The sequence below is a fragment of the Delphinus delphis genome, chromosome 14 (genome assembly GCF_949987515.2).
Source record: "Delphinus delphis chromosome 14, mDelDel1.2, whole genome shotgun sequence".
NCBI lineage: Eukaryota > Metazoa > Chordata > Mammalia > Artiodactyla > Delphinidae > Delphinus > Delphinus delphis.
Window position 1 is genome coordinate 39,603,079 of NC_082696.1, and position 288,358 is coordinate 39,891,436.

General features: G+C 35.5%; 1 protein-coding gene and 1 pseudogene across 4 annotated transcripts; one reads left to right on the forward strand and one right to left on the reverse strand.

Moving 5' to 3' along the window:
- Positions 1 to 5,169: 5,169 nt before the first annotated feature.
- On the reverse strand, positions 5,170 to 7,218 carry LOC132437142 (matrin-3 pseudogene; annotated as a pseudogene).
- Positions 7,219 to 22,108: 14,890 nt separating this feature from the next.
- Positions 22,109 to 201,912, forward strand: TBC1D32 (TBC1 domain family member 32). Of its 4 annotated transcripts, XM_060030026.1 has the most exons (34): positions 22,109 to 22,245; positions 22,422 to 22,577; positions 31,266 to 31,427; positions 39,226 to 39,403; positions 50,013 to 50,081; positions 52,047 to 52,172; positions 55,002 to 55,080; positions 55,207 to 55,310; positions 55,402 to 55,463; positions 56,027 to 56,171; positions 58,533 to 58,592; positions 65,315 to 65,405; positions 68,571 to 68,711; positions 71,199 to 71,291; positions 75,917 to 76,059; positions 77,665 to 77,792; positions 89,932 to 90,133; positions 90,718 to 90,800; positions 98,261 to 98,399; positions 100,995 to 101,082; positions 102,920 to 103,038; positions 105,975 to 106,091; positions 112,794 to 112,882; positions 128,308 to 128,430; positions 129,752 to 129,860; positions 130,609 to 130,705; positions 145,452 to 145,577; positions 157,578 to 157,661; positions 167,970 to 168,039; positions 170,138 to 170,253; positions 171,050 to 171,204; positions 177,155 to 177,295; positions 191,425 to 191,613; positions 199,938 to 201,911. In XM_060030026.1, exons 2-34 carry the CDS (start codon positions 22,423 to 22,425, stop codon positions 200,055 to 200,057), a joined length of 3,903 nt encoding a protein of 1,300 aa, XP_059886009.1. In that variant the 5' UTR covers positions 22,109 to 22,245; position 22,422; the 3' UTR covers positions 200,058 to 201,911. The 4 variants fall into 4 exon arrangements, with proteins under 4 accessions (XP_059886009.1, XP_059886010.1, XP_059886011.1 ...); XM_060030027.1 differs by lacking the exon at positions 52,047 to 52,172; XM_060030028.1 differs by lacking the exons at positions 22,109 to 22,245; positions 22,422 to 22,577 and having other exon boundaries at positions 31,336 to 31,427; positions 39,209 to 39,403; positions 199,938 to 201,912.
- Positions 201,913 to 288,358: the final 86,446 nt, after the last annotated feature.

The following is a 288,358-nucleotide window of genomic DNA, read 5'->3' on the forward strand; positions in this document are numbered from 1 at the left end:
CCTCCATTGTTTTGTAGCATATGGGAGTAGAAATTACATGTTCTTAGACGCCCTTGTCCAAATTTTCCCTTTATAAGTCTGAAACACCCTGACACACTACGTTTTTCCTCACTTAAGAGAAAATGTAGAAAAAAGTGACTTTTCTATTTTTTCTCAAATAAATTGCAGCAAGATTTATGTGTGCAATACTCAGTAGCTGTAATAATGACAGCTCTAGCCAGCAAGGTGAGTAGGTGGATTGGGTAGAACATAAACAAAATACAATACAAATATATTATTTGTATTATTGAGAATAGGATTGTTTTAAACTTCATACTGTGAAAATTGATTTCCTTTCATATGTTTTGTTATTAATTATTAAATGCCTTAATATGTTTTTCTATTTGGGCAAGTACCAGTAATATAATGTTTTACTGTTTAGAGATTAAATATAAGCCTTGATTAAAGAGCTGGTATAATCTAGAGGTTAAGAAGGCAGGCTCTGAAACCTGACTACATGGTTTTGAACATAGCACCATTATCTACCAGCTGGTATTGTGTGACCCTGAGCATGTTATTTATCTTTTTCCTGCCTCAGTTTCCTCTTTGGAAAAGTAGGGAAAAACGCAATTCTACATCACGGAGTTGTAGTGAGCTTATCAAATTAATTAATGTGTGTGAGATGGTTTGAATAAAGCCAGGCACGAATAAGTATTCAATAATGTTAGTTATGCATTATTGCGGTCTTACAATGCCACAATCTGTTTTAATTTGCGTGAACTATTCAGTACGTGTAACCAATAGAAGATACTGAATATATCAGTTTCTTCATCATCTGGATTATTATGTTAGGGCTTACAATAAAACTTGGAAGAAAATGAAAAATAAGACTAATTTTCTTTGAAATTATAAATTAAATATCTACCACCTCATAGAACAATAATCCATAATCTATGTTGTCATCCATATAAAGTTGGACCTTATTGTTCTCACTCTGAAATCAACCTGAACATGGTGTGTAATTGGAAAACAAACACACAAATGAAAAACATAATACAACATTCCTAAAAATTTAAAAAGCAACTTAATTCACCAATGTAACCCCCCCTAAAAAACCGCCAAAGAGGAGATTCAGTCATAACATACCAACAAAGTTCTTTGAATCCTCTTTTTTACCTATCTTTTAGAGTCCTGCCCCACATGGTAGAGAAGATCAACCTAAACTTTCATCCGCAATGCTTCAAACATCCCCTAAAGCGAGTCTGGATTGATCTTTAACTTTCTTGCCCTCCATTCCTTTATTTTTTCTTCTTTTCCATAATTTTCTTTTGCAAATCTTTGTCATCTCCAATTTAAAGCAATCCAACTGGCTCTGACTCCTTTCAATTCTTCCCTTGCCTGGTAACCTGACTGCCTAAGACCCAGGAATTTAACAGTCAAAAGAGAAATGTTTTTAGTGGGCAGGGAAAGAAAGAGGATATGAAAATATCTTATTATTTTTTTTTCTGCAGCAAATGGAGTTGTAAAACAGGAAAAAATCAGAATAAATGATAATTAATATAGACGCATACTTATATATATATTAATTATCCAGTCCTCAATTATGCTTACTATTCAACTGGCAAAATAAATATGAAAAAATAACTGTAATTACAAATTGTGGCTTCTTTAGACATATGGCAGGCTTAGTAAGACTAAGCTCTACTTTCAGAAAGAAAATGAAGATCAATTGATCCTAGTCAAAAAATGATATTTGACACCTTAAAATAGTTACATATTAGTGGTAAGTATAATTAAGCATGTGTTTTGGATAGTGTCCTTTATCTCCAAAAGTTGACAAAAATAATATTAAAATGCTGTTTCATCAGAATATTTAGTTGAGCTACCCTTTTTGAATCTTTGTATCATTTTTTGAATGATATTCCTTATTTTGTTTAAACAAAAATGAAAGAATGGAGAACTTAATGCCTTATCAATCAGGTGATTTTTTAAAATTCAGTAAGAAAGAATTTCTGCTACTTTGAAACATTCTATTGGAAAGTGAAAGAGAAAGGAAGGGTCAGAATAGCAATACTGACTAGTACCCAGTTCAGTAAATCTTATTTACTTTCTAGTTTCTCTGACACAACTTATTCTGATACCTCATTTCATCATGAGAAAGTATAATCAGGAGTGGATAATTTGATACAATGTTATTACCAAGTGATAAAATGTTTGATTGCTTTATATTATTGCCTAAACACATCCCAAAATGAGTTTTTAGATTAGGAATACGTTTTGAGGTATTATATTATGTTACAGACTGTGAAGTCATTTGAAAAATGTTTGAGGTTTAAATGAAGATAAATCAATAGTTGAAAATATTGTTCATATAAAAAAGCTAGGGATTTTATCCTAGGCATGAGACTGACACTTCTTTTGATTCATATTTACAAACAACTTACTGAAGGGTCAAAAATACAGGTTTCTCTGAGCATACCTTTGAATATTTCGAAGAAATATTCTCTACCACAAGGAAGCATTTTTCTGAAATACATTGGTCCTCTAAAATAAAAATGAACACAATCAATAGCAAGGGTTTCTGAACCTCAGCCTAGTATCTGACTATTTTGCTGCAGATTATCAAACTTTTATTCAAAGCCTTACCAGCTAGGTATCAAAATGCATTATTTGTCTTCACTTTTGGCCTTAGACAACAGTTTAAAGTAGATCTAAGGATTAGACCTTTGGGAAAAAATGAATCATTCAGTTCTTCCCTGTATAACTTATTGTCTCCACCACAACTACATATTAACAGTTTTTCATAGTGAGTATAAGTAGTGCTTTATGTTTAACTATGAGAAAAGTTAGTCCAGAAAACAAAACAATGGGCTTCCCTGGTGGTGCAGTGGTTAAGAATCCGCCTGCCGATGCAGGGGACACGGGTTTGAGCCCTGGTCCGGGAAGATCCCACATGCCGTGGAACAACTAAGCCCGTGCACAACTACTGAGCCTGCGCTCTAGAGCCTGCAAGCCACAACTACTGAGCCTGCTGAAGCCCATGTGCCTAGAGCCCGTGCACTGCAACAAAGACGAGCCACAGCAATGAGAAGCCTGTGCACCACAATGAAGAGTAGCCCCTGCTCGCCGCAACTAGAGAAAGCCTGCACGCAGCAATGAAGACCCAACACAGCCAAAAATAAATAAATACATTAAAAAAGCAAAACAAAACTGTTGCTGCATGAGAGGATAAGTTCTCATTTAGGTACTATTATAAAATCTGAGCTATTTAGAGAAAATTCTGTCACCCTTAGCCAAGTTGTCAGATAATGTTTTAAGACTTATTCCACAGGGCTATTCTTAATTACTGTTAGTCACGTTCAGTAGCTTCTGAAGATATATGCAGAATATAAAGTTGTGTCATAAATTATGGTCATTACCACAGGAGTGACAATACACAGGATACAATTTAATAGGCATTTTTATGCTTCTCTTCTATTGGCTGCTTTTTACACCCATATGAAATTATTCTTCTGTAATACTTAAAGGAAAGGGAAGCAAGGACTTGCCTGGTGGTCCTGTGGGTGCTCTCAATCAGGTGGCCCGGGTTTGATCCCTGGTCAGGGAACTAGATCTCGCATGCATGCCACAACTCAGAGTTCACATGCCTCAACTAAGAAGTAGGCAGGCTGCAACTAAAAAAAAGAGATCCCGCATGCCGCAACGAAGATCCTGCGTGCCGCAATGAAGACCCAGCGCAGCCTAAATAAATAAATATTTTTAATGAATAAATAAATAAATAAATAAAAGGGAAGCAAAGAGTTCAACATAGTGAGAGGCAACTGTGGTTCTCAACTGCCAAGACTAATTATGTGTTTTGTTTCTGCCGAAAACTAAACAGCAAGATACTGAATTAATAATGGGCAGAATCTTGGTTGTCATTTACCGTTTACCCACAGGTCCCTGAGGTTGTCTGCTCTGTTCTGAAATGTGAAGTAGCTGATGGCAGGGTATCTTCTTCACTGGGATTCTATTCCTTCCTTTAAGTCTATCTAGTGCTACTGAAAAAGAAATCACTAGCCCTAACAAATTTGCCCTGAGGAAGCTCTGTCTTGATATCAAAAAGTAGGACCAGATTTTTGGTAGGCATAGGCTAATTAGGAAGCAACAGAAGAACATATAAAATCTGCTTTTTTTCATTGGTTTACTAACTTGGAAAATAATGTTTCCAGACTATTGGACAAGGTAGAGACATTATCAAAGATTTTATGAATTATAACATCCTTCCCCAACCTGTCAAGCTAAGAAAAATAATGAAGTATTGATAGAATAAATTAATTATGTGACATTAGGTAGAACAGTGTAAGTTTGCATTTACAATGATTAAATTTGAGGGAACAAATTTTCTTTTACCTTATGCTTTTATTCTAACATTTGAACCAAGTTTTTTGTTTGTTTTTTTTAACTGCCTTTTGGGGGTTCTTGATTCTTTAGTTAGTAAGTGGATAACACTGTATTTTATGTGTCTTAAAAGCACTTTTTTCTTTCCATATGCCATGGCTTGTAGCTACTTGAATGCAAATATTTATAATACTATGCTAGTCTTTTCCTTATGTCTACTGCAAGCAATTGAAGTGGTGATGAGTATCAATGACCATTGTTGTTGTATTCTATGTCTCGAGAGTTGAAGTAAGGCCTAAACATGATTCAGACAAAACTACACAGGAAGCCAATGTGACACCTATTACATATATTAAAAATACAGAGATTTTGGATTCTATCACTATCTTTGTAATCTGTAAACTGTAAAAGTGCTAGGTTTATAATTTTATTCATACCACTCTCATGTCCTTCTTGCTATCACTTCTTGGATTAAAAAAAAAAATTGGTTGAGGAAGCAAAACTCAGTGACCATCTTTCATATTTTACTGCTATTAAAACCTTCAGGGCTTATATGATTTTCTTTGTACAAGTAAATATATTACTGTAGACTTTATCTTAGAGATAATTTGTTCAAATAAGCAAATCAATAAATATTATTGAGTCAAGGAAGGTGAGCTACAGTTGGCTGATTGCCAAGAAACCTCACAGGACTGCACTACCTTGGAGAATTTACTACAGCGTGACAATAAGGTCTGACGCAGTGTTTCAGGCTTCTAAGATTTAAAATATTTTTGTCAATGGGCCACAGTTGGAAAACCAAAAGCTCACTCAAAGTAGATCAAGCAAATCAGATTCAAGAAGTATGTTAGGTTCTTGTTCTGACTGGTCATCCTTTGTATCTTTTTCACCATCTTCACCTGACTTCTCTTCTTGTTCTTTACCTTCAGTTGTACTTTCAGTCTTCTGGGAACCATCAGTTTTGGATTCCTTATCACTTGGAGATTCTTTGCCATCTGGAGAGTAAGATCTTCTCCGGGATTTATCTTTTTTCAGTAAGTCAATGCCTCTGTTGGGAGTCCTAAGTACCATTGTTTTGTATTTTTCAGACAGGTCAACTTTTACATATCTCCCTTGAAACCAAAGGGCCTTTTTCAAACAGTGGTCAACCATTGCCATTGCATCTTCTCTGGTCTCCATCTCAATAAAGGCCTTTATTCTTTTATACTTCTAGGATAAATTAACTCTCACTGGCTTGCCAAATACTAATGCTGGTATAGCTGTATAATAATCCACTGCAGCCTGAGCATCTTCTGTGGTTGCCATTTCAATAAATGCCTCATTAATTTTATTTAGAATCAGATGATTTGAATAATTCCAAATGGTTCCACCAGCTGTAATAGTTGATATCTCAAGTTTTTCCCTTGCCAGACATCCATGATGTGAACAACTCGGCTAGTTCCCACTCTGCATGTGTCTTGGTCCTTGCAGGTTTCCATTTCCAGCACCCAGATTTCCTCTTGGTCCAACTGCTGGTCCCCCAAGATGAAATGAGGGAGGTGGAGGTCCCAGAATTCCTGGTGCTGGGTTTGTACATTGCTGCAACATGAATGGATCACCCATTGTATGTCCTATATCATTGTTAGGGTTTCATTCTGGGTAGATTTCAAGAAGAAGCTGGCATCAACAACTGTGACTTGCTCCATTGATATGTTGACTCCACTCCTTATTAGAATGAACTGGCAAATCACATATAGAGCACAGATGGGGATAACCCTTTGGTAAGAGTCCCTGGAAGTCTTCTATATTGCTACTTGGAGGAGCACCCCTCTTTTTCTCAAACAGAGATCTCTCTTGTAAGAGGCCAGGACCATGTCCCATTCTCTCATACTCACTGTCAAATTTATGATAGTTACGTGAGGTCTCACCAAAAAAAGAATCATCCCTACACCTTTCTCCATCTCTTAATCTGTCATCTTCATAATCCATTCTGTCATAATAACCAGATTCTTGCAAATGACTTCCACAGTCATAACCAAGCACTGGGTTGAAACTAGGACCATGATCATCAAAACTATCTCTTCTTGGGCTTCCCTGGTGGTGCAGTGGTTAAGAAACCGCCTGCCAATGCATGGGACACGGGTTCGATCCCTGGTCTGGGAAGATCCCACATGCTGCGGAGCAACTAAGCCCGTGAGCCACAACTGCTGAAGCCTGCCCGCCATGCTCCGCAATAAGAGAAGTCACTGCAATGAGAAGCCTGCGCACTGCAAAGAGGACCCAACACAGCCAAAAAAAACCCCCCCAAAACCAAAAAAAACTATCTCTTCTAAAGTGCTTTTCTTTCCAATCGTCCCTAGGTACTCTGTATGGTGGCTCCCATGTAGCAGATCTGCCATCTCTACCATAACTCAATGTAGGGCCTTCTTCAGTTCTCCTCCTTTCAAGTTGTAGAAGGATTGGGGGCAAGTTCTCAGGAGTAATCTTGTCCTCTGGATAACGACTCAGTTCATCTAAGTCTCTAGCAGACAGACCAAAGCTGGCCAAAATGTTACTGGGCTGGTATGCACCTCCACGGTGCTGAGAAGACAAAGGGAGGGGACCTCTACTTCCAATGTTAAATACAGAAATCAAATTATGGGAAGAAGTACTAGCAGAAGACAGTGCACTATGGGCTCCTTGTTGATTCAATGAAGAACTCATTCCAAGATTTGTCAAAGTAGCAAGGTGTGCAGTACCCTGGTTCATTCTTCCAAGAGACGCTGGCATACTTAAAGACTGGGTAGCAGCAGCAAGAAGGCCTATTCCTGCTGCAGACAGGTCACGCCCACGGCCCTGCGAGTCGCTACCAAGAGACGACTGCTGGAATGACTTGGACATTGTAGAACTATCTCTTGTCTAGTTTATAGATTACATTTTTTTAAAAAAAAAGATGGCTAAAAAGAAAGCTCAAACTAGAAAACTAGGTTAACTTTGCTTCAAAAAATGGTAATGCCAAGAAAAAGGATCAATAATGACTGTAGAATCTTCTTCAAGCTGAGAACCAGCAGACAACTCTCAGTCCCATTTCAGCACGCACCAGGCCCCTCCCCCTACTCAGCGCGTGCACGTCGCTCGCACTCTCAGCAGTGGTCGTTGTTCTCTGGCGATAATTTTTAAACAGTATTTGAAAAAGTGGGAAATAACTTACTGAATAACAACTTTGTGCCAGGAACTATGCTAGTTGCTTATGTGCCATCTCACTTAATCCCCACAATTCACGGCCCTGTGAATTAGGCATTATACCCTTCCTTACAGATTAGGAAACTGATGTTCACTTGTTAGTGCCAGGAAGTTAATGACTGACGTTGCTGAAATACAAGCCCAGATCTATCAAACCCCAGAGCCCGTCTTCTTTCTCTGTCATTTTCTTCCTGGCACAAGTGGGGAATTCTATTTAATATCCCTCAACATTATTATTCCTTTCATAAATATTTAGCTTCTCCCACATGCCAGGGGTACTGCCAGACGTTATGGATACAAAAAAGGAGTTCTTGCCTCCTTATTTTAGTGACTGTTTTCCTCTTCTGAATATGCGAGTCCAGTCTGATAACCTCAGTTATGCTGGATGCAGGAAAGTGGGACTCAAAATGCCTGTCGTTTTGTTCAGCAAACATTGAATTAAATAGCAAAACAAACAATTAAGGGTCACATCCATAGAATAAACAAAGTAAATTACACATAAAATTTTATGAATGCCCTTTTGTCATTCTAAAAAAATAGCAAATGTCTTTAAGATTAATATGACTTTATCTGAGTAATCTCAGCTATGTGTACTTGGCACAAATTCTGAAGGCATTATGGGTTTCTGTCTGGCATTTTGGAAACATACATCAAACGGACTGTAAAAGAATACTATGATCTCTCAGGAACGCTGGAACATTACTGTGTTATTTCTGAGAAGTGACAGCCAATCATGAAGAACTTTGTGTAGGTGTTTGGAGTTCAAAACTTGATGTGTAACTGATTGGCATAATATGTGTTGGCACGGAGATAGTTTTTCTGGAAAAAAACGCAATAGTGTTTTCACCAAGAGAAATGACATCAGGGTGCAATGAATGCACCCTTTGGATATTTTTACCTACTGTCGGAAATGTAGTATATGGCTTTTACTGGAAAAGGAAAAAAGTCTTGGCATTGTCATTACTTTTTGAGAAAGGATTTAAAAATTGTTTAGAAAACTGGCCTTACTTCAAAGGGTACACTTAAACTAGTTCTTGCATCCTGTCTGAAGAATCAGCAGCCTAGTTTGTTTTCATAATTCTTCAACTCATCTGCTTTTTTTCTGCTAACATGGCAGGCTGGGTGCCTGGACTGACTTGCCAATGAAAACAACTAAATAGTTCTCATAAAATATATTTAATAAAATTTCCTTAAATGCATCAGTGAACTAATAATAAGGTAAGAAAATTTCAGGTCTTATCTAAGTTAAGTCAAGAGCTCAGATAGGTAAATTGAGAAATGGAACTGGCTTATTCCCTAACCATGTTTCTCCATGGCCCCACAGGATATGGCAACAGGAAACAAAGCCCAAGACTTGTTCAAGAGAAGGAGTCTAATAGGAAGACACGTCTCCCCTATAAAACTAGGACATCAAATGGCCAAATGTATAATGGTGAGCCAGGATTAAACCTGCCCTCCCTACCTCATACCCCAGGAAATAACAAGGAAAATCAACTTTCTTGACCATAAGTTCTGTGCTGAGAAGGGTAAAAAGCTGTAACTGAGAATTTGAACCACAATCTGATTGGCAGGCTCAATATGTACCAGAGGTCCAGTATTAGTAATAAAGAAAAATAAATAAAGGAGATGTGGATTGGAAAATGCAAAGATGCCATTATTTGTGGATTTTATAAATAGACATAGAAAAAATTGAGAGATAAATTACTAGAATTGAGATTTTAGTAAAGTTGCTGGATACAAAATTAATTTGCATAAAGCAAATGCAATTCTATATGATTTGATAGTTTTGTTTGTAACGGCAAAAATAACGGAAACAACTCAAATGTCAAGAGTAGTTTGAACAAAAATGTGGTATAGGCAAAAGCAAATAGAATACAGTGGAAAAAAATTATTGGCAGCAACACACTTTCTTGGGTCAACCTCACAAATATGTGTATTAGAAAATGGAGCAAGTTATAGCATACTATATGCAGTAGGGTTCATTTAGATACAGTCAAAAACAGGCAACACTTAACCTGTAGGTTAGGGATAAAACCTTTGATGGTACAAAGATAAAGAAAAGTGAGGGCGAACTTCCCTGGTGACGCAGTGGTTAAGAATCTGCCTGCCAATGCAGGGGACACGGGTTCAAGCCTTGGTCCGGGAAGATCCCACATGCCGTGGAGCAACTGAGCCCGTGCGCCACAGCTACTGAGCCTGCGCTCTAGAGCCCGTGCACCACAACTACTGAAGCCCACATGCCTAGAGCCTGTGCTCCGCAAGAAGAGAAGCCACCGCAATGAGAAGCCTGCGCACCACAAATAAGAGTAGCTCCCACTTGCTGCAACTAGAGAAAGCCCGCGCGCAGCAGCAAAGACCCAACACAACCAAAAACAAAATTAAATAAATAAGTTAAAAAAAAAAAGTGAGAGAAAAAAGAAAAGTGACAGCATGATTATCACAAAAGTAGAGATAGTAAATATGGTTTTGGTAGGAGAAATTCTGAACTTTAATTTGGCGTTGAATTTCACTGAAAGTGCTCTGAGAATTTCATCTTAGATAAACATGTTGTAGACTCTGGTCCTACAGACCTGTATTTTACATGTTATCTTTTTATATCCTTACATGTAGTCATTTTACAATTAAAAATGTACATTCTTAATACAATTTTTATTTTTAAAAGTAATACATCTATACAGTTTAAAAGAGCAAATAGTACAAAGCTTCTAATCAATAAGCTCTAATGCTCAGCCCTATCTCTCTCAAACCTCAATACGTGATTTCCTTGAGAGGTAAGCAATTTCAATACTTAATTTTTTTTTCTCTTATTTACATCCATATTTTATTTTATTTTATTTTAAATTTATGTATTTATTTTTGGCTGTGTTGGGTCTTCCTTGCTGCGTGCGGGCTTTCTCTAGTTGCAGCGAGCGGGGGCTACTCTTCGTTGCGGTGCACAGGCTTCTCTTGTTGCGGAGTACGGGCTCTAGGTGAGCGGGCTTCAGTAGTTGTGGCACGCGGGCTTCAGTAGTTGTGGCTTGCGGGCTCTAGAGTGCAGGCTCAGTAGTTGTGGCGCACGGGCTTAGTTGCTCCGCAGCATGTTGGGTTTTCCCAGACCAGTGCTCGAACCCATGTCCCTTGCATTGGCAGGTGGATTCTTAACCACTGCACCACCAGAGAAGTCCAAGGCATATTCGTAACCACTGCACCACCAGGGAAGCCCTACATCCATATTTTAAATACAATATATTGCCATTCTTTTTTTTCAACTTAAAGCATATATTGACTTCATAATATGGAAAACAAGGACGTAGCTCTATAATAATATATTTATACTTGCTAGTTCATCTGCTTGTATAGCTATATCACAATTTTTGGTACAATTTGTATCCATTATGTCTGTATTTGTGACATGAAAATACTGTTCAATAGCAAGCCAGATAGTATGCTATGATTATAATTATTTTTCTGTACAATGCTTTGTTTCTCCAGGAGTCAATGGTTGCCTTATTTGTTGTTATTATTGTGGCTGTGGTTGTGTTGTTGTTGGGTTTTTTTTCTATATTCTTACCACTAATTTTCTCCAAACTCTCCAAGATCATTGCAAGCAAGATATGTCAATGTGATCAAACACTTCAGTTAATTTCTCATTTCTAATTTTATTTTGTAGAAATCATTTCAGTACCACTTTGCCTTCGATTACAATTTGGTTGCTCTTTAGGACTGCCATTCTCCCTCCGCCATCCCAGCCTTATTCAGATATAATTGACATATAACATTGTTTAAGTTTAAGGTGTTCATTTAATACACTTATTTATTGAAAAATGACTGCTACCATAATGCTAGCTAACACCTCCATCACATCACATAATTACCATGTCTTTTTTTGTTGTGACATTACTCTCTTAGAAACGTTCAACTATATAATACAGTATTGTTAACTATAATCACCATGCTGAACTTTGTACCCTTTGTCCACATCTCCCCATTTTCCCTATCTCCCAGCATCTGATAACCATCTCTCTACTATTTCTGAGTTCAGATTTTTTAGATTCCACATATAAGTGATATCATACAGTATTTATCTTTCTACGTCTGACTTACTTCACTTAGCATAATGCCCTAAGGGTTCATCCATATTGTTGCAAATGGCAGGATTTCATCTTTCTTCATGGCTCAATAATATTCCATTGTATATATACACCACATCTTCCTTATCCATTCATCTGTTGACAGACACTTTTAGGTTGTTTCCATATCTTGGTTACGGTGAATAATGCTGCAATAAGCATGAGAGTGTAGAGCTCTCTAAGAATATTTTCGGACTTCCCTGGTGGTCCAGTGGTTAAGAATCCGCCATCCAATGCAGGGGATGTTTGGGGGAACTAAGATCTCACTTGCTGTGGGACAACTAAACCTGTGTTCTGCAACTACTGAGCCCGCACACCACAATTACTGAGCCTGCGCTCCACAACTAGAGAGAAGCCTGCACACTGCAACGAAAGACCCTGCATGCTGCAACTAAGACCCGATGCAGCCAAAAATAAATAAATAAATAAATAAAGATTTTTAAAAAAAGAATCTTTCAATTCCTTTGGATAATACACAGAAGTGGGATTGATGAATCACATGGTAGTTCTATTTTTGATTTTCTGAGGACTCTCCATACTGTTTTCTATAGTGGATGAACCAATTTACATTGCCATCAGCAGTGCACATGGGTTCCCTTTTCTCCACAACTTCACCAACACTTGTTATCTCTTGTCTTTCTGATGATTGCCATTTTAATAGGTATGAGATAATATCTCATTGTGGTTCTGATTTGCACTTACATAATGATCAGTGATGTTGATCACCATTTCATGTATCTGTTGGCCACTGCATGTCTTCGCTGGGAAAATATCTATTCAGTTCCTCTGCCCATTTTTTAATTGGATAGTTTGCTATTGAGTTTTATGAATTATTTATGTATTTTGTATATTAATCCCTTATCAGACATGATTTGCAAATATTTTCTACCATTCTGTTGGTTGACTTTTCATTTTCTTGACTGTTTCCTTTGCTGTGCAGAAGCTTTTTAGTTTGATGTAGTCCCACTTATTTGTTTTTGCTTTTGGTGTCATATACAAAAAAATAATCTTTGACACATCTTGTGAAGAAGATTTTCACCAAATTTTCTTCTAAGGGTTTTATGGTTTTAGCTCTTATGTTTAAGTCTACAATCCATTTTGAGTTAAATTTTGTGAGTGGTATAAGATAAGGGTCCAATTTTATTCTTTGCATGTGATTATCCATTCCCCAATACAATTTATTGAAGAGCCTGTTCTTGGCTCTTTTTGTTAACTATTAGTTGACTGTACTGTGAGGGCTTATTTCTGGGCTCTAGATTCTTTTCCACTGGTCTATACTATTTTTATGCCAGTACCATTTTGTTTTGATTACTATAGCTTTGTAGTATGGTTTGAAATCAGGAGTATGATACCTCCAGCTTTGTTCTTTCTCAGGACTGCTTTGGCTATTCAGGGTCTTTTGTGGTTCCATACAAATTTTAGGATTGTTTTTTCTATTTCTGTGAAAAATGAATTGGGATTTTGATAGAAATTGTAGTGAATCTATAGATGGCTTTGAGTAGTATGAACATTTTAACAATATTAATTTTTCTGATTCATGAACATGGGGTATCTTTCCATTTGCTTGTGTCTCCTTCAGTTTCTTTTATTGGAGTCTTACAATTTTTAGTCTTTCACTTCCTTGGTTAAATTTATTCCTAAGTATTTTATTATTTTTGATGCTATAGTGAATGAGACTATTTTTTAAAAATTTCTTTTTCAGATAATTTATTGTTAGAGCATAGAAATTAGTTCTATGCTCTAGAACTATTAGTTCTAACAGGGTTTTTTTGTGGAATCTTTAGGATTTTCTGTATATAAGATCATATTATCTGCAAACAAAGACAATTTCACTTGTTCCTTTCCAATTTGAATGCCTTCTATTTCTTTTTCTTGCCTGATTGCTCTGGCTAGGATTTCCAGTACTATGTTGAATAGGAGTGGTGAGAGTAGGCACTGGAGCACAGTTGTGCAGGCCAGTGACAGAAGACAAAGCCTGATCCAGGCCCACGAGCAGTTGTGTGGCCCTGGCTGTTGGAATGCTCTCCCATGTCTGCACATGTGCACTGCAGTGGATGTTGATGACAAGTGTCAGGCTGGCAGTGTGAAAGTGCACAGCTTGAGGGGCTAGCCCCAAGTTTGCAGATGGTGGTAGGAGTCAACTGTAGGGATCTAGGCTGTCATCTTGCAGTAGAGCTGCACTGCAGGGAGGTGTGCAGCAGCTGTGCTGTCTATTGTTTTTTTTTCATTAGTAAAATCTGCCCTGTTTGTCTGCAGAGCAGGTCACTGTAAACCACAGTCTCTCCTACTGCATGGCTACGATTGGTAACCTCTGTTTCTCTTCCTTGTCCCTAGCCATCTCTATTGTTTCTATATGTGTCTCAGCTTTGCTGAGTCTGGGTGGGGTGAAATTGAAAGGGGACCTTCATGTGGTGCCCCAAAGGATGGGGCAGCTGGTTGCTCATTCCACTTTTCCTTTCCTGGTGAGGGTAACTCTTTCTAGCTGGGAAGTTCCCTCTTCCTGCTGAGCAATGACAGCTTGGAGGATGGGATGATGCAGGCAAAATGAAGCTATCTTCTTTTATTTTTTGTGCAGTTATTCTCAGAGTTTTTGTTTGTTTGTTTGTTTTCCTGTGTTGCTAAAGTTGGACTCCAGATCTCTTTTTGTTTGTGGGTAGCTGGGGTTTCACTCCACTCTATCAAGTCTGCCATTCTGATATTTCTCTTTGCCATCATCCAGATCATTCCCTTAGTTCTCTTCTGTATTCATTCATTCGTTCAACAGATATTCTAGAAAGCTATGCACCAGGCAGTATTATGGATACTGGAGTTATATCAATGAAAAAAGATGAAGTCCCTGCTTCTATAGAGCAAAAATTCCAGTAAGAGAAGCATAACATGAAAAAATATAGTAGGATGTTAAACTAGAAGTTTCTACTGAGTCACTAAGGTACATTAGATATGAAATTCCAAAATGAAATAAAAGATCGATATTAAAATTTTCAAAGGAGAGGCTTCCCTGGTGGCGCAGTGGTTGAGAGTCCACCTGCCGATGCAGGGGACACGGGTTCGTGCCCTGGTCTGGGAAGATCCCACATGCCGCGGAGCAGCTGGGCCCGTGAACCATGGCCGCTGAGCCTGCGTGTCCGGAGCCTGTGCTCTGCAACGGGAGAGGCCACAACAGTGAGAGGCCCGCGTACCGCAAAAAAAAAAAAAAAATTTTCAAAGGAGAGAGTTGAAAAGTGTTTGCATGATTCTTTACCTGCTTAGGGAATAATCTGTGTAACAGTTGGAGAGAACTTTGTGATGAATGATTAGAAAAGAGTATTTTTTTTAAATATAAGAGAGTAAAGATCTCTCTTTACCGAACACTAGTTACTTTATTGATATTTGGCAGAGATCTAAAGAAAGTAAAAAGATCAGCTATATGAATATCTGAAAGTAAGAGCATTCCAGCCAGAGGGAAAACATCAAAGACCATGAGGTAAGAGAATGCTTAATGCATTTTAGGAATAGCAAGAAAGCTTGTAAGCATCAAAGTGGCTAGGGGAAGGTGGAAGATTAGATGCGAATGAAATCAGGGAGGGAGCAGATGATGTCTTGACTTGGGGTGGTATCACTGGATGTTGTAAAATACAGAGATTCTGCACATGCTTGAGAGTAGAGCTGGCAGAATTTCCTGAAAGCCTGGGTATAGTATATGACTGAAAGAGAGGAATCAAGGATAATTTAAAAAATTTAGGCTGAGCAATTGGAAATGAGGGTGGGTCATTTACTGAGATGGGAGAGACTCAGGAAGTGAGAGGAGGAAGAGTATTTTCCTTCTTTTTAAATAAAGAAAATTATTTTTTTTATTTTTGGGGAAGAGTATTTTCAAAAGTTGGATTTGGAAATGTTAAATTATTAGAGTCCTATCATTTATCCAGATGGAAATGTCCAATAGGCAGTTGCATATAAGAATCTAAGTAAATGTGAAATGTTAGGGCTGGGGATAAAAGTGAGGGAGTCATCATGGTATACTTGGTATTTTAAAGTCATGGCTCATTTAAGTCTTTGTAGAGTGTAGCTGCCTGAGTTTGGAAACCTATGTCTTCTGACTCATTTCACCCTTCCCAAAACAAATAAGGTTTCTCTCTTGAGTTAGTACGCCCTTGACATCTCACTAAACTCATGCCTGTATTCCTTGTACACCAAAGGTTTTTCCTCTGAGTATATCTGCTTATGTCTCATGAGGTCTAATTTCAGGATAAGACCTCATTCACACTCAGAGGATGCAAACTTCTCCCTTGACTGTTTCTTGGTGTATAATGAAGCTTGAGCTATCAATAAACCCCTGCCCACTCAAAACACACATAAGGCCTCCACCCAACTCTGTCTTCTTTTACAATGTAGCTTGACTTATGGAAAATTCCTATCTACATGAACTATAAGTATTCTTAAATTATGCTTCCTTGCATAGAACAAGGTGAGATTTCAAGCTAAATCCTTACCCACAACTTCTAAAGATTCATCCCAGAACTGCCAGCCTATGTTTGAGTAGGTAAACCCTCACTTATAGTGTACAAACAGAATAAACCAAATTCTCTGTTATCTCTTCTCAACATTCTCTTTGTCCTTGGGGGTTTATGTCTTTTGTATTTCTTTATCCTCATTTTAGTGGGGTTTCTGGATAGAGCAGGAATAAATGCATATGTTCAAGTTGCCATATTTAACAGGTTAAATAATTTTTAAATCCAGTAAAATGCTTCTTATAGGGTGTTGCTAGTTATAACAAATGTATTTTGTACAGGCAACTTTGCTTAATAGCAAAATGTTTCTTAAAATGATTTTTTAAAAAAGGCTTTAAAAATTACTCAGTGCTTACTGTTGGTAGTCTAACAGTACTTGCGACATTTTACTATAATTTTGTAATTCACTAGAATATTGTATTATGGAATTTTGTTAGTAATTTTTTTATATCTGTATTAGAAAAAGGATAACAGTTTTTAAAGAAAACCTCAAGTTACCAAATTCTATTAAATTGATTCTTCTTCCAATTCAAATGTTATTTTAGTGCCTTTCTACCTTTAAAATGTGTTATCCTAATGTTCATGGTTAGTATAAATAGGAAAAGTACCTGGAAAAGGAAAGGATATGCTTAATTTTATTGTTGAGGACATATATAAATAAATTTGAAACTACCACTAAAAATATTAAATATTACAGAATACAAAGGCTATTTTAAATCTGTATATGAAAAAACTGACCTGGAAAACAAAAGAGTTTCAAAAGTAATAATGGGATAAACAGAGGCAGCTGAAGAATTGGAATTAGACTATTATAGCTTCACTTAGATAATGCAAGTATTATATGCCAAGATTACAAGAAAATCACCAAAACTACTATGGACAAATAATTGAACTGAACAGACTCTCCAAATGCTGATTCTTAGAACTGGAGGAAATCATTCAAGATAATATGTAGCACCTTGTCTAATTATTTATAAACATGTCTCCCTTACATGTTACATGTCTATCTCACCAGACTGTGAGCTATTGAGGACAACAGACTTGTCTTGCCTATCTTACTGTTCACTGATCCAACCATAACATATAACAAAGTACCTAGCACATGGCAGATATCTTATATGTGTTTGATTAGGAGATGGCTAGTGAGTGATTTTATAGAGATGATCAGTGACTCTGGAAAAAGAAACAGAGTATGTCTGCTCGACTCCTTTCTCTTTTTGATTTTTAGCCTCAGCCTATGTGCAGGATGCATGCATTCTGTTCTGCTTTCTGTCTACCTCCTTGGGGGTGGTCTGCTATTTTATAGCTATACAAATGGCTGGGTGGGTAAAGGCTAATTTAGCGGTGAAATATTAGCAAGCCTGTTGTGCCACAAACGTAAGTCACATTTTTCAATTAAACTTTTAATGAAGTTGGTATTTTATCTTCAGCTGTTGGACTCCTATGTTTGCCTCTCAGTTCTGACCTTGGGTGGGAAAGAGGAGCGCTATTTATTGTGACCCCATGTACTACCAACTCTAAAAGGGCATTCTGTTTGTAAAATGAAAGTATAAATATGCATTAATAAAACTAAAATAGTGTAGTAGAACTTATAACAAAAGGCAAGTGCTTCTGCCTCCTTGCTGCCCCAACCCTATTGGAGTTTCAACCTCTCAGAGGCAACCATATTCAAATGTTTGTTTTTAATTGTCTTGATAGTTTTCTCATTAATTCAATATAATATATCCATGCCATTATTTATCAACTTATCAACTTCAGACATAATCCATTGTCTTTCTATAGTGCAGGAGGATTTAGTGCACTTATTCTATACCTGGACTAAGAATTTGTTAGGTCTAGCATTATATATACTAATATGACAATTACGGTAGAAGAAATTTTCATCTGTAATTGTTAAGATATGTGTGTATTGCCTAATATATAATCATGCAATGCACATTACAGACACTCAGTAAATAGAGTGAATGTATACAATTTTAGGTTCAAACTTTTCCACTTAAAATGTGAATAATTCCCTTGTTATTGAACATTCATAGGAAACATATTTTTAAATGGCTGATATTAACAGCATATGCCTATGCCATAATTTATTTAACCTTCAACCTATTATGAAATACTTAGGAGCTTTTCTTGTTTTTTAAAGTTGCAAATAATCTGTCTGTAAACATCCTCATAATAAATCTATCAACTGCATCTCTAATCCTTGGAGTAGATTCTTAGAAATAAAATTACTGAGTCAAAAGTTCTTGATATATATTGCCAGTTTCATTTCCAAGATTTTGCTTACATGTACTCCTTATAACATAATAAAAGAGTAATCATTTCACTGCATATTGTTCAATCCTAAATATATATATGCTCTAGAACTCTGCTAGTTTTGTAAATTGGTTACCTTGTTTTACCTTGCATTTTTTTCTTTTTTAACCAGTGTGGCTGAAGATTTTTTCATGTCTATTATTCATTATTACATAACACTTTAATTTCTTCAGTTTAATACTTGGCTATATCACTAATTTAAACTTTTTAATACTTCAGAGGAGTTGGTTTTTTTTTTTTTTTTTTTTTCCTGCGGTACGCGGGCCTCTCACTGCTGTGGCCTCTCCCGTTGCGGAGCACAGGCCCCGGACACGCAGGCTCAGCGGCCATGGCTCACGGGCCCAGCTGCTCCGTGGCATGTGGGATCTTCCCAGACCAGGGCACGAACCCGTGTCCCCTGCATCGGCAGGCGGACTCTCAACCACTGCGCCAGCCAGGAAGCCCAGTTTGCTAATCCTTAAAATTGCTTTGCTTTAGGATTTTTTTTCATGTAAAGACTATCCAATAATGCTAAAACAAATTAATTTTTAAAATATAAGTTTCCTTTTTTTCCATGTAAAGACTAGCCAGTAATGCTAGTCTTGGTCCGTGACCCATGGCCGCTGAGCCTGCGCGTCCGGAGCCTGTGCTCTGCAACGGGAGGGACCACAACAGTGAGAGGCCCTTGTACCGCAAAAAAAAAAAAAAAAAGCATTAGCAAACTTACTGAAAGTTCACAGTGAAGCAAAATTAGCTGCATGGTCTATTGTGTGCCATGGCATCCTCTACAGAGTCTTACGGAGTTTTGAATGCAGGAGGCATTGAGAAAAGATGGTCAGAGGCAGTAGAAACAGAGATGATAAAACAAGATAAACTGAGTCACGAAAATGATAGGATTATTACAGTTTGAATAACGAATAATTAGGTTGGCACAACAATTTCTGGATATTTTGAGAGGCTATTGTATCTTTAACAATGATAAATGATATTTCAGGCCTGCATAAATGCTAACTGTGTATTGCTGAGACAACTGTATTTTCTTTACCCGTATCTTGTAATCCAAAAAAGCAAATCTAAAAAAAAAAGATTTTATTCAACTCTGAAGTGCATCTTATTCAAGGATATTTTGTAAGAACATGTGCAGAAACCTCTGGGAAATTAAAGACTTTTGGAGAGACTGGAAGTTTTGCTTACTTACTTTACATTTAAAATTGCTATATCTTCCCGTTGAATTAATATTTTAAAATTATGAAGCGACATGCCATATTCCTAACATCTCTTTTTCTTAAATTTCATTTTTGCTGACACAAATATAGCTTCAACAACTTTTTCTTGGATAATATTCACCTAGTTTTTCTTTCCTCACCTTTTTAATGTTAATGTTTCTATGTTTTTAGGGTTTTTATAAATAGCATTTAGCTAGCTATTTAAAAATCTAATCTGACAGTTCCTTTAAGTGGAGCGTTGAGTTCATTTAAATCTAGCAATGTTCTGTACTTTATCTGTCATGTATCTTTGTATATTTTAAATTTTTCCCATTTTTCTTATGCTTCTGTTTTCTTACTTGATTTTTTTTCCAATTGATTGGGTTTTTGTTTTTCTATCCTTAAATCTCCTTATATCATTTTCCCTCCATTTTTTGAATTTAAGTTCTCTATATCTAGTCTTTTAATGGTTACATCTGAAATTTCACCATGCCTACCTGACCAAGTTTAATATCTTAAACTTCCTTCAGAAAAATTCAAGGATTGCAGAATACTTCAACTTATTATATTTCCTACTTACCCAGGGTTGTTTATAGTATTTTAATATTATGCATTTTCACCTTCACAAATTAGAATATTATAAATTACTTTTTTATACAGACAAGATTTATTGAGGTTTATTTAAATACATTACTCCCCTCACCCCTTCTTGGCTAATTTTCCTTTTTGAATATCAGGTATTCTTTTAAGTTTTTTTTCCTTCTTCCCAAGGTATATCCTTTAGAACAGTGGTTTTCAATCTGTGCAGTTCAAATCACCCCCCACTGTTCCCAAGAAAGCATTTTAGAAATATGTGGGGGACACTCTGTCATCACAATAATTTGATGGCATTTACTGGTATTTGTAGTGTGAGCTAGGGATGCTGAACATCTTGAAATACAAAGGACACTCTCCCACACAAAAGAATTGTTCTGGTTCCAATATGACTTTCAACAGTCCTGCTGGACATTCATGTAGATTAAAAAGCTCTTGATAAGTATCTGAGTCCATGAACTGATTCCATTTATATAAAAATAATATTTGGCACAGTTTTAATACACTGACTTTTCTAGGAATGCAAAAACTATGTAAATAAAGAGTATATTTTATTTTGTTCTGAATTTTACCAATAACAGTCTACCATTTCAAAAAATTACATCGCTAATGGCTATGTTAATCCTGGTGTCTGAATTGCCAATATAATTCACCTGTGTTAGTCTGAAAATGCAGTTGTCACATGCTGGTGATTCTACGCACATACAGGTATTGGCTTTTATAGCTTCACCCACAAATAAAGGTACTAGTATGCCTACTCTGCCAGTTTGTTTTTTTCTTAATGTGGTAATAAGACAACCAAAATTGAGCATATATTTCACCAAGAAACATGCTGCTAGAGCTGGCAAAGATATATCATACTTTTGCTCCTGGAAGTAACAGCATAGACAAAGAAGTCATTGATCCTGGCTAACATGTAAAGTGAATCAGATGTTGTTGGACCAGGGGCATAAAATATAAAGCTGGATAAGGGAGAATTTATTGACATTGAACCACATATCAGTGATTTGGGATTGACTATTCTGTAGACACCAGGATCTGATCCTAACCAACACTGATGGGTTGGTACCTTGCAGCTTGGACATGACCATGGACTGGGGATTTACCTAGATTGGAAACTGTATGAAGGACCATGATTATCCATTGCAACTTCCTGCAGAGTGATCTTTATATATGATATCTCACGATTTAGTTCTGGAATCCCATTGTGTTCTACTACTTTCAAGACAAACCTCTGATCCCTTAAAAGTGCCAAATATGACTCTTTCCGATGTGGTCCATTTACTTCTCTAGACTCCTCTCCTCCTCTTTCTAATTCTCAAAATTCAAGTACCGGAATATGCTACACTCTCTCAGGTCCCTACCCTTTGCACGTTCAGTTTGTTTTCTCTTCACTTCTTTCCTTGACTCTTCTTTTGGGTTAAAAGGTGATTCTAGGTTTCCACAGCACCTACCTGGCGCATTTCTCTATCGTAACACTTAATTGCACTGTGTTGTAATCGCTGACTTCTTGTTTGTTAGAATGTGACAGCGTCCTCTTCTTCACAGCTCCTAGCAAGGTGCTTGGTAAAGGGTAGGAGTCAATAGGTGTTAGCTGTTTGAAGGAAAGATCATTGCAACACTTCAATACCATTCACGCAATTAAAACTTTTCAAGCTGCTTTCAGTTTCACTTCTATTATCTTTCTTTTATTGACCCCTTTCTCCTCCTACCCTTTTCTTCCTCCCACCTACAGCCCTTTCAGCGAGCGCACCTGAAACTTCCTCTAGGAGCCCGGGCAGGTTGTCAAGCGGCCCTCCCTCCCATCTGGAAAGTCACGTCAACGTGCGGACGTCACGCGTAGCGGTGACGTCCCGCCGTCAAGTCCACCCGCAGAGCCTTTGGGATCTCTTTTTTGCTCTTAGTCGGTGCAGCTTGAATCCTCTTGGCCCGGAAGGGCGGCAGCGACGAGTTCCAAAGGCGGGACCTCGAGGATTCTTGTTTCCCCAACGCAAGGTAACTTGTTTTTCTGGACGACGCGCCGGCAGCCGAGGGCCCGCCCCTAAGCGCCTGCCGCGGTCTCCCGGGGAACGGCGCTGTGCGCTGGTGGGGGCTGGGTGGGGACGCGCTTGCGCAGGGCGCGGCATTTGCTGCGACCCTCAGCAAAGGGCATGGGCGTTTGATTCTGACAGGATGGCCCATGTCTCTGGCGAGGTCGAAGTGATGCTGCAGGCGATGCTGAGGCAGTTGTTCCAGAGCGTGAAGGAGAAAATCACGGGGGCTCCCTCCCTGGAGTGCGCCGAGGAGATCCTCTTACATCTGGAGGAAACTGATGAAAATTTTCACAAGTAAAATTCCTTTTGATTTCTTAAGCAAACAAACCAGCTGATCCAGAAAAGATCAAAATGTAGTTGGATAAAGAATGTTCACTTGGGGCTTCCTCGGTGGCGCAGTGGTTGAGAGTCCGCCTGCTCGATGCAGGGGACACGGGTTCGTGCCCCGGTCCGGGAAGATCCCACATGTCTCGGAGCGGCTAGGCCCGTGAGCCATGGCCGCTGAGCCTGCGCGTCCGGAGCCTGTGCTCCGCAACGGGAGAGGCCACAGCAGCGAGAGGCCCGCGTACCGCAAAAAAAGGAAAAAAAAAAAAAAGAATGTTCACTTGATTGTTGTCAAGTTGGAGGTTCATGATTTCCTTTATTTAATCAGATACCGAATTTATGTTATATTCTCGTTTTCCAAACCTTATGCTTCCTCTGTGTTTTTACTGACACAACCGACATATCCTAATTATTATTTTTTTTCTCCTGGGCAACATAGTAACATTAGTTGTAAATTATTCTTGTTCATTTGAGAATAATTCTATCATCCCAAGGGCTTTCTGTCACTATACCTCAAAAGCATTGAGTTCCCAAGATCCCTGTTGCTTTGCTGATCTGATCTTTCAGTGGCTGCACCAATTATGCATTTCGAGCACGACAGGAACACTCCAGAGAGATTAACTTCCTATGGAATAGCTTAAGTTCCTACAGAGGGATAAGGTGCATACTCAAATGCCTGTGATACATGTCAGGAGTATAAGTGCTATAGAAGTACAGAGTGCTCTGGGTTTGGGAGCAGTAGATAGGAAGTTTTACCGTAGGAAGATAGGAAGATTTACCATTTGAGGTAAATCTTGAAGGCTATGTTTCCCTAGAGACGTGTGTTTTTCTTTTGATTTGAGTCATGTGTAATTTAAATTAAGCCTCTCCATCGAAAAGTTTACCTCCAGGTGCCTCAATTTATTATTAGTAGTAATGTTTTTTTTTTTTTTTTTTGCGGTACGCGGCCCTTTCACTGTTGTGGCCTCTCCCGTTGCGGGGCATGAAGCCGTGTCCCCTGCATCGGCAGGCGGACTCTCAACCACTGCGCCACCAGGGAAGCCCCAGTAATGATATTTTTAATTACGTGTTTGCCTTTCATTTTGATCTCATAGAAGATGACATTTAACAATTTTCTTGTTATGTTATCTTTACTGACTTTTGCATGCCCTGAAGTCCTTATCTGGAATTCCTACCTGCTTCATATGTGGGCATCAGGGGAATCCTTGAACCCTTTAATATTCTGTACAAAAGTTTGTGTTTACTTGCAGTTTTATGGGGAGAGCATTACAGTTTTCACCAGATTCTCAAGGGAGTTTTACGAGGTGTGGACGGAATTTTTTTGTTAATTAGTATTTCTGGTTATACATATGCTTTCTTTTGTATTTCCATGATTTTCCTGTTTATTCATTAAGTCCACTATTAAGAGCTGATATTGCATGATAATATTCTTTATTTTGGAGATACCAGAGACCAGCTTTTATTGGTTAGCTATTGATTTATTACTTAAACAGAAGAATATAGAAAAACTGCAACTTTCTCAAATTCAGTTTTGGTTGTTAATGTTTATTATACTCAGGTAATACTTATTTACCTCAAACAAATCCACATCAAGCATTAAATTTGGGGTTTAATTTCTGGTTTTTATTTCACATGTAAATACTTGTTTAAAATATTTTCAGATTATTGAGTTTTTGCTAGGATCATATTCTGGGAATTTGTCCATTTAATCTAGATTTTCAAATTTATTTGTATAAAGATTTTTGTTAATATCCTATTACTTTTTAAATATTTCCAGTATCTATAATTGTCCCCTTTTTATTCTTTTTTTAAATTTATGCCTTTCCTCCTTTGTTCTCCATCTGTTCTGCTAGAGGTTTATCTACACTAATTTTATTAGTCTTCAAAGAACTAGCTATTAACTTCAATTTTCCTTTCTATTATGTATTTATTTTATGGTTTTTAAAATTTCTGCTCTTCTTTTTTCCCTTCCTAGGACACTTTTTAAAATTTATGATGAATGTTTAACTCACTTATTTGCAGCTTTTCTTCTTTTTTTAATGTAAACATTTAAGACTACACATTTGCCTATAAATATTGCTTTAGCTGTGTCAATTTTTAAATGCTTTTCAAGTTAAAGTTGGATCATTCTGGTTCCTTTCAGCAGTGTAATGACTATTGTGTTAATTTTAACTCTTCTTCAACAGTTTATTAGATAGATTAAAGGCCTGCCGATTAATTGCATAGTTAATATTTACTATTTAATAAAGAGATTTACTTGTGGCCTACCTAAAAAATCCCAGACACATTCAAATTATAAAAGTTTGTAGTCTTAAAAGTAAGATTTATAATTCTAAAAGTAGTTTGAGTAATTTTTAGTCTTAAAAATATAGATAATAAAATTCATGTGTTAGCTGCACTAGCCTGAGATCTGTGTCTTAGGAGGAAGGAACTCCTTATGAAGGAGGAAAGAGGAGGAGATGCTTGTGTTTGGTATTTTCATAGTATCTTACAGTCTCAGAGTTTGATGAGATCCTAACTGTCAGTCCAGGTACTCATATTTTCATTTGTCTTTCTATTCACTGACCTAACTCTCCTTGAACGCTAAATGTTCTTGAGTCACTTAGGTATATGTTGCTTCCTGAAGTGTTTCATACACCAGAATTATCTGTCATCCCATCTCCACTATCAGAACATTGGTTCTTTAAATCCACCCGATGTTGTCCTGGTATAATAGCAAGAAAAATAATCTTATTAAATAGTTTTATAGGGGAAACTGGTATCTCTAGGCTATTGGCATTTTTGTAAGAAGCTGGTTGTTAAAACAATTGAGTCCATGAATGATGGAATTTCAGGTAGTATAATAAAGTGGGGGAAGAAAGCAGTCATTTGGAGAGAAACCATAGTGTAGGCAGAATGGCCCTATCTGGGGATTTGCCCTATCTGGGGATTTGCCCTATCTGGGGATTTGCCCCACAGTGCAGCTGCCCTAACCTATCTCTGCTTTCCATAGCCTCTTTTATTTATTTTTTTTACCCTAAACTGTACACTTTCTCTAAAAGATCCAAGCTTTCTTTCTTTTCTTTGAAAGTGGCAGCTAGGATTTGAGGCTTGCAGGAGGGGTGAGAGGTAGGGAAGAAGACAGTGCTTTCATTATGTGTCTGTGTATTGTATAAATTCTTACACTTAGACTGGCTTCCTTTAAAAAAAAAACAACAGCCCTGGTTTTCAGTCTTGGTTACACTAGGATTGATTGGAGTTTGTTTAAAAAAACACTGATGATGAACTTTAACCATAAGTGAATCCAAATTTCCTGGTGGGCTTGGCAGAGGGGGAGTGGTAGAGACTGGGCCTTAGTATTTTTGGAAAAACTCTCTAGGTGATTCTAATATGCAGCCAGGGTTGAGAACCACAGAGCTAGAAAATACTTACTTGCATTTCAATGAGAATTGCTATATATATATATATATATATATATATATATATATATATATATATATATATATCATTAGGATTGCTAAGTATATAAATACTTAGCAACCCTAATGATTGTAACAGTCTCTAATGCAGAGGCTCTTCTTTGTAGCCCTCTAATCTGATATATTTTTGGTTTGATACAGAAGGAGCACAATTGTATTTATTGAATTGGGATTTTTTTTTTTTTTTACAGAAGAATCTACCAGTGACTTTCTAAATTAGTGAACTCTCTAGTATGTTTAGTTAGTGAACTCTAGTATATTAGTGAACTTTAGTATGTTTAACTTCAAGAAAACATCCATTATGTAAAGTGTTATCCCTGCATAGAAGAAATCGCTAAGAATTATATGTATGCTTCCATAATTAATGAATGCATTTAGTAACTGTTTATCATGATTCAGAGACTTATTCTTTGACCTAAAAGATTGTAGGTAGTATAAAATACTCATTCTTTTTTTTTAACATAGCATTTTCTACACTAATATATATAAAGTTAAGTTTATCATATAATAAGTCCTATAATCCTGAAATATAATCCATTTTAAGGATTCCAAATATCAGCATTATAATTCATAACTTAATAAGTTATCTTTTTAAAACATATTACTGATAATTTTTCTGTATATTATTGAAAAAGTTCTTTTTTAAATAGCTAAGAGGATGATTTCCTCAAACAAACTTGTATTAGATTTTTTATGTCCTTATACTGTAATAGTAATCTCTGTATATTTTGATATCAACATTTGAACATGTCAGAAGTTCATCATGAGAAAAAAATCCTTAAATTTTCCTAGGTAATAAAGGTGAGGAAAGAAGAATGGAAAACAGTGAATGTTCTTTTACTTAACTTAATAAAATTTTCCTGTGTAAATGTGAAAAATTTCATATTTGTCAGAAGTAAAGAAGAATGATCAGACACATTGCTGTGTATTTTACTTCTAGGATTTTTTTGGGTATTGCCATGAATTCAGATGGTAAAAGAACCAACACAAAATGAATTATCGGATGGGAATTTGAAGACGTGGATTACTCTTACCCACGGAGTAGAAGGGCCCACTTGAAGAAATACTATTTTCACTAATTTGGGATTGGAGACTCTCAGAGTTTTCCAATGATCAGTGAGTCAGTAGAGCATCCTAAGGTCATAGGCAGCCTGGTAGTCCTCCCATGGTAGAGGACCTGACCTCTCAAGAGATCTTTTTTCTTAAAAGATTCATTTGAAAAGAGCAGTAACCCATTAAGGCAAGATTCAGACTTGGGGTCCTTGGGTTAATTTAACTTGGCAAATGAACCAAAACTTTAAAGCATTTTGAATGGGGTCTTCAGGGAGATGTTATTGTGGTCATAGGTCAAAGTGATGTCATTAAAAAAAAAAGTGTGTGGTTACTTAAGTTCCCAAAGAACAGATTTAAAAATGTTCCCAGCATATTTGTTATTTACATCTGATGCTAAATAGTGGGGATTTTAAAAATATGTCTTTTATTTTAGAATGATATTGTCTTAACTTTCTTGAATACATTTTGTTAATGGGCTTGCATTATACTTTCTTACTGCCTTTGTTATGAAAATATCATTTTTGTTACTTACAGATTGGGCTTTAAACAAAGCAAACACAAGAGTTATATTTCTCAGTTAAATATTCGTTTCTCCTAATTGTCTGATTTGTGGCACAGAGATAAGGCTGATGAAAGTAAGGGACTAGGGTAATACTGCCATTCCATAGTAGGTGTTGATGGTGGGATTCATCCTCAGAAAGGCTCTTCTTTCAATTTCAGGGAAATAACTCAGGCTTGCCCCACCTTCCATTTCTCACTGAATATCTCAGAGATGCCAAAGAAAACTGATGTGTCTGATTGACTAGCCTTGGGCAGGATTGTGAAGAGGATCAGAATTATTTTTAGGGACTTTTCGTCTCTCTCTTCACTTTCTTCCACATTCACTGTTCTCTTCTCTTTCCCAGTAGTAAGAGACTGGCTGTGAGATCACACTGGGCTGAAAGGGTTATCTGGATCCTTTTCATTTTCAAAGTCATTTCAAAGAAAGCAGTGATACCTTTATGATATCTTGGCTGTGTAAGTTTTCACCATTTTGTATAAAATATGCAAAGATTTGGTTTAGAAATACCCTAAACAAAAAAATCAACATTTAAAATGGATGGGTCTAATAAATTATAATATATAAACTCTAATGGAAAAGATTATGGAAGAGAATATACATGTATATGTATAACTGAATCATTTTGCAGTACACCAGAAACTAACACAGCATTGTAGGAATCTGCTGATCAGAGTTGTAAGACTTAGGCTAGTTTAAAAGCTATCTGAATACAGAATCTGTATCTAGATCAGTGCTTCTCAGGTTATGGTACTAGGACCAGCAGCATTGGCATCAGCGTCAGCATCACCTGGGAACTTGTTAGAAATGCAAATTCTTGGGCCCACAGTATACCTGAATTGGACCTCTGAGAGTGGGGCCCAGCAATCTGTGTTTTAATAAGCCCTTCAGGTGATTCTTATCCATGTTATACTTTTTTAAAAAATTAATTAATTTATTTTTGGCTGCGTTGGGTCTTCGTTGCTGCACGAGGGCTCTCTCTAGTTGCGGTGAGCGGGGGCTACTCTTCGTTGCAGTGTGCGGCTTCTCATTGTGGTGGCTTCTCTTGTTGTGGAGCACAGGCTCTAGGCGTGCAGGCTTCACTTGTTGTGGCATGTGGGCTCAGTAGTTGTGGCTTATGGGCTCTAGAGCGCAAGCTCAGTAGTTGTGGCACATGGGCTTAGTTGCTTCACCGCATATGGGATCTTCCCGGACCAGGGCTCAAACCCGTGTCCCCTGAATTGGTAGGCTTATTCATAACCACTGTGCCACCAGGGAAGCCCCATGTTATACTTTAAGAACCACTGATTTATAGGATGACCTAAGAGAGCCCTTGCAATTGTTTAGCTAAAGCTATGAAGATGTGAACATTAGTCTGATGGCAGTGGGAAAGGAAAGAGAAGTTGTGGAGGAAGAATTTACAGAATTACAGAGCTTGGTAACTAATTAGATCTGAGGTGTAATAGAGAAGATTGTTTGAGGCTATACACAGGTATCTGATTGAAGGATGGTACCATTAACAAAGATATATATCAGAAGAGAACGTGGTTTTTGAGCGGATGGGTAGGATGATAAATTTGGTATTGACTGTGCTGATTGATACGGTGAAAAAAACATAAAGTAGCCTTGTCCAGTAGGTAGTTAATATATAGGCATACCTCGGAGATATTGTGTGTTTGGTTGCAGACCACTGCAATGAAGCAAATATTACAATAAAGCGAGTCACATGATTTTTTGGGGGGTTTCCTAGTGCATATAACAGCTGTGTTTACACCATACTGTAATCTATTAAGTGTGCAATAACATTATGTAAAAAAAAGTACATACCGTAATTAAGAAATTCTTGATTGCTAAACATGCTAACCGTCATCTGAGCCTTCAGTAAGTTGTAGTAGTAACATCAAAGATCACTGATCACAGATTACTGTAACAAATATAATAATAATGAAAAAGTTTGAAATATTGTGAGAATTACCAAAATGCGACACAGAGACACAAAGTGAGTAAATGCTGTTGGTGCTGATAGACTTGCTCTGATGCAAGGTTGGCACAAACCTTCGGTTTGTTAAAAACTCCCAATATCTGTGAAGCACAATAAAGTGCAATAAAACGAGGTATGCCTGTATAGGTCTAGATTCTGGGGAGACATTTTGGCTGATGAAAGAACTAAAGGAATCACCTGTTTGTGTTGAGTCTGAAGTTGACACTGTCAGAGTAGAGAATATCCTTCTTAATTTTGTTGTTTATAATAATTAAGTTTCTTGTCTATTGCCTCCTGAATTTAAAATAGTGGAATGAAGCAGACATGATCATTTCCAAGTTACAGATGGAAAAACAGACTTGTCCCAGGCCACTCCAGCTAGAGTGGTAGAGCTGGAGCTGACCTTCAGGCCGTTTTGACTCTGAGCCTGTACCTTTTCTATAATACTACATGGCTTCATGTCAAGTATCTCTGCTTGACTTTTGGAGCCTGCATTGTCTATGGCAGGCCTGCCACTTACATTACTGAAGCAGCCATGGAGATTCCAGGAAGCAGCAATGGGTTCAGAGTTGAGGAGAAATGGGCAGGGCAGGAAATCCAAATCAAAAGCAGTTAAAATTGAAAATGAGATCCTTTGGCTACCTGGGTAAAAGGTGGCTGTTCTTTAGAGGACATACAATCATTTAATAAATATTAAACTGAAGACTGTATGCTGGATACCATGATGGACTTATAATTATGTGAAGAAAATTATTCAGGCTCTCCTTGATCTCCTGTACTGCATATATGCAAGGCTCTTATACAGTGATATATTCAAACTACAAGTCTTGAACATAGTGGCATTTACAAAAATGGCCCATCCTAAATTATCTTTGTCATTTAAGGGACCACAAAAACTTTTTAATCCTTTCTAAATCGTGATATTAATTATAATCATTGCTCTTTATTTTCAGTAAACATGTTTCATAATATAATTATCCACTTTTGGAACTCTTGCCCTCTCATATTTGCTTATTGTCTGAGTTTGCAAATGGATTTTAATGTTAGCATCAACCTAACAGTATGAAGAAGAAGGTCCAATGTATTGAATTGTCTGAGCGACTTCTTGTGAACATAGTCAGACAAAAGCTGATTAGGTGGAATTTAGGTCAGTTCAAAATGAACACAATTTACAAATGTACAAAAAACTCTTGACGATTGGAGCTTAACCTTTTCCTATTTATTCTTTTATAATTACTGTTATCTAGTGTGGTTTTCTTCATCAGCTTGAACAGTTGTGAAAATCTTTAACAACTGCTTTCCCTACCATTAAGCATCACACGTAAAAGATATGAGCATAAAAAAGAAGTGTGAAAAGACTCCTAACCCCCTAAAGTTTGTGCTGGTCCCGAAATTTGCTGTCTACTGTCATCATCTTTAAATGTGATCTTTTCCAAGTGTCTCAGAAAAAAACAACAAAATTCTAGATTAGCTATATGATTTGGGATGAATGACTAATTTAATCCTGGTTTAAGGTAAGAAATCTGATTATATGTTACAAATCTTTCTGTGCTAACATTTTTTCTGGGTATGGTTGATAAGTGAGTTCATGATATTTACTGCATTTATTTTTTAAATGTTTGTTTCAGCTATGAATTTGTGAAATACCTTAGACAGTATATATGTAATACTTTGGGGTCTATGATTGAAGAAGAAATAGAAAAATGGACATCTGATCAGAATCAGGGTGAGGAATTTGGCTATGACACAGTGGTACAGCATGTTACTAAAAGAACTCAGGAATCTAAAGAGTGAGTATGCCCACAGTAATATTTTAAAGTAATTTTTCTCTCAACAGCGTTCCTTGAAAGCACCCTTAACCCCTGTCCCCTACAGTCTTTTCACCTCATAGCAGCCAGAATGATTCTTTAAACCAGTGATTCAGATCATGCCACTCTTCCACGCAACACTCTCTGAAGGCTTCTCATCTCATTCAAAATAAAATCCAGAGTTTCTTCTGTCGCCTACAAGGCCCACCATGAGCCTCTCCTACCTGATTTCTTATCATTTTCCCTCTTCCACTGCTCCAGCCACACTGGTCTTGTTTTTTCTCAAACAAGCCAAGCAAAGTCCTCCCTCAGGGCTCTTTGTATTTATGTTGCTTCTGCTACCTAGAATGTCCTTTCCCTAAATATTTGTGTCACTTACTCCTTCACTTTTCACTTTTTTAAAATAGACGTTATTTTTAGAGCAATTTTTGGCTCACAGCAAAACTGAGCAGAAGGTACAGAGATTTCCCATATACCTCCTGCTACTACACATATATAGACTTCCCCATTATCAACATTCTGCACCAGAGTGGTACAAATTTTTTTTTTGGGGTGGAGGGGCTGCTCTACACAGCTTATGGGACATTTGTTTCAATTAAGGAACCTACATTGACACATCTTTATTATCCAGAGTCCATAGTTTACATTATAGCTTACTCTTGGCGTTGTGCATTCTGTGGTATTGGACAAATTTATAATGACATGTTTTCACCATTATAATATCATATAGAGTAGTTTCACTGCCCTAAAATCCTCTGTGCTCTGCTTGTTCATCCTTCCCCCTCCCTACCCCTGGCAATCACTGATCTTTTTACTGTCTCCATAGTTTTGCCTTTTCCAGAATGTCATACAGTATGACATATGTCATACAGTATGACATATGTCATACATACTATACAGTATGTAGCATTTCAGATTGGGTTCTTTTACTTAATAAAATGCATTTAAGTAGCACAGGGAATTATATTCAATGTCTTGTAATAACCTATAGTGGAAAAGAATCTGAAAAAGAATATATATATATGTACATATATATGTATAACTGAATCACTTTGTTGTACACCTGAAACATTGTAAATCAACTACACTTCAATTAAAAAAACATTTAAGTTTCTTCCATGGAAACTTTTCATGGCTTGATAGTTCATTTCTTTCTAGCCCTGAATAAATTCGATTGTTTGAATGTATCAGACATCTTGCTTGCTTCCAAGTTTTGGCAGTTATGAATACAGCTGCTATAAACATCGTGTGCGGGGTTTTAGGAGCATGATTGGGTCACATTGTAAGATTGTGTTTAGTTTTGTAAGAAATTGCCCAGTTGTCTTCCAAAGTGGCTGTACCATTTTGCATTTTCATCAACAATATATGAAAGTTCTTGTTCCACTTACTTGTCAGAATTTGATGTTGTCAGTATTCCAGATTTTGGCTATTCTAATAGGTGTGTAATGGTATATCATTGTTGTTTTAGTTTGCATTTGCCTAATGACATATGATGTGGAGCATCTTTTCATATGCTTATTTGTCATCTGTTTATCTTCTTCGGTGAGGTTATCTGTTAAGAACTTTGGGTCATTTTTTAATCACGTTGTTTTCTTATTGTTGAGTTTTAAGAGTTTTTGTATGTTTTGGATAACAGTCCTTTGTCAGGTATGTCTTTTGCAAATATTTTCTCCTAGTCCGTGGCTTGTCTTTTCATTCTCTTAATAGTGTCTTTTGCAGATCAGAAATTTTTAATTTTAATGAAGTATCTTTCGTGTCATGCCAAATCCAAGGTCATCTACATTTTCTCCTATGTTATTTTCTAGTAGGTATATAGTTTTGCATTTTATATTAAGGTCTGTGATCCAGTCTGAGTTAATTTTTGTGCAGGTATAAGGTACATATATAGATTCATTTTTTTTGCATGTTGATGTCCAGTTGTTCCAGCACCATTTGTTGAAAACACTATCTTTGTTCCATTATATTGCCTTTGCTTCTTTGTCAAAGATCAGTTGACTATATTTAAGGGTATTTCTGGGCTCTCTATTCTGTTCCACAGATCTATTTGTCTTTTCTTTGGCCGATACCACACTGTCTTGATTACTGTAGGTTTATAGTAAGTCTTGAAGTTGGGTAGTGTCAGTCCTCTAACTTTGTTCTTCTCCTGCAGTAGTGTGCTGGGTATTCTGGGTTTTTTGTCTCTCCATATAAACTTTAGAATAATTTTGTTGATATCTACAAAATGCTTCCTGGAATTTTGATTTAGATTGTGTTGAATCTGTAGATCAAGTTGAGGAGAATTGAGTCTTCTTAATCCTTGAACATGGACTGTCTCTCTATTTATTTAGTTCTTCTTTAATTTCTTTCAATAGAGTTTTATAGTTTTCCTTATATAAATCTTGTATATATTTGTTAGATTTATACCTAAGTGTTTAATTTTGGGGGGTGCTGATATAAATGGTATTATGTTTTAAATTCCAAATTCCACTTGTCCATTGCTGGTATGTGGGAGAGTGATTGACTTCTGTATATTAACCTTGTATCCTGCAACCTTGCTATAATCACTTAGTTGTCCTAGGAGTTTTTCGGTTAATTCTTTCAGATTTTCTGCATAGATGATTATGTCTTCTGCGAACAGTTTATTCTTCCTTCCCAGTCTGTTTGCCTTTTATTTCCTTTTCTTGTCTTATTGCATTAATTAGGACTTCCAGTAGGATGTTGAAAATCAATGGGGAGAGGGGACATCCTTGTCTTGTTCCTAATGCTTCTTCACTCTTTTTAGGTCTCAGCCACTCTGAGTTCTTGAGCAGTGAGATAGCATGACAAAATGCCTGACTCTCACTCAGAAAACAGTTTAATACAAAGCAGTAATTGAGATGAAAGAAGATTTGAAATTTCCTTCTCCTGTTTAAACTCAGCTACTTAGGTATTTCTCACTTTAATTATCTTTCAACACTGGCATATGATTGATGATTGAAGGTCTGGTTCTCCCCCCCATCCCCTCTTGCCCCGCATGAAATGTAACATAACAGAAGATTCTTTAGGGCTATAAAGGGCAGAATGGGCAAGTAGAGAGCATAAATTTCTATTTTCTTCTTAATTCATACTTATTAGTGTAGCTCTATTTAGTTTCTAATTCTTAGGGTAGGTAGCATATTAATGTTATCTAATGTTAAAAATTGCTTTTTGAAGCTAGATTGCAATGATTTTTTATTCTGATAAAAATTTTGCATAATTTTTATGCACAGTAAAACTTTAAAAATTTGGACCCCCAAAATTTATTTTTGGTGATGATTTGGACACATGACATTTGCTTTGTTAATTCTAGACTGTGGACTTGGATTTATGTGATGTTTTTAAGTGCCTTTGGCATCTGGTTTCTCTCCATGCTGGACCATCATGGTTGCTTCCTATTGCAGTTTGAAGGCAGGTGCTGAAGCTTGAGATATAGCCCCTCTTTCAAGTAGTAGAAAAATTGAAATATATACCTGAGCTTATATTACCTATTATATTTTAAAAATTTTATTTGATTTATTTTGAAATTGTTAAACATTTCTTTATGATGTTGGATGAGACCTCTTTCCCCTTGTGACAACTGATTGTTTAAACATGTTATGAACAAAGTGACAGTGTGCAGCTATTAATAAATTTAGCAAGTTCTAACCACAATATATATTAAGTTAAAAGCCATGGAGATCAAGATTTCTTATTTACTGATTTGATGAAAAAACAAAACTAGAGCCACTTCCATCTTTGGATAATACAGTATCCCTGCTTTCCTACAGGGGGATACATTCTAAGACCCCAGTGGATACTTAAAACCATGGATAGTACTAAATCCTATGTGTTTCCCTGTACATACATAACTATGGTAAAGTTTAATTTATAAATTAGGCATAGTAAGAGAATATCTGAATTGCTAACATCACTACTCTTTGCGATTTGGGTCCATTGTTAAGTAAAATGAGGATGGCTTGACCACAATCACTGGGATACCTTGACCAGTAGATCTGATAAGCCAGATGGCTGCTAAGTGACTAATAGGCGGGACTGAATAAAGGGATGATTCACATGCTGGGCAGCTGGATGGCTCGAGATTTCATCACCTACTCAGAACAGCAGACAATTTAAATCTTATGAATTGTTTATTTCTGGAATTTTCCATTTAATATTTTCAGACCACGGTTGACTGTGGGTGACTGAAACTGTGGAAAGCGAAACCACAGATAAAGAGGGACTACTTTATTATAATTAGTAGTCTATTTCTGACAGTATCATTAAGCTTATTCTAAAAGGGGGACTAAAACTCTTCATTAGTCAGAAAATGAAAGCTTTTTAATGCTAAAAGCAAAGTTTTACATGGGATTGTTAGGAAATTACTTTTTGTCTCTGGGTAAGACATTCAATTTTCTTGTGTTTTAGTTCATTCATGTGTAAAAATTAATACAACAATAATTACCGAAAAAAGATTTTAAATGTCTTAATGAATGTCTTCTGCTTTGTGAATCATGGATGAAGGATTTTAAGTTGTACAGAGTATTATTTTCTTTCTCTTTGTGTGTGTGATTCTTTAGAAACTACTTAGGGCTAATGTGTCAACAGTACATTTATTAAAAACATTTTTACTGTAATACTTCAAATTGCTTTCCTAATTACACATTTTGATATTTATTTTTTAAATAGAGGTTTGTACATGAAACAGCTCATTTGTAGCATCTGTCATACATTCTCATATATATTAAGTGGAAGTACTCACAATGTGTATTTTCATTGTTAATTGGTATGGGTTTTTTCACTACCTCTTAGAGCTTTTTCTTATTTTAACTTCTTGGAGTATGAAGGAATCTTCTCAATGGTGTCCATATTCTCTCCTTGGCTTTTTCAAATCTGCAGTTGCTACTGAGTTCTAGTTTATTTAACTCTTGATATTCAGGGCCTTACTCTCTAGTTTTTTGTTTTTTTAAGTATTATTCTTTTATCTACCTTTAGCTCGTTTGCTGATATTTCTTGCAGAAGAATTAATGTTTGTGGTTTCAAGAAATTTATGTTTTCTGGAGGAAGTATTTCTAAAATGAAACAGATTTTCTATGGATTTTAATTACCCTTACTCTTATCCTGTAAATCATTGAGATTTACATTTTTTTTAACTTTTTATTTTATACTGGAGTATAGTTGATTAACAATGTTGTGATAGTTTCAGGTATACAGCAAAGTGATTCAGTTATACATATACATGTATCTATTCTTTTTCAAATTCTTTTCCCATTTAGGTTGTTACATAATATTGAGCAGAGTTCCCTGTATATACAGTAGATTCTTGTTGGTTATCCATTGTAAATATAGCAGTGTGTACATGTCAATCCCAAACTGCCTAACTGTCCCTTCCCCCCACCCTTCCCCCTGAGATTTACTTTTATATTCCTTTATTAAATCACTGTATTGTAAATTTTAAGGGGACAGGAGTTTATGTTCTTCACATGGCTATACCTAACTGGAATGGAGTCTGGGGAGTGTAGTTTACTCCTATTCCCAGCTATAATCCAATTACTGTGGAAGGGGAGAGCAGCTCTGGTGGATAGCTATTGATTGCTACTGGGGCATCATTATACTTCCCTGTTTCTTGGTGCTCAGAATGTGTAGAGGAGGAGCCTGGGGCCTCCTCACTCGGTTCCTATATGTACTTCACCAGTTAGTCTAATGAGTGTATTAGGATTCAATTCCTTCTTGCTTTTTTAAAAAAATTTTTTATTTTATATTGGATTATAGTTGATTAACAATGTTGTGTTACCCTTCTTGCTCTTTATATCCCTTTACTTTAAACTTGAATTTTCCCTGGACTGTTTCTCACCTCTATAGCGGTTCTTTTCTGTATGTGTTTTCCCTCTGTATCATTCCTAATCTATTCTAATTTTCTTTTAATATTTTTGTGTTTTCTCATAATTTCTGGGACTTTAAAAATATGTACATATACAGCTATATGTATTATATTCAATTTACTTATAGTTATATAATATATAAATTATATATTGTTAAATAATATTAACTATATAATGTGTTTTAAATTACATATAGAAATCACATATATTTAATAACAATGTATATAATATATAATTTAAAATATATTTTAAAATTTCTTTAAAGTTCATTTTGTTTTTATTTTTTAAATTAAGTAATTTATTTTGGCTGCTCTGGGTCTTTGTTGCAGTGCATGGGCTTCTTTAGTTGTGGCATGTGGGCTCTAGAGCACGCAGGCTCAGTAGTTGTGGCACGTGGGCTCTCTAGTTGTGGTGCATGGGTTCTAGAGCATGCAAGCTCAGTAGTTGTGGTATGTGGAATCTTAGTTCCCCGACCAGGGATTGAACCTGAGCCCCCCTGCATTGGGAGCATGGAGTCTTAACCACTGGACCACCAGGGAAGTCCCAAAAAATTTCTTTAAACTTTAAAAACTCAGTCCACTATTTTTAGCCAAATCCCCCAGCATGATTTTATTACTTCTATGAGAGAAGTATCCTTTCTCTGATTTATGTAGTTAATATGATGCATTGACCAGAAATATAAAGAAAGGGAAGTTTCTGTGCTTATTTTCTAGTGTATTTCCAGTGTTATAATGATAAACAATAAACATACATATTATCATGCTTTATATTTACAAAGAACTTTCAGATATATATTCTCATTTATTTCTTGCTATGGCTATGTGAACTAGATCAGCTAGATTGTATTTTTCTTTTAATTTGAAGATCTAAATGGCTTTATTCAGTAATTTATAAATTGGGCAGCATCCCATCTAGTAGATAGAAGAGTGCTCCTAGATTGTATTCTTTTTATCTCATATATAGTTGAGGAAAAATAGACTTATTTATAATGACAGAGCTTGTATGTAAAGTAGTCAGGTTTCTAATCCAGGTTTTCTGATTCCAAATTTAGTACTTTATTCACTATGTTTATTTAAATCTTTATGCCTTTTTATTTTAAATATAGAAATTTCAATAGTTCACATCTCATACTCCTCATTTGTAAAATAAAGGGTAGACTAGATTATTTTCATTTCCATCTAGCTCTAAAATTCTATTTGTAGGGTTTTGGAGGATCTCAGTCTAATGTTAGTATGGATGCTTGAGAGTTTGCACTTAATAAATGGAGAAATTTATTATAAGTTTTTAAAATATATGTATATTTAGACCCGCTAGAGCTGAAAGGGATCTTAGAAATTATCCAGTTCAAACTTCTACTAATTTCAGGAATCCTTTTCTTAACATCTCTGACAATGGGTTCTCTAGCCTCTGTTTGAAAGGACCCACTGATCTCTTAATACTTATTTAGGTCTCAATTGTGGTGATGGATGTCTATACACATAAATTATAGGCAGGAGAGAAGGGAAGCAAAGAAAATAGAGGAAGGGAGGATAGAGAAAGAGAAATTAAAAAAAGGAATAAAAGTGATGTGTAAAGTAGGCTGGGTTTTGGTAGTTTGATATTAATAGTTGACTTTGTTACTAATAACTGGAATCTATGCCATTGGAACATCTTACCTTGGATTCTTTTAATTTTACTGCCTTGGTTCATGTAACCAGATGGAAAAACTTGGGAAATAACACATTTTAGATTCCCTATTAATTTTTTTTTCCTGTTGTGTGAATTCTGTTGTGCCATTTATTCTTTCAGAAAAACTGTCTTTTCTCTTTAGAATTGTTTGTTAAAGGGACTTTACAAGAAAAAAAATAATCGGGTAGTTTAATTTAGTTGAATGTTTTAATCTGTGCTAATAGCCATTCTCTTACAAAGATTGCTTTGAATTAAAGATACAAAGAAATGATGCATTCCCTGAAGAACATCATGATGATAGTGGTGGATTCTATGATCAACAAGTTTGAAGAAGATGAAATGCAAAGTCAAGAAAGGCAGAAAAAAATCCAAAAGGAGAAAAGCAATAGTTACTGCACAGACAATTGCTCTGATAGTGATTCGTCATTCGGTCAGGTATGTTGTTTAGTTTTGCATTTATGTCTTGAAATGGTGTTTAATAATCATTACCTTTAATACATTCTTTATTAGCTAGACTTTTTTCCACTTTCTAGTTTTAAGATTCAGAAGGATAATAAACAATAACATAATCTAATATTAAAGATTTAGTCCATGAAATAACATCTTCTAGAATTATATGTTCAGTGAATTATATCTGAACAGTTATTAATGAGGTAAGGAAATAAACTAGTGGATTTTGGATTAAAAAATAATAACACTTGAAACAAATCTGCTTAGACTTTAGTTAAAGATCTTATTCCCAATTAATCCTTATTAATCAAATTTTAACTACATTATAGATGAATATGGAGATAAAACATTTCCCTTATTTATCTTCTGTGAAGGTTGCTGTGAATTGTTAGTTTTAAGTTTTTTTTTTATGTCAAAAGATTTGAGGTTTTATATTTTATCTTTCCAGGTTACTGGAATCCTTGTCTTTTGGCTTCAGCAGAGCTAAGGGAAAGGCCAATGTCTAGATTAGTCCTAATAGAAGACAAAGGAAAATAGATAGAGTAGAGCCCATGCATGCACCATGAAATTCCACATAGAAAATTTCAAGCCAAATGGAATCTGTTTGACCTTCGTGTGAATCCTACCTGCTATTTTTAGTGAAACATTTTCACCTAATTAGTTCTAACATAGGGACATAACTATAACGTAGATCCTAAACGTATAGCAAAAAGGGATTTGTGGAGTTTGGGTGAAACCTGAAATACGTGTGTGTATTAGTCACAGTTGAGACTGCACTTTTGAAGGAAAAATGGTTTTGGAATTAGTCAAAGCAGAATGTAAAAGTTATCACTGCATCATTTAGCAGGAGATATTGTGCTGAGTTTTAAATTTTACAAGTCAGGTTAATTATCTGATGTGAGGAAGGAAGTGACAAAGATTGTGAATTTTCTTCATGTTTTGGCTCTTAATCGTCCCTTGTTGATGTACTCTTTGGAAGAAGCTGGGCTGTAGAGATTTTAGTTCAGCTTAATACAATCAGATGGCTTATTCAGTAGGTTTACTGAACTGCTTCTTCAGATCAAGGACTTTCTGGAAATGAAAGGCACAGAAAACCCAACTTTAGGACTCTGAGGGATCATAAGATTATACTTTCTTAGTTATTTGATGAACCATGTATATACACTGAAATCGAACCACAAGAGAAAAAAAGTGGAGCACTGTTAATTTGTTCTAAGAAGTACAAGTATTCAGATCTCAATAGGATTGATTGAGTAGCTGGCAGTTAAGAGGTGCTAGCTAAGCACCAACTTATTTCCAGTCATAGAATCATAGATTTTTGAAGAAATTCACAGCATTGGTAGAAATGGAGTCATACTTTCAGAAGATATTCTTGTTTTTTATTTTGTTTTGATTCTCGAGAAGGATCATGCTCTGAGTTTATGTGGCTTCCTTTGGAATGTCCACGGGGTATATCTGCATTTTCAAGTGCCTGCCTTATGAATATGACCTTGTGTCAGAAGCGACTAATTGAATTGAAAGTGAAGTATGCCCACCAACAAGGTGTGGGATCCCTGGGCCTTTGGAAAAAAGCAGATGAATGCTAGAACTGTCCTGAAAGCTCTTTCAGTGTGGCCAGACTCTAAGATGTTTGGGTATGCTTTTGTTTAGTGAAAAAAGACTCTCTTGCATGTAACTGACCGAAGAGAGGCTGAATTAATAGGTTCAGAATTGAAAGGATCCCTGAAAATATATCATTCATTCCATTAAATATTGATGTTATTATTGATGCCTTCAAAATTGATGTTACTTGCATCGGGCTTTAAAAAAACTGAATTGTTCTATGAATAGCATTCAGTAAACAATTTTGATGCTGCTGTTTTGATATTAGAACACTTGTATTTCGTGAATAGAGTAGGCTTTATTTCATTGCTATTTTAAACATTGCGTCCTGATTGTATATGGATTTCTGACCCAGTATTGAAAAACTTTGGACATTACTGCCTTGGAGACTGTTTGTGTAAGTTTGAGCATATTAAAGAATAAAGTTGGCTGATTTTTACTATAGTTGTGAGCAGAGCATTCACTGAAAGCATTTGGCACTGTGATTAAACCTGGAAAAAGTCTGCAAAATAATGCTAGAAAGATAAAAATAATAATATTAGATATCTGTTATTGAGATTGCTGCCATATGTTGGTCCCTTTGCTTGGCTTTATATTCACTATAGGTGTTACCAGCCTACTTTACAGGAAAAAGCGAGGCTTATAATAATAGGTAAAACTTGTGTTGCTCCTTAGGATTCCACTGTGAATTTAAGCCTGGTCTCTTACCCTTGATAGTCTGTTCTCTTTGTTCTGTGCTGCACTACCTGGAGACTTCTTGGGTTCAAATCTTTGTTCTACCACTTACTAGCTGTGTGACCTTAGACAAGTGTCTTTACTTCCCTGACGTAGTATTTTTCATTTTAAAATGGGAATGATAATACCACTTACCTCATCCTGCTGTTGAGAAGATTAACTGATTTAATAGTTGCTGCTGCTCTGTACGTGTTAGCTTTTATTATTGTTGCTATTTCTTGAAGGATATGCTGAAATGGATACCATTGAGAGACATACTCAAGTAGAAAATTTCCCAGCTCTAGTCCTGTATGGTTTCTAACTGAGCTTCTATGGGTCATTTTCTACTGCTGGAAGATTAGAGGATTACCTCTAATTAAGCTTTCAAAATTAATGTCCTTTCCTCTTGCAGCTTTTCTTTCTCTTCCCCGACAGTATTCAGTTGTAATATGGCACAGGCATTACATTATGCTTTTTTGTAGTGTGCAAACTATCGATACTTTACTACGTTCCAAGGGAACCCCAAGATGTACCCTTTGTATGGAGAAGGTGAGTTTAGGATAACAGTCACCAGCTGTTCTTTCATGATGTGAACCTATTTAAGGAATTTATTGTTTCTTTACTTTCATGGTAACCTCCCCATGAAGCCCATCCTTTGGTACCTATGGCAGGCAGAATAACAGCCCTTTCACAGACATCCATGTCTTAATACCCAGAACCTATGAACCTGTTACCGTACATGGGCCAAGGGACTTTGTTAGTGTGATTAATTTAAGGATCTTCAGATGGGGAGATTATTCTGGATTATCCAGGTGAGCCTAATGTAATCACAAGCGTCCTTATAAGAGAGACTCAGGAGGGTCAGAGGTAGAGAAGGTGCTGTGCGGGCTGAAGTAGATGTCAGAGTGGCTGCCAATGTATTCTAACCTCTAGAACTGTAAGATAATAAATTTGTGTTTCTTTAAGTCACTAAGTTTATGGTAACTTGTTACAGTAGCAGTGAGGAAACTAATATCTTGCCATTGTTGCTGCTTATTCACCTGAAGGCCAGGATCTTTTCTGTTATTTACTTCCTGGAAAAGAAGCTTTGTGTTTGAACTGCCTCCTGGGAACAATTTGAATTCCATCTTTTTGCTAGGTTTTGAATTCTTCCAGTAAGACTTTTCTTGAGTAGCTTTTTCCTGTTATTGAGTTTGAGGCCTTTCCCCTGTCTCTGAGTATGTGCTGTGCTATCAACCACTCTAATTTACGTTTTACCCTAACTTCTCAAATCTTAGAATATCTTGAGTTCAGCGCCTTTTCTGGCCTCTCCTAAAATCTTTAAAGTTTTTACAATGCTCTTTTTGGTGAGGAATTCTGCTTTTGAGGATGTCATACTACTGCTGAGGAATTACAAGATTCTCATCTCTTGTTCAGCAGCATTGCCCAGGACAGTAGGATAGCCACAGCCCAAACTACTATTCAGAAGTTCCTCCATCTCGAGCTACCCTTAATTGATAAGACTTTTATTATTATTATTTGTCTTATAAGCAGAAAAAGATAGGAACCTAAAATCCTAAAAATGTAGAAGGGAAAGGGAAAGGCAGCTGAGAGTAGGAAAAAAAACACGGTAGTATTGATAATGCAGCTGCCTAGAGTTAAGCTTGAGGCAGGGGGCTTGTTTGGGAGAAGAACTGGGTAGGTGCAGGTGTGAGCTTTCTTTGCTTGCTTGTTTAATAGTAATGTCTTGAGACAATTTGACACCAGAAAAACTAATTTCTCTGATTAACAATGCTAATATCTTTATGAATACCTAAGTTTCTTTATACTTTTAAATATTAATAGATTTTTTGTTATTTCTCAATGGTAGCACTTTTAAAGAAAAGTGCAGAAGTTCTTTTTTTGTTAAAACATTATTTAAACATCTAGGAAATTAAGAACTTTATCATTTGAAACTATTTTTAAAACCTTATTTTTGTTTTGAATTAATAACTTTGTTCTGTATTTAAGGCTTAATGAAGGGTGGGCTCATAATTTTTTTTTTTTTTTGCGGTACGTGGGCCTCTCACTGTTGTGGCCTCTCCCATTGCGGAGCGCAGGCTCTGGACGCGCAGGCTCAGCGGCCATGGCTCACGGGCCCAGCCGCTCCGCGGCATGTGGGATCTTCCCGGACTGGGGCACGAACCCGTGTCCCCTGCATCAGCAGGCGGACTCTCAACCACTGCGCCACCAGGGAAGCCCGGGCTCATAATTTTAAGAAGTTTTAGATGCACTACAATTAAAAAAAACTATTCTGCATGAAGCTAACTCATTCTGAATCTTGGAAACAAGTCAAACTCTGGCTGTGCCATTGATGAGCTGTGGGCTTTGTCTTCTTAACCTCTTTCAGTGCCTCAATTTTCTTAACTGTTATAGAGGAGATAGTAATAGTATTTACTCTTATAATGTTGCCTTGCAGATTTAATATATGTAAAGCATTTTGAACAGTACTTGGCTCATATTAAGCTCTTATATAAATGTTTGCTGTTATCATTGTCATCACTGGGTGGTGGTTCTTTTTCTTTTGTAAGAACAGGAAAGAAATCATTGTACAGTTACACATACTAAAGCCTAAAGAATCATTAGGTTTAATATTTATATATTTTATTTCCCATAGCTCTTTGAACAACAGTAATAGTTGTCTTTCTTTGACTAGCTGTATTTCAATGGTTTATATAGTTTACAAACCAAATATTTAAAATAGAGATTTCTAGAGTAATTTGAGGGTGGTATGATTTTTGAACTTAAAGTGTAGTTATTGACTAATGTGAATATTCTCCAATATATGTTGTAATAAAGTGAATATATCTCTTTAAAACAACAGAAGTTACAGAATGCATCTTATGTTCACTATCTTTAGGTATACTGAATTTTACAGAAATGTATACAAATCTTATTTTAGCATCTGAAGACCTTTAATTAGGATCCTTATGATCATACAGTAGGACCAAAATCCATCTTAGATTATCAACCTATTCTACTTCTTGCTCTTTTCCCTGTAGCATTTGCTCAGAAATTATTTGCTTGGTTTATACTCTCACACATGTAAATATGTCTAAAAATGTTTTCCTTTTGGAATTATCTACCTATATTGATATCAGCAACAGGTCTCTTTTGTGTTGCTTTACCAATCAAGTTGGCAGACACTGCTCCCCTCAGGAATTTTTAATCTAACAATTTCAGCTGTTATAAATATTTCTAACTCTGTTGTAGTCAATGGAACACGTTTTCTACATGTTCCAGTTAAGTATCAATAAATTATTATAGTTAGTTGCAATGGAAATTTGTCCATCCAGTGATACACAATAACACACAGAAATGTTAAAAACCTATATAGGTAACCTTTAAGGTAGGTATTAGACTTATTCTCATTTCTAGTGTAGTATGTATTTCATTGCTTAAGTAACATTTTAAGAGTAATTTGTACTATGTTTAAGAAGACAAAGGAATCTTAGAGGGTACTAAGCATATTAATGAGTCTACTCCAATCAGATAACTACTAAAGGCTATGCTTTTCTAATATGCATTATTACCTGAGAGGAAAGGCAAACATGGTAGAATTAAGGGACTTCAACTGTTTGGATACATATTCAACCAACAGATATGTATTGGACATATGCTGTGTACAATATCTTGTGCCAGGCACTATAAAATTGCAAAGATGAATCAGATATACATTATTTTTTCAAGGAGCTTACTTGAGAGTAAAGAGATAGGATATGTACATAAATAACCAAGTTGCAAGTAGAAGTAATGTGTCATGGGAATTCAAAGACCATCCCTTATAACCAAGAATATCCAAGAGCTATAGAGGAAAGTATTTCAGACAAGGGAAAGTTCAAAATTTCTGCATCAACAAAGAATGTGGCATACCTGGGAAGCTCTGAGTAGTTTATGTGAAGGGTTAGGACAGAGTTTGCAAGGAGTAAATTGGAAGGTTAGATTAAGGGCAGTTTATGGAGTAAGGGTAAGGATTATATCTTAATCATTATTTATTGTTTCTAGCTATAAAATCATAGTGCCTGGTAACATAGTAGGTGTCTGACACATAGTATAGATGCCGAATAAATATTTGAGGAATAAATGAATGCATTCAAAAGCTAAATTTAATTGTTTTGTAATTTGAGAGAAATCATTTTAGGTTTCTTAACAGGAAAATGTGTGTCAGACTTACCTAACAGTTGTATACAGAAGGGCATGGGAAGGGGAGAAAGTGGAGGTAGGGAGATAAGTTAGAAGGCTATCATGGTAGTTAAGTAAAAAGTAATGAGGACCTGAACTGAGGAGGCTTTGTAGGAATAGAGACTGATGTGAAATTATTGCAGAAGTAAGATCATTAAGCTTGATTTTTGATATGTTTTGGAGAGAGTAGTGCAAAGTGGAAGTAGAAGTTAAAGGTCTAGTTATGTTTTTTTTAAGCCAAAGTAGCTGGGAGACTATGATGTTATGAACCAAGTCTGGAATTAGGGAGGAATTAGATGTGGAGAAGAATGTGGTGGGTTCTTCTTTTATTCTTTTTTGTTGTTGTTGTTGGGTATACATATTGAATTTGAGACACCAGTAAGGTATCCCAGTGGTGTAGCAGGTAGTTGAACATGCAGGATTCATTTGGTAGAAATGTTGGGGATAACAACGTGAGTCATTCGTGCAGAGATGTTGCTACTTAAGCCACCTAAGTAAGCAAGATCTTAGGAAATGCATTTCAGAGGGCAGACAGAAATGGAAGAATGGGTTAGACAGGGTACCAAACCATATTGCACTGGGTAGGAGGTTAAGGGGGGATGAAGGCTAGAGGGAGTCAAATAAGATAAGGACTAAGAAAAGATCTTTGGATTTGGTGGTTAACTGTTCACCACAGAATAATGTTGAGAGTAAGAGGAGGGAAGTTGAGGGATCATCATGCTGATTAGTTGCGATCATTTCTGTGAAGTGAAAAGCAAAGACATTTTCAAAGTAAGGGTTGCTTGCCTGAGGTATTGATCATAAAGAGATTAAAAAAAAAGTCTTTGTTGGGGGAGCATTTAAGCAAATGAATTTTAAGATCTAAGTATTATCTTTTTTGACTGCTACTTGACATAATATTGGTTGTTTCACCAAATATGAACTCCTGTAGTTGCAAATGTTCAAACAGTATCTGACCCTGCATTTACCAGGGCTGTTGTAGAACGTGACTTCTCTTTTAGAAAAGAAGCTGAATGGAAATCTGAAATCAATGAATTATATTTATAGATCTTGAATAGGCAGTAGGTAGGGGGGACTCAGTTTTCTATTTTCAGATAGAAAATTCCTGGTTGAAGTAAATTTGAGATTTACTTCAAATTTTAAAATTTAATAATGATAAAGCAAAAAGACTTTACATTTGTTCTCGTTTAATTCTTACAGTGATGCTAGGAGGTGGATGTGAAAACTGCGGATGGGGTTAAAGATTCCAGGGACACATAGCTAGTTAGAATTTTAAAACCTGGCTTAATCTTCTGTCTGATTAAAACTCATGTCCTTGATATTCTTATTTGCTAATGAGTTGGATGGCAGGACATTTTAGACATCGATGATAATCTGATAAAAGTCATGATAGTGGAAGTGGGAGGACCAGAAGAAATCAATTTTAGAAGAGGCGAAAGGGCCAGGCTAAAGAAAAGAGCTTGTGTAATTAGCAGTAGAATGAGTGTGTATATGTACTTTATATACTTACTATATACACATATGGACATATATACTTATATCTATATACACACAACATATATCTTAATGTTTGTATATGTATACTATGTAAGATATCCTGTGTTGTGTACTTTCTTCCCATTAGACAAGACAAGCTGCACTTATATATACTTACATTTTATTTAGTAGTTACCACTCATACATTTTAGTATTTTAATTGTTGTATAATGAAAACTCAAAATTAAAGCTCTATTATTTAATATACAGTACTTCTAATTTTAAAAAGTAGTATATACAGACTTCAGCAGTTGAACTATATACTTTATTTTTTAATTTAATTTTTTTTTAATACAGCAGGTTCTATTTTATGCATGTTAGTGTATGTATGTCACTCCCAATCTCTCAATTCATCCCACCACCTCCACCCCCTGACCCCCGCTTTCCCCGCTTGGTGTCCATGCGTTTGTTCTCTACATCTGTGTCTCTATTTCTGCCTTGCAAACTGGTTCATCTATACCATTTTTCTAGATTCCACATATATGCATTAATATGATATTTGTTTTTCTCTTTCTGACTTCACTCTGTATGACAGTCTCTAGGTCCATCCACGTCTCTACAAATGACCCAGTTTCGTTCCTTTTTATGCTGAGAAATATTCCATTGTATAAATGTACCACATCTTCTGTATCTGTTCATCTGTCAATGGGCATTTAGGTTGCTTCCATGACCTGGCTATTGTAAATAGTGCTGCAGTGAACACTGGGGTGCATGTGTCTTTTTGAATGATGGTTTTCTCTGGGTATATGAACTATATACATTTAGAAAAGAGTAAAACCGAGGACACTTTAAGGCTTTTTAAGAAAACTTACATTGAAGGATCTGAAATATCAGGCTGTTTTGGGTTTGTTATCAAGTGGCAATATGTACCCTGTATTGTTAGAGACAATGTAACATGGTAGGAAGACTGGCTATGGAATCATTCTCGAGTTTAACAAATGTATATTGAGTGCCGACTCTGTATCCAGCACTGTTTCAGGTATTGAGGATACTATAGTGAAAAAGACCAAAAAGATCAAAAAGACTAAGTGATTGTAAGGCAGCCATGCAAAGCTCTAGAAGAATAGCATTGCCAGGCAGCAGGAGTGGCAATGGCAAAGGTTCTTAGGCTAGAGTGGGCATGGCATCTTCCAGGGATGGGGGAAAAAAGGCCAGCATGACTGAAACCTACATGGCAGAGGGCAGAGTGGTATGAGAGAAAGGTAGGCAGGGGCCAGATCGTGTAAGTCAAACTTTTATATTTTATTCTGAGTAAAGCGGGAAGTCTTTTTGTGGGGTTGAAGTAAGGGAGGTAAAGAGACTTGATCTATAATTTTGAGAAGCTTTGTCTATTGCTAGAGAATGGATGATGGGGTAGAGTAGGATGAGATTAAGAGCAGAAGCAGGGAGACCAGTTAGGATGAATTTAAGTAGTCTAGAGTCAATGCTGGTGTCAACTAAGGTTTTAGCAGTGAAGTGGCAATGGGTAGTTAGAGTTATGATATGTGAAACTTGGGAGTTGTCGTGGCATTGGATGTAGGAAATGAGAGGAAGCAAGGAGTCAAGATTAACTCCTATTTTTGACTTAAGACAAAATATGGATGGATGGTAGAACTATTTACCAAGATGGGGAAGTTTGAGGGAGGAGCAGGTTTGGAATAAAAAAATCAAGAATTTTATTTTGGATATGTTAAGTTTGAGGTGCTTATTAAACATCCAGCGGAAGTGTTGAAGGGATAATTATATATGTTACCTTGGAGATGAAGTGACTGATAAATTTTAGTCATTGTGATGTATTTAAGAACTAGATGAGAACACCTCAAGAGAGTATAGACAGTGAAGAGAAGAGGGTCTCTAATGAAGATGGGAATCTGAGTTCTGATTGCTGGGTGACTTGGTTTTCATATTTCTCATACTTCAGAGTCATTGTGAATTGAGGTAGTACGAGGCTTGTTACATAATAATGGCAGTTTTATTTTTAGGTGGTTATTTAAGGTATTATTTAAATTGCTTTGGCAAGAAGAAGATTCCTTTTCTAAAACAGCTTATGGTCTACTATAAACTTTTTTCTAGATAGAAGTTTTTACTTTAGGAATTCTTCACCTAAGAGGAGACATGGAGAAAGTTTAAGGAGAAGCACAGGGAAGAAAAGGAACAGAAAAGTTCAAGCAGCACCATAGCTATGCTTAGGGTACCATCAATGCCTTCTTATTTGTTTATGTTGTTTTACCTTTGTTTCATACATCTCAGATTCCTGGGTACAAAACATTTTTAGCTTTATATCTTTTGAGTCATATTCTATATGTTGCATTTGCTCAGCAAATGATAACCTCATATACATGAAAGTATATGTCCTACTGTCCTACTGGGACATTAAGTTCTCATTTAAATGCCTTGGGATACAAAAATTCTAAGTTTGCTGCTAAATCAAAATAGATCATCCCCTTCTCTTGTTTCAGAATTTGTTTTGTGCTTGGAGTTATATGAAAAATCATTTATAACAATACTTCTAAAAGTCTACTAAATGAATGAAGGAATTAACGTTCTGTTAATTGTGTTACAGAGTTATAAATTTTGTCAAGGAAAATTACAGTTAATTTTAGACCAGTTGGATCCTGGGCAACCTAAAGAGGTAAGTTTAAAGGAAAACTGTTAAGTTCAGTCATATATATATATATATATATATATATATATATATATATATATATATATATGTGTGTGTGTGTGTATGTGTATATGTATATATATATATATATATATATAAATAGATTATAATTAGTAGCAGCTGGATTATTTCTCTTGAAGATAGTCCTTTAATATCATGGCAGTTCTAGACTGATATCCCTGCTAGACTTTCTAGTCTTGAAATGAAAAGTCACAGAGTAAGAGAGGCTCTCCTTAGAGAGTGCTCACAGTTTGTAAGAGGAAATTTTTATTTCTAGTTTCAATTTTCAAGGGATGAATTTATGAGCAGTTTCTCCCAAACTGTTCCTTCACTGTTGCTTTGTATGTGACATTTTAGTGATTTCTTTGAAGAAAATAATCTTCATTTAATCCTCTTTCTACTTCTGGAAAACGTGAGCAACTTTGACACATGTTCATTTATTAGAAAATATTTTTAAAAAGCAATTTTATTGAATTGAGCCTCTTTATATTGTAATAATTGTATAAATTACTGTTTATGAAGTTTTATTTCATTTGAAAGTCATTCTGTTTCACTTGAAATAGAAAATTATAGGAGTTTTGAAGTACCTCAGACATCTGTTATATCTTGCCATTTGGTCTCGTTTTTGAAATACGTTGTTTTTCTTCAACTTTTCATTTTAAATTAAGTGAATAGCTATGATTTACTCCCACTGATTTTTTTTTTTCCTCTCAGCATTTCACATTCTGATTTATTTTCTAGGTTTTAGTAAATGTTTCAACAGATTGGCAATGGGACCTGACTTTATATGATAACAATATTATTGACTTTAGTTTAAGTGGATTATTTGGAAATCTATACTTGTTCAGAAACCTTTGTTCTACTTCTGCAAATAGTAAATTGTTAATGGAGTTTTGTCCTAAAAATTAACTGAAAAGGAGAAATTTACTTAATGTTTTTAAACTCTCTTCATAGTCCCCCTAATGCCTATCCCAAATAAAATTGTATTTAAGAGTTTTTCATATGAATATATAGACATTTTAAACACATGTATATTCTATTTGTTTCACCTAAAACTTGACACCCTGAAAACTGACACCTTGACACATTCAGAGTGCTTGGTGTTCTAAGGTCTTAGCTCTTTGACTTTTCATTTTTTTTCCCCCCTCACTAGGTTTCAGTTATTTCAGCTGAGGAACAACCAAATTTTGAGGAACAGGTTGGAATCAGTGTGTTATTACTCACTAGTTGGAGAGTGAGCGGGGGAGAAGCTTTACTCCACTTACGATTGGAGTAGAGCTATTTGCCACTGCTGTCCCTTGGGTCATACTGTCCTGAGTGAATTCTGATTGAATTTTGAGAAGAATGCTTAATAAGATTTCTGTGAAAATTCAGAAATTCAATTTTGCATCACATTGCTGAATCACTTTTTTTTCCCTATCTCAGTGGTTAGAAGGTCAGAAAATATGGTGTAGCGGCAAAAAGAAGTTCAAATTAATTGCTTTGTGAGAATTGTTCATATATCCTAGAATGGGAATGCTTCACCAGGGACATAACTGGGCAGTGTTTTAGAATTAGAGTCCTCAAACTGTGGGACCACCTATGGGGTCTGTTCAAGTGAGGAAAGTCTATGGAGGAGACACTGGAATACCTTATTCTGGTGATTCAGATTTGGCTACCATCCTTTCTCCTCTTCCCCTTAGACGTGTGACCTAGAATCTCCTAATATAGTTAGATTATTTTATGTAAAGCAAAAATTAAAACACTAGTTTCTCTGCTTAACAGTTTAAAAAATGAGTTATCAAGAATTGTTTTATAAAAGGGCCTCTGATTTTCAACTGGCTCTTCAGAGCAGTTATCCAGACTCTGCGTTTCAATGTTTGTTAAATATTTGGAGAATTGCTATTATTTTGGTGGCTGAGTATTAATAAAAATTCTTTTAAAAAATTATAGGTGAGATATGAAGCCTTGCAAACGTTATGTTCAGCTCCTCCATCTGACGTACTGAACTGTGAAAATTGGACCACTCTCTGTGAGAAACTGACAGTGTATCTTTCAGATCCTGATCCTGTATTTAGTGTAAGGAAATGCCTACAGAAGTGTTAAGAATTCCTGGTTTTTTTCCTACTATTCTAGGAGCAAATGGAATATAATTTTCTTTAATAGTAGCTCAAATATTTAATAGTAACACAAATATAATTTCAGCTCCAGCTTTTGAATTGTCAAGATTTTTTTTTTTTTAAAGGAATTAACTTACTATGTCATGATTAGATTCAAAGTATGGTTGGTCAGTGTCATACTTCATTGCCAAATAATAGGCTATGTTAGCTTATGCATTTTGTTTTATCTTGTAAAGGGATATCCAAGTATCTGTGTCAATGTTTTTGAATTAAGAAAAATATTTTAAAAGAAAGAGTGTGTTTTTGAAAGAATTCATGATATATGAAGACTTGAACTTACAATGATTACAATTTACTCTAAAGGATTAATAAGCATTTTCCCTGTGCAGTTAAGTGTTAGAGATTGCTTAACTGCTTAAAAAGAAAAGTTAGAAAACTGTAAAGCTAACACTTTAGAAGATAATTGAGATTAATTATAAAACTAATGTAGAAAATTCCCAAAACTGTAAAGTTAGTCAGTGGAGAGTTATTTTATATATAAAAAAAAAAATGATTCACATATGACTTCTCAGAAACACTATGTTGAAAAGTAAGATTATATTAAAAAGTGCAGTAATTATATGGGATTAAAAAAAATCCTGACTGTATTCCAGCATCACATTTAACTACAAACTAGATTTTTTATGTATGTACATATGTATTTATTTTGGCTGCACTGGGTCTTCGTTGTGGCGCATGGGCTTCTCTAGTGCGGCACGCGGGCTTAGATGTGGTATGTGGGAACTTAGTTCGCAGACCAGGGATCGAACCTGGGCCCCCTGCATTGGGAGCACAGAGTCTTAACCACTGGACGACCAGGGAAGTCCCCCAAACTAGGTTTTTTTAAGTGTCTTTTTCTTCATAAATGATGTGTCAGTGAAGAAAAACATTAGCTTTAAAATTGATAAGGTTTTTTTATATAGAATTTTTAAAGGTATTAGTAAAAAAGAAAATTTTCCAGCTCTTCAACAAATATGCACTGAATACCTACAGTGTACATCATTCTAGTTCAGATGCTGGGAACACTGAGCAAGACAGAAGCCTTTGCCTTCATAGAACTTTAGAAGAGGAGACAGACAGTAAACAGTTAATACAAATAAAAATAAAACTCAGTACCTTTTTACTACTTAAAATTACTCTTCCATCAATGAAAATATACTGGTAAACAGAAGTGGTTTAGAAACAAGTCGTTTGTTATTTTTATAAGGGGGGAAATGATGTTTAATTACCCAATACCTGGATGCAGTTCAACCATACTAACCCCAGAGGGTGAGGCAGACTTCTCTAAAGACTCAAGGATTCAGGAACTTCAAAGGAGAAAGATATTTCAGGGTTATCTTTTAACATTTCAAGGCATTCTAACAGGAAATTGTAAATTTCCCTCTTAAAGACATAATAGTGGTCTAATAGGTTTCCTTTATTCCTTTTATAAATATGGTAAAGATCCTACTGGGTCAATGTAAGTGGCCTGATTTGTCCATTATATTCAGCAAGAGTCAGTGTGGATACTTAAGGCAATAAAATTGGAAGACGTTGTCATAGAGGGGAAATGGTAATAAAACCAATCAACTTGAATAGAAAACAAGGTATGGTGTTCTTTTCATCTAGAATTTATGCTTTACCCAAATTCTTGAGTTTGATTCTGTTTCTTCATTTTCTACTCTAAAGCAGGGGTCCCCAACCCCCAGGAACTGGGCCGCACAGCAGGAGGTGAGCAGTGAGCGGCTAAGCTTCATCTGCCGCTCCCCATGGCTTGCATTATGGCCTTAAGCATCCCCGCCTTCCTGTCTGTGGAAAAATTGTCTTGCACAAAACTGGTCCCTGGTGCCAAAAAGGTTGGGGAATGCTGCTCTAAAGGACTCTTACATGTAACTGAGTGAAGCCTATAGTGTTCGAAAAGTATGACAAATACTTACCAATTGCTGCAAATATGAAAACTTCCCAAAGTATTTAATATCCTGTGTTCAGTACGAACCTCTTGGGTTATTGAAATATATTTTTAGTCACTTGGGTAACCATTTTTTGTAAGTGTATTCATCTAATATTTGATATAGTCAAGGTTTTTTTTTTCTTCAGAGTAGATCATTTGAGGGAATTTAATTTTTTTAATGGGAAACTGAATTTCACTGTTAGGCTCAATCCCATCAAAGTTGGTATAATTAAAATGATAAGCTGTCATTTCTAGGTACCTACGAGTGTCAGGTACTGACTACATCTGTTATTTAATTCATTTACACTGTGGTAGTTTCTACTTTACGTTTTAATAATGTAAAATTTTGGAATATAATATTTTTCTTGGGAATAGGCAAAATTACTGAAGTCCTAACAATCTAATTAATCTTCCTATGTGAGCAATTAAAACAAAAACAAATAGTGGATTTGGAAAGGAGTGGGGTTTTTTGTTTGTTTTGTTTTACATTTAGTACTCCTACTGTTTCTTTGTTTGACTCCTCTACATTGTGTCAAATTGTAACAAATTATATTGTTTCCTTTCTTCACCCCATCTCCCCATGTCTGTATCTGCTATTACCAGATTTTACAACAATATACTGCTGTATTAGGTTGACTCTTAGTTTTGGTTGACTTTACGTTTTGCCAACCAACACAAGAATGCGCCGTTTTAATTACATTTCTACTGAAATTTTTGAATGGTCTTGTGTTTATTAAGTTTTTTACTATGTAGAAAACGATTCTTACAAAAATAGATGATGAAAGAATATTGGATACAAATCTTGTTTCATTTCCATAGGACCGGATTTTAAAATTCTATGCACAGACGTTTACACTTTCACCATTACATATGACCAAGGAAATTTATAAAAGCTTAGGTATGTTTATTATATAATTTTTAAAATTTATAAGTTTGTACTTAAGAAAATGGATAGGAAATAACTGTTGCAGAAAGCACTGTGAATGAATGGTATTATAACCTTATTTTTATATTTTCTTTTTAGCTAAATATTTGGAGTTATACTTTCTTTCTAGAGAAAATCATATTCCTACTCTTTCAACTGGCATAGATATAACTAATCCTAATGTGATCCACTTACTTAAAAAGGTATTCATTTTCTATAATATGCTTTTATTTCTGTTTAATTCTATATTTAAGAATTCTAACTTCTTGAGAACGGTTATGCACTGTTTTATAGGTTCGTCTTCTAAATGAATATCAGAAAGAGGCTCCATCTTTCTGGATTCGACACCCAGAAAAGTAAGCCCCCTAGTTTATGCCACTGTAAAATTAGGAGTGTTACTGTCCATATACATTTCAAAGAGAGTAGAGACAGTCTTAACTGATTTACGTGGTTGGGAAAGGCTTACTAGTTTATTTTTTAGCTTTTCATGTTTTTTTACTTAGCTACGTGAATGGCTCTATGCAAGTACCATTTTATACCATTTAATTATCACAACAAGGTAAGAGGCTGTTGTAGCTTCAGGCTGTTTCATTACTGGTCTTCGCTACTTTGGTCAAGTTCCTTGAATGTTCTTTAAACTTTTCCCTTTTTAGTTCTAAGATTTTTAATAAGGTTGTAAGAGTAACTGTGGGTCTAAAAAGGAAAGTTAAATTTGGACAGCCGGTGTTGAAGTAGAACATAAGTTTTTAGAGCAGAGAAAACTGGGGGTGAATTTCACCCTGCTATTTACTGAAATATTAAAAAATGATGTTTCTAAAGATTACCTATTACTTTATCATTCCATAAATATAAAATGTCACTATTACATATATATAGCATTTGTTTTTTTCTAAAAATAACTTCTTTCCCAAACTTTAAGGTATATGGAAGAAATTGTGGAGAGTACTTTGTCTTTATTATCAGTTAAACATGATCAAAGCCATCTTGTCTCACAAAAGATTTTGGATCCAATATACTTTCTTGCATTGGTTGATACCAAGGCTGTGTGGTTCAAAAAGTGGATGGTAAGGAAATACGGAATGTTTTATTACCTTTCTTTGTGTATTGCTCTACTGTGTCAAAGAATAGCTGCTGTTTGAATGTTTACTGTGTGCCAAGAGTTCTATCACTTTTACACATGTTAACTCACTTAATTCTTATAACAATCTATGATATAGGTGGTGGTATTATTATCCCATTTTACAGATGCAGCAACTGAGGGATAGAGAAGTAACTTGCTCAAGATGGTTTACCTATTAGGTGACAGAGTCAGAAAAGGATTTTAATGGTAATTCATTTGAATCTATTAAACTGATGACCTATACAAAATCATGTCTTAGTTTAAAAGCTACGAATTTTTTAAGCAGATGTGGTAGAACATAAGGGTTCAATGCTCACTTTTCTCTGGCTTAGAGGTCTGAAAACATCTCTTCATTTGCCACTTAATGAAATTGCAGTTTGTAAAATGTGTCTAATGCCTGAATGCTCGTGACTTCCTGTGGAGTTGATCACTATCTTAGGACTGAAACTAATATTAAAAGATTCTTACACTGTTGCCTCCCTCATCTGCTGTTGAATAAGAGTGATCTGTGTCTGGCAGTAGTCATAGCTGTGTTGGCCTGCGTTCTCACATCTTGGTCCCTCTCAACCTGTATTTGTTGCAGTGGGGAAGGATGGGAATGGGACCATGACTTGCCATGCAAACCATGCAAAGCAAAGCAGCAACATGTTCATTTACTGCTGAGCACGATTTGGACATTATCTAGCTGATGGCTTGCTTTTTTTTTTTTTTGCCGTTTATCTAGACTGTATAATAATGCCCAGTTAACCAAAACATAATTCTGTTTGGTGCTTAGCACTTACCTGGCCTACATATAGTATATGTTTGATAAATGCTTGCTCAACTTAATTTTACCTGAACCCTTTGTTCCTCACATCTGACATTTGACGTTTTTCTTTTTTTTGATTATCAAATTACACCACTATTGTAGACAATATACAAAATATGTAAAAGCACAAATAAAATTACATTTCTCTAATTCTATAACACAGGGATAACAGCTATTAAGATTTTGTTTTATGTGGTTGTATGCTTTAAAAAAGACCTAAACAGGTGAATTTTAACAAATCATATTCTAAGTGTTTATAATTAACTTTTTTTACTTAACATTTTTATTGTCAGCACTTGATTCTTAAGAGAATGATGCACATTACAGGAAAACTAACCAATGGAAAATTATTAAATCAGCTCCCCAAGTGTGTTCTGGTATTATTAAAATTTATCACATCCTCCTCCACTCATCTAAGGCAGAAGTTGTCAAACTTTACGTAAAGGGTCAGGCAGTAAATATTTCTGGCTTTGTGGGCTGTCCTGTTTCTTTTGCAACTACTCAGTTCTCAGTAGCCCAGAAGCATCCATAGGTGATATATAAATGAATGGATGTGACTATGTTACAATAAAACATTGTTTACCATATCAGGGGGCAGCTGAATTTGGCCTGAGGGTTGTGGTGTGTCAACTCCAGTCTAAGGGATGTACTATGAGGCTTTCGTTTTAGAACATGATCAGTAGTTTAATTGTAAGTCAATATGTTTCTCTTACTAAACCTGAAAAAAAGATTAATGGTTTTTTTAAAACATTTTAAGCTACAAGGGTTAAAACACACAGGGTTTTGATTAACCCTCAATTAATCCAAACCCCACTTAATTAAATTCTATTCCTCAGAATTTTGATAGATTTTTACAGACTATTATTTAATTTTTTAAAGTAAAATAAACTACATTGAAGGCTAATGATATCGAACATAAGTAATATTCATGTAAATTTTCCCCTTTGTACAATGCATAAAAATCATATTTTAATCTCATCCATGTTTAGTTCTAAGGAGAGAGTTTTTTGGCGCTTCGAATCATTTTTAAAATATGACTGGCAGAGAATGATTAAGATACTGTCCCTTCAGAGCATTTCAACCTTGGCAGATTTCTGCATGTGTAAACAGTACAGTACCCTCTTCATTGTGAGGGTTGTGATTCCTCCCCCGACCCCCCTCGCCCTCACTTCTTAATCTTTACTTTAGGCTCTGTCATACACTGGTAGTCAGACATGGTTTTTTTGGTTTTAAAGTAATTTAGCATGGTAACTGGACACAACTGAGGGGTAGATTGTTTTCTATTGGTCTGTCAGTAAATGCTCCAGTTTTTAATATAATTTTCATTCTTATGACTGCTATGCTCATAATCCATTGTACTTAAAAAACGTGTTTTACCCTGATTACAATAATTTAAACTAAGTTATTGTGTAATTTATGTTAAAGAAATGTTACAGGAAAAATAGATTTTGAATGGTATAGCTTGAATATTAAATACCATTTTATTCCTAATTTTAGCATGCATATTACAGCAGAACTGCAGTACTAAGACTTATTGAAAAGAAATATAAATCTCTGGTAAGTCTATATTTCTGTTCTTATCTTGAGAAATATTATCAGAAAAAGATATCTGATGTAATAACTTGAATGTGCAAAGTTGAGTGATTAATTAATATCGGATAATGAAGCAGTCCCCCTTTTATGTGACTTTTAAACTACCATTCTGTGAACATAAAAGGATAAAAGTAGAGACTTAAAACACTGTCAGGATAACAGTTAGGAAATATATAACTTCATAGTAAATTGGGCTGGTAACTAGCTATTTTGGGATAAGCCATATTAAGTATTGGGTTGGCCATAAAGTTCGCTTGGGTTTTTCTGTAACATTATGGAAAAACCCAGATGAACTTTTTGGCCAACCCAATATTATCATATAGTTTAATTCAGATCAGTTGTTTGTAGGGGAGTTTGTTCTATAAAATTTACCCATGCTTTTAACTGAAAGTTGCATGATAAAATTCAGAATGGTAAATGCTTTTGTAGTTGCAAAAATTGATTCAAGTTACACTAAATATAAACTAATACTGTAAAATATATTCATAAAATTTTCTGCATTTACTGCTATTAGTAGAACAACATGTTAGGGCACTGAAAGGAACTGAAATCAGCAAGTCTAGCAATTAATTGACAAACATGAAAATTGTGAAATTAAAGTTATACTAATATGACTTTGAGATAAAAAATACGTTCTATGTAGTTAGGTAGAATCTTGAGTTGAGTGAGGTAAAGGGAAAGATTCCTAGAACTGTGAATTTTAGGAAGACTGCAGTAGAACATAAATTGAAGAAAGGAGAATAATAATTGTTTTGTGTTTGAGAATTAGGCTTCAGAAAGGAGAAGAGGGAGATGTTGAATATTAGGATGGGAATTTATTTGTAGAGGTAATAGGTATTTAAAAATCCTTAGAGAACCTGAAAGTCTTTCCACATTTCTCTCATTCCCATTTTAACTGGAAATTTGTTACTGCCGTATGAGCCTAGAGTGATCTTGCTAGAATAGAAAAAGGAGAAAAAACCAAGAATTTTTTTCCTCTTATGGTTTGACATATAAATAACTGTTGGTATGACATAGGCCCTAGTGGATGTATTTCAAATGTTTCTTGTAGATTAACTCTTAAAATCCATTCCTTATTTGGAAAGTGAATTATACTATAATCAATTCTTAGCCTACAAATAGTTACTTCATTATCAACTTCAGTATTCTATCAACTTGTTCAAATATTTCATGTTCATAATTAATCAAATTTGCATGAGATTTCATCTTAAACCTCATTTTCTCTTAAAGCTTTCCTAAATTTACCAAAATATCAAGAGATTTTTTTTTTTAATGGTGTGTGTGTGTGTGTGTGTGTGTGTGTGTGTGTGTGTGTGTGTGTATATATATATAAAATTTAAAAAGTAAACCCAACTTTTGAAAAGAAACATTGGGGAAAATGGATGCCATGTTTGTTTGTTCCCATTTTCCTTTCAGAATTGAAGATCAAATTTTGTATATCTAAAAAAAAAAAAAAAAAAATTTGTATATCTGCAGTGGGAACTTTGGACCACTCCATGGATTTGTCTTTGGGACCTGGGATCTTCCCAGGCCAGGGCTCAAACCCATGTCCCCTGCATTGCCAGACATATTCTTTATGACTGTGCCACTAGGGAAGTCCCTAAATTGATTCTTTAATTTTAATTAATTTAAATTTAAAAGTAATATGGGTTAGTGGCTACTCTTTTGTGCAGTTTGTTCTGTCTGTGGCATATATGACATTTTCAGTAGGTAGCATTGGGCAACAAATAATTTGTGTATGTGCTATCAGTTTTTTAAAGCAATATCTGTACTGATTGAAAAACATTTTGGCTATCAGCATAACTATTATTTTTAACAATTTGAATCTTTTGTCCAGTTTACCCTTAAGGGAAAGACTTCTGAAATGGCTTTATTATGTAGTATGTTTCCTATTTTTCTTGCCCTCTTAAAGTCGTTTAAAAAAAATATTGACAGCTAGGTTATTTAAATTCTCCCTACCTTACTGTTTTTTATATTTCCCCCACCCCGCCTCGCCAGTCTTAGGGGTTAACAGTTAAGTGAGCTGACTGGTACATATTTCCTAGTGCAGGAGAATAAGTATGAAATAAAATACTGAATTTTACAGCAAATTTGTCTTTCCTAAGGTTTAGGATAATCGCTTTTTATACCCTCAACTTGACTCTTTAATATTTAAATTTACCTACTGTAGATCTGCTTTTTTTTTTTTTTTTTTTTTTGCGGTATGCGGGCCTCTCACTGTTGTGGCCTCTCCTGTTGCGGAGCACAGGCTCCGGACGCGCAGGCTCAGCAACCGTGGCTCATGGGCCCAGCCGCTCTGCGGCATGTGGGATCTTCCCGGACCAGGGCACGAACCCGTGTCCCCTGCATCGTCAGGCGGACTCTCAACCACTGCGCCACCAGGGAAGCCCTAGATCTGCTTTTTGCTCCTGCAATTTAAAGGAAGTATTATATCATGTGATTGTCCCTCTTCTAAGATGTACCTTTTTCTGTGATTGTTACCCCTTCTCAAATAAAAGATAGCACGTGTAAGAAGTAATGGGAAGGAGTAGAAGGAACAGAAGTGGGTTTAAGTGGGTAGTGAAGATAAAGGTGAGTAGAAATGAGTGCAAGGAAGAATGGGTTTTTGAAGGTTTGAGTGGAAGTAAACTAAAGAGTGAGAAAGATTATGTTGGAGATAGTACTTTGAGTTCTCAGAGACGCTATTTGTTCTTTTGCCTTTTAATTCTTTAGAGCCTCTCAAGTATATTTGTCAAGTCAAAAGTTCTCCATAATGGCAGTTTTTCAAAGTCATTTTTTTGTTGCTATTTATCAATTTATGTGTAAGAATTAGGATCTTAAGAGTAAGTCCATCTAGGAAGTAGTTCTGTCAAGGAGGTTGCACCTTAGATAAACTTATGACAAACGTGAAACAGATCACTATACTTTTGGGCAAAAGTGTGTGCTTATGAATGGTGTCTCAGGTTCTGACTAAGCAGAAGCTAGGGAGGGGCTGTGTGATTGGTGACATGATGATCATTGATTCCCCTCTTTCAAGAATTGACAAGTCAGGGAGTGTCCTCATGAAATTTTTGTAGAAGTCCCAAGGCAGTTTGACCAGTTGCCTTTGCATGAGTTTGTTGCTGGTAGCCACTCATCTCAGGGCTGGCTTGGATTTGATTGACTGGATTAGAGACTTTCTGGACTGTGCCTCCTTTTGTTTCCTATGAACACTCCTTTATATATTCAGTAGATGCAAGCTAAACCAAAAGAACACAGGAGTTCAGAGTCTACAAATAACAACAAAAGCAAAATGAACACAGAAGAATAAGCAGGTTAATAGTAGAACTATTGACCAAATGGTGCTCCTCCAAAACAAAAGGCCACTTTGTACAAAGACCTATTTCATTACAAATCCAAGGAAAATAAAATCTAGCAATGAGAACTCAGTGAAGCAAGTTGAAGCTTAGATCATTGTTGAGACAGACTCACGTGGTGGCAGATCTGAAGGATTATCAAAGTATGGGACTTGGGGACCCAGTGAACACTCTTCTTTGAGGACCCCATGGAATGATGCCAAATGAGAATCCTCAAGGTAATCTCAATGTAAGCTCCAGAATCATTGAGGGTTAAGACCACTGTTGAGTATCTGAAACAATGCATAAAACTGAGTTTATTGCTTACTTAATTAGGCAAAGCAGATTGTTAATATAAAATTTCGGGGAAAACTTGGAACTCAGGTTGGGCTTTCAGAGGTGAGAGTGAGTTCATGCCAACTGTAGATTTCCTGGAATGTGTCTGTTGTTGGCTGACTTTTAGAAGAAAGGGGCTAACTGATTGGTTTGCTTACAAAAGTATGTTCATTGAGATCTGTTGACATGTCATGATTAACAAGGTTTTAAACTTGTTCTAGATACCTGTTAACCATGGTTATATAGAAATATGGTTCTGGTTTTTATCTATAGAACAATTGCTCATTTTCAAGGATAGTGGGAAATTTTTTTATTAATGAGTAGGTGTTATTCTGGGAAAGAGGGGTGATGGTTAAGGTAGTGGTGGGAAAATATTTCAGGGCCATGGAATAGCATGTTTAAAGGCTTTAGGGATTGGAAAACACATAGTACACTTGGAAACTGCACATATTTCATATGGCTGGACATAGATTGGTGAGAGAAATGTGAACTAGTATTAGAGAAATTTCCTGAAAATCAGTTCCCTGAAAGCTAATATTAAGTGGATGATGTTTTTTGAAAAGTTCTTAGATGCTTTAAATTGGGTCTGTGCCAGTTGACCTCAGTTTGTTTCATTCATGTATGAGGCAGGATAGGGCCTCATAATTCCATTAAAAATAGGAAAGAGCTACTTAAGGGGAATCTTAAGCCCTTTCCCTTTTGCAGATAAAAATGAGTTTGTTGTTAATTTCAGGTTTGAATGTGTTTCAAATTCAGTTGGTATGCATTGACTGGTGAGATTTTTAGTGGATTTGCTTTTAATGAATTGGTTATTTGACTGGTCACATGTTGAACTGGCTTTTGGTGACAGACTTTTACACAGGTAAATGTATTTCTCTGTGCGTGTGTGTGTGGCTGCGGAGGGGGACATCTGGAGGATGAGAGGAATAAGACTAATGTTAGATCATTAAAAAGTTCTTATTGTCAAATTTAGGAGATTGGCCTTTATTCTGGAGGTTTAGTGAGCCACTGATAGATTTTCATGTACTGAAGTAATATCATATTAGGGCTTTGGAAAATTTGGAAAATGGGCTGAAAGTGCTAGGTGGAGATAGTTTTTACTTCAGTACTTCTCCCCTAAGAGGCTTTGCAGTAATCCAAGCAAAAGATGATGGAAACATGAATTAAGGCTATGACAGTGTATTGGGATAAATGGGTGGACTCAGGAGTACTATATTTAGAGCGTAGGTTTTAGAGGACTTCGTTTTTTGAAAGGGGTTTCGGTGAGGACTTACTCATTTGAATGTCTATCATTCTTTGGTCATATCGAGTTTGAGATCCAGATTTCTGGGGGGAAGTTTCATTTTATTGATCTGGATCCTAAAGTTTGATTTAGATAAGACATAGATATGGAAGGGGGTTCCCTAAGCCCACCCCCAGATTTGATGATTTGCTGGGAGGACTTATAGGAGTCAGCACATAGTTGTACTCCCAGATATGATTTCTTACAGAAAAAAGATACAAAGCAAAACTGGTGTAGGGAAGAGGCGCATTGGGTAAAGTCTGGAAGATACCAAGCATGGGCCTCCAAGAGTCTTTTTTGCCAGTGGGGTCACACAGGACTCCACTTAATTTTCTCCAGTGTCAAATTGTGACTGCTCATGTGAAATGTTGTTTACCAGGGTAGCTCATTAGAGACTCAGTGCCCATTTTCTTTTTAAATTGGGGGTTAATCATGTTGGCACCTTCTGCCTGCTACACACCAGGGATTCCACATTCCCAGAAGGAAAACAGACGTTCAGCATAAACCACATTGTTTGTACAGTTTAGGTACAGTTCTTAGAATGGGGGGAAGCTCCTGAAATCCAAGTTCCCAGATGCTGGTTAAGGACCAATCTTGTAAGCAGGCCTTTCTAATGATAGAAATCCTGCCGTGTTAACTCTTTTGCATGAAACTGAGGCCATAAGAATGAATGAGACTAGGAAATCTATCAATTCCTTGATTCCATGATTATGAACTTGCCTCTATCCACACAACCTCCATCTTTTTCCCATCTAAAGCTTAACCCTTCCTTCCACTTAGGTCCTAGCTGCTCCTGCTCTTAGACACCTTTCTGTCAATTATCCTTTCTCTCCTGCATAGTCAAACTTTCTATTTACTTAAACATGACCATATCCTTCCAACCTGAGGAATTCATTCTTGACTCTAAGATCCCACCCCTATGTTTTACTCGTTTTTTTCTTTTACAACCAGCCTTCTTGCAAGTGAAAATTGTACTATAGCTGCCTTTACGTTTTCCATTCCTATTCCTTATAGTTAGTTTTATTCCCCAAACTCCCCTGAAACTGATCTTTTCAAAGTCACCAAAAACCTTCTTATTACCAGATCTAACAGTTATCACTCCTTGTCTCACTGGTGGCCTCTATTTTATTTGAGAGTTAGAATGAGAGGGCATCTACAGGAAGTATGTAGGTGCAGAAGAAAGGAAGAAGATCGGAAATCTCTGCTTGAGGAGAATGGGAGAAGGAGGTAGAATAAAGACTATCAGAGAATCGCTGGGTATAGAAGTTGGAGGTCAATTTTTATGCTGTTCTTTGGATTGAGTTTTTTTTTTTATAGTTTTTAGCAATTCTGGTATCTAAGATAGAAACGAAGGCTAGATCCAGTTCACATTTTGCTGGCTAAGTAGGAAGAAAAAACTCAAAGGCAAGGGAGCTGGGGGTATTGGCAAGATAATTTTTAAAGTCATGGCCAGAATTTTTGCATCTTTCACCATAAAATGTAAAGTACAGTTGTATTTTTGCCTTGACACCAACATTGTGACAATGTTATATTTGTTGGTTTACAAATATTTTCTGTGTTTCCCAGAATGATGCCATAGTTAAAATGTAACTGGGGAGACTGAGCTTTAATGGCCTGGAAAGGTGCTATTCTAGATTTTCTGAATATTTTTCTTAAATATTTTCCCAGCATATTTTATAGCCTTGACTAACTTCTTTTAATACATGGACTTGTGGACTTAAACTTCTGTAATTAATAAGCTATTATTTTATTAGATAACTACAGCAGTTCAGCAGTGTGTTCAGTACTTTGAGTTGTGTAAGACGATGAAAGCTGATGAGGTTTTGGGACATTCAAAGCCTTGTGGTAAGTATGATATTTTGTTACATTTTAAAAATGGTAAATTTTGTTAATAAAAATAGCTTAGTAATTTATTTTTTAATATCATGATAAATTAGATTGCTTTTGCTAATACAAAATACTTTCCACAAATTTAAGATATACCATAATGATGACCTTTTATAGCCGATCTACATTTGAGGTTATTGTAGTGAATCTTACCATCTGCAGTTCTTCAGTTCATACCACGGTGTATGTCCTAGTGTGTTATGCTGCAATAATACACTAGAGGAAGAAAGAATGAATATATCAGCCATTTATGCATTTTAGTGGGAGGAAAGTTTCTGTTTTATAAAATACTGTCTTATTATTGGACATATCACCCCACTCTGATTCTTCTCTGCGTATCCTCAGTCTGAGCTAAAATATCCTAGTTATTTCATAATCTGGCCCTAATATATCTATCCAATCTCATATCTAGTTATTGATTAAAATGAATCTTCTCTTAGAAGGCATACCAGTGCCTGTATACTTTGTTATTCCTACTCCAGCTGCCACTATCCATAATGCCCTACAATGATATAAATCTTATTGTGAAAGAATAAACTGTATTCAGGAAGCTTCCTTTGCCTAGTGTGAATTTTTATTGCCCTTTTGCTTACGTCACACAACTTGCCATGTGAATTTGATGTCTTTTATCATTCTATTTTATGTCACTTCTCTAAGCAAATATTAAGTTCTTTGAGAATATGAAGATATCTTATAATTTTCTTTATCCCTGAGTAAATTCTTAACTCAAGGAAAATGGTCAAAGACCAATTATTAACAGGTTTCAATAGATAAGTATTTTGTAGTAGAGGAGAAAGTACAGAAGCCAGAACTTCGAGAGACAAAAAAGATATATAAGTTGATATATATATTCTATCATCTGTAGATTCATAAATTTTTCTAATCTAGTATTAAAATGTTGTATCTAGCTTTTTTTTCCCTCTACCACTCTCCCAGCCCTTCATGGCTTTGATTTTTTCCCTATCTAGTGAAGACCTCTGGGTGCTTCACTGCATTCTTTTGACATTTCTTTCAAAATTTTTGCTTTCTTTCAGAGTTTCCTGCCTGCACTTACTCAACTTTAGATCATCTCTGGTCCTCAGAAAATTGAACAGAGAGCATTGTAACGTTAAATTGATGGTGCACTGATGTATTTCTCTGGCTTCCATGGCTCTTTGTGTTGCTTTGGAATCAACTTAGATATTCTTTCTTCAGTGTTCCACCAGTCCCATCAAACCCCCCCAGGCCTTGTTCCTGCCTACTTTTCTCTCGAGGAAACCTTGCATCCAACTTTACTGAGAAAAATGGAACATTTTGGATATGAAATCCCCAAATGTCCTGCATCTATACCTACAGACGCATATTTATATGCCCTTATCAGTATTCCCTTCTCCAGGCTACAATGAAGAGTAATCCTTCCATTCCAGATTGATCTATTCGACTGTTCTTGATTCTGTTTGCATCTGGTGTTTGTTTTTTTTTTTTTTTAAGAACCAGGACATTGCTTCATTTGTTGTTTTGTCTCCCCTTCTATTGGTACCTTTCCTTGCATTCTCTAAACCTGCTCATATCTTTCATATAAAAAACTGAGCAAGTTCATATGTACCTCACATCTCTCTGCTTCCCTTAAGAAAAAAGGCCTTCCAAGTGTTTAATATGTACCCAGGTCCCATTTCTTACCGCCTATTCACTTCTCAACCATGGAAATGAGGCTTTTATTTCTATGGTGCAGTGATCTTCCCATTATTAACTTTCTCTTCTTTCTTGCCCTCATTTTATAGCATTCGCCTCTCTTGACCCTTTCCCTCATCTTCCTAGTACCACTCTTTGATTTCTTCATTCTCATCTAATAAGTTTTTCTTAGTCACTTGAAAGGCTCTTTTCTTTATATGTCTGTACTCACAAAAGTTTTGCCTTTTATTTTTTTTTCAGCTTAGTCTACCTGTTCTTTCTTGAAGGAGCCCATTCATTCTCATGGTTTCAAATATTACATATTTATATATATAAGTGATGACTCTGAAATATTTAAGTCTATACTCCTTTCATGAATTCCAGACCAATGTACTCATTATATTTAGTATTCTATCTGGAAGATCCATGGCAACTTCAATATTAAAATATCAAGGACTGAAATCACTATTCTCTTTCTAAACATTTTTTCTTCAGAATTAAATAGAAGAAGAATTTACTATGTACACAGATATTTGAGTTAGGAACTTGAGAAATTTTTTAATCTTTTCATGGTCTGCATGTAATTCTGGTTAAGGCATATTGATTTCAGTTCCTTAAACATTTGTCTGCTGTTCTCCATTCTTTTCTCTTATGGAGGTTTTTGTTCATGATTTTCCTGATGAGTCTTACTTTAAGCCTTGGCCTTCTTCCATTCACCTTTCCATGTTGCCATCAGAGTCAGTTTTCCACATGCATGTTTGATTCCTTTCCTGCTTGAAACCCTTTAATATCATCCCAATTGCCTCTATAATAAAGCCCGTACTCTTTCTGCAGCTCAGTCGTATGTGATCAGCTACCTTCTAGCTTTTGTTTCTCCTACTTGTCCTCGCTATGCTCTGTGTGTATCAGGCTGTTTGCCGTACTCTGAATTGGAAGCCCAGTTTCATGCTGCTTCTTGGTTTTTGACACCAGCAAATAGTTCAGGGTCTTAAATAAAAGAGGTACTCAATAGATCTCGAATGTATGGATGAATGAGTGAATAAATGATATATGTTAGAAGGAGTCTGTATTTTAGAGATTGTAATTTCTTTTGCAAACATGGTTATAAATATCGTTTGTAGTACTGGCTTTTAATTGGTAGAATTAAACAATAAGTAATGTTTTATATTCCTTTCTTAACTTGAAGTATCTTTATAATGAGAGATAACTGACAATCTTATGGTGTTTGTTTTAGAATGAACACTGTATGCATGTTGTACTTTTCTGAGGTTTGACAAATTTTATTATGAATGCTTTTCTTCAGATTTAGGTGTCTTAAAGTCTCTTGGGAAACAGTAAAGAATGTTTAAAAAAACTTACACCGAGTGTCTCCATTATAGACTGCAGCCTTGTTTAATATTCAGCCTTGTTTAATGAAATAACTACTGTAAAATATAATGACATTAAAACAAATGTAATTGTTTTTCTTTTAAGGGAATAAGCAGAAAACTTTCTACTACTCAGGACAAGAATTACAATATATTTATTTCATTCACTCACTGTGCCTTTTAGGAAGATTATTGATCTATACACAAGGCAGAAAGCTATTTCCTATAAAGCTGAAGAATAGAAAAGGTAAGTGCAATTAGATACGAATATGTTCAGGTATGGTAAGATTTGTGCTATGGATTTTTAAAATTTAGAGGTTTGGCTTGGTCTCTCCTAGGGTACTGAGCAACGTACCTTTTGTTCTGCTGACAGGCTTACATATCGAAGTGTTATTATTTTTTTTTGTTTTTCAGTATGTACTTCTTCCTATATGTATAATTTTATTTTCCCTGTCTTTAATGTTTTCCTTATTTTTTCTCTGACCTTCAAAATCCTAGATATACTGGATGATCCAAATCTGGATACAGAGCTGGCAGTCCTTGTTTAAGTTCTGGTTCCCCTAAAAACTAGCTGAGATCTTTGGGCAAATCACTGAACTATTTGTTTCTTTATCTGTAAAAACTAGAATATCAGTGCTGGACTCAGGGAATATTTGAGATGATCACAGAGAAGAGGTTTGGGAATAGTATTTTATAAACTGCAAAGCCCTGTACCATATGATATATTACCATATTATTGTTACCCTAAGTCCCATTTTTAAAGTTTTCTCCTTCAGAATTCACATGCTGTTAGTTGTCTTCCTTACTTTCCTTAAAACTTTTGTCTATTCTAGGAATATAGTACAGAGTAGAGATCAGCAAACTTTGCCTGTAAAGTGCCAGATAATAAATATTTTGGGCTTTTTGGGCCACATACTGTCTCTGTTGCATATTCTTTGTGTGTGTATATATGCACACGCATGCATGTGCAAAAAAGTTAACGCATTAGGCAAGAGACCACGATCCTTAGAAAGGGCTGCTTGCAAGGCTGGACTTTGGCTGGCATCTAGGAAGTTGGATTTTTCACTGTTGCCAGAACTAATAACATTTTAGGCACAGTGAGCCACTCTTAATACAAACAATGTGTTTTAAGCTGAAAACCTGCTTTCCTTCTGGGTGTCTGGAATCCTGGTATGTATTGGGCAGAGAGTGCTTATGCATATGATCAGTCTCCAATAAAAAACTTTGCACATTGACTCTCTAATGACCTTCCTTGGTAGACAGCATTTCACATGTGTTGTCACAACTTGTTGTTGGAAGAATTAAGTGTATTCTGTGTGATTCCTTGGGAGAGGACTCTTGGACAGTTGTACCTGGTTTGCTCTTGATTTCACCCTATGTGCCTTTTCCCTTTGATTTTACTTTGTTTCCTTTTGTTGTAATAAATCATAGCTGGGGGTATTACTGTATGTTTAATTCTGAGTCTTCCTAGTGAATCTGGGAATGGTTTTGAGGACCCTGACATGTTTTACACACCTTTTAAAAATGGAAAAATCATTCTTAGCTTGCAGGCCTTACAAAATTAGGATATGATGGCTATATATTCCCATTCCTGTTATAAAGTATCTTCATTTTGAACATTTTATACTGTTTCCTAGTTGTTTTACTTAAACCTTTTCTCCATGGTTAAGTTGATTGTGAACTCCTTAAGAAAAAGTGTTTTATGTACTTTTATGTACTACTGCCATATAATCCTACGTATAGTGGGCATGCAGAGAAATGACTTTCAAGAAAAGAGCTGCCGTTGTATAGGATATTGTTAACTTTACAGAAATAGAAAGATTAATGTATATTTGTGATGTTTCAGGTGTTTAACTTAAATTTATGTCTATCATCCAACTTATTTAGCATTTTTAATTGACTTTTGACAGCAACATTTTGGCCTATCAGATGTCACAGATCATCTCAAAACTCAGTTTTGAGACATCTATCCTACTGTATTTAGTATAGGTCAGCATTCACTTTTAATTCACATGTGCTTTCACCAGAAATTTTTTATGTAAGCTTCTATAACAGGTGTTGGTAAACTACAGCCCATAGACCAAATCTGATACACTGTTCTGTATGGTTTTTGAGCTAAGATTAGCTTGTATATTCTTAAATTATTGGGAAAACTTAATGTGTGGTGGGGAAAAAATATATAAAATTCAAATTTCAGCATACATAAATTTTTTTTGGAAAATAGCCACACTCATTCATTTGCAAATTGTCTATGGCTACTTTAGTGCATCAAGAGCAAAGCTGAATCTTTGTGACAGACTGGCCACAAAGCCTACACTATTCACTATCTGCTCAAGGTTTGCTAACCTCTATTCTACAGTGCTATATAGGTAAGTTAGCTGGACCAACATGTTAAGCTGAATTTTACTGCTCCTAATTGAATAAACTGAAACAGCCCTGATCAGATTCATAGATCTTTTCTATGGTAGGTTTATATTAAATGATTGGTTCAACATAAGTGGTAAAACTACACCTTCACATAGCACCTATTGCATCATTTACCCTTGTTATCTTTTAATTTACTATGTCTGATTTATTCTTCCTGATATAATCTTGGATTATAGCCCCTTTCTCCCTAATTGTACCACGGTTTTTATGAAACCTCAGATTAGGAGGATGGAAGCTTAGTTAAAATTTTTCTAAGTTGTAAACATATGCTAGAAAATAACTTTTTTTTTTTCCTTCCTTTTTGAAGATTCAGTATCCCTTGCAGATCTGCTGGTTCTGTTTACGCAACTTATCTATTACTCACCAAGTTGTCCAAAGATGACATCACCTGGTCATTTAGGTAATTCTGCTTCTATTGTTATTATAAATAGAGAAATAGAAACCACCTAAAAATATTCTATTTTCTGGATGTTTTGAGTGATGGACCTAGTTTAGTAAAGAGGTTTCATTAAGGTGCAGCATTATTCATAAGAAATTACATTGGTCCTCCCAGATGGCTTCACAGGAGAATTCTATCAAACATTTAGAGAAGAGCTAACACTGATCCTTCTCAAACTCTTCTAAAAAACTTCATTCTACGAAGTCACCATCACCCTGATACCAAAACCAGATAAAAATATCACAAAAAAAGAAAATTATAGACCAATATCACTGATGAACATAGATGCAAAAATCCTGAACAAAATACTAGCAAACAGACTCCAACAGCACATTAAAAGGATCATACACCATGATCAAGTGGGATTTATCCCAGAGATGCAAGGATTCTTCAGTATACGTAAATCAGTGTGACACACCACATTAACAAATTAAGGAATAAAAACCATATGATCATCTCAATAGATGCAGAAAAAGCTTTTGAAAAAATTCAACACCAATTTATGATAAAAACTCTCCAGAAAATGGGCATAGAGGGAAGCTACCTCAACATAATAAAGGCCATATATGAAAAACCCACAGCAAGCATCATACTCAATGGTGAAAAACAAAGCATTTCCACTAAGATCAGGAGCAAGACAAGGATGTCCACTTGCCACTATTATTCAACATAGTTTTGGAAGTCATAGCCACAGCAGTCAGAGAGGAAAAAGAAATAAAAGGAATACAAGTTGGAAAAGAAGTAAAACTCACTGTTTGCTGATGATGTGATACTATACATAGAAAATCTTAAAGATGCCAGCAGAAAATTACTAGAACAAATCAATGAATTTGGTAAGGTTGCAGAATACAAAATTAATGCCCAGAAATCTCTGGCATTCCTATACACCAACAACGAAAAATCAGAAAGAGAAATTAAGGAAACACTCCCATTTACCATTGTAACAAAAAGCATAAAATACCTAGGAATAAACTTAGCTAGGGAGACAAAAGACCTGTATGCAGAAAACTATAAGACTCTGATGAAAGAAATTAAAGATGATACAACAGATGGAGAGACATACCATGTTCTTGGATTGGAAGAATCGAAATTGTGAAAATGACTCTACTGCCCAAAGCAATCTACAGATTTATTGCAATCCCTATCAAGCTACCAATGGCATTCTTCACAGAATTAGAACAAAAAATCTTACAGTTCATGTGGAAACACAAAAGACCCCCGAATAGCCAAAGCAATCTTGAGAAAGAACAATGGAGTTGGGGGAATCAGGCTCCCCGACTTCAAACTATACCACAAAGCTACAGTAATCAAGAGAGTATGGTACTGGCACAAAAATGGAAATATAGATCAAGAGTACAGGTTAGAATGCCCAGAGATAAACCCACGCAAATATGGGCACCTAATTTACGACAAAGGAGGCAAGAACATACAGTGGAGAAAAGACAGTCTCTTCAGTAACTGGTGCTGTGAAAACTGGACAGTTACATGTAAAAGAATGAAATTAGAACACTACCTAACACCATACAAAGATAAACTTCAAATGGATTAAAGACTTAATTGTAAGATCAGGCACTATTAAAACTATTAGAGGAAAACATAGGAAAAACACTGACATAAACCACAGTAAGATCTTTTTTAACCTATCTCCTAGAGTAACAGAAATAAAAACAAAAATAAACAAATGGGACTTAAAAGGTTTTGCACAGCAAAGGAAACCATAAACAAGACAAAAAGACAACCCTCAGAATGGGAGAAAATATTTGCAAATGAAACAATAGATAAAGGATTGATCTCCAGAATATACAAACAGCTCATGGAGCTCAAGTATCAAGAAAACAATCCAGTTATAAAATGGGCAGAAGACCTAAATAGACATTTCATCAAGGAAGACATACAGCCAAGAGGCACATGAAAAGATGCTCAAAACCACTAATTATTAGAGAAATGCAAATCAAAACTACAATGAGGTATCACCTCACGCTGGTCAGAATGGCCATTATCAAAAAAATGCTGGAAAGGGTGTGGTGAAAAGGGAACCCTCCTGCACTGTTGGTGGGAATGTAAATTGATAACAACCACTATGGAAAACAGTGTGGAGGTTCTTTAAAAAACTAAAAATAGAACTACCATATGACCCAGCAATCCCACTACTGGGCATATACCCTGAGAAAACCATAATTCAAAAAGAGACATGTACCACAGTGTTCATTGCAGCACTATTTACAATAGCCGGACATGGAACCAATCTATATGTCCATTGACAGATCAATGGATAAAGAAGATGTGGCACATATATACAATGGAATATTACTCAGCCATAAAAAGGAACAAAATTGAGTTATTTGTAGTGAGGTGGATGGACCTAGAGTCTGTCATACAGAGTGAAGTACATCAGAAAGAGAAAACTACCGTATGCCAACGTATATATATGGAATCTAAAAACAAGAAATGGTTCTGATGAACCTAGTTGCAGGCCAGGAATAAAGAGGTAAACATAGAGAATGGACTTGATGACATGGGATGGGAGGGGGAAGCTGGGGCAAAGTGAGAGTAGCATTGACATATATACACTACTGAATGTAAAATAGTTGGCTGGTGGGAAACAGCAGTGTAGCACAGGGAGTACAGCTTGGTACTTTGTGATGACCTAGAGGGGTGGGCTAGGGAGGAAGGGAGGGAGGCTCAAGAGGGAGGGGATATGGGGACATGTGTATGCATATGGCTGATTCGCTTTGTTGTGCAGCAGAAACTAACAGGGTATTGTGAAGCAATTATACTCCAATAAAGATCTATTAAAAAAAAAAGTAAAAAAAGGAAATACCTTGGTCCTGGAAGTAAACCATGAAATTTAATTTTTTTCACTGATATTTAAGGTGTATATTTTTATTTAGAACCAATTTTGCTGAGAATTCTGATGTTTAAGATCAAGATGTTCTTAAACGATATTAAGATAAGTTCGATAGGTACTAGTGTGTTCTTTATTGCTATTTTATATCCTTTATATTTTCTTGGGTGTTTTGATCAGCTTGCTTGTTTCAGCTTATATCCAGTACTTATTTTCAGGGTCGTCTTTTATTGAAGAATAAAGCAAAGGAAAACCTTTTCTTTTTTTCAGAAAAATACCTTTTAGTCTTATAACTGTTGGCTGACTTATAAAATTTTTTTAAAAATGTTAACATTTAAAAGATAACTTGTATTGATATTCAAAGGAAAAAGTTTGTTTTCAAAGTAAAACACTTAATAACAACCCGCCTCCCCCCCGCCCCCGATTTATAGACTCAGACATTCTAAACGTGGAAGTTACTTTAGAAATGATGGTACAAATTCTTAGAGGAACACAGGTGAATCACAGAAAAAAATTATTTGGGTCATATATTAGTGTTGTAATACATCTATCAATTGGTAGGTTTTATCCATGCAATTATAACGGCCTATTAGTCCTAACACCGTTTCTCATACTTTTTCTGCCTTTAAGGTATTGATATTTACATGTATAAAGTACTAGGTTAGGTACCCCTGCTACATGCTCCTACAGCATACTATGCTTCCTTTATGAAAAATATTATCCTTTGTTATAATTGATAATGTCTTGGTTTACCATCTTGTGAACTATTTGTCTTATTTACTTCTTTGTCTACGTAGTACTCAAAAGTAGCAGAAAGTTGGATGAATGAATGAATAATGGTCAGATGCTCATCAGTAGTCTCTCACTGCAAACAGCATTTCTCATCTTGAGCTGGTTAAAAAAATCACTGAACTTTTCTGTTTTCCCTTTCTGTCAAGTATTTGCTTAGTGTATTTATGGAGTATGGAATATTGTAGTATAAATTAAGAACTTTGGTGTTTTAGTCTTGTATCTTACTAGGACAACCTTACATTACTAACTTTTGTAAAGCACTGTTTTTTAAAACTTTATTATTTTCATGTAAAACACTATTTTGTTCAGTATATTAGGAGTTCAAGTGTCTGGAAATGTTAATTTATGAAACTAAAAATACCATATTTATTTTAGGGACTGTTCCCCATATTATATTTATTTGTATCTGTGTCTTCCTATATATATTTTAAAACAAAGTCTTAAAAATTCTCATTCATTTCATTGGTTTTATGGTAACATAAGAAGTATTCTAGTCTCCATTAAAGTTTCTCCTCTGCCTTCTTTTTGTCTGTGTTTTATCTTAATGACTCTAATTTTCTACGAGGCTTGACACCTGAAGACACTTTGTTCTTTTTTAAGAAAAAGAAGAAAAGTGAATACAATAAGTAAGGTGTTTGCCAGGAGGGGAGAAGTTGTAAATTTGTTTCAGACCACATTCTCACTATCAAGCAGAGCTTTAATGTCAAACAGCAAATGATCTCATGGTGTCTTTTGGTATTTATATTATCATTTACTCACTTTTATTAACTTGAAGATAAGTTAAGCTAACATTGTCTTAAGTTTAAGGTCATAATTTGGTAATAAATCATCCTTTGGGCATCCTTTAATTAACCTTGATGAGCTTTTTGGAACAGCAGTAGTTAACAGAAATAAAAGATATAATAATGTTCTAAGTTTTAATTTTCAAAAAATACTTCTTTTTTATCAGAGAATTACTCTCCTGCAAGTATGGTAACTGAAATTCTTTGTATACTCTGTGATCAAAAAGAATGTGCAATTGAATGTTTATATAACAACACTGTGATCGAGGCGCTTCTTCAACCTATTCATAACCTAATGAAAGGAACTAAGGTTAGTATTAAAGAGTCTCTTAATTGGATATTAGTGAATATTCAGTGGGACTTCTAAATTTGATAATCTGAAGTATTATACCATTTTCCCTGTAAATGTATTTTGAATCTTAGTTTATACAATCAGTTGATTTTAGTTATGACAATGTGGGGGGAAAAGTACATATAACATCTTAAACTTTTTTTGGTCAGGCTTAGATTGTAAGGACTAAAGTTACTATATTAAGCTATTTGTTTTGCAAATCTAATAAGTCTTGTGAATGTTTTGTTGTTTGTTTTAATGGCAACTGTATAGCCTTTGGAAATATTTTCCTGAAGAGCCAGCTTTGTTTTACATGAAGAACAAGTACTACTTTAGAAAAACTTATAATTATCCCAGTTCTGAACATACGTATATGTCTCTTTACAGGTTGTACAGTATATTTCCTTACATTATATAATTTAACTTTCACAGCTGAGGCTGAAAGAAGCAAATTGCGTAATGTCAGACATTTAACAGGTGGAAGAGTTGGTACCGCTACCACTAGTGCAGTCTAATATATCTCTCCACTTTTTATGACTTAAATTTCTGGGGAATGACTTAAAGCTTTATCAGTAGGCTACAGGTTTTTGCCTTTCCATGTCCGTGTTTTGTAGTGTTTTTATTAGCTTCATCTCCCTTTGCCCACCTCTCAATGGGCTGGGCAGCTGCTCACCCATTCAAGTATTCATTATTTATTGCTCATTTAGAAAACATTAAGCATTTATGTGAATGTAGTACAAAGTATGGAATTCTGGGATAGTAAGTAGATATAATGAAAGTATTTTGACCTTAGTCAACCTCAGGGAAACGAGATGAGCAGAGAAGAAACAAATAGAGCATAATACACAACTGAATATTATAGAATGCCATGAAGTAAATTGTGAAACGTAAACCACATACCAGAGCTGAGAAATGTACTCCTGAATCTTGAGCCATAGCTGTTGTTTGCTTCTTTGCTTCATACATCTATCTTTAACTTTCTGTTTTCTTTTGGCATCTTTCTTTACCAGTATGTACTGGTAAAGCTAGTTTTAGTACTTTTAAGAATCAAAAGTGGGGAAATATGATTGGTCCAACCTATGTTTTCTCATTAGATGACATCATTGGCTATTTGCCAGCCCATGAATTGGTTGTCCTTAGTCACACCTACAACTCATGACCCAACAACCAGGTGTAGGAAGGGATGGTATCCCTTAGAAGAGATGGTAGTATATTAGATACCATGTATAATAAAATTAGATTGGATATACAGGAACCCAGTGAGTGAGAAGTACAGGGCAAAGAAGAAGAGCTACTGCATTTGTCAACTAGAATTATATACATATAAAACTGTGATAGCAGCAATTTTTTCAACTGTCTTAATAATTGATTTGGGTAAAAAGTGTGTATGTATTTGCCTTATCAACTGTGCTGGTACGAGAATATAATCTAATGACACATTTAATTCAGACATTATTTCACAGCCAAACAATCAACTTTTTTTGTTGTGGTAATATAACTTTATTGGACTACATGACCACCCTTGAATGTTAGTCTGTGATATGTTAGTGTGTCTTAAAATTATATGATATATTTAATGTACAGGCTGCTCCAAATTGCTCTGAAACAGCTTTAATTCATGTAGCTGATATTTTGGCAAGAATTGCTTCTGTAGAAGAAGGACTTATTCTGCTACTTTATGGAGAAAATATGAGCTCTCCTGAAGAAAAAAGGTATGTTTCTGTTTTGAATTTGTGGAATTTTTTAGCATATTTTCTCATACCTGATTTAAAGTTTCCCAAAATTTTGTCATATATTAATGAAAATCAGGATAACTATTCTAGATATAGTTAGGTTTCCTGATCAACTGCTAATATATTAGATCATCAGAAAGTTGCAGGAGTAACCAGGATTATGGATTATACAGGCAGAGTAGGTCTTGATGTCTGCAACTTCAAAATAAGAATAGGAGGGTTCACTCTACATGGGATCTTTTTTGCTTCCTTGGACTGTACTCTTTCAACTTCTAAAGCCACACATGATTGATTTCAAGTTAACCACACAATGGAAATGCTGACTACTTCCACATCTTCCTTCTCTAACCCCTACTCTGTTCTATCTCCTGGCTTAGCCAATGGTAACATTTTGGTTATGCTTCCAGACTTTCTCTGCACCTATAATGATGCATCAAGTATATATGTTCATGTTTATAGAATTCTTTCTCATTTCAAAAATGGTGTATACATTACTCTGCAGTTTTTTTTGTGTGTAACCAAAGCATCTGCCTAGGTGAATGAAACATTTTTAATAGCTCTATGATACTTTTTTGTATGCTTTACCATAATTTATTCAAACTTCTGTCCAATTATTGGATATCAAGTTTGTTTAGGATTTTGCCTTCATAAATAACACCACAGTGAGTGTTCTTTTATCCTGTTGAAGTGGTAGATTACATTAATTAACTTTCTGAATATTGAACCAGCTTTGCGTACCTAGAATAATTGTTTTTATACATTGTTAAATTTGATTTGCTAATATTAGTAGAGGATTTTTGTCTGTGAGAGAGATTGGTCTGTAGTTTTTGTGATCTTTGGTCTTACTGTAAAATGCTGGTCTCATAAGTTAGGAAGCGTTCTGCGTCTATCTTATGGAAGAGATTTGGCATAATTTCTTAAATGTTTGATAGAATTCACCAGTGTACCTATTTGGGTGTGGTGTTTTCTGTTTAGGAAGATTATTATTTATTCTATTTCTTTAATAGATATGGGTTTGTTCAGATTGTTAGAATTTTGGCAGGTTGTGTCTTTCAAGGAATTGGTCCACTTAATCTAAGTTTTAAATTTGTGGGCATAGAGGTTTTTTTGTTTGTTTGTTTTTTGTTTTTTTTTTACAGTATTCCTTTATTACCCTTTTAAAGTCTATGGGATTAGTAGAGACGGCCCCTCTTAATTCTGATGTTAATTTGCTTCTACTTTTTTTTTTTCCGCCTCTAACCTGGCTAGAGGCTTTTCAATTTTACTGATCTTTTTAAAAGACTAGCTTTCCCCCTCTCTGTTCATTTCCTGTTTTTAATTTGACTGATTTCTGTTGTAGTTTTTATTGTCTTCTTCCTTTTGGATTTAGTTTCATTTTCCATGGTGAAAGCTTAGATTATTGAATTTTAGGTTTTCTTTCTAATATGTACATTCAATGATATAAATTTCCCTCTAAGCACTGCTTTTGCTGCATCTGACAATTGAGTTGTGTTTTCCTTTTCATTAGTTCAAAATATTTTTAAACATCTCTGGAGACTTCTTTGACCTATGAGTTATTTATGGGTCAGAGAGTATATTTTGTATGATTTATATTTTTAATTTGTTAACATGTGTTTTATGACCCAGAATGTGGTCTCTTAGTGAATGTTATGTCTTATGTGAGCTTGAGAAAAATGTATATTCTGCTATTGAAGTATTCTATACATACCAGTTATGTACTGTTGGTAGTTGGTGGTGTGCAGCTCTGTGCTTACTAGCTTCATGCTGGATCTGTCAATTACTGACAGAGGGGTGTTGAAATTTCAGACTATATCAGTGAATTCATCTTTTTCTCCTTGCATTTCTGTTAGTTTCTGCTTCATGTATTTTGATACTATTGGGTGCATACACATTAAGGATCGTTATGTCCTTTTGGAAAATTGACCCCCTTTATTATGTAATGTGCCCTTTGCATAATTTTCCTTGCTGTGAAGTCTGAAATTAATATAGCTACTCCAGCTTTCTCTTGATTGTCAGCATATGTCTTTCTTCATCCCTTTACTTTTTTTTTTTTTTTTTTTTTTTTTTGGCGGTACGTGGGCCTCTCACTGTTGTGGCCTCTCCCATTGCGGAGCACAGGCTCCGGATGCGCAGGCTCAGCGGCCATGGCTCATGGGCCCAGCCGCTCCGTGGCATGTGGGATCTTCCCGGACTGGGGCACGAACCTGTGCCCCCTGCATCGGCAGGCGGACTCTCAACCACTGTGCCACCAGGGAAGCCCCTTCATCCCTTTACTTTTAATCTATCTTTGTCATTATATTTAAAATGCACTTCTATAGATACCACATAACTGAGTCTTGTTTTTTTATCTAGTCTGACAGTCTTTCTTTTAATTGATTCTTGTCATTTAGAGTGATTTGATATGATTGGATTAATATCTACCGTATTTGTTACTGTTTTCTGTTTTGCCTTTATTCTTCCTTTTTTGTGTGTGTTCCGCACTTTTTCTGCCATCTGTTTTTTTTTTTTTTCCATCGTGTGTTTTAATCTGTTTACATCTGGGAACATACTGTCTTTCTGATAATAGTCACACAAGACCAAGGTCTTTTGTTGGGTCACCGTTTAATCCTCACAGTGGCTAAGGAGGGGGCCTCTGTGGTCATCTTCATTATATAGATGGAGACTTTGAGGCTTGGCTTTCGATAACTTTGATTTAGTGTAAGAGAAGTAGTTTTTTTCTTTTTTTTTCTTTTTGACCTATTTTGCACTAATGAAAAATTTCTTTTCTCTGCTATACAAAAGTAACACATACTCCGGACAGTGAACTTGGGAAGGAGGAACGGAGCATTAGTAACTAAATTGAGAGGCAGCACTGAGTGAGGGTTAGTCACACGAGCCCTGGTTCAGACTACTTGGGTTCACATCCTAGCTCCACCGCTCAGTCATTCCTCACCTGTGAATTAGGGATAATCAGCACTACCTGACTCACAGGGCTGTCAACACTTTAAGCCAGTTACTACATGTGAGGCAGTAAGGGTTAGTTAGCTTTTAGTGTGTGCACATGTGCCTTATAAAAAGTGGGCTTGTGCCTTGTGTTCAAGTACTTAATACGTTTTGTAGAAGGTAAGCTTTCTGAACTCCTACCTTTGAACAGAATAAATACATCTTCATAGTTGGTTGATAGCTTGGCTAGGTGGGGAGACTGGAAACATTGTTACATTGCCTCCTGCATCCACTATTGCCAAGTTCCATGGCTGAGTTTCTTTCTCAGGAGCCTTTTTTTAAAAAAATTTTTTTATAGTATCCACTACAAAGGAGTAAAGTGATGAACTTTATTTATTTACTTATTTTTGGCTGCGTTGGGTCTTCGTTGCTGCATGGGCTTTCTCTAGTTGCGGTGAGCGGGGGCTGCTCTTCGTTGCGGTGCGCGGGCTTCTCATTGCGATAGCTTGTTTCGTTGTGGAGCACAGGCTTCTAGGCGCACGGGCTTCAGTAGTTGTGGCTCGCGGGCTCTAGAGCGCAGGCTCAGTAGTTGTGGCGCATGGGCTTAGTTGCTCCGCGGCATGTGGGATCTTCCCGGACCAGGGCTTGAACCCGTGTCCCCTGCATTGGCAGGTGGATTCTTAACCACTGCGCCACCAGGGAAGTCCCCAGGAGGCTTTTTTACCTCTGAAACTTTCCAGGACCTGATGTTTCTTGAGGGTATGACTTACGCTGGGCCTTTTTTCCTTTTCTCAGGCATTAGCTGGACAATGTTAGGGAGAGGACTTGCATTCTTTGGCACAGGGGACTTTGCTTCTGTTGTGAGTTTGATCACTTTCTCTGCTTCTGTTTTCTCTTTTTGGTGCTCCTGTGAATTGGATGTTGAATATCCAGGTGTGATCCTCTGGGTCCCTTAGCTTTTCCCTCATAGTCCTGCCTTTTTGATCTTTTTCGTTACGTAGGAGATGTTCTTGGATTTATTTTGATAGTGATTTTTACTTTCTAATACTTGGTTTGATATGTTTTAAGCTTGTCAAATGGGCCAGGTTTTCCATGCCTGGCTTCCCAGATCCTGTAGTTTAGTTGGGGAGGGGCCCTTCTGTTCCAGAATGCTGACTTCAGCCCCTCTCGAACTCCCTGTCTAGTTGGGCACCTCATGGCTCTCCTCAGCTATGCCTGGCTTCCAGCTCTGAGCCTCTTAGGCTTACCTTCTTCAGAGCAGCTTCGTCCGGTAGAGCTTTATGTGATGATGGTATGTTCTAGATCTGAACTGTCTAGTAACGTTACCACTAGACACTTATGGCTGTTGAGCACTTAACATATGACTAGTGTGACAGAACTGAGTTGTAACCTTTACTTGCTTTTAAATTAAAAAAAAATTAAATGTGGTTAATGGCTATGGTATTCACCACTCTAGAGAATAAACCTTTAGTCTTTTGGCAGGATGGGGAATTGGGGCTATGGGTTGGGAGACCGTAGACTACTACTCCTGTGTTCAGCCCCACCTGCATCCTGCCCTGGGCTGTTCCTGGTGCCTGAGACCTCTGGGCTTGGGCTGTGCCTTGCTTCTGCTCAGTTCTGCAGGTCTGCTTCTTCCTGGGCTGCTCCTCAGTTACCACATGTCTCACTGCCGCTTTCCACCTCTAAGTCACTGCTGACATCTTTTAGCTATTGTTCTTCTCTTTTCCATTGTGGGTTTATATCTCTTTATTTCTTGGTCCCTGTTTTTCTGGGGCTCGGCGGGGAGGGTGCTGAGATAAGCATGTGGTCTAATCTTCCATGACTAATCCGTTTTCCTGATCTTCTATTCTTATTTGCTGTGATATTCTTCCCAAATCACTCTCAGCCCAGTAGTTAGCTGTTCTTTTCTATTGCTTGAGTTCTCTTCTTTGGGTTCAGCTTTTCATGTTATTGGTTCTTTAAGACAAAATGGATGTAGACAAGGGCTCTGCCGCTTAGTTTTTATAAGTTGGGGAGTTTCCAGCTAGACCTTTCCTGAACAGGATTTTGATCAGCAGCTCTGTGTGGACCAGTGTGGTGGGTTGATTGGCAAATTTTCTCTGAGAGAATAAGGGCATTGCTGGGAATTTTCTATTGAGGACATTTCAGATGCCAGAATTAAGAAGACTTTTATCTTAGGAGCTCACTTCTCTCTCTGGAGAAGCCTTCACTTTCCCTAAACATTTGTTCAGAATTCTGCCTTGGTATAAAAGCTGCTCATGCTTCTGAGGTGAGTGTGGGGCAGGGGCAGATCAGACTCCTCCCCACTTTGGGCCCCACTGCATTTGCTGACTCTGAGCTCAGAGCTCCATCATGGGCTCTCCGCTTCTGCATTCCAGGCAGGGTTTTTATACTGTGGGTTCCTCTGCCTCTGTAATCTGGAGCTGCTCCCTCCCTGTCTGCTTTCTCCCAGAAGTCTTTAAAACCTCTTTCTCTTCCCATTCTTGCCATTGTTCAGGGGTTTTCCCTTTTATACAACTGTATTCTTATTTTACTGGGCTCTCATGAGCAATGGGAGGCAGATGTGTATGGACACCTGCGTATACCTTCTTTGGCTTTAATTGAGCTGAGCATTTTATGATTCAGTCTTCTTCTTTCCTAGCATATCAATTATACTTTTCTTTTTCTTTCTTTTTAGTGGTTGCCCTTACATTTGTAATACATATTTACAGCTGAATTAGCTGTAACTACTGGTTTTAAATCTTCTTTCAAATAACACTATACCACTTAACAGGTAGTGCAAGAACCTTATAAGAATACTCGCAGCTCCTCCTTCCTATCCCTTATAACTTTGTTGTCATTTCACTATTCCATAGGTATAATCATCAAATACTTGTTTGCAATCATTATTCTGAAAAAACTTATCTATTAGGTCAATTAGTAATACACGAAAAATTTGTATTCTTTATGAAGTACCTTATATACTAGGCTTTTTTAAATTTCAAAGTAGACTGCCCTAAAAATGGTATTGCTGGGTCAGAGCAGCATGTATATTTTATATTTCATGGGTACTACCAGATGATTTTCCAATGTTGTAGGATTTTACCTTCTTGCTGGCAGTGTGTGAGAAGCATGAAGAGTACCCTTCTTTCCATATTCTTGTCAAGACTACATAATCAGTTTGACTATATTTTGGCAAGCTAATGGATGAAAGACCTTGTTTTGATTCATATTGTCCAACTCTTGTGTTTGAGCATCTCATTGCTCCTACGGAGATATGGTTTTTGGCTATTTCCATTTCTTTTTTTTTTTTCAGTTTACTTTTTATTTTTAAAAATTTTATTGGAGTATAGTTGCTTTACAATGTTGTGTTAGTTTCTACTGTACAGCAAAGTGAATCAGCTATATGTATATATATATCCCCTGTCTTGGATTTTCTTCCCGTTTAGGTCACCACAGAGCACTGAGTAGAGTTCCCTGTGCTATGCAGTGGGTTCTCATTAGTTATCTATTTTATACATAGTATCAGTAGTGTGTATATGTTAATCCCACTCTCCCAATTCATCCCACTTGCCCCTTTCACCATGGGTATCCATACGTTTGTTCTCTACGTCTTTGTCTCTATTTATGCTTTGTAAATAAGATCGTCTATACCAATTTTTTCAGATTCCACATATATGTGTTAATGTACGATATTTGTTTTTCTCTTTGTGACTGACTTCACTCTCCATCCACATCTCTACAAATGACCCAATTTCGTTCCTTTTTATGGCGGAGTAATATTCCATTGTATGTGTGTACCGAATCTTCTTTATCCATTCCTCTGTTGATGGACATTTAGGTTGTTTCTACGCCCTGCCTATTGTAAATAGTGCTGCAGTGAACATTGGGGTGCATGTGTCTTTTTGAATTATGGTTTTCTCTGGGTATATGCCCAGTAGTGGGATTTCCGGGTCACATGGTAGTTCTATTTTAGTTTTTTTAAGGAACCTCCATACTGTTCTCCATAGTGGTTTGTATCAATTTACATTCCCACCAACAGTGAAAGAGGGTTCCCTTTTCTCCACACCCTTTCCAGCATTTATTGTTTGTAGATTTTGTGATGATGGCCATTCTGACTGGTGTGAGATGATATCTCATTGTAGTTTTGATTTGCATTCCTCTAATAATTAGTGATGTTGAGCAGTTTTTCATGTGGTTGGCCATCTGTATGTCTTCTTTGGAGAAATGTCTATTTAGGTCTTCTGCCCATTTTTGGATTGGGTTGTTTGTTTCTTTTGGTATTGAGCTGCATGAGCTGTTTGTATATTTTGGAGATTAATCCTTTGTCCATTGCTTCGTTTGCAAATATTTTCTCCCATTCTGAAGGTTGTCTTTTCATCTTGTATATGATTTCCTTTGCTGTGCAAAAGCTTTTAAGTTCCATTTGTTTATTTTTGTTTTTATTTCTGTTACTCTAGGAGGTGGGTCAAAAAAGATCTTGCTGTGGTTTTTTTATGTCAAGGAGTGTTCTGCCTATGTTTTCCTCTAAGAGTTTGATAGTGTCTGGCCTTACATTTAGGTCTTTAATCCATTTTGAGTTTATTTTTGTGTATGGTGTTAGGAAGTGTTCTAATTTCATTCTTTTACATGTAGCTGTCCAGTTTTCCCAGCACCAATTATTGAAGAGGCTGTCTTTTCTCCATTGTATATTCTGGCCTTCTTTGTCATAGATTAGGTGACCATTGGTGTGTGGTTTTATCTCTGGGCTTTCTATCCTGTTCCATTGATCTGTATTTCTGTTTTTGTGTCAGTACCATGTTGTCTCGATTACTGTAGCTTTGTAGTAGAGTCTGAAGTCAGGGAGCTGATTCCTCCAGCTCCTTTTTTATTTTTTCTCAAGATTGCTTTTGCTATTCGAGGTCTTTTGTGTTTCCATACAAATTGTAAAATTTTTTGTTCGAGTTCTGTGAAAAATGCCGTTGGTAATTTGATAGGGATTGCACTGAATCTGTAGATTGCTATGGGTAGTATAGTCATTTTCACAATATTGATTCTTCCAATCCAAGAACATGGTATATCTCTCCATCTATTTGTTTTGTCTTTGATTTCTTTCATCAGTATCTTATATTTTTCTGCATGCAGGTCTTTTGCCTCCTTAGGTAGGTTTATTCCTAGGTATTTTATCTTTTTTTTGCAGTGGTAAATGGTATTGTTTCCTTAATTTCTCTTTCTGACCTTTCATTGTTGGTATATAGGAATGATTCATTTTCATAGCTTCAGCCCACTTTTTTAGTTTGATTTTTTTTCACCAACTCTGAGTTACGTATACACACAGTGAACATACAAAGCTTATTATAAAAAGTTCCTTTCTTGTTCTCCAGAGGCAGCTACTTTTGGCTGCTTTAGATGTTTCCTTTAGAGCTTACATCTAGATCATTAAATAATGCACTTATAATACTTTTAGATTTTAGTTTAACGTATTATTCATTGACTTATTACAATGATTTATATCTCTCTCTCCTTATCTCCCCCAGCCCACCTGCATGTACAACACTTAGTCTCTCCCTTCCCTCTATCAGTGCAATATAGTTGAGCCAATAGTCTTGGTTGGAATCATACTGTGTCTACCCTACCATGAGCAACCTTCACAGCCCAGCCATATCATTACTTTCACAACTTGTTTTCTTTGGAGTTAGTTTTATTTCTTTTGTTGGCATTAATTTTCAGTGTACTTAACTTTCCTAACTAATTATATCTTCTCTCAGTATATTCAAATGCTAGACAAATTCTATCAATTTTTATCAAAGACTTTTTTAGCCTTCTGATCTACTTTATTCAGACTAATTCCTGGCTTGGTCTGGTGCATAGCTTTTATCCTTGTAATGACCTTTATCATCACTAGGATGACTTTTTCCCCACCTCCTCTGGAAGCTTTTCAGTCTTCTGTTGCCTGTTAGTATTCTGAAATTTTATGATGTTTCTTGATGAAGTTCTATTCTTAACCTATTTGATGGACTTTTTTAATCTGAAGATTTATGTCTTTCAGTTTAAAAAAAATAGTTGGATTTCATTTCTTTTTTGTGTCTTTGTTTTTACATAATATGACTTTATTCATATATGTGAAAAATAGACAAATTCATAGCAACAAAGTGAATTTGTGGTTGCTGGGCGCCAAAAGTTGGGGCAATGATCTTCTGTTTTCTCTTAAACTCTCATTGGGATTTAGACTTCCCTATCTGTTCTATGCATTTTTTTTTTTTTTTTTTTTTTTTTACTTCCTAGCAAATTGCCTCAGCTTGCTTTATTTTAAGCACTTCTACTGAAATTTTTATTTCTACTTCTTTTTTAAGAGTACATTCTTACTCTACTGCCCTATTTTAATTTGTTTTTTTATTTTATGTGAGTTTTAAAGGTTACTTTACATTTACAGTTATTACAAAATCTTGGCTGTATTCCCCATGTTGTATAATACATCCTTGAGCCTGTCTTACACCCAGTAGTTGTTTGTACCTCCCACTCTTCCACCCCTACATTGCCCCTCCCCCTCCCCACTGGTAACCACTAGTTTGTTCTCTTATCTGTGAGTCTGCTGCTTTTTTGTTATATTCACTAGTTGTATTTTTTAGATTCCACATATAAGTGATATCATACAGTATTTGTCTCTCTGTCTGACTTATTTCACTTAGACTAATGCCCTCCAAGTCCATGGATATTGATGCAGATGGCAGAAGTTCATTTGTTTTTATGACTGAGTAGTATTCCACTGTGTGTTTGTGTGTGTGTGTGTATATATATATGTGTGTGTGTGTGTGTATGTATACACACACACACCACATCTTTATCCATTCATCTGTTGATGGACACTTAGGTTGCTTCCATTGTAAATAATGCTCCTATGAACACTGGGGTGCATATACCTTTTCAAATTAGTGTTTTTGTTTCTTTTGGATATATACTCAGGAGTGGAATTGCTGGGTTATATAGTAGTTTTATATTTAATTTTTTTGAGAAACTCTGTATGGTTTTCTACAGTGGTTGCACCAATTTACATTTCCCACCAGCAGTGTTCCCTTTTCTCTACATCCTCACCTCTACATCCTAACATTTGTTATTTGTGTTCTTTCTGATGATAGCCATTCTTACAGGTGTGAGGTGAAATCTCATTGTGGTTTTGATTTGCATTTCCCTGTTGATTTAGCAGTGTTGAACATCTTTTCATGTGCCTATTGGCCATCTGCATTTTTTCTTTGGAAAATATGTCTATTCAGTTCTGCCCATTTTTGAATCTGGGTTTGGTTTGTTTTTGATGTTGAGTTGTATAAGCTGTTTATATATGTTGGATATTAACCCCTTATTGGTCATATCATTTACAAATATCTTCTCCCATTCAATAGGCTGTCTTTCATTTTATTGATGGTTTCCTTTGCTGTGCAAAAAGCTGTTTTGTTTAATTAGGTCCCACTTGTTAATTTTTGCTTTTATTTCCTTTAGGAGATGGATCAAAAAAAATATTGCTATGATTTTATGTCCAAGAGTGTTCTTACTAGCATCCTATTCTTGTTTCATGAGTGTAAGTTCTTCTTACCTCTGTGAAGGTAATGAAGTTTTCATTTGTCATTGTATTTTTCTGTTCAAATAGACTTTTGTATTTGTTATCTTGGTCTCTGACTTTTTAAATCAGGTTTCTTCAAGTATATTAAAGTTAGTAAAAAGCTGCTTGAAACTTATGCAGGGAAGTGTGACTTGTCACTTGTGGCCTTTGCTGAAGGGGAACCTTGCCATGGTATTGTTTGAGGAACCTTTAATGTAAGTATCTTTAGTCTTGTCTTTGTTCTGGTCAGAGTCCATGAAGAAGGCTCTTACAGTTAGCTGCCTGAAGAGAGTATAAGCCTAGTGAGAGAAGACCACTGAATGCAAAAGGTGATGGGTCTCAAGCTTTAGTATATAAAACTTGATTAAATCCTGTGCTGCTTGCTGTCAGTTTTAATCTCTGCCTAACTTCCAAGAGGTACAGGGGTGACTACCTGGAACGTGAAAAGAATCTGGAGGTCAAATTCCTTCTTAAATTGAGTTTCAGGCATCTCTATTTTAAGACCCACTTCTACCCCCAATTATAGAGATTTTTGGTGCCACCAATTTGAGTTTTTTGAGAGGTTCTATGAGATCATGTTGATTCCATTTTCTACACTGTGGCTGATCATTCAGTTTTTCTAGGCTCTGAATTATTCTTTTATTCTAGGTTCCAAACTTTGTTACTATCATATCCTTTTTTTTCTCCTTGTCCTTGACGGCTGCAAGAGCCTTCTGAAAATTTTGTTTACTTTTACATTTTAATATTTCAGCAGGGAGCAGATGTGAATGTATGTGTTCAATCTGACATAGTTAACCTGGAAGTCTTTTTCTTATCCATATATAACAATTCTTTTAAAATTATGAAGACTAACCCTTTGTTATGAGTTCTAAGGTTTCTTTTTATTGTCCAGCACTTCTCTATTTAAGTTTTTTTCTGCTACGTAGACATCCTTTAATTGTATGTAGTCGTTTTTCCCAATCATTATCCTTATGATTTCTAGATTTTTTTTTAAAGTGTCTCCCTCACATTGAAGTTAAACAGATAAAGCATAAAACGTTAGAACTTCTTCTGAATCCTCATTGTGCAGTGGTGAAGAGTTTCTAACTTTATTAGCGAAAACCTGGATATATCTCAGATGTCCAACAATAAGAGGCTAGTTGATTAAATTATGTTTATACAAAGGAGTACTTAGCAGCTGTAAAAAGGGGATGAGGAATTTTTTATGTACTGCTATAGAATTATCAGAATATATGAAGTAAAAAATAAAACAGAAGAATGTTTATAGAATGCTACCTTTTGTATAGTAGGATGGAATATGAATAAATACAATTATATTTGCTTTTTCAAAAGGGAATGAGAAAAGAATAAGCTAAAAAGTAATAGTTTTAGAGGAGGGGAAGAAGTATATGGATCGGGAGGTATCGGTATGAGACATCTGGGATTTATTCCTTGATTGTACCTAGGTTAAACTTAGGAATCATGTATCTGTTTCATATACTAAATGTTAAAGTTAAAAAGTAGAATTAAAAAAAAATTCAAACAAATGGAAATAAGTGAACTTAACTACCAAACAGTCAAGTTAGTGATATACCCATGCAGAGAAAAGCAGTTCAGTCAGATTAGGTCACTTGAAGTACATTGCTTTTAGGTATCATCTTTTAGTCCTACAGGTGCTCATATAATTGCCCAGTTTTCGAAAAAAGTTCTTGATGAAGATATTTCTATTTTTCCTGGATCGGAAATGTTTCCTGCGGTTAAAGGAGCTTTTACTTCTGTGTGTCGTCAAATATATGGTACATGTGAAGGCTTGCAGGTTTTAATTCCTTATAGTTTGCATGAATCTATAGCAAAGGCATGGAAGAAGGTAAGTATTTTCAAACTTTTTTTCTTCTCTTCAAATCTTTATTTCAAATACGGTCACTATTGTAATATCATACTACAGTTAAAATATTTTACTGGAGCAAATATGACGACTTTAGCACCACAGTAGTCCAGGGGACATAATGCTTTCTTATTTGGCACAACATGACTTCAGTACATCCTCTCCCCATAGCACAAAGCTCTACGACCTAACTGGGCACTACAAAGTCTTTTCTTCTGAAAAGAGAGCCTTTGAATAAATTGTCTCTGCATACACTGACCCTTTGGAAGTTATTTCTGAGCAATTTTTACAGATACCTGGGTTTTTGTTGCATATACTGGAGATCATAATGTAGCAACAGTCAAATATAGTATATATGACATATAGTATATGTCAGTATCTTCCCCCCACCCCATTTATATGCTTCATTTATGAAATACTTTACATTATAGTTAAGAATTAAATAACTTAAAATTTGCAGGTAATTTAATTTTTAATTACATTGAGTTAAATATAAAAATGTTGCATGAGAACTTATGAATAACACTATCAGTAAAAAAAAAAAATGTAAATTTGTTATATTTTAGACAAGTTTGCTATCAGAAAGAATTCCTACTCCAGTACAGGGTTCTGATTCTGTTTCTTCGAAAAGCCAGGAATCCCAGAACATGTAAGTAAATCTGTTTTTTCACATTTGCTGAAATAATTTCAAAATGAGAAATGTAATAGAATACTGTGGCAAAAACATTTTATAGGAAGCTAGATGTATATATATATATATAATATAGGTTCAAGGAAAAGTACACCTAGGAGGAACCTTAGCAATCATATATACTTGTACCTTTTAAAAGAAGAAAAAATAGCAATATTTATTATACTTCAACCTGTATTTACATTTTGGGTTAGGAAATGTGACATGTTGTAGTGTTTCCAGAAAACTTGGAGAATTACCAAATACTAAAATTGGAAATTCAGTAGAAGTAGAATGTTTTCAAATGCCAGTGAAGTCCATTTACATTTAAACTATAACTTTCCAAAATGTGGGGTACATTTTAGATTTTGGCATTGGAGAATTATTTAAATCAGTATTTGTAGTAATTTTTTAATTTAGATGTTTCCATGTTGTTTTCACAAATATCAGTAGGATATGGAGTCAGATTAATGGGGAATATTTATATATATTTTAAATTAAGATCTGGTGATGTATTCCTGGAGTCTCTTTTTAATTGAGTGTTGGCATAATCTACAAAGATAATTAGAACTTTAAGTGATGTTTAGTTAAGAGAAATTTAAAAAGTCACCATTTTTCTTTAGGTAGGCATAGTTTAACTCAAAAACAAAAAAATCAAACAAAGCCTTTTACATTTCCTTAATGATTAACAAATAGTTAATTTTCTAAAAATCAGTTATAGTTTTTTTTTCTGATATAGTTGTGAAACTTAAATCAACTGCCATCTTTTTCTTTGCGTGAGGGGGTGAGTAACAATGTTGCTGCAATTCATTTTTCAGGTAATTTCTAGGCCTGTTTTCTTCGATCTATGATTTATCATTTTCATTCATGCATTCATTTTCTACTCATTCATTCAGCCATTTATTGGACCGAGTACTTTGCTGAGTTCTGAGTATACCTATATACCTTAGAGAACTTATTGTGTAGTGTAAGATACAAATAAGTTAATACAGTGCGTCAATGTAGCATGCTAAATTTATGATAGGGGGTCATCAGGGTCCTTTGGGAGCTAACTTGGGGAAATCTTTCCCCAAGAAGCAGTTATTAAACTAAGTTAAAATGGATACATGGATATTAACTGTCTAAAAAGGGGAGAACATTATTTCAGGTGGAAGAGATAGTGTGGTCAACAGACTAGCAGTGAGAGAGAACATAGTCAATGTATTTAACACGTTTTACTGTCAGTAATATTTTTAGATTCTGATGTTAGAGTCTGAGGTAACTAATAAATTATATGTCACTCCTCTTCTGTGTTGTAAACCAATTAATAGAGATAAAGAAGTCAAGGAAATCAAAACACTGAATAACATAGGCTTCCCAAGATCGGAAGAATTAGACAGATTTACCCTTCTTTCACTATCAGCAGTGGATAGGCTTCCATCACCCCCAGAGGCAGAGCTTACAAAGATCAAACTTAACCATGTAGTAGAACCAAGCAGACTGTGTGCTTCCTATAGGTAGCTGGGTCACAAAGAAGTGGTGGACAGGCATTGCCTAGCCAATCATGCTTAGGTCATCCTACAAATTTCCTAAGTCCCTTCTTCAGTGGGGAGGAGTGAGTGATTAGGTGGAGAGAGGCAAGCAGTGTTAAACTGGGGAATGTGCTCCATGTGTAAACTTGATGCTAGAGGAAAAGGAGGTTCCTTCAGTATCTGATATTACTGTCTTAGAAACAAAGGTTTAATAGTTTTTGCTAAAATAGAACTGTTTTCATTTTTGTCATCAAAATCAAATGATCTCATGGAGTTGTTGAATATCTTCTGCATTGATTGAAAAGTTGGTATGAGATGGGCATTATTTGTTCCATTGTAGTTTGGTAAAACTTGAGAACAAAATCATTTTGGCCAGTTAACTAGACTAGCTTGTCTCCAGCATGTAGCAGGTGCTTGATAGCTTGGTTGAATTAGTGAATGAATAACATTTCTCCTACCACCAGGCACTAGTTTCTAAATAAGGACAGTGATGGTAAGACTGAGATCTTAGTCTTACTGAGTAGGGTAAAATGAAGAGTAAGTTGTTATAATCTATATTTTTGAGCCTCTGACAGGCTAATGTTAGGCATTTTGACCTTACTTTCTGACAGTATATGTTGGAGATTTCCTCTCCATCCTTTCATTTATTGGTGCTTACAATACTATAGAGAAGATAGAAGCTGCTTTGTAGTCATCATAGGGTATGTCTTAAATCTAGACTTTGAAATGCAACCCCAGATGAAATTTCTACGAGGCTAGTTTGATATTGGTGATTGCAGTGACTGCAAATTACTTAGGGGCCATCCTTAGGGTGATGGTAGAGAAGAATGTAATCACAAAAAAACCAATGATGCCCAACCTGCCCCAACCAATTACCAAGGGACCTTTGGTAAAACTAGATGTTGAAGTAACGGGGGAATCTTTGATCTGCAAAAACAGCCTATGATCCCAAAGAAATAAACACCTAAAGCTTAATTGCCATGAGAGTGTCTGTACTATACACTCTATAACATCTAACCATTCAAAAAATGGAGTTCTCATAAGCTAATAAAGCAGTGTGATTGTTGCCTATTGTCCTGGGGGAAGGGTTCTCCAAGGATGATAAACAAATTCAGTAGCTTAGATCTTCCTTCTGTTTTGAAACATTGAGTATCTTCACTATAATTTGAAGGGAGAATTAAATGCTAGGTTAATAGGAGAAACAATAAGCTAAAGTATATTAACTTTCTCAGAATTATATGACACAACCTGTAAGTTTTTCACCTGTGTTTTTACTTGGGGGGAGTCAGGGTAGACTTTTTAAAAATAATTTCTTTAATGGCTAATAGTTCATTCAAGGTTTTTATCTCTGCTTGAGTGACTTTTGCTATATTTTCTAAAAAACGTATTTTTTTAATCAATATTTACTTTTTTGGTGTTAATTTGTACAAAGTATTCTTGTGATGTTAAAAAAAATTCTTTACCTGTAGTTACTTCTCATTTTTTGATACTTAGTATTTTTTGCTGCCCCCCCCCCACCAATTTATTTTCATTAGTTTATGCAAAGACCAGTTTTTGATTTTGCTAATGTTCTCTTTCCCTCTCTATCTTCTCTCCTTCCCTCACTTTAGTAGTACAGGAAAACAAGTGAAAGGGGATTGAGAATGGATATTAAAAGAAGGAATCTACATCAGCCATTCTAACTTTAATACATTTTGATATGTAGTACTTTCATTATTAAGCTCTTATAAATATTGGGAAATTTGTATCTTGATTTTACTCTTTAAATCCATGAAATATTTGGAATACATTTAAGTTTCCAAACATAGTTTGTTTGTTTTTTACTACTATATTTTACTGTTGACTTCTAATTCATTTCTGTTCTTTTCAGAAAATATAGATTGTATAATATGTATCCTTTTAGGTTGGTTGAGATTTTGTGTTGTAGTACAGGGTCAATCAAAACAAAAATCTGTCCTTGCTTGAAAAGACTATTTTATGTTTTTTATTGGAAGTAGAGATATTCTAAGTTTTTAATATTTCCACCAATATTTTGTTTTTTCTGCATATGTATAATCATTCACTATAAAAGTTGATTTGTCCATTTCTTTTGTAATTCTGGGGTTTTGTTTTACATACTTATATTTTATGCTATCAGGAACATAATTCACTGTTTCTTGGGAACTTTTTATTTATATAGTATTTCATTACTGCTTTGCCTTAAGTTTTATCCTGTATGTTACTAATATTGCTAAATGTACTTGGCTTTAGTTAGTATTTGCAGAGTACATGAGTTAAGAATGTGTCTGATTGCAGATAGCTCAGTAAGACTTTCTTTTTCTCATAAAGCAAGAAGTCTCATGGAATACTATCCAGGCATTGACTTACTGATGTGGTTTGAGACCCAGCCTCCTCTTCTTTTTCATTATTAATGTTTTTTTGGGGGGGTTTTTGCCCTCAAGTTTGCGCTTTTGAAGAGGAAAAAGGTAGAGACAAATGGCTTCTTTTCATGATGCTTTGTCTTTTATTTAGGAAAGAAATCTCTTCTCATTAACATTTTTGTGAACATCTTACTGGATTTGCTGTATGGCCACTTCTTGCTGGATGGGAGTTGATAAAAAAGGAGTTTAGATGGAGGTTGGGTCAGCCTGTTAACACAAAGTATATTTTTCATCTCTTTATTTCCTATCATTCAGAGCAGTAAATTTTGAATTTTTATCCAGTCTGATAATCTCTATTTTTTACTAGATGAATTGAAGTTTTTTACATTTTTGCAATGCTAATATTTGGGGCTTATTTTTCTTATTTTGTACTATTTTTATTCTATTTTCTTTGCTTTTCTCCCTTTATTGCCTTATCTTAGATCAATAAATTTTATCCTGTTTTTCCCTTGGTTTTGACTTTATAAGTCACTGTTCTGTTTCTTTTTTTAAGTGGTTGTTCCTAAATTCTCAATATACATATTTAACCATATATTTTTCTAAGAAAGTAAGAAGTAATTGGGTATTTATATCATGTTTTGAAAAGCATTATGGAGTTTAGCATACTTTGACCAGTTGCTGCTCCTCTAAATACTCCATGACTGTCTTGTTATAGTTATCCAGAATTTTGGTTTTATATTTTTTAATCACCTGATTTATTTCTTCACACAGATATTAAATTTTTTGACATGTTTATTATTTTAGGCCATTTGTTGAAACTTGTAGGCCGTTCTTTCTGATAAGCTCACTTTTTTCCCTAATAAGTTTCTAAATATAGTTATCCTTTAATTGTTCTTAAGGGTTTGAGGGTAGTAAACTGTCCTTATCTTTCTGTGTCTGATAGTAGCTATTCTCCTTCCAGCCCACACAAACCACCCCCACCCTGTCCACAGCTTTTGAGGGCTCACATTCTCTCTCCTCTAAATGGTAGTTTATCTGGGTATCAAAGTTTTGATAGAGAATCATTTCTTATTATTATTTGAGGCTTTACTCCACTGTCTTCTAGAATAAGTAGTAACTGATAAGCCTGTTAGTATAATCACTTTTATTTTATAGGTCATATCTTTTCTCTCTCATAGCTTTTGATTTCTTTTTGGGGATGTTTGCTATTTCTGTGTGATTTAAGTTTATCCAGCTTGGTACTTTTTTTTTTAATTTTTATTTTATTTTGGAGTATAGTTGATTAACTCCTGCTTGGTACTTTGAATGTTCTTTTGATTGATAGACTGGAGTGGCATCTTTCTTCAAATCTAGAAAATTCTTAGTATTTTTCAAATATTTCTTCAATTCTCTTGAAGCTTTTACTAGATGTATTTGAAAACTTTTAGTATGTTCTGTCTCATCTGTTTTCTCAAACATTTATTTCTTATCTAGCTACCATTCAATTCAATAATTCTTTGTGGCTGAGAGTTTTCCCATTTGCTTTTTTTAATTAATTAATTTGTTTTTGGCTGTGTTGGGTCTTCGTTGCTGCACACGGGCTTTCTCATTGCGGCGAGTGGGGGCTCCTCTTCGTTGGGGTGCATGGGCTTCTCATTGCGGTGGCTTCTCTTGTTGTGGAGCATGGGCTCCAGGTGTGCAGGCTTCAGTATTTGTGGCTCGCAGGCTCTAGAGCACAGGCTCAGTAGTTGTGGTGCATGGGCTTAGTTGCTCTGCGGCATGTGAGATCTTCCTGGACTAGGGCTCAAACCCGTGTCCCCTACATTGGCAGGCGGATTCTTATCCACTGCACTACCAGGGAAGTCCCCCCATTTGCTTTTTAAGTGGGTTTTTAAACAAATACTTCCAAGATTTCCAATGGGTTTTTTAAAAAAATATCTACCTGTTTTTCATTTCTGCTTTTTGCTTCAGTTTTAATGGAAGATTAAAAAATTTCCTTTGAGTATCATAAATAAAGCTAGTCATTATTTCTAAATTATTTCAGCTGGAATGGATTCATTTAACAAATGTTGATTCTGCTGGCTCTTAGCTTTAGATGTCTTTTGAAATTTGATTTCAAGTGCATTTAAAAATGAGTCTTTTCTTCCTTCACTACTTTCCTCCCTTCTGCCCTCCCTCATTTCCCCCACTTTCTATTTCTATATTCATTCTTCCCTGTCCAGCAGTTTTATGTTTTTTTCTTTTACCCCTATGTTTTAAATAAACATTGTATTGGCATTTTGAGGCTCCTGTCGGTGACGATGAGGATACTGCATATACTGTTAAAAGTTAGAAGATGAATTGATTATCTGCTCATTTCTAGAAATGAAGCTTTCTCTGTATCTTCAAGTCTCCCTAGGCTTATGGCTTGTCAAAAGCCCCAATTTTAGTCAGTTTTATACATATATAAGTATTTTGTTTATATATTTATGTATATAAATTATATATTTTAATTAAACATATATTATTTTTAGTAGTCTTACCCCGTCATGAATCTTAAGCAGTGAGCTTACTGCTGGTCATACATCTCATATGCAACTCTTTGAGTCCTTTATATCCTATTGGAGCCAAATTTGGTTTCCATTGCTTGCATTTGCCTCAGAACTAGTCCTACTTCTTGGTCCAAGGGATATTTATTTTGTGTTTGAACATAGTTATATCTTTGGCCATTGCTGTGTGATCACTGATCGATATGTGTCGGCATGTACTGATTGTTCCTTTTCTGATCAGAAAAGTTCTGGATTTCAAATCTCTTACCAGTTTCAAAACATACTTCTGAAACTTCCTTGGGCAAAAAAGGGCACACTTTTCCATGCTCTGTTTCACTGTGCATATAAACATTTGATTTTGACCTATTTTAATATCCAGTTTTTTTTTTCTAGGCAAGTAGGAATATCCAGTAGGGTGGGTAGAAAATTTTCTCTTACATCTGATACTTCAGATGAAGTGCTGATATCCTCTCCTGTGTTTCCAAATTGCTAGCTCTGACTCACCTATTTACTATGTGTCTTCTGAATGTTTCAGGTTGTTTTCTTTGTCCTTTCTTTTTCTCTGGAGAATGTTACTGGCCTTTTAGAATTATTTTGAGAAAAAATGTTATTCTCCAAAAGTAAGACTAAGAACCAATGACAATAAAGATAAAATGCCTGATATGCTTTAGAAAGTCAGAAGACAGATACTCCATAATGAAAGTATAGAAATAATGGAGAGTTGGGGCTTGGGGAATCCAGGCACAGCAGAATTATAATAGGAAAACAGAATGAAATTAAGACCTGGTTGAGAGAATCTAGGTGTAATGAAAATGCTGACATGTTCAGTTAATACTTGATTCATTTAGTGAAGGAAAATTATTGGATAGAAGAAATAAGAAAAACAACGCACTATCAAGGAAACCATGATGTTTATCTTATTTTTAAACATTTGAGTACTTTGTAGCCAATGTGTACTCTATAAATTTAATTGTTAGTAGTATTAAGCTGTTTTTTTTTGTTGTTGTTTTCAGTTTTGAGTACAATAAAGACGTTCGTACCTTTCTTTTTACCTGTTTCAGTATGGCTTGCGAAGAGAATTTGTTAGACGATTTACTAAATTTTGCTGCCACTCCCAAAGGACTACAACTTCTTCAAAGAACAGGTGCCATCAATGAATGTGTGACATTTATGTTCAGCCAATACGCAAAAGAATTAGAGGTGCGAATTACCATCTGCCACAGGCAAAAGGAACTTTCCTTTCTGTAAAAGCCATTAAGAACATTATTCTGTTTTCTTTGTGTGAAGAGATTATTAAACCTCAATTAAAAAACCATATAGCATTGTAATATTTAACGATATTTTTTCAGGAAAGCTTTAGAGAGTTGATGTTGGTATCTGTGAGTATTTTACAGGCTGAAACAACTGGATGAAATTGAAAAACTCAGTTAATCATCTAGATGTTTTATAAATGTGGTATCAAACATCTGGCTATACTAAAACTCGGTGGAATTCCAGGAGAAAAACCTTTTGGGTCTAAGTGTATGTGTCATTGGGAGTTTGGGGTTCACATTTTGGAAGAAATAAATATATTTGTAGAGGGGTTTTGTTATTGGTACCATTAAATAAAATTTACTATAAATTTAGCCCTTTATCAGACAGAGATCTTTGAGGTATATTCATCATTTTGCTGTTACAGTAAATATCCCTAGATGTCAGGGCTTCTTAGGATCATAGATATGCTTTTAAAAGTGTTTCCTTTATCTCTGGAAGCTATTGTTTCTTGATGTTCAGACTTCTTATTGTAGCCTAGCAGAAGGGGCTAGGGTCTCTTGGGGATCTTTTTTATTTATAAGAGCACTAATTCCATTCGTGAGCACTCTCTACCTTCACAACCTAATAGCCTCCCAAAGGCTCCACTTCCTACCATTACTTCCAGGGCTTAGGATTTCAACATAGGAATTTTGAGAGGAGATAGACATTCAGATTATAGCAAATATAGAAGGTTTTCAGGCTTTTAGTTTACATAAATTGTGTTTTGATCTGCTGGTGAGTTTCAGTTTCTCCTTGTGTACTAGTTAACCATTTGGGTTTCCCTTTTTTTTTTTCTTTCCATTTTTGAAAATATTCAAGTGACTGAGAGAGATTTTTCTTTCTCATTCAGATTCTTGAGACCATGTAGACATAGCTTTTTACTGTTGTGATAATATACCTAGGACTAGATGTCATTTTTTTATATTCATAAATTTTAAAACAATCTGATCTTCCTTTTAATATACTGTTCGTTTTAATAGAAGATGTTGTTCCCTGGACATCAGTAACTTACAACCATATAATTTAGTACAGTAGTTTAATGTTGATTTACACCATTCAAGACATTTTTTGAACATTTAGATTCTCAGTTATCTTGTAAGAAGGCAACTAGACTTTCCTTAATTTTGCTGAAGAGAAATTGGAGATCCGGGCTGGTTATAAATGATCTGCTTGTGTTCACACATGTAGTTATTGATGGTAGTAATACTGGAACTCAGATTAGTCTTAACAGTGTCCGTGAAATCTAAGTCTTGTTTAGTGAAGCCCCTCTAGCTTCTCTGAAGTTTTCCTCTGCCCTTCCTTTTTAGTATTTAGTGTTGATCTGGAAGACCCCTGTGGCTGCTAATATCTGAATCAGCAGTGTCCTTTGGGATGATTGATGAGTAAGGTGTTTTTCCCATTGTCATGGAAGAAGGCAAGTGGGAAAAAAGATAGACATTTATCTTGCTGTACTTCTGTGTTATCCCACTGCAGAACTAATGGATGATAAATTAAGGAAAATGGAAAATAAGAGTAATAAAAATGGAAAAGGAAGGCAAATTTATAGAGAGATGAGCAGCAAAAAATTTTAAGAAATAAACCTAATTGTTTCCCATGGTCTTTTAGTCCCCCCCGCCTTTTTTTTTTTTTTTGCCCTTAACATGGAATGTATAGTTTATATTTTAAAATTTTGATAAAAACATATCCTTATCCTTTTAATGAAATGTTGAAAAATACAAATTCTAAATGGTTAGCTCTGTTTAGAAGTCAAACACTTTGTCTAAGGTCAGGCTGACCTATAAAGTCTGAGGAAGGAGGAATATTTTATAACGTCTTTATTTTCTTATTCTGATTTCTGCTGAGAGATACTTCTGAACTTTACCATGAATACATGGATGATATTCTTTGTGAAATAACAAATTATTTAAGGTTTTCTACAATGTTGTTTAGAAACCTGTATATTAAATAAGGATTGTGTGTGTGTGTGCGTGTGTGTGTATATAACTTCCTTCTTTAGGAAAAAAATCACATTACCTCTAAAACTGTCATTTTTAAGAAGATACCATTATTCTTTTTAAAGTCGTTTATTTGAAAGCCCAGTTAAAAAACTGGCAGTCAATACAGATTAATTAATGAGAATTTATTCTCAAAGAACCAACCTAAAGAATAAAATAGTAAGATAACAGAAATTAGAATTGGAAGGAGTTTCTCTTCATCTGGTCCAAAGTCCCTTATTTTATATATAAAGAGACTTAGAGACATAGTGACTTGTTTAGGGTCATGAAGCAACATAGTTTTAGGGCTGGTTCCAGAACCTAGATCTCTGAAACAAGATTATCAAAAATATTACATTAGTATTAACTCACCCATTGTTATAGTTTGAGTTTTTTCTGCTCTTGTTATCTTTTCTTGAAAGACTGTCCAGCATTTTAATAAAGAAATCAGTAACTCTACATGTAACATGTAAGGAAAATATTAGCATGCTGTGTTTTCCTGCTTCTCATTATTCCTTATTTATGTTAGGTCAGCAGGCATAAAAAGTTTGGCTATGGAGTTCTGGTTACACACGTGGCATCAACAGCAGCAGGTGCAGTAGCACTACAAAGTTCAGGTAAGTTCTTTAGAATTATAATTTAAATAAAATGAGTGAGTCTATACAAAATTTAACTGCCATGATCAAGTATCAGGTATTTCACTCAAAAGTTCTTTTTCCCAAGTTAGGCCTTAGGTAAAAAGAATGTTATTGGGATTTCCTTTTTACCTTTTCGCTTCCGTGCAATCCCACTAGGAATTTTTTTTTTCTCTGTAAAAAAATATATAAATTTTTTCTTTCCTCAGAACCGTGGTGCATAATGATCTAAACTGAGTTATATTGGATGGCTTTAAGAAGCCTTCATCTTATAAATCAAAAGTTTGTCATCCTCTCTTGGTATAATTGCATCTGATAGGATTTAATGCTCAGTTTCAGTAAATTATATATAAATCAAGATTTCCAGTCATAATGATCACACATACATGCCATTTTCTTATTCCTTTTTCTCTTCCTTTCTTGAAAGATTCTCTCTCACCCACTTAATTTTCACCACTATTTTTGGAGTTTGTAGTTGGCGTGTATTGAATATTATCTACTACAGATTGGATTTTTAAGACATTCTAACATTGGGAGATTTAATATATTGTATATTAAGGTTATCTGAACCCTGAACCAGAGACAAGATGTAATCTCTAATAGAGATGCCGTGATTATATTTAAGTCTTAGAAGTGAAGAAACATAACATCAGTGGTCACTATTGATTCTCTCCTCAAATGTAAATATTTTTCTATAGTGTATCTTAAATATTTTTTGGCTGGACTAATTTGGAATACTTATGAAACACGTTTGTTGCAGAAGCTGCCCTAAGCTGAGCCACTTACTCTTTTACTTAAAATAAAATCCAATTTATTTATAGTATTGAGGGACACATTAATGGAAGCATTTGAAGACTAGATTCAATCCCAGATTTTCTTGTTGCTCAAGTCATTAAGCTTCTAAACCTCATATATCCAACTTTTCTTGAGAGGATTAAATGCAGTTTTTCATAGGACAAAGGAAGGAAGACTAACACTGCTCGAGTTCCTCTGATGTCTTGGTACTATATTAGGACCTCTGCGTGTATCATCCCATTTATACTTTACGGCAACCCTCAAATGCAACACTTTTCTCAGCTTTCAAATCGGGAACTGATGCTCTTAGAAGTCGAAAGATTCAAGGACATGTAACTAACAAGCTGGCAGATTTGTAACTTGAACACTGCTATTTTCGATTTCAGAGCCTATATGTTTTCCATTGTACCAGAGGACCCTTTCTGCTCTAATGTGTTATTACGAACTTACTGATTTATGATGAGGTGTTCTGTCTTGCACCTTTCCATATGCTTTGATTCCTCATAAAGGAATTTGATAATTGGGCTTAATAATCACTTTCATTTAGATTTATAGTATCTGACTCAGGAGAATTTAAAGAGTCAGAAGTTGTATGAAGTGGAGAAATGTTCTAAGCATATGGAAATGCAAAAAAATTGTTACACTAAAGAAAGGGAACACACACTCTTTTGTTGTTTACTGTGCCTCCAGGATACCTCCTTCTTTACACACATACACCCCAGCTTTCAGGCTGCATTTCACTATTAGCTTATTTGCTGAGTAACATGTAAACCTTATTTTTTTCAGGAAAACATGCTTGGAGAGGTCATTGGCTAAAGGATAAAAATTGGGGCTCAAAATTCAGTCCTCTAGGGAAATAGTCTTTGAGAGTTTAGGCATTCCATAGTTCTATGATAATGAGGCACCAAGGATACAAGTATGTCTTCTGTCAGTGTGGACCAGTCTTGTTAGAAGGATAATTATGTCTTGCCTCCATAATCCAAAGAAGCAGTATATTATAAATATGATGTAAAATTCTTCTTAGGGTTTATTAATGCACTTTTAACTGAATTATGGGCCAATCTGGAATGTGGAAGAGATGATGTTAGGGTAACCCATCCCAAATCTACTCCGGTGGACCCTATTGACCGAAGCTGTCAAAAGGTAAGAAATGATTTAACTAACAATGTATAGATTTGAAATCTCTCTCTCAAATTACTTCATCCAGACCTTAATCTATATTCAGTTACAACCAGCAGCCTTTCCTAATTTTTTTCCCTCCTTTCTTTTATTTCTAAATTTTTATTTTTAAAATAAACTTAGTAAAGACAAATGCCAGTGTTCCCTGTGAATTGTCTTGCAAGGACGTTTTTCTTTTAGGATATTCCTACTATAATTTTACTCAATTAATAAACAATACACACCAGACATCTTAAAAAATCAAAACAACAAATGCCGACTCAAAGGAAGTAGAAAAAGAACAAACAAACCCAAATTTAATAGAAGGAAAGAAATAATAAAAATCAAAGTGGAAATAGACACTAAGAAACCAATAGAAAAGGTCAGTGAAACTATGAGCTGGTTTTTTGAAAAGATAAAATTGATAAACCTTTAGCCAGACTTCTCAAGAAAAGAGAGGAGCCAAATAAATTGGAAATGAAAAAGAAGTTACAGTCAGTACCACAGAAATCATGATATTACTATGAACAATTATATGCCAATAAAGTGGACAACCTAGAAGAAATTGTATATTTCTAGGAATTTATCCATCTCCCAAGACTGAATCAGGAAGAAATACAAAATATGAGCAGACAGATGACCAGTAGTGAAATTGAATCCGTAATTTTTAAAAACTCCCAACAAAAGTCCAGGATCAGATGGCTTCACAGGTTAATTATACCAAACATGTAAAGAGTTAATGCTTTTCTTTCTCAAACTATTACAAGTTTAAGAGGAAGGAATGCATCAGAATTCAGTCTGTGTGGCCGGCATCACCCTGATTCCACAACAAAAGACTGTGAAAAAAAATTAAAAATACAGGCCAATATCACTGAATGTAGTTGCAGAAATCCTTAATAAAATACTAGCAAATCAAATTCAACCATACATTAAAAGGATCATACACCATGATCAAGTGGATTTATCCCAGGGATGCAGGGATGGTTCAGTATCTGCAAATCAGTTGTTGTAATATACCACATTAACAATTGAAGAATAAAAATCATATGATCATCTCAATAGATACAGAAAAAGCGTTCGACAAATTTCAACATTTATGAAATTCTCAATTCACTGATGTATGAATGGATAAAGAAGATGTGGTATAGGCATAGAATGAAATATTACTCAGCCATAGAATAGAATGAAATCTTGCCATTTATGACAACATGGATGGACCTAGAGAGTATTATGGTAAGTGAAATAAGTCAGATGGAGAAAGACAAATACCATATGATTTCACTTTTTTTTTTTGTATGGTAAGTTCTGGAATTTATTGTAAAATGAGATTTTTCTAACTATCCACAAAACTTATCTTTATGTTTAAGGTTTTTCCTATATGTTGCTTTATTCAAAAAATATTTTTTTTGAATATTATGAAGTTAATATTAATTTGAATAGTATTTGGTCACATATGAACAACTACAGCAACAAGGCTGCACTGTCTATGAATGTGAATATGTGAAGAAGAAACATCATTTACTAATTTGTAGAAGATGAAAAAGTTAACATATGATTTCACTTATATGAAGAATCTAAAAAATGAAGCAAATGAACAAACATAACAGTCATAGATACACAATAGACAGGTGGTTGCCAGAGGGAAGTGTGGTGGGGGAATGAGTGAAATAGGTGATGGAAATTAAGAGATACAAACTTTCAGTACAAAATACATGAGTCAACGTGATGAAATGTATAGTGGTGAATATAGGCAATAATAGTATAATATCTTTATGGTGGTAAAGGTGGTCAAAATGTACAAAGGTTCAGTTATAAGTAGGTAGTAGGGATGTAATGTACAATATGATTAATATAATTACCACTGCTTTATGTTATATGAAAATTGTTGAGTAAATCCTAAGAATTCTCATCACAAGGAAATTTATTTTTTCTATTTAATGTTGTATCTATATGAGATGATGGATGTTCACTAAACTTATGGTAATCATTTCCTGATTATGTAAGTCAAATCATTATGCTGTACACCTTAAACTTATGTAGTGTTATATATCGATTACCTCAAACTGGAAGTAAAAAACAGCTGAAACAAAAACCAACCAACCAAACCTAAGAAAACCTTGAACACTTAGACTCAAATCTAATAGAAAATTGTCATGATTATTTGAAGGAGGGGGTGGGCAGAAGATTTGACACTAAAGAGAAGAAAGGTGTCAATTAGTAAAGTGCCTTGAAAGTCATGCTAAGGAGTTTAGACCTGATGTTTAGTAATGGGCAACCACTGCGTGCTTCTGCGTAGGGGATCCAAAGAATGAACTGTGCTGGAGAAAAATATTCAGATTCTTGTCGATAAGACAAGAGCAGGAGCTTAAAAATTTCATGGAGAGATTAACTTGGTAAGATTGCACCAGAAAATGAGCGGGTTTTGATAGGAAAAGCCATGGCTTTTTCTAATAACTATATTTAGATTACTTGAATTTCCAGTGAATGTAGTTAAAGGATAAAGATAGCCTTGTGACCTGAGTGCTATAATATATAGAATTTATTATTATCTTGTTCCAGAGCCCCAAAGTATTTTTCTTATATTTTCTTATGCATCAGATATAACAGTGCAAAGAATGAGAATGATTGCTCATTTCATTTTTTGTCAGAACCTAACTTTGAAGAGATACGTGATATTTTAAAGCATTTTCCAGTTCTCATTTATATTTTGTTACAGTTATGTATTGTTAGGACATAGATTATTGTTGACGTTAACTATTTTGTACTTATCATAGATGCATATATTTCAGTTATATGGATTGATTAGGCTTATTTTAAAAATTGCCCTTCGCATTAATGAGTCTTCCTTGGATGTGGTTAAAAAAAAATGAACCCTTTGAACGACTGGTTTTTTCTCCCCCTCCCACCTCCCCCCACCCCAGTCTTTTCTAGCACTGGTGAACCTGTTATCTTATCCTGCTGTTTATGAGCTTGTAGGCAATCAGGGTCTTCCTAATAAAGAAGAATATTCTCTTCGTGAAGTCCCAACGAGGGTTATTGTAAGTCATTTTCTTTTAATCTTTCACTCTTATAGTGCCGCTTTTTAAGATCTGTAGTAAAAATGCAATTTAACAGAAAAAAAGGTATACTAAATCACATTTAAAGACTGTTTGATTTATTAACCTATAGAATGTTAGCTTCTGAATTATCTGTAAATGGAATCTTTGATCCGCTGTCTAACGGTGGTGGCACCTATTGAAATAACAAGGTTAAGTCTTCCGAACTAGGAAAGAGATTTGGCATATATAGAAGTATGTGTATGAATTATTTTTAGGTGACTTACGTTAATAAATTGTATCGAAGGAGTCCAATGCATTTTCTGCCTATATTTTAAATGAACTACATATTACTGCCCCATGAGGGCAGTATATACATATTTATTTAATTTGAGACTTATTTTATATTCATACTCTAAGATGGGTAATTTGTTTTAATCATTCAGAGACATTTAGTTCCTCATCTTTGGGTAAGTTTATGAATTGAACACACATAAATATGTGTATATATGCATTAGTAAAGAATTATTTAGTTCTGAAATTCTGTTGTTAATCATTACTTTTATTTCTGGTCACTTTGTCCTGTGTGTTGTCTTTTTTTTTTTTTTTTTACGGTTTTGACATTTTGAATTCTTCTAATTCTTTTGACCGTAAACATTTTATTTTTTTAAACTTTCTCTACCTTGGGAAATTTTTTATGATTTATGTGAATGAAATATAAAGATAGGTATTTTTTATCATTAAACTTTTATATTCTTGAAGTGTTCCAATTTTATCCTTACTTGTATCTTGGCACTTCTCTTTTTTTGCTTGTTTAATTTTTAAATTTATTTTTTTATACAGCAGGTTCCTATTAGTCATCAATTTATACACATCAGTGTATACATGTCAATCCCAATCTCCCAATTCATCACCCCCACCCCCACCCACCCGCAGCTTTCCTCCCTTGGTGTCCATACGTTTGTTCTCTACATCTGTGTCTCCATTTCTGTATCTTGGCACTTCTTAAGTAGTTTTATAATTAGCCATTTATGCGCCTGTCTTCCCTACTATACTGTGAGGGCCTGAGAGCAAGTAGGATATCTTAGTCATATTTACATATAGAACATAGTAGATATCCAGTGAATGGTTTTTAAAAATATTTCTAATATTATTACCTTTATTGAAATCTGTTATGGAACACAAGTACAAATGAATTATTTAATCTAGCGCAATCGCTTGGATGTTTGTTCTCAAGTTTTCATGGATGTTCTACAGTGCATAGTCAGAAATATCTTTCCACTTCTGTTAGGATTGGTCTTTTAGTTTTTTTAAATAAATTTATTTATTTATTTTTGGCTGCGTTGGGTCTTTGTTGCTGCGTGCGGGCTTTCTCTAGTTGCGGTGAGCAGGGACTACTCTTCATTGCAATGCATGGGCTTCTCATTGTGGTGGCTTCTCTTGTTGTGGAGCATGGGCTTTAGGCGTGTGGGCTTCAGTAGTTGTGGTGCACGGGCTCAGTAGTTGTGGCTTGCGAGCTCTAGAGCACAGGCTCAGTAGTTGTGGCGCACGGGCTTAGTTGCTTTGTGGCATGTGGGACCTTCCAGGACCAGGGATCGAACCCTCATCCCTTGCATTGGAAGATGGATTCTCAACCACTGGATCACCAGGAAGTCCTGCTCCTCTGTCTTTGAGATTACTCCTTAGTGGTACGTAGAGCTCTTACTCATGCCTTTTTACAGTTACATAGTGCTCTTGTGTGGATGTACTAGAGTTTATTTATCCAGTTGTCTATTGGTGAACCCTTGGTTTCTTTCAGTCTTTTACTGTTATCAATTATGCCAAAATTAATAGCCTTGGCTTATCTTGTGTTTACCAGTATGTCTGTAATTTTTTTTTTTGTATCGCTGCATAACAAATTGCTACCAACTTAGCAAATTAAAACACCCACTTATTATAGGTCAGAAGTCAAGTACTGTGCGCCTGGGTTTTCTGCTCAGAGTATTAAAAAGACTGAAATCAAAATGTTGGCCAGCCTGAGTGCTTGTCTGGAGGCTCTGGGGAAAAATCCACGATAACAAATTCGTTCTTGTTATTGGCAGAAGTCAGTTTCTTATAGTTGTGGGACTGAAGTGCCTGATCTCCTGCTGGCTGTCAGCCGGGGGCTGCTTTCAGGGCTTTGTCAGATTGTTCCCTCCATGTCAGCATTGAAGAACTTCACTCATGCTTTGAATCTCTCTGACTTCCTCTTCTGTAACTAGTCAGAGAAAACTCTGCTTTTAAGTGTCTTATGTCATGAGATCAGAGCCACCCTGATAATCTCCTCTTAAAATCAACTAATTAAGGGCTTTAATTACATCTGCAAAATCTCTTTACAGCACTACCTATTGATACATTAGTGTTTAAGGCCTGAGAATCTTGGGGCCATCTTAGAATTCTGCCTACTACTGATTTTTGGGCTGGATTTCTATAAGTGGGATCCCTGCGTTGAAAGGTAAATTCATATGTAATTTTGGTATGTATTGCTAGATTTCCAACCACAGGGAATAATTCTTCTGCATTCCCATCAATAAGATATTACAGTGCTTGTTTCCTGACAGGCTCATAGAAGATAATGTGGTCGGTGGTTTAGATATTTGTCTGACAGGAAAGACGTGTTAATTTATATTTTTCTCATTATGAGCAGAATATCTTTTCACGTGTTTAATGTTCATTGACGTTTCTTCTTCTCATAGTGGTCTTTCAACTTATTTTTGCTTTTTCTCTATTTGTGTTATGTTTCTCAATTTTAAGAAATTCTTTATACTTTAAGAATATTTGGCCTTCACTCTTCATGGTTTCCTATTGAATATCTACCAAAATTCTAAGCCCTGGAACAACTTCCAACTTGTACTTGTGTATATTAAAGATGAATGACACAAAATATTCTTTTCCTCTGACAGATATATTTTTCAATTGCTTTTCTATTTCTTTTCTATTTATATACATTGTATATTAGGTTGGACCCCTTTAGTTATTGGAGAAACTCAATTTGAATTAGTTTAGGCAAAAAAGGAATCGACTTACCATCTTGCAATAAAATCAGAGACAAGTGGAAATAGAACTTTGAATTCAGTCAGGTCGACATCTGTCTCTCTTGCTTTCCCCACTCCCTTTCTTTTTATTGCTCTCCATTTTGACTTTATTGAAAGGCATATACATAGTATAGTGGTTAAGAGTTTGTATTCTGAAGCCAGACTGCCTGGATTAGATTCCTGGTTCTGCCTCTTACAAGCTGTGTGACCTTGGACAAGTTTGACCCATTTTCTCCTCTGTTAAAAAGAGGGCAGTACTGTTACTATCTCAGAGTTGTTGTCAGAATTAAGTGAATTGAACTAAGTTAAATATAAAAGTTTAAATCACTGACTGGCAGATAAGTGCTATATAATTGTTTGCTGTAATTATTATTAATATGTTCTTCTGCAGATGGTGTCCTCTATAGAAGAACACACGGGAGGGACTACCTGTCATTCCATACTGACACGTTCACCATCCCCCCTTGCATTAGTTTCCTAGGGCCACCATAACGAATTACCACAAAGTGGGTGGCTTAAAACAACAAATTTATCCTCTCTCAGTTCTGGAGGCCAGAAGTCTGAAATCAAGGTGTCAACAGGACCACATTCCCTCCAAAGTTTCCAGGGGAGAATCCTTCCTTGCCTCTTCTCATTTCTGGTGGTTTCAGGCATTTCATAGCTTGTTACTGCATCCCTCCAATTTCTGCCTCCATCTTCACATGGCCGTCTCCTTTTCTTTCTTAAATCTCCCTTTGTCTTTCTCTTATAAGAACACTTGTCATTAGATTTAGGGCCCACTTGCCTAATACAGGATGATCTTATTCTCAAGATCCTTAATTTAATTACCTCTGCAAAGACACTTTTTCCAGATAGGGTAACAATCATAGGTTCTGGGGATTAGAACATAGACATATCTTTTTTTTAGAGGGAGTCACCGTTCAACTCACTACACCACCAGAGTGGCATTTTCCTCTACCTCCTGTCTATAGACTGAATGTTTGTATACCCCCCAAATTCATATGTTGAAACCTAATTCCCAGTGTGATAATATTTGGAGGTAAGGTCTTTATGGGGTGACTAGTGCCTTACTAAAAACCCTAGAGAAACCTCTCACCCCTTCTGCCATCTGAGGACACAGCAAAAAGATGACTGACTGTGAACTAGAAAGTAGGTCGTCACCAGACACAAAATCTCTGGCAACTTGATGTTGGACTAACCAGCCTCCAGAACTGTGAGAAATAAACTTTCTGTTATATATAAACCACTCAGTCTGTGCTATTCTATCACAGCATCCAGAATGGACTAAGACACTCCCCACTTTGAAAAATCCCAAGGGAGGACCTTAATAGACTGAGTTTTGTTCATGGATGTTTATGGACTAACCAATCACAAACCACTCCTAATAGTGCAGGTATAGGAGTATTGGCATTATGGTTGACATATTCCTCACCCTTCACTTGGCCCTTTCTTAAGTAAAAGGGATCAGATAGCACAAACACAGCCATTGGGACAATTGTAAACAGAATAGGCACTCAAACATATATTGATTTATAGAGAATGCATATTCCTCTTTGTTTTTCCAGTCGTGGTTTCATTCTGGCTTACTAGATTACTGAACATATTCCCAAGCTAGACAATATGCTTTTAAAAAAGCACAGAGTTTCAGACTCCTTTTTGAGTCCCAAGCCTTACTTGCAGTAACTTATTTCTCAGAAGCTGTTGCTTAATTTAGGAAACTGATTGCCTTATTGACACATTGTAGTGCTTACAAACTGAATTTCTCCATAAGGTGGGCTTCCCGGGAGTTTACTTCCCTAAGTGGTGATCCATCAGTGTAATCCCCTTTGAAGAAGAATTTATTTACTGTAACATTTGTTCTCTGAAAATGCATTATCATTGATAGATAGCTGCTATTAGCTTGTTGGTAATACATTCTCTACCTTGTATTCTTACAGTATCTAGTACTTAGATTCAGAACTAGAACTTTGGAGTCACAAGGTGTCATGTACTGTTTTGAAATGAGTGTCCAGCTACGTAGCAGCCAACAAGGACAGATTGTTTAAGATAGCAATCTTTTCATTCTTCATTGTTAGGCAGTTTATTTAATATTTGCTGATTGTAAACTCTTTGTGCTAATATTATTTACACATTTTACAAGACGTTTGTAGAATGGTAAATGCATTCCTAAGTGTTCCATGTAAAGTTTCAGTTGGTAAGCATACAAAATCCAGTTTTTCCTGTGTCTTGTTTAGTATTTTTCAGATGTGATTTTTAGATCCATTATTTCCTCCTCCTTACAGTCTTATTTCCTGGCCTCTTACGTATTTGATATGTTTGTACTATCATCTACATAGACCTCAGAAAATATTATGTGACTTTATTCCCTAGAATAACCATTCCTCTTTTGCCCTGTTGGTTACAGAAATACCTTGAATTTAAACTCGTGGAAAGTAACAAGTTTCTTGATCAGGAAAATGATCAATGAGAGAGACAAGTATTTGCTATGAATAAATTTCTTAGGCCTGAACCCAAAGATATGCACAAAAGCGAGGTCTTATAGAAAGAAAGCCTTTTAGAGAATGCTCAAAATTTTGTGATAGGCTTAAATTGTCAGTGCTTGGGACAATTGATGGCACCTAGGCATCAGGTTCTCTCTGTACTTGCATCAGTGATTTTTAAGCATGGTTACCCATTGCAACAACTGTGGGAAGCTTTTACAAGGATGTTAATGCCAGAATCATACCCCAGGGATAGTGACTTAATTGCTTTGGGATAGAGCTTGGACAGCTATTACACTTACTTTTTTTTTTTTTTTCTTTTGGCTGTGTTGGGTCTTTGCTGTGCATGGGCTTTCTCTAGTTGCAGCGAGCGGGGGCTACTCTTCGTTGCGGTGCCCGGGCTTCTCATTGTGGTGGCTTCTCTTGTTGTGGAGCATGGGCTCTAGGCGCACGGGCTTCAGTAGTTGTTGCATGCAGGCTCAGATGTGGCTCGCGGGCTCTAGAGAGCAGGCTCAGTAGTTGTGGCACACGGGCTCAGTAGTTGTGGCTCACGGGCTCTAGAGCGCAGGCTCGGTAGTTGTGGTGCACGGGCTTTGTTGCTCCGTGACATGTGGGATCTTCCCGGACCAGGGCTCGAACCCGTGTCCCCTGCATTGGCAGGCAGATTCTTAACTACTGCGCTGCCAGGGAGGCCCTATATTTACTCTTTAAGTTCTCTAGGTGATTGCAGTGTTTGCTCAGGGTTGGAAACCACTGCTTTACATGAGCAGAGAATATCTATTAACAAAATCTCAAATAATTCCTAGATAAAACTATTTAAATCCACTGTTCATGCTTCAGATTTTTAGAGTTCATATTTGTTTTTCAAGGTAGTTTACATTTTTAGCAGTTTAAACAGTATTTAACTGGCTGCAATAAGCAGCTTTGGCTAAACATTTGATTCATTTCAGGAATGTTTACACGTCTTGATGCTCATACCACACCCAGACCAATTAATTCAGAATCTCTAGGGGTGAGATTTAGGCTTAATTAAAAAAATGTTTTTTGAAACAGCTCCCTACATTCAAATGCAAAGCCGAGTTTGAGAACCACAAATCTAAATAAATATTTGTTGATTTGATTTTCTTTAAATGGTTTCAGCCAAGAACAGTCTAACTCAGTCTCTTTTACAGGATATTATTGACAGACTTATAATTTTGAATTCTGAAGCCAAGATTCGTTCTTTATTCAGCTATGAACAATCACACATCTTTGGTCTAAGGTAAGATGCTGAATTTCACTTGATGTTTTCTTATTGCAAAAACAGTTAAGGATATGTTCTATATCCTTTAAAAAAGTATTTAAAATAAGCTAATTTTTAAAGCATGTTTAAATGTAATTTGTCTTCCTGTAATATTACAAAGTAAATTATAGTCACTAGATTTTTACGTTTACATATAGTCACTCGGTTTTTAGGTTCTGTACTATCACAGTGTATTTCACTTTTGCTCGATTCATTAGAGGCATTCTGTGGACTATTCAGTTTACTCAGGAGTCAACTGGGGCTTCCCTGGATTGGTGTTGGATTGGACTCCTGCCATAATGTAGTCTTGAAAGAGGCCTAGAAATGGATGATTTATCTTGCCCAAATGTTGCTCCTCAATGTTAATCATACTCTTTAACCCAAGGTTTAAATCTTTTCTGGTTGAATTTATATTCCTTAACATTTAAAAGCAGCTGAATTAAAGAAAATTTTTACTTTCATAGGTTCATGATTTCCTTTCTACTAGCAAAGTAACTTTTAAAAGTATGAGGGGGAGGGTGTCAGTGAGAATGTTCTACCTAAGAAATAAAGCAATTACTTTTCTAAAATTAGATTTCTCTAATGGTAGTGTATATTATAAGTCTTAAGCCTTTTTTTTTACATTCATTAATAGCTGAGTTTCATTTTTGGATTTATAGTTCAAAGAAGGTAGGAAAAAAAGCTGCAGCTATTATAGTTCTTTGTGGTGGTATGCTCTTTATCTCAAAACGTACTTTCACATTAAATTTTAACTTTCTGTGAATAGCATCAGATAATCATATAGCAAGCAGTGATGAGGAATTCTGGGGAAAACCTATCAGTAGAATCTCCTTTTGCATAGCAAGTATGTTTCTGAGTATTCTAATTATAGAACATAGATTTTGGTCTCTTGTTATTAATATGTTGAGTAAATTTTTTTTTCTGTATGTTTTCTTTCTTTTGTAGAGTAATATTTTCTTTTGGTGTTCTTCTGGCAAAATATTTAGCAGTAGGATTTTAAGTCATGTAAAAAGCAATCCAAGAAGTAAAATGCTCCTGGGAATAAAATATATTAATTTGCATAGTGTATGCTTTCTCATAATGTCTAAATGGAAACTAGAAAATTTGCCATCCCATTGTAGATACCTATAATAGCCGTGCAATATAGTGGTCAGCAACATGGACTCTGGAGTCAGTCTACCTACTGTTTACTAGTTTTGTGAAGTGAGATCTCAGTTACCCATCTGTAAAATGGAGGATAACTATATACTTTTCCTCACAGAGTTACCATGAGACTTACATATGAAAAATTAGAAGGGCTTATAGCAGTGCTTGGCACATAGCAAGCACTATAAAAATGTTAGTAATAGATATAAAGTAGCAGTACTTCGTTTCTTTATATCTCTCTACTTGCTGTATACGGTTTTTGAGTTTTACTTAGGAAATAAATTGACTTCATTTTTTCAGTATCTCAGTAGTCTTCCACATCTGCCAAGAAATGTGCTGTTTACAATATCAGCATTCAGACAAAGAAAATGACAAAACCACTTTTTGAGGAAAAGTTTGTATTTTAATTTTATGTGTCTTTTAACAGATTTTTCTTTGACAAGAAATTTCATGGTATTTTGAAGTCCATTCTTATAATACTCAGTTGTATTTTTAAGTTATGCATCTCAAGTTAACTTTCATTTTTTAAATGAAACTTTCACTTTTCTATGAAAGTTTACTTTCATTTTTAAATGAAACTTTCATTTGTCTATGAAAGTTTACTTTCATTTGTCTACTGTTTCAGTCTAGCATTGGTCACTGAGGTCCAGTGGTGATAATTTAAATCATAGCTTAGTATTATATAAATCTCATGTTTCTATGTATTTCAGATTTTTGCCTGTATCATTTTCTTTCACTCCCACAATTTTTTGTTTTTAATTGTACCGTTCCCTCCCAGTAAGTCATCTCATTAATGTGTTTGATTTCTACATTTAGCATTGCTTTGTTCCATTCACTTTATTTTTTTTCCCCTTGCTTCAGAAATCTAGACTAGCATGATGGTAAGTTTGATACAATTTCTTTAGGTTTACCACAGCTCTTAGATGAGGCTAATTTGGGGCTTAAGGAAATGTGGATTTTCACATTCAACAGCATCACATTCTATTTAAGTTTCTGAATTTTTATTTGCCAAGATCTTCTTACAAATCTTATATTGTAAATGACTAATATACAAGAAGCTTGCTCCTTTGATTAGCCCTCCTATCCTCTTTGTTTCCACTTCCAACCTGTCCTTTTCTACTACTGGTATCAGTGTGCAGACATGCCTTCACATGTCCCATTTTACAATGAAATGAAACAAAACACACGCACGGAGAAACTCCTTGACATCACATCTCTCTGCAGTCACTGTCGTATTTCTCTGCCTCTTGCAGCAAAATGTATCTATACGAACTGTCCCTACTTGCTCACCTCTGCTTACTCCTCAGCCCCCTTAGATTTGACACTGACTTTACAGTTCTGTCAGAACTGCACATCCTACTCATCTCAAGGTCACTTATAACTTTTATGCTGATGAATCTAGTGGATTCTTCTCTTGATTCTCATCTTACTGTAAGTAACATTTGACATAATGGGCCATTTCTATGTGAAAGTTCTTTTAGCTTCTGTGATACCACATACTCCTATGGCTGCAGTTTCTCCTCCTTTTCATTCTCTAAGCAACCTCTGAATGTTCAAATACTCAGGGCTTGGTCCTGGGTCCACTTTTTTTCTTTACACGCTGCCCCTAGTTCATCCACTTACTCCTTTGCCTTTAAGTATCATCTGTATGCCAACGGATGCCCCAATTTATATCCCCAATCTAAACTATCATTCTGAGCTACCAGACTCATAATATATGACTGCATCCTGATATCTCAATTCATACATTTCTCAGATATCACAAACTTGTCTAAAATTGAACTGTTGGGTCTTCTCCCACAAAAACAAAACAAATCTTTCATTTCCATCTTATTAAGTGGCCCAACTATCTATTTAGTTGTTCAATATTGAGTCATCTTAACTTTCTTTCTTTGTGTTTCAAACAATAATTTGTCTTTATTATAAAGAAATTAACCAATGCAGGAAATTAAATACAGTAAATTAAATGAAATTCCTCCTAACTCTGAAAGTGATATTATTAACACTGAGGAAAATCATTCTAGATGTCTTATATGCATATACAGACAGAAGAATAGCTATATGGAAATATTTTATAAAAATGGAATCATAATATGGTTGCTATTTTAAATTCTAAATGAATTTTATAGAAAAGGAAAAGAAACCCTAGTGAAACAGAAGGAATTGCTGAATTTCAAATAGCTGTTTTTTCACTCCAGAGGTAATTATTTCCCCAGCATTTCCTAGAGCTTAAGAACAAAGATTATATAAAACACTTCAAGTGGTTTGAGCATTATAATTCACTTTTAGACAGTATGCTCTGTGCTACATGTGGGAGATGTAATAATGTGTAAATGTGATGTGGTTCTCATTCTCTTTAACTTGGCTACCTAGTGAGGAATTGGATTTTAAGATAATGAAAAATGTGAGGTAATTAATGCAGAAGAGAACAGCATCTTTTTTTTTTTTTTTTTTTGCGGTACGCGGACCTCTCACTGTTGTGGCCTCTCCTGTTGCGGAGCACAGGCTCCGGACGCACAGGCTCAGTAGTTGTGGCTCACGGGCCTAGCCACTCCGCGGCATGTAGGATCTTCCCGGACTGGGGCACGAACCTGTGTCCCCTGCATCGGCAGGTGGACTCTCAACCACTGTGCCACCAGGGAAGCCCGAGAATAGCATCTTTATAAAGCTCTCCATCTTCCCATTTTAAACAACTGGCAATTCCAGACTCTATTATGGGCCTGTCAAGGAGCTCCAGAATATCTCCACCTTTCCTGTGTATAATATTTTCCACCTTACTCAGCCTGAACTAATGCTCTGAGTAAGTTAGACTTACCTCCCTCAAGCACAGTGTTTATTATTGCCTCTATACCTGTTTGTCTTGAATATTGTCTTCACTTTTGCTGTCTTTGTACAGATTTGGATCATCCTTCAAGGAAAAGCTTGCTTCATGAATTACTTTCTCCATGACTTATTATAAGAACACTCTGATAATTTTCCTGAATGTCCTTTGCCTTTTCTGTCATTCACACATTCTTAATTTTATTTCTGTCTCTGACTAAAACTTAAACTTCCCAAGGGAGTATCATTTTCTTTTACTTTCATGTCCACCACATTGCCAAGTACTTTTTGGTTATTTGTTTAACATTCATTTGCTAAATCTGTTGATTAAAAACAGTTGCCTAGAAACTTTTTTAAAGAAAGTTGTACATTTATTATATGCTGCGTGCAAATTATTTTCTTGAACACCTGTCTTTTAAGGGCACTAATTAAGGCGCAATGAGGTTTTTGTCCTCGATAATTTGAGCTATAATTAACATGACGTATTAATTTCAGGTGTGTAACATAATGAGTTGATACTTGTATGTATTGTGAAACGGTCACCACAAAAGTCTAGTTAAGATCATCATCACACATAGTTACAGGAATCTCTTCTTGTGATGAGAACTTTTAAGATTTACTGTCTTAGCAGCTTTCAAATACGGAATACACTCTTCATCCATTTTGTGCCCCCCCCCCCCCGCCGCCCTTGGCAATCACCAGTTTGTTCTCTGTATCTGAGTTATTTGGTTTTTTTAAAATAACATGCTTATATACTATGTCTTGATTTTTGAAATTTAGATTTGATCTCTTTTTTGAATACTTTTAAAATTTTTATTTATTTATTTGGCTGCGTTGGGTCTTAGTTGCAACACTTGGAATCTTTGTTGCTGCGTGTGGGATCTTTGTCGCTGCGTGTGGGATCTTTGCCGCAGCATGCGGGCTCTTTAGTTGCGGCATGTGAACTCTTAGTTATGACATGTGGGATCTTGTTCCCTGACCAGGGATCAAACCTGGGCCCCCTGCCTTGGGAATGTGGAGTCTTAGCCACTGGACCACCAGAGAAGTTCCTGATCTCCTGTCTTAAAGAATTTCGAGTCTTAGGACTTAGGTTTCCTCTGCTCTCCCTCTCTCCCTGCTCTATAGTTTCATCACAATCTTGATTAAATCACTATTGAAAGTTTACATTATTGTGTCTATATAAATATTATTCATTTATGGACCAAGTAGTATACTATGACTATTTCCTTTTTCCTACTTTATTTTTTCTGAAGTGAACAATTGCATGGCTTTTTCCTATTTGCTTCATTTTCTGTGTATCTACTAATGTATTTCCAGACTGTCCTAAAAAAAAAAATACACTACGTCTGCTGCTGCATAACACTTGTGTAGTGCTCATTATATCCCAGGTACTGATATTAGTTTCACATTTAAATCTCTTAATTTTAGAACCACCCTATCAAATAGGTACTCTAATTAGCTTCATTTTTTAAAATGACTCAGCTGAGCCACAGAAGTTAAGCCTTTTAAGATGACACACCTAGTAATTAATGAAGCTGGTATTTGGACCCAGATGGTCTGGTTCCAGAGAATATAATGCCTGACCCATACATTGCATTGTTTTACAACAGGCGTCCCCAACCCCTGGTACCGGTCTGTGGCCTGTTAGGAACAGGGGATGAGCAGTGAGCGAGCCAAACTTCATCTGTATTTACAGCTGCTCCCCATCACGCGTATTACCACCTGAGCTCCGCCTCCTGTCAGATCAGCGGCAGCATTAGATTCTTATGGGAGCTCAAACTGTACTGTGAACTGTGCATGTGAGGGATCTAGGTTGCGTGCTCCTTATGAGACTCTAATGCCTGAGGCGATCTGAGGCGGTGATGCTAGTGCTGGGGAGCGGCTGCAAATACAGATTATCATTAGCAGAGAGGTTTGACTGCACAGAGACCATAATAAATCAATTGCTTGCAGACTCATATCAAAACCCTGTCAGTGAGTGGCAAGTGAAAACAAGCTCTTGGCTCCCACTGATTCTGCATTATGATGAGTTGTATAATTATTTCATTATATATTACAATGTAATAATAACAGAAATAAAGTGCACAGTAAATGTAATGCTCTTGAATCATCCTGAAACCATTCTCCCCCACACCCCAGTCCATAGAAAAATTTTCTTCCACGAAACCGGTCCCTGGTGCCAAAAAGGTTGGGGACTGCTGTTTTGCAACATAAATGTCAAGGGCCTTATAACCATTCTGTCCAATTATATTTTATAGTCTCAAGGTTTTTACATTCTTGAAGGCAGGGACCATATCCTGTTCATATTTGTGAATAATAAACTAAAGGACATCAGGTAATATTTTATCTTTTTTTCTTATATCACATGTGTTTGTACTGGAGGATCTTTTAGCCTTATAGCTCAGCCTTCCTGGGATTTCCCTTCACCGTCATCCTGGGAATTGCTTCTTCTCTCTTCTGATTTGGATTCTCTTTTACCTGGGATTTAATTTCCTATTTCTTGGCTTACTCCCATGTTTTGATGGAGATAACTTTTTCAGAAAGGATTGGGGGATGGAGATATCCACAATATAATGTCGGGAGCTACAAAACAAATGGGTAAGTTGTAACTGATTTAGTAGGTCAGCAAAGCTAAAAGTAAATTGGCAGGGAATGCCCAGAAGCAACTTTTTATCACAGTATTCTAGAAACACTAGGAATTAGAGACACCACTGAAAATGGAGATGAAAATAGAGGATTAGGTGTGAAAGTCTAAGATTTTCAATAATAGGATTAGTTCAAATTATAAGATTTAGATATGCCCTCACATTCTCTCAATTCCTACCCACTCAGCCTAGGTTACTGTTCTTCCCAACTTCGGCAGAACATTGGAGGTTTACCTTCTGGAAATCGTGAATCAGAGACAAGTGCAGCTAAGGGAAGCGGTATTGTGTTGAAAAAGACTAAATGTTATTATCTGTCAGTTCAAGAGATATATTATCATTCAATTTCCTCTCCTCCCCAAATTTGTTTTTCTTAGCATTAATAAGGCATTATTTTTCCATCTGCTTAGTTTTTCCCTATGTATCTACCAGTAATATATCTCAAGACTTTTTCTGCAAAAGCATAATAATAATAATGTCAAATATGACAGTGCTTACTGTGTGTCAGGTATTATTCTAAGCACTTGGAGGATTGGTTTAAGAAGATTGGTGGAAGAGGTATATAGATGATCCTCTGAGAATACACTCAGATTGAGGGAGTATTTTTGACTCATGTCAATGCTCTGATCTCTCCTTCTGCAAAAGAGGTAAAATAATCCCTTTTGTTTGTCAGCCTCTTTCCTCAGCTACCCTAGTGCTTACTCAGCTGGGCTTATGAGCAAGTAGACATGGTGGCAGGGGCTAGACATTGTTTATCAAATAAGGATCAAAAAACAGGAATATTTATTTAACAAAGAGAACATGGATTTGCTCCAAAATGTTAGGAGACCATGTGTGTATCTTGTATTGCCCCTTGCTAGAAGCTCCGTATAGTATCTAATCAGCCATTAAGTTTGAACATTGAATCTGCTGGATTAAAGGCTCAAGTGATAGAGTTTCTAGATTTGGAGCCTGCCTCAGATCTTATTCTAGCCTCTAGGTCACATAAAATTGATAGTTAGAGGTTACTTGATATAAATCAGAGAAGCATACCGAAATATTGTAGGTGTTGCTTCTAAAACTCACAGAGGCTAAAATCATGCATTATGTCACTTCCTTGGTGGTAAATAGTATAAGATTTAATAATATATCATGTATATTACATGTGATATCTTGACATTCTAGGGCACTAGAACTCAGAAACTTCACTGAGATGCCATTGAAATGTCCCAGTTTTTTGGATCTCTCACTCTCTGGCACACCTATTTTTTTTTTTTTTTTTTTTTTTAACTAAAACATGTAGAATGCCAGATACTTCCTTTTCACCTAGGTCCAGTTAACATATCATCGGTAGAGTAGTTTTTCATGATGACCTGAGGGATGATAGGACAGTCAAGGCTGCCCTGGACTAAATTTTGTTAAAATGAAAGATGTGTTACTGTCCATGTTGGGTGAAAGCAGACTGCTCCTGGTATTCACATTGGCCAAATTAGCAGTATCTTCTCAGTTAGAGGCTTTGTTAATTTACTCTCCTAAGGAGACTTCATCCTGATTATGTCTTTTGTTACATATAATTAACAGATACACTAAGGCAGGAAACATGTGCAGACTGAGCAATGCAGTATAAAGTGTCTAATAAAGATAGGGACTTAGCCTTCAGTGCCTGAGGTGAGATGAGAAAGCTGTTATTAGATGTCATCAATAAACCTGACTCAAATAAGGCAGTACGTTTTTTGTTTTTTTTTTTTTTGCGGTACGCGGGCCTCTCACTGTTGTGGCCTCTCCCGTTGCGGAGCACAGGCTCCGGATGCGCAGGCTCAGTGGCCATGGCTCACGGGCCCAGCCGCTCCGCAGCATGTGGGATCTTCCCGGAACGGGGCATGAACCCGCGTCCCCTGCATCGACAGGCAACTCTCAACCACTGCGCCACCAGGGAAGCCCAGGCAGTAGATCTGATTGAATATCAACACAGGTATACAAATTCTTTCATGGAGTTACTACAGGGGCCTGGATCCTTTCCCACTTTAAATAGTCATGTCATGCCTCCAAAAGCTTTGCTGCAGGCAGACAAACTCTTATGTCTTCACCACCTTCAAACAGCAACACCATATCCCTGAGTGCTAGACTGTTTGGGTTCCTGGGAACCATAAGGCTATAATAGTGTCTGTAATATTTGCACATTGCTTAGGATTGTATGAAATAGAGAATGAACAGCTAAGGTCTGTGATTACTGTCTGTCTTTGGTGTACAGAAACTTCTCTTATTTTGATGAAAGTAACCTATAACACCTAACAACCTGAGGGGGTTTGTGCCTGGGGTAGTTAGACTCCATCTAATTCTGTGTTCTGAGAGAGAGATACCCATACATATTCACAAACACTTTGAAATTTCTTCTGTGAAACTTACCGTTGATATCTTTATATTAACTTTATTTTTAATACTTTATCTGTCCATAAAAAACTGAAAATATACCATTAAAGCACTTATCCAATAATGAATTTGGATTCATCTTGGATAATTGTTGATTTTCTTTGGAATACTTCTTGATATAACTAACTTTATGTTTGAAATAAGCAGCAGATTTTTTTCTTAACTTCGGGAAATTTGGGTTGGGGCCAACAAAACTTAAACTTCACAATTTGTTACTTGTAAGCCTAATAATATGTAAGTTTTGAGACATGTTTTTATGGTCACTTTTCAAAAATTAATGGATATAAAATAATCTGCACACAACACTCCAATTCACTTTGTAAACCTAGCCTCATGGTTAGGCTAAAAAGATGGTCTTACTCAACTGGCTTTTTCTTCCATGTTTACTGTAGCTGCTAGCTTATACAAATATGCTGATATAATTAATGAAACATTAAGATCTGTTTATTAGATGATTACATGATTGAGTAGTAAATGGCACTCATTGTTATCAAGGCTTTTATGCATAATTATTAAAGTATGCATTGTTTTATTGGTGTTTTCGATTTGTTCATTTATTGCACACATGTTCATATTTCTTATAGATATAATGCTATACTTTTTCCCATTATCCACCCAAGCATGACACAAGTTTTTTATGAAATATTAAAAATATAAGTCCTGCATAAAATATAAACATAAATTTAGCAAAGTGTTGTAGAATAAATGTCTACATAAAATCCCAGTCAAGTAAACAAAGAGAACTTACTAGTACTATGCATTTGTTGATCATGACTGCCTCCCATCTCCCTAATGGGTAACCACTATTCTGACTTTTATGGTATTTACTACTTTATTTTATATTTTTACTACTTAGTTATGTATTTCCAAAAAAATACATTTAATTTTGTTGCTTTTTGGGCTTTATTTTAGTGGTAGCATAGACTGTATACTCTGTGACATCTGACCTCTTATATGTAGCATTATGTTTCTAAGGTCAATACTCATTGCTATATGATATTCCATAGCATGAGTATACTGTGTTTTGTTTATATATTATGCTACTAGCAGACGTTTGAGATACTTATAGTTCTCTAGTTTTGGCTATTATAAACAACTACACGTGGAACATTAGCTACGTATCTCTGTGTGCATATATATACATAATTTTTTTGTGTGTTACAGAAAAGGTATCGAAATATTCAAAGGTATGTTTTTGAACTTCCTATTCTATTCAGTTGGATTTTGTTCATCCTTGTACAAATATTAGATTCTGTTAATTACTATAGCTTTATAATATGTTACAATAATTGATAGGGTGATTGTTCCCACTTGGTTCTTTTCCAAAAATATCGTGGCTACTTCTAGTCCTTTTTTTTCCATACAAATTTTAGAATCATCTTGTCACACAAACCAGCCCACTGGGATTTTAATTATCCTTGGATTGAATCTACAGATAAATAGTGAGTGAACTGATATCTTTATACTGAGTTTTCCAATCTGTAAACATTGTATATATCTCCATTTTATTTAAGTATTCTCTAATTACTCTCATTAGGACATTGGGGTTTTTTTCATAGGTCTTATATTTCTTTTGTTAGTTTAATATTTGTAGCCTTATGTTCCCCAGTATATACTACAGTATGTGGCAATATCACCCAGTGGTTTGAGAGCATGGACTCTGGAACCACATCATCAAAGTGATTTTAGACAAGATTCGTAACCTCTCTATGCCTCCATTTCTTCGTATGTGAAATGGAGACAGTAACTCTACCTTCCTTGGAGTTATTGTGAGACTAAATATGTCACATAAATTTAGGACGTGGTAAGCACTATATCTGAGATAAATGTCTGAGACTGTATAGATATACCAATTATTAATTCATTTAACTATTCTCCTTTAAATGCTTTTAGGTTGTTAGTGGAGCCATTTTGTTGAACTCTTACCACAAACTTTGTGGCTTAAAACATCACACACTTACCTCAGTTTCTCTCTACTTGGTTCTCTCTGCTTGGTTCCTTGTTCATAGTCTTACAAGGCTACAATCAAGGTGTCAGATGGGGCTGTGATCTCTTTTGAAGCTCAATCAGGAAAGTATCTGTTTCCAAACTCACAGATTTTTGGCAGAATGTAGTTCCTTATGGTTTTAGGACTGAAGGTCATATTTTCTTGCTGCTTAGAGGCTAGAGGCCTTGCAGCTTTGTTAATTGAAGTCTGCCCTCAATTCTTAGAGGCTACCTGTAGTTCCTTGCCACGTGGTTTCTCCAGTATGGCTGCTTGCTTCTTCAAAGCCAGCAGAGTAGAGAGACTCCAGCGAGAATGGCATACTGTTCTTCAAACATGCCAGTCATGCTCTCAGCCTTCAGTCCCTTGCTCAAGCTGTTTGCTCTGCCTTGGAACGTTTATCCCTCAGATAGCTCCATGGCTTGTTTCTTCATTTCTTTTAGGTCTTTACCCAGGTGTCACCTTCTTGCCGAGGTCTTTCCTAACTACCTTATTTGAAATTGCGTACAGTGATCTATCCCCACTGCTCTCTTGTTACAACTCCTTATTCACTTCCCTGCTTTAGTTGTATCCATGCTGTGTTTTTGTTGTTGTTGTTGTTCACTGTCCCCCTCCTCTAGTATTTAGCATTCCATAAAGACTGGGATTTTTGTGCATGTGTGTTCAGTGAGGTATCCTTGGCACTTAAAACAGTAATAGGCACTTAGTAGGTATTCAACCAATATTTCTTAAAATCAAGTAAATTGAATTTTATGTCATGGGGAAGGGTAGTTTCCAAATAAACAGTTTTATCATCTTCTGATAATGAACATCATTATTTCCTTTCAGATAGCATTCCTCTTTTTCTTATCTTTTTTGCATTGGCTTAAACTTCTAAAACAATGCTAAATAATGGACAGTTTTGCTGTTTTCATGACCTTAATGGGAATGCTATTTTTTGGAGGACAGGGAGTAGAGAGTGGATGTTGAATCTTAGATTAAGTAGCTTTCAAGCATCTGGTCAGATGATTATATATTTTCTATTACATATAGATGTCATGAATTATATCAGGAGATGTTTCAATATTAAACTATCCTTTTCTTCCTGGAATGAACGGTGCTTGATCACAGTATGCTATTCTTTTAATTTACTGCTGGATCAAATTTGCTAACCTTACATTATTCCTAGTATTTGTAGGATTTTAAAAGTCTTACATCGTTTGTTAAAGTTTCTATTTACTCATTCCCTAATGAGAATTCAGTCCAGGCATGGATCTGCTTTCAGAGCTACTCTAATTCACCTTGGATCGTCTAATTGTCCATCTAGAGTCTATAGACTCCTCTTTTCAAATCATAAACTAGAGGATGTTGAGGTTATTTTCATTACCTGTTCACTGATTTAGTAACCTAAAGAAAGTAGAAAGGTTACTAGGTCCTCCCTAAACCTTTATAACTTAAAGCCTTATTACCTAGTTGGTGACAACTTGATCCTTCTTATTTTTCTAACAAAACATCTGAAGTCATCCTTGGTATCTTTCTTCTTTTTGCTCCACATATTCCGTCCACCAGGAAATTCTATCTGCCTTTGACATATTTTAAATTCCTCTATATATTTGCATCTGTTTGAATTTTCTTTTGCTTATTCATGCCATTACTACACTTTTAAAATTTTCACAGCTTTGTAATGTGTGTTACTATCTGGTGTTAGACCTCCTCCCAGTATTGCTTCATTGTCCTGCTGGTATTGAATGTTGCTGTGGGTATATCTGAGAACAGCTTGATTCCCTTCCCCCCAACCCCAACTCTGTTAGTGACTTACCTTTTCCCCTGGATACCCCAGTGGTTCTTTCTCTAAGGCTAATAGCTCTGTCTCAATGTTGACTCTTTTGGTTCAGTTTACCCTGGACATGCTGTCATGGTTGCTTTTCTCGTGGAATTTGAGTAGTATCTCTAAAGATGTATCCTGTTAGGTTATTTCTGTTTTCTCTTCAAGAAATCAGTAGTTTAAATTCTTTATTTTCATTATGTTTTTCACACTCTCATTCTGTTCCCCGTATCATTTATTGTGCTTTTAGCAGCATCTGTTCTTTTTTGCTATTTCTAATTGTGCATTAATTTCTGTGACACTTTTGTTCTTCTGCTTCTTTCCTTAGCTCTGCCAGTTCATGTTTTATCTTTTCTGGTTGTTTTGCTGTTTTTTCCCTGTGCTTATTCAGCTCTACTTTGTGCAAAGAGCTTATTGGAGACTACTGCTTTATTAAACTTTTCAGTTGAGAGATAATTGCAATATAATACTCTGTAAGTTATACAACCTGTTGATACATTTATATAACTTAAAGAATTCACGGACAATTATTTGGTCATAGTTTTGGAGTGTATAATGGCTGCCCTGTGTGTTTGTATTTGCCATCTGCTCATCCTGTTATTTCCTCCTTTTTCTTGGAGCACCTTTTTATGCGTCCTGTGGTATTTGTTTTTGGAGGAGTGTGAGTTCTTTCATCATCAGCTGTTTACATGAGGCTCGTGTTGAAGAGAAGTTATGGTCATGTTCCCAGTTAGTTGAACTTTTTCTGTGGGCCTGAGTTTTCGGTCTGTGTATGTTTTTGTGTTGTCCCTGCCAATCTCACTATGCATGTAGTCAGTTTTAATTATTAATAATTGTCTCTATAACCTGTAACCAATAACTAATAATTGATTTGTCTGTGACTCCATGTTCTACCTTGTTTCTTCTATTACTACGAACCATAATAGGACCAGGGATCTTCCTGCCTCTGTCTCGTGCATCCTGTTTCCACTATTGTAAACAGAGTTTCATCTGAGTATACTCCTCATTTCTGAAAATTTTGTTTTTATGAATTTTTTTGAGAAATTAATTGTTGTTTTTCATGGGCAGCCATGACATCCTTTCTCAGTTTCTTTCCTTCCCATAGTGGTCTTTGCCCAATTTTGATTGCCCTTGACTGTCCTTCAGCTCATTTTGTGGCTAAACATTTTTATGATCTTTTCCTTCCTTCTCAATCCTTGGGGTTATTTCTAGGCTGAGAAAAGGGAAATACCAACTTACACTACCATCTTTAAACTAGAAGTCTAAGTATTCTTTTCATTTTATCTAGCACAAATGTTCTTACTTTTATAAACTAAGTATGGAACATTTCTCTAAATTGATAGTAGATTTTCCCTTAGTTTTGGATAAATTTGGTTATTTTAGCCAGGTTCTGGGGAGTGATATTGAATTGCCATTTTTGACTGTTAAATGCATCCACCAAACATTTTTCTATTTATGGATGCTATTGACTAGATAAAACATGTGATTGCACCAAAATTCAAAAACTGTAAAAGATATACTGTGAGCAGTATATTCCCTTCAGTCTGTCAGATTCCAACCACCCCCCCCCCCCACCCAGCCCAGCTAGCAACTCTTACCAGTTTCTTTTTTGTCTTTAGAGAGGGATTCTACGTAGAAACAAATATGTACTTAAATATGTATTCAAATGTTTCTCCATTTTGGTTCAAATGCTACCACTATGCACGTCTTGTGCCTCTTCTTTTTTACTTAACATACCTTGGAGATAGTTCCTGTGTGACTCAAAATGCATTCTCACAGTTTTTGGTTGAATCATGATCAAAACAAAATCTTCACATTCATTTTATTTTTCTTTTAATTTATAACTTCCTTTATCCCCTCTTTTTTTATGAACATTTTTTTTCCAGAAGAAATATATAATGTGTAGTATTCTCCAAATTCTGGTTTTTGTGTTGACTGTTTCCCTCTTGTGGCGTCTTTTTACATATTTCTCTGAGCCTTGTATCAGTATAAACTGATAATGAGATATCTAGGATTGGCTAGTTTCAGGCTCTGTTTTTTTGGCAAGAATATTTTGTAGATGGTACACTCACTGTGCATCCTCTTGCATCACAATAGAAGCCTCATGATTTCTACTTTTAGTAATGTTAAGATAGATCATTGTGTTTTGGTGTTCTCAGCTTTATCTGACAATTATAAAGTTAGCCATTGACATTTCACCTAATAAATATTTCCTGGATTGGTAGCAAGATGATTCTGTCATTCCTTCTGTATTTAATTGAGTAAAAAGTGGTGGCAATTTGTAGTTTTTATAGATTTGCTAATGTTCCCTAATTAATTTTTAAATTAAGTATCAGTTGAGAATAAAATTTATTATTCCTAGATTTAGATAAATTTTTAAACTAGATTAGAAATAACCCATGGTCTTTAAATGATATTTCAATTAGAAAATTTTTTGAGGTCAATTATTCAAAATGATTAAAAATATATCTGAAATAACTACATGATTTTTCTTACAAAATTTTTATTTCCATGTCTCTTGGTTTGAGACACCAAGAAAGTTTCTAAACTTTTAGGATATATTTTTGAAAATCTACTTTTATTGTTCCTTTTTATTTAGGTTATTAAGTGTGGTATGCTGTGATCTAGACACTCTTCTCCTATTGGAGGCTCAGTATCAAGTATCTGAAATGTTACTAAATGCTCAAGAAGAAAATACCTTAGAGACCTCTGACAGTCACAGGTAAAAAAAAATAATAATAATAAAATAATTAAGAGACAATAACAGCTTTCTTTACAGATGTTCTGTTGAGGCAGTAATTTTCTGTACAGTTTATTTAATGTTTTTCCATTATCTGAATTCAGTAGATTTAAATAAGAGTAAAAGGCAATAAAGCATAAATGTCACAGTTAAAAAGATTGTAGACAATGTTCTTGGAGACAGCTTACAGAGTACTACTTTCTAAGTTTCTGTTTAGTTTTTTGTTTTTTAATTAAGTCCTAACTTTACTAAGTTGTATCAGCTTTAAATTCAGACTCATGTGAAAGATGACCCATTAAACAAAATGTTTGATTTTTGTGTCCCTTATAGAGGCAATTTTTACTTCATTCTCTTAATTATGTTAGTTCATAGTTATAAATTCTGATTATTGCAAAACGAGGTTATGGTAATATCTTGAAAACTTTTTTCTATTAATATGTCATACTTACCATTACCTTGATTCGGTTGACATATCTTGAACACACATTCAATAGCTGGCATTGTTTTTGTGTCTGTAATTTAAAGTGTGCCTCCACTCTAGCTAGACCTTGGAAAAATAGTACAGAATACCAGGCCACATTACTGAATACTCTAGGTTTGATATAGAAGGATAGTATTAACAGCTGCAGGAAGTGTGGAGGATACAAAGTGAAGAATTTGAATTAAGTCACTGGGTCTAGAACTTAAGGGAACTTTGGCTAAGAATGTGGTTTCCCTGGTGACACAGTGGTTAAGAATCTGCCTGCCAATGTAGGAGATATGGGTTTGAACCGTGGTCCGGGAAGATCCCACATGCCACGGAGCAACTAAGCCCATGTGCCACAACTAGTGAACCTGCATGCCACAACTACTGAAGCCTGCACGCCTAGAGCCTATGCTCCACAACAAGAGAAGCCACGGCAATGAGAAGCCCACGCAAGGCAGAGTAGCCCCGGCTCTCTACAACTAGAGAGAAAGCCTGTGCACAGCAACAAAGACCCAACGCAGCCAAAAATAAATAAAATGAATAAATTTTAAAATGTGATAGAGTTGGTGTGGAAATAATGCACATCTTAATCCCATTTCTTTATAACATGTGACATTTATCAAGGAAATATTCTTAATCTCATTCATCTCATTATATGAATTATATCTCCAATTCTTTGCTCTGTAGCTAAGAAAGCTGTAAGATAAAAAGTGAATTTATTTTTCAGACTCTTCTATAGAAATTGTATTGCTTTTTTCTTCTACTTTCCACTGACATGATCTTAAAATAAAATCATATTCAATTAAGGCAGTAACAGTTGATATATTTATTTTTCAGAGATTTTATAATTGATAGCTTATCAGTGGAGAGAAATCATGTTCTTGTTAGAATAAATCTTATTGGGGGGCCAATGGAACGAATTTTGCCTCCAAGGATACTAGAGAAGGTAAGTGGGGTAAAGAGGAGGGGGGAATGTTTTTCTGACATTTTGAAGCAAGGTAGCCAGCTCAAGTGACAATAAACAACTTCTGAATATCCACATCACAGAATTGAACTTTTGTCACTAGAAAAACTTTAGGATGCAAGTAAACACTTTCTAATGAAAATAGCATTCTTCAAGGCAAGGTGTCTTGAGTGGTAGTTTGTGTTGCAGAGTAGGATATTCTTTTATTAAAAACTTGTCATTTTCCTTGTGTGTCTTTGAACACATATTAAAATTTTTTCACTTTTAATATCTTTCCCCTTCATGATACCTGATTTTTATTAGATGACTAATTCTTATTGTGTTTCATTGGCTATATTGAGTACCTCTCGTTTCATCAGTATCCATAGAGTTTGGTTTTCTCTTGAAGGGTTTTTTTGTTATTTTTACTGTTGTTTGTTGTTATATTAAGTACTTCACTCCAAGAATGGTGAGCTAGAAATGATTGACAGCATAAGAGAAATAGTTTTGTGAGCAGTCTAGTTGCTACACCAAGTTATCATATTTGTCTTTAGTACTTATTTAATGTTGTTTCTATATTTCATTTTAGTTAGTATCCATTAGAGTGTTGAATTATAATGTCAGATAACTTTTGGTTAGTTATGCTACAACTCTGGAATTTATGAAACAAAAGCCAATTTAAGTGATATTTCAGAAGGTCTTAAAATTTAATATTAAACTACTTCCTAAAGTCATCTGTCTTCTTTTTTAGGGTGATGATCCATATCCTTGGCCAATGTTTTCATCATACCCTTTACCAAACTGCTATTTGTCAGACAGTGTTACGAGAAATGCTGATCTAAAACAAGGTAAAACATTTACCATCAAGTGCCATGTTTTACTGCTTTTTATTTTTGTTATACTTTGAAAAAAGATAAAGTATTATGAAGGGAGATTAATACTATTTTTCATTCAGCTCATATACCTGAATCCATATATGTCTGTTTCTTTGTAAGTTTTCATGATTTCACATGTTCCTTACTAAATGAATATTTGTATGATGCTGAATAGTTCTTATCAGAACTATTTTTTTTGCTTTAAAAAAGGGAATTAGTGATTTTTGATGAATTAATTCTCGATACGTAGAACTTTATTCCACAGATTAATATTTTTTAATATCTGTGTGCCATACGTAAGTCCTGTGTGCTCAGCACTTAAAACATAAATGTTATATAAATATAATAAAATAAAAATTCTGATATTTATGACCTTTTAGGGAATACATTCAAGTAATTAGACAATTGTATGGTAGTACCGTGTGATAGGAACTAAATATATAGAAAAATGTGTAGCCTGCTAGGGTAGCACATAAGCGGATGCTCTTCCAAAGAGCACTGAGTTTAAAGTGAGACGTGAAGTCGGTGTTTTCTGGGTATTAGAAGAGCGTTTTTGACAGAGGAAACAGCAGTGAGACTAAAAGGAGCAAATTATATTAAGAAACATGAGTAGTTCAAGGATGTATGAGATTTGGACTGTGAGGACAAGAGTGACCAGAGATAAGTCTTAGGCAGGTAAGCCAAGTTCAGCCGTAAGACCAGGGTACCTCAAGTTCAGGTATTTAGACTTTATCATAAGAGCAATAAAACTTCAAGCAGTTTTTAGACTTGAGAATTCTAAGATGAAATATGAAGATTTTAAACCATTAATTAGAGAAGTTAAATCTTAGTATCAACATGATCTCCTTGTACTATCAAACTTGCATTGGAAAGAAATAACGTATATAATTCATTTCATGTAGGTTAGATTCCACAGAGTGGTTGTTGAAAAATAAGAAATTTTTCTTCTGTGTGAGGCTTCATAAGCCACTTACTTTTCCCAGTGTTTACTTGCCTTAAATCAATCAATAGAGGCCATCAATTGATACATGTTTTTATTTCTATCCAGTGTTTAAGATATACACTATGTATCTCACAATTGCATGGAGACAAATTTCTATTTGTTTTCTGTCTACCTAGGTTAGGGAAAGAGAATGTGAGGGATTTTTTAAAGTTTTTAATATTTGTCTTTTTAATACACTTTTAAAATTTTGCCGTATGTTTTCCTCGTGTGACCTAATTCAGAGATGTGGGAGCAATATTATGTATTTTTCAAGAAGAAACTCTTAAAAGAATATCATTTTGGACTCTTACCACTGACTTGCATCTTTCAGTGAACCCAGTCTTTTATGTCTTCCTCTCCTACTTTCAGTCTTTTTAATCAGTCTTTATATTTTGTCATTCTGTCTTTAGGTTTCATTATGTATTCGCCTCCTCATTCCTTTATTCAACATGTTTCTTGAGTGCTGATTATCAGGTACTTCACTAAGCACCGGATATAAGATGATGTATAGCATATGATCTATTCTTCGTGCCTCAAGCATTCAGCCCTTTTCCTTGTTACCATATAGCATCATTACCTTTGCTAAATTTCGCTTGGAAACAAATATATCTTTTCTTTTGAACAGCAAATTCATTCATTGTCAGTCTTACTTTGTGACTGCCATATTAGATAGTTTGTTTCTTCAAAGTATAATAGTTTGATAAAAAATATATGCTTTATTTTAAAATGACCAAGGCAGACAAATCAGAAAGTAAGATTAAATGGATAGTTCCCTGAGAAGGAAAAAAAAAAAAAAAATCGATTCCTAGGAATCAGTGCTCAGAGGAGTATAATTTTTTTCCCTGCTCTACTCTTATAAGTGATTTAGAAAAGGGAGTAATAATAGCTTATCTGTCTAGCCCAGAAGATAACTGCAGAATGGTTATTAACCTCTGTAAGCCTGTAATGCTGCCAGGCAGTCATGTAGTGTGTCCACAGGTCCATTTACTCTCCTAGTCTCCTAGATGACTGTTTTCAAATATTCTCTTTCATCAAACCTTCCTAACCTCTTCCCAGTCTTTCCTATCAGATGATAACTCTGTTTCCTTTTTTTTTTAAACTGAGGAAATAGAAACAGTCAGCTTCCATGTGCTCCTGATACATGTCAGCTCACTCGGCTGCATCTGTGCCAATTTAGATTTCGTATTACTATGAATATAACTGCAAATGTTAATTACAAAGTCCAGTTTCTCCATTTGTGCCCTGCATTCCATCCTCTTTTTTGCAAAGATACTGCTTTTAACAGTTCTCCCTTTTTCTTTATTGCTTTTTTTGTGGGTGGGGGTTGGGTGTGGATCTCCACTATAGCTTTCCTACAGGCCAGCAAGCATGCTGTTAATTTTTCCATATTTAAAATATCTTCTTTTGAATTTACTTTCCCCTCTCTACAATCCCATTTCTGTCCTCCTCCTGCAAAATTCCTTGAAGGAGTTGTCTAATCTTAATATTGTAGTTATTCTCTTTCCATGCTCTCTTGAATCCACTTGAAAGCTAATCAGGCTTTCACTCTTACCATTCTACCATGATTAAATCGACAGGTCAGATCTCATCCTCATCCTACTACACCCAGCATTAAAACTTAAAATGTTTGGGGCTTCCCTGGTGGCGCAATGGTTGAGAGCCCACCTGCCGATGCAGGGGATGCGGGTTCCTGCCCCGGTCTGGGAGGATCCCACATGCGGCGGAGCAGCTGGGCCCGTGAGCCATGGCCGCTGAGCCTGCGCGTCCGGAGCCTGTGCTCCGCAACGGGAGAGGACACAACAGTGAGAGGCCCGTGTACCGCAAAAAAAAAAAAAAACAAATAAAACTTAAAATGTTTGATGCCTCTCTTTTTTGAAATTTTCTTATTTGGCTTTCAGAAAGTACATTATCTAATTTTCTTCCCCCCTGCTGCATTTCTGGCAAATTCTTCATCTCTTTTGTTGGATCTTTCACATCTCTCCAACCTCTAAACTTTGGAGTGCCCCAGGTCTCGGTTCTTTTTTTTTTTTGTCTGTACTTATTCTTTTGGGGATTTTGTCTAGTCTCATGACTAAGATACCGTCCAGTACACTCTGATTTATATCTTAAACCCGTATTTCTACTTGACTGTGTACTCATATCAGTTTACTTGACATCTTTACTAGGACGGTTAATAAACATATCAAATTTAACACGTCTGAGATAAATTTCTGATACTTGGTATTCTTCCTCATTTCAAAAAGGACAACTTTATGCTTCCAGTTCTTTAGGCAATAAACCTGAAGGTTTTCTTTGACTCCTTCTGTCTTCATAACCCCACATCTAATGTGTCAGCAAATGCTCTTGATCCTTCATATCGGAAATAAAACCACTTTTCACTCATCTACTACCACCCTCGTCTCTCACCTGTATTATTGTAGTAACCTGTTCAGTTTGTTTCCAACACAGCAGCCACAGGAATGGCTACTGAAATGTGGGTTGGATCATTTAACTCCTCTACTTGAAACCCTCTCATGACTCCACTATAGCCTACAAGGCCCAACTCATTTGTGCCTGCCTTTCTGTCACATGTTCTGTTTTAATTTAGTACAATTTCAATTTTCTTTATTTAACTTCATATTTTCCCACCATATTGGACAGCAACTTCTAGCTGCCTTTCTGTTTGTACCTAAAACACAAGTGTTTGAATAAGACATTATTCTCAATTTAACAGCAGTACCTAATACTTCCTCCTAATAGTGGTCCTGGCATTATTGTGGTTCTTGTTAAGCAGGAGAGAATGATCTAGGTACCAGTCAGTGGATAGCCAAAGAGGTACCTCAGGAAGCGATTTTGCATAGGTACGTACTGAGTCAAATATGAATCAAATATATGTCGTTCTGGTATTGCCGATGTATCACTCACCCTATACTCGTAGAAGAATGGCAGAAAATGGGAGAGGAAATCAGAAGCACATCTGATTTTGATAGTACGTAAGAGAATACAGTGATGATATCTCTGTAACCTCAGTGAGAATAATGGAGCCAAACGTATTTCTAGCAGATACAAGTCTAAATTGAAAGTAATGTTCCTGGTTAAACTGTTCAATGTTAAACATTAATTATGCATTTAAAAATACTGTTTAAGCAGGCTTCCCTGGTGGCGCAGTGGTTGAGAGTCCGCCTGCCGATGCGGGGGATGCAGGTTCATGCCCCGGTCCGGGAGGATCCCACATGCCACGGAGTGGCTGGGCCCGTGAGCCATGGCCGCTGGGCATGTGCATCCAGAGCCTGTGCTCCGCGAAGGGAGAGGCCACAACAGTGAGAGGCCCGCGTACCGCAAAAAAAAAAAAAAAAAAAAAAAAAAATACTGTTTAAGCAATACTTTAAGATACAAATAGCTATTTTAAAAGCAAGTGTTCATATACTTGCTTTTTAGATTTAGAGGTAATAATTCACTGATTCTGATAGGTGTTATTCTAGTCATTTGCACTTCAATATTTGGGATATCATTTCATCGTTGTGGAAAAAATATCACTGTAGTTGTGTGCACATGGTGACATTCACCTAATTTGTCTCCCAGCTTCTAGATTTATCCTTCTTGCTACACTTAGCATTTCCTCATCTGTTAAATTGCCTCTTGTTAGTTCCTTGGCATCAGTGTTAGCTATTAGATGATTTATCTTCATCTGTGAATAAGAATCTTGAGACATCATTTGGTTCAGTTATTTTTCTTTGTATTCATTTTTAGGGTCACCATATTAAAATGTAAAAGCCCTTAAAAGCTGATTAATATTATTTATGTACATATGTCATATATGTGAACATACCTAAATCATCATACATAAAAATCTATTCCAAAATATCATCTCTCTGATATCTGAGAGTTGAGAAAAGTAGGAAGAAATGTGTTAGTATGGTAACTTATTGTTCCTGTGCAGAAGATAAGAAAGAGGGAAGGGGAGTCGGAGAAAGAAGAGTTTGTATGGTGGTTAAAACCAAGTACCTGTTAGCATGCACTACTAGAGATTAACTCATAATTCCTTTCCCATACGAAGCAGGAAGATTGTGAGATAGCAATCTGTTTTGTTTTGTTTTTGTTTTCCTAAGCTAAAATTAGATCTCCCAGGAGTTATAACATCCCTAGCCACTAGTATATGTTCCATTTTGATGTGTTCAGGATGGGTACTTCTTTCTCTAAGGAGGAAGGGAAATTCAGTACTTCCATACTGGGAAATAAAAATAGCTTGAGGAGTTGGATAGTGTACTCTGGGTATTGAAAGCATCAGAGAGAAATATCTTAATAAAATGAAAAATAAGCTCTTCTTACTTCCCTTTCTAGCATCTTCCATTCACTTTATTTTTTATTTTATAATGTTTATTCAGGCTGAATTATAAAAATCAGCAGTCTAGATTATGCCTGTATCCTATATACCTTACTACTGTAGAATTTCTATCTTTATCAAGAAACTGTTTGGAAATATATTTACTTCGTTGGGGCTGGTGTCTTCAAAGTGGAGAGTAAGTTGGTGGTGGTGGTGGGTTTTGTTTGTTTTTTGTTTGTTTTGTTTTTTTTGTTGGTGGTCATTGCCTATGTGTTTCTAGTATTCCTAACAGGGCCAACAGAGTAGCAGCAGCACAGCAATAACTCACAAGGTTACTGACTGCCAGGCCATTGGCAATGATTGCTATTCTTTGATCTTAGAAATTCACATGGCTGCTCATTGAAAGCCTCAAACATATTAGTAACTCCTGATGTAAGTAAACTTGAATGTTCCAAGAACTCCTCAGTAGTCACTCTTTACCCATACAAACCTCTGGAGGCCCTTCCTTTGCGCTGTCTAAGAAGTAAACAGAGTGAAAGCTAATAACAAATATGTTACTTTCCCATTCTTTCATCTTGCTTGTCTTTTACTTCATCTCTTGTCTTTTCTCTTTCTTATGGTAATTATCCTATATATATTCTGCATCAATCATATAGGTCTTTGAAAAAAAATTTTTTTTTTTCGGTACGCAGGCCTCTCACTGTTGTGGCCTCTCCCGTTGCGGAGCACAAGCTCCGGACGCGCAGGCTCAGCGGCCATGGCTCACGGGCCCAGAAGCTCCGCGGCATGTGGGATCTTCCCAGACCGGGGCACGAACCCGTGTCCCCTGCATCGGCAGGCGGACTCTCAACCACTGCGCCACGAGGGAAGCCCTGAAAAATTTTTAAAACAGCTTCATTGAGATATAATTAACATACTATACAATTAACCCATATAAAGTATGCAATTGAGTGCTTTTTATTATATTCAGGTATGTGCAACCATCACCACAAATTTCAGAACATTTTCATCACCTCAAAAAGAAACCCAGTATCCTTGCTTTCCCCTCTTTCCTCACCCAGCTCTGAGCAGCCACAAATCTTTCTGTCTCTAGAGATTTCTCTAGTCTGAGCTTTCATATGAATGGAATAATATAGTATGCGGTATTTTGTGAAACAAACTTGGATTGTTTCCACCTTTTGGCTGTTATAATAATGCTGCTACAAACATTCCAGTACAAGTTTCTGAAAGCACCAAATCCTAGCCACTAGGCTACCAGGCAACTGCAGGTACAAGTTTCTGCATGAACATGTTTTCATTTCTCTAGAATGTTATACCTAGGAGTGGAATTGCTGAATTATATGTTAACTCTGATAGTTTGAGAAACTGCCTCACTGTTTTCTAAAGCAGCTAAACCATTTTACATTCCCACCAGCAGTGTATGAGAGTTGATGTTTTCCACATCTTCATTTGTTATCTGATATTTTTGATTCTAGCCATCCTACTGGGTGTGAAGTGCTATTTCCTTGTGGTTTGATTTGCATTTGCTTGCTGACTAATAATGTTGAGCATCTCCTCATGTTCTTTTTTTAAATTGAGGTATAGTTGATTTATAATATTAGGTAAATTTTAGGTGTTCAACATAGTGATTCACAATTTTTAAAGATTATAGTCCATTTATAGTTATTATAAAATATTGGCAATATTCCCTGTGTTGTACAGTATATCTTTGTAGCTTATTTATTTTATAGACAGTAGTTTGTACCTCTTAATCCCCTGTCCCTATCTTGTACCTCTCTGATTCCCTCTCCCCATCTCCCCACTGGTAACCACTAGTTTGTTTTCTGTATCTGTGAGTTGTTTCTTTTTTGTTGTATTCACTAGTTTGTTTTATTTTTTAGATTCCACATATAAGTGATACTCTTCATGTTCTTATTGGCCATTTGTATATCTTCCTTGGAGAGATGACTATGCAGATCCTGTGCCCATTTTTCAATTGGGTTATTTGTCTTTTTATTATTGTATTTTTTATATATTCTTAGTATAAGTCCCTTATCAAATATATGATCTAGAAACTTCTTTCATGCCTTAAAATACATTGTTTGTGCTTCTGGGCCTCTGCTCTTGATATTCCCTTTTCCTGGAGTACTAATTCCTACTCTTCATTTGGGTAATTCCTTCTAAACCTTTTGAAGCTTAGTCTGAATGTTACTTCTTCATAGAAGTAATTTCCACGTTATGTAAAATAGACTTCTTCCCTTGCTTCTCTCTCTGGCTCCCTGTTTATTTCTCTAACAGCACTTATAGTTTACCTATGAAGTTTACTTATGTATTTATTTTTTCACTGGCTGCTACTCTAGAATGTCACCTCCATGAACATTTTTGTCTAAAGTAGTAGGCAATAATAAATATTTATTGAATGAATGGGGGAATTAATATTGGATTTCTTCTCCCTTTATTTTTCTAATCATCAAACTCTGTCTTCTAAATCTTTGTCAGAGGGCACTGGGAATTCCTTCTAGGCTAATCTGAAGTAAGTTTAGAAATTTTAATTTATACCTGGAATAACCTCTGATCTGACTCAGTTTTTAGAGAATGAATGGTTTTGCAGTTAGAAAGCTCCTTGAGCTAGACTTCTACATATATCATTCATGAAGGTCACTTTTATTATTCTTATTTTATCATTTACAAAATACTACTTTACCCATATATAGCACGTGAAAGGTATGCATTGTTAGCATTACATCTCATTTTTTCACAGTTGAAAAAAAAACCAAAAAAATGCACAACCTTTATTCTGTGATTACATCCAATTTAATCTTTTATAGCTTTCAGTGTCTTAACTCTACCACTTCCTCTACTGCATTTCTACTTATCTCATAGGAAATTGATTTTCTGACTGGCAAAAACATTCTGTTTCAAGTACTGTATAAAAGAGTAAGTTCCATGGTGATAATCATTCCCTTTAATGGAAAGCACAAAATAATGTTAAAATCGTTACTCTCAGGTTATTCAGATATTGTAATTGGATATTTTTAGGTGACTTTATACATATATGAGAAAACAGGTCATTTTAAATCTTATATGAGAGATAAATCTCACTATGGTATCTTTTTTTTTCTTTTTGCCTCAACATGAAGTTGTTTTTCTTTCTACAAATTAAATGAGAAAAAGAGGGAGATTGTCATACAAAATTGAAATGAGTTCTAGATAGAACTTGCTTTTCACACTTTGTAATTTTTCAGCTCTGAGTGAACTTTGTATAAAATCTACGTTGAATCGTTAGATTCTATGTGTTGATCAAATGCTTACAAGGACCATGTGATGTTCTTAGGTGAAGATCAGGAATCTAAGTCACTGTATTAAATCTGTATTATTTGCATAGATTTGATACTTTATAAAGGCACAAGTGAACATTCAAACCATTGGCAATGTTTATTAAAACATTATGTGTTAATATGTTGGGGGGTGGAAAAGGCTTTTTGCTAAGTATTTTTATATATGTCTACTTTGAATGTTTCATAGTTGGAGCCTACTGTTTATCGAAAGTTAATATTGCAATGCATTTTAGTCAGTAAGAAAACAAATATGGATAAAGTTTCTAAATTAGAGATGGAGCTGTAGAAAAACAGCACCATATTTTGTGTCTCTGGGGTTATTCAATGTTGAGTGAATGAGCAATAAAGTTGATAGCTTTTGTAGTTACAGTCTTAGGATGCCAACATATTCTAGCTCTCAAGACATGCTGATGTTATTTTAAATTGTTTGCATTAAAAGATGTTGAAATTTAGCCTTTTCAACTACAAATACTGTTATTTTGCCATTAGAATAATATCCTTATTTTTAAAAGACAGTTTTCATTTCTCTATATTGATTTTGTTTACCAAATTTTTATTTTTATCTTACTGGGTTTAATTCTTTTTTTTTTTTTTTTTTTTTTTTTTTTTTTTTTTTTGCGGTACGCGGACCTCTCACTGCTGTGGCCTCTCCCGTTGCGGAGCACAGGCTCCAGACGCGCAGGCTCAGCGGCCATGGCTCACGGGCCTAGCTGCTCCGCGGCATGTGGGATCCTCCCAGACCAGGGCACGACTGGGTTTAATTCTTTATTCACTGATACTGCTCCTTGCTGACACTTTGGTAATTTCTGTCTTTTCAGACATTAAGTTCATGCCCATGTCCCTATGAATTATCTTCATGTCTTTTTAACTTACAAATGGGATGACAATCATTATATAATCCTAATAGTTAGATTCAAAATTGGAATATTATCTACATAGTAAGTAGAATTGAACTTAAGAGGAGAAAAGGGAGAATGAGATGACCTATAATGGCAACTACATTTTAATAAAAGAATGAAAATTGCCAAATTAACAAATGAGTAGACTAGGTTGCTTTTATTTCTAGTCTGATAAATTATGTAAGATTTAGGATTACCACTCTTCCTCCAATCAACTAAAAATAGAATCCCATGGGAAAAATTGAAAGTGCTTTGAAAAATAGTATGATACTACATAAAATGTAATGCAACATGATGATGGGTATTCTGATTTTAAAAGCCTTTTTGTATTGTGTCTTACACATATAGTCTATAAATATTTTTAGTGATGAATTCTCCCTTTTATTAAATATTTATCTAGGCCTTTATGTCAAGTCAGACACTTTTTCTTTTTTCTTTCTGTATTGTTTCTAACCTTGGAATTAAAATTTATTTTCTGCAGGTAAAGGTAAATGGCTTTGATTTGGCATCATCCTGTTAACTGAGAATAGGGATATAAGATTATGGTTTCTTTCCAGTGTAGTAAATCTTGAGCTGCAGCTGTTGAGATACTTAATTTAAAAATCAGAATAAGTATTTACTTTTGAACGGTAAAACTCTTCATGTGCTTCTTACTTTCATGTTTGCAACAAACATGAATGGCAACCAGCAGAAATAGATCACCTGCTAGTTTAGGTGCAGGTAATAAGGGAAAACTAATTCCTTATTTTTTTTTAAAAAACTTTTCACTGATTTCTCTTATAGTACATGCTTAATTATCACATATTAAAAGGAAAAGTGATACAATAATTCCAAAGTGAGGAATAATCTATATAACATATAGATGTCATGGGTTTAAGAACTCACAGTTCAAACAAAATAAAGACATGGAAGAATTTAGATACTCTCACATTTAGAAATGTAGGGAGAACTAATATTAAGCATCTGTCTAGTTGCTTCTTGGAGACCACTACAGAGTCTTCTTATTTATTGTATTAAGAGTAAGCTGGAATAACTGTATTAATCTACATGGAAAAAGAAAAGATAAAGCAGAAAACACAAATTGGAAGCAAATATTTCACAAATGAGCTTCAGTCTAATAGAAAGAAGGGTGACTTTCCAAATTAAGCCTAGGAATCTGTTGCTAGTTAGTTTATGAAATCTTCCATTTATTTGTTTCTTTTGTAGCAGTTGTTTATGATATTCTGTATAAAATGGGCATTTAAAATGTCTGATATCCTCAGAAAGAAGTGCTAAAAGTTTTCTGTATAGATTTTCTTTGCATTTACATTAAGCTTACATTTTTCCTCCCCTTGAAATTGAGGTTCTTTTTACATTATTTATAGTATAAGTATAATCTTTACTTCTATATAATAATCTTTTGAGAAATAAATTATACAATGTCATCAAGTATGAAAAGATTATGGTGCTTACCATAACAAAGAATTTCAGAGTTTAGGTATGAAACATTGACTCTAATTGAATTTTGTAAACATGAAACTTGATGATTTTCCTTTCTTCCATTTTACTCAGTGGTAGTAAGTGCTTAATTGCTTGTTGCCAGAGGGAGCTGTCCTGTGCATTGTAGGATTTTTAGCAGCCTCCTGGTCTCTGCTCACTAGATGCCCATAGAACTCTCTCTTTGCACCCACCCCTCCCAGCTGTGACAGCCAGAAGTATCTATAGACAGTACTGAAATATGGGGAGCAAAACTTAGTCCATTTGAGAACTATAGCTATAGATTCGTTTTTCCATTCTAGCACTTCATACAAATAGAATCACATAGGATACTTTATTTGTGCTTGCTTTCTTTAAGCATAATGGTTTTGAGATTCATCTAGTTTGTTACATGTACCACTTGGTTGTATCATTTTACTAAGTAGGATACCAGTGTAGATAACTACGATTTGGTTAAACATCACTTTTTGTTTGTATTTTCTTAAAATCCTTAAAAACAACTGCTTTAAAATTTTGGGCTGCTAATTGTATCACCTCAGTCCTTTCTGAGTCTTTGTATTAACTGATTTAATTACTGGTTATGAGTCGTTTTTTTCCCCCTTTCTCATGTTAGTAATTTTTAATTGAATATTCAACATTATTAATTTTACATAGTTGAGTGCTAGATTTTGTTGTCTTTAAAGAGTAATGGACATTTTTGGGCATGCAGTCAAGTTACTCGTGGATCAGTTTGATCATTCAGGGCTTTCATTTTTTTGTTAGGGTAGGTGCAAAGTTGTCTTTATGGCTAATTTAACTCTGTTACTAAGGTGTGACTCTTCTGGTCTGTGGAACACTCTGGTAATTAAGGAGGACTCTTCACACTCTGTTTGGAACTTGGACATCTTCTAACCCTATGTATCCTCTGGGAATTGTTCATTTTACAGCTCTCAGCTGTTCCTTACCCAGTCTTGTGGAGCTTCACTCTTCAACTGCACAGCTGATTCTTTGCAACCAACTTGACAAAGACTTATACAGATTTCTGGAGTTCTTCCTTTGTTCATCCTCTTCAGTACTCTGATCCACAGATTTTAGTCTCCTCAGCCTCTCTGCAGTTTGACTTCTGTCTCTTTAACTCAGCCAGACCTCCAGGGCATCCCCCTTCCTGCACAGTGATCTTGAAAGTGATTCAAGAAAAAAAACAGGGCCCAAGTGTAAAAGTTACCTCATTAGTTTCCCTTTTCTCAGACATGACGGTCCTGTACTGCCTATTGGCCAGTGTCTGAAAACTGTTTGGGTATATTTTACCCATTTTTCAAGTTGTTTATGGCAGGAAGGCAAGTCTGTTTCTAGTTCCTCCATCATGGCCAGAAGCAGGACTCTGGTTTTTATTTTTGTGTGTGTGATTATAAACATAGAAATTTTGGCAAAGATGAAATTCTGTGTATCGTTCATGCTTGTTCTACTCCCCAAATCACTGATTCAGAGTTACTGTATTCCTATGGTACCATTCCTTTGATTCCGTTTCCCCTTGCCCTATTCTCCATGCCCAAGGGCTTTTGCTGGAGTAAGATTATTAGCCTCTCTCTGGACTTCCTCACTTATTCTGTACAAAGTTAGGCAAGAAAAATATTTGGTAGGTGAATTTTGGAGAAGAAATGGAAAATCTTAGATTAGCCTACTTAAAGGCTGTATTTCCAAGTTAGCCTACCGTTTTATTTTTTCTGTTTTTAAAAAGTTTTTTTAAGTTAGCCTATCTTTAGATTATACTCATACCTTTCCTAATAAGAGCAGTCAGGAGAGGCCTTTGGTTGTCTGTCATTGTCTGTAATTGAATATATTCAGTGCAGGGGAGATACTTGTAAGTCTGTGTGGGAGGAGATCCAAGTTATGGTGCCTAATTTAGCTGTTATAGTACTAGCACTGATATTTGAACTCCATTTATCTTCTCCTGTCTACTTTTCATTTGGTTCCAAATTTAGAGGGGGGGAATAAAGGAACTGTTTCCCTCAAACTTGGTAACATCACAGATACAAATTTTCAATAAACATATCAAATCACTAAATATTTTTTAGCCGTGACGTTGCATATTGAAGAGCTCACGCTTCCACTGAGAGCTGAAGGAAACGATAACCAGAGGTTATGAGCATACAAAGTTGTCTCTCTAGGAGTCTTGCAGGCACTCTGTCTCCAGCTCAGCATTTGTTTATTGTCTCAAATCAAATTTCCAGGTACTAAATTGGGCCCTTTAGCCTTTCTACCAATTGGTAGATTCAGATGCATACCACATTTGCTGCTTCAGAATTGTTTACACTCTAGTGCCTGTGCTCTTTTCCTTAGAATGAGATGAAAAAGCAAAATAGAATAGCAAATGTGAAAGGAGAGAGACAGGAGAGCAAGATGAGGCTGTAGAGCCAGAGGGAAGAGGCAAAAGATAACAGGATTTTTAAAAAGCAAGTAATTTACAGAAGAGCTGTATGGACGTTCTCTATTTGAAGGAGATGGTGGTGGTTATAAAAGGCAGGCTTACACATGGATAGAAAGAATGACACAGAAGGAAACAAAGATGAAAAACAAACTGCATTTGTCTTTCCAGTCATGTGCCACTAGTGATTTTTTATAGCAGTATAACTGACTCTTAACAGTATTATATTAGTTTCAGGTGTACCACATAGTGATTCAGTATTTTTATAGATTATGCCCCATATAAAGTTTTTATAAGATATTGGCTACATTCTCTGTGCTGTAATTTTATCCTTGTATCTTACTTTACACCTATGGGGGGTGGGGCAAGATCAGTGAAGGGGATTAAGAGGTACAAACCATTAGTGATTCTTAATAGGTTCTAGATAGTTTGTTCTTGGGAAATAAATAATGTAGTTATTCTAAATGGAAACTATAAAAATTTCCATTTTAATGCTGTTCAGTTGTCTTTTACCTAACTTATATTGAGATGCATTTAACATTAATACTCTGCTGTTAATAATATAATTTTCAACAAAATTATCAGCTTTGATATTTCTTGTTTACAGGTTTTGAGAATCTTTATTAAAAATAATAATTTTCTCCTTTGACTAAATCAGTTTCATTTTTCTCTAGATATTGCTTCTGATTGAGGCCATTTATGAAATATTACAGAATCATTCTGGTCTTGATACTTAAAGAGAATACATTAGATTAGTACTAGATATCAGAATTATACACTCTTCCAACAAAACAGTTCTTTCTGGTTTATGTGTATATTAGTGTGCATATGTTTGGTATAATTATATACTCATGATGATTGTATGAAAGAATATGTCTGTAGCTTTGATATGAGAAGGTTTTTTAGTGACCTAATTGTCAAATGTGGAAAGTTGAATAAATTATGATTTATATACTTAATCATATAATTTTATATATGATGACCATGAGGACTGTGTGAGGATATGTAGCTGCTTTTTGGACTAAATAAAACCAGTTTAGACCATTGGAATATGTATGTCTTTTTTGTTGTTGTTATATACACTTCTTATGTATGTCTTGATTATGCTCAATTATACTCCTATCTGTGTATATATAGTATATGCATACACACAGGCATACACACACACACACATGCTTTATGACATGTAAGTTTCATGAGGGCAAGTGACCTTGTCTGTCTAGATAAAATAAAATACTTTTTCTGGAACTTGTAACTGTTTACATAATTAAGTTGAATACTTATTTTTCAGTGTATCTAGCATGTTTTGTTAACATAACAAGTCATCTTTCTTATTAGACAATGATCTTGGCAAACTTCTATTGCACTTCAAAATGTCTGATAAGCAAACTGAGTGGATAGAAAACTGCCGAAGACAATTTTGCAAAATGATGAAGGCCAAACCTGATATAATCAGTGGAGGTGGTGAGTATGTTTTAATTTTTGTGAGTGTTTTGGCTTGAAGAGTATATTAGCAGAAGCTGTGTTTTCCTGAAGACTAGTACTGGCATATCATATCTAGAATACATGATATTAATTCCAGAAGTCCATTGACTTCTGAGAAATTTGTGGTCCTGGAGAACAAAAATTAAAATTTGAGAAATTACTCAGCTTTCTTTTAGTACTGTTTCAGAGGCCTTGGAAGCTAAATCTACCTTTGCCTAGGTAACAGTTTGCTTGGTTTCACCAGCTTTCACCTAGCTATACCATACTGCTATGTTTTTGGAACTTTATTGAATGTTTTGACATATTTTGAAACTCTGCCACATCTAGCCAAATAAATTTAGTGACTTTTAAGGAAATTTGGGTGTGTGTGTGGGGGGATAACTATGTTGTCTAACCAGCAAGCAAGTTGTTTTATGTTCAGATATTTATATGCGTGCATGCTTCCTAAAATTATCATGTTTTAATTAACATTATCTTAAATAAAGATAGTCTAAGAAAAAGTTCTAATGTCAATATAAGCTAGATTTCTTGAAAGCTATAATTTGAAAATGATTGTCCTCTTTATCAGCCATGCTTTATGGTTTTCATGTTTGTATCATTTGCTGTAAAATTAAAAATGGGAAATAAAAATAAGTTTATATTTTGTTGGAGAAATTATATTTTCAGGGAATATGATATATATAGGCAAGAAATCAAACATTATTCTCCAAAATTTTAGTGTAAAATGAGCAGTTCACCTGTTTCATACGCCCCCAAATATTTTAAAAATAGGTATTAGAAATATATATTTATCACTGGTTGCATAATAGAAAATATTTAAAATAGGTTTTGCAAATGCCAAAAGGTACAGAACAAAATGAGAAAGCAGCAGCTTGGAATATTGTTCAGTTTAAACACCCTAAATAAAGGTGTAGTTTTCTGAGTTTCTCTCTTACAGAAATGGTGATAAGACAAGAGAGAAATCACCTGTTCAGTCCTATCCATGACTCTGAAACAACATAAACAAGTAGAACATTACCATTAAAACTGTGTTCTATTTGGAATCTTGGGGCACTTCCCACAAGATTTGACCTTAGTTCTACATTACTCTGATACCGTGTCCACTGTTAGATTTTGAGCTACTTTCAAAAGTAGATCTTGACCTCTCTGCCCAGCAAGGTCTAGTAGGTTACACAAAACTCAGTTACTTTTAACAGCAACTTTATAAGATAGCCTGCATTTTATGGATAAGGAAACAAAAGCCAGGAAATGTTAGATAACCAGCTCAGTTCACAGTGGCAGACCCAAGAAGTGAATTCAAGCAATCTGAATCCAAAACTCGTGCTTAGTATCAGTTTTCGATACTACCTCTTTGCACCTTCTCTTTACTACCTAATATTTTCCACGTGGGAGGCAAACAACATTTATTAAGTAAACCCAGGTGAGCGTAATACTGATTGAGATAGAAGATGATAAAAGTTTTTAATATCTCCAGTCTCATAGCATACTTGTTTTCTGTCTATAAGCTAAGATGAACTAATTTGGGGGGTAAGCTGCAGAAATACTAAACAAATAAATGCTTTTGTAAGGCAGGCATGCTTATTTGTCTGTGTGCGTGCACATGTACATCTGGCTCTATAATCTGGTTCAACTTGGGTTTCTTTTTTTTAGACATCTTTATTGGAATATAATTGTTTTACAATGGTGTGTTAGTTTCTGCTTTATAACAAAGTGAATCACCTATATGTATGTGTAGATACATGACTCTTTTTGAATTATGGTTTGCTCAGGGTGTATGCCCAGTAGTGGGATTGCTGGGTCGTATGGTAGTTTTATATTTAGTTCTTTAAGGAACCTCCGTACTGTTCTCCAGAGTGACTGTATCAATTTACATTTCCACCAGCAGTGCAAGAGGGTTCCCTTTTCTCCACACCCTCTCCAGTGTTTGTTTTTGTAGATTTTTTTGATGATGGCCATTCTGACTGGTGTGAGGTGATACCTCATTGTAGTTTTGATTTGCATTTCTCTGATGATTAGTGGTGTTGAGCATCCTTTCATGTGTCTGTTGGAAATCTGTATGTCTTCTTTGGAGAGATGTCTATTTAGGTCTTCTGTGCATTTTTGAATTGGGTTGTTGGCTTTTTTGATATTGAGCTACATGAACTGCTTGTATATTTGGAGATTAATCCTTTGTCAGTTGCTTCATTTGCAAATATTTTCTCCCATTCTGAAGGTTGTCTTTTCGTCTTGTTTATGGTTTCCTTTGCTGTGCAAAGGCTTCCAAGTTTCATTAGATCCCATGTTGAATAGTAGTGGTGAGAGTGGGAAACCTTGTCTTGTTCCTGGTCTTAGTGGAAATGGTTTCAGTTTTTCACCATTGAGGATGATGTTGGCTGTGGGTTTGTCATATATGGCCTTTATTATGTTGAGGAAAGTTCCCTCTCTGCCTACTTTCTGGAGGGTTTTTATCATAAATGGTGTTGAATTTTGTCTAAAGTTTTTTCTGCATCTATTGAGATGATCATATGGTTTTTCTCCTTCAGTTTGTTAATATGGTGTATCACATTGATTGATTTGTGTATATTGAGGAATCCTTGCATTCCTGGGATAAACCCCACTTGATCAGGGTGTATGATCCTTTTAATGTGCTGTTGGATTCTGTTTGCTAGTATTTTGTTGAGGATTTTTACATCTATGTTCATCACTGATATTGGCCTGTAGTTTTCTTTCTATGTGACATCTTTGTCTGGTTTTGGTATCAGGGTGATGGTGGCCTTGTAAAATGAGTTTGGGAGTGTTCTTCCCTCTGCTATATTTTGGAAGAGTTTGAGAAGGATAGGTGTTAGGTCTTCTCTAAATGTTTAATAGAATTCACCTGTGAAGCCATCTGGTCCTGGGCTTTTGTTTGTTGGAAGATTTTTGATCACAGTCTCAATTTCTGTGCTTGTGATTGGTGTGTTTAATTTTCTGTTTCTTCCTGTTTCAGTCTCGGAAGGTTGTGCTTCACTAAGAATGTGTCCATTTCTTCCAGGTTGTCCATTTTATTGGCATAGAGTTGCTTGCAGTAATCTCTCATGATGCTTTGTATTTTTGCAGTGTCAGTTGTTACTTCTCCTTTTTCATTTCTAATTCTGTTGATTTGAGTCCTCTCCCTTTTTTTCTTGATGAGTCTGGCTGATCGTTTATCAATTTTGTTTATCTTCTCAAAGAACCAGCATTTAGTTTTATTGATCTTTGCTATTGTTTCCTTCATTTCTTTTTCATTTACTTCTGATCTGAGCTTTATGATTTCTTTCCTTCTGCTAACTTTGGGGGTTTTTTTGTTCTGCTTTCTCTAATTGCTTTAGGTGTAAGATTAGGTTGTTTATTTGAGATGCTTTTTGTTTCTTGCAGTATGATTGTATTGCTATAAACTTCCCTCTTAGAAGTGCTTTTGCTGCGTCCCATAGGTGTTGGGTCATCGTGTTTCCATTGTAATTTGTTTCTAGGTATTTTTCGATTTCCTCTTTGATTTCTTAGTGATCTCTTGGTTATTTAGTAGTGTATTGATTAGCCTCCATGTATTTGTATTTTTTATAGATTTTTTCCTGTAATTGATATGCAGTCTCATAGCGTTGTGGTCAGAAAAGATACTTGATACAATTTCACTTTTCTTAAATTTACCAAGGCTTGATTTGTGATCCAAGATACGATCTATTCTGGAGAATGTTCCATGAGCACTTGAGAAGAAAGTGTAGTCTGTTGTTTTTGGATGCAATGTCCTATAAATATCAATTAAGCCTATCTTGTTTAATGTATCATTTAAAGCTTGTGTTTCCTTATTTTGTTTCATTTTGCATGATCTGTCCATTGGTGAAAGTGGGTTGTTGAAGTCCCCTACTATGATTGTGTTACTGTCGATTTCCCCTTTTATGGCTGTTATTATTTGCCTTATGTATTGAGGTGCTCCTATGTTGGGTGCATAAATATGTACGATTGTTATTTCTTCTTCTTCGATTGATCCCTTTATCATTATGTAGTGTCCTTGTTTGTCTCTTGTAATAGTCTTTGGGTTTTTTTGTTTTTTGGGGGGATTTTGGGCGGGGTTTTTTTTTTTGCGGTACGCAGGCCTCTCACTGTTGTGGCCTCTCCCATTGCAGAGCACAGGCTCCAGATGTGCAGGCTCAGCAGCCATGGCTCACAGGCCCAGCCGCTCTGCAACACGTGGGATCTTCCCAGACCGGGGCACGAACCCGTGTCCCCTGCATTGGCAGGTGGACTCTCAACCACTGCCCCACCAGGGAAGCCCTAGTCTTTGTTTTAAAGTCTATTTTGTCTGATATGAGAATTGCTACTCCAGCTTTCTTTTGATTTCCATTTGCATGGAATATCTTTTTCCTTCCTCGTACTTTGTGTATGTGTTCCTAGCTCTGAAGTGGGTCTCTTGTAGACAGCATATATATGGGTCTTGTTTTTGTATCCATTCAGCCAGTCTATGTCTTTTGGTTGGAGCATTTAACCCATTTACATTTAACGTAGTTATCGACACGTATGTTCCTGTTACCATTTTCTTCACTGTTTTGGGTTCGTTATTATAGGTCTTTTCCTTCTCTTGTGTTTCCTGCCTAGAGAAGTTTCTTTAGCATTTGTTCTAAAGCTGGTTTGGTGGTGCTGCATTCTCTTAGAATTTGCTTGTCTGTAAAGGTTTTAATTTCACTGTCGAATCTGAATGAGATCCTTGCTGGGTAGAGTATTCTTGGTTGCAGGTTTTTCCCTTTCATCACTTGTTATATGTCTTGCCACTCCCTCTGGCTTGCAGAGTTTCTCCTGAAAGATAAGCTGTTAACCTTTTGTGGACTCCCTGTATGTTATTTGTTGTTTTTCCCTTGCTGCTTTTAATATTTTTTCTTTGTATTTAAGTTTTGATAGTCTGATTAATATGTGCCTTGGCGTGTTTCTCCTTGGATTTATCCTGTATGGGACTCTCTCCACTTCCTGGACTTCGTTGACCATTTCCTTTCCCATGTGAGGGAAGTTTTCAACTATAATCTCTTCATGTATTTTCTAGTCCCTTTCTTTTTCTCTTCTTCTTCTGGGACCCCTATTATTCAAATGTTGGTGCGTTTAATGTTGTCCCAGAGGTCTCTGAGCCTGTCCTCAATTCTTTTCATTCTTTTTTCTTTATTCTGTTCTGTGGTAGTTATTTCCACTATTTTATATTCCAGGTCACTTATCTGTCCTTCTGCCTCAGTTATTCTTCCTTTGACTCATAGAGAATTTTTAATTTCATTTATTGTGTTGTTCATCATTGTTTGTTTGCTCTTTAGTTCTTCTAGGTCCTTGTTAAACATTTCTTGTATTTCCTCCATTCTATTTACACGATTTTGGATCATCTTCACTATCATTACTCTGAATTCTTTTTCAGGTAGACTGCCTATGTCTTCTTCATTTGTTTGGTCTGGTGGGTTTTTACCCTGCTCCTTCATGTGCTGTTTATTTCTCTGTCTTCTCATTTTGCTTATCTTACTGTGTTTGGGGTCTTGTTTCTCAGGCTGCAGGTTTGTATTTCCCATTGTTTTTGGTGTGTGCCCCCAGTGGCTAAGGTTTGTTTGGTGGGTTGTATAGGCTTCCTGGTGGAGGGGACTGGTGCCTCTGTTCTGGTGGTTGAGGCTGGATCTTGTCTTTCTGGTCATCAGGCTCATGTCCAGTAGTGTGTTTTGGGGTGTCTTTGACCTTATAATGATTTTAGGCAACCTCTCTGCTAATGGGTGGGGTCATGTTCCTGTCTTGCTAGTTATTTGGCATAGGATGTCCAGCACTGTAGCTTGCTGGTCTTTGAGTGGAGCTGGGTCTTAGCATTGAGATGGATATTGCTGGGAGAGCTTTCACCATTTGATATTATATGGAGCTGGGAGGTCTCTGGTGGTCCAGTGTCCTGATCTCGGCTCTGTCACCTCAGAGGCACATGCCTGACACCTGGCCAGAGTACGAAGACCCTGCCAGCCACACAACTCAGAAGAAAAGGGAGAAAGAAAGAAAGAAAGAAAAAATAAAAATAAAGTTATTAAAATAAAAATTTAAGTAATAAAAAAAGAAAGAAAAAGAAAGAAGGAAGCAACCAAAGAAAAAACAGATACAACAATAAGAAGCGCTAAAAATTATACTTAAAAAAAAAAAGGACAGGCACAACCCTAGGAGAAACTGTAAAAGCAAAGCTATACAGGCAACATCACACAAAGAAGCATACACATACACACTGACAAAAAGAGAAAAAGGAAAAATATATATCTCTATATTAAAAAAAAAAGGAAGAGAGCAGCCAAATCAATAAGCATATCTACCAATTATAATAAATTCCAAATACTGACCTAATATAAACATGAGACCAGAAACAAATTAGCTGCAGAAAGCAAAACCGAAGTCTACAGTTGCTCCCAAAATATACTAAAAAATATACAAAAATACTAAAAAAAAAAAAAAGGGCAGGCACAACCCTAGGAGAAACGGTAAAAGCAAAGCTATACAGCCTGCTCTCTCTAACCAAAGGACCAGGAAAAGGGCAGTCTACCAAGGCAAAATTTGTAGATAGTGACCACTTTAATCCAGACAAACACCACTTTAGAAAATATTGCCAACAAGACTTGGGGTTCAGCCTGGACTTCTGTTCTCAGCTGCCAGTAATGAGGCACCCCTGCCTCTCCCTGGTAGGATGGTATCGGAGGAGACCTAGGTAGAGAGTTAGGAATTTCACCATCACCCAATGGTAATAAGGCCACCGTCTCTCCTTCCCCTCCACACATGTATTTGTTTCACACATGAAACAAATTTTAAAATACAAAGTGTCAGCAAAGAAATATATAAAGAAAACCCAAAAGGAAATTTTAGAACTGAAGAATTCCATTCCCAAAATAGAAAGCTCAATGGATGGGCTCAACAATAAAATAGAGGGGACAGAGGAAAGAATCAGTGAACTTGAAGATATTAAGAGAGGAAATAGACGGAAAAATTTTTAAAAAAGATTGAATCTCAAAGTCCTGTGGAACCATAACAGAAGATCTAACATTTGCATCATTGGAGTCATGGAAAGAGGTTGGAGCTACAAATGTATTTGAAAAAATGATGGCTGAAAACTTTCCAAATTTGGCAAAAGACCTAAGCCTGTGGATTCTAGAACCTCAAAGACCAAAGACCCAAAGAAGTCCACACCAAGACACAATACAGTTGACCCTTAAACAACACAAGGTTGAACTGTGTAGGTCTACTTATACACAGACTTTTTTCAGTAGTAAATACAGTACTAGATGATCTGAGGTTGGTTGAATCTGTGAATGAGGATAAGGAGGGCTGACTATAAATTATATTGGGTTGGCCAAAAAGTTTGTTTGGTTTTTTCCATAAGATAGCTCCAGTGGCACTTAGTTGTCTTTAACTTCATTCGAAACAATTTTGTTAGACTGTATTGTGACAGCTGTCACATCAGCGTGCATTTAAAAACAAAACTTATCAAAATTGATGAATTTTTGTGTAGCCATTTTCATATTGAAGATGAAAGAAAAAAGCCACATCTTCGGCTTTATTTCACAAAAGGTAAAAACCCAACCAAAATGCAAACAAAGATTTGTACAGTGTATGGAGAAGGTGCTGTAACCGATCGAATGTGTCAAAAGTGGTTTGCGATGTTTCATGCTGGAGATTTTTTTCTGGACGATGCTCTAGGGTCTGGTAGCCCAGCTGAAGTTGATAGCGATCAAATCAAGACATTAATTGAGAACAATCAATGTTATACCACACGGGAGATAGCCGACATAGTCAAAATATCCAAATCAGGCGTTGAAAATCATTTGCACCAGCTTGGTTATGTGAATCGCTTTGATGTTTGCGTTCCACATAAGCGAAAAAAGCCTTCTTGACAGTATTTCCACGTGAGCTTCTCTACTTAAATGTAATGAAAACATTCTGTTTTTAAAACAAATTGTCATGGGCAATGAAAAGTGGACACTGTACAATAATGTGGAACAGAAGAGATCATGGGGCAAGCAAAATGAACCACCACCAACCACACCAAAGGCTGGTCTTCATCCAAAGAAGGTGATGTTGTGTATATGGTGGGATTGGAAGGGAGTCCTCTATTATGAACTTCTTCCAGAAAACCAAACGATTCCAACAAGTACTGCTCCCAATTTAGACCAACTGAAAGCAGCGCTCAAAGAAAAGCATCTGGAATTAGTCAACGGAAAATACATAATTTTCCATCAGGGTAATGCAAGACTGCATGTTTCTTTGATGATCAGGCAAAACTGTTAACAGCTTGGCTGGGAAGTTCTGCTTCATCCTCCATATTCACCAGACATTGCACCTTCAGATTTCCATTTGTTTTGGTCTTTACAAAATTCTCTTCATGGATCAATTTTCAATTCCCTGGCAGACTGTAAAAGGCACATGGAAGAGTTCTTTGCTCAAAAAGATAAAAAGTTAGGGGAAGATGGAATTATGAAGCTGCCTGAAAAATGGCAGACGGTAGGGGAACAAAATGGTGAATATGTTGCTCAATAAAGTTCTTGGCGAAAATGAAAAATGTATCTTATTTTTACTTTAAAAACCGAAGGAAACTTTTGGCCAACCCAATACATGATTTTTGACTGTGCAGGGGGTTGGCACCCCAATCCACCCTTGTTGTTCAAAGGTCAACTGTACAGTCAAACTTCTGAAAATTTAAGACAAATCTTGAAAGCAGAGAGGGAGAAACAACACCATAGCTACAAGGGAAAATCAATGCAAATGACAGTGGACTTCTCCCCAGAAAAGATGGAGGACAGAGGAAGTGGCATGACATTATTCAAGAGCTGAAGGCAAAGAACTGTCAACCTGAGCTCTGTGTTTTTTGAAAGTAGCCTTCAGGAGCATTGAGGAAATCAATACATTCTCAGGTGATAAATATGTCACCAGCAGACCTACCCTAAATAAAGGAATAAAGGAATTTTTCTACCTCTGTCATGTGCCTGCAACCTCCTGTTCATCTATAATTGTACAAACTTTCTTTTAAAAACAAGGAATGAATATAAACTACTTGAGAACATTGAGAAAAATAGTCTGTGCTTATAATTTGTATAAAAAGTGAACATAGTTGGATGTGGTGAGATTGTAAAGTGCTTGAAACACATTAGTAGAGTTCTGACTTCATGGAGGGTAGAGAGATGAGAATTGTAAGTTCTGAATACTGAAGTGTTCAGGAACAAACATCTGGTGGTTACATGAAGGATGGTGATTGGGAAAAAATTGCACGCATAATGTAATTGTCTTGTGATCTGGTGATGTGCCAGCAGTGATAAAAGATGAAAGAATTAAAGAGTGAATCCTGGAGAAATTTTGTATGTTTTCAAACATTGAACTTTTTGGAACCAGCTGCTGTTGTGATGGCAATGCCAAGGGAGAAAACAGTCAATATCCAAGTATCCCTGAATAAGCTGCCTTCAGTTTTTCCTCATCAGTAAAACCCGTGTCCTCTTTTATTATATACGTATTATAAACCTTGGTTTCGTAGTCTACTAATGTCATAGTCCAACCCTAGGGAATAAGTATAATTAAAAGGACATCTCCTAATTTAAAGTCCTTTTGAAATTCCAGGTCTGTCATTTAAAATAAAAATCCATTTAAAACAATATTCTGAGGTTTACTTTCTGGATAGTAATATCCTGGAGTTAATTTACTCTTGAAGTTAAGAAATGTTTTATGTGAATTAATTTCCTTGAGTCACAGATAATGGAATTTTTAGTGAATTGACAGTCATACTGAGACAGCCACTGTAGTAATTATGCAGTTTAGCTACACTTACATTTGGTTAGTTAGAAAGATGATACCAGTAAATTGTAGCCATGGCTTCAATTACCATATATGGATTCGTTTTTAACATTGTTCCATGGCTTAGCTTATCCCTCAAAATATTTGGAAGTGCATAGTGCTGTTCATATGGGTTGCTGGGAAAAGCAAAAATATTGGAATCAGCAGAAATTCAGAACCTTCTCTAGGTAGTTCAGTGATGTCATCCTTATATAGGATGCATAGAATTACTTTATAAGCCTCCAATATATTGATCTAATAACATAATTTCATACTTCAAGATCAGTGCTTGCTGGAAAGTAGTATGCTTTGCAAAGTCTGCAGTTAGTCTGGTGACTCTTAAGTTTCAAATCATATTGTGTTTTAGCAGCTTCAAAGATGTGTATTTTGTCTTCACTAACATGTTTAGCTGTCTGATGGCTAAACCTGATTTCAGGCATTGGATTCAAATAACTGTTCAGCAGTGTGCTGTGACTTTTCCCATTAACTCAGCCACTTTGCTTAAATCCATAGTTTGTAACAAACATATGGTTGTGCTAAAATGAGAATAATTATAGTTGAGTTTTAAATGGACATTTCCACTTAAAATTTTTATATAATCTTTGTTACTAATGTATATCTCACACCTTATTAGGAATGACTGTATCTAAATTTCATCGACACACTCTTTCTGAAAAATTATAATCTCAAGAGACAGCATTAGGTGACTTATAAACAAACATGTAGAAGTTGAAAGCTCTCACCTAAGGGCCATTATTTACATATAGGTTCATAGAAAAAAACTTTTGAAAGATTTCTCTAAGAGTGGGAGAATTTGTGCCTATGTATGTGAAGATAGAACCAATCTAAACAACTATAAGTTTAAGTAATCTACAATACTGGTGTCCTTTCTGATCCTCGACTATTGCATTTTCATACTTTTAAATATTCATTTCAACTTGAAATCAGAATATGAATAGAGTTCCATGAATAAAAAATTTCATTTTTGTCTTGAGATATAGCTCAAGCTATATCATGAGATGTAGCTTGTTAGACCTATAGTTGTTGGAAAGCATATGTTATTCTTCTTTGACTTTACATTTTTGACATGTTGAACACTAATTTTCCTTCATGAATTATATCTTTAAAATGCACTTGGATGTGAAAAAGGGTGCATTCAGTTAATACAGGCCATAGTCAGAATCCTGAATATAACTAGAGCACAATTTTAAAAGGTGACTAAAACTTACTTTCTGTAAGTGTAAGCATATCAGTTACCCTCCAGATATATTTCTTTCCAGCAAAAATCATTCTAGATTGCATATTAATTATAATCCACCTGGTTATATCTATTTGGGAAGTAATATGTGCAAATACTGTGGCATTATTTATGTACTATTACATTGACTATTTACATTCAATTTTTCTTTAAATTAATAAACTTAGAGCAGTTTTAGATTCACAGCAAAGTTGAGTGGAAAGTACAGAAAGTTCTCACATACGTTCTATCCTTACATATGTACAACCCCTCCCCCCACTATCAACGTCTCACGCCAGAGGGGTACAGTTGTTACAACTGATGAACCTACACTGACATATCATTATCATCAGGAGTCCAAAGTTTACATTAGAGTTCACTCTTGATGTTTCACATTCTATGAATTTTGACAAATGTCATAGTAATGACACGTATCCACCATTGTAGTGTCTTACAGAAGAGTTTCACTGCCGTAAAACTGTGCTCTGCCTGTTCATCCTTCCCTCTCCCCAACCCCTGACAAGCCTACTTTTGATCTGCTTGCCTTGAACAGATACTGTCTGTTGCAAAGTACATAAAACACATAATATGTCCTGCTTTGAAAGGGATGTGAGCTATGCATTGATTCTGGTCTTGGAGCTCACATGATTTTTTTCTGCATGTGTGAATGATGATGGTAAGATATTATAGCCTAGTTTGTGATTTTTTTCTGAATTGAAATCATTTAGCAAATTCTGAAGTAATCCTTAGAGGATCTAAAGATAACAGACGATTCTTTTCCAGTTTTACATTGAATAGGTTCTCAGTGAAGCTATTAAAATTTAGTTTACATTGGAAACATTGTTATGAATATTAAAATAATGTTTTGAATTGGCCCCCCTTAAGAGCATAACTGTGAAGAAGCTCTGATGACTTTAACATCCTAATTATTCTCTTGTTTATTACAGCTTTAGTAGAATTACTTGAAAAATTTGTCCTTCATCTCTCTGAAAGCCCATCTGAATGCTACTTCCCCTCAGTGGAATATACAGGTACAGTTTAAACATTTTTGTATTTTGGAAAGTGCTCAGTGTGCAAATAGATAATGTTTCATAGAGGCGTGTAATTAGACACAAATATGCACAAGGTTTTTTCACCCTAAAAAATCTCTCCCTTTGTGCCATATACATTCCGGATATCTTTCAGTTTCTTCTGTGCAAATGTCTGGGTTTCCTTGTAACTTTCTAGCTTCATTTTTGAGCTTTTTTTTTTTTTTTCTGTCTACCCATTAAAAATTGTTTTTCCTTAAGGCAGTATCTTCCAATGTCTTTCACTCTTCTGTTTTTATCCACTAGGAGATGATTTCCTAGTGATCTCATCTGCTTGTACTGTTCTACCCACCTTATATATTGATGACTTCTAAATATACCTCTTCTACACAAAGATCTATAAGCTTCATTCTCATATTTCCAGATGCTTAATTGGTAAACATCACCTGGATGTGCTAAAGAACCCTCAAGCTCAAAATGTCCACCTTCTCATACGTCACTGAGATACATCCTCCTCCTACACTGTCTATTTTTGTGGGCAGTGCAATCATCTGTCCATCTAAGCCAGGTTCCCCCCCAGTCACCAAACTGTATTCTATGTTCTTAATATAGCTCAAATTTATCTACTTATATCTATCTCTACTCTTCTTTATGTTAGTTTAGGCCACCATTACTTTTTGCCTAGGTTATTACAACATTCTCTTTACCTGATGTCTCTAACTGGAGTCTCATTTCTTTTCAGAGGTATTCTTTATGCTGCTTTCAGAGTGACCTGTGAAGTGTAAATCTGACCCGCTCTTTCCTCTACCTCTTAGAAGCTTACCATTGACCACTGCATACAGTTTAATCTTATTATCATAGTACCCAAGGCCTTATGTTACTCTTCTCCTTTCTTCTCTAGCATCATCCCTTTCTCTCCACGCCTCATATTTGTTTTTCAGGGGCACTAAACTATTAGCAGCATTGCCAACCTCACCCTCTCTTCTCCAAATACACATTCATTTATTCAACAAATGGATATTTTCCTCTGCTGTATAATAGAACTGCTGTAAGCACTTGGACACATCAGTGGACAAAAGAGAAAAAAGTCTTGCCTTTACAGAGTTTACCTTCTGATTGGAAGACAAACAATAAATAAGTAAAAAGATTCAGTATGTCAAGTGGTATGGTGGTAAGTGAGAAATGCAGAGCAGGGAAGGGGTCTAGGAAGTGCTAGTTGGGGGTGGCGGTTCCAGTGTTAAATAGTGTTCAGACCAGCAGAAATTGGGAGCAAGATACATGGATGTTTCCAGAGGGAGAGACTTCCAACAAGTGACTAGGAAGGAGATTAGTACAGCTCAGAAGGAGTATGGGGGAAGGATTGTTGGTGTTGAAGTTAGAGAGGAGAGGATGATATAGGTTTTTTGTTTTTTCTTTTTTTTTTTCTTTTGGCCACACTGCGTGGCTTGTGGGATCTTAGCTCCCCAACCAGGGATTGAACCTGTGCCCTCGGCAATGAAAGCACGGAGTCTTAACTACTGGACTGCTGGGGAACTCCCTGATCTAGGGTTTTTAAAGTCATTGCAAGGTCTTGAACACAGGAGTGACATGCTCTGATTTACATTTTTAAAAGATCACTATTGCTGCTGTATCAGGAAAAGACTGAAGAACAAAGGGCTAAAGCAGGGAGATGAGTTAGGAGGCTATTGAAAAGATGAAATGGCAGTGGCTTGGATGAGGATGTCAGTGGAGTTAGAAGTACTTGGATTCTAGGTATATTTTGAAAATAGGACCAACAGAATTGAGTAACAGACTGAATATGGGGTGGGAGAGAAAGGAGTCAAAAGACCCAAGTTATTGATCTGAGCCACTGGAAGGATGGGATTACCAAACACTGAGATAGCGAAGAATGGGTAAAGAATAGGTTTCAGAGAGGAGATTAGGAGCTTGCTTTTATGTTATGTTTCCAATACTTATTACACATTTAAGTAGACATGCTCTGTACATGTTGGCTGTTTGAATCTGGAACTTAGGGAGAAGGTAGGGCTGAAAATACAAATTACTAAATCATCAGCTTAGTATATAAAGCCAATACACATCTCTTTGTCATGTTTTTCTCATATTCTGACTTAATGTCTAATTCCTCACGTGACAGCACACTCCTGTAAGGTAGTTTCCTTGTCTTACCTGTCGTATCCTCTGCACCTAGAGTAACAGTGCCAATAAATGTTTGACAAATAAAGGAAAAAATGGGGCTTCCCTGGTGGCGCAGTGGTTGAGAGTCTGCCTGCCGATGTAGGGGACACGGGTTCGTGCCCCGGTCCGGGAAGATCCCACATGCTGCGGAGCGGCTGGGCCCGTGAGCCATGGCCGCTGAGCCTGCGCGTCCGGAGCCTGTGCTCCGCAACAGGAAAGGCCACAACAGTGAGAGGCCTGCATACCGCAAAATAAATAAATAAATAAATAATAAAGGAAAAAATGGATAGAAGAATGAAGGATAAAAGCTTTGTATACTGTGTGAACCAGTTGGTTTACTCTATTGTCTGTTAAAATTAAAACTTTTAAGATTTCTGAGCATTGATTCATCTTGTGCCTTAGGACAATGAATTTAGTAACTGTGTAAAGGGTGAAGAACTAAAATTTCCCAAAGGTGAATATCCAGTGCCTGGGGCTCAGTAAATGAAGACACAGTGAAGAAAAAGCAGAGAGGTAGCATAGGCTCATGATAATAGATCATCATGGGATATTGCCCCTCTTCCTCATAAGGGTAACATGAGTTTTCTGTTTGCTAAAGAAACCATCCTTCAAATATGTGTTATTTATTCAAGTTAGACACAATGTGTCAAATCTCCATAAAAAGAAAAAAAATTTTAAAGATACATTTTCAGTCTGGCTCAGACTAATTTTTTTATCTCTTGTTATTCATCACTGCCCAAATACATCCTGTGCATTCATATCACTGAACCTTTGTTCCTACTGTTGCCTCTGGATAAACCTTTTCCTCCCCATGACACCCATATGATAATGTCCAACTGCACTGTGAAGTTGCAGCTAGAATGTCACCTACCTTCTTATTCCCAGTCAGAAGTCCCTCCTCTGTGCTCCTGTTGCATTCACATTAAACTACCATTTTGATATTTATTATATTGCATATGGCTAATTTAAATGATTTCATTAGGTCTCAAATGCCTCTGTATCTTTAATATGGCATTGGAGATATTTTTATTGGATTACATATCCATACTGTCACATAGCGTCCATATTTACACAGTACATTTGTATAACAATCCTAAAGCTATTGGGATTTACAAAAATACATAGGAACATGTACCTAATTAGATCATAGTGACATCTAATGCAGATTTGGGAAAGGGATGAAAGTGATCCTAAGAAAATGAAAGCAAAGAAATGAGAGGAAAATACAAGGCAGAATTAAACAGAAATTAAGGTAGGCGAAGGGAATTGGTAACTATTGACCACTGCTTGTGAATTAAATAGAGTGCTGGGGCACCTGATGTGCATTATATCATTCAACCCTGTAACTACAGTTGCCCCTTGAACGACATGGATTTGAACTGTGCAGGTCCCCTTACAGGCAGATTGTTTTCAATAAATACATACTACAGTACTACCAATCCATGGTTTGTTGAATCCTTGGATGCCGAACTGAGGATAGAGAGGGCCAGCTGTAAAAGTTATACTCGGATTTTTGCCTGCATGGGGTTGGCGCCCTAACCCTTGTGTTGTTCAAGGGTCAGCTGTACTCTCTGAAGTAGGCCTAGTCATCACATTTAAAATCAGGAAACTGAGGTTCAGAGGGAAGAAAAGAGAAATTGTCAAGAGAATTTTGAGGAGAAGCATCTGTGAAGAAAATTACAACTTTATGAACAAACCTTAAAAAGAGTGTGAAAAACATACAGGGATTAATGATCAAGTCTGTGAGTAAGAAAGGAAACAAGAAGCGGTGATCATGGAGATTTGCATGGCCAAAGTGGGTATCGGGCTTCCCTGGTGGCGCAGTGGTTGAGAGTCTGCCTGCCGATGCAGGGGACACGGGTTTGTGCCCCAGTCCGGGAAGATCCCACATGCCGCGGAGCGGCTGGGCCCGTGAGCCATGGCCGCTGAGCCTGTGCGTCCAGAGCCTGTGCTCTGCAACGGGAGAGGCCAGAACAGTGAGAGGCCCGCGTACCGCAAAAAAAAAAAAAAAAGTGGGTATCTCTCGTCTTCAGTATGATGGTCTTCAAATTCTGCAGCTCTCTTTGGCACATTGTTCTATTGGGTCGTATTTTCTATAGATAATTTAAAATTAACGTTATGTTGTATATGTTATCTAAATACTCAACAAGGCTGATTGCTCAGTGTGCATGCATTTACTACCCTCTGTTATATTTCTAAATTATGCTGAGGGAGATCTCAGATGTTGGCTTCGTTGAATGTATTAACTAGACAGATAAACCCTGAATGTGAATTTAAATTCTTTAAAGGCTCCAGCAGAACAGCTATCCACTGGCGTTGTAGAGCACAGATGAAAATAAAGTGGCTTCCTGTTGGTTGATTGTTATCCTTTATCATTTACTTTTTGGCTGGTGGAACAGTGGTTTGCTATTATAAAATTTCACTCTATTTACTTTAAATAACCAAAAACCATGTTTTGATATAAAAGATGTTTCAAAGCAGACACTGGATAGATATATTCAATGTTTTTTCTTGTTTCTTGAAATGAGAAATTGATTGGCTTCTTAAAAATGACAGCTTGCTAAACCCTAAGGTAGCTGAAATTAGAATAACACAGTCATCCATCTGGTGTTAGCTCCCTCAGGATTTCAATCCATTATAAAATTTGCAAATTCTGGAAAAATCAAATTAGTTTGGCTGTTTATCACCTTAAAGAAAGAGGACAAACAGATAAAGTTCTGCACACTTGCAGTTTGTAACTCCATACAAGTATCTTTCCAAATCCTAACAGACATTAACCATTTGTCAGCTCATTTCCCTGGGATGAGTTGGAGATTTTTTCCTTCTGCAGTCGCTTCTTTGAAATGATAAATTAAGTAGTCCTTTCAGGGTGGTAAATATTTTAATTTTATCCTTTTTCTCTTTATGTTATTAATCAAAAGATTGGAAAAAATATCAGAATATCATTGTTTCACCTTTTGATTAATATATACAGTTAAATATCCATTATACTTCCTTTGGGTGTTCAGCAAATATGCTCTTTTCTGTTTTGCATTTATGGAGCGTGTTTGTGAGTATGGTCAATAATTGGCAAGGAGGTATATAATATGAATGACCCTGTCCTCAAGGAGGGGAAATACGACATATACCTAAAATGATGAATTAAATAATTTGCAGCGTATGGTAAAATAGAAAATAAAGAAATGGAAAACTGACATTTTTCAGCTGGCTACTTTGTTTCAGGCAATGTGCTAGAGCCTTTAAGTATGCTATTTGAATTGAGGTTTTTGTCAAATGAGGGGTTGTGTGGTATGTGCCACAGGTGTTCAGTGGAAAGAGTGACTAGTGTTGACTAATGCCATTATGGAAGATTAGGGGAGGAAGCAATGATAGAGCAAGAGGAGTGGCACTAGTGCAGCCTCCTGGGCTATTACAGCTGAAAGAAATAGGAGAGGCCAAGAGTCTTGCAGGCAAGGGCAATTGTATAATCAAAGACGTGGAAAAGAGTAATGCTTTTCTCCAAATAGTGCTGACTATATCACGTAGGATGCTGAGACTTAGGCTAGTTTACTGGTCATAAGGAATTAAATTTTATGGCAGTAAAAATTGAATAAAATGGATCGATAACAACCACATGTTAAAAAAGAAGCAACAGAACCTTCAGGCTTACTTTGGGGAAGGAAGAAGGTAGGAGGAAGTGGACTGACTGGTTGGTTTCTTTGGGTGGTGAGGGTTCTCTGGCTTTACTACTGATATAGCAGGGCTTCAGGAGAGTCAGTCAACAGCCAAGCTGTAACTGCTTCTCTAATACTGGATTTGTCCCCCAGTGGAGCTATGGTTTACTATTCTGAAAATTTATTTAGTTTCGCACTATTAGCCAAGTTCCAGGCAGAATAGTTTAATTTCTTCTACCACTGCTCTGTGTGCTAGCTTTCCAAATTAAAAGTAGAACAGAATGTATTACCAAAGTGAGTGATTTCAGTCAATATTCAGTTAATTTTTTCAACTCATTTTGTTTTGAGACTATTATATTTATAATTAAAATGATTGGTTATTGCAAATAATTAATGCTGAGATTGAATTAGGCATTGTTGAGTAGGGTAAGTCTGATGCTATAGGTGTCATTGTTTGGTTGGCCTTTATTCAGTAACTTATTGTGCTTCACAGTGACTCTGGGGTATCCTTTTGTTTCTTGATTTCAATATACAGAAAATTGTTTGTTTGTTTATTTATTTATGGCTGCATTGGGTCTTCATTGCTCCATGCTGGCTTTCTCTAGTTGTGGCGAGCGGGGGCTATTCTACTTGGCAGTGCACTGGCTTATTGTGGTGGCTTCTCGTTGCAGAGCACAGGCTCTAGGCGCGCAGGCTTCAGTAGTTGAGGCTCGCGGGCTCTAGAGCACAGGCTCAGTAGTTGTGGTGCACGGGCTTAGTTGCTCCTCGGCATGTGGGATCTTCCCAGACCACGGCTCAAACACATGTCCTCTGCACTGGCAGGTGGGTTCTTAACCACTGCGCCAGCAGGAAAGCCCCAGAAAAAAATTTTAAGTTCATATCTATTTCCATCTCCACCTTGCTTCTAGTTTGATACGTAAAGCACAATTTTTGTTGTTCATTGGATGTTTGTTCATTTATTCGTTCATCTACTCATTCATTCACTCAATGTTTGTTAAGCACTTATTACATATCCCACACGCTATTGTGCACATTTCACTGGTTACCAGTGATGCATCAGAGTCCCCTGAAAACATCCATTTTTATCATTAAATTTTACTTAATCATTTTGCTCCATCAATTTTATTTCTGAAGATTTTAATTTCTGCTTCATAAGTTGTTTTTAGTCCAGATTAAATGTAACAAAGATTATTTCACTGAACTTTTGTAGCCCAAGATCCATTTCTACTTGTCAGGTTGTCATATTGTATGTCAAATACAGATTTAAATATGAAGCCTCTTTTTTAATATATACCTGTGAACCGTTTTCTGACTTCATTACTGCTTCAAGAAACTTTTCATTTCTTCTTTTTCTAACGGAATTTTATTCACTCTCAAGTCACCTACATCTGTATCAGATTAGTGATTTTTTGAGTGGATATTTGATATTTGTTTTGGTCTGCTTAATACCTCATATATTCTCCTTTAAAAGTCTTTTTGGAGATTTAACTGATACCTTCTTTAAAGTGAAATGTGTGGAGCAAGGTATCACTGTCCAATTATAACTGTCTCTGAAGTTCAGTTTTATTCTTTAAGTGTGGATCTCAACTTCAATGCACAAGAAGTAAGCTGTAGAGGTCTTCTAAAAAGACAAATGACTGAACAGTCACCTTCCGCAATCTTGTTCAGTAGTCTGGAGTATTTATTTTCACTTTTAAAATGCTCCTCCGAGGATTTTGATATACAGCCGCAATTGGAAAACATTATCTGTTGAAATGTGCAGAGTTAAGTTTTTACTCTGAAGGTACAGAATCATAAGCTTTTAGAGGGAATGGACTTGGGAAATTATTCCTACAACATCAGGAAACTTATCTGTCATCTCAGGCCGACAGCTAGGCCACTCTGGAAAGACGCTATTCTTCCATGGTGAAGAACTAAGAACTTGAACCTTATGTAAATATTCAGTGTCATAGTCTTTTTGGGCAAATTCTCTCATCTTGATTCTTAACTTTATTCCATTCTTTACTGTAATGGTAGAAGGTACTCTGATCTATAGAATCCATGACATTGGGCATGCCCATTCTTAGCACTCTTAGTTCACTGCATACTTCTCCTCTATTGTGAAGATATCTATATGTATTCTACTTTCCAAAAGGGAAACATAAGTATTATTTTAAGCATACAAATCTACATATTAACAAAGATATTTCTTATGCTTAATAATCTAATTTTATGTGTACTACATTCTAAGTGTTATCATCTAATGTAACTTAACATTGTCTGGTAGTAGCTTATAAAATCACTTTCGTCATTATATCACATTATGATAGTTGATAAGTAGGTCTGTTCCATGGCTTTAGCAATATATAAAGTCAATGTTTATTTTATTGAAACTATTGAAATTTTGCAAAATCAGCCAACGTCACTGACACTACAGCACTAAAGTTTTTACATTATTTAAACTTAGGAAACTAAGAACTTGAAATTATGGTGAGCATATGAATGATGATTAATAGTTTTAAATATTCGTCATTATTTTGTGAGTGAGAATAATTTGTGGTATATGTTTTAGTACCAAGTGATAGAAACCCAAATCAGACTTTTTTCTTTTTTTGTCTAAGCAGAAAAAGAGGCAGAATCATTGGCTCATAGTATTCAGTAATAGTGTAAAGCTGTCCTTAGCAATTTGTCTCCTTTCTATGTCTCTCCCTTTCCTTGTATTGAATATATTGGATTCATTTTTCTCTACTGGAGACACAGAGTACCTCATAGCCCTGTAGTTAAAGGTGAGGGCATTGTGGGGGAATACCATCTTCACGCTAGTTTGAAAAATCTGGAGAAGACATTGCTCAGCCTGTTGCTAGGAGAAGGACAAAACTGGTATCCTTCTTCCTTAGGGACAGAAGGTACATCTGTTAGCAGAGTAAGAGTTATGAATAGTAAGAAATTCTAAGCTATATGAACTGTAGCTTAATTGCTATCATTATAGGTGAAATTCAGCAATATTGCTGAGATCGTATTCTGATCTAGATAAGTAAAACTCAGATGTAGCTTATCAAGAAATTAACTGACACCTATCTTTTAAATTTTTTATTTATTTTTCTTTAAGAAATCACCCCTCTAGGCTAGATAGGTGACCAACCAGCCTGGTTTGCCTGGGACTGTGAGGGGTTCCTGGGGCATGAGACTAAGTGCTAAAACCATGCAAGTCCTAGGCAAACTAGGAGAAGTAGGTTACCTTTACCAAGAGTGCTGAAAGATGAATTATTGTTGCTTTAAAGAGTAGATGTTTGATAACTGTGATGTTTACTTTGTTCTTCCCTATCTCTGCAGATCTCAAGGCTACCCATATTTTAAGGTTCAGTTTAAATGCCACTTCTTCCCAATCTCTGCCTCCTGTGAATTCATGTAATTCTTTATCTGTACCACTCTTGTTCCACTTTGTGCTTTAAAACATCTTTGTCAGAGTTATCTATATACACATTTTATCTCTGACACTACAGGCAAAGTTCTTTTAGGGCATGATGTATGATTTATCTTTTATCCCTCATAGATTCTAGCGTGGTGCTCCACACTTTATAAGAAGGGATTTATTAAAAGTAATGAATAAATTCATGAGTTAAGTAGGTATATTGTTAATAATATGAGATGTACCAGTGTGTAATGGGAAAAAAAAACTGCTGATACAGAATTCAGAAAACCTAGCTTTTGCCCCTCCCTATCACTAGATAATTCTGTGATTTTGGACAATTTCCTTATTTGTGTGTGTGTGTGTATCTGCACACACACTGTGCACACACTATAGTTTCTTCAGGCAAAAATTGAAAGTTTCAGCTAGATCCCCCTTGTTATCTAGTGATGCTTTTGAGTGTTCATGCTTAATTTGGTCATCCAGTGTTGTCAAAGACTAATCCAAACTTTCAGCCTCTCCTGTAGTCCTCTGTACTGTACAACCCCTTCACTTTTGATAGATGATCACACTTCATACCTCACAGAGAAAATCTGCCTGCGGGAAGAAACTTGTTCAGTCCACCCTCATACATTGCTGTATGTTATATGTAGAATAATATCAATTATTCCTTCCTGACACTCACGTGTAAATCTTTAAGAAGTAAACAGACATACTTATCTATATTTGTAATTCAAAATTTTATATATGCATTGCTTGATGAAAGTACAGTATTCTAGACCATTTTTGTGTTAACAGCTTTTGTGTCCTGAAAACCAAGTAAAAGTAGATTGCTTTAAAACTATGATTATTTGTTTTGTACTTAATATACTTTTAAATGCTTTTTTTAAGAGAAAAGGTATTTTGTAAAAAGTTTCCTGTTAATTCCTTTGAAAAATGTAACTGACAGCTCTTAAAAGAACAGGATTCATCAGTGTGTTTTCAAAATTTACATTAAAATATGTAAAAATATTGCTTTCATCAATTTTCAATTAAAATGTGATTATTATGCAGAGTTTTATACATTTTTATAACCCAGTGTTCTGTTGTTTATAGCTACTGATGCAAATGTGAAGAATGAAAATCTTTCATCTGTGCAACAGCTTGGCGTTAAAATGACTGTCAGGTATATTATAGGGAAATATCTCCCTGTGCATTTCTAGAATTTGTTTTGTCTAGCTGATGTGTGCTTAATAGTATTTAATTTAAAAATCAACTATTTTGTATGCTTTAAATGCAGAGTTTGTCATTCAGACAATAATAACTTTGTTTTTAGGATATTGGCATATGATTGAATTACCCTTGCAGGTAAATCAGTTACAGTTCATTACTACTTCATAGGCTAACTACAACGTATTTAAGTCTCTATGACTGTCAGGTTTTTTCCAAAAACAACATTTTAAAAATCAGCACCTTGGTAACACAATCATACCATTTTCTAAAATATGTTTAGTTTTTACTGTCAGGGTATAGTTATGAGTACAAAAGTACCTTAATGTAGATGCAGAAGTTAAAATGAATAAACCAGTTATAGTAGTTTGAATTTTTTGTACTGAAATTATAATTTTCAAAAGAAATGGACAAGCGGAACAGACTGGGAGTTAAGGTCTGAGTCCTTGAACTCCTCTTTTTCTTGATTATTACATGGGAATCTTGATAGTCCCATTCTGTCTAGTTCATTGGCTCATCTTCAGAATCAAGTGTAAAAAAGATGCATGTGAAAGCTTTTAAAAAAGACTGTTTGGGGCTTCCCTGGTGGCGCAGTGGTTAAGAATCCGCCTGCCAATTCAGGGGACATGAGTTCGAGCCCTGGTCCGGGAAGATCCCACATGCCGCGGAGCAACTAAGCCCGTGCTCCACAACTACTGAGCCTGTGCTCTAGACCCCACGTGCCACAACTACTGAAGCCCATGCACCTAGAGCCCATGCTCCACAACAAGAGAAGCCACCGCAATGAGAAGCCCGCACACCGCAAGGAAGAGTGCTCCCGCTCACCACAACTGCAGAAAGCCCGCGTGCAGCAACGAAGACCCAACACAGCAAAAAATATATATATAATAATAAAAATAAAAATGAAAAAGACTCTGTAAATCCATAGCATTATAACAAAAACTATGATAGTAATTCTAGCTCACCCACCTATATCACATAGGGTATATAACCCATTTGATTATGTTTTGTGACCCTGTACCCACCTTTTATATTGTAATGACCTATTTCCATTCTGAAATGGAAACCATAGATAATATGAGCAGTCTAGTCACATATATTTTTTTAATTCAACATAATGTCTTACTGTTAAGAGATAACCAAAGTGATTTATAATGAAACGTTTGTATACTACTGCGGTGCCAGTAGTGAGACAATAGCTGGCACCCATTTAGAATCATTGTAGCTGTGGCAGCTACGAATAGACTGATTTGATTTTGGTGCATCATATATTACAAGAGGGTTGCCACTGGCAAAGTGACTTTGCAAAATGGTGAACAAGTCTTAGTAAGGCTTCAAGCAAAGCAAAAGAACTATCTTTCCCTAACTTACACATGGTTTCATTCAGTGTATAATAAAATATATGACTAATATTTTATGATTTTATATGAAACAGAATTAGTTTCAGATAATTATAAATAGATTTTTCATCTATGCAAATGACAGGCAGGGCATTTACAAGTTGTTACTGTGCAGGACTGACTGTCCCATGTCTAACCTCCTGGCCCTTACTCAGCAACTATCTGTAGTCCCCCAGTCACTATGACAATCAAAAGCACTCCCGTAAATTTCCAAACTAGCCCCTGGGGGAGGTGCCACCCTCATATAGGACCATTGGGCTATATGAACTCTAAAATTGCTTCTAAACTTAACATTATGTCAATCTAGCGTACGAACATTCCATGTTTTAGATTAAGTTCAGGAAAAAATGCTTATATTCTACTACTCATCTATAGTATCCATGTTTTGTTCTCTCACTACCATTTCATTTTCCTTTAAAGTTGTTGTATTTACCAGATGAATACTGCTAATTCCAATAGATCATATGTATCAGGTACATATATTGAGTGTTATTCTTTCATAAGTGCTCTGTATAACATAGTTACACTAAAAGTAGAAATTTGAAAACTTAAAACCATGAGATCTCAAGAGAACTACACTTTGATGAATGTTAAAAAATGAATTTACAATGCAGGGCTTGACATTTTTTCATTATGTTTTCTGGGCTTTTACAGATATGGCAAGTTCCTCAATCTGTTAAGAGATGGTGCAGAAAATGATCTTACCTTGGTTTTAAAGCATTGTGAGAGATTCCTGAAACAGCAGCAAGCTTCTGTAAAATCTTCTCTTCGTATCCTTTTCAAATAATTGACAGTGCTTGAGCTCTCTTCATATGTTTTTCAGAATCCTTTGATGGGGTACTTTAATACATTAATAGGAAAAGAATACTTTAACCTATATTAGTGATTTGTTACGATACACCTTTATGGTATTTAATTTTATATTTTAAATATGTACTTTATTAGACTGAGTAGTAATTATTAAATTTTATTAGTTGAATCTTAAATAAGTAAAGTTATTAGAATGTATTTTCAGTTATATATAAGGAAGTTTTAGGTTTAGTAAATCAGAATAATACTCTAGATTTAGTAAATCTAGAATAAGAATAAAACATGCATTTATTTTATTTGAATTGGTTATCTTTCAGAAATAGGGTTTGACTTTAAGAAAAAAGTGTATACAGATCTTTTGCATTACTGAATTCTCAACATATGTGGATTTTTTTTTATACTTGATTATGCTAATAATTTGGCAGATAACCTAAACTAGAGAAAGGATGGTACTATTGTGTTAGTGACTTGAACAGTGTGTTTCCACGGAACAGATAGTTTTCCTCCAGTTGCTGGTGCTGTTGGCCTCCACTGGGCGTGTCAGCACACATGTTAACATTAAAATAGTCACTGTGCAAGTGATTTATTAATAAAGTTTGATTTTATATCAATAGCTTATAAATTGGTTGAAGACAAAAGGACTAACTGTCCTTAATATCTCTTTCCTGAGATTCTGGAAATGAATATTTATGGAGTTCTTATATCTCACCATGTTAAGATAAACTATTATAAAAGTTCCTTAACTGTGCTTTTCAGTCTGCTTGCAGGGGAGTTACACTGGCCATGACTGGTTTGTATCTTCTTTGTTCATAATAATGTTGGGGGACAAAGACAAAACATTCCGATTTCTTCAGCAGTTCTCCAGGCTTCTGACTTCTGCTTTCCTTTGGTTGCCAAGACTACATATTTCTGTAAGACTTTTTTAGTCTATTTTTAAAGGAGTATTTTAAATTTTAAGGAAAATCCTATTTAAATTCATTGGGACCTTATTATTTTATTTGTAGAGTGTGCTATGTACTCAATATTCGTTTTCTATCTGAATGCAGTTTTGAGTGATTCCTTTTGAAGATATAGATTTGGCATTTTCTCGAATACTTGCTGTCTTACCTAATGGTAACTGAATGAAAGATTAGTGATAATAGGTGCATTATTAAATTTTAAACTTGTCATTTAGTAAATTATAAAATTCCATATATAAAAAGAAAACTATTGAATGGATATTTTTATTCTTCTTCTGTTAGAAAGAATCTCTGGTTAAATTATAGTATGAGAAAATAATAAGTTGGAATTGTATCCATATTGTATAGAGGAAAAGCACACTAACTTTATATACATTTTGGAAATCTATGATGAGTTTTGATTAAGGTAGTATAGTGTATTTTTAAAGATTTTACTAGTTCCATGAGATCCAAGTTTAAAGGTAAGTGCATCCCTCTATTAAAGTTTCTGTATTTTGTTTTACTTATGTACTTATTGCATTTAAGACCTCCAACTTGGGGAAACTGTCCATTAAAATAAGCCATGCTAATGCTTCCCAAACCTTTTTCATGACATGTTATCCTTGGACAACAGAATTACACGGTACCCAAGGATAAGTTGTTAAGGGGGCTAGAGAGTATCAATGTCAAGTTAAATGAAAGCATTTATGACATGCTTTTGCAATATGTATTTGTGATAAAGAAAAGAAAGCACCAAGGAGTACATTAAATATTGAAATTTTATGATTTTATGCTTGAAATAGCTGTATGTAATTCCTGAATAATACTTCACCATAATGAGAAATTTGCTCACGTGAATAGCAGGAAGCAAAAGGCAAAAAGCTATGTACTGGCTTTTCTCCAATCAATGGAACTGTTTTCCTTCTGTTAACCAGAGTTTGAACAATTCTTTAAATTGTACGTGAAGATTTAAAATATCTTAAAGGTCTTTCACTCTTTCATTTACAAATGTAATGTTGAACATTCTTTTGATAATAAGTAAGGATTTTAAGTCTATCACACATTTTCATGTCAAGTATTTTAAAATGATACCTACATGCCACTAGTCTTAAGTATTCTACTTTAGTGTTCAGAGTGTGACACAGTCAGACATCACCAATGAACTGTTTTTAACCATAATTTTGTAAAGTTGCATTTCTGCTTTGACGCTATAAACCTAGTTTTCTCACACATTATTTTATTTTTAACACAACAAGAGTGATGTGCTCCACTAGCATTTCTTCCTATAAAACTGAAATCAGGCAGGACTCTAGCAGCTTTGAGTTTATCAGATTTGCCATTTTGATAGCATCAATTTAATATGGAATATAGATCCGTGAATGGAATGGAGTGACTTATTCCTCAGGGGTTTTAGAATGGGCTCTTGATGTAAAACCTTGACACCTTTCTGTTGGTGCATCTGTATCATCAGTGAAGACTCATGCAGTGCCTTCTGTAGTATCATTTCTTTTCCTTTTCAAGTACAAATATACCAAGTTGAATATTTTATTTATTTTATTACCAGTAGTTTGTTTTACTGTTTCTTTGTAAAACAAATAACATTCTGCTAAACATTCCTCTTCAAGGATTCTATCTAGAACTGTTAGCTAAGTGCAGTTACTAATGTCCATATAGTCAGTACTCCATAGTTTAAATGTTTTTGATTTAGTAATCTTTTGGATTGGTGTTTTTGCTGTGCCACTTTCCTTGTTACTGCATGCAGTAATAGACTTTAATATATTACTTAAAAAGTGGTCCTTTTCTATTATGCTTGTTCCATTGGCCTCAGACATTACACTGACACTTTCTATGCAGGTTGACAACTTAAGCAAATCTGCAGTTGCCACAAGACATGTTAAAGACACTTTAGCTTTAGCCATTAATAGCACAGACTTGTCCACCATCTTTAGCACAATACCACATTTTTGTAATCCACCTCAAAAAAGCTTCAACCTGTTCCCCCAGTCCCCCATTCCCCTACCTCATTACCCTGTTCTATTTTTTTCCTTTTGTTCCATAGCCTACATCAATTCCCACTATGCTTCTTAATTTATGTATTTGTTTATTATTTATACACTTAAACATAAGCTCTCTGAGGGCAGGGTTTTGTTTGCTGACATGTCCCAAACTATGTCCCATCATAATTATTTAGTAAATGTGCTGAATATATGAATTAATATTTAAATAGAAATTTGTAAAGGACAGTAGGCTTTTTTTATTACTTTAGGAAGTGTATTTAAGAGAGCTCCTCTACATTTGTAAAAGTGTTGTAAGCAAATTGCACCAAAAAGATTTAAAAATTTGGCCTAGGATAAACAGTATAGGACATAATGAAATATTAATTTGAAGTTCTCAAAATTTTATAAACTATTACTATCATTGTGAGATAAAAGTAATTTGAAAAATGTGTCCTTAAGCTGTTTAGACCAGAAGAACTCTTTAATGTATTGATTTAATTAAATTATCTTCCAATTTTATTTGTCCTTAAGAAAATCCTTCCTGAATGATAAAAATAATCATTTTTTATGGAATTTCATCAAGAATCAGTTTGACTAATTGTTAACATCAAAGCTGTTAATAAATATAGATTAAGAAAAATCAAGAAATCAGTTATTTTCATGGAGGAATACCTAATCTCAAACAGTAATTATAATAAAAGTTACAGTTATATATGCCTTCTCTGTTAGTAGAAACATATGAAATAGAACAAATTAAATTGAAATAAAAACAAGTATTTTAATGCACATAAAACCAAAACTCCATTGATGATAAACCAGGCTGAAGTGGCATTTGAATGAAGTACTGTAGTTCAACAGGAAGGTATCATGGGACACTTACTTTATATACATTATATTATTTATATAGATAAAATAAGAGCGTGTGCGAATATCTATATCTTCCTCTTCATAAAATAAAGTAATAACTACCTAACGCGGGAAGTTTGGAGTTAAAAATTTTAATAGCATTGAAATACTCATTTGATTTTAATTTTACAACCATTATGTCATGGCACATTTGTAATCCATTTGCAGGGCATTAGCAATGGTAAGTCATGTAACCAGTCACTTGCTTGGAAAGAGGACAGGTGTCAAAACCCCTTCGCTTTCTTACATGCGACTTTAAATCTTAATCATATTTGAAGATTCCATTTTCCTATGTGTTTTCTTTTTCCCTGAGAGGAGAAAGATTTGTTTTTTAGAATTATAGAATCAAAGTTTAAAAAGATATCTCCAGAGTTTTCTGTTCGCCCCTCTGCACGATGTGCATGATGCCATGCTGCACAGAGTCACTGCAGCACTGCCAATGAAACACGACCTGTTCTCTGCCCACAGGACCCTAGAGTGGAGGGCTGGACTGGATTGGATTGGATCAGTTTGGATTGGTTTGGAGAGTTTGTCTTTTCTAATAGGGTCTTTCTATTTAATTTCCATAGATTTTTCTTAGTGTCAGGAATAAAATGAGTCATCAGAACTACCTCTAGTGGAAGAAAAAAACTAAGGCTGCTTACTGTGTTTCATTTCTTTAAGCACATATCTTTCATTTTTAATCATTAAAGCCAAATACTCTAAGAAGTGGCATAACATGAACATTTTGATACTGATAATTTTTTGCATGATACTGGCCTAGGGTATATGTTACTTAGGTGATCTATTAAGCGCTGTGATCCTATATGTGGCCTGCTTAATCCTATATTCTGAATTTTATTTAGAGTTACCTTTTATTAAGCATTACCATGCTTTCCAAGAGTTATGACTAACCAAAATATACCAAAACACTGAAAGTATAACAAACATAATTTATAATTTGATGATTCAGAAGATTCCTTGTTATATTCATGTGACTCAGAGCTGTCATTATTGATTTGGTTTTATGAATACCATTTCCTGTAAATTAGAGTTATAAAATAATAATAGGCCAACTAAAAAAACTTTTATTATAAGAAAGTTTCCTGTGATTACAGTGTGCAATCATTAGTATGTTGTTGTCATTCAGTCAATTTGTTGAGTAGCTACTCTGTGCAGGGCTTGGCGCTAGGAGCTGTGTTGGTTACCAAAATTTCTGGCATAATTTCTTCCAACAGAGTATAATTCATAAGAGTAGAAGAATTCTTGCCTTATCTTTGGGAATCCATTACATAATAATGTTTTATTTTCTTTGAGAAGGTAATTAATTAGTCTATTATCTCCATCTCTATACAAACCTATTCTAAATATGTTGTCTTTAATGCAAATTAGAGAACACTGTGTAAGAAATATTTCCAATATATACAATTCTTACACTATTATATATATATATTCAGAAAATTATTAGCTAAGTTTGCATTGAAAATTAAAGTATTACGTATGTATAAGTTGATTTATTTTGCTTTTACATATATTTATTAGATTCATTAATTCTACTCTACAAATAGTAATTAGTGAAACATATTGTGTATTCAACAAAAGATAAATCAAAGGGTACTAATTCTCATTCAGTTCATATTATTATTCTTAACTACTTAATAAAAGTAATTTTCTTTGTCTGCACATCCATCTGAAGTTGACTACAAGATGTTCATTTAATATGCTATGTATGTCTTCAGTTGTCAGTATATAATATTTTTTGTGTGTACTGTGAGATATCTCCCTAAGAACCTATCATAAAATATATATTTGTACCTATATGTTCCCACAAATATATATTTCTACAATGTGAAATGGTAAACCATTTATCATACTGATAAAACACAAAAACTACTGATAAATCAACTCACTGATTTCAGAAATTTTCATATATTACTCAAACCTAAATCCTTAAAGACGGTTTAGCAGTATAAAGTTTGAAAAAATCCTCCTTATTTTAACTCTTATGTAATTGTCATATATGAGTTTGATTTTAAAGTATTAACTTTCTTTTATTAAAAAAGTTTGAGTTGCCCAGTAAAGGTAAAAACGTTAAAAGGGCTCTCTAGAAGTCAGATCTAATTTGAGTATCAATGTTTATTATAAGTCTGTAGGATATAATTGCTAGTCTAATAGTTTTTCTTGACACAAAATTACATCTTCAGGTTTATTCTTTGTTTAAAAAATTTATTGTGGTTAGATGCTGGGTTTAAAGTAACACTCATTAAAACATTGCGCATTCATGATAAATTGTACCCAAGAACTAAATTGAAAAAATAACCGACTTTATGAAGAAAGGGCTGAAAAATGCAATGCAAGTTTGTAAATATATGTGTATATGTATCTATACATGTATATAATATATATATAGACATATAAATAAATATAAAAATATATGAAATAAATTTTATATATTTGTAAATAGATAGCCTGAGTACTTTGATGGGAATGCATCACAGTTTTAGATATGAATTTCTTATGGATTTCCCAATTTCACTTATTAGTAACTAGAGCTTAGATTTGGGTTATTTAACATTAACTTAGAAAAAGCGGATTAGGCAAATACCAAGAGCTGACAGACTAAATAAACCTTTTTGATGTTTTAGAGTCATTGACTAAATCCAAGGATATATAAGCATATTGAAATATACTTAGTTTTAAAATGTAAAGCATTTATTACTCATGTACTCATCCATGTATTTATTCTTTCATGCAACATCCATCTCCATTATTCCATAAGGGATTCAATATGTCACAATTACAAAGTGTTAATTTTATTCCTTTATCTTGGAAGGAAGGTATATCATACTGCCTTTATTGAGTTTTAATCTTTCTATAATGTTTAATGTTCTAACTTTTTAACTTACATAAAATTTGCAGTAGCTTGTTATGCCACCATGGTAATTTTGAAGTAGCAATTTAGAGCAAAAGATTTAGATGAATTTGATTGGTTTTAAATTAGCTGCATATTCATTAATTCTCAATTTTTCTCTTTTATGCAGAGGTACCTACCTATTGACACTATAGAATCTGGCATTCATCCAGTATATTTTTGCAGCACTCACTATATTGAAATGCTACTGAAAGCAGAGGTGCCACTTGTATTTTCAGCTTTTCACATGTCTGGTTTTGCACCATCACAGGTAATCCATAGGAAATAGTATTTCTTCAACTCCAAGATCTCAGTGTATTTAAAGAAAATTACATTCTCATCAAATATAGGAAATACATTGAAATTAATCACATCATTTTTGTAAGTAGTCATACGTCTCTATGTGTTTAAATCTTTAAACTGGCTTTTTTCCCCTAGGTCTTTTATAACATATAGGTTTGCTTTATTGTAGATCCCTGGCATTCACGGATGTTGAGTTCTGTTTCAGCTATTCAAGACATAGACATTATGAATGTCTGTGACATGTAGCTTTTTTTTTTTCCAACATCTTTATTGGAGTATAATTGCTTTACAATGGTGTGTTAGTTTCTGCTATCTAACAAAGTGAATGAGCTATATGTATACATATATCCCCATATCCCCTCCCTTTGCGCTTCACTCTCACCCACCCTATCCCACCCCTCTAGATGGTTACAAAGCACGGAGTTGACCTCCCTGTGCTATGTTGCTGCTTCCCACTAGCTATCTACTTTACATTTGGTAGTGTATATATGTCCATGCCACTCTCTCCTTCCATCCCAGCTTACCCTTCCCCCTCCCCAAGTCCTCAAGTCCTTTCTCTATGCCTGCACCTTTATTCCTGCCCTGCCCCTAGGTTCTTCAGAACCTTTTTTTTTTTAATTCCACATATATATGTTAGCATACGGTATTTGTTTTTCTCTTTCCGACTTACTTCACTCTGTATGACAGACTCTAGGTCCATCCACCTCACTACAAATAACTCAATTTCGTTTCGTTTTATGGCTTAGTAATATTCCGTTGTATATATGTATTACATCTTCTTTATCCATTCATCTGTCGATGGACACTTAGGTTGCCTCCATGTCCTGGCTATATAGATAATGCTGCAATGAACATTGTGGTACATGACTCTTTTTGAATTATGGTTTTCTCCAGGTATATGCCCAGTAGTGGGATTGCTAGGTCGTATGGTAGTTCTATTTTTAGTTTTTGAAAGAACCTCCATACTGTTCTCCATAGTGGCTGTATCAATTTACATTCCCACCAACAGTGCAAGAGGGTTCCCTTTTCTCCACACCCTGTCCAGCATTTATTGTTTGTAGACTCTTTGATGATGGCCATTCTGACTGGTGTGAGGTGATAACCTCATTGTAGTTTTGATTTGCATTTCTCTAATGATTAGTGATGTTGAGCATCCTTTCATGTGCTTGTTGGCAATCTGTATATCTTCTTTGGAGAAATGTCAATTTAGGTCTTCTGCCCATTTTTGGATTGGGTTGTTTGTTTTCTGGATATTGAGCTGCATGAACTGCTTGTATATTTTGGAGATTAATCCTTCGTCAGTTGCTTCGTTTGCAAATATTTTCTCCCATTCTGAGGCTTGTCTTTTCGTCTTGTTTATGGTTTCCTTTGCTGTGTAAAGGCTTTTAAGTTTCATTAGGTCCCATTTCTTTATGTTTGTTTTTATTTCCCTTTCTCTAAGAGGTGGGTCAAAGAGGATCTTGCCGTGATTTATGTCATAGAGTATTCTGCCTATGTTTTCCTCTAAGAGTTTTAGAGTGTCTAGCCTTACAGTTAGGTCTTAATCCATTTTGAGTTTATTTTTGTGTATGGTGCTAGGGAGTGTTCTAATTTCATTCTTTTACATGTAGTTGTCCAGTTTTCCCAGCACCACTTATTGAAGAGGCTGTCTTTTCTCCACTGTATATTCTTGCCTCCTTTATCAAAGATAAGGTGTCCATACTGTGCGTGGGTTTATCCCTGGGCTTTCTATCCTGTAACTTTGATCTATTTTTCTGTTTCTGTGCTAGTACCATACTGTCTTGATTACTGTAGCTTTGTAGTATAGTCTGAAGCCTGGGAACCTGATTCCTCCAGCTCTGTTTTTCTTTTTCAAGATTGATTTGGGTATTCGGGGTCTTTTGTGTATTCCATTGTGAAATTGTGAAATTTTTTGTTCTAGTTCTGTGGAAAATGCCATTGGTAGTTTGATAGGGATTGCATTGAATCTGTAGACTTCTTTGGGTAAGTATAGTCATTTTCACAATGTTGATTCTTCCAATATAAGAATGTGGTATATCTCTCCATCTGTTTTTCTAATCTTTAATTTCTTTCATCAGTGTCTTATAGTTTTGTGCATACAGGTCTTTTGTCTCCTTAGGTAGGTTTATTCCTAGGTATTTTATTCTTTTTTTTGCAGTGATAAATGGGAGTGTTTCCTTAATTTCTCTTCAAACTTTTCGTCGTCAGTGTTTAGGAATGTAAGAGTGTTCTGTGCATTAATTTCGTATCCTGCTACTTTACCAAATTCATTGATTAGCTCTAGTAGTTTTCTGGTAACACCTTTAGGATTCTCTGTATAGTATCAATGTCATCTGCAGACAGTGACAGTTTTACTTCTTCTCTGATCTGGATTCCTTTTATTTCTTTTTCTTCTCTGATGGCTGTGGCTAGAACTTCCAAAACTATGTTGAGTAATAGTGGTGAGAGTGGGCAACCTTGTCTTGTTCCTGATCTTAGTGGAAATGGTTTCAGTTTTTCACCATTGAGAACAGTGTTGGCTGTGGGTTTTTCATATATGGCCTTTATTATGTTGAGGTAGTTGCCTCTATGCCTACTTTCTGGAGGGTTTTTATCATAAATGGGTGTTGAATTTTGTCAAAAGCTTTTTCTGCGTCTTTTGAGATTATCCTATAGTTTTTCTCCTTCAGTTTGTTAATATGGTGTATCACATTGATTGATTTGCATATACTGAAGAATCCTTGCATCTGTGGGATAAACCCCACTTGATCAAGGTGTATGATCCTTTTAATGTGCTGTTGGATTCTGTTTGCTAGAATGTTGTTGAGGATTTTTGCATGTTTGTTCATCAGTGATATTGGCCTGTAGTTTTCTTTCTTTGTGACATCTTTGTCTGGTTTTGGTATCAGGGTGATGGTGGCCTCGCAGAATGAGTTTGGGAGTGTTCCTCCCTCTGCTGTATTTTGGAAGAGTTTGAGAAGGATAGGTGTTAGCTCTTCTCTAAATGTTTGATAGAATTTGGCTGTGAAGCCATCTGGTGGTGGCCTTTTGTTTGTTGGAAGATTTTTAATCACAGTTTCAATTTCAGTGCTTGTGATTGGTCTGTTTATATTTTCTATTTCTTCCTGTTTCAGTCTCGGAAGATTGTGCTCTTCTAAGAATTTGTCAGTTTCTTCCAGGTTGTCCATTTTATTTTCATATAGTTACTTTTAGTAATGTATCATGATTCTTTGTATTTCTGCAGTGTCAGTTGTTACTTCTCCTTTTTCCTTTCTAATTCTATTGATTTGAGTCTTCTCCCTTTTTTTCTTGATGCGTCTGGCTAATGGTTTATCAATTTTGTTTATCTTCTCAAAGAACCAGCTTTTAGTTTTATTGATCTTTGCTATTGTTTTCTTCATTTCTTTTTCATTTATTTCTAATCTGATCTCTATGATTTCTTTCCTTCTGCTAACTTTGGGGTTTTTTGTTCTTCTTTCTCTCTTTGCTTTAGGTGTAAGTTTAGGTTGTTGATTGGATATTTTTCTTGTTTCTTGAGGTAGGATTGTGTCGCTATAAACTTCCCTCTTAGAACTGCTTTTGCTGCATCCCATAGGTTTTGGGTCATTGTGTTTTCATTGTCATTTGTTTCTAGGTATTTTTGGATTTCCTTTTTGATTTCTTCAATGACCTCTTGGTTATTTAGTATGTATTGTTTAGCCTCCATGTGTTTGTTACAAACTTTTTTCTGTAATTGATATCTAGTCTCATAGCGTGGTCGGAATAGATACTTGATACGATTTCAATTTTCTTAAATTTACCAAAGCTTGATTTGTGACCCAAGATATGATGTTTCCTGGAGAATATTCCATGAGCACTTGAGAAGAAAGTTTATTCTGTTGTTTTTTTGGCGGAATGTCTTATAAATACCAGTTAAGTCCATCTTGTTTAGTGTGTCATTTAAAGCTTATGTTTCCTTATTTGTTTTCATTTTGGATGGTCTGTCCATTGGCGAAAGTGGGGTTTTAAAGTCCCCTACTATGATTGTGTTACTATCAATTTCCCCTTTTATGGCTGTTACCATTTGCCTTATGTATTGAGGTGCTTCTATGTTGGGTACATAAATATTTACAGTTGTTATTATGTTCTTCTTGGATTGATCCCTTGATCATTACATAGTGTCCTTCTTTGTCTCTTGTAATAGTCTTTATTTTAAAGTCTATTTTGTCTGATATGAGAATTGCTACTCCAGCTTTCTTTTGATTTCCATTTGCGTTTTTAATGGCGATGATAATATCTCCTCCATAAGGCTTCTGTAAGGATTAAGTAGGGTAACTAAGGGCAAGAATTCTTATCACCACTGCGTATCTGGTATGTGAGATACTGTATCTTATCTAACAATTAGCGTTCTTGTCTCTGCTTTTGGGGTACTGGGAAGGTTTAATGATTTTTTGAGGGCCTGGAATTGGAAATGTCATATGCAGTAGCCACAGATGTCTCCCTCCTGTGCATGGTTAGTCCTTCATTGGTGGAGTGTGGATTGTTTCTTCACTGTGTTATCAGGCTCAAGTTTAGTATTGTAGAACTTAAACCTTTTTTCTAATTTTAGAATCTTTAGGTCAGAGTCCCAGAAGGTAGAAATACTTAATCAAAAAGATATGAACACTTTTAAGGCTCTTGATGCATATTATCAAATTGCTTTGATTTTTCTTCTAAGAAAAATGAAGAGACTTTCTGTCCTTCAGGACCACGTATTTGGCTTTTTTAAAGCTAATTGCTAAATTTTTAAAATTTGGGAGGTTTGGGGAGTTTTTTAAACATTAATAAGGTTGATTATAATGCCATAGCTTTATTAATTAGATGTATCTTTTTATTAATTGCCCACCTGTCTTAGTGTTTCCTATTAACTTGTAAATAGTCTTTAAATGTAACTACCACTATCCAAATCTCTTCAATTCTTGAGTAATAAATATTTTACGTATTTACTTTTGTAATATATTGGCCATTTACTTATTTACTATTGTATTTTACTTATTGTAACTTTATATTGTGTCTTAAAGTCAGGTAAGAGTAAGCCTATCATTTCCTTCCTAACTCTGTCCTTAAAAAGTTAGTTTAGCTGTTTCTACCTAATGGTTCCTCTATGTGCACTTTAAGGTAATTTTTCCCAGTTCAAAGTGGGCATTTGAGTTTGAAATTTAGATTGCTATTATGTTAAACTATAGATCCTCACTGTACTCAACTTTCCTATCTAGGAACATGGTAAGCTTTGACATTTATTTTCTTTATGTTATATTTTACTAAAGTTGTAAAGCTTTTTCCAAAGAGGTGTAGTACATTTCTCATTACAGATATTTCTAATTAGTTTAGCTTGATCTCTTTTTCAGTTCTATTTTCTCTTTGGTTATTATTAATAACTAGTAAAGTCATTAGCTTTTGTATGTTAATTTGGTTATATGTTTTTTTCTAGATTTTTGTTAATTTTTTCCTCCAACCTTCTAATATACTTTATTTCTCTTTCATTCTTTTTTTAATTATGTAATTTTTCATTAAGCATAATACTGTCCAGGTCCATTCCATGTTGTCCCAAATGGCAAAATTTTATTCTTTTTTATGGCTGAATAATATTCCATTGTATATATATGTACCACATCTTTTCTATCCAATTTATCTGTTTGGACACTTATTTTGCCTCCATATCTTGGCTATCATAAATAGTGCTGAATATGAACATTAAGGTGCATATATAACAAATCAAAAGCAGACTCACATATACTGAGAACAATCTAGTAGTTTCCAGAGGGGAGAGGTTTGAGTGGAGGGGCAAAATAGGTGAAGGGGTTTAAGAAGTGCACACGACTAAGTAAGCAGGTTGTTAAATAAAATATACAGATCTCTAGAGTAAAAATAATAAGCTTAACTAGAATACAAAATATTAAATGTAGTTAGAAATATATATTTGTTGATTACAGCATAGGAATTATAGTCAGTATTGTAGAATAACTTTATATGGAGTATAATCTGTAATAATATCAAATTACTGTGTTATACACCTGAAACTAATATAACATTTTAAGTCAACTATACTTCAACAGAAAATTTTTGGAAAATTTTCCAGTATAATACTAAGTAATAGTGGCTTACTTGTTTTAGACTTGAATGATTACTGGGAGTTCATCCAGCATTTCACCATTAAGTAGTAACTATTTATGGAGAGTATTTTTCCCTGTCATGCTATGGAAGAATCTTTCTAGTCTATGTAAGGTATTGAATTTTGATTTCTTTAATCAAGTGAGAATGTTGAATTTTGTCAAGTTCCTTTATGGTTAAGATTATCTTGATCTTGGAACTTATTTGACCTGTTTATAGGACATGTTGATAGATTTTTTAATAGTAAACTATTTTTGCATTCCTTTGGATTTGTCCTACTGGAGGTCTTTTTCTTTTAACTAGACAGTATAGTTCCTGACATTATGATATGTGCCTTTATACTTATTTTGAAGAGACCTTATGTCATTTATTACAACTACTTGCATTAGGTTACCCTGCCTGCTGAATTTTAAATTTCCTGAAGTTTAATAAGAAGTCTAAATATAACAGAGGAATTGCATGTAGTGGAAAAGACAATTCTTTCTGTGCCAATTCTAGCTCTTACTGTGTATGTACCTAAAACACTTCTGAGAATTTTGAAACAGAAAATGTTTAATTCTGCTTGGAAGTAGTTACTTAAATATTTACTATAAGCTCAACAATCCATTCTTTCTATTTTTTTTTTAATAATTCAAGCCAGGGAGCAGTATGTTCCTGAGAGTTCCTTGTGTCATTCTAGTCTTGATTAATATGATGTATATTGTCTAATATCTCCAATCATTTATTAAATTGCTAACATATAACCTTTAAGAATGGACTACTAAAAACTGTGGGGAAAAACTTGCAATACCTAAGGCCCCACTATATGAATTTGGTACCTCTTTATCATTTTGGCATCTCTTTAACAATTTGATATATGTTTATCAATTTGAAACTGCATACATGTAGCAGGTTTACCTAATAAAAACTACTGCATTATTTCTGAGTAGTAATGTTAGTATGTTTCTTAAATTTATCTAATGTAAAAATGCCTTTTTAATGGCTCCTTATGTGAGCTAATCATTTTGTGCCTTAAGTGTGTATCATTGCTTTGTTTATACTATTTGCCGTTTTATTGCTAATTATGAACTATGAGAACAACTTTTAAGTAACTAGGTATATGTGGTTAAGTAATTATTTGGGTACAAATTTTGTATTTCAAAGCTTATTTATTCTCATCTAATTAGGAGTGGTGCTTTTTGAAGTTGCGTATTTATAGACACTAAGGGATTGGTTGATTAATGAAGGAATTTGTGCTCAGGTTGTTAAATAAAATATACAGATCTCTACAGTAAAAATAATAAGCTTAACTAGAATACAAAAAATTAAATGTAGTTAGAAATATATATTTGTTGATTAGAGTTTGAGTAACTGAGATTGGAAGGAAAATCAAAACTCAAATATATATTTTTTCTTTTTAAATGAACAGAAAATCACATGTTCTAACTTTTTGACCAATTTTATTCTTTGGTAAAAAAAAACTTTATTGTATTTTAGTAATTTTCGTGCTTTAAGAAGTACCCTTTATCTTTAATGATTTATCTTTTTTTCCTTGGGGTCGTGATTCTGCATATCAGTGATTGTTGTACTATACTGTGTCAGCAAGTGGGCTAACATGGATAATCCTCTGAATATATTTACCCCCCACCATGAAAGCACGATTAAAGAAAACTGTTTTATTATTTCATATTTTGTGACATAGTGCTTTTGTAAAATGCAAAATTATACAAATGTAAATCTAAATTTCAAGACTGGGAATGCCCCTTGTTCAGTCACATTCTTAAATGTGCGTGTCCCCAAGCTTTCCCTTTCCTCACATTGTTGATGTTGCTACTTAAAATGATACCTTCTCCCTCCTTGTGCCCCATCTTTACTTGTCAGGTATTTATCCTTGATATCTGTCCAAATGGAAGCTTTTTGGATCACCTACAAGTAGATGATTCTGCTTTGAATTTGTATGCAGTTTCTGTATTATTCTTCTGGTAGAAATATATCTTTTTCTTTGTGGAATCGTTATTTGTGTGTTTACCTCTTTCTTACTAGTTGAAGTTCCTTAAAGGTATGTGTGCCTGACCTATCTTCAAGTCCTTTAAGTGTCTGACACAGTGTCTTGTCTAGAAGTGCACCAAAAATACTACCTTTTTATTTATAACAACTTTTTGCAGTATAAAAAGTGTGTTTCCAGATCTTATTTCATTTAAAATTTTAACTTCATGACAAATGGAGAAATTCAGGATCAGTGAAGTGAGTTAATTGACTTACTGATATCACCCTGATAGCGAGGACTTCACTTTAAACCACATCTTACTTTACTAATATTCTTTCTATGATGAACAAATAATGCCAGAAGAGCTGTTAAAAAGTGTCTTTGTATCATAAAACTTGATCATTTAGAGCATACCTATTTTGACCTAATCAGGTATCCATAAGTAATTGTTCTAACCAATGTTTTTACTTAAGAATTAAGTAAATATTTTGAAGATTGATTTTTTTATATCTAGATACAAGTGAGAATAATTTACCTCAGCTAAAATAATTATGTTTGTCTCAGTGTTGCATCTTAATGTGCTTTGGCATAAGCTTAAGTATGATTAAGGAGCAAAATTTTCTAGGAAGGCTGTGGTACGTTTTGATGCATATTGTATAAGTGATTTTCCTCCCTCTTTATCCTAAAAAGACATTCAAATGTTTCAAATTATAATTCAGTGTAAGGAACATTGGTTTACTATAAAAACATAATTAGTTTGTTTCACTTTCTTTGTAACCTATTCCATAAACTACTAATAATATTTTTTCAATGACTGTAAGGCCTCAACTGCTTGGTTTTGAAAATATAGTGTATTTTTGAAACTTATCATAAGAGGGAATTTGGCAGTATCTAGCAAAAACATATGTGCATTTACCCTTTCATCCAGCAGTCTCATTTATAGAAATCTATCCCAGAGATACATGGACAAAAATATTGAAAATGTATGTGTACAAATATGTTTTTATAGCATATAGTATCAAAAGACTAGAAATAATGCAAGTGTCCATAAACGGGATTGTTGAATGAGTTATGGGTTATCCACAGGGTAGCCCTATGCAGTTATAAAAATGAATGAGAAGTACCTCTGTATATTGCCATGGAGTGATATACAGGATCTTTTGTTAAGTGAGAAAAAGGTGGAGACAAAAAAGAGTGTTTAGTACATTACTATTTGTATGAGAAAGGGTGGAGATATAAATACATGTACAAATATCCTTGTATTAAAAACATGAAAGAATGTATCATATTTTGTTAAATGATTTCTTATAGGGATAGGGAAAAGAATAAGCTGAAGAGTCAGGAAATATACCTTACTTTGTCTTTTTACTTTGGAGTCATTTAAATAGTTCATATAATAATATAAACACATATAATTAAATGAACCTAAAAGTACCCACTTGATAGTATAACCTTATGAGGCACTTTATTTTTTTTAACCATTTTTAAATTATAGTTAATTTACAATGTTGTGTAAGTGATTCAGTTATACATACATATATATGTGTGTGTGTATATATATATATATATGTGTATATATGTTATTTTCAGAATCTTTTCCATTATAGGTTATTACAAGACATTGAATATACTTCCCTGTGCTCTACAGTAGGTCCTTGTCATTTACCTATTTTATATATAGTAGTGTATATAAGTTAATCCCAAACTCCTAATTTATCTCCCACACCTGCTGTTATCCTCTCTGGTAACCATAAGTTTGTTTTCTATGTCTGTGAGTCTCTGTTTTGGTAAATAAGTTCATTTATATCGTTTTTTTTTAGATTCCACATATAAGTGATACCATATGATAGTTGTCTTTCTCTGTCTGATTTACTTCACTTAGTGTGATAATATCTAGGTCCATCCATGTTGCTGCAAATGGCATTATTTCATTCTTTTTTATGGCTGAGTAATATTCCATTGTGTATATGTGCCACGTCTTCAGTATCCATTCATCTGTCGATGGACACTTAGGTTGCTTCCATGTCTTGGCTATTGTAAATAGTGCTGCAGTGAACATCGGGGTGCATGTATGTTTTCAAATTAGAGTTTTCTCCAGATATATGCCCAGGAGTAGAATTGCTGGATCATATGGTAGCTCTATTTTTAGTTTTTACGGGACCTCCATACTGTTCTCCATAGTGTCTGCACCAGTTTACATTCCCACCAACAGTATAGGAGGGTTTCTTTTTCTCCACACCCTAAAAGGCACTTTAAAACACAGTAATTTGACTGTACATGCCAAGTAATACATTGTCTAAATGACAAATAAAACAGCAAAAATACTACTGTTTTAAGTAATTATATTGCTTGTGGTCATGTTAGTATTATTATTCTGGATTGTTATTTTTGTCATGTGTGGTAAATGAAATGAAAAATTAATTCAGTTTGTTTTAAAGCAAACACAGATGTAACATATAGGAATTTACGATGTGTTTTATCTTAAAATTTTTAAAGAGGGGGAACCTATACAGGAAAATGGACTTCAGACATATCAGCCAGTCAGAATTTTGAAGCTTTGATAAGTCTGGTTCATGTACTGTTTTTTTCCTTCTTTGTATATTTGGAATAATTCCATAATAAAAATGTTAAAGAAAAAAGTTCATCATGTCTATTTGGACACATACTATTTCTTTTGTCCTGTTGGAGTCCTAGACTGTCAGCTGATTCACGGACTATTTCATTTTATAAATATAGAGAAGTTACTTCCTTAACTCATGGTTCAGCATTCTTCCAGGGGAATAGTGTTTTAGAATTCTATTACAATTTAATAATTCTGGAGTATCTTACACATATAATAGCAATAGCAGATACAGTTCCTACCAAGTGAAGAAGGTCATATATTTAAAAAGTGTATGTCTCCTCTTTAAATATAAGTCCCATGAGAGCAGGAACTAAATGTCTTTTGTTCACAGAAGAATTATAACACTTGTAGATTAGGTACATAAATGTTTGTTAAATAATAAACATTTGTACCTTTGTTACAGAAAAACATTTACATAGCACTTGATATATTTTCAGAGTGCTTTCAATTATAATCTCTCTTTTTCCTTTCCTAAATTTCCCATGTGTAGAAAAGGCTGGTATTATTCTCCATTTAATGGAAAAAAATAGACATTGTATAGAAAACAGTGCATGAATGTTGCGTAAATGCCAGAAAATTGCCACTGCATTAGAAACTATGTATAATAAATAAGTAATTGCAGATTTGGGGGCAACTTTTTTTAACCAACATGGGTAAAGCTTTATGGATAAATAAGTATTTTGACTTCGGATATCTTTGTTTGAATCATATAAAATTGCTAGGCTTAAAGGTCAAAATGAGTTGATGATTAACAGTTCCACACCATTCAACCTGTAGAATAGGCCAACTAGAAAAAAGATAGAAACTGTTACCCCTTCATTACTGTCGACTTGCTAGTCACCTATGAAGCTGACAACTAAATGGGAACTGCTTTCTCTGGCTACTTGGATCATTTGTATTAATTTTCACTCTTCGGTTGTTTCTCCTTCTTCATTCATCCAGAGTCTCTCATTTTCATTAACAAAGCATGGCCCTAAGTTGATTGGTATTAACATCTGTAGCAAAGAACAGACAGAAGCCTGGCAGCAGTGCATTAGGGAATTAAAAACGTTTTGCTTCTAGTCAAAGAACCACTGACTCTTTCAAGCCATCTAGTCAAGTAGGAGCAAGAGATATATTTCCTCCCCAGGGCAGCTGAGCTATACTGTGTGGATACTTGATTAGGCAGTGGAAGTTGGTGATGAGCTTTGCATACCAACCTTCCCTCCAGGTCAAGATCTAGGAGAAGAATCCTGTTGCTGCCAAGTGAAAAGTAAAGTTGTGACCAAAGGAAATTAAATATATCCTTCCTGTGGACAAATATTGGATGTTCACAGATATATTTTAATTCAATATTGAGTTAACCCATGGGCTCTATGAAAAGATTTTGAAACATAATAGAAGGGAACATAATATTTGTAAAGGAAAATCTGATACCTGAAACAGAATTAAAGTTAAAAAAAAAAAAGAAAATATTTGGTCATGTATAGTTGGCATTATCAATAATAAGAAATATGACCAGAAAATGAGATGAAAAGATATGCCTATAATAGCCTGAAATTAAAAGGTTAATGGTTGACATGAGTAATGATGTATGGAAAACAAAAATTTTATGATACCATCTGGTATGGGCTGATTTGTGCCCTTCCCTCCCTGCACCCCCCTTGCAAAATTCATATGTTGAAGTCTTAACCCTCAGTACCTCAGAATGAGACTGTATTTGGAGACAGAGTCTTTAAAGGGGTAATTAAGTTAAAATGAGGTCATTAGGGTGGGTCTGAATCCAATATTATCAGTGTACTTATAAGAAGAAATTTGGACACCAGACACATACAAGAGAAAGACCATGTGAAAACGTTGGGAGAAGACGGACATTTACAAGCCAAGGAGAGAGGCCTCAGAAGAAACCAACCTTGCCAATACCTTAACCGTGGGCTTCTCCAAAATCTAGAGAAGATAAATTTCTGTTGTTTAAGTCACCCAGTCTGTTACCTTGTTACGACAACCTCAGCAAACCAATACACCTTGATAAAGGCAGTTAAAAGCAGAAGCAGCATCCCTCTAAACTGAATCAGGGAAATAAAAGCAAATTTTAGAAACTGTTCAATAATATACTTTTTAAAGGTCAACACAGTGGAACAAAAAAGGAAAATTTGTGTATGTCTACTTTATCTATGACAAAGTGAGATAAGCCTCCATATCTCCTCCGTTCCTTCCCACCTCTAAAGAACAAAACTATAGGGAAGAGAGGTTCAATCAAAGAAATCTCTCCTCAGTGGTAAATTGTAAATCATAAATTAAAAATATTGGAAAGTAATTGTCTTAGTTTCCCAGGATGGTAGTATCAAAGTACTACAAAGTCAGTAACTTAAAACAACAGAAATTTATCATCTCACAGTTTGGGGGGATAAAAGTGTTGGCAAGGCTCTGTTCCCTTTGAAGGCACTGGGGAAAGAACTGTTTGATGGCTCCCTCCTAGCTTCTGGTAGCCTTAAATATCTCTTGGCTTATAGATGCATCACTCCAATCTTCTGTCTTCACGTGACATTCTCCATGTGTGTCCTTTCAACTTCTGCCTTCTGTGTGTGTTCAGATTGTTCAGTTTCCTTGATACCAGTCATATTGGAATAGGGTTCACCCTAATGACCTCATTTTAACTTGATTACCTCTGTAAAGATGCTGTTTTCAAATAATGTCACATTCATAGGTCCTGGGGTTTAGGACTTTGACATATTTTTGGGGGGAGACACAATTCCACCTGCAACATTAATGTACCAAAATATTAACAATGTTAATCACTGTATTTTTTAAAGTTTTCTGTTTGTTTTTGTGATGGGTATGTATTACTTTTATAATCTGAAAAATATTATTCAGAAAGTAAAGTAAATGATTTTTGTAAAAAGTCTCATTTTTGAATTCTATTCATTAGCTCTCAGTTTTTATGTTACATAATTCTAGTTGGTTTAAATTGTTTTCTGATTCACCAAGAGTCCATATGCATATTTAGCAATCATCATCTGCATAATTATACAGCTGTGATTATAGGTAGGATAGAAAAAGCTCCCATCTCTGAATTAAAATAGTCTCAGCATTTGTTATCTGTAGAGAGCAGACTGGTGTTATGGTAAGAGGAGGAAAATATGACTAAAGAAGGCATTTAGCAATAGCATATGAACAGTGTGAACACCATCCAGTTACCCCTAAGTCCTGAATCCCAAGGCCATGAAACTTTTCTCACACATTAGGCAAATAGGTGAAGCATCCTTATGAGGCTTCTTGTATGCAAAATGTCTTTCTGTTTTGATTAAATGCTAAGCTCTTCATTGGTTTTGTGTGAGTTATTGGGTACTGTTTTTTAAAAGTCAAATATGGCTTTATAAGCTTTCTAATGAACTAAATTCTTTTTTTTTTCTTTCCCTAGATTTGCCTGCAATGGATAACTCAGTGTTTTTGGAATTATTTAGATTGGATAGAAATCTGCCATTATATTGCTACTTGTATTTTCCTTGGTCCTGATTATCAAGTGTATATCTGTATAGCTATATTCAAACATCTACAACAAGACATTCTACAGCACACTCAGATTCAAGATCTGCAGGTTTTCCTAAAAGTAAGTAACTTTACTTCTAGAGGAAAAATTTTGGCTGAAAGTTAATGGTCAACTTTGATGGTGTGTCTAATGCCAGATATTTTTCTAGACACTCATGAAATCCTAAAAACAACCTTGAGAGGTAGGTATTATCTTTATTTTAGAGATGAGGAAACCAAGGCACTGAGTTAAGTAAATTACCCAAGATTTTACAGCTGGTGAGTGGTGCTAGAGAGTAGTGGGCCTGGGATATGAAGTTAAGCTGCCTGGCTACAAAATTTTGCTTTCAGCCAGTATGCTGTGCCAAAAGGGCTTTTTTTTTTTTTTTTTTTGATATTCCTATATCTTATTTAGTCAATAAAAGTTCAAGTTACTGTGTGTTAATACAGAGCTTTGATACTTTTTAAAAACATTTAATGTAATTGCCTATACCTTCATATTTTTCTAAACTACCAAATATTTTCATAAAAGGTTTCCATGAAAGATTCTATCATAACACTCTTTTTAAAAAAGTCACTACTATATATAAGTTAATATTTTAAAGCAAGATATAGCTGCTTTCTTTCTCACAATAATGGGACTTTTGAAGCTCTGGACTTTAGAAAATGCAAGATATATAAATATATCTCTGTGTGTGATTCTTCCTGGAAATCCAACTTTTTGTTTTAAGCTAAAATCTTTCCTTGAATTTAAAATATGTTTCCCTCCCCCTGCTACCCTCAGACACACATATGCACGCATATGCATACATACACCAAAACCAACATTAGGTTTTTTCTAGGTGGACAGATAATTGCTACGTGAATTAATTTTATCTTTATTCTTTACCATTAGATACTTATCAGTTATTTTGGATGGAACTAACCTTACTTCTTACTCCTGCTATTTGCATTCATCTGAGGTATTAGGAAAAATGCCTTTCTAATACCTTTCTAATACCGTGACTTCACTGTATTTTTTGTTTTATTTTCAGCAGGTAGGTCTCACGGTCACTGATTTCTTTTGGTGGGTATTTTTCTTGTGAGATAAACTCCAATGTAGTTAATTTTGAAATATACATTTACATACCCCTTTAAGTACTCCATTAAGCCCTGTTACAATCTCTTCTTTGCAAAGTATGTAAACATATGTATACTGTTTTTCACTTATTCACATATTACCCAATCATGAAATTTTGATTAAGGAAGTGATTTTTATTCTTCCTCCCCTCAAAAGATCCCCCTAGTCAGAAAGATATATGATTTTAAAAGTCCTCATTAAACTACAGTTAGGGAGATTAAACCTTGGAAATTATGTTTTATATCTGATCCAAAATCTCAGACTTGTTCAAAAGGAAAAAAACTTATCAATAATTCTCTATATAACTACATACCACAGCCATAATAATATTCTTACATAGATTACATGTTGTGCCCTGACTCTACTATTTAATAATGACTGCTTCTGAGAGGAAAGAGGAGGTAGAGTAAAACAGGGGACTTTTACTTTTTATTGAGTATATTTATGTGGACTTTTTTTTTTTGAATAATGGGACCGTGCTTCTTTTGTAATAAAACTACTTTTTAAAAGGAAGATATTAATCATTATATAAAAATGGATAGAACAAGCATCTGACTGTGGTAAATAAGTTCAAATAATCAGGCCCAATTGAATTAGTTTCCAAAATACTGAAAAACCCCAAGCATGTTTTCAGTTACAGTATTATCAGTTATCCCGAGAAACTTGAGATAATGAGATGATTCCAGAATTGAAAATACGGAGTTCTTTTCCCGGTTTTAAGTTTCATGTACTGACAGAAGGGGCATGTTGGAAATATTACTTTAGGAATAAAAATCTGTCTGAAGCATGTAGTATAGACAAAATACCAACCCATTCTGTATTCATTTTGGTTTAGGCTCAAAATTTTAAATCAGGTAATTGAATCTAGACTCAGTGTTTGCATTTCTGGTAGGCCACTGAACAATTCTTCCTGATCAGTATATTAAAAAGATGACTTGAAATTTCTTAACTCAGGTTTACTAAAAAAAAAAAAAAACAAAAAAACAAAAAAAAAAACAAGCAAGCAATAAAACTTGTTTATGTTTCCTCATTTGATTAAACCACTAAAAGATCAGATGAATGCCATGGGTATAAGTTTATCAGCAAGGTGTTATCTGAGTTTTTCACAATATCTTTTTAGGCACAACAAGAATGTGGGTTGGATAATAGAGCAGCTAAGTGCATTATTCCCACACTGTGGTGACTGATAGATTAGTGCTGACTTAGAAGGCAACTTCTAAAGGTGTGCTGAAGAGCTTAGTCCTTGGACCTAATGTTTTTCTGTGACAGATGATGGTTCAGAAAATCTGTAGGCATCAAACATCCAGAAACAAAAACATCATCTGACAAAATAAATATTCTCAAATATCTCAGACTTGAAAGTCTAAAGTTGGGTTGGTTTATTTTTAATGGATGGATCTCTCTCTCTCTCTCTCTCTCTCTCTCATGCACACACACACACACACACACACACAAGCAACAACTGTAGGGAGAATTACTTTGATAGTACTTCAGAAGACCCACTGTTTTACCAGACTGGCTGTATTGCATTCCTCTGCATGGTAATAGGCTGACAGTGATCTAGGTTTTAGTTTATGAATTCAACCTGGGGACAAACCTCACTGAAATGCCAGGCTAGGAGAAGATTGCCTTCCAGTGAAAATCAGGCTGTGAAGACTCAAAATACTTAATTAAAATGCTTCAACTAAATCCTGCATATTATGGCAAAATCAATTTATAATTATGTAAAAATAAGATTAATTTCAACCCATCAGTAAATTGTCAAGAGGGTTTTTTGTTGTTGTTACTATTGCAGCTGTGGTTACCTGAGCATGTTGACAGGGTAACAAATGGAGATCAGACTGAAAATAATAATAATAATTGTATTCTAAGCTCTCAAAAGACAGAAGTGTTTATAGTATTAAAAATAATTCACCATCCAAAGGATCAGACACAACAAGCTCAGTATTATTCAACTGTGGTTTTCAGTTATGTTTTCTGCATTGACCTTATATCACTTGAGTCCACCTCAAGTTAAATTCTGCCACTCTGTGTAAGCTTGGGCATGTTGCTTACCTCTCCATGCTTCAGTTTTCTCATCTGTCTAATTGGGCATGAAATAATACCTATCACATAGACTTGTTGAGGAACTAAATGAGATGATATCTGTAAAATACTTCTAGAACATTATCTGACACATTGCAAGTGCTTTAAAAAAAAAAGTAGCAGTTATTTGAGTTTCTACATCCCTGTTCATCCTTCTCTTGTATTTTTTTTTCTTTGCTTAAAAAATGTGCAAACAACACAGCAAAGGAAACGGGATTTTCTCCTGGATCCATTGCTAGACTATATACTTTTGCTCCCATTTTCTTCTCCAGCTCCTGAGACATCTTGGTATTATATCATGTAGTAATACCAGGCATGTACTGCAGATCTATGTCAGGAACATTCTCTTACGTTGTATCTGATCAAGGCCTATTCCCTCATTTACCCAGCCAAAATTTAATCATCTCTGTAGTCATCACATATGCCATGTACCCCTCAGCTGAGTTAAACTCTTTACGAATGCGTACTTTATCCTAAATATTTAAGAACATCGTGTTCTCTCCAGAACTACACTTTCTGTCTAAACTTTCCTGATCTTAAAAATCACTAGGGTCCTTATTAAAACTGATATACCTAGATTCCTCCCAGACCTACTAAGACAGAGTTTTCATGACAGAGAACTACGTTGTCAGATTTTAGTATAAAATCTTAAGTAGCTTGCAACCTTTAGAATATGTGAAAATGTTACCTTTGGAGGTTGAACACAAGGGATTCAGAAGTTTGGGAAATATTGGGTCCAGGAATTTCTAATTATACCAAACATTCTAGGAAGAATATACTAGAAGAAACGTGACTTACAGGTTGTTTGTGTTTCTACCGCTTTGACCAGGAAGGAAGATCCTTTTTTATATCATAGTTCAGACATAACACACAAGAGGTCATCTCCAGCAAGGGTAAAGAGCAGAACTAAGTTCACAAAACCCCTTCTCTTATGTAACTCTAACTGTATAATTTGGTGCTTCCTATGTGAGAGATGACGTTAATATGGATCCTTTGTTAAGTTACCTTAGTGGATGGTAAGTTCTATATACCTTTTGTGGCAAAATTATTTTATATGCCTCCTGGTGATTATTAATTAGTTGACTGTTTGTTCCAATTTAACCCAAAGTGATGTATCTTACTTTTTTTCCTCCATACGCTATAAAGAGCTATTATCTTTTTTTAAAACCACCTTTTGAATGCATTAATAATTAAATATTAGGGAAACGGTATATCAGAAAATACCTAAACTTGGTCCTAAAATCTTAAAACTAAGGCATGTCATGGTAGCACACTTCATCTTTTCATGCTTTGTATCTATTTACCACCCTGAAAGTCCTTATCTGCAATTCAAATTCCAAATTTACAGGGCTTGCAGTAGGTCTAAAAACATTTCTGCTGGAAATTATTTTTGAAAACTTTGATAAAAATGATGATTGAAATTATAGGTATAGCTTGATTTCCATAATAGGCATATTCTTGAGAAGTTGCAAGAAAGGACAGTAATAGCTTAATATTTTAAGTGAATTGTTCTCTTACATTTTTGGTAAGGGGTTGAAGAGCAGAGACTAGAGTCAATAATCTTTAATGGGCCTGTCCACACTTAACGTTACAAATTGGCAGTTCAATCAAGAAAATCTAGCTCAACCATTTCAGAGAAAGGTTAATAAAAACATTATTATGACCACGGTTAATACTGTGAGTGCTTATTGAATGCCAGGCACTCGGCAAAGGGAGTAACAGGTACTGCTCACTTACTCATTGACCATCGTCCAGCATCTGTGTTCCAGGCATCGTTGTAGTCACAAGAATAGGCCATGGCCTTGCCAAATTGACCTTAACATTCTACCAGTAGATAAATAATATGTGAATAAATATATAAGATTTCAGGTATTGATCTTATTATAAAGAAATCAAACACAGTAAGGGAGTCAGAGAGGGAGATTCATAGGTGTTGTTTAGATAAAGAGCCCAGTGAAGGCTACTCTGAGGCTAATTAGCCCAGTGAGGCTAATCAGAAACCTGAATAAAGCAAAGGAAAAAAAGCAATGCACAGATTTCTGTACAAAATCCTTCTACATGAGAAGAAAGACAAGTGCAAAGGCTCAGAGGCTGGAATGAGCTTGGCCCACTTAGAAAGTGTCAAGATGACCATTGTGGCCAAAACAAGGTGAGGGAGTAAGAATGGTCGGAGATGAGACAGGAGTCAGATCACATAAGGCTTTATAATTCATGGTAAAGAGTTCAGACAACATAATTTATGCTGTTATTCAGCCTTTGTAAAATTGAGGCTTAGAGAATCTGTAAACTTTCCCAGGTTCATACATCTAGTAACTAATATAGGTGAGTTTTTACCCTTTTTTGGTCTGAATCCAAATCCTGTGATCTTTCTAGTGTATTATTGACCAGTCTGTTTACTTAAAAAAAAAAATCCTAAATTCAGTGGAACTTCTAATTAAGTGCTCTCAGTAGTAAAAGAAAACCAGTGGATACATACTTGAAACTAGATTCTATGTACAAAGGAGAGAGGGAAACTGTGTATATGTCATATTATATAATTGAATACACACACAGCATTGTGGTTTAAGATGGTGATTTTTAATGCTTTTCTGATGGTTCAACATTTGAAACCCAACATTAATGAAAAAAAGCAAATCATTGAAGGCACACTGGTTGAAAAGCCACTAGGAAGAAAAAGAAAATGCAGTATACTCATTATGGACTTCCCAACCAAGACAAACTACTTATTAAAACAAAACTTGAACAAATAGTGCACTGTTTATATAAAATGGAATAATGTTACCTTATATAATTACATATGCCTATCTATTTAAAGAATAAGGGAATTCATATTTTTTTAGAGTCCAATATACTTACGTCTATAAATGAAATGATAATAAAGCAGTATTCTGAGGAAATGGTCCTTTATAACTTGAATGATAAGCTGGCAGTCTAAATGGTCATAATTACAAAGAAAATTAATTCACTGAAAAGGCTATAAGAACATTTCAGATAAAATGAAACATATTCCACTTTGAAGACAAAGTGGAATTCAGAGATTCTAAAATTTTATTCAGAGTTAAAATTGCCTGTGAATTTTAAATAATCTGTATAATTTAAAAACATTCCTTTTAAAATGAATATTTAATTCATTATGAAATAAGACCTTAATAGCCTTATCTTTCTCTTATGAAATAAGACCTCAACTTTACTTGCCATTTTATGGGTGTGTCTTCAGTATAATTATCAGAGTATTTTCTCTTTATTTTAAAATTAATGTCCAAAATGGAAGCCATAATTCAAAAAACATGTTTTAAGGAAAAAAGTATTTTTAAACCAAGTAATAGCTATGGTTCTCCATAGGTAGTTTTTATTTTTAAGTTCAAGTGGAGCAATAATTAAAAGATGTTAAAATAGGTTTTGCTTATTTTTGCCCAGAAAGAATTATTAGAGGTATTGTTCAAATGCTGTCATCTCCTATTGTAATTCACATTTAATGAACAATAAGCATTCTTTTAAAAATCATGAATATGTACTAAGACAATTTTTCTGGCATTAGGTTTTTTTTCTTCTGGTTAGAATAACACATTACTATAATTCTTTTCCAAGTTAGGTATAGTTTTAGTGAAAGGGTGATTAATGTCAAATCACACATAATTTGAATGAAGAGAATGGATAACTTCATAAATAGTTCCGTGACTACAACTCTAACCGTTTAAAGTGAATTCTTGAACAGTAAGATTGGTCTTACTTCAATCCTGTTTTTTGCCCAAAGAACAAAGTGAAATATGTTTGATAGAGAGAAATTTACATAGTATTTCTGCTATTCATAAGATGAACATCTTCCTTTTGATTCAGTTGCTTATACATGAAACTGGAGATATGATATATACTTCAGTTGTTAATGTTTTAGGACAGAGACTCGTCTCATTCATCTTTGGGTCTTCACTGTATAACCAAGAACTTTACATACAATAAGGGAATGAATGAGATTAATGAATGAAGAAATGAAGAAATGGATAACGTCACAAGTATTTTAAAATTAAGAGTAAAGTTCAAATTTTTATGTTCGAGGGTATTCTAGTCTTAAAGGTGTAATCTTATGCATATAACTTAACATAATTTAGTTTTCTTAATTATAATATCAGCCTTGTAGATCAGTAATAATACTTTTTTTTTAAAGTACCAATTAACTTTTCCCCCAAATTACCCAGATTTTAGGTGGTATGTGGCAAGTAAGTGTACTGTTCTCCCATTATGTGCAAGCTGTGAACCATTACTAATCTAGTAGTGACTAGCGACATCTGAGGCCTTTAAAAACAGCCATTCTTACTGAGAATTTGTGGTGTTTTCCTAACTGCCCTACACTGATGTCTCTCATCTACAGACTGTCTCTAACACAATATTTGGTATATGATAATATATTTTATTCTTTTGAATTGTTTATTGTTAGTAGCTTTTGCCTTTAAGCTATTTTCTCCAGAAAGGCATGAATTGCTCCAAATTTTTTATAACCTCCAAAACTTCTAACATAATACATTACTTTGAACCAAGGATCATGTTTCTTTTTTCTTTTTTTTTTTTTTAAGGGATCATGTTTCTTTTGCAGAATTTTTTTGTTGTTACCTTGAAGGGTAGGCATTGCATAGCGAGTATTTGGAGATACTAAAAGAAATAGTCATAAAATTTCCTAAAAGTGTCTAAGATTCTAAATGGGTGCTCCTACTATTTTTCATTCTTGAGTGCCTCATTTGGACACTAACCATTAAATTCCAAATTAGTATAGACATGCATAGTACCAACATTATGAATTGCAGACTGTTGGAGATTTTATGAACAGTAGCTGTAGAACTGATATTTCTTACATTATAAGTATCCTTTGATAAGCTTTAGAGTCTTTACTAATTACAAATGTGAACAATCATTCTATAATTGAAACTATTATATCTTAAATACTAGGAAGATTTCATTATCTTGTTTTTTTGTTAGCGGTAAAGCATTTTTGGTTTTGAAAACAGGCAACCTTGTTTCATAGGGACATGGTTTTTTGCTATCATATACATATAGCCTACTAAATAAAAAAGCAGTTACACATTTATTAGAAACATAAAACCCCCATCTATAGCTGAAAAAAAATGATACATTAACTGTTTAAAATTCATTAACTTAGAATTGTGTGTCTTTACCCAAGCGAATGAACATCTCTTTCTATTTTTTGACAGGAAGAAGCACTGCATGGGTTTCGAGTGAGTGATTACTTTGAATACATGGAAATTTTGGAACAAAACTACCGACCAGTGCTGCTGAGAGACATGTGGAACATTAGAGTGCAAAGCACATAGATCATGGAACACGCAATTTAATTTTATGTTTTATTTATTTTTAAAGGAGACAGAGGGACTTGACTTTTCTGTCTGTGTCTATAACAACATATGCTTTGTGAATACACAGTATTGTAAATCAGTACTGAGAGTTTTTGAATATAATAATATATTCCAGTAGCTATTGGCTCAATTGAAGTGAATTCATTTTTGTAAATTTGTTGTTGTGTAAGGTTGTTTTAGAATCAAATCTAGCTTATTTATAGTTCTTTATGTTTAAGAGTTAGTCTTAACCTACATTTCCTTCTTCCCAGGATGATTAAAATATTTTTTCCAATGAGTTTGGAAAGTAGCAGCAGTATTGTAAATAATTGACCAGCCAGAGAGATTCCATAGAGACAAGGAAGACAATTGTTTTCTTCATTTTTATGTCTTTACATATAAAGGAAAATAGGCAAAACCATAACTGCTTATTTTACATATGGAGGAACAAATGATATTATGGCAAGTGGTAGGAAAATTGTCGTCGTCAGACATAATTGTTTTTCTAGGAATTGCTTTTGATACCTATATCAATTTATAATTTTTCATATGAAATGTAGTCTCTACATGGTTCATTTAAAAGATAGATTGGTTATTTCATACTGATACGCATTTGACTCTCGTTTGTTATGTGGTTTACTCAGTGATAGATTTGATTTGTACTGAACTTGAAAACATTAAGAGAATAGATTTGTAAATTGTTTTAAATGACCAACACAGTGTTTTATTTAAATAGAAGGCTCTGCTCCAGTGAGATTAATATGCTAGGCTCTATTTTCTTGTAACCATCACATTTAATATATGAAAGATAAGACACAAAAATATTAATTTTTTCAGTCAGCAATTTCAACAAGTTTTAAAAATTATAGGTAGAGGTCATTTTGTATTCATTGCTTATATTTAAATATAAATCAACCATTAAAACCATTCTGGAGCCTTTTTTTCCCCCAACCAAAAATGGCTTATCTACAGACTCTATTTTTCCTTTTAGTATGATGAAATAACTGGTACCATACAATTTTCAGTTTTGTGATATTTAGGCGATTGTAGTATCAGCCTTCCAAAATCAGTTTTTGTGCTGTAAATGCCAACAGCAGCTTCTCAGTAATGGTGTTCCTAAAGGGCACTGAAAAAGCTAAGAAAAGAAAATTGAGCAAGTTAATTTGACATATTGCTCACTTTAGCTCTGGCTGGTGTGAGTTAAGTAAGAAAGCCCCAGGTTACTCAAAACACCAAGTTTTGTCTACTTTCAAACTTCATTTTGAAAAGCTTGTTCCACAGAACCTGTAGTACCTGTTTCTGTTTTTTCCCATTCTGTTCCTGAGACGTTGTTATTGGTCCTGAGAAACTTGCAGCTTTATTTCTTTTTAAAAGGTCTTACATGGTAATTGGAAATACAAATGGAGAAGGAACTATAACTTAATTTTATAATATTCATTGGTGATTTTGATTGAAAACTGAAGCAAGATCTAGATAATAATTACATTGTGGAAAAGTGACTTCAGCTGGAGCCAGAAGGCTTTCATTTTCATTTGATAAATATGTTATGAACAATGACTTAGCAATTTGGTGAAATAACATTATAAAATATGGTAGTTCTTGTAGCTACCATTGTGAATTATTTTTGTACCTATTTTTATTTTAAGAATACTCTTTAGAGTAGAAATAAATACAGCCCTGTCTTGCTTCTCCGTTTTATTTTTAATTATTTAAAATGTAAGTTCTTAGGACTTATTTCTAATTTGTGAAGGAGGACTTTATACATTTTACAGGATTTATTATAGTTATATTTTATAATACAATGTAAACAAATTTGTGAAAATTTTTTTTTTTTTTTTTTTTTTTATGGGGTTCAAGCCTAAAATAGCATGAACTTGTCACCCGACTGATTTAGGGAAGGCATTTTTTTTTTTTTTTTTTTTTTTTTTTTTTTTTTGCGGTACCCGGGCCTCTCACTGTTGTGGCCTCTCCCATTGCGGAGCACAGGCTCCGGACGCACAGGCTCAGCGGCCATGGCTCACGGGCCCAGCCGCTCCGCGGCATGTGGGATCTTCCCGGACCGGGGCACGAACCCGTGTCCCCTGCATCGGCAGGCGGACTCTCAACCACTGCGCCACCAGGGAAGCCCTTGTGAAAAATTTAAGTGTTCATATATACATCTTCAAATATCTGTTTCAAAATTGCATCTTTGTAGTTCTGCCTCTGCATGTTTAGGCATCTAAAGAATCTGTGAAAGTAAAGTAAGTCTCAGAAATTCATCTAAACTTGCTAACAGGATTCTACCTAAATTTATGATTATTAAATTATGGTGTGCTCTAGTTTGAATTTCCAGTTCCAAGATGTTAAGGAAATTTCTTTGGTCATTCATTATATAGACATATTGTGAGTATTACACATATAATGAAATATTTTTAATATTCAAGGTAGGATAAATGAGATACAGCACCTCCATTCAGAGAGTCCACTGTCTCTGTGGGAAGGTGAATAATTTTAAAACTGAAAATACAGTTATAAAGATAAATGAGAATTGTCCTTTGAATTTGTTGACTTGATAAGAGTAGTTTTGATGGAGTAGTGAGGGTAAAAGTTTTGAGCTGGTTTAAATGATGCTGAGAGGAAAGATTTTGGAAACTGCTCTTTCTAGGAGTATTGCTGTTACAGGGAAAGAGAATGCATATGGTAGCTAGAGTAGGCATGGGATCAAAAGACTTTTTAAAGATGGGAAAGGGAAACATATGTGGGTAGAAATGATGTAGTAAGGAAGGAAAAACTGATGATGCTGAAAAGAGAAATTCTAGAGTGAATGTCATGATAAGTGGTAGGGGAATGGTATCTAGTTAATAACTTTTGGAATTAGCCTTTGCCTGGAACATGGACCCTTCATTCAAAGTAACAGAAGAGGAGACAGTTTAAAATGAAAGAGTTTCAGCATTAACAATTATGTTATCTGTAGGTTTTTCGTGGATGCCTTAATCAGGTAGGTGAAGATCCTTTCTATTATTTTTGTGGGAGTTTCAGGAATAGAATTTCCACTGTAAAATAATTTTTATCAGATACTTTATATTAAAACAATCATGAGTTTTCTTTTTTTTTGTTTTTTTTTTTTGGTTTGTTAATATGATGACTTACCGACATTTTCAAATGTTAAACCAACCTTGCATTCCTAAGATTAACTCTACTTGGTCATGATATTTTATCAATTTTACCTGTTGTCAGATTCGATTTGTTAAAATTCTATTAGGAATTTTTATATCTATTTTTTTAAGTTTATTAATTTTTGGCTGAGTTGGGTCTTTGTTGCTGCACACAGGCTTTCTCTAGTTGCAGCAAGCAGGGGCTACTCTTTGTTGTGGTGCGTGGGCTTCTCATTGTGGTGGCTTCTCTTGTTGCAGAGCATGGGCTCTAGGACACACGGGCTCGGTAGTTGTGGCTTGCAGGCTCTAGAGTGCAGTCTTAGTAGTTGTGGCGCAAGGGCTTAGTTGCTCCGTGGCATGTGGGATCTTCCCAGACCAGGGCTCAAACCCGTGTCCCCTGCATTGGCAGGTGGATTCTTAACCACTGTGTCATCAGCAAAGCCCTGTATATATGTGTATGAGGGATACCGATTTGTAGTTTTCTTTTTCTGATTTGATATCAGGGAATGCTGGCTTCATAAAATGAGTTGAGAAGTATTTATCTTTTATTATCTAGAAGTTTGTATATAAATGATATTTTTCCCTTAAAGCTTTGGTAGCATTTTCCAGTGAAGCTTGGAATTTTCTTTGTGATAAGATTTCTAACAAAATTAATTTCCCTAATAGATACATGGCTATTCAAAGTTTCTTTTTGTTAAGTAAGCTTTTGTTTGTTTCTTTCAAGGAATTTGTTCGTTTCATTAAGTTGTCAAATTTATTGTCATCATCTTATTCGTAATAGAAACTTACTACCCTTTTTTAATATGTGTAGAATTTGTAGTGATGTCACCACTCTCATTTTTGGTTTTGTTTATTTGTATTTTCTCTTTTTTTCCTTTTCAGTCTGGCTAGAAGTTTATGAATTTTATTGATGTTCTCAAAGAACTAGCTTTTAGTTTCATCAGTTTCTCTATTTTTCTGTTGCATTGATTTCCACTCGGAACTTTATTATTCCCTTTCTTCTACTTTCAGTTTCATTTGCTCTTGTTTTTCTAGTTTCTTAAAGTCACTTATGTGAAATCCTTCTTTTCTAGTATAGGTGTTCATTGCTATAAAACTCCCTGTAAAGTACTTGCCTTAGCTGCATCCACAAATTTTGTTATGTTGTTTATACATTTTCATTTAGTTAGAAATACTTTATAATTTACCTTTTGACTTTTTGTTTGATCTGTGGATTATTTAGAAGTATGTAATTTAGTTTCCAAATATTTGGGGATTTTCCAAGTTTACTTCTGTTACCGATTTTTAATGTAGTCTCATTGTGGTCACACATTCCTTATATGATTTTATTCCTTTTAAATTTATTGAAACTTGTTTTGTGTCCCAGAATATTATCTACCTTGTAAAAGGTTTATGTATACTTAAAACGAGTATATATATTTTGCTGTTTTTGTGTGGAGTGGCCTATGAATCTCAATTAGATCAAATTGTTTGATACTGTTGCTTGTATATTTTTACTGATCTTTCTGGCTGTTTTAGCAAGTATTGTGAGTAATGTTGAGATTAACCATAATTGTGCATTTGTCTATTTCTCCTTTTAGTTCTATCAGTTTTTACTTCATGTACTTTGAAACTCAATTTCAAATTTACAATATTAGGTGTATAAACTTTTATAATTATTATATCCTTTTGATGAATTGGCTGCTTTATCCTTATGAAATGACTGTGTTTATCTCTAGTAATATTTTTTTGCTCTAAAATCTACTTGATATTTAGGTTTTGGTTTTTTGTTCAGGATTTGCGTGACCTTTTTCCATTATTTTACTTTACCCTTATGTATTTTTATGTTTAAGGTGATTTTTATTGTAAACAGCATGGAATTAGCTCTGGGTTTCCCTTACCCACCCCACCCACCCCCCCCCCAAATTTGGCAAATCATGCCTTCTAATTAGGATGTTTAGACCATTTACATTTCATGTAATTATTGATATTTTTGGGTTCATATTTTATATTTACATTTATCATCTTGCTATTTGTTTTCTATTTGTCCCAGATGTTTTTGTTCCCTGTTTTTTATTCTGCATTCTTTTGGATTAATTGAATGTTTTAGTTGATTTCATATTATGTCCTTCATTAGTTTATTAGATGTATTTCTTTCTTTTCTTTTTTTGAAAATAATAATTAAAAAAAGCTTTAACTCTCATTGTTATTTAATGCCAGCATTATTATTCCAAAAATGTATCATTAATAAACACTTTTCTTTGAGAATGCCATATCAAAATTAAGTATAAACTTTTTTTCCTGTTTTTGAAGTTTTCCTTGATTTTTTAAAATATTTATTTATTTATTTATGTTTTTGGCTGCATTGGGTCTTAGTTGTGGCATGCAGGATCTTTCAGTGCGCACATGGGCTCTTGTGCAGTTGTTGCAGTTGCAGTTGAAGTTGTGGCACGTGGGTTCCAGAGCACGCAGGCTCGTTAGTTGTGGTGCACGGGCTCTCTAGTTGTGGTGCACGGACTCTCTAGTTGTGGCGCATGGGCTTTAGTTGCCCCGCAGCATGTGGGGTCTTAGTTCCCTGAAGAGGGATTGAACCCATGTCCCCTGTATTGCCGGTTGGATTCTTAACCACTGGACCACCAGGAAAGTCCCTTCATTGATTTTTTAAAATTTAGTTTATTGAAGTATAGTTGATTTACAATATTGTGTTAATTTCTGCTGTACAACAAAGTGATTCAGTTTCATATATATATATATATATATATATATATATATACACTCTTTCATATTCTTTTCCATTATGGTTTATTACAGGATATTGAATATAGTTCCCTGTGCTATACAGTAGGACTTTAGGATTCTTTTATTTATCCATTCTATGTATAATAACTAGCATCTGCCAATCCCAAACTCCCAATCCATCCTTCCCCAACCTCCCCCCTCTCCCTTGGCAACCACAAGTCTGTTCTCTGTATCTGTGAGTCTGTTTCTGTTTCATAGATAAGTTCACTTGTGTCATATTTTAGATTCCACATGTAAATGATATCATATGGTATTTGTCTTTCTCTTTCTGACTTACTTCACTTAGTATGATAATCTCTAGGTCCATCCATGTTGCTACAAATGTCATTATTTCATTCTTTTTTTATGGCTAAGATTCCATTGTGTGTATGTGTGTGTGTATATATATATATGTATATATGTGTGTATATATATATATGTGTATATGTGTGTGTGTGTGTGTATATATATACACACACATATATATATATACCACATCTTTATCCATTCATCTGTCGATGGACATTTAGGTTGTTTCCATGTCTTGGCTATTGTAAATAGTGCTGCTATGAACATATGGGTGCATGTATGTAGTGTAAGCATCTTACGGATAGAGACAAAGTTGATTAATTCCTATCTCCCAGAAATTGTAGCCTAGTGCTAGGCACAGAGCAGAGTTTCAGACTATTTACTGAATGAAATATAAAAGTTATTTTGAATTATGACATTGATACAGAAACAACAGAGTTAGAGATATTAAACCAAATTTCCCCCACAGATCCTTGATTCAGTACAGCAGGGAGGAAATAACATACAACATTCTTGGTGCAAATATGTTTTCTGTTTACTGTGGAATGTGTATTTAGTAGAACTAGTAGTTCACTAAATTCTATTTAGCAAAGGTTGTAACTAAAATGTGCTATGTATAAGAGTTTTCCTTCTGTATGTGTGCACATGAGTGTTTGCATGTGTTTGAGGGTATTATTGCCTATGGGTATTGTTTTGGCTATAACTTGTGTCTGATAAGCTTCTGAGACCTAGCCTGAGAATCTAACCATGATTTGGAAACCATACTACACCTTTTTGAAATACATCATATTTGCAAATGTGTTCTTATCTTGTATTTACAGAAACTGACAGATGAATTTGGTGTTTGAATCTGTATAGTCTCTCTTCCTAGAAACCATCAGAGGGACAGATAGTTATATGCCTAAATGACATAGTTCTAAAGGCAGAAGACTTAAATATCTGAGATGTCAAGATCTCTCCTAGCACAATGCTAGGTTCTTGCTAGATCTTGCCTTACTATTCTTTTATTACATATGATACTTTAGACATGAGACTAACTACAGCCTATTTTTGTAAATAAAGTTTTGTTGGGACAGAGTGCTCATTTGTTTATGTATTATCTATTGCTTTTGTGCTACAATGATAGAGTTGAAGAGTTGTGACAGAGACTGTATGGCCTGAAAAACCTAAAATATTTATTATTATCTAACCCTTTACAGGGAACTTTTGCCAACTCTGGTTTAGAGTACTAATTACACATATAATTCCAAATCCATGTTAGATGGTATAACCTAGTTAGCTTCATGGATGATGAAGCTGTAACTCAGAAAGTGATGAGGAATTCCCAAGATCATATAGAAGGGAAATGTAAGGCAGTGGGTAAAATGAAAGTTCAGGAGGCAGACTGCTTGAATTTAGTTCCCATGTCTGTCTTCATCATCAAGTTATTTAACTCCTCTGTGCCTCAGTTTACTTGGTAAAATGAGCATAGCTGTAGTACCTGCCTTATAGGATTATGATGTAATGCATGTGTTTGTAAGAACTCCTTAGTAAGCATTCAATAAGTTATAGCTATTATTATATGCTCTTGTGTGGCTAGCTGGTGGTAGCATAGCCTGAGCCTAATTCTTCAGACTTCAAGTTCAGTTCTCTTTCAATTCTTCTTATTTGTTCATTCATTTAGTCATTCAGTATACCTTTCTTAAATTCCTACTGTAGATCAGGCACTCTGTTAGGTATGGTTCTAATCTTTTCCCTCCTTCAAACTTTTCCAAGAGTAACATTATATTTTCCTATTTATGTTTTCCTTATTAGTTATAAAATGGCAAGAAAGAAATAAAAGTTCTATACAATCCAAGATGACACATTTTTGTAGTTTATTCCATTTTCCTGTATTTCTTTCCTGTTTTGAAAGGTTAAATTTTTTATACTCTAGATGTAGCAGTATAGACCAGATCAATGTATAAGGGATTATCAATGTATTTTTGAATTGTTTTATCTTCAGGTAAAACAAATGTTTCCTTTTTTTGTGACATAAAATTTTACTGACATGTTTTTTGTAGCAAAATTGACTTACCTACATTTTTTTCCACAGAATATTAAAAGAGTTATTACTTAAGTAGGTGCCGATGTATTTACTTATCTGATGAGTTTAAACAGGGTCAGGACGGTTAGCCTCACATAAACCCTGAATTTTCAGCACTAGCAATATTTTACCTTTTAAAATCACTTCTTTGACACACTGCCCACCCCATATTCTACCATTGGCAATAGGCCACCATGAAATACTGAGCACCATGGAAATAATTGGACTGTCATGTTTGCTAATAGAGTGCTTTTGAGATACATTGGGGGAGACAGTTATTAAAATGTTGGCTGTTAACGTTTGATCATCTAATCCAGGATTTAAGCATTTATCTGCTCTCATTATAATATGTGTCAGCTGTTCTTTATTGAATAACATTTACATTTAGCCTTTTCCTAAAATGCTAAAGTTCATCCTTTTCAGAGCACCTCTAAAATGTAATCATTCCTCTTACAACATCAAATAAAATTAACTACAGTTTCACTGTAAATCATCAGATAATGAAAACCAAAATGCTCCAAACCAAAATTATCTCCATAACTGCCTACGTTTTTCTTATTATTTTCCTTAGAGAAAAATTTTCAAATTAGTATTTTGCTTACCATCATTTTGCTATCAAATTATTTTGACTTGAAAAAAAATTCATTAGAATGGATGATGGGTACAGCAGAGACTAGTTAATGTTCACCAATCGGTTTCCTCTTTCTAGGTTAAGTATATTTCAGGTCATTTAATCAGCTTAACCAATGTTAAGTGAGCAGACCAAAGCATAAAGGACAGGTGTGCCTTCTCTATGAGCTCTCTTTCTCTTTGCCCCTAGAGCCTGGATGCTTAAATTTGTGAAGAACAAAACCTCCCTATCAACCGTCGTTGGACTGTGACCAGAGGAAAAAATCAACCTTGCGTTAAGTGACTGAAATCACATGCTTTTGTTTGTGTGTTTGTTTGTTTTTAATGGTATCTAGCATTAAATACCCTGTCAGCTTCTTTGAGTTTCCCCATTTCTGCTCCCCTTTCGGAATAATTTTTGATGATCCTAGATAGGTATATTCTTAATTTCATAGTGTTTTATGGGATTTCATATTGAAAATCGAAGTGTATTGTCTAGCACAAAAGCAATTAAGAAAGTTTCATCATACCCTTCATTGATATTTTTAGCAATCAGCAAACAGTTTTGCAGACATAATAGATACCATTTGACTAGTAGATATGTGTACTATCAAGGAAGCCTTGTTTCTATAGATGAAGGCTGGGACATCTAAAGATAGCCATTAGGGTATCAGTCTCATCAGTGAACTCAAATTTGACCAGAGTTAGGTATTTTGAATCTTATTCTATATGATAACTTTTTAGCATATATAACCTAATTCTACTTTCTTTACCCCTAAGTCAATAACAAGAGAAGCTTATCTGCCAGCAAATCTGCAAAATGTGGTCTAAGACTCCAAAAAGCTCAATTTCTTTTGTTACCATTATTTTATTCTTGGAGCTCATATCATTATTCAGAAAGAGCTTGCTCAAACTATTCATGTTCTTCTGGTTAAAGAAATTGTTTACAGTCTTTGGTTCTGCTGGTCCTTGACCCAAACTCTACATCCTCATCCTAGGGAAGAAAGCTGAATCAGGGCTCAGACATACTTGAGCAGCATCACAGCCTTAGGCTCACCAGGATTTCAGAAAGCCCAATTCTCCCCAAAGAGCTAAATGCAAAAAAAAAAAAAAACAGAGGAAACAGAAGTGACAAGTTTAGAAGAGTATACAGAATACATCTAATATCATCACTGAAAAGACAGGATAACTCCAAGAAAAAAGTATCAAAAACTCTGTAAGTTTGTATAGTGATTTATTGTTTTCAAGGTACCTGTATGCATATTTCATCTTTATAACAACTCTACCACACAAATATATCTCTTTTAACATTATATATACATATCTCCAATATTTCTCATGAAGTGAAATGTAATCTTTATATATGGACAAAATTGTGATCATATTATATAGATCATTTAAAATTCCTTGTTTATTTTTATTAATAGTACAACATAAGCAGTGATCAATATTTAAACTCATACCTGCTGTACATGGAAATTATTTACTTCCATATTATAGGATTGTTTGATAATGAAATAAATTTCAAACTGATGAGTATTTGAGAGTTTACTCTCAGACATCAAGTATAAGACAGTCTCTTCCTTCAAGTGCTTATGACTGAGAGTCGTAAAACTCATACAACAGAAAAGGCAAGAGTACAGGTTCCTATTTTTTAAATCCTGAGCAATATCAAGAGCAATAGGTGGTAGAAAGACTCAGAGGGAGGAGGCAAAACCTTGAGCTGATCATGGGAGGGGCAGGATTTTCATCTGGAAGGGATAGGAATAAAGCAAAACAGCAGGGAGCACGCAGGATGGAGCTGCAGAGGGCATATTGAGAGTAGCCTGAGCAGCGAGAGCCTTAAGGAGCAGTGGAGTTTCAGTAGAGCCCTCTGGCTAGAGTGGAGGTTTTGTTTAAGGAAAAATACTGGAAGGTAAGCTTGGCCAAATAATTCAGACTTTCTCCTGTAGGTTGTAAGTAATACTGAAGATTTTTCAGCAGTAGAGTAACATGATGTAGTATTTTACTTATTCCACAAATTTCATTAAATATATCAATCCATTATAAATGAAATGCTATGCTTAAAACCATTTATTTAAAACCAATTTTTTTCTTTATTCTTTTACCATATACCATTATAGCTCATAGTAATTACCAATAGTTCACATCTCTAGAACTTTTTAAGCTGTGGTTTATGCTAATAAGGAACATCCTTCAAAATGACTTACTGCAGGTTTTTAAAAAATTTCTCCTTAAATGGTATTTGAAATGCAATTGTACAGGCGATGTGAAGATTAAAAAGTTTGCATTCAAAACGAAAGGACAAATAAAACCTTCAGCAACTCTAGAGCAAGAATCTATTCAAGAGAGTCTGAACACTGCTAAATTTCTCTAATGAAGTAATTATTTCAAGCTGTGTTTCTTAAGGAATATTAAGTAATTAAGTTTATGGGTCCTTAATGAGAGCAAAGCTAAAATAAAGCACTGTACAGAATCCTCTTGAGTGCTGTAAAACAGCCATAGAGAGTAGATGAAAGGATGTAACCTTGAAAGACCACCATCCATACTATTTTTACTTGTGAGAGTCTTTATAGTAGGTTTAATGCTGATTTAAAATGCTATATGTCTGCAGCATTGGCCCTGGACAAAGCTGTCACTTAGGAAATTTGTTATCAATACCTCTTTCCATCACCCTTCCACCTCTTTGCCAGTAATTTTCCTAAGGGAACCAACTAATTTGATCCTATCAGTTCTCCTTCTAAGTCACCTCTGTTCTATATTTCACAGTCTAGAGCTTTACCTAACTTTAACCTCTTCATATGTAATCATATTACATTGTGCAATGAAGAACACTAGGACAAAATATCAATAAGCATGTATTCTAGTCTTGGTACCATAAACAACTAACCAGGTCATCTCAGCACCTTAATGTTTGTGGACCTCATTTCTTCTGGTGTAGAACGAGGGTACATGACTTCTTGGGGTCATCCTAGTCTAACTTTTGGTTCTAATATTCTGTGCCATGTTACTGAAGCTTAGTTAATAGTGAGGCACAGATTGCTGATCAAAGTTTCAAGTGGTCTCATTCCCAGATTCCACTGACATTTAAAAAAAAAAGAACATTAAGTGAGATTATAAAACAGTAGGGGTTGTGGACATACTAGGTACTAAAATATGAATTTCCTCAGTTGTTTCTTGTTTTTTAAAAAAAACTCGAGAATTATAAGTAATGTAGAATACTGACAGAGATGATATCTTTATTGTGCAGTCATGGAAACTTGACCTATTACATAAATACATATATATTTTTTAGTTTAAATAAAACATTTTAAGATAATTTGTGAGAATATGATAGTTCTGAGCTACTCTTTTTCTACAGATATATCAGTGAAACAAATCTGTATTCTCTTTGAATCTGGTCTATAATTATAATTAACCAGTACTTAATGGGCATTTGACACTTCAAAAATGATACCCGGGTATTAAGCAAGAGAGACTGTCTTAAAACAGTTTGCCTTTGGGTACAGACAACAGTGAAAAACTTCTGCCAATTAGAATCCCTTATATTGAGAATACATTGTGACTGAGATGTTATTATGTGGCCTCATCTTATTCCCATTCTCCTTAATTTCAGTTTAAATAAAATCCCTAATCAACAGGAAAACCATTTTTAGCATAGAGGTAGGGAGGGGAGCTAATTCTTTACTTGAATCCTGCAAGGCAAGATTTTAAACCATTAGAGTAACTTTGGCAGTAAACTGAATTTTAAGGATATCGAGTGCCCAGGAAAGTAGTAGAAAAGAGCATCCGTGTAGTCCCCTTTGCTTTTCTAAATTTGATGGCAAAATTGCTAATGCAGATAAGGTTGGAAAATTAAGAGAAACTATAGTACTTAGATTCATAAATTTTATATTAAACCGTGTTTAATGAAAAGCAATATCAGTAACAATTCATCCTTTAAAAATATTGAACATTTGAAGTTTAATGAGATAGAAATTTAAAATTTTGTACTTTGAAAGAAGGAAAACCTTTAGAGCAATACTTTTTGTATATAGTTGGCAGAGAAGTAAAGTGTTGGAAAGCAATCTGGCAACGTCTATTAAAATTAGAAATACCTATACCTATAGACCCAGCAATTCCTCTCCTAGGAGTTGATTCTCACAGAAATAAAGGTGCCCATATGAAAGACACTAGTACAAGGATATTTATGGCAGCATTGTTTCTAATGATGAAAAACTGGAAACAACGCAGATGCCCATCAACAGAAGAAGGGCTAACTAAATCACAGTGCAACTACACACTGTACCATTAAAATGAATGACTTAGAGCTCTGTCAGCTAACCTAAAGGATTTTCATTAAGTATTCTTGAATGCAAAAAAACAAGATGCACGAAAATATGTGTATGAGCCTATTTTGTTTTTAAACAAAACCTGTATGCGTATACATGTATGTGTGTGTACATTGTTATATGAACACAAAGAAAAATACAAACTACGTTGTTAGCATCAATGTGGTGGAGGGTGCAGGGATTCTGATATGCATGGAAGGGAAAAACAAAAAGATGAAAAAGTCTCTAGCAGCGGAATAAAAAATCAAGAAACACAAAATTCATAGCATCAACTCGTATTTTTTGGCTCAAGTGTCTCTCACGGATATTCTTGCAAGTTTTTAAGTTATAAAAGTTCCTGTTTTGACTGACCAGTGTTAAACCACTGAGAATTATCGGCCACGATCAGTTTGGCTTGACAAATGTTAACCTTTGGAACATGGTGAAAAAAATTAGATAAGTGAGATAAAGGAAGGCAATGGGAGATCTGAGGTCAAAATAACATGGTATGACTAAAAAGGAAGGGAACCAATATCTTCAAGTGAATAAACCAGACTAATTACATTCATAATATATAATTGTTTTTCAAGAGTAAAGAAGTAATTGATATGTCGATGAAAATAATCGATAAACCAATCTGTGATAGGAATAGAAAAGAGTTTTATTTGAGCCAAACTGAGGACTGTAGCCCTGGAGACACAGATTCAAGAAGCATCTGAATTGTGTTCCACCAGACTACAAAATGGGAAGTCTTATAAAGGCAAAAACCACAAAATTACATAAATTGTGTGTCAAGAATTAAGATTGGATCTGGCAAGAATTAAGAGTGCTTGTTAAGCAAGGATTGGTCGGGGTTTGAAATAGTTATGTAGTTCCTAGGGGAGAACTTGAGACCATAATGTTGCAGCTGGCAGCTATACTAGCAGATATTATTTTGAGAATGGCTGGTGGTGTCCTTGAGTATGATGTAGTTCAGAAAATTCAGATTCTCAGTGATACAGGAATATGTCTCAAATCACATCCACAATGGCCACCTAGATCCATTTTGAATGCCTGAACCACAGTTACTCCATTTTGATTTTTAAATGCATTGTTTTATTTAATGGTTAAAGCAGATGTACAATGCATGTTTAATAAGCCACAAAACAGGCTGTTCTAATAAGCATAAATATTAAGTTATATCATGTATAAGCCAGAATAACTTCCCTATGCCTCAATATGTGAAAACTTCTTCTATCAGATACTAAAATAGTTCTAGTCATTGAGAAAATAATATAGTTAGCAGGCTACTCAAATGGAAGACTTCCAAACACCTTGAGTAGACAATGGTAATGATAACTATTTAATTTACCTTAGAGGGACCATTCATTTCAGGAAATCTGTGTCATCTTAGCAGGTCACTGGAATTCTCTGTACATAAGATTCATTAGGCAGTTTGAAGAAACAGTGAAGGAAAGACTAAAACTGATGATCATGTGTGCAAATATCAGGATTAAGGGTCTTGGGTAATAAAGTTTGGCCAAGACCAGGGCAAAGTACTCTACACAGCTCAAGCCTGGTTCTTGAGGCATGTGACATAACTTCCTAAAAGAATGTAGCTACTTGGGGTGGAAAAAAGAGTTTCATCACTTAGAAATCCAATTGCCTAAGGTGACTGAAATCAGTGTCACGTTGAGAGAAATTTCTCTGTTGGAGTGGAAGGAGCTATGGTTCCCAGGGCATGAGTTGGAGAGGGATGGTAGCACCTACAACAATGAACAATTAGGAGCAACTGGAGAGGAGTCATAAACTACTACAGCGGTAATGGCTGAGGTGGGGGAGTAGAAGGTTAGGAGCAATAGTGAATTGATATTGGGGGCTGAGATAATATGAACCCTCGGAAAAGGTTGTTGATGAGGATTTTCTCCTGATTTTTCCAGTCTCATTTAAGGAGTGAGTGGAGTTGAAATTTCCCTAACGGTGGGTCTGGAGCTGAGTGCTTCCAGGATTGCAATTCAGGTCAGTGATTTTCCTTATGGCTAGTGTATAATAGAAGTAATATTTCTGCATTTGTTTATTTGTTTAACAAATATGTATTAAGATTGTCCACTGGCAGATTTTACTTTGTGCAAGTATGAACCAAGCAGGTAGACTGACTATGCATTAACACCTGGCCCCCAACCCGGGAGCCCTAGCTCTTCCTGAGTACAATGTTCCAGTTGCCTAACTTGCCCTCCATACCTGATGACTGGATCAGGAATAGCTTTTTCGATGAATCCATCTTTCTCTGTATCTGAGATTTACCTACAACCCTGGCTTATCTCTCAATAGTCCCTTCTTTTCATCTTGTAGAAATCATCTTGATCCTTTGGTTTTCTGATATTCCCAAATCCAATCCACAAAACTGTTACGGACTAAATTTTTTTTTTTTTTTACCCATTTGCTATTATTTTGATGCGATTTTGGAGGGAGGGATAATAAATATGACAGGAAGATACCTTATATTGGTAACAGAATAGATGGTGGTCAAGTGTAGAGCAGAGGCAGAAACGGAGGTGAGGAGATTAAATAGGCTACTTCAGTAGTCCAAGCCAAAAGATTTTGCTTTTCTGTTTTTTTATTTGAAATAAAAAGTTTTTATTTTAATATATCAAAGGAAAATTGGAATTGGAAAAAGTAAAATGGTAAAAAAAAGTTACAAAGAGTAACTTAATACCTTATCAAAACCTTAACAGTGAGTCATTATTTCAGAATTTTTATCACTGGATTTAATCATTTTTTATATCAGATATAAAACAGATATCATCTGTTCTCAGTTGAAAATGTTACTGCTGATGCTATGCTTTTATTAGCATATTAAATATTTTAAATATATTTTTGATATCTAAGTTTATATAATTATCTCAAACATCTATTTTGATAAGACTGTCTTTGGCAGTTACATAAGTGCTGCAGTCACACCAGATAGACTCATATTCATGCAATTAACAAAAAGGAATACCTTTTTTTAATAAAGGTGCACCAACCAACAAAATTTAAGAGGAAAGCAAAGAGTAAGCTGAAAATTTCAGAAGTTGAGCCTGGAAAAATGGAAGTTCAATAGGGCATGGCTGGAAACACAGTCAAAGGCTTCATATTCAATCAAAACCTGAACTCTGCCTATAACTGCCCCTACAAGTGTGTGCCTATTTCTTTTGGCTGTTTAGTCCAATTTCATTATACTCACCATAGGTGTTTGAAGAAAACAGAAAAGCCGAAACTAATGAGTGTGTGTAGAGTTGTAAATCTGTATAATGGCCAGAAGCTATTGCTATGTTGTTTTCTGTAGTGGCTCAGATCACTTTTCCTCTGCTTGAAATAATTACTGTCATTAGTGATGCACGTTCCTGAATTTAATATATCTAGGTTTATGCTGTCATCCATCACTGTGCAAACATCTTCTATCTTCTCTACTATCATGAAAAGTTTCTTTAAGTTTTAAGATATTTCACGGACCCAGTGATGCGTTTTAACTATGAGAAATCACCGAGCAAAAATTCTACCTCTCTAAGTTTTATGTATATTATGGTAGTTATATTAGTATTTTTTTTTTGCCAAAACTTGAGAACAGTGGATGCTAATAAGCTCCACACAACACATCATCATTCTCTCGTGTCATATGATCTTATAACACAATAAATTGTTACCACTTAATAAAGGCCTTGGTTTGATAATTTTCTAGTCTTCTTAAAAGGGAGACTTTTACATAACTTTGTTACATAGCTCTGTTCAGGATTTGGCCGTCATCTTTTTCTGTTGTTCAAGTATAAGCAAGATGATTTCCCTGTACTCAGTAGTGAAGTGTGGGCAAGGAGACACTCCTAGCTTCACGGCTCTCTCCGGCTTCCTCTCCTGTGGTTATTCTGAGGTGTTCAAAAGTATGACCTTTCTGAGATGTGTCTCCTCTCCTTCCCCATTTTCTGTAACGTCCCTTTTCTTAGCCATTTTGTCTCTGTCTTGCTCAATTTAGATTCTCTGAGTAAGCTCTCCTGTTTGTAGGGCTTTGTCCTAGAAGAGAGCTTCACTTGGCTAATTTCAAAAGTTCTTACAACCCTTATCACTCCACCACCACCTGAATTTAATTTTGTGTTCCCCTGGCTCTTACCCATTAGCTCTACTGTAGATTTGTCTGCTCCTCTCAGATCAGTCAGCTGAGCTTTCTCTGTGGAGGAGAGACACTGCTTTAGAAGTGAATACATGCTAACAATTTAGTTTCTGGGATTCTTAGAAGTCTTTTTGCTTTACCTTTGTTTTTTGTTGGGCATTTCACTAATACCACACTTGTCTTGCTGTAGCTGTTTTGCTGCATCTACTTATATTTTGGAGTCTGTGGTGATAACATGATAACAAGTCATTTAGTTTGTTGTATTTAGCTTTTGTTTGTGGATTTTTTTCTTTGCTATCTTATTTACTTGGATTCTGAGGAGGTTTGGGAATTTACCCAACGAGGCTGCCCACTATAGCTTTCAGTCTTGCTCCAACTTCCCTTTTTATTTCTTCCTGACTTTGTTTTGCTAAATAATATTTTTCTAGGAATTTGTCCTTTTTGGGTTTTTTTGCGGTACTCGGGCCTCTCACTGTTGTGGACTCTCCCGTTGCGGAGCACAGGCTCCGGACACACAGGCTCAGCGGCCATGGCTCACGGGCCCAGCCGATCCGCAGCATGTGGGATCTTCCCAGACTGGGGCACGAACCTGTGTCCCCTGCATCGGCAGGCGGACTCTCAACAACTGCACCACCAGGGAAGCCCTGCCCATTTTTTATTTCATTTTATTGAGAAATATAACACACATACAGAAAAGTGCACAAAACAAAATGTACAGCTTATGAGTTTTCATAAAGAGAAACTCCAGGTAACCATAACCCAGCTCAAGAAATAAAATTAGTATTTTCTAATTTCCATTTGCCTTCCTCTGACCCTTGAATTAATTAGAACTGTGCTATCTAATTTCCAAATATTTGGGGATTTTTCCAGATATTTTACAGTTATTAGTTTCTAGTTTAATTTCATTATGATCAGAGAACATCTTTTATGTTAATCATTTAAAATCTGTTAAGCCTTTTTAAAGGCCTAGTATATGGACTATTTGGTGATTGTTTCATGTACAATTTTTAAGATTGTATACTCTGATGCTGCTGGATGAGGTATCCTGTAAATATTAATTAGGTCAATTTGGTTCATAGTCTTGTTTAGGTCTTTATATACTATCTGATTTTCTATCTACTTGTTTTATGAATTACTGAGCTAGAATGATAAAATCTACAACTATACTTCTACATTGCCTGTTTCTGCTTTTAATTCTATCATGAATTTTGAAGCTCTGTTGTTAGATGCATACACATTTAGGATTTTTATGTCTTTTTGGTGAACTAGCCCCATTATGTATATGAAATATCCTGCTTTATCCCTGATAACATTCTTTGTTCTCACGTCTACCTTGCCTTTTACTAGTATAGAAATACCAGCTCCCTTTAGATTAGTTTTGCATGGTATATCTTATTCTCTCTTTTTACTTTTAACCTATCTGTGTCTTTGTATTTAATGGGAGGTTTTAGTAGACAGCATGTAGGTGAGTCCTGCTTTCAATCCAAACTTTCTTTCAGTTGGTGGTTAGCTCTTTTATATTTAATCTAATATTGATATAATCAGATGAAAACCTACCATCTTGCTAGTTTTTTCTATTCTATTCTTTAACTTACCTGTTTTTCTGCCTATTTTTGGTTAATTGAATATTTTTCATGTTTTATTTATCTCCACTATTGTCACATTATTAGTTATTTACATAGCAGTATATATAGTTATATATATATACATATATAACTATCAATATATAACTATTGTCATATTAGTTTTATATATATCAGTATATATACATATATAACTATATTATATATAACTATATATATAGTAGTTTTATGTATCTTTTATCTTTAATCACAACCTACCTTCCAATAATATACTGCTTCACATATAGTATAAGAATTTATGACCATATATTCCCAATTCCTCCCATCCTTCTTAGAATGTTGCCACACATTTTAATACATTGCTACTACTTTTGCTATTGGTAGTCAAGTACTGTTTTTGGTCTTCTGGCTAGGAGTCTGGGGTTTAACTAACAATCCCCTCCACTGGGTAATTTCACAACTGTGTTCACATCTAGGGCCAAGTGATTGATCGAGGGAGGACAGAGAGAGAAAATACACAATGGGGTTTGGCTCCATTTTCTTGGAACCCCAGCTTCACCAACTGGACAGGAAGTTACCTATTATCAAATTTTGTTTCCTATGAATTCTCTTTACCAGTCACTGACACCAACACCATCACCATGGTAGTGCTTGGGGGCTGAAATACCGAACAACGGTTGAGATAAAAGAGAAAAAAAAACAGAACAAAACAGTGCTGTGCTCTGTCTCTGAGCATTAGGAGTTCCTTTTCCAGCTCCTTGAGCCAGAACCAGAGAGATTCTCAACAGGTGCCCATTTTGGGGGTTGTCAGTGCTTTGAGTTCAAGTCAGGGAATACTGGAAGAACAAAATGTCAAACTCACTGACAATTCAGTAGCACTTTTAATTTTGGTCTTCTTCTGCAATCCTCCTCTGATATTTAATTTTATGTGTCTTGCTGTTCCACATAGTCTACCAACCTTTTATAGCTGTATTCATTGAGAGAGACAGAGTGGAGTGTGCTTAATTTACTTAACCCCAAAACTGGAATTGTATATTAAGGTTTTAATTTTTATTTCTCTGTTTACTATTGAGGTTGGAAAACTTCTCATGTATTTACTGGCTGTGTGTATATTTTTGTTTGTAAATTGTGTGTTAAAGCCTCTTGCCCTTTTTTTTTGTTTACAACTGGGTTGCATATCTTATTATTGATTTATAGAAATTGTTTTGCTCTAAAGTGACATTTTCATAAATTATCAAGTGCTCTGTATGTTTATGGTCTGTTCCTGGGCTCCCTATTTGCTTCTTGAATATTTGCCCATTTTTGCACCAATACCACAGTGACTTAGTTATTATACTTTAATAAGTTTGATATGGGGCTTCCCTGGTGGCGCAGTGGTTGAGAGTCCGCCTGCCGATGCAGGGTACACGGGTTCGTGCCCAGGTCCGGGAAGATCCCACATGCCACGGAGTGGCTAGGCTCGTAAGCCATGGCCGCTGAGCCTGCGCGTCCGGAGCCTGTGCTCTGCAACGGGAGAGGCCACAACAGTGAGGGGCCAGCACCGCAAAAAATAAAATAAAATAAAATACGGCATTGTTTCTCATCATCAAAAAAAATAAAGTGTGATATGGAGTAGAGCAAGTAATTTTATCTGACTTTGTTCTTCAAGCCTTTCTTGGATATTTTTAGTTCTTTGCATTACATACAAATTTCAGGATCAACTTACCAGTTCTATCCCAGTCCCAACATGAAAATCCGATAAGGTTGTGTTTGGCACTGCACTGAATGGATAGATCAATCTGGGGGGAAGAGACATATTCATAATATTGAATCTTCTAATCCCTTCATTTCTTTAGGAGTTTTTTCTCTTAATCTCAATAATTTTTATAAATTTCTGCATCAAGATTTCACACAACTTTTGATCTGTTTATTTCTAGGTATTTAATATTTTCACATTACCCGAAATCTTTTTTGAATTTAGTTTTCTGTTTCCTGCCAGTATGTAAAAATGCAAATGATTTCTGCAAAACAATCTTCTATCCAGCAATCTATCCTAATAATTTATCTGTGTATTTGGGGGGGGGGTGATTTCCTTTATACACAATCATCTTTGATATGATTAGAACTGAAATTTCATTTTTAACTTTCCAATCTTCAGACTTTTTATTTATTTTCTTTTTACACTCTTGCTAGGATATCTAGTATAATTTGCTAGAGCACCTAGTATCATGCTGAATAAAACATGCAACAGTGGAGATCCTTGTCTTGCTTCAGATTATAAAAGTAAATCTTTTAAATGTTCACTATTTAGTATAATATTTACAGTAGGATTTTATAGATATATTTTTTTTCAGTTTAAAAGAAGTTCATGTTTTCCCCTAGTGGGCAATTTTTTTTAAAAATCATGAATAAGGTTTAATTTTATTAAGTTCTACTTCATCAATTGATGGATTTTTTTCCCCTAATACTGTAAATCTGGAGAACTACTTTGTTTTATTTTTTAATATTAAACCATTTTTGAATTCCTGGAATAAATCCTACTGGGCATACATATTATTCTTTCAATAAATATATGTACTTGGTTTGCCAAAATATTGTTTGTGATTTTGCATTTATATTTATGTGAAAGATTGGTCAGGACTTTTTCTTTCTTATAATGTGTTTTTTCAGTTTTGAATTAAGATTGTTAGATTATTCTGGATTAATTAAATAACTGAAACTTATTTTTATCTGTTTTTTGGAAGTGTACAAAATTGAAATGCTCTTTCCCTGAAAATTTGGTAAAATTTGCCTCTGTAATTGTTAGGTGGTTTCTTTGGGGAAAATTTGTAATGACTGCTTTCTATTATTTCTTTTGTAAGTTGTTAAGTTATGTTTTAAAGAGATCCATTTTACTAAGCATTTAACTGTACTAGCATAGTTAGTAGTTTTCTCTTATTTAAAAAAGAATATTCTTCTGTTTCTATAGTTATCTCTCTTTTTGCATTAAAATGCTATCTGTGCCTCCTCTCTCTTCTCTTTTTTTTTTTTCATAAGATTTTACCAGATGTTTGTCTAGTGTATTATCCTTTTCAAAGAACCAACTTTTGACTTTGTTGATCATCTGCAATGTGTCTTTGTTTTCAATTTTTAAAAAAATGCTGCTCTTCTGGGCATGGAGTATATAGGGATTCTCTGTATTATCTTTGTGGTTTTTCTGTAAATCTAAACCTGTTCTAAAATTTAAAAAAAAAAAAATTTCTGCTCTTAACTATATTGTTTCTTTCCTACTCTTTTATTCAGATTTATTCTTTTTTTATTTTATTAAGTTATAAGTGAGATACTTAGTTTGTTAATTTTCAGAATTTCTTATTTAAAATGTACATTTAAGGATAAAACTTTCCCCTGTAGGTCTGCTATCACTGTACCTTTAAAGATGTGGTATGTTAGTATTTCATTATCATTTATTTCTGTGGATTTTTAAATTTACATTATAATAGTTTGATTACTGAGTTTTTAAGTTTTTATAATCTTAAATATACATAGAGCTTTTAAAAACTTACCTTGTTATTAACTTCCACTTCAATTGTTGTCATTAGAGAATGTGATTCATACTTGTGAATGTGTGTGTATAAAATTATGCTTGTTAGTAGTTTACAAATATATTTTTAATCTCCTTATATATCTTCTTAGGACACATCAGTAATTTAGAGCTATGTTGAAATCACCCACCATGATGGTAGATTTGTTAATTTCCTATAATTCAATTTTTGCTTATTATATTTTGAGGGTATTTTATTTTATGCCTGCATATTTAGAAAGTTTTATATATTCTCAGTGAATTAAATATTTTAGTATTATTTAGAGACTCTAATGAAGTTTTTTGATCTAAAGTTGTTTTCTCTTATGTTAGTAGGGCAGCATGATTTGTTCATTTGTTCCTGATACATACTTTTCCATTTTTTAACTTTCAACTTTTGTATAATCTATGTTTTAGATGTATCTTTTATAAAGAGCATGTAGCTAGATTTTTTAAAATACCATCTGACAGCATGAGCTTTTTAATTAAATCAGTGTAAACTGACAATGATTATGTATTTGCATATTTGTAATCTTACATTTTTATTTTAATTTATCCCATTCTTCCTGTTTTTTCTACTTTTTTGCCTATTTAAAAATTAATATTTATATCTCTTTTAACAAAGCAGTTTATTATTTTCTAAATGTGTCTAGTTCTTCCTTATCCTCTCCCAAATGCTCATGAATTTATATTAAGTAGGATTTTCCTTGGGGCTCTATCTCAGCCTTGGTGGTAGTAGCTATTCCTTATTTTTGGCATTCCTATATTATTTAGTATTCTCTTTGCTTCCACTAGCCAATCCTTTGTTATCCCAATCCCCTATTACAATGAATAATTCTTGTCTCACCCTATTCAAATTACTATGTGGTTGGACCCTGAACAGCTCATGCAGCTCAATATCAAAAAAAACAGACAACCCAATCAAAAAATGGGTAGAAGACCTAAATAGACATTTCTCCAAAGAAGACATACAGATAGACAGGAGGGACATGAAAAGATGCTCAACATTGCTAATTATTAGAGAAAGCAAATCACAGCTACAATGCGATATCACCTCACAACAGTCAGAATAGCCATCATCAAAAATTCTACAAACAATAAATACTGGAGAGGGTGTGGAACAAAGGGAACCCTCCTACGCTGCTGGCGGGAATGTAAATTGGTACAGCCACTGTGGAGACAGTATGGAGGTTCCTTAAAAAACTAAAAATAGAGCTACCATGTGATCCAGCAGTCCCACTCCTGGGCATATATCTGGAGAAAACCATGGTTTGAAAGAATACATGTACCCCAGTGTTCACTGCAGTGCTGTTTACAATAGCCAAGGCATGGCAGCAACCTAAATGTCCATCAACTGATGAATGGATAAAGAAGATGTGGTACATATGTACAATGGACTATTAGTCATTAAAAAGAATGCAGTAATGCCATTTGCAGCAACGTGGATGAACCTGGAGATTATCATACTAAGTGAAGTAAGTCATACAGGGAAAGAAATATCATATGATACTGCTTATATGCAGAATCTAAAAAAAAAAAGACACGAACTTATTTACAAAACAGAAACAGACTCACAGACTTAGAAAACAAACTTATGGTTACCAAAGGGGAAAGGTGGGGGATAGGGATAAACTGGGAGTTTGGGATTAACAGATACACACTACTATCTATAAAATAGAAAAACAACAAGGACCTACTGTATAGAACAGGAAACTCTGCTCAATATTCTTAACAACCTCTATGGGAAAAGAATTTGAAAAAGAGTAGATACATATATATGTATAATTGAATCACTTTACACCTGAAACTTAACATTGTTAATCAACTATACATCAATATAAAATAAAAATTAAAAAAACATTCAATCCATGACAGGATGGAGTAAATGTAATGTGTGATGCAAGGGTATCTGAATGGTACAAGAGGAGAATTTAAGTACATAATGTTAGCGCTCCACTCAGATCCCCTCGTATTTGGCAAGTTTTCTAACAGGCAGCATCCACAGTTCTTTTTCAGAGGACTGCTATTAGATACCGAGTCCATTGCCTATGGAGAGCCAGATGAGGTACAAATTGCCTTTTCCTTCTCTCTCCTTCCCCATAAAAGATGTGACTATAAAAGGTCCTTCTGCCTTGTCTTGAGTCAGGAGGACTCTGAGGTGTGATAACTTTCAAAGGATCAGACTGAAGCTACAATCTACAGTGTTTTGCCTGACACCACACCTTATTACTTCCCCAACTATTTTTTTTTTAATTTATTTGTTTTTGGTTGCATTGGGTCTTCCGTGCAGGCTTTCTCTAGTTGCAGCAAGCAGGGGCTACTCTTCATTGTGGTGGGCAGGCTTCTCATTGCGGTGGATTCTCTAGTTGTGGAGCACAGGCTCTAGGCCTGCAGGCTTCAGTAGTTGTGGCTCGCGGGCTCTAGAGCACAGGCTTATGGTTGTGGCACAGGGGCTCAGATGCTCTTCGGAATGTGGGATCTTCCTGGACCAGGGCTTAGAAACCGTGTCCCCTGCATTGGCAGGCAGATTCTTAACTACTGCGCCACCAGGGAAGTCCCACTTCCCCAACTCTTACCAGTTTTTTTCCTGAGAATCATTTGCACAAGACTCTTTATCTCAGGTTCTGCTTCTGAGGAAGTTGATTTAAGACACCAAGTCCATCTGTTCTACTAGTTCTATTTCAGATAGTGTATTTTTTCAGATTGTAATATTTTTGAGATAATTGTGCTCAGTACAGTTTTGGCCTGTGCATTTGTATCACCTGGAGATACTGGCTTCTGTATATGGTAAGATGTATTGGGGAAGTGCAAAGGCCAGACCTAATGTGCTTCCCCTTTAGTTAAACTGAGAATAAAGGAGGTGAGAAGCCTTAAGACACAAGCACTAGGTTCCCCGAGACAATGGGTAATCTTTGCCATTTATCTTTCTAATAAGCCTCTTTTGAAGTGAGGGCTTTTCTTTGGAATAAACGACATTGGGAGGAGGTTGACCTTCCACTTTGTAATCTAAAAGCCTAGGAGCTTAAAGGTGGAGAGGCAGAAGAGGGAGTACCCAGGCTCTCAGTTCTAATGGTTGCGTTTTTATTTTTTATTTATTTTTTTAACATCTTTATTAGAGAATAATTGCGTTACAATGTTGTGTTAGCTTCTGCTGTACAACAAAGAGAATCAGCCATATGCATATATATATCCCCATATCCCCTCCATCTTGCATCTCCCTCCCACCCTCCTTATCCCACTGAGCTGACATATAGGTGATCACAAAGCACTGAGCTGATCTCCCTGTGCCATGCAGCTGCTTCCCAGTAGCTATCTATTTTACATTTGGCAGTGTATATATGTCCATGCCACTCTCTCACTTCGTCCCAGCTTACCCTTCCCCCTCCACGTGTTCTTAAGTCCATTCTCTACATCTGCATCTTTATTCCTCTCCTGCCCCTATGTTCTTCAGAACCATGTTTTTCTTTTAGATTCCATATACATGTGTTAGCATACAGTATTTGTTTTTCTTTTTCTGACTTACTTCACTCTGTTGGACAGACTCTATGTCCATCCACCTCACTACAAATAACTCAATTTCATTTCTTTTTATGGCTGAGTAATATTCCATAGTGTATATATGCCACGTCTTCTTTAGCCATTCATCTGTCGATGGACACTTAGGTTGCTTCCATGTCCTGGCTATTGTGAATAGTGCTGCAATGAACATTGTGGTACACGACTCTTTTTGAATTATGGTTTTCTCATGGTATATGCCGAGGAGTGGGATTGCTGGGTCATATGGTAATTCAATTTTTAGTTTTTGAAGGAACCTCCATACTGTTCTCTATAGTGGCTGTATCAATTTGCATTCCCACCAACGGTGCAAGAAGGTTCCCTTTTCTCCACACCCTCTCCAGCATTTATTGTTTGTAGACTTTTTGATGATGGCCATTCTGACTGGTGTGAGGTGAAACCACATTGTAGTTTTCATTTGCCTTTCTCTAATGATTAGTGATGTTGAGCATTCTTTCATGTGTTTGTTGGCAATCTGTATATCTTCTTCAGAGAAATGTCTATTTAGGTCTTCTGGCCATTTTTGGATTGGGTTGTTTGTTTTTTTGATATTGAACTGCATGAGCTGCTAGTATATTTTGGAGATTAATCCTTTGTCAGTTGCTTCATTTGCAAATATTTTCTCTCAGTCTGAGGATTGTCTTTTAGTTTTGTTTATGGTTTCCTTCCTGTGCAAAAGCTTTTAAGTTTCATTAGGTCCCATTTGTTTATTTTTGTTTTTATTTCCCTTTCTCTGGGAGGTGGGTCAAAAAGGATCTTGCTGTGATTTATGTCATACAGTGTTTGCCTATGTTTTCCTCTAAGAGTTTTACAGTGTCTGACCTTACATTTAGATCTTTAATCCATTTTGAGTTTATTTTTGTATACGGTGTTAAGGAGTGTCCTAATTTCATTCTTTTACATGTAGCTGTCCAGTTTTCCCAGCACCACTTATTTAAGAGGCTGTCTTTTCTCCATTGTATATTCTTGCCTTCTTTATCAAAGATAAGGTGACCATATGTGCATGGGTTTATCTCTGGGCTTTCCATCCTGTTCCATTGATCTATATTTCTGTTTTTGTGCCAGTACCATATTGTCTTGATTACTGTAGCTGTATAGTATAAACTGAAGACAGGTAGCCCGATTCCTCCAGCTCTGTTTTTCTTTTTCAAGATTGCTTTTGCTATTTGGGGTATTTTGTGTTTCCATACAAATTGTGAAATATTTTGTTCTAGTTCTGTGAAAAATGTCAGTGGTCGTTTGATAGGGATTGCATTGAATTTCTAGATTGCTTTGGGTAGTATAATCATTTTTACAGTGTTGATTCTTCCAATCAAGAACATGCTATATCTCTTCATCTGTTTATATCATCTTTAATTTCTTTCTTCAGTGTCTTATACTTTTCTGCATACAGGTCTTTTGTCTCCTTAGGTAGGTTTATTCTTAAGTATATTATTCTTTTTGTTGTAATGGTTAATGGAGGTGTTTCCTTAATTTCTCTCTGAGATTTTTCATCGTTAGTGTATAGGAATGCAAGAGATTTCTGTGCATTAATGTTGTATCCTGCTACTTTACCAAATTCATTGATTAGCTCTAGTAGTTTTCTGGTAGCATCATTAGGATTCTCTATGTATAGTATCATGTCATCTGCAAACAGTGACAGTTTTACATCTTCTTTCTGATTTGGATTCTTTTTATTTCTTTTTCTTCTCTGATGGCTGTGGCTAAAACTTCCAAAACTATGTTGAATAATAGTGGTGAGAGTGGGCAGCCTTGTCTTCTTCCTGATCTTAGAGGAAATAGTTTCAGTTTTTCACCTTTGAGAATGATGTTGGCTGTGGGTTTGTCATATATGGCCTTTATTATGTTGAGGTAGGTTCCCTCTATGCATGCTTTCTGGAGAGTTTTTATCACAAATAGGTGTTGAATTCTGTTGAAAGATTTTTCTGCATCTATTGGGATGATCATATGGTTTTTCTCCTTCAGTTTGTTAATATTGTATCAAATTGATTGATTTGCGTATATTGAAGAATCCTTGCATTCCTGGGATAAACCCCACTTGGTTATGGTGTGTAATCCTTTTAATGTGCTATTGAATTCTGTTTGCTAGTATTTTGTTGAGGATATTTGCATCTATATTCATCAGTGATATTGGCCTATAGTTTTCTTTTTTGTGACATCTTTGTCTGGTTTTGTTTTCAGGGTGATGGTGGCCTCGTAGAATGAGTTTGGGAGTGTTCCTCCCTCTGCTATATTTTGGAAAATTTTGAGAAGGGTAGGTGTTAGCTCTTCTCTAAATGTTTGATAGAATTCACCTGTGAAGCCATCTGGTGGTGGGCTTTTGTTTGTTGGAAGATTGTTAATCTAGTTTCAATTTCAGTGCTTGTGATTGGTCTGTTTATATTTTCAATTTTTCCTGTTCAATCTCAGAAGGTTGTGCCTTTCTAGGAATTTGTCCTTTTCTTCGAGGTTGTCCATTTTATTGGCATATAGTTGCTTGTAGTAATCTTTCATGATCCTTCATATTTCTGCAGTGTCAGTTACTTCTCCTTTTTCATTACTATTTCTGTTGATTTGAGTCTTCTTCCTTTTTTCCTGCTTATTCTGTCTAACGGTTTATCAATTTCATTTTCTCAAAGAACCAGCTTTTAGTTTTATTGATCTTTGCTATCGTTTCTTTCATTTCTTTTTCATTTATTTCTGATCTGATCTTTGTGATTTCTTTCCTTCTGCTTACTTCGGGATTTTTTGTTCTTCTTTCTCGAATTGCTTTAGCTGTAAGGTTAGGTAGTTTATTTTAGATTTTTCTTGTTTCTTTAAGTAAGATTGTATTGGTATAAACTTCCTTCTTATAATTGCTTTTGCATCATCCCATATATTTTGGTCCATCATGTTTTCATTGTCATTTGTTTCTATGTATTTTTTTATTTCCCTTTTGATTTCTTCCGTGATCTCTTGATTATTTAGTAACGTATTGTTTAGCCTCCATGTTCTTGTATTTTTTACAGATTTTTTTCCTGTAATTGATATCTAGTCTCATAGCATAGTTGTCAGAAAGATACTTGATATGACTTCAATTTTCTTAAATTTACCAAGGCATGATTTGTGACCCAAGATATGATCTATCCTGGAGAATGTTACATGAACACTTGAGAAGAATGTGTATTCTGTTGTTTTTGGATGGAATGTCCTATAAATATCAATTAAGTCCATCTTGTTTATGTGTCATTTAAAACTCATGTTTCCTTATTTCTTTTCATTTTGGATGATCTGTCCACTGGAGAAAGTGGGTTGTTAAGTCCCCTACTGTGATTGTGTTACTGTTGATTTCCCCTTTTATGGCTGTTAGCATTTGTCTTATGTATTGAGGTGCTCCTATGTTGGGTGCATAAATATGTACAATTGTTATATTTTCTTCTTGGATTGATCCCTTGATCATTATGTAGTGTCGTTCTTTTTCTCTTGTAATAATATTTATTTTAAAATCTCTTGTTAAGGAACCTCCATACTGTTCTCCATAGTGGCTGTATCAATTTACATTCCCACCTTTTCTCCACACCCTCTCCAGCATTTATTGTTTGTAGATATTTTGATGATGGCCATTCTGACCGGTGTGAGATGATATCTCATTTTAGTTTTGATTTGCATTTCTCTAATGACTAATGAACTACCATACAGCCCAGCAATCCCACTACTGGGCATATACCATGAGAAACTCTAATTCAAAACAAGTCATGTACCAAAATGTTCATTGCAGCTCCCTTTACAATAGCCAGAACATGGAAGCGACCTAAGTGTCCATCAACAGATGAATGGGTAAAGAAGATGTGGCACATATATACAATGGAATATTACTCAGCCCTAAAAAGAAACGAAATTGAGTTATTTGTAGTGAGGTGGATGGACCTAGAGTCTGTCATACAGAGTGAAGTAAGTCAGAAAGAGGAAAAACAAATACCGTAGGCTAACACATATATACGGAATCTAAAAAAAAAAAAAAAATGCTCATGAAGAACCTAGGGGCAAGAAGGGAATAAAGACACAGACCTACTAGAGAATGGACTTGAGGATACGGGGAGGGAAAAGGGTAAGCTGGGACAAAGTGAGAGAGTGGCATTGACATATATACACTACCAAACGTAAAATAGATAGCTAGTGGGAAGCAGCCGCATACTACAGGGAGATCAGCTTGGTGCTTTGTGACCACCTAGAGGGGTTGGAGGGAGGGAGATGCAAGAGGGAAGAGAAATGGGGACATATGTATATGTATAACTGATTCACTTTGTTATAAAGCAGAAACCACCACACCATTGGGAAGCAATTGTACTCCAATAAAGATGTTAAAAAAAAATCTATTTTGTCTGATATCAGAATTACTACTCCAGGTTTCTTTTGATTTCCATCTGCATGGAATATCTTTTTCCGTCTGCTCACTTTCAGTCTGTATGTGTCCCTAGGTCTGAAGTGGGTCTCTTGTAGACAGCATATATACAGGTCTTGTTTTTGTATCCATTCTGCCAGTCTATGTCATTTGGTTGGAGCATTTAATCCATTTACATTTAAGGTAGTTATCGATATGTATTTTCCTATTACCATTTTCTTAATTGTTTTGGGTTTGTTATTTTAGGTCTTTTCCCTCTCTTGTGTTTTTGGCCTGGAGAAGTTCCTTTAGCATTTGTTGTAAAGCTGGTTTGGTGGTGCTGAATTCTCTTAGCTTTTGCTTGTCTGTAAAGGTTTTAATTTCTCTGTCGAATCTGAATGTGATCCTTGCTGGGTAGAGTATGCTTAATTTAGGTTTTTCTCTTTCATAACTTTAAATATGTCCTGCCACTTCCTTCTGGCTTGCAGAGTTTCTGCTGAAAGATCAGCTGTTAACTTATGGGGATTCCCTGTATGTTATTTGTTGTCTTTCCCTTGCTGCTTTTAATATTTTTTCTTTGTATTTAATTTTTGATAGTTTGATTAATATGTGTCTTGGCGTGTTTCTCCTTGGATTTATCCTGTATGGGACTCTCTGTGCTTCCTTCACTTGATTGACTCTTTCCTTTCCCATATTAGGGAAGTTTTCAGCTATAATCTCTTCAAATATTTTCTCAGTCCCTTTTTCTCTTCTTCTTCTGGGTCCCCTATATTCGAATGTTGGTGCATTTAATGTTGTCCCAGAGGTCTCTGAGACTGTCCTCAATTCTTTTCGTTCTTTTTTCTTTATTCTGCTCTGTGGTAGTTATTTCCACTATTTTACCTTCCAAGTCACTTATCCGTTCTTCTGCCTCAGTTATTCTGCTGTTGATTCCTTCTAGAGATTTTTTAATTTCATTTATTGTGTTGTTCATCATTGTTTGTTTGCTCTTTAGTTCTTCTAGGTCCTTGTTTAATATTCCTTGTATTTTCCCCATTCCATTTCCAATATTTTGGATCATCTTTACTATGATTACCCTGAATTCTTTTCCAGGTAGACTGCCTATATCCTCTTCACGTGTTTGGTCTGGTGGGTTTTTACCTTGCTCCTTCATCTGCTGTGTGTTTCTCTGTCTTCTCATTTTGCTTATCTTACTGTGTTTGGGGTCTCCTTTTCACAAGCTACAGGTTCATAGTTCCCATTGTTTTTGGTGTCTGCCCCCAGTGGGTAAAATTGGTTCAGTGAGTTGTGTAGGCTTCCTGGTAAAGGGGACTGGTGCCTGTGTTCTGGTGTATGAGGCTGGATCTTTTCTTTCTGGTGGACAAGTTTTCATCCAGTGGTGTGTTTTGGGGTGTCTGTGATCTTATGATTTTAGGCAACCTCTCTGCTAATGGGTGGTGTTGTGTTCCTGTCTTGCTAGTTGTTTGGCATGGGGGGTCCAGCCTTGGAGCTGGCTGGTCTTTGAGTGGAGCTGAGTCTTAGCATTGAGACAGAGCTCTCTGAGAGAGCTCTCACTGATTGATAACATGTGGGGCTGGGAGGTCTCTGGTGGTCCAGTGTCCTGATCTCAGCTCTCCCACATCAGAGGCTCAGGCCTGACACTGGCCGGAGCACCAAGACCCTGTCAGCCACACAGCTCAGAAGAAAAGGGATGATAAAAAAGAAAGAAAGAAAGAAAATAAATAAATTAAAATGTTTAAATAAAAAATTTAAAAATATATTATTAAAATAAAAAAATAAGAGAGCAACCAAACCAATAAACAAATCCACCAATGATAACAAATACTGAAAACTAAACTAAGATAAACATAAAAATCAGAAACTAGTCAGTCACATACATCAAACCTCAAGTCTCCAGTTGCTCCCAAAGTCCACTGCCTCAATTTTGGGATGATTCGTTGTCTATTCAGGTATTCCACAGATGCAGGGTACATCAAGTTGATTGTGGAGGTTTAATCCGCTGCTCCTGAGGCTGCTGGGAGAGATTTCCCTTTCTCTTCTTTGTTCGCACAGCTCCCGAGTTTCAGCTTTGGATTTGGCCCCGCCTCTGCATGTAGGTCGCTTAAGGGCATCTGTTCCTGCCCAGACAGGATGGGGTTAAGGGAGCAGCTGATTCGGGGGCTCTGGCTCACTCAGGCCGGGGGGAGGGAGGGGTACAGATGTGGGGCGAGCCTGCGGCAGCAGAGGCCAGCATGACACTGCACCAGCCTGAGGCGTGCCGTGCATTCTCCCGGGGAAGTTGTCCCTGGATCACGGGACCCTGGCAGTGGCGGGCTGCATAAGCTCCCGGAGGAGAGGTGTGGACAGTGACCTGTGCTCACACACAGGCTTCTTGGTGGCGGCAGTAGCAGCCTTAGCATCTCATGCCAGTCTCTGGGGTCCGCACTGATAGCCGCGGCTTGCGCCCGTCTCTGGAGCTCGTTTAGGTGGTGCTCTGAATCCCCTCTCCTTGCACACCCCAAAACAATGGTCTCTTGCCTCTTAGGCAGCTCCAGACTTTTTCCCGGACTCCCTCCTGGCTAGCTGTGGTGCACTAGTCCCCTTTAGGCTGTGTTCACGCAGCCAACCCCAGCCCTCTCCCTGGGATCTGACCTCCGAAGCCCGAGCCTCAGCTCCCAGCCCCCGCCCGTCCCAGCAGGTGAGCAGACAAGCCTGTCGGGCTGGTGAGTGCTGGTCGGCACTGTGGGAATCTCTCCGCTTTGCCCTCTGCACCCCTGTTGCTGCGCTCTCCCCCACAGCTCCGAAGCTTCCCCCCTCCACCACCCACAGTCTCCGCCCGCAAAGGGGCTTCCTAGTGTGTGGAAACCTTTCCTCCTTCACAGCTCCCTCCTAGAGGTGCAGGTCCTGTCCCTATCTATCCTTTTGTCTCTGTTTTTCCTTTTTTCTTTTGCCCTACCCAGGTAAATGGGGAGTTTCTTGCCTTTTGGGAAGTCTGAGGTCTTCTGCCAGCATTCAGTAGGTGTTATGTAGGAGTTGTTCCATATGTAGATGTGTTTTTGAGGTATTTGTGGGGTGGAATGTGATCTCCATGTCTTACTCTTCCACCATCTTGAAGGTCCTCTAGGTTGAATATGTTTTTTAAATATGTTAAAATTCTGAATTTACAATTTTTAAAAATATATTAAACATGATAATCATTTAAAAGTACTTTAGAAACTACAATTTACTGTGCAGATTTTTTTAAAATATTAATACTTCCTTAGAAATATATAAATTGTATCTTATAATTATTTAAAATTTCTTTACTGTGCATTCTATTTAATATTTCATTTCATCAGTAGTAATCACAGCAAATAAAATGTGCTTTTATGCCTTTAATACCCTCAGACACATTAGCTTCTTTCTTAAGCTTTAAGCTAGGTTTTCAAATAGGAGATTAATGTTCAGACCTTCAGATGTTACTCAACAAGAATACTTCAATATAAGTACTCAGCTCCCATGATTCCCTCTCTTCAAAGCATTAAGTACAAACTGATCTTTCAAGAAATGTGCAAATGTTGCACAGTATGCTGAGCAGCATGAACAAAAGATCTGAAAACAGCAAAACCACTCTGAAACCTCTGGACTTTCTTATATTTCAGGTACAGAGAGCTCCCATTCTGAAAGGTAATATATCTTTTTAAACACCCAGTTTTCCTGTTCCCATCTCCCAACGTTTCATCTCATAAAAAATGTTAGTTGACATTGTAAACAGATGCTGGAAAGCACTCATCCAATTCATGAAAAATTCAGCGTGTTTTAAGCAAACATAGCAAAATCACTTATTAGGAAAAAATGCATAGTGTGATAGATGACCATGATTATCAGGTAAATTATTCATTTCTCTTCACAAAGCAATCACCCATTAAAGACTCACTCATTATTCAGAGATTGTCAGGGAATAGGGGATAAGGAGTGAGGCTGTGGAATGAGTGAGCAGCATGTCCAAAAACCAAGTACAGTATGAAGTCCAACTGGAGCAGGGTAAACATGAAGTCTGGGGCCAAAAACTTGCAAAGGATTCACTGTCAGATTAGCATAAATCAGTGCTACAGAGATTAAATCCATGAGAAGTCATCAGGGCCCAGAAACTCTTTTTTTCAGAAGCTGAAATCTGCTTACATTAGGAATATAAACAAAAATTAGTGCCAGTTTTATTTGCAAAATTCTCAAGAACAAAAATAATTATAAACCTGAAGCAGCACTAAGTTGCACATTAAAATATTTCTGTCAGAGACAAACTTTGCAATGATCATAATTCCATCTATGAGATTGTACTATGGATTATGTTGTACTCTGTAAACATTAGAAAACCCTAAATGCTAAATATGAATTAGATGATGCAACATGTCACTTGCTAAGCAATATATTGATTTCAGTGTGTGGTTTGTGGAAATTTAAAAATTACTTTATGGTTATATCTATTACAGTTGTGCCAGAAAAGTTCTTTTCCTCTTGAGCCAATTATACACCTTTTTAATTCAGACCAACCAGTCAATATTTATGGCCTGGGTTGTCCAGTAGTGTTTGAAGTTGTGTTTGACAATGGTCTGTAATCAGAATGGTTCTGCAAGTAGTCATGGAAGATAAAATAGATGTCACCTATCTTAACTGAAATACAAGGGTTTTGCCTTCTAGCTAGACAGTAATGTCTTTATAGATCATCATCCATGATTCAATCCTATTTTCTCTCAGGGTTTGTCTGTACCAGAGAGTTGTTATGTGGCACTATAGGCACTATAGTTGTTATAGGGCACTATAATATGCTAGTTTATTCTGCAGTGTAGTACTCAACTCATCACACATTTAGAGTTGGGTCATATTAGAAATATGTATCCTTCATACATAATCCACATTCCAATAGGTTCCACTGCTGCAGAGACCCAGTAAGAGATCCAGTAGGAAATATGTGTCTATATAAAAAGTAAATTTGGACATCTAGTCCCATCTCAATAAAAAGTAACTCCCTTTGGGGGAAACTGTAGAGTATGACTGGTCAAGGTACACCTACAATTAGGCAGCAAACCACTACAAAGTAATATTGTCTAAAGGAAAGTGAAGTTCCAGTTCAAAAAATTCCCCCCTTGGAAACCCTATACATTATCAAACAGGCAAATCCAAATCTACCCTAGAGTTATGGAATCAAAGGAGCAGAACCCACAGGCATTAAGGTTTGGCCTGGTCTTTCTTCCTACTTTCATGTTTGATTACAGTAAAAAGGCCAGGTGAAAATTGGATCTAGAATAAGTTCACTAACGATTCCATTTATTGTAAATGAGTGCTTACAATCACAAAGACAAAGAAAAATGTACTAAGAGATCTTGGACCCGAACTTCTTTTTCTGCTTGTCTTTCACTTCCTCCCTACACTCCTTTTTGAATTCTTAAGTACACAATTGATGGCCTTTTCTTTCCTAATGATTACTTCACATGCATTCAACCTTTAAAAAGTTTTAATTTCTTTTAAAATGATTTGTATGAGGTGCATTTATTTATACTCTTTGTATGTAAAAGTATTCAAATCTAGATGTGTATTAACATTGAAGAATTGAACAGTGAGTGTAGGGAGGCCTATGGAGTAACACTAGAGTCAGCAGAGAGAGCTGTTGGGGGTCAGAAAGCAAGGTATAGACTAGCGGGAGGCCACATACCCTAGACTGGTCACAACAAATGATTCTACCAGCACTGAATAATTATTGAGGAATAATGAATAGGAAGAAAGTTTTGAGAATGAGTGGCCTAAAGCACAGGCAATCATCCTTTTGCATACTGCCATCACTGGTTAACCCAAAGATTCATAGAGGCTTCCTCCATTTTGGCAGGTTCCATTCCATTAAGTGATATGTTCCACTTTTTCTCTCTGGAAGGTTGCTTTCCCTGGGTTATCCTAGAGATTCTACCAGATGGTATTAGGTTCTATATCATTGAAAGATTTCAGTTTTCTAACTCCTCTTTCTTCCCCTTCTCCTTTCCTTTAGCAATTGTATGGCTCAGATATAGGCCATGATCATGATCTAGGTGCTAGAAATACTTCAGTGAACATAACTCTTGCTTTGAAGTTGTTCATAGACTAATGTGTGGATCAAGCAAATGATACATGTTTTTATTTTTTCTCCACATATACTAAGGGTTTGATGCCCAATCTAATTAAGTCCTGAAAAACATATGAAGACACCTGTATTAGCTCAGTTGCCATAAAAAAATTCCATAGACTGGGTGGCTTAAACAAAAAAAACTTGTTTTCTCACAGTTCTGGAAGCTAGAAGCCTGAGATCAGGTGCCAAAATGATCAGGTTCTAGTGAGGTCCCTTTTCCTGGCTTGCAGATGAGAGAGTTCTGGTGTCTCTTCCTTATAAGGGTACCAGTTCTATTGGATCAGGGCTCCACACTCATGACCTAATTTAACCTTAATCACCTCCTTAATGACCCCTGTCTATAATATAGTCACATGGGAGTTAGAGCTTCAACATATGAAATTTGGGGGACATAATTCGGTTCATAGTATATCTCAGTGATATCTCCTTCAGTGATACCTACCATCTCCCAGTTCAAACCCATGTAAGCTTTTATCATCCTAGGTCTACTTCTGGTTAACTATTTACTATTTTAAAATTTCCAGTTCAAAAATATCTTCTGCTCTGCCTTTGCTTACTTCCTAGCTCATAGAATTTGATACATAACTAATATGGCATTTTGATGTATAATTAGTTATGTGTTTTATCTCACTGACGAGTGCCTCAAGAACAGCGTCCCAATTATCTGTGGCTGCATAACAAATCACACCAAAACTTAGTGACTTAAAATAAGGATCATCATTTTATTACCTTGCATGGTTTTTATGGGTCAGGAATTTGGAGAGGACTTGACCGTATGGTTCTGGCTCACAGTTTCTGTATTAGTCTGCTCAGGCTGCTGCAACAAGAAGTTTAAGATCAAGGTGCCTGCAGAGTTGGTTTCTTGTCAGGCCTCTTTTACTGGCTTGCAGATTACTGACTTCTCACTGTGTTCTCACATGGTCTTTCTTCTGTGCACACATGAAAAGAGAGAGATATCTCAGGTGTTTTTTCCTCTTCTTATAAGGACACTGGTTCTATTGGATTATAGCCTCACCCTTATGACCTCATTTAACCTTAATTACCTTCTTAAAGGCCCTATCTCCTTATAAGTCACTTTAGGGTTTAGGGCGTCAACATATAAACATTGGGCGGGGGCCACACAATTCAGTTCATCACAGTCTCTCATTAGTTTAGTCAGTCAGTGGATGGAGCTGAAATACAGGGGGCTGGAGCAGGTGGGAGCTGTTTGAATTTCTCTCTGTTTCTCCTCTCCACATTTTCTTAGGATGTTTCTATGTGGTCTCTCCATGAGAACTATTTTGGGCTCGGCATAGTAATCAGGGTTGTTGGACTGCTTACACGGCATCTGGCTTTCCCCACAGCAAAGGTCTCAAAAGAACAAGGCAGAAGAACATGGATGGCATTGTTATGACCTTGCCTTGAAAATTATATCACTTCTGACATACTATATTTGTTGAGGCAAAAGCTGACTCAGGTTCAAGGGGAGGAGATACAGACTCTGCCTCCCAATGGGAGGAATATCAAAATCACAGTAAAAAGAGAATGAAGGCTAGAAGGTATCATTACTGCTTTTTTGGGAAAATATGACTTGCCGTAGGCAGGAACTATGTTTTCCCCCTTTTTTTAACCCCTTAAGTTTTATATTCCTTGTGCCTAACACAGTGACCAATATGAACAAATGTCCAATAAGCAATTTTCAAATAGAGTGATTACTGTCAAGTTCATGTGCATGTGTTTTTCCATTTGAACCTTCTAGGGGCAGCCTTTTTAAATTTTTTCTTTTTTTTTTTTTTTGTGGTACGCAGGCCTCTCACTGTTGTGGCCTCTCCTGCTGCAGAGTACAGGCTCCAGACGCACAGGCTCAGCGGCCATGGCTCACAGGCCCAGCCGCTCCGCGGCATGTGGTATCTTCCCGGACCGGGGCACGAACCCGTGTCCCCTGCATCGGCAGGTGGACTCTCAACCACTGCGCCACCAGGGAAGCCCTAAAATTTTAAGTCATTATTGTTTATAATTATAATTGAAAAGATGAGATACACTTGTGATACAAAAGGCAGTAGCAGGACTCATGAAGAAAATCTAAACATATTTCCATGACAAGTGTATTAATTCTAAAATGAATATAAGATGCCATTTTACTTGACATTGGCTAATTAACACACACACACACACACACACACACAGGAGTAAGGGAGGCAGAGAGAGAAGAATTTTAAGGAATTGGCTTATGTGATTGTGGATGCTGGCAAGCTCAAGATTTGTAAGGTTGGCCAGCAGGCTAGGACCCCAGAGAGAAGTTGATGCAAATTGAGGTGAAAGGCAGTTTGATAACAGAATTCCCTTTTCTTCAGGGTAGGCTATTCTTTTTCTTAAGGCCTTCAACTGACTTGACAAGGCCTAACCACATTATGGAGGGTAATTTACTCAATCTACTGATTTAAATATGAATCTCACCTAAAAACAATACCTTCACAGAAACATCCAGATGTGTGTTTGACCACACATCTGAGTACCGTGGCATAGACAGGTTAATATAAAATTAACCGTCACAGATACTAATGATGGAGTTAGTCATTGTTCTCACTAGGAATGTTAAAAACCTTTAAGCAGATTTTACTTGTGAAATTAGCTCAGACAGATACGGTCTGTATTTCACAATTTCCTCTCCATTGAACTATTCTGTGTGTTTGTGCAAGATCCTCAAGGAAATATGGTATGAAAAGGTTAGGCTAACTGCAATAATAAACAAACCCAAGATTTTAGGGACTTAACACACAAAAAAATTTATTTATCTTTTACACAAAAGCTTAATATCTATGAGACAAATCAAGGACTCAGACTCCTAGCTGTACATGGGGAAAGGAGAGAGTGAGGAAAAGTCCTGCCTAGGTGGAAAGGAGCTGAGAAATGCAGTCTAGCATTGTCTCAAGGAATCAAAGGTAATCATAGATCTTGGTGAGCAATCTTAGGCTCAGACACAGGCCATCACCTAGGGGCATGAGAACTCTGGGGACTGCCCTCCATCCAGCAGTGGAAAATGAACCTAGGAGTAGCAGCAGAACAGGAGCCCTGGGATTTCCTTGGTGGCGCAGTGGTTAAGAATCTGCCTGCCAATGCAGGGGACATGGGTTCGAGCCCTGGTCCGGGAAGATCCCATATGCCGCAGAGCAACTAAGCCCGTGTGCCACAACCACTGAGCCCACATGCCACAGCGTGCCACAACTACTGAAGCCAGTGAGCCACTGCTCTGCAACAAGAGAAGCCACTGCAATGAGAAGCCCATGCACTGCTATGAAGAGTGGCCCCCGCTCGCTGCAACTGGAGAAAGCCCGCACGCAGCAACGAAGACTCAATGTAGCCAAAAATAAATAAATAAATAAATAAATAAGTTTATTTTTTAAAGAAAGAACTGCAAGTATCCACATTGTTTTTAGAGTATCCAACTCTTGATTGGGATGTGGCACAAGATTTTTCTACTTTCCGTTCTGTAAATATACTTAAAGTATAGTGCCTCTATTTTAACTATGTATTTTAGTTTAAGTCTATAAGAAGAGAGGAGATTCTGCAAAATTTCTCTTTGCTGGGAAACAAGAGATTAAAAGTAACACTCCAGGCTTTCGATCAATCACTTGTTCCATCTGGTGAATGTCCTCTTTGATGGCCTCATTTAGAACTTCAAGAGATTTTGCACAGATTTAAAATTCTCATTAGAGTCCTTGCCAAAGCATCTTAAACGCAAAGTAATCTTAACTTTAAAAATTTAGAAATTGTTGAAGGAGACATATCATTTAGAACCAATAAACGAAAACCGTGAGACAAAATGGATCAGAAAAAAATTCTAGCACATTCTATAACACTGCTGCTCTCTGAAAATAAAAGTAATCTAACCTTCATTACTGTTTTTAAAGGTGCTTTTCTATATAGAACTATGTTCATTTTTTTGTAACTTTGTAGCTTCCATTCCAATTCATAGGGAGATATGAAATATAGCTGGTAGAGATTTTTCCTAATATTTGCCACTTTCTTCACCTTTGGAATGAATCCCAAATGGACTTGATTTTATAAGTTACATGTTTCTTCTCTTCAAGCAATATTGATCTCCTTCAAATCCATTTCTTTCTCTTCTAGAAAAATGGACATCTCAATTTCTTCAGCATAGCCTATATAGCCATTTTTAGTGGACAAGGAAAAATGTACATTCCTTATTTCTTTCCCCAAGAAACACTGTATTTTATCATTAAATTAACCTTAGTCTACCTTAAAGTCTCAGTGGCTATTAAGATTTTAAGCCTTCTCCATAACATCTTATTCTTACTGGGTTTTAGAGACATTTTGTTAACTTTACTATTTTATCTGTGAAGGTCTTTTCTGTATTTTCTATGGACTCCCACAACACATTTTTTTCAAGTTTTAATGTCCATTGAATTCTAATATGCATAATTTTCCTTGCATATTTTCCTATTTGGATTTCTAATTTTTTACTACCTTCTCTATAGTAAAAAAAAAACCATATAATATTTCTTTCGATAGAATGGAAAGGAGAAAATAAGCAGCAGGAAAGTGTGCAGAGCCATCATAGTGATAGATTGGCAATATCTTTATAATTATTTCTATCATAACTCTTACAGTGATAGCACACAGTGACTTCAACAGAAGATATATGTATTTAAGTCTTCTTGGGAATGTCAAACACAGTATGCTAGAGAGAGGTGCAAGGCATATTGCTGCACATTCATAATGCCAACAAACTGAAAACAACCTGATTTTAAAATTCTTTTTCAAAACTAATGCTTTATTTGCTATAAGTGAAGAATAAAACAGGCAAAAAGAAAGTAGTCCAGATTTGCGATGGAAACGGAAGAAAGGAAAGAGGACCATCCTTTGGTGAGTACTCTCCTTAGGTACTTTCACACAAATTATCTCATTAATTCTCACAACAATATCCTAATTGTTGTATGTGTATATAATTGTCTCTACCATGTATATGAACAAATGAAGACTCAATGCAAGTAGTAAGCAGAAGGTTGCATTGCTAATAAAATGTCATGTAAGGATTTGAACCAGCTCTGGATGGTAATGATACTATGGCTGTGGTGCCTGTAGGAGGGGAATATGGAATCCACAGAATGGCTTTGAGCACATTAGTAAGTCATTTATAAAAAGAATATTCAGCATCTTCAAATCTATTCATTCCAGCATTTGATAAAAGCTAAGCCAATTTTATTTAATTGGTCCTGATGTGGATCATGTACGAAGTGATGGTAAAGACTATGAATTTGAACTTAACCAGACAGTTTTTTCATGATTTCATGGATGACTAAATTAAAATAGCTGAAGGATCATTAAGCACACAGTATTGATTACTTAAGCAGCTTGCTGAATTGTTTTCTTTGGCTTTCTTTGAGGATGAGGGAAAATGCATGATCATCTTTTCCAAGCTAAGAAGATGAGAGAGAGAATTCATTTTCCTCAGCTTATTCAACATATAGCTCCTCTGAGAAATCTACCTTAATGTATTACCTTAACAATTGAATCTTCTATCCTGTGCTTCCTCAAACACTTAATGTACCATAATGCTTTGTATAGTAATTTATATCTGGTCACTACAAGTTCTGTAAATGTGTTTGGAGTATTATGTATAGTACAGCTCATTGAACTGGGTATTAAGCTTCTTCAGGACAGTGCTCAGCTCTTTAAAGTGTTTGTACTGGGGTGCATGTAGGGGAGGGATAATGGGAAAGAAGAGCAAGGAGGCCAATATTTTAGCAAAAAAAAAAAAAGAGCAATAAATAAGACTGAGAATTAGGAGACTTAGGAAGAAAGAGGAAAGCCAAAGAGAATGGTATCATGAGTCAAGAAAAGGAGACTCTAGAATGAGAGTAGAATCAAATACCACAGAGAGGTTGAGTAGGATGGGATTGACAGGAGGCTACTGGTTTTCAAGGAAGAGATTGATGGCAATTTTATTAGAATGATAAGAGAATAAGGCAGACTGCAGAGGATATATGAATGAATTGGAGGTGAGAAACTAGAGGCAGAAGGTAAATTATCTTAATTTGCTAAGGAGCTTGATCATAAAGGAATGGAAGAAGCTAGAGGGTGGTTTGAAGGGAAATCAAGACTAAAGAAAGGTAGTTTTAGGATAAAAATACTTGAGCATGTTTAGAGAGCAAGAGGAATAAGAGGACAAGAATAGATTGAGGATAAACAAGAGAAGGGGCAGTATTGGTCAATGCTAATCTTGGTACTAGACCACTAGGGTTTGAATTTAGATTTATGTTTTATTAGCTGTGTGAACATACAAGCCTCGGTTTTATCACTTATTAAATGGGGATAATTTAGGATTATGGTGAAGATTAAATGTTAAAGTGCTTATTCTAATGACTGGCACCCAGTTAACATTCAATAGTAACAGCTATTATTGTCATTGTTAGGAAGCTCCTAAATAAAAATCATAGATGGAGATGTTGGTGTGCAGAAGAACAGAAACATTTTTTTCCTACTGAGGAAGATAGGATTGATGTTATAGACTATACCTAGGAGGTAAGCTGAAATTGAAGGAGGAAACATCACATGAACTCAGGTTTTGTTTTGCTTTTGTTTTTTAACAAAGAAGGGAGTTTAATTTAAATAGGTAGAATTCCCAAAATAAAACTGTCTTGTCTTGGATGAATTTTTTTTAAGTTTCTTTTTCTTTAATATTCATTTGTCTATTCAAGTTTTTTATTTCTTTTTGTGTTCATTTCTGGTATTTTATTTTTCTTCAGAAAATATGAAACTCCCTTCTTTGTTTTTTTAACAAAGAAGGGAGTTTAATTAATTAAGAATGAGGACTTAATCATGTTAGATTTGGCTTGAAGCACCTTTATTCTGTTGACAAGATAATTATGAGAAATTGATGAGGACAGAGGTAGATAGAAAACACTGAGTTATCGAAGGTGAAAATCACAAATTTTATTGTAGCTGATCTCTACTGTTATGTGAATTTTCTCCAGCACGTGCAATAGTCCAGAGGAAAGAAATGAGAAAAAAACATTGTGGTTCTCCAGGATTGATCAGAGAATTTGTTATGATTAAAGTTGGTTAGGCCATGGGATTTGTGAATATTTCTAAAAGAAGAAATGAAATTTAGACTGGATAGGGAAGGAAATGAAATCAAGGAGGGATAATAGTCTCAACATTAAATTATGTTGAGTTTAGAGCAGGATTAGTAGGTCCAGCTGTAGGAGGAGGAAGTTGAGTCAGAGAAGGAATTGCAATATTTCAAAAATTTAGGGGTGTAGGTGTTAAGGGTAATAATGATTCCCAGGTTTATTGCTCATTGTCGAGTAAGGTGAATGGTAAACTCTATAGGAGTAGCTACATCTTCTGCAGATGGAGCACAGAATATGCTGAGAATCAGGCCTAAGACTTAATTATAAGGGAAGTAGAGCTTCAGAGAATGCTTTCTTTTCAACCCTGCAAGTCTTCTATATCAAGGTCAAGACTCTTTTGGGAAGATATGGAATCTTGAGATTTGGGATGGGGATATCTGGGTCAACACAATTGGAAACCTTGAGTCCTTGCGTTCCCTGAACTCTCTGAACCTATGGAAGTGGCCCACTCTTCCTTTTTGAAGACTAGCACACCACCTCATTTTGAAGATGATATAGGCAACGAACATTATCCTCCATTTCTCTGCTTCTCAAGTATCAATATAACTCAAGCAGGGTAATTGTGGGCTTACTCTGTAAGAGAAAGGACTTAGCCAACGTGTACCAGCAGGAGTCTGGAGAATATATGTGGGCCTGGATTCTGGGGATAACTGAATCAAGAGAGAATAGAACATTAGGTTAAATGCGTAGTTTATTGACATGGAAGTACTCTCTTTTGATATAAGATTTAGCACTGTCAAGGACCCTGGGAAATGCTACTAAAATGCAGCTAAGCTGACTCTTAGAAACTTAGAGAAGGCAATGGTCCACACTAAATGATCTAGAAATGCCAGAGTTGCCATGGCAGATAATGGAAGAAGAAATCAAAAGACACAGAGAAGTGAGCATGCTAGAGAAATGTACTCTGTGAGTACAGAGGCCTCTCCATTTCCCAAAGCAGTAAGAAATGTTCTGGTGAAAGGAACCAATATCACTGAGAATCTTTGTGGCGCTCCTCTGTAGATCACAGCTGATGATAGATGGTGTTACAGAACTGGGCTCCCTAATAGCAATGGAAATGATAGGATTCTGAAATAATAGAGATCAGGTTATAGCACTTAACCATCTGAAGCAAAGTAACAAGTGGCAAGGTCTGAGGCGTGTGTGTGTGTGTGTGTGTTTGTGTACTGACTCACAGAGATCATTACAAATGGTTATAGAACATGACATCCCTAGAGGTGAATTTAAATCCTACAACAATTCATTGGTTCAGTATGTCAATGAAATTTTTACCTAGAAAGTGGTCTGTGGCCTGCTGGGGGCAACCCCTCCAAAGTACAGGACAAATTATTACATCTCATAATTCTTAAAACCTGGGCATAATGCTCTGGCCCATTCATAAGTGACTGGAAAATGTTAGCTTTCACTGAGGCACAGAGTGGGTCCAGGATGGAATCAAAACATATTCTGGGTATGTGTTTATATTTCCTGTCACTGAACCTTAGCCAACATCACTAGTCATGATACACTGACACGATATTCCACATAACATCACATGGGACATCACTTTGCAGCAAAGAAAGTGCAACATTACTGCACATGTTGTCTACCAAGAAGCTGCTGACCTTACAGAGCAATGGAATAGCATTTTAAAGCGGCAGCTGAGGCACTCAAATGAATACACATACAGTGGAGAAAAGACAGCCTGTTCAATAAGTGGTGCTGAGAAAACTGGACAGCTACGTGTAAAAGAATGAAATTAGAACACTACCTAACACTATACACAAAAATAAACTCCAAATGGATTAAAGACCTAAATGTAAGACCAGACACTATAAAACTCTTAGAGGAAAACATAGGAAAAACACTCTTTGACATAAACTACAGAAAGATCTTTTTTGACCCACCCCCTAGAGCAATGAAAATAAAAGCAAAAATAAACAAATGGGATTTAATTAAACTTAAAAGCTTTTGCACAGCAAAGGAAGCCATAAACAAGAGAAAAAGACAACCCTCAGAATGGGAGAAAATATTTGCAAATGAAACAACAAAGGATTAATCTCCAAAATATACAAATAGCTCATGGAGCTCAATATCAAAAAAACAAACAATCCGGTTAAAAACTGGGCGGAAGACCTAAACAGACATTTCACCAAGGAAGACGTACACATGGCCAAGAGGCACATGAAAAGATTCTCAACATCACTAAGTATTAGAGAAATGCAAATCAAAACTACAATGAGGTATCACCTCACACCTGTCAGAATGGCCATTATCAAAAAATCTAGAAACAATAAATGCTGGAAAGAGTGTGGTGAAAAGGGAACCCTCCTTTACTGTTGGTGGGAATGTAAATTGATCCAACTACTATGGAAAACAGTATGGAGGTTCCTTAAAAAACTAAAAATAGAAATACCATATGACCTAGCAATCCCACTACTGGACATATACCTTGAGAAAACCATAATTAAAAGAGACGTGTCACAATGTTCATTGCAGCACTATTTACAATAGCCAGGACATGGAACCAATCTAAATGTCCATCGACAGATGAATGGATAAAGAAGACATGGCACATATATACAATGGAATATTATTCAGCCATAAAAAGAAATGAAATTGAGTTATTTGTAGTGAGGTGGATGGACCTAGAGTCTGTCATACAGAGTGAAGTAAGTCAGAAAGAGAAAAACAAATACTGTATGCTAACATGTATATATGGAATTTAAAAAAATGGTACTGATGAACCTAGTTGCAGGGCAGGAATAAAGATGTAAACATAGAGAATGGACTTGAGGATATGGGGTGGGAGGGGGAAGCTGGGAGGAAGTGAGAGAGTGGCATTGACATATATACACTACCAAATGTAAAACAGATAGCTAGTGGGAAGCAGTAGCATAGCACAGGGAGATCAGCTCGGTGCTTTGTGACCACCTAGAGGGGTGGGATAGGGAGAGTGGGAGGGAGCTCAAGAGGGAGGGGCTATGGGGACATATGTATGCATATGGCTGATTCACTCTGGTTTACAACAGAAAGTAACACAGTATTGTGAAGCAATTATACTCCAATAAAGACCTATTAAAAAAATGAATACTATACACTCAAAGGTGTGTATATATCATTACAGGGATGTGGATTCAAGAGACCAGGAACCAAGACGTGAAAGTAGGAATGGCCCAACTTATCACTATTCCCAGTAACCCATTTGGGGAATTTGTGCCTCCCAACCCCACGTTTTAGGTTCTGAGGAGCTAGAGCTCTTGTTTCCCAGAGGGGGAGGATGCATCTACCACGAGACACAGCATGAATCTTATTAAATTTCAAGCTGTGTATGTTCCCTGGTCCCTTCAAGTGTCTTGTGGTAAGAGAACAGCAAGCAAGGAAATAAGTTAGTCTGCTGGCAAGGATAATTAACCCTGATCACCATGGAGAGGAAAGGCTGTTTTTGTATGGTGGCCAGAAGAATACACTTGGCTTCCAGGTGTCCCTTGAGGACACCTTTTGGTATACATTGGCAAGCTTTGATGATATGTGTACAAGTGGAGCAGTTATGGTTTGAGAAGGGCATGGTGACCAGGGACTCAGACCCTTCAGGGGCAAAACTCTTGTTCACTCCACCAGGTAAACCACCTATATCAGCAGTGTTCTAGCTGAGGGTGAGGGGAATCTAGAGTGGATTACAGAAGAGGGAGAGGATGCGTATTGATGGTGGCTATAAGATCAGAAGCAGTAGTGGAGGCTATATTTTTTCCCCACTAACTTTTCAATTTTAAGTTTTGCCAGTGAAAGAGAACATTTGAGCTGTTCTCAATTGGGCAAACTTATTTTACAAAGTAATTGGATCCAGTTTGTGCAAAGGATGTACTGTAGTAGATACTGTGGTACACTGCTCAGGTCCCTCCTTCATGGCTTAGCCACTTATTTCCCTAGCTGTCAGGTATATTGGCTGCTTTTGGCTCACAGTTGAGTCCCTCTCTAGCAATTGCCTTCAACCAAAAGGACTTCCTTTGCAAAAGATTGTGCTGCTTCCTTGGGAGCACCCCTGTTATCCAATGACTAGTCATTGTGGGGTTTCAAGGACCTTAGTATTTTTCCCTCAATTCTGGGCACATATGAAAAGTCATCGTAGCTCTAGAACATCCTGTGTGACCTTCTAAGTCCCCTGTTGTCACTGTGACACAATTTATCAATAAATTCCCTTTCTGCCCAATTCTACTTCCTTTGCTTCCTTACAAATCTCATTACCAAGAGCACTCTTCAAGAAAGTATCTACATGTGAATTCCTGTCTCAGAGTCTGTTCCCTGGGGAACCCATACTAAAACAATTATGGATTTGAAAAGGTGAGTACATATGCTCTTAAGAGGCTACTCTAGAAGTCCGGAATGGTCTTCTTGTTTATGTTGCATCTGTCTTCTTCCTGACTTCCAAATATGGTTTCAGTATAACTTTTTTTTTCTGAAATATTACTACAATATCAGAGTGTAAATTTAGGATATAGAGAAAATAATATTAAAATAGATTTATTTTATACAGAAATTGAGACTAATTATTTAGGGATTATTTGTGTAGAAAGTTAGGTAGAGATGCTTAATAAGCAAGACTACCCGATATGTAGCACAGGTCCAGGCACATCGTGGATGGTCTATAAATGTTTGTTAAGTGGATAGGTAAATGAGATTTTTAGTAGACCATTATAATTCTCATACTGTTACTAATGTCCAAGTTAGGTGTGGTATTTAGAACAACAGTAACTCATCAGAAGATTCAGTCATTTTTAGTTGTTTAACTTCCTTGAAACTTTGTTTCTTTGTCAGTACAATGCCTGCCTTCAAGTAGATTACAATTTAACTCAGCCTTGAAGGCAAATTATAATTTTTCCACATCTATTTCTTATGTGATATGATGACAAATGGAATAATCAACTGAGAGAATACTGTTATTTGCTTAATGAGTACCTTTCTCTTTTAGTATAATTTTTTCCTCCAAAGTTTATTATTTTTTTATTTTATTGTTTATTTTTATTGAGGTATAGTTGATGAACAATATTATATAAGTTTCAGGTGTACAAAATAGTGATTCACAATTTTTAAAGTGGTATTATTTTAATTTTTGTTTTCCTACAATGCAGCTTATATTAAGTATATTTCTATTCAAATTATGAATCTGTGGGTTCTTTCAAAGTTCATTTTTGTACTAAATCATTCATGGGAAAAACATCAAACATATATTCAATTAGAAAATAATTAAATTGTTAACCACGAGTTTTGGCAGATTTCCAATTTTGCTTTAGTTATTTTGAGGTCACATTTGTAATTATTAAGCTTTAAATATGGCTACAGTCAGCAAAAACAACTGATTTAATCAACTGTGATCATAGATCAAAATATTCATGCCTCAAACCTTTTATATGTATAGCTGAATGGGGAAAAAGTATATTTTTATTCACTGGAAATAGAGTTCCTTTTAGGAAAGGAATTATCTTTGCTTAGAAAAACAAAGGTAAGTGATTTGGTAACGAGATTAGAAGGAAAGACATCAGGGAAATGAGACTGAAGGAGTTTTTTTTTAATGCTAGAGCATAATTACTCTGTATAAAAAAATATCAGATGGCAGCATTTTGGGTCTTGAGAGTAGTAATGAAAGGAGAAGAGAGATGGAATCAATCAACATGGAAGAACTGTCCAAAGGACTTTAATAAACAATGATACTGAATGTGAAGTTGTCTCTTTGCTGTGATATTACTTCTTGCTCTCCAGTTAGCTGAACTTTCTCTAGGGTATGGCCTTTCAACACATGAAATGGAGTTTCTTTTTGTGAAACCTAAAGAGGAGGGGATGAGTTCCTCATTTTTAGCTAGTCCAGAATGGACAGAAAAAAACTTCATGACATAGAATCAAGACTAAAAATTCAATAGACATAGAAAATTACAGCCAGAGGTGGCTCTGGGAAAATACCTGGGCCTTCAGTCCATTCTTATTTAGATTCTGGGAGGTAAAGTAAACCAAGCTGACTCTGTGTTACACATGATTTGATCTCAAGGTGTTCAGCAATCATTTCTGTAGTACTAGCTGTATGACTTACGTCAAGTAACTTCACTACTCTGTCTCTGTTTGTTCATCTATGAAAATGAAAGAAAAACAGGGCCTACCTAAATGGGTTGCTCCAATGAGAATTAAATGTTAAATATTTTCCTTGTAGTTGTTACTATTAATATTGATATTGTTTCTCTTTGTTCTTTCTTCATTTTTTTCATTCCTAGGAAACAGCATTATTGTAATAGACCAGTTAAAGATGATTAGGATTTACGGGCATGGAGATGGAGAGTTAAAGTGGGTACATGTAGAATTAATCTTTTTCTTCCCCTGTTCATCCAAAATCAACCATCAGCTGGAAAGCTCTACTAAGGTGTCCTTCAGATACCTCAACATACATTCAAAATTAAATCTATTTTCTTTTCTCCCTAAAACTAGCTTCTGATCTGTCATTTTAAATTACATTTAGTAACAACAGCAGCACAAATTGCATCTTGTCACTCAAGTCGAAACCATAGTCTTCCGTATTCCTTTTCCCTCCCATTTCCTACCCACATCTAATAAGTTAATGGTGTCCAGACTCTTGATCTTCTTACTTAATAAAATATACTAAGCAACCACTCCAAAATGAGTTAATTTAGGTATTATTTACATGTATCATCAATCCATATATTAAATGTAAGGAAAGCCTATTTTTTCTGTTTTAAGATAAAAATTAAAGTTCTAATATTTATTGCCCACAACCAACATATCGTCATGTTAAATCCTGCTAATTCTACTGCTGAAGTATTTGTTTAATTGATCTCCTCTCATTTCTTACCTCTTTTCACACTCTAGTTCAGACCCCATTTGCCTAGACTGCTGCAAATGACCCTGTTTGTGGTTTCTTGACTCTGCATGTGTCTTCCTCAAATCTTCACAGGTATTATATTCTATTTCAATATTTTATTCAAGCTCTACAACTAAACCTGTTTTACTCCCCCACATAAAACCTTTCATTGCCTATAGGATAAAACTAAGCTCTATTTAAAGCTTTCCATGATCTATATCCCTTTCTAGCTTGATGTGTTACCATTCCATTCTTTACATTTTAATTTTCAGCACAAAATGCTGTACCTTATTAACTCACTTCTTTCTCACCTCTATTCCTTTGTGTATTTTCAGTGCCTCTTTTTTTATCCCCACCCTCCCTCTTACTACATTTATTTTTCTGATAATCTCTACTTATTCTTTTAGGGTCAGATTGGGTGTTGGCATCATTCAAAATGCATTTTCTCTGACTACTGGGATTAGAGATCCACATAAATCTTAATATCCTTGGATAGCTCCACCATTTTGGAAATGAGTGTAGTGGGAAGAACATGCCCAATTACATTGATTAGTCTCACCCTAAATATACAACTACAACTTTCAAGTGCACTCTTAAAATCATAGTGGTTGCTCCTAGTTATTCACTCTCTTAATTTCTTGGATATTATTTGACAGTCTTCTCTTTGCCAATCCCCAGCACCATTCAGTCCATTCTGCATTTCAGCAAATGACGCAAATCTTATTCATTAAAAATAGATGCAAATGGAAGTGAAATTTCACACACTCTCACCACCCTATTTGTCAAGGTACCGAGCATCTGTTACCACAGCAAATACTGTGCCTTCTCACTTGTTACCACAGATGAACTATTCATGTTCTTATTTAAAGCTAATTCCTCTTCTTGTGCACTAGATTCCATGCCTCTATTGTCTGCTCAAGGATGTTGCTCCAACAATATTATTTTGTCTGTCTTACATCATCATTTTCCTCTCTACTATATTATTTTCATTACCATAGAAACACCCTATCATTTCCCCCAAATCAAAAAACAAAACAAAACTTATTAGCTATTGATGATATTAAGGACTTGATGTAAATTTTGTTTGAGGTGACAATGATATTATGGTTATGCTAAAAAGTCCTAGTCACTTGGAAATATATACTGAAATATTTTTAGGTGAAATGATATGATGCTTAAGATATGCTTTAAGAATATGGGAAGAGAGATGAAATAAGATTAGCAAAATGTTGATAATTTTCAAAACTGGATGATGGGTACTATACTATGCTCTGTACTTTAGAGCTTTTATAAATTTTGTATTAGATTATTTTATCAATGAGTTGTAAGAGGTTTTTTGTTGCCGTTTTGTTTTTTACATATTTTGGATACAAGCCCTTTATCACATATCAATTTTGCAAATATTTTCTCCATGTTTATGGTTTGTTTTTTTCCTTTACTTAATGAGTTTTTTGAAGAAGTAAATTTGTTAAATTTGATGAAGATAAATTTATCAATATTTTCTTTTTGGTTTGTGCTTTGTGTATCTTACCTAAAAAATATTTGACTAAAGGTCACAAAAGTTTTCTTCTACGTTGTCTTCCAGAAGTTTTATAGTTAGAGGTCTCACAATTGGGTCTGTGATACATTTAGGGTTAATGATGGTATCTGTTAGGAAGTTTGAATTGAAGTTCATTTTCACATATAGATGTCCAATTTTTCCAACACCATTTGTTGAAAAGACTATCCTTTTTCCACTGAATTACTTGGGCACTTTCATTTAAAATCAGTTCATCATATATGTTCATCTATTTATGAACTCTTTATCTTTTATTCATTGATCTCTATGTTTACCCTTAGTTACTATCACTTTTTTTTCTTTCTTTTTTTTTTTTGCAGTACGCAGGGCTCTCACTGTTGTGGCCTCTCCCGTTGCGGAGCACAGGCTACGGATGCATGATCTTTACGGATGTATGATCTTTCTAACACCAAAAGGGGAGAACTCTCTCATTATAAATATAAAATACTAAGATGCCCTTGAAGGAGTTTTAATCTTCAGGAAGTGGGCTTTCTTAAATGGGCTCTTCCAGAGGTGGTAGTGCCGGAATTAGGGAAAAGAGCAGAAAAGTAAGTAAAGTTTGTTGCTATGCAGTCAGGCCAAGAAATTCAGTATAAAACTTCAAACTGGGCTTCCCTGGTGGTGCAGTGGTTGACAGTCCGCCTGCCGATGCAGGGGACACGGGTTCGTGCCCCCGTCCGGGAGGATCCCACGTGCCGTGGAGCGGCTGGGCCCGTGAGCCATGGCCGCTGAGCCTGCGCGTCCGGAGCCTGTGCTCTGCAACGGGAGAGACCACAACAGTGAGAGGCCCGCGTACCGCAAAAAAAAAAAAAAAACTTCAAACTCAGTAAGTCTCACACAGTTCATACTAAACTCCTCTAATTGCCAGTGAATAGTACACTCCGGTATAGAAAACCAGAAAGGTCATGCTAAATTACATAGGTCCATGCTGTTCCGTAAATTTACTGCACCTTGCATCTCTGCCTTGTGTCTGCAGTGCAGTTTTCTGAACTTTGCTCAACTTTACCACCTACTGGTTATTCGATTCTAATCAGTAGAAGCAAATATTCGTGTAACTTGACCTTCAGCAAACTGCAAGAAGACTAGAAGGGCAAGAGAATTTAGAGAGGAAATAAAATAGTGATCATGTCTTGTAAATGACGGGAATAGATGTAATTTTTTTTAATTTTAACTGGGGAAGGGAGTAAATTATAAAAAGAAATTGGCTTTTAAGTTCAAAAAAACTATGTTATGGTCCTGGAAAATGTCCATGAATTCAGTTTTTCATGAATTCTGTATATTTAGACTAGTTGTAAACATGTTACCATAGTAGTAAAGCTTCTTTTAAAAAGGGGACGGGGAGGAATCACTATCTATAATTCCAGGGCTAGGAGAAAACTCAAGGGAAATTACAATGGTTCTTTTTCTTTCAATCTTTTAAATCCCACCCTTAGACAAATTCTTTTACCTAGAACACCTGAGAAGAATGCATGGAGAACTATCTTGGTGCCTCTTGACCTTCACAATCCTGAAAACGCATACAGCTGTCAACGTTCTCTAGGAAAGGAGTGTTTGAAATGTAAGATAGAGGGAAAGAAAGAGACAGGAAAATGGAAAGGCAGAAGAGGAGGCTTGTTGGTAAAAGACAAAGTTTGCACTTGATTAACTCATTTCCCTGTCAGCTCCTTACCTTGGTTCTCTTCTGACCCCCATAGTACTCTTTTTTTTTTTTAAAGAAGATGTTGGGGGTAGGAGTTTATTTATTTATTTTTGCTATGTTGTGTCTTCATTTCTGTGCGAGGGTTTTCTCAGTTGTGGCAAGCGGGGGCCGCTCGTCATCATGGTGCGTGGGCCTCTCACTGTTGTGGCCTCTCTTGTTGCGGAGCACAGGCTCCAGACGCACAGGCTCAGTAGTTGTGGCTTACGGGCCTAGTTGCTCTGCAGCATGTGGGATCCTCCCAGACCAGGGCTCGAACATGTGTCCCCTGCATTAGCAGGCAGATTCTCAACCACTGCACCACCAGGGAAGCCCCATAGTACTCTTTAATCTTCTCTTTTCCTACCCCTGTCAACACTGGCTTCCAGGGAGATTCACAAATCAGTTTCTTCAACTCTGAGGTGAAAAGAAGTTAAATTGTTACTCTTTTCAAATTATATTGGCATACTTAAGCCTAAACTATAATTGTGGAATAAAAGATTTGTCTTCTGTTAAAGGAGTTTTACGCATCAGCAGGCAACTGGTGCAAAGTTTATTATCTGGGATGTTGTGCAGCAATATGAAACTATATACTTCAAAAAGAAGACTGATTTGAATCCTACATGGATTTACCTTAAAGTTTCATGAATGCATATAAAACTATTATCTGCTCTGATGTAATTGCCATTTGTAATACCAATTAGGGATTTTAAAGATCATCAATAAGTAAAATTTAAAAAATTAAATTAAATTAAATTAAATTCCACGGTGTGAAAACTGCCATTTGAAGAGGAGATTTTAGCATCTCTGAAGTCTTTTGCTTGTGTATTGTGAAATTTTATCCATTCTTTTGGTAAGAGAGGGATAAGGAATGAGAATGTTGGTTTTCCTAAGTGTCTGCTCTGTGCTAGATACTCTCATAGACACTTTCGTATATAATTTTTTTTTACTCTAATAATTACTTCTTTTTTTAAAAATATCATGAATTACATTTAAGGATTCTGGAGATCAAGGTTGTTTTTTTTAATACGTTCTTTTTGGTTATCTGAAATTCTGAAGCAAAAGTCTTATAGACTGTATAAATTTAGAGCCTTTTAAAGGCATCAAACACTTTTTGCCCTTACATCATTGGATCTTTCAATGGAGAAAAGTATGTGTTATGAAATACTCTAAGAATCTGTTTGACATTTGCAACTCTTTTCATTATTTAATTGCTTTCAATCTGTACAAGATTGAATTTGAAAAATGTATGTTGGGAGGAAAACTATTGGTATTATCTTTTTCCCAAATATTTGTAATTTCATTAGTACTTTCAATGTCTACCCATTTAATGGGACTGTGTACACTTGTGTTGATTTGTGACTACAGAGGGTGTCCTAACAAAAAGGACAAAGGTTACTAACCATAGACTAAAAGCAGAGGCAGCAGGGCCTAAAAACTCCAGGTGTGTTATATGGAGGATGATGTAATGCTAAATACTTAGCATCTGGAAGGGAGGATGCAAGATGTCAGGTAGTTGTCATACCCCTGGGAAAGTGAACTATCGTGCTTTATAGTGGATTGTGAAAAGAATTAGATCTGCTGATTTATCAAGATGTTTTGACTCCATGGTCACACAGTGAGGTGGTCGATAGCCTACTTGTAGCTAGCAAGAATAAACAATTTCTTACATATGTTTATTGATAAACAAGCAAAAATTATATATTCAAAGAGATAGGCACTTCGAGTTCTTATAAGCTTTCACTCTTATTCCATAGAATGGATTTGTTATATTTATTCTCATTGACTGTGAAATGGACCCTAAGTTAATTAATAGCTAAACTTTTCCAAAACTTTGGCAGATATTCTGTTGAAAATAAAATCCTTCATTAATTCTTCAGAGATGACAACCGGGTCCATAATTCTTTAAGTAGATCAGAAGTGTTTTGCAATGCAACAAAAGGTCAAGGACAGAAAGCTCACTTTTAATAGACTGTTCCTTTAACAATGTTTCTCTCAAAAAGTTTGTATTAAAATGCAGTATGCCTACTTCTTCCACTCCAGATATTAATTATTTTGACAAGCAATGGGAAAATGCCAGGAATATGTGAACTGATGAAAACAAAAGCAATGATGTTTCCAAGGATGCACCTGACAGCACTTAGGGGATCTAGAGAAATGAGAGCAGAATTACAAAGATTTCAAGTGTTTTAGTAATAAACTCAGGCAATTTAAAGTTACAAAAATTCATTGGATTTCTACTGAACTTAGATCCTTTCTGAATGCATAGTAACCCTTTTATAACTTCTTTAATGCTGTACATTTACATTAGAATGATTTGACTTTATATTATGATAAAGTATCCTTAGTACACATTTACATAATGAAACTTAGTTTTGTATGTTGTAATAGCTGTGCCTTGATTTCCAGTCTACAGTATGCTTGTCTGGATTACTAAATCCTAGGTTTGGAGAGTTCTGTTAATGGCAAGTTTCCTTCATAACCCAGTTAATTTTTATAGTAAATCTTTATTATTTGGTATATTTTTCTATCTATTTTAGTTTTTATGCTTAAAAAAATAAAACAATACTAGAACTAAAATTTCCTTACAGAAAGTTAGACATTTAAAGCTAATTTATTTAATTAATCAAAATAAATAAATAGACAACATTAAGAAGTTTGGAAGATATTGAAAAGGTCATGGGAATTCCTGGGGGTCAGTTCATTTAGAAATTATAGTGGGATTTTTCACTTTTTTTTTTTTTTTTTTTTGGCTGCATCAGGTTTTAGCTGCGGTACGCAGTATCTTTGTTGAGGGATCTTTCATTGTTTCACCTATTTTTAAATCATTATCCTGGGATTGAAACAGTATCCTAGAATTCACTACCACTTTCCTCATTGTTGCACAGAGTTCTGAATTATATTGAAATATTAAGGACAGCCTGTTTTAATCCTTCCTAACCCATTCAGATGTTCTCAATAGATAGAGCACACTCTATACTGTGGCTTTGAAAAAGGAAAAAGGGCAGATTTGTTAGCACACTGGACATGGAAGGAAGTGTCATTAGCAATCTGCCTATCCTGTTTTCCTAGGGCAAGATGTTCTCAGGTTTTAGGAACTCTTCCCCTAGAGGTGGATTGGACTGGCTGCAAAAGAGACTGGCTACAGAGGAAAAGGTGTGAGCCTGCAGAGGCATCCAAACAAGATAGATAGGTGGTGTTAACCAGTAGCAGCAAGTCTACTTCATAACAGTCCTCCTATAGTATTCTCTTATTCCCGTGCATTAGGGCAAGGTCAGCTTCCCACTGGTTCACCTCCTCAAGGCTGCGACATCAGAAGCTAAATCTTACTTCTCATATTCCCTGAAGATCTTTTAAAGATGTGTGGGCCTCATTATTTATGGATTAAATAATTTTCTTGCTTAGGGATACAAAGTTTAACTAATATTGAGAACCTTAGCATTTTTGTGTTTCTGTCACATGTACCAGAATAAGATTGCCTTCACAATAATGAATTTTCCAAGATAAGTAAATTCCAAACCAAAATGTGATCATCATGACTCCCAGTTTTCCTTTTCCCAAAGTGAAATAAAATCACTTTTTTTGTAGAAAATCACTAAGAACTTACTAGCTATGACTTTTTCTCTGTACAAATAACATCAACTGCAAAAGCAAAAATTCTAGTTGTAACTTTTGGACAAGAAAACCAACACACAATTCTTTTATAAATAGTAGTTAAAGCTTCTTAAAATTGTGCTATCATCATCTTTAAGGAAAAGACTATAATGTTATTAACAATAACAGAAAATGATTCATGTCTTCCAGAAAATTCAATCTTGAAAAAAATGTTCGGATAGAAACAATTATCTCATACATGAAAATATTCATATATATCTCCATTAGAAGAAGAAGGAGCAAATATTTCTGGATATCTACTTTTACCACTGAGGAAACTCTTCCATAAGCTTCCCCATGTTTGAAAGAAGGGAGAGGGATGGACTTTGGGTAGCCAAACAATGATATCCTCTGCTATAATTTAAGGTCAAGTAAAGCAATAGTCAAGAATCAGACGTGGGGGCAGGGGCAAGGGGAATGCTATATATGAAAGTTAAGAGAGTAAATACTGACAGGAGGAGCTTCAAGATGGCGGAAGAGTAAGACGCGGAGATCACTTTCCTCCCCACAAATACATCAGAAATACATCTACATGAGGAACAACTCCTACAGAACACCTACTGAACGCTGGCAGAAGACCTCAGACTTCCCAAAAGGTAAGAAACTCCCCACGTACCTGGGTAGGGCAAAAGAAAAAAGAAAAAACAGAGACAAAAGAATAGGGACGGTACCTGCACCAGTGGGAGGGAGCTGTGAAGGAGGAAAAGTTTCCACACACTAGGAAGCCTCTTCTCGGGCGGAGATGGGGGTGGGGGTGGAGGGGGGAAGCTTCGGAGCCGCGGAGGAGAGCGCAGCAACAGGGGTGCAGAGGGCAAAGCGAAGAGATTCCTGCGCAGAGAACCAGTGCCGACCGGCACTCACCAGCCCGAGAGGCTTGTCTGCTCACCCGCCGCGGCGGGCGTGGGCTGGGAGCTGAGGCTCGGGCTTCGGTCGGAGTGCCGGGAGAGGACTGGCGGCGTGAACACAGACTGAAGGGGTGAGTGCGCCACAGCTAGCCAGGAGGGAGTCCGGGAAAAAGTCTGGAGCTGCCGAAGAGGCAAGAGACTATTGCTTCAGGGTGCGTGCGGGGAGAGGGGATTCAGACCGCCACCTAAACGAGCTCCAGAGACAGGTGCAAGTTGCGGCTATCAGCGCGGACCCCAGAGACGGGCATGAGAAGCTAAGGCCGCTGCTGCCGCCACCAAGAAGCCTGTGTGCGAGCACAGGTCACTATCCACACCGCCCCTCCCTGGAGCCTGTGCAGCCCGCCAATGCCAGGGTCCCGTGACCCAGGGACAGCTTCCCCGGGAGAACGCACGGCACGCCTCAGGCTGGTGCAACGTCACGCTGTCCTCTGCCGCCCGCAGGCTCGCCCCACATCCCTACCCCTCCCTCCCTGCGGCCTGAGTGAGCCGGAGCCCCCGAATCAGCTGCTACTGTAACCCCATCCAGTCTGAGCGGGAACAGATGCCCTCAGGCGACCTACACGCAGAGGAGGGGCCAAATCCAAAGCTGAAACTCGGGAGCTGTGCGAACAAAGAAGAGAAAGGGAAATCTCTCCAGCAGCCTCAGGAGCAGCGGATTAAATCTCCACAATCAACTTGATGTACGTTGAATCTGTGGAATACCTGAATAGAAAACGAATCATCCCAAGTTGAGGAGGTGGACTTTGGGAGCAACTATATATATATTTTTTTCCTTTTTATCTTTTGTGGGTGAGTATGTGTATGCTTCTATGTGTGATTTTGTATGTATAACTTTGCTTTTACCATTTGTCCTAGGGTTCTGCCTGTCCATTTTTTGTTTTTTTTAGTATAGTTTTTAGCTCTTGTTATCATTGCTGGATTTGTTTTTTGGTTTGGTTGCTCTCTACTTTATTTCCTACTTTCTTTTTATTACTTTAAATTTTTTTTAATAATTATTTTTTATTTTAATAACTTTATTTAATTTTATTTATTTATTTATTTATTCCTCCCTTTTATTCTGAGCCGTGTGGATGACCGGGTCTTGGTGCTGTGGCCAGGCATCAGGCCTGTGCCTCTGAGGTGGGAGAGTGGACGGAGTTCAGTACATTGGTCCACCAGATGCCTCCTAGCTCCACGTAATAACAAGTAGTGAAACCTCTCCCAGAGATCTCTATCTCAATGCTAAGACCCAGCTCCACTCAACGACCAGCAAGCTACAGTGCAGGACATCCTATGCCAAACAAATAGCAAGACAGGAACACGACACCACCCATTAGCAGAGAGGCTGCCTTAAATCATAATAAGGTCACAGACACCCCAGAAAACACCACTGGATGTGGGAGTGACCACCAGAAAGACAAGATCCAGCGTCATCCACCAGAACACAGGCACTAGTCCCATCCACCAGGAAGCCTACAGAGCCCACTGAACAAACTTTAGCCACTAGGGGCAGACACCAAAAGCAACAGGAACTACAGACCTGCAGCCTGTGAAAAGGAGACCCCAAACACAGTAAAGCAAAATGAGAAGACAGATAAATACACAGCAGATGAAGGAGCAAGGTAAAAACCCACCAGACCAAACAAAGGAAGAGGAAATAGGCAGTCTACCTAAAAAAGAATTCAGAATAATGATAGTAAAGGTGATCCAAAATCTTGGAAAAAGAATGGAGAAAATAAAAGAAAGGTTTAACAAGGATCTAGAAGAACTAAAGAGCAAACAAACAGTGATGAACAACACAATAAATGAAATTAAGAATTCTCAAGAAGGAATCAATAGCAGAATAACTGAGGCAGAAGAATGGATAAGTGACCTGGAAGATAAAATAGTGGAAATAATCACTGCAGAGCAGAATAAAGAAAAAAGAATGAAAAGAATTGAAGACAGTCTCAGAGACCTCTGGGACAACATTAAACGCACCAACATTCGAAATATAGGGGTCCCAGAAGAAGAAGAGAAAAAGAAAGGGACTGAGAAAATATTTGAAGAGATTATAGTTGAAAACTTCCCTCATATGGGAAAGGAAATATTTACTCAAGTCCAGGAATCACAGAGAGTCCCATACAGGAATAATCCAAGGAGAAACATGCAAAGAAACGTATCAATCAAACTGTCAAAAATTAAATACAAATAAAAAATAATAGAAGCAGCAAAGGAAAAACAACAAGTAACATACAAGGGAATCCCCACACAGTTAACAGCTGATCTTAGAGCAGAAACTCTACAAGCTGGAAGGAGTGGCAGGACATATTTAAAGTGATGAAAGGGAAAAACCTACAACCAAGATTACTATACCCAGCAAGGATCTCATTCAGATTTGATGGAGAAATTAAAACCTTTACAGACAAGCAAAAGCTAATAGAATTCAACACCACCAAACCAGGTTTACAGCAAATGCTAAAGGAACTTCTCTAGGCAGGAAACACAAGAGAAGGAAAAGACCTACAATAACAAACCCCAAACAATTAAGAAAATGGTAACAGGAACATACATATCCATAGTTACCTTAAATGTAAAAGGATTAATTGCTCTAACCAAAAGACATAGACTGGCTGAATGGATACAAAAACAAGATCTGTATATATGTTGTCTACAAGAGACCCACTTCAGACCTAGGGACACATACAGACTGAAAGTGAGGGGATGGAAAAAGACATTCCATGCAAATGGAAATCAAAATAAACCTGGAGTGGCAATTGTTATATCAGGCAAAATAGACTATAAAACAAAGACTATTTCAAGAGACAAAGAAGGACACTACATTAATGGTCAAGGGATCAATCCACCAAGAAGACATAACTATTGTAAATATTTATGCACCCAACATAGGAGCACCTCAATACCTAAGGCAAATAATAACAGCCATAAAAGGGGAAGGGTAGGAGGTAGGTGGCATACAAGGTAGGAGGTAGGTGGCATACAAGGGTAGGAGGTAGGTGGCATTTCGGAAGCAAAATACCAAAGTTTAATATATGATAATACCAAAGCATGACCTCTTTCCCTCCTGACCACAAGTGAAAACCTTTTCCCCAGCTTCTTCTCTTCTAGTTTATAATAGTTAATAAAATATTAGATTGAATTACCATAAATATGGTTTAATGATACCAATTGTACTTCCCTAGTTGGCTTTTCATTTGCAGGGACTTTTTGTCAGAGGAGAACTCTACTCTTTTATTACTTTATTTATGGTCATTAATTCACTCATTTCACAACCATTTGTTAAGAAGCCATTATGTGCTATGGTTCATGGTGCTAGGTCCTAAAGTCTAAATATGTTTACAGTTAGAGGAGCTAAATATGTAAATGTATAATTGCAGAAGAAAATACTATGTTCTAGATTTGTAACAATGTTTGGTGGCAGAGCATTTTCTGAAGAGCTCAGTGAAGGCTTCATAGAAAAGGTGTCTAATATGAATTCTAGTGGTTAAGTTTGACTGATGGACAAGGTGGGAAAGGTATTTCTGACAGAGGGAAGGCATTATAAAAGTACAGAAATCTAAAATAATATGTCTCATTGAGAGACGTTTATATGATATAATGGATAAAGAGTTGGAAGCTGGAGAGGCAACTTTTGATCAGATAGGACACATATCATGCTACAAAGCTTAGCGAATGAAAAGTGATCAGTTGGTTTAAGCATGGGCTGTATTTGAATTTTTAGAAATACCACTTAGGTGGCAGTGTGATAAATGGACTAGAGATAAAAAGAAATGAAAAAGAGAAGACCAGCTATTAGGTAAATATTGTAATACAGAAGAGAGGTGAAGAGAATTTAGATTAGGACAGTGACAGTGAGAAAGGCTATAAGGAAAGGTTAAACAGATAGGGCTTGAGGACCATTTGCATTTGAAGAATAAAGGAGAGGGAAAGTCAAAATGAATTCCATGTTCCTTGTTTGGGAGACTGGGAGACAGGAAGCATTATGAAGTTAGAAATTAGAGTATGAATATGTTTTAGGAGGAGGATGACAAGTTCAGTTTGGGCAAGCTGAGTCTGAAGGGCATGCTGAGTCTGAGACATATAGGTAGTTATACCCATTACACAGGTAGTTACGTGAACCTTGAGCTTAGAAGAGCAGTTTGCTAGATACAGATTTTGGAGTTATCAACATATAGATGTTTGCAAAAATTGTGTTGATACTCCTCAAGTAATTTAGTGAGATGAAAAGAGAGTAAGATTTATGAGGATAAGGACTGTATTTGTCTTCCTCATCATCATATTTCCAGCATGAATCTCAGCACGAGATACATAATGACCTTTTAATATATGCTTGATTAAGGAACATATAGTTGAAGAGAAGCCATAAAATGGAGTGATGGGGAACAATAAGAGAAAAAGGAGGGGAATTAGGAGGAAAAGCTTTGTGTCATTGAAACTCAGGAGATTTAAGAAAGGACTTATCAACAGTGTTTAGTGATGCAAAGGGGTCACGCAAGATAGAAATTGTAAAACCAGAACATGTGCTCTTCTTCTTTTATAAAGAAGCTCAAATACATGTATTTCATTTTTATTTACATTTAATACAATTTTAGTAGTGGAATGAATGTAAGGCTATGCTTTTGGTAGATGGATTTCTTTTTACTCAACCTCAAATTTTCTTTATAACTTGCCAAAGTACATATTTATAATAAACAACACATGTGTATTAAATGAGAGTGTCAAGAAGCAAAATGATGTCTTGTTGAATGTCGGTTAAATTATATAATCAATATTAAGATGTACAGATGCAAATGCAGTCGGGGGCCTCAAGAGTGAACACAACAGTCTTTTATTTTATTTTATTTTTTAACATGTTACAACCTTGTGCATTCCCTTATTTCATAGAAAGGCAAGTAAGTGCTTTTAAGATATGGAAGAAAACTGAAAAAAAAAATCCTTGGAAACATTAACTTGGAGTAAACTCCCCTAAGATTTTTTTGAAGTGAAATAGGAAGCTAATTATGTGGGATAGTCATTTATTCATTCAACAGATATTTACTGCGTGCCTACTATGTGCCACTAGGTCATGTGGGTATAACAGTAAATGAAGCAGATAGCTCATGACCCCTTAAACCTTGTGGTTATAGGTGATATGAAAAGTATATGATTTAAAAAGTTAATTGAAATGGAAATACATACTCAGGGGACTAAATAGAGGATGTTTTGAGGGCATCTTGTTATACAATATAAAACAAGATTTAGTATGTGCCCTCATAGTACCAAAATGTATTTCAATAGTCTTGCAGAAATTATAGTTTCAAACTATCTGAGGAAGTGCTATTTCTTCCAAGAATTAAAGAATGAGTAAAAGTTAGCCTGATGAATTGGGAGTGGAGGTGACTGGAGAGATCTTCCTGAATGGAAAGGACAGCATATGCTGCCTAGGATAGGAAGGAACCAGCACGTTGGGAGAGCTGGAGGTAGAAGGCATTATCTGGAACATTGGAGAGAAGAAAGGAATGTGGCTTATGGAGAGATGGTAGAGAGAGCCTCAGTATCAAGTTAGGAATTTGGATTTCATCCTTTTACGAAAAGCAGTAAATGATTATAATAGATGAGTGACATGAACAGCTGTGAATTCTTTGAAGGATCTCTCTTTGTTTAGAGTATTTAAAAAATGATACAATATACAAAGCAAGCAGCTATCATATTTAGGAGATTGTCTTCTATGATTAGGGATTTCCTCATATGAAAAACGGAAGTAATGTCGACTTCTTTTTAGGATTCTTGGTAGGATTAAACATATAAAGTGCTTCACATGATTTCTGGTATGTTATACGAAAAGTTACTTTCCTTCTTAATCCTAGATAAGTAAAACTCATTGTCCGTTTATCAATTTCTTGCCTAACAATAAGTTAATGTTAACTGACTGGCATTGCTAGGGGAAAAAAATAAAGGCTTTTCAAGAATGTGACTTTCCATTCTGGGAACATCCTTGAGCCACCCACTAAGAAGGGAAGCCTGATGTTATCACAGTGACATCCTTGATGGGCACTGCCCTTTAGAGGTACCCAGAACATCTGGGCTGGAACTGATTGGACAGGCCTAAATCTGGGAGATGCACCATGATATAAAACTGCCTTGGGAAATTTGCATTTGGTTTAGGGTTAGTTATGATTATCTGGAAATCCCTTAGGAAATTACATCATGTTACAATTCTCTAAGAACACTGAGTATCCCACTTCATTAGGGAAAACTACTTGAAGATACACACAAGGCCTCATAATGGAAATTTCCAACATTTTTATGACCTGAAATCCTTGGTTGCTTCAAAACAATATTGATAAAACAGTTTTCAGCAATTTATAATTTTGAGTGATTTTTTAAAGAAAATTTTTCACTACAAGTGCACATCACATATTAAAATCCAAGATTTATCTTTCAGATTGAAAATGCACTAAAAAGGGGATATTATTTAATGTACTCAGCAGTAATGGTGCTTGAGAGTGAATGAAAGCCCTAAGACTCCCTGTTAGCTTTCAAATGAGTGTGGGAGCAATGGTACACAGTATCCACTGACTTCTTTACTGAAAAAATCCTTTTGACAGAATGTCTAAACAGTAAAGAACACCAAACACCAAAAGAACTGCTTTTTTATAAAAATAAAGCAACAAGAAGCTGCAGCCATGAATGTGATGGTTAAATTGCTTCAAAACACAGAAATCTTTTTTTGAGCACACAGTAGCAGGAAAATACTCCAGCTTGGGTGGCCATCTCTGCTGGAAGTTAATATAAACATGGTCATTAGAGCTCATATTCTGATTAGAAGCATTTCAGGAAAAGTTCCCCTTTCCCTAATTCTCCACGCTTATGATTCTGTGAGCTGTTGATGTTTTTGGTTCACTTATTACTTTGTTCTAATGTGGACATATCATGTAGCCCTTAGGACTGACCTCAAAATTGGATTTATTTGGAATTGAACCCAGTGGAAATTGCAAAGTTTTTGTATACTATTGGCTTTTTACACTTCATTGGGAGCTCTGGAAAGTAGTTGGAAGAAACAGAGCCTAGGGAAAAAAAAAAAAGAATGCCATGTTCCTAGTGAGATAACTTAGAAAGGTAATCAGCTAAAGGGACACTTTTTTAAAGCAAGGTAATAGAACTGTTTAGATCAAAAAGATTTTCAGTTTAGCTCTTAAAACCACAGTCTACTAAAAAAAAGGAGAGAGATAGTTTATTTTGTACATACTACCAGTCAATTGCACTAACACTTGACGTTAGTGGAATGATGGTGCACAAAAGCAACCAAGCTAGAAAATAGAAAGTGACAAATTCATTGATTCCTGATTCACTGACTGACTAGAATCATAAAAATTCAGACATCATATGCCAACAACAGCAACTAATTGTCTTTTCAAATGTTTTGGGTGTTCAGAGAAGCATCAAATGAATTATAATTATTATTGTTGTTGTTATTGTTATTATAGTTTTTATCCTGGCTAGTGAATGTACACAAATGTATACTAACTGTATGCTTACATGCACACAAGAAAACATGTGACATTATTTACAGTCAAAGGTGAATAACCATGCCTATATCTGATTCTTAAGACGTATGCAGCATTTTCTGCTTGCACAAAACATAATTTGAAGTTAACCAATTTTGGTACTCTTAACATTAATTTAGAAAAGGCATAACAAACACCAGAAACAAAAACTAATGCTCATTTGCTTATTTTGTGATAGGTGCAGAGTTTAAAGGAATGAGCATGGCTTCTGCCTTGGAGTACCTTATAGTTTGAGTGGAGGAAGAAGAAAAGCTAAGAATAATGATGATGGCATGTGAGGAAGGTACATAATAGAGGAAGATATATAAGCAATAAAATGCTTACTCCCCTGTGAAATATTTGCAAGATAATATTTGGTCTGTGTCTGAAAGCCCTGAGGAAGTTTGTCGTGAAGAAGGGTAAAATGTGGTAGTGCATCCCAGACAGAGGGAATAGAATGAACAGAGGACTCAGAGGCATATACAAAATTTTAGTTTGTTCCAAGAACTGGGAGGAATTCAGTGAGTTGAAATCGTGGTCTGTGTTTGGCTCTCAACACACCTGCTTTTCTTCCTGTAATCCTTATGGAAGCTGATCTCATCACCAGATTGTTAAACCCAAAGGCCTAGAGGCTTGCTACTCCTACAAATCCTCCTTTATTATTTTATTTAAAAAAATTTTTTTAATCATTTTTTTAAGATTTTTATTTTATATTGGAGGATAGTTGATTTACAATATTGTGTTAGTTTCAGGTGTACAGCAAAGTGATACAGTTATACATATGCATGTATCTTTTCTATTTTAGATTCTTTTCTCATGTAGGTTATTACACAGTATTGAGTAGAGTTCCCTGTGCTGTACTGTAGGTTCTTGTTGATTATCTATTTTTTATATAGTAGTGTATGTATGTTAATTCCAACCTCCTAAATTATCCTTCTTCCTCACTTCTTCCCTTTGGTAACCGTAAGTTTGCTAAGTCTGTGAGTCTGTTTCTGTTTTGCAAATAAGTTCATGTGTATCTTTTTTTTTTTTTTAGATTCCACATATAAGTGATATCATATGATATTTGTCTTTGGTTACTTCACTCAGTATGATAATCTCTAGGTCTATCCATGTTGCTGCAAATGGCATTATTTCATTCTTTTTAATGGCTGAGTAAGATTCTATTGTATAAATATTATTCTTTTATTTTTCACTTATAGCATACTCAATACACCTACTGAATTTCTCCTGTTTTTCTCTTTCTTTTTTAAAACAATTCTCTGCCACCGCCTTAATTGAGTCCATCAAAATCTCAAGCCAGAGCCACTGCAATAGCTTCTAAAATGGTATCCTACAAGAGACTGGTGGTACTCCAGCACATCCTTTGTCTTCCAGTCACTCCATACACTGTCTTATCTGTTTCTGAACAGTTACCATCTTTCATGCTCTGCTTGCATGCCTGCTTCTTCCTCTCAGTGAAATGCCCTTTCTATCCTCCTGCACCTAATGACCTGACTTCCTATTCAGTCTTCAATTCTCAGACAAACAACCACCCATTCAGAGGAATCTTATTGACTCCTCGTTCCAGCTCATCAGTTCTTTCTCTGTGTTTCTGTAGCACTCAACACTTAATCTAACATTTGTCACATTTTATTTTAATTACCTGGTTACTGGATTTACTCTCTCTACATATTAAACACTCTTCCAAGAAAGAATCATGATAATATTTTATATTTGCCATAGCTTTTAGCATAGTACCACATCTGCCACATAGTAGGAAAAAAAATAAATGCTTTATAAATAATTGAGTATCTAAATTTTAACATATCGCTATTCTGTTAACACTCAAAATGACTAATATTTGATTTACTAAGCTTATATCTGATATAAAATTATCAGTTAGAATGTTAATTGCATCGAACTCTAATATTAAAATAAAATTAGGAATAGTAGGGGTGGAAACATTTGTCCTTTCATTGGAAGAGTGCTATCAAAGGCAGAAAAGTTATGGATGACTGTTATCTTCTTTGTTCTAATTGCAGTAGAATATCTGTATAAAACAGACATAATTTAAGACCTTGGTTTAGCCGGAATTCTCAACAAATGTAGGCTTGGTGGTAAAATGCAAGGATGTATGTTTTTCAGGCTCTGGTACATAAAAACCCAGAAATTGGAAATTTAGGGTTTTAAAATAGGGTGCCAAAATGTCTGCTAAAATCCAGAATTCTGAGGGTTTGTGGATGAATGCTGGGAATAATAAAATGTTGAAACTCAAATGGACAATATAGGATCAGAGACCTCTCAGGACAAAAGGGGGCAGCCATGAGTTATTTCTCTTGAGATAACAACAGATCTGATTTTAAATCAAACTTATGAGATTTAAACTTATGAGAGTGAGAGATCTTATCTTGTGTCAGCTTTACTAATAACTTTAAAGATACAGTAGTCTTAAAGAATAGTGAAGCATGAAGGGGACTGGCATAGCTGATGTCATTCCCCAGGTCCCTTTTCGGTTGCATGCTCTGGCCAAGATTTAACATATGACCTCTCTGAGTGACGTGTGTGGCTAAATCACATACCCAAAAGGGATTGCTTCAGTTATGCTACTTCTCTGTATACATAATTATAATTATGTAGATTATATGTTATTTCTCTTTATTCATAGATTACTGGGTTTTCTTTATTTTTATTTATTTGTGTTTTTCCATAGGTAATCCTAGACAGAGCAGGTACATCCTGCTAGAAGCATTCTATCCATAAAGCCTTTCTAGGAAACACTAGTATATTTGACTAGAGGCCTATCATTAACATGCTTAGAAAGGAATTTGACAAGGTGACCTCCCTTCTTTTCTGGGGGTACTTTGCTACTCCCATGTAAGGAAAGAATAGAATGCAAGCCTGATGAATCATTTTCTTCCCACCTGCTATTGTCTGCTTCACTTTTCCCCTACTTGTCTATGAATATGCGTGATTATGGTGTGATGCTGAGGCTGGGAGAAGATGTAGCTGGTAGGAGAAAACTTGGTTCCTTATTTTAATTTGGAAGCATATGAAATCTTTTGGAAGCTTCTAACTTCTTGGGTCAGTCTTGACCATGAGGACTATGAAATCTCTTATGTTCCTGCAGGCCAATGGTCTTAGTCTTAATATGTTATCCAGGAACACAAGGAAGTGATTTCAGGGAAGGGAGGAGGCATACATAATAGATAACACCTGCTTTTTAACTCGAATTTGATGTGGGGCAAAAGACAGTAAAGGGAGATAGATACCATATAGATCCAGACAGTATTTACTTGATTCCTGAACAATCAAACCATAAGAAAACCGTGGAAGTATAAAGAATTCAAAGGAATTGTTAGGTATAACAAAAAACAAATGAGTAACTGAATCCCTGCATCTTTTACTTTTCAACTAGCCATGCTGAATTGGGTAAGTTCAAAGTAGGAAAGTTTTATATAACAAAAGGGAAAATAATTTTTAAAAATATATTCCTATAGCCCCTTTAAAATGGAAAAGGAAAAAAAATATCACACCAGTCAATTGTTCCTGAGAACTAATACCGTCTGTTAGCTTTCATGTATCAATAGGGAATAATACAGGATCTACATTTAAAATGAGAGTCTCTTTCAAAGTCTAACATCATTGCTTTGGTGTCTAATTTAAATAGAGTATTTTTTATCTTGTATTAAGTACATTTGTCAATGTTAAGCTCATACCATCAAAATATTTTTAAACATAAAAATTTATCTATGAATAGAAACAATATTATAAAATGGAAATGGAAGTAGTTTTACTTCTGAAAATCAGCAAATATTTCCAGCCGTCAATGAAAATAAGTATGATGCTTAATATTTCCTGAGATAGATTAATGGAAAGAGAAAGACATAAGAATAAATTATAATGAGAAGTTATCCTGTTTCTTCTTAACTTTCTTAAATCCACTTGCAAATCCATTATTCAGCTTTGAAAGGCAATAATGTGGTGTGAAACCAGTGGATCGACTTTGCCCAGAGGACCTGAAGCAGCTCTCAGCTTCCTTGAACTAGCCTCCTCAGTAAAGCAGAGCAGCTGCAAGACATAGCCCCAGCTAACCTCACACTTTCTACATCTGAGAAGACTAATACAAATCAGATGAGAAATTGAGATGCTGATCGCAAACTCCAGATGACAATGTCTGCTTTCAAATTCACAGTCTTTCTGTAATACAATTCACCCTTGCTCTTCTAATTTTAATGAAACCTTTTTTTGTTTATTTCTTGTTTTTCTTTTTTTAATGAAATCTTGAAATATATATTCTCCCTGAAAATAAGATTTCTGGTTACATTTTTCATTTTACATCCTCAGGGTTTCTGAAAATTGCTAAATATATTGCTAATCAATTGCTTTATGAGCTTTCAGGAGAGACGTAACAAATCGTAAACCACGCCCTGTATGATTTCTTTTAAATCACAGCCAATCATAGGTTTTTCTTCCTCTCCTTTTAAATCTAACTCAAGGAGTCCCTTGAATTAAACACCTGATTTATGTGGTTTCACTGGCTAACAATTTTTTTTTTTTTTTTGTGGTACGCGGGCTTCTCACTGTTGTGGCCTCTCCGTTGCGGAGCACAGGCTCCGGACGCGCAGGCTCAGCGGCCATGGCTCACGGGCCCAGCTGCTCCGCGGCATGTGGGATCTTCCCGGACCGGGGCATGAAATCGTATCCCCTGCATCGGCAGGCGGACTCTCAACCACTGCGCCACCAGGGAAGCCCACTGGCTAACAATTTTTTAACAAGGCATAGTGTTCTAAAATTTTATTAACATTCAGTTCTCAACAGGCTTCTTTGATTTGTACATTAAGGTTTTTAGGGAATTTGCCTTACTATCCTATAACCTCACTTTTTATTTTTAATTTATTATTATTATTTAACCAAGTTATAGGCAGACAGGTGGAAAAAAGTAGCTCACTAGTTTGGGAAACAACCCAGTGTGAGGCACGGTATTATGTATTATGAGATTGTGATTGGCTTGCACTGTGATGCCTTTAATAAGAGACACTCACACCTATTTCCCTTGGGGAAAAAAAGCTGAAGGAACAAAATAGAAAAACAGGCTGACATATGATTCCAGTATCTCATAGTACTATGAAAAAGAACAAGGCCATGATGTGTTAAGGGACAATTTCTAGATGGGGGATACAAAATCCCACAGAAGATGAATGTCACAAAGAAGAGTGGATTGATGTTTGTGGAAATATATTCAAATACCTTTCCTTCTTAAATAAAAGGACAGGGAAATACAACAAAATTTGATTCACCCTTACAGAGGAATGTGATAGTGACATGTAGAAACTAAGCACTTACAGACATGGGGAAAGTTACAGAGAAGTCTTCACATAACTCTGTAGAGCATGAGAGCTGACCAAGGTCAGGGGAACACATTACCCACAAAATTGCAATTGAAGTGGGAGGACATCCTGGATGCTAACAACCAGCCAGCTTATAGGAGGAGGAACAACGGGGCGCATTAAGAGCCAGTTCTTGGTGCCAGTGTTTCGTTTTACCTTTCTCAATAATATGAAATGCATACTAACCATTTTTATCAAGAGCCTACTGTTTTAAAATTTTATTTAAAAAGTATATATAAAGCATTTGGAAAATTCAGAATCAGTAAATATAAGAATCCACACTCCTGGTAACAATAATTGTTACTATTTTGTTGTATTTCCTTCCAATCTGTTTCTGTATTTTTGTCTTAAGTAGCTGTGATCGTATACACACATACACACATACATATACATATGCGTGTAATTTTCTATTTATCTTTTTCACTTAATAATTATATACAAACTTATTTCCATGAGTTGCTCCTGTTAGCAAAAAGGCAATCTGAAAAGATCTAATATCACATTAATATTTTAAACATGTGGCTCACCCTGGGAATATAAATACACTTCAAAGAAAAAAACGCACAAATTAATGACATTCTAAAGGTGTAGCATCTGACCAGGAAATTTGTTTTGAGTCATGGGTTCTTGGTGTTCCTCCACACATCCAGTTTAGACAATTTCTTCATCCACTTTCATTAACAGTCCTGGCAACACACTATATGTATTGCAATTGCATCGTAGTAATGACAGAAACAGAACTTTTGTTTGACTGGAAATTGAACAATGTAAAAGAACAACTGAGTTGACTTTCACCATGTAACTCTCTCACCGTGGTACCCTAAGCTCCTTGAATCCAAGGACCTGGTGCTCTTGAATGCAAGCTGTGAAGATCTGAGGGGATTTTACTATACAGTAAAATAGATTAGATATACTTCTCTTCCTCGTAATGAGTCAGGGTTTGGTGTTCTGATTTCTATTCCAAAGCTTGAAATGGTCTTCTCCCATGCTCATCTGGTAACCCTCCAACTATAGTTGTGAAGAAATAGAACTCTTAGCATGACTCCTGATTGCAAGTGTGTTGCTAAGGGGTTTCTGAACCCAGGGTACTGCCTGCACTTCTGAGCCAGAGATTTATAAGTAAGGTCAGGCATGGCAGTCTGAGTATGCCAGTGCAATTAGAAGGGCATTGGATTTGTCAGCTAAGTGTAAAATACCCTTGTGCTGCAGAGTAAAGCCTTCATTTTCTAAGTAAATTAACTGTAATAACTATCAAACAACAGCTGGTAAGCAAGCCAGCCACCTGTGAAAAGGAAATCCAACCGCAGCAAAAGCTGCATTACACATTCCTTCAAGATAAGGAAAATTTGAACAAACTGAGCTAGTTTTTTGAGCCCATGAAAGACAAAAGACAACATAAAATATCACCTTGTTACTTCATCTTTGCAAAGAAAATCAAACAGTTGGGAGATGAATGGACAAGGTTGATGGGTAAGATGTTCACCTTGAAATTGGCACAAGTAGATGGAAACAGGCAGAGTGAGATCACATGTACAAGTTAGTGATGGTTATGCAGCAGATGCCTTATGTAACTCTCTGCTATCCCACTGTATCTGGATTCTTCAAAGTCTTCTGGGGTCTCTTAATTATTTGTAAACTCTCACTAGTAGGCCATGGAACTGAATTTGTGAGTTTTGTTCAACTTTACTTTGTGCAAGGAAATATAATATTCAATCTGTTTCTTCACCTGGAACTACCTTAAAACAGTGTTCATATTTAAAGCTCTTTAGCCCTGTTGTATATGGAAACTGGGGTTCTGATGTCTCTGTAGAATCTCTTTATGCTGGATATAGGAAGAGGTTATGCCACACTTTTTTTTTTTTTTTTTTTGGTGCTTAAAAGCATTCCTAATTCCCCTACTATATGTAATGAATTTCACTTAAGCTCTTTTAGAGGAAAGAAAATGGATACAGAATCAGGAAAACCTGTGTTTGAATCTCAGCTAAATCACATTCTGCTATTGGGCCAAATAATCTCTTTTAGTCTTAGTTCTGCCAATTTTTTTCGTTTATAAAACAAAAATAAAATAATACGTCCCTTACAGGATCTTATGAGACTGAAATGAGATCATATCTCTGGAATATCTCAGCCTAGTGTCTGCATCACAGAGGATGGTCAGTAATTGTTTGTTTCCCGTTTTCTTTTGAAGCAAAGTCAGAGAAGCCCGAATTTTCCTATACCCAACTGGCATTCACTATAACTACCCTTGTTATTTCCCCAGAGGAAGTCATGACATCATGAGGAGAAATTATGATCATTCAAATAAAGATACTGGCAGAAAAGTGGTACTTGGAAAGACATTTAGAATGAAAAGACAAAAATGTGACATATGTAAAACTCAGATTGGAGAGCTACCGCGAAAACAAAATTATCTATGCCTACTACCAAGGGGGGAGCTCCCTTTCCTGCAAGAATTTTCAAGATTTTATATTAAGATAAAGCTAATATACTTTCACATGTGGTAAGTCCCATCATAGCAAAAATTTTCTTGCCTGTATTTCATGATGTGCTGTAAATTAGTGATTGAAAAATGCCTTGAGGAGTAATAACACTAAATAAATACATAATTATTATTTAGGGCTATTTATTTCACTTGAGTAAAAAATTGTTGACAGCCTCATTATGTCAAGCCCATAGCAAGCAGATAACTTATTCTGTGGTCTTTGAAATCATTTGTTGGCTTGTGCTGTGCATAAGTAAATGAATGATGGCTGAAAACATTGTTAAATGGAACTATGCAGTGAACACACCATTTTCCCCACTGAATCGTAGGTACAGAACTTATGCAAATTTAATGGTCTAAAGGGAGACCTGACTTGAGAGCAGTACATGAAAAACACTTAGGACTTTGGAAGACCACAGGGTCAATATGATACCACATTTGCCAAAACTAATTCTTTCTTAGGCTGTGTTACTAGAAATAGAACATTCTGATCCTGTGAAATGCTTGTACCAATGATATAATGTCTGGAATATTGTGTTCAATTCAGGTCAACATATTTTAAGAGAGACTGACAAACAGGTTTGGGCGTCATATGAAAAGTAATTAACGTTGTGAATATAGCTAAGAGAAATGTTTTATTTAATATTTTAAGCTTCTGGAGAATGAAGGATACTTAAGCTGTGTTTTTGAAGTCAGCTTAACTTTGACAAAAGAGAAAACATTATAGAAAGCACATTGGCTGAAAATAAGGAAGAACTTTCTAATAACTAGAGTTTTGCAAGATATAGATGTTCTGAATTAGAAATATTCCAACAAAGTTTCTCCATTCGAAAGATGGATGAAATAGGTAACATTTTTAGCCCTGACCCTAAGACGTGTTTTTAAAATTTTAAAATATTCTGATAATAAATGTTTCTATATCAGGTAGTTGAAGTCAGTTAGGTTTGGAATTTTTAAATTCTAAATCATTACTTAGATGATATTTTAATTTATATAAATTGCAACCAAATTTAATTTTTTATGTTTTTCTTTGGGGGAAGATAAGTACTTAAAAAAAATGGACCAGTCATTTATAATGAAAAGCACTAGATACTTAGGCAAATAAAATATGAATAACTGTACACTTTGGTTTTTGCTTTGCCTTGATTACTTAAAAAGAGTAAAAGCCATTACCACTTTCCACTCTGTCTCCAATCTCAGAGCTTCAGTTCCATGTTAAAGAAACACCCAAACAAAAACAAATGAATAGACAAGCTAACATACCCATACCACTCAACACAGGAATCTTGTTTTAGAAGAAACATAGTGTGAAGTTTGCAGAGTAAACTAGAGTTACATAGCCATGTAACCCTATGGCAATTCTATTTATATATATTTTCAAGATTTTCACTCCCAGAATGTTAACAATATTGGTTCATTTTGTATACAGTGTACATAGTGGGGGATTTTCAAGGTCTTTTTTTTTTTTCTTTTTCTTTTTTGCCATATGCGGGCCTCTCACTGCCGTGGCCTCTCCCGTTGCGGAGCAGAGGCTCGGGACGCGCAGGCTCAGCGGCCATGGCTCACGGGCCCAGCCGCTCCGCGGCATGTGGGATCTTCCCGGACCGGGGCACGAACCTGTGTCCCCTGCATCGGCAGGCGGACTCTCAACCACTGTGCCACCAAGGAAGCCCAAGGTCTTTTGTTTTTGTTTAATTTACTCTCACTTCAGAAGAACTAAAAATAAAAATAGAGATATTTTCCTCTGGGGAACAGGACTAGGCTGTGGATTGAAGCAGGAAACTCTTGTTTTTCCTTACATGCTTTTCATTTCTTTTTCAATTTTTGCTATATGCAAGTATTACTTGGACATAAACATTTAAAAGGAATGTAAAGTAAATCAGGTGATATCAAGTCAGTCAGGGAGAACCACAAGATGTACTAGAATCAAGAGGCTGAGGAAATGCTATCTGAAGATCTAAACTGGAGGCAGTGGCACTAAGTAACATAAATATGGACTGTCTCTCTTTCCTGTTAGTCTGGCAACCACTCCTTAAGGGGGTGTAGCCAGTGGCAAAGTCAGGTTGATTCCATGTAGTTGCCTGGAAAGCATGGAATCATATCATCTGTTGACTTGTGCTACACTGAACAGTTAAATTCTCCTCTAATCTCTGTTACTCTTTTGTTCTTATGAACCTATTATTTATCCCCATCAAGTTCTCAAGTCCTTATGGAATTTTCATTACTCCATAAAATTAATCCTTCACTATTTTCACTTGCTTTCTTATCCAGCCTGTATACCATGTTGAGACTTTTCATATAGTCTCAAGCAAGAGGCCTAAAATTCCTAGTTACCTTGATCTTTTGTCATACTCATCAATCAGTATTCTTAGCTGTGAGAAACAGAAATCAATTCTCTCTGATATACACAGGTAAGTCATGTATTTAAAGCATATTGAGTAGTTCTCCAAACTGTCTGGAAGGCTAGAAAACCAGAGTCAAAAATTAGAAAAGAACCAAGATGGGCAACACAGCCAGGACTATGCCAAACTCATGTTTCAGAAGTGGCCTGAGAAGTGCCATTACCACCTGGTGCTCCTCGAAGAAACTGTCTCTTCTCTTCCCTTGTCCGGAGTGTGGGGCACACTCCAGAATCAAAGTTGATAGGGAAGGCTAAAAGGGCAAAAGCACCTGCAAGGACAAGCCCCAGCCCTGTGTTCTCACCCTAGCTGCTAGGGTGGGCTGAAAGGAGTGTGCCTCATCTTTCTAGCTTTTCAAGTCACCCACCAAAATGTATACAATGGGACATCCCACAAATGTAGGACAGGGTTCACATGCTGGGCTACCAAAAGTAATTAAAATAAAATAAAGCACAATATAACAAATGTTTACAACAGTATATTTTACCATTTAATAACTCTCAGTGAACGTACTCTTTGCTTTCACTTCTGTGTATACTATATATTGACTTTTCAGTACCTGAAAATATAAATTTTATTTATAAAATAAATAAAATAAAAATTTAAAATAAAATATAAATTTTATATTCATAAAAATTTCAATAAATTCAAATAAATTCAAATAAATTTCATTTTATTTGAAATTTTATATTCAAATAAAATATAAATTTTATCCCTATCACTCTTCTGAAATTTCTCTAAAAGAAGTCACCTAATTATAAAATCAAATCGCTTTTGCTCATTTCTCATCTTTTTCTACCTCATTATCTTCTTTTTTTATAGTTCACAAAATATCTTTATTGACTTCATTTTTTTTAAAATCACTAATTATGTTGTTAGAATCATGATTTTCACATAGTTTTTGTAATATCCACCATAGAGCATAGTCAGGCTAGTATCATGGAAGCAGAGCCATTATGGGTGTTCTGGGAATTAAGGACCTTGTTACAGAAACTAGACTTTACACATCTTTATGAAAATTTATTCTTTGGCTTCTGTGTGATTATGCTAACGTTTTGACATTTCCTTCTTAACTCTCCTTTTATTTCTAAATATATATATTCTAGAATCTCTTCTCAGGTTTCCTTTTCTATATTATTTTCTCTTTTTCTTTTTCTCTGCTGTGTCATTTATTGCCATAATTTCAACTATCATCTATATTGACAACTCTAAAATATACATCTATCCCCTCAGTCTTTCCATTGAGTTCCATACTCAATAAATACTTGATAGGGTTCTTTGCATAGATTTTGTCCTATCACCTCACATTAATCATGTTCACAATCAAACTTGTCTTTATGCTAAGCATTTTCTTTTATGATCTTTTGCTGGGTTAATGGATCCATATTTTTTGCAATCAACTAGTCATGACATTTTAGAATTAATTTTTAATTTTCTTTTCTCTATCTCAGAAACCAAGTGTAAGAAACTACCAAGAAAAGTCAATTCTATTTCTGTAGTTTCTCTTGCACCCATCTCCTCCTTTCTGTTAACATTGTCACTGACCTGACCCACACCCTCTTTTCCAATAGTTTGGACAACTGTAATAGCTTCCTAATTGGTCTTCCCATCATCTCTAGCCTTCAGCCTTCCCTATCAATTTTTCTCACTGCTGCAAAAGAAAGTTTCTTAAATCACATGTCTTATCATATTACTCTCTGATTCCATAATTTTCTAGAACTTCCACTTGTGTTCTTTCTTGAAATTCAAGACTCGCATCATCTGGTCCTCAGTGGTTATTTCACTCCGACTTCTCCTAACACTGCACACTGAAGGCATGCTCAGCAGCTGCCACTCCAGAGCCTACATCTGTCTTCCATGCCACTTTGTCCTTGTTCTTGATGTTTCTTCCATTAGTAGTGCCCTTCTCCCAGTTCTACCTATAAAAATCTATTTATCAGGACCCAGTCCTGTGTAATGTCTAACTTCAAAATTTTTCTCATTTGTGTAAATTTTAAATGCTTTATTTGGTAACGTTAAATTGCTAAGAAGAAGTGTGAGCAGCTGGATATGAGAGAGCAAATAATCAAGATCATATAAGAAGCTACATATGGAACCGGGTGATCAGCCTTTGAACAGTTCCCTCTTAGGGGATGAAGTTTAGAGGTTCCAGCATGGGCTGGAGCAGACTGCTAGAATTAGAATCACAGCTCCATCCCTCAGTAGCTATGTGGCTTTGGACAAACTAATCTACCTCTTGTCAATTCCCATATCTGTAAAATGCGGATAATGGCACCTGCCATGTAGGGGTATATAAGGATTAGCTGAGCATTTAGTAAATGTTATGGAGGTTTGCTATTTATTGGATGTATACTTTCTGCTGAAAATACCTATTGTTGGCTTAAATATTAAATGCATTTATTGTTTTTATTAGCTCAGTGACATTTATTTCAGCTTTTGATCTGAGTTTGTTTTCCTGTTCTCAAACTTTATGAGAAACACAAGAATCAATAGGGATTATTTCAACTGAATTTAGAGCTTATCTAAGAGAACATCAGGAGTTAGGAGACAAAACAAAACAAGAAAAGAGGATTTAAAAGAAGAAATTAGATTTAAAAGTTTAAGAGATTAAATGGGTAGATAAAGTCACCGGGCGGGCGTGTACTTTAGGTAAAGGCTGGAAAAGCAGCAGTGCTACTCTCCTTAGTCAATGGCTCCTGACCCCATTAGCAGTAAGTGTTAAACTAACTCTTGTTGTTTTAATTAATAATGCAAAATGGACAGTTTTTTCCCTTGCCTATGAAAAAAGATATTAAACATGATTTATGATTTCCTCTAGGGAGTAATAATAACTTGAAATATAGATGAATTAGTAGTGATGGTATGAGAAAAAATACAGAAAATAGTGTATTAAAGTCCTACATAGATCTCAAATATAGCAATATTTTACCTTGAAAATCAAGGTTGTTAACAGATAAGAGGAGTTAAGTTTCAACTGTTATCTTTCAGTTGCAAAATATAAAATTTGTGAACTTTTAGGGGAGGACTGTGGAGAAATCTGAAGAATATCAGAAACAAATGAGAAATTATTATGGTTCAAATACGTTCATTTACTTTTGATCATTACTGGTTGCATAAGATTGACTATTTTAGAAAATGTGATTTTCTCAATTAAAAAATTTAAGCCTTGGAACTTCCCTGGTGGTCCAGTGGTTAGAACTCTGCACTCCGAAGGCAGAGGCCCTGGGTTCAATCCCTGGTATGGGCACTAGATCCCGCATGCCGCAACTAAGAGCTCACATGCTGCAACTAAAAAAGATCCCACATGCCGCAACGAAGATCTTGATCACGGCGATGAAGATACCGCGTGCCGCAACTAAGACCTGGCATAGCCAAATAAATAAATATTTTTTAAAAATTAAAAAAAAAATTTAAGCCTAGAGGCAAATTTGTAACCCACCTTTGGTAACTGTAGGAGTTTATGGTATCTATACTGTAATCGATATCTGTATCTATATCTACATATCTACCGTTATCTATATCATCAGCTGTATGTGTATATCCTACTTCCTATTATCTTCCAATCTTTATTTTTTCTAGCCCTTATTTCCCCATCCACTTTTTACCTTGTTACACCATAACTGTGAAAGCATCCTCAATCATTTAAAAAATGAAGTAGAATATCAAAAAAGCACATAAATACAAAGGGATAAATGAGGCCCCAGTAATCTTTGCCTATTGCTTTCCACTGCTTTGGACATGAGCAACCATGCTGGATCTAACAAATATGTTTAGAATTATGGCAGAGATTTTAGTTTCTAGTATTAATGGGAAATCCCTGGAAGGTAAATTTTTCTTTGTTTCTTTTTTCTTTTCCTGAAAAAGCATTTTTTGTTGTTTGTTTATTAATTTTCTGGAATTGTATTTCATTCCTTCTTAAGACATAGTCAATAGTGATGAAAATCTTAGCTTGCTTTTATTTTAAGCCATCTGATATTTTATTAGTGGTATTTATCATGAGGTTCATAGATTTATTTTTTACTTATTCCTAAGGAATGGAGAAGCCCATTAGATAGTAGCTGATGATCAAGGACTTTTTTCATATAAATCAAAGAAAATTTTATTCTCAATTTCAGTATCTTGAGTTTTCATTGACTTCCACATATTAATATACTCCATTTAGGTCCTTGTATTTTGTTTTTAATGTCATGCCATAGAGACAGATAAAGTGTAACAAACATGATTACCTTGGCACAGTTGTTAAATCAATACTCTTAATTTTCTGGTGTAGGATACCCTTTCTTTTGTGAGAAAAAGTCATGGTAGGTTTTGAGTTTTGTAAATCTGTGGTGTTTTTCTAGCACATCATATGCTCAGTAATTCTGAATAGTCAGAATAATCTATAGATCATATTCAGTCCTTTATTTCTATGCAAATTCTGGTTTTGAGCTTCCCCCCCCCCCAATTGTTCTTCAGTCACTAATTTCTATAATGAAAATCAAGACATTAATTAAAAAAATAGATTCAGAATTAAATTTAGAAATTAAACCACCACAGAAGATATGTGTTAAAGTTTTATGAGCCCAGATGAAGGTGTTCATCTTCATAACTATGTGCTGCTATGTCTCAGGGGACTGTATAGCAGTCACTTTAACATTCCTATTCTGTCAATATTTTCAACAAAAAGTACTACATATTTAAAAAATCATAATACTTAGATATGTTAGTGTATAAAATTTATAGATGGGAGTGATATCACTATTTTGAATACAAATGCCTTAGAGTTTATTACCTTTAAAATATGAATGTAGCAGAATGAAATGGTATTGTATTACCTTCTAACAGACCACAGTGAATGGGAGTACAGTGAAAGAAGTGGCTTAAACTAGGATTAAGAGCAATAGCAGAAACAAATGTTACCTGTTGAGTAGGCTCAGTCATGATAGCTAACTGTGATGTATCACAGTTAGTGATAGCTAACTGTGCTCATTTTAGGAGTTGCCTTCTTAGTTGCCTGCTTACCGAGAATTGTAAGTAAAAGGAATAGATAAACCTTGTATGTTCCAGAGTCTCATTTTTCTCAATCATGCTATACTTTACAGTGAATCACACACACTAACTACTTTCCAGTCAGCAGTACACACCATAGTCTTATTTTTCTATCTCTTTTCATAGCCCCTTTAATCTTGAAAAGAGTGTGAAGAGAAACGATGGTGGTTGTAAAATCATCTAGATTGTCAGAAGACATTTTAATAGCAAAATGTCAATGGAAAGTAGAAGCTATGAGGAAGAGGCTAAGGGCTTTTTCTTTATGTTGGCAATTGGACTTTAGAAAATTCAGCTGCACATCTAGTTAGTAAATCAAGAATAATACCACATAATCAGACTCTCTGAAATGCCATTGTTTTGATTTTGATATAATTATTCACGATACTCTAAAACTTCTGTTCATTTTATCCCAGATTTCCCTTTTCAGAAGTAACACAATGGAGAGTCATATGTATAAGATTATAAATTATAGCTGTGGCTACATAATCTAGAACACTACAATATTATTGGATACATGTCCTAAAGCCATATTGCCCTAAAATTGCTTTGTTTTAGTGATATCAGCGTGAAGTGTGGTCTGAATCCCATAAAGGCAAAAGGAAATTCTAATACCAACCAGTGAACAAAAAAATGAATACCATCCCTTTACTCTAAGCATGGGGAAAGTGGGAGTTTTTTGTTTTTGTTGTTTTTCTGGAACGAGTTTATCTTTCAGTAAATCTGAAAGATAGTTTAAGCCAGCGGTTTTCAAAGTGTGGTTTCTGAGCTAATATCACCTGGAGAATTGATAAAAATGCAAATTATTGGGCCTCATGCAGGATTTACTGAGTCAAAAACTATAGCATGAGGTTTATAGTCATCTACATTTTATCCAGCCATTCACATGATTCTAATGAATGATAAAATTTGAGAACACGATTTTAGACCATTGATGTGGCTAGCAAATGTAGCATTAAAGGCTTCAGTCAAGTCAACCCTTGTTTTTTTTCTTACATTTAATGATTTTATTTGGTTTTATAAATCATCAGTGGCATTTGAAAAGTAGTGTTGCTACTACTGAAACTTTTGATTTGGTACCAAATTTTATTTGCTCAAAAAATTCACTACTATAAGAAATTATAGAAGAAAATAATATATATATATATATTTTTAAAGCTTATATTCTTTTAAAGATGAAAAATGTGAATGAGAATCATATAGAACTAACATATGACCCAGCAATCCCACTACTGGGCATATACCCTGAGAAAACCATAATTCAAAAAGACACATGTACCCTAATGTTCATTGCAGCACTATTTACAATAGCCAGGACATGGAAACAACCTAAATGTCCAATGACAGATGAATAGATAAAGAAGATGTGGTACATATATACAATAGAATATTGCTCAGCCATAAAAAGGAATGAAACTGGGTCATTTGTAGAGTTGTGGATGGACTTAGAGTCTGTCATACAAAGTGAAGTAAGTCAGAAAGAGAAAAACAAGTATCCAATATTAACTCATATATGTGGAATCTAGAAAAATGGTACAGATTAACCTATTTGCAGGGCAGTAATAGAGACACAGATGTAGAGAATAGACATGTAGACACGGGTTGCGGGAAGGGGAAGGTGGGATGAATTGGGAGATTAGGATTGACATATATACACTACTATGTGTAAAATAGATAGCTAGTGGGAACCTGCTGTATAGCACAGGGAGCTCAGCTCGGTGCTCTGTGATGACCTAGATGGGTGGGATGCAGGGTGCGGTGGGAGGGAGGTCCAAGAAGGAGGGGATGTATGTATACATATAGCTAATTCACTTCATTGTACAGCGGAAACTAACACAACATTGTAAAGCAACTATACTCTAATAAATTTTTTTTTAAAACCTAAGGAAATTAATAGAAGTTAGATTTTATAATTATCTCAGGCCTATTATGTTTTTCTTCTAAACCTAATGCCATATCTTTATCAATCATTTATTAAAGTAGAAAATATTTTCTATGTAATTAATTTGTGAGGTCAACAAGAAAAGTAAAGCATGCCAAAGGAATGTGATTGACCATATTAATGGCTGATGCTTTGAGTGATTAATATGTCCTGCTTTGAAAAACAATGCTTGTCTCTGACATACCATATCGAATACATTCATATATCAAATATATATCATATATACACATATAAAATGTCTACTAAGGTTATGTAGTGGGATGGATGGGATATAATATTAGATAGGAAAGGCCTTACCAGAAGGGATATTTGAAGAAATATCTGAAGGAGTAGATGGAAATGAGGCATGTGGATATCTGGGGGAAGAACAACCTGGGTAGAGGGTACAGCAAGGACAAAGGCATTGAGCAGGTGCATGCCTCTCCTGTTTCAAAGTCATCAAGGAAGCTAGTGTGGCTGGAGCAAAGTGAGCAAGGGAGATAGTAGCAGAAGACAGAGAAACCATATTGATGGCTTTTGCACTGGTTTAGGTCATAGATGATTATGCCTTGATCATTCAGAAATGGAGGTCATGAGAAATACACAGATTAAGGTGATGTTTTGAAGGTAGATCTAGTAGGATTAGCTAACATGTTGATATGGGCTGTGAAATAAAAAATGAGTCAAACATGATTCTGGGCTTTTGTCCCAGAATGACAAAACTCCTGAATGATTGGAGTTGCTACTACTGAGAAGAAAAATGTTAGGAGAATCAGGTTTTTGGGAGAACACTGGGAGTTTGGTATTGGACAAGTAAAACTTGGGATGCCTATTAGATATGCAGGTGGATAAGTCAAGTAAATGATTGGAACTACAGGTTTGGGGTTCAAGGTAGAGATAGCTAATGGAACTATAAATTTGGAAATAATTTATAGATGAAATTTACAAACACAATGCTAGCTGAGATCACGTATGGAGTGAGTACAGAGGCTTGAGTTCATGTATACTCCAGCACTTAGATATTAGGGAGATGAAGAGGGACTAGCAAAGGAGACTGAAGAGTGGCCATTGATACTGGTTTTATCAAATTTTGCTGATATATCAAGTAATAAGAGGACTGAGAATTGATCATTGGATTGAGCAACATGGAATTCTTTGGGGACATTGTCAGGAGTGGTGTTGGTAGAGTGGCAAGGTGAAAATCTAATTGGGGCAAGTTCAAGAGACAGTGGGAGGAGGTGGCAAATACTGATAAATATTTCAATAAGTTTTGCTGTAAAAGTGAGCAGAAAGGGTTGTAGCTAGATGGGGATGTGGGGTCAAGCATTTTTGTTGGCTTCTTTTTGTTTTTTTAAGATGATAAAAGTAAGGTTTGTGGATAAGAAAAATGTAGTTAAAAAAAATAATTCATTTTGTGGGAAAAATAGGGGAAAGTTACCAGAGTGATGTGACGTCATTCCTTTGGCAAAAGGAATGTAATCTAGTGCACAGTAGAGCGATTGGCTTTAGATAGGAGCACAAATGGTTCATCTAATAAGAGAGGTGAATGTAAGCAGACAGGCAGTTTTCGTGTCCAAGTGCTTGAATAGGACTCTTCTTGTTGCTTGTGTGTTTCAGTAAAATTGGAAGAAAGTCATGGTCTGAGGTGAGGATGAAAGAAGAGGAGTTAGAACTTTGAGAAGGTAGGAAATATTAGTAGATTAATTACTACACTAAGGCCTACCTGAGGTTTGTGGTCATAAATTTATGGGCAACCTGGCTGCATAGTGCACATGTGCATCAAGTAGATAGTGAGTTGAGATTTAGCTTAGCATAGCCTTTAAAGTATATGCAAGGGATTTTAATGAAGAAACATGGAAGCTACTCTGGATAATGTGTAAAATGGAGAAATGAGAGTGAGGGAAGTTTGTATAATCAATTTATTATAGGTCACAGAGGGGATTTTAAAAAGTTATTGGGATTATAGTACTAAAGGGACTAGGAACAGACAGAAACTGAGGTACTTGAAAAAAAGATTAAAGAAGGGGTATAGATATTGTTAATGACAATGTCTAGACTACAACCTGGGAGTAGGACTGACTATGACATTTGTGTTTGCTTACTTTCTTGATGTTGTTCATTTGTATCACAAATCATAATACTGAGCTCCAAACAGATTTTACCTTAAAAGTTATTATATTTTTTTCAAGAAGAAAAATCCTAATTTCAAGTAGTACACAACAGATTGAAACAGTTGCTTCTGTCCTCAAGCCATTTTGAGAATTAATCCAAGAACTAATATTCAGATAATCCTGTTCTTCTATTGTTTTACAAGCTGTTTATGCCCAGAAAGTAAATGAAATGCCAAAGATGTTTACATAATGAACCTGAATTACTGAGTCCTACTTTGTAAGAGTTAAGTGGTATTAGTTCCAAGTGAAACTATTAAGATCTTTTCTGGAATCATATCCAAGGCTGGGTCTTCTCTTTACTAACATACATTACTGCTTCAAATCAAAGTGGTTATTTATTTTTAGAAATTGTGTCTAAGCTATCAGCTTTTGATGTTTTTCTACTTACCATTTCATCACACTTAATATTAAAGCCAATATTAAAAAATATTGTTTTCACAAAAATGTAATTAAGTATAACTTTAAAAATGTATAGTTTCATTTAATAGTTACTCATGTAAGGTTTTATGATCTTTGTTTTCCAGATGGGCAAATGAAACTAGTGAGGTTAAGATACTTCAGAGCCAGAGTTAAAGAGGATATTAAATTCTCCTGAGCCTTGATTCAGTAATATGATATGCAAACTAGGATCTACCCACTGACTTACTCAAAAGAGACCTTTTGAGTGGATTCAGGCTATAGAAGCATTTGGACTAACTTGGAAATTAAATTTCATGCCTGTATTTCTTTCAAACCAGTAAAATGCTAAGATGATCTTGGAACTTCAATCTCAGTAATACTTCAGCTAAGACAGTTAATCAACTAGATATATAATCAGCACCATGGGTAATATAATTTTACTAGGCCAAAGATGTCAAACATGAAAATTAAGAACTACACCCCACTAACTTTTCCTTTGTCCCTAGCAGAGAGAATTTATCTCTTATTTATTCTTTCCTGCTGAACCTAATCTCAGCCTCAGAGTCCATCTCAAGGTTTCATTATAGACAGTCAATACTAGTAGATAAACATTGACACACAAGAAAACTGTTTTCTATTCATGCTCTGAGAATTACACATTTGAAAGAATTAACACCCTCAAATACTCCCCTTATAACCAAAGAATAGTATGAATACTAACAATATCTTGGCTAATAAACATAAATCTGTGTTTAAATTAGAGAGGAAGTATTACCATTTATTAGGCATGAATGTAGAAAAAGCATAAGACATACAGTGTTAAATAAAATAAATAAAGCATTTTTCCTCAGGGGGTTCCATAGCTTTTTAAAGGATATTGGGTGGGTAGGGGTTTGGACAGACATTAAACAGTTACATAATGATTAAAAATTGTGATTATTTCCATGAAGAAGTATAGCATGCTATGAGAGTAAAACAGGGAAACTTAATTTATGTGGGTAGAGTCAGAGAAGGTCTTAACATGGAAGCGATATTAAAACTGAGAACTTTAGAGTGAACAGGCATTAACCACGGCAAGACAGCAGTGTCTGTACGTTTATGTGCATGTACTTGGGTTTCATGGGGTTAGAAAAGGAGAGCATTCCTCCTCAGAGCCTCGGAAAGGATTTTGTTTGCATGTTTCAGGAAAAAGAAAGATCAGTGTAAGGAGAAACTCCAAATAAAACATAAGCATGTGCAAAAATACTATAGTCCACTTACAAAGCAAACTAAAATGTGACATAATTTTGAATCATTGATGGAGTATAATAGAAGATGCTCTATTTGATCTTTATGTTGCTTAAGTAGTATAGGTGAAAGGTGGACTGAAGTCCTTTGAATGATGTGAGGTGATCAAGTAGAGATGGCTTATAGAAACAATTCTTTGCAAATAATTTAGCTAGAAATTTGTAGCAAGAAAACTTTTACTAAGCTTAACTAAAAAGGAGGATTTATAGAAGAATTTTATGGGCTCCTAAGGTTGGGATTTATGTCAGGAACAGACTGCAATGAGGGATTGGAGCTCTGTGTAGATCCCACCAATTACTCTGTATCTTTCTTGCACCTCTGCATTGAATCCTCAATCTACCTCTGCTGTGTTTTCTTCTTCTTCACTTTTCTTTTTGTGTGTGTGTGTGAACACCCTTTGGGTGAGACCACATCTCAATCCAGAAAACATATTCTTGCATTCTGAATACAAAGTCACACATTTTATTTTTTATTTATTTATTCTTAGGTGGTTTTTATTTTACTTTTTTATCATTCTTGTTGGAGTATAATTGCTTTACGATGGTGTGTTAGTTTCTGCTGTATAACATTGTGAATCAGCTATGTATATACATATATCCCCATATCTCCTCTCTCTTGCGTCTCTCTCCAACCTCCCTATCCCAGCCCTCTAGGTGGACAAAAAGCACCGAGCTGATCTCCCTGTGCTATGCTACTGCTTCCCACTAGCTATCTGTTTTATATTAGGTACTGTATATATGTCCATGCCACTCTCTCACTTGGTCCCAGCTTACCCTTCCACCTCCCCATGTACTCAAGTCCATTATCTATGTGTGCATCTTTATTCCAGTCCTGCCCCTAGGTTCTTCAGAACCATTTTTTTTTTTAGATTCCAGATATATGTGTTAGCATACAGTATTTGTTTTTCTCTTTCTGACTTACTTCACTCTGTATGACAGTCTCTAGGTCCATCCACCTCACTACAAATAACTTAATTTCTTTTTATAGCTGAGTAATATTCCAATGTATATATGTGCCACATCTTCTTTATCCATTCATCTGTCAATGGACACTTAGGTTGCTTCCATGTCCTGGATATTGTAAACAGTGCTACGATGAACACTGTGGTACATGACTCTTTTTGAATTATGGTTTTCTCCGGGTATATGCCCAGTAGTGGGATTGCTGGGTCATATGGTAGTTCTATTTGTAGTTTTTGAAGGAACCTCCATACTGTTCTCCATAGTGGCTGTATCAATTTACATTGCCACCAACAGTGCAAGAGGGTTCCCTTTTCTCCACACCTTGTCCAGCATTTATTGTTTGTAGACTCTTTGATGATGGCCATTCTGAGTGGTGTGAGATGATACCTCACTGTAGTTTTGATTTGCATTTCTCTAATGATTACTGATGTTGAGCATCCTTTTCATGTGTTTGTTGGCAATCTCTATATCTTCTTTGGAGAAATGTCTATTTAGGTCTTCTGCCCATTTTTGGATTGGGTTGTTTGTTCTTTTGATACTGAGCTGCATGAACTGCT

Coding starts and splice junctions, on each gene's coding strand:
- TBC1D32 (XM_060030026.1), top strand. CDS start 22,423: ATGGCCCATGTCTCTGGCGAGGTCGAAGTGATGCTGCAGGCGATGCTG. Junction 31,428..39,225: donor AGAACTCAGGAATCTAAAGA/GTGAGTATGCCC, acceptor TTTGAATTAAAG/ATACAAAGAAATGATGCATT. Junction 68,712..71,198: donor AAAGCTGAAGAATAGAAAAG/GTAAGTGCAATT, acceptor TCCTTTTTGAAG/ATTCAGTATCCCTTGCAGAT.